The 245202-nt window shown below is 37.9% G+C and overlaps 2 protein-coding genes across 4 annotated transcripts in view; one reads left to right on the plus strand and one right to left on the minus strand.

The window, feature by feature from the left end:
- The first annotated feature begins 215 nt into the window (after nt 1–215).
- Nucleotides 216–126803, plus strand: erap1b (endoplasmic reticulum aminopeptidase 1b). 2 transcript variants are annotated; one of them, XM_039759249.1, is made up of 19 exons: nt 216–296; nt 13413–13954; nt 17378–17516; nt 22679–22813; nt 25482–25602; nt 58981–59135; nt 69076–69189; nt 72105–72236; nt 78992–79123; nt 81963–82046; nt 86925–87082; nt 89538–89617; nt 96440–96623; nt 105109–105265; nt 116923–117107; nt 121726–121887; nt 124331–124471; nt 125838–125919; nt 126601–126803. In XM_039759249.1, exons 2-19 carry the CDS (start codon nt 13461–13463, stop codon nt 126745–126747), a joined length of 2802 nt encoding a protein of 933 aa, XP_039615183.1. In that variant the 5' UTR covers nt 216–296; nt 13413–13460; the 3' UTR covers nt 126748–126803. The 2 variants fall into 2 exon arrangements, with proteins under 2 accessions (XP_039615183.1, XP_039615182.1); XM_039759248.1 differs by lacking the exon at nt 216–296 and adding an exon at nt 1053–1335.
- A 30089-nt stretch (nt 126804–156892) lies between these two features.
- Nucleotides 156893–245202, minus strand: part of gtf2h2 (general transcription factor IIH, polypeptide 2) — a 102447-nt gene continuing 14137 nt past the window's right edge. Inside the window, exons 2-18 of one of the 2 annotated variants that reach the window (XR_005634376.1) lie at nt 244322–244443; nt 243782–243859; nt 242164–242200; nt 225634–225720; nt 221522–221572; nt 211089–211143; nt 208029–208134; nt 191098–191188; nt 185819–185906; nt 180095–180202; nt 179916–179979; nt 173741–173844; nt 171011–171113; nt 163442–163819; nt 163196–163350; nt 159827–159866; nt 156999–157048 (exon numbers count right to left, since the gene is read on the minus strand). Coding sequence is in view for 1 of the 2 variants with exons in the window: in XM_039759250.1 (XP_039615184.1) it covers nt 156944–157048; nt 159827–159866; nt 171011–171113; nt 173741–173844; nt 179916–179979; nt 180095–180202; nt 185819–185906; nt 191098–191188; nt 208029–208134; nt 211089–211143; nt 221522–221572; nt 225634–225720; nt 242164–242200; nt 243782–243859; nt 244322–244377 (1173 nt within the window). In the remaining variant the exon portion in view is untranslated. Of the gene's footprint in view, nt 157049–159826; nt 159867–163195; nt 163351–163441; nt 163820–171010; nt 171114–173740; nt 173845–179915; nt 179980–180094; nt 180203–185818; nt 185907–191097; nt 191189–208028; nt 208135–211088; nt 211144–221521; nt 221573–225633; nt 225721–242163; nt 242201–243781; nt 243860–244321; nt 244444–245202 lie in introns of both variants that reach the window. The other variant, XM_039759250.1, reaches the window with a different exon arrangement.

The raw sequence follows: 245202 nt of genomic DNA on the forward strand, positions 1-245202 counted from the left end.
TTATGCCCCACATACTCATCTCGCAGATGGTGTCTTAATCCACTTTTATTAGCAGACGAGAACTGTACAGAATTTATATCCCAGCAAATAATTTTTTTAGAGACAAATACACCCTCGGAGGTTTCTGCAGGAACACTCTGGCAAACCCTGAAGGCCTTCTTAAGAGGACAGATTATCTCATACCTTTCCCACAAAAATATATTAGAAACCAGGAAGTTATCAGAGATAATCAACGAAATTACTAGAATAGATGAAGAACATGCAAGGTGTCCATGCGAGACGCTTCATAGGAAAAGGTAAGCTCTGCATTCAGAACTCAACCTCTTGACAACTAAAGAAACTGAACAACTAATATTTACTTTCTCCATGGCAACATGACGTAATTTTTTTTTCCTCGGTCACAACTACAAATTACACGTTGTAAGTAACATTTAAAAAATTGCATTTTTTGGGTGGAGTATTCATTTGAAAATTGCCCAGCATCCACCATGATTAATTACCGTTTGTGCCAAAATCGTTGCTATAGTCCCACCATGATCGCTAAAACAAGAAGCTACCTTGTTGTATTACTGTAGGCTTTCTTATTCACGCATGTTACATGTTACAGCGGCCAATATTTGGCTCTCCAGTCGTTCACTAGAGTCAATAAATCTCGGGGATAACAGCGTGTGTGCGATTAGTGGTGGACGATGTAACCCTCACAGTAAAGTGTTAAAAGAGGACTGCACACAAAATAGATATTTTTCATACTTCTAGATAGATCTGGGCTGCAGCCCATGTTTACGCGTGCAGAAGTTCGGCCGTGCCTACCAATTGATTTTGATACTATTACCATATCACTTGTAATCGTTATTTAATTCTGTTTTTTTAAGCAATTAACAACACTGTTAGAAAAATAACTTTATTGTGCTGTTGGTTTCAGTTATAACCTGCACTCATTTTTATCGAATGTCAAATGATGAACATCGAATATAAAGGTAATTTTACCTAAATTGCCCGTCACGTCACGCGTCACTTCCTGTAATATAAGCGCTCGTTTTGATACTGCGGAAGAAGTCAGAATTTGGAAATTGGCAATGCTTTAACTAACCTTACATTTATTAATTGTAACGCATTAACAATATGGCGAAAATGTTAATTCATCTAAAAAGTTGAGCGTCTAGCCTTCAATATATAAAGTTCATTTTTGTGTCATCACAGCGTCCGCATTTCACATCAAGTATAGTTTTGTTTTCACTTTCAGTAACCGAAAGCTGCACCGAGAACAATTAGAGGCTTCGGCCTCTGATATTATTAACATTTTCCCTTTGCAACTTTTCCACAGAACATACAAAGGTGAGTGAAGATTTGAAAGCAAAACGATGCAGCGCTACCCTGTTGCGATCACGTACCGACCTAATCAGGTTTTTATATTAATGCGTTGCCTAAATTTCAAGGCCTTTTTCACAAGCAATTTCAATTGTTGACAAGCCCCGTTTTCCCCAGATACTGTAGTTCGCAAGCAGGACAAATACGACGAGGGTTTTAGTTAAACATATAGCTTTATTTATAAAAATGTGTAGTTTGTTTCATGATACATTTGGTACAACGGTGTGTGTATTTGCCACATTTTGCAACTTATAATTGCCAGTAATAGTCCGTCAGTTTGAACCAGAGAAAAGAAATGCGACAGCGGGAGGATGTGTAATTTATTTCACGTCACACTTAGTAATTGAATCTTGATCCGGCATTCATATTTAAGTTGTTCACGTTGTATATTCATCAATGCAAGTGTTTCTGAACCATTTTTCCTAATAAACAATAACACTGTACTACCACCAAAAGTGTAAGTTTGATAACCAAATACTGGTCCTGATTTGTGCCATCATCCACAAGTATATGGATTTTGTTTTAAGATTGTTGTCGTTTAATACGTACTAAGTACATTAAAACGTTACATAAAATACAATAATCCATACGTTTTTTAACTTCTCGTGGAAGGGTTAGTGCAACAGATCCCGAATGGGGCAATGATTAAAAAAAAGTACATTTCCAGTTTTATGTTACATCATTTAGTATTTATTTGATTTAGAATCTGACCATTATTTTGTTTGTACTAATGTCAAAATTATTTAAACTCGTAATGTTATTGAAAATTAATCTTTAATTACAAAGGACACACAAAACAATAACACTCGTATCGGATGAAAGCCTAGGCTTACATGTAACTACAGGATGACAAATCGATTGGAGTACACATAAAGGTGAAGAAACTGTAACAATCCACTCATCTGATCCTTTTTCCTTGTAAACTAGATTAGAGCACTTTTGACAAAACTGCATTACAGTATTATGGTCCCTTTATTTGTTGCCTGTACATTATAGTTAAATATATAATGTTTTTACTCTTTACATTATAGCTACTTTTATTTCAAGTAAAAGAAATAGGTCATTCTTTTTAGAATGTTTAAAAAATGCAAAAAAGGCCCTCAGTCCCCTAATCTGTTATTTTAAGATCAATCATATCATTCCATTCTCCTGTTGGGACTAATTTTATAGACTTCTTAGTATCAAATTGACGTATTTTTGACAGAAAACTAAGATTCTTGTAGCATTGGTTATTAAATTTGTCATTAATATGGGTGGCCTGCTGTTTTTCATAAGTAGTGTTTAAATCTGTAATCTGTCCAGGCAGCCTTTTTTTAAACCTGTTTCTCTCGACAAGCTTGGTGTTAGTCAGATTCTGGACCTGCATGATCAGATACTAAGTAACTGTCTGCTTTACAACAGATGCTAATAGATCATAGATCACAAACCATAGTCTCAATGGGAGTGTTTAGAGTATCCAGTAATCTTAATCAGATATGGGAATAAATTAGTGGACCCTAATGAAGACCCAGGTAAAAGGGCCAAGTACTTTTGTAGAAGTCAAACAATGTTTTCTGACACTATGAAACAATTTAATAGTAGAATAGTAGAATCACATTTCTTCTGTTTTCTGTAAAAATTTGTAGTATTTATTTGATGAACATAGTAGCCTCATAGTTGTTAAATACAATTTAAGAAATGTTCTAATATAATAAAAGATTGGCTATCAGGATAAACTGCGAACAGTTTATTGGTTTATATTTATAAATATATCTCTGGAGTTGTTTGCAGTTGCTTAATGGTTTAAGCACTGTACATGAATTATGATGTTTTCTAGCTCCCCTCCCTCAGTTCTTGATATATACCAAGTGTACCTTTATATCTACCATTGAAAGCAACATCTATTGACTATTTTGCTTAGATTAGCCTTTATATTACTTTAAACTATGCTGTTAATTATATGTCTCAGAATCAGATACATTTTAGTACTGACAACTGTTGTTGTCTCATTTCTTTTTCTGAATCTATTAAAAGTTGTGCCACTTGATATGTGAACAGCACACAGCTTTCTCTATACTTTTCCTCAGTGTTCTCATTCTGTGCTTTCTGACAGCTATTTTAATTACTACTGTGGTGGGTGGCTGGAACCCTTACCCGTCCAGGATGCCCTGAGTGTAGAAGAACCAGGGAAGAGAATATTTTCAGGACAGTTTCTCCACCGGACTGATAGAGGCATGGGCATTTTCAGGGCCCTATTTGGTTCATATTATAGGGCACCCGGAAGACCTCCAGGTGCCCAACGAGCTTCTTCCGAATGCACTTCCAGGTATGGCAGAAGTGTGACTGTAGGAAGCTCGTTGGGCACCAGGAGTCCTTCTGGGTGCATTATAAAAAGGGGCCAGTCCCCACCATTCTTTGGCCAGAGTCGAGAGGAAGAGGACAAAACCTGAGAAGGAGTGGTGGCAGAAGGACTGGTGGCAAGAAGGGACTGTGTTTTGCGCTGTGCATTGTCCTGTGGGGAGCAGGGTGAAACGCTCCCCCTTTTTGTAAATAAATAAACGTGTGTGTGTGGAAAATTGGTGTCCTGCCTGTGTCTGGGTTGGCTTCACATTACATATTGAACATAAGGCCTCTGTTGTTGCCTGGTGACTTAAGACACAACACTGTAAACTACGAGGACCCCAGTTCATTCACAGCCTTTGTTTACTGGGTAATCCTGAGCAAGTGCTTCACCTGTCTGTGCCCTAACTGTAAAGTTCACAATTTACATTTGTAAAGCCTATCCAGGATGTTGTTAGTTATAGAAAAGAAGAAATATATATATACTTTGTTTTTGTAAAGATATTTAATACTGTTTTCACCTTGGAATAAACCCAAAATTAAATAGTTTAAAAAAGGGAAACTTTGCATTATCCTAGTGTGAGTGTGTATAAATGTATTGATAGAGAACTTATTTGCATTAATGAATAATTTTAATTGCAGCAAAATCTGAAATATCTAGTTTCAACTGCCCAATATTATCTACTAGCAAAATACCCGCGCTTCGCAGCGGAGAAGTAGTGTGTTAAAGAATTCATTAAAAAAGAAAAGGGAACATTTTAAAAATAACGTAACATGATTGTCAATGTAATTGTTTTGTGACTGTTATGAGTGTTGCTGTCATCAAGGATTTGATTATCATTATTTCTTTCAATCAGGTTCATATTTGGAGGATGTGTTGTGTCCAAGTTACATTCCGTGTTTGTCAACCGTTGTAAAGATGTCAGGTTTTATTCATCGATTCCATACTTACTGCATCAATAAATAGCTCATCTTTCTTTTTATTTGAGACATCACACACTGCATGCACGGGTTTTTTTTACACTGTCTTCCTTTAGCTGGACATTGACTTTTTCCAACGTGTGCTTTGTTTCCACAGTAGCTGCACTTATGAATATGCTTGTATGTGTCACTCGCTTCATATTGTTTAGCTGCCTTCTCAATTGTGTAATGCTTTTTTGTTCAGCGCTCTTTGGAGCTCTTGCTTTTTGTCTGCATACTACGTTCACAGTCAGTTCACGTGAGCTGCTCGGAGTACATGCATTGAAGGTTCTCAGCTGTGCTTGCGGTATCTTGTGCGATGTCCACAGCTTTATTTAATGTTAGCTAAGAGTTTGTGCCAAACACCACCCTGACCATCTCATCTTCGTTTGAATATTTAGCGGCAGAGTGTTTCTATTGGATTGCCGCTGACGGACGGCCTTATATGGGAGACGTGACAATGAGGGATGCAACTCCGCCCCACACGGTGACCTAGCTGCAGGCTATGGCGGGTATATATGTAAATATGTGTTCCAGTTACATGTAGAATTTCGAAATGAAAACTGCCTAAGTTTTGTAAGTAAGCTGTAATGAGGTTGAGCCTGCCAAATTTCAGCCTTCTACCTACACGGGAAGTTGGAGAATTAGTAGTGAGTGAGTCAGTTAGTCAGTCAGTCAGTCAGTCAGTCAGTGAGGGCTTTGCCTTTTATTAGTATAGATTTGAAAACAAGGTTCCATATAATAACGTAAGACTGTTTTTAATTAAATACATTTTGATATCTTTTAAGGTGCGTAGGTATTGTAACGTACAGAGTATATTGAAATTCTTATATGCATGTGCAGAACATGGAGATGTAAGACTGTTAATAATCTATATATATAATTCACTAAGGCAAGACAACCATGGACAGCACGCCGGAAGGGGCGTGGATTCACTGAGCCGCCGACAAGCAAGACACCTATGGCGCACGCAGGAAGGAGCCACGCCCACCAACTCCTGGCACTTCCGAGCCACGTTGACTGTTCATAGAGGCATGTTTCTTGCAGAGGTGAATCGCCATATGCAGCATGTAAAAACGGTTTGCGAGGGGTATCCCATGGGATCCTTAAAACAATCCTTTCCAACTGAGGTTAAAACACAATGAAGTAAGCAGTCTTTAAAAACCGAGTTTTCCGTTACGACGCACGACTGCGTGCACCATAGAAAACTGTTTTACACACTACATACAGCAATTCGCATCCGCGACAAACATGCATCTTCTTCACTCACTTACAATTATATTTTGCTCTCTCCAGAGTTCCATCTTTTCATTCACTTTCTGTTGTATCCTCAAACCCTTCCTTTTTAGACAACTGTGTCTTTCCAGAAGTGTTCAACCATCAATAAATAATTATGCAGTGTTTGTTATGCCGCGGCTTCACTATTGTGTTGTATTAACTCTCTGCAGAGTTCCATCTTTTCATCCACTTACTGTCGTATTCTCACACCAACCCGTTTTAGACAACCGTGTCTTTCCAGAAGTGTTTAGTATTCAATTAATACTTATGCATGAGATTGAGCGTGTGTCTACCCAGCGCAGAGAGGCGTGGGTAAGTCGTTGAACCCCATTCGGGCTGCAAACCGTGGAATTCCCACTAAGTGCGACTCATACGCTCCCACTGGTTGCGTCCCTACCGTTTGTGCACACCCCCCTCCCACCTCGCTACTACCGTGGTCAGGTGTCTTGGTGGATTATACAATATATAGAAAAGCAGCCAAAACCGCACAGAGCAATGAAACGTCTACGTAAGTCACAGGGGCATCTGGACTGTGTAAAGACGACAACGACTCCATTGACGAGTTGGAGGTGGGCACATGAGCGGTCACTGCATACTGAACGAGAAATCAGCAGACTAGCATGACAGAGGGAGCGGAATGGACGTCCTTCTCCTCTCCTCCCGTTCCACCCTCCGTGCCTGAGCACAGTGCACTCGCATCCCTCTGTCTGGCAGGAGAAAGTGTGATGGGGGTCCGCCAGTTTTCAGTCACGGACGATTGTGTCTTGGTTTGTTCTGTGCATTGTTACAATGTTGCTTTTCTTTCTAATTTATTACATTACCGATTTTTCAAATGTTAATTTTCTCCCTGTGCTTAAAAATCAGTAAAAAATTGGCCTGATTATGCGGCGTATGGTACGCCGTGGGTTGGCTAGTGAAATATAATTGTAAACTATTAAAACAAAAGTCATTCTTGAAAAAAAAGTTAGACAATCAAAGAAATGTAGCTTGTTTTACCTCATGCAAATTTCAGCATCACATTGTTCTATTCTTGCTATTCAACATTATTCCATCTTTTAGATTTTGTATTTGCACATCATGTTCAGGATTATTGTTTTCATGCTTTTGATTGATCAGCCTATGAAATGTTCAAAAGGATATTTTAGCCACTCAAAAAAAATATTACTTCACAGAAGAATTGAGTTATTTTGCAATAATTATTGCATTATTTCACAAAAGTATTGCATTATTATTCAAAAGATATTGTCTGGAATGGTCACATACATGGGTGCTCCAAACAGGTGTAGCTAGTGAGTTATAGACTAAGGATGGACATAGCGTGCAGAGGTCTGAACAAAAGTCATTGATATACATTTAATCCTGCATGCATTGAGGAATAAGTTTAACCTGCTCAGTGATGATTGCAGCAGCACTGAGTGCAAGGCAAGAAGTAAACCTGGTGAATAATATGCCTGTCGTATGCAAGGTACAATCACATAGCCAAGTAGAAAAGATTGCTTCATGCAGTCCACTAACAGAAGCATATAAATGAAGTATCTGTTTAGTTTAAATCTAGTTGTTTACTGTAGAAATTTTGAAACCGTGTGATCTAGTGGAGCAGCACCTGGTGTTCATAATTCGATTGTTTAGGGTCAGAGTTTGAGGATGGATAAAGTGGAGGAATGTTATTCACAACACATGAAGAACTATTTTTTTAATTTAACTTTATTTAGCTGAGAAGTATTACAGACACGTATACAGTATTCAAAGATATCGCCTACTACTGCTGGAAACATCAGGCACACAAGTGGGGAGAGGTTGAGCATGCAATTAACATTCACGAGGAGAATGTGCAAACCCCTTGTACATCTCATCTACATGCTGTGATTCAGGAATGCAAGCTCCGCAAGGCCACTTTGCCTATATTAAAACATCTGTACTAAACTTTAGTCTGATTAAAATTAAACTTATGCCAATAACATTTGTTCAGTTGTTGTCGCTTGATTTAAGCCACGTACTCCCTTAACCTCTCACTCCATATGTATGTATGCCTGATGTTACCGGAAGCAGCAGGATGCTTTGTACCTTAAAACAAATGCAGCAGCGATGATCACTGTCTCATGGTAACCCCGAATTGTGCAGATTAGATTTGTCCCCTTAGTACATGCAGAATTAAATGCATTCCTTGTCACTTGATTGAATGCTATTCTTATCCTTAATCTATCCTTCACTAACCGTCATAGTCATTCAGAGCGTTAACATGCACGATGATACTGATCATACCAGACAGTCTCTTTTGTGAAATAATGAAATCATTTTTTTTTTTTTGAATGGTTGGAATAAGGTTCCATATTATACACTGTTTCTTAAGAATGCACCCCTTCACAAAATATTTTGGGACAGATACTTCAGCCTCAATGCCTTTTGTCCTTGTATCTACTAACTAACTAACTGTGCGGGACTAATTACTAAATTCCTCTTCTGCATCTTAAAGTATTGAACATTCTGCGGCTGTTGAGTCTTAAACGTGAAGTGTCTGTGGTATTGCTTTTGTGTGAAAGAGTTAGGTTGGGAGCAGTGTTGCCACACACTTCGCACAATAAACTACCTGGATTTGGGACCTGAGTTGAACGGGTGACACCTCAGCAGCACACTGGAACAGTGTGAGTTTTTTTAATTATGGCTGCAGTGTCAATCCTGCCACCAACCCCCACATTTTCCCGGTAAATTGGAGGATCTACTTGCAAACTAACGTCATACCCAGGACCTTTCTGAAGGGCCCAACGGAGTAGAATCACTTATGGCATTTATGGGATTCAAACCGGCAACCTTCCGGTGCAGATCCCTAGCATCGGAGCCACCACTCCGCAAGAATATTTTTAAATTTCGTTGCAGCAAGCTAATGGCATGTGGAAACCTTTCTCATCAACAACAATGAAAACTAACTGCTTTTTGTTTCATTTTGCTGTTGTTATTTTAATAACTTTACAATTGTCATTTTTAATAATTTCTCAATTTCAGTGATGCTTATTTTGCTTACACCTGACACATGCAGTTTCATACTATTACTTTAGTATTTATGCTGTTTGACTTAAGTGTTAACACACATAGCCTAAACAGTATACAAAAAATAATTATCCACATCACCTCTATTACATTTAAGGAAAAGTTCTTAAGGAAAAAAAGAACGATTCAGTTTTATTCATCATATTCCATCATGTTCCCTTCTGTAGCTTGAAAGATGCATCCACGTTGTGCATTTTTTTAGATTTAGCCAAGGGAACCTTGTGTAGCCTAAATGTTTTGCGCTTTACTTTATAACATTGTTCAATTTTCTTTATTAATGTAGTTATTTTATATTTGTTATTTCTTTTGTAAATCACTTTATAAAGGTATCAAATAAATTATTATTATGAGAAAATATTCAGTGGTCATTATAATAAAACATTTGATATATTCAGTTATTCTTTTTTGAAACACAGTCTCACAATGCCTCAGATTATGGAAAAGAGAGAAGGGCAGTAACATTGCATCTTCTGGGCTTTTGTAGCACAAATATGCAAAGAATTAGTGACATACTTGATCAGCTATAAAATCAATTTTTGTGTGCATATTTACACCTTCAAGTGGTGTTTTGTCATATAGAAGTGCATGGTTTTGGCTCAGTGTAGCTTTAAACCATTTACTGTGTTTACTTCTAACTAGCAATGCACCCCAGTCAGGATTGGCTCAATAAAATATCCCACAGAACTAAGAGGGTCTGGGCCTCATGTATAAATGGTGTGTATGCACAAAAATGTTGCGTACGAACGTTTCCATGTTTAAATCGTGATGTATAAAACCTAAACTTGGCGTAAAGCCACGCACATTTTCACGTTAGCTCGAAACCCTGGCGTACGCAAGTTCTCTGCTCGGTTTTGCAAACTGGCAGCACCCAACGTCAAAGCAGTGCTACTGTTCCAATGTAGTTTCCCTTTCTTTTTTAGATCCACATCCCTGACGTGGCTTTATAAATACACTGAAATTAACCGCATACTGTTTATTAGTTTAATGCATCTGATTGTAATTAACCTGTAACAATATAATGGTCCACAGAATGGTCAAATTATTCTAAATACCATAGCTGCTTTAGTGTTGTTACTCTCAGTGCACCTACTTCTTCTTCTTCTTCTTTCAGCTGCTCCGGTTAGGGGTTGCCAAAGCGGATCATCTTTTTCCATATTACTCTCACTGCACCACTCAGAGTATTTATATCACTGTATCTGAGTGGGGAATCACAGGTCTGCAGCAGCTGACTGGAAAGAGAATTATCGGTATACAGCATCAAGCACACACTGCCTCAGTATTGAACTGCTCTCATATGGCAAACACGGTTCAGAAACAGTTTCATCCCAATAACTATAAATGCACTCAATCAGTCCATCAAGTGCTCCTTGTAGAGCTGTTTGTACTTATAAGTACAATTACTTCACTGTAAACTTGCGATACAGTTTTAAAATTGCACAACCTGAGCCACTTTAAAAAGCACGTATCTACACATGATGACGATATCATTGTTAAGATGAAATGCAGCAAAATATGTTTATTATATTATACAGATAAAACTTTAACTTAATTTAAATAATCTATATTGTTGATAATTACACATGTGAGGACACAGTGCCGCACTGCTAGCAAGGAGCTGGCGCTTCGTTCAGGGATTGTTCCTGCCTCGTGCTGTATTCTTGCTGGGGCTGTCACGACAAGTGAAGGATAGAGGGCTGGAATAGTTAAACATGTACTACGAAGATATTTCAATGTTCCTTAAAAGTTTTGAAGAATTGGTGTTCTAAGCTTACAGATGGCTTACTTAACGTCTATTACAGAGCTGATTGCCTGGCAATTGGTTACTTGGAGAAAGATAGATACTTTAGGGAAATTCACATACTCCAGCAGCAGCATACTGATAAAGAAAAAAAACAATATTAAAGAGTGATAAAAATGCAGGTATAACAGACAATAACTTTGTATAATGTTAACGTTTACCAAGGGTGGAATTGAAGAGTCGCATAGTGCAAGGGAGGAACGATTTCCTCAGGTAGTTAGTGGAGCAGGATAGTGACAGATTCTGTTGCTGAAGCTGCTCCTCTGTCTGGAGATGATACTGTTCAGTGGATGCAGTGGATTCTCCATGATTGACAGGAGCCTGCTCAGCGCCCGTCGCTCTGCCACAGATGTCAAACTGTCCAGCTCCGTGTTTACAATAGAGCCTGCCTTCTTCACCAGTTTGTCCAGGCGTGAGGTGTCCCTCTTCTTTATGCTGCCTCCTCAGCACACCACTGGGTAGAAAACCGTCTGATAGAACATCTGCAGCATCTTAAAGAAAAGGAAGGACAGGAATTGGAGGTTAGTACGTTTGAAAGAGACAGTACTGCTACAATAAATTATTTCATCGAAGGTTGCGCACGACGCAGCAAGCATCTTGCGTGAGGCAGGAACAATCACTGCCACTGTGTTCCCACGTTTAATAACATGCTTTAACTCCTGTCATCATGAAAATGATATCAAGTATACATCTCAGTATTTTAATTATTCAGAGAGCTGTAATATCACGAATGTAATGGATTCTGTGTCCTGTCGGAGGAAGAGAAAGCCAGTTTAAGAAGCATGCAGTGATTCACACACATAGAGCACATAGAAGATCAAATGCAAAACAAAAGCATGTAATGTGCTACTTTAGTTACGATGGGATTTGAGAAACTAGTAAATTAAATGATTTTAAGATGAAGTTTATGATGTTCTACTTTAATGAAAAAATAAACTATGTGATTAAAGTGAAAATTTAGAGATTAAAGTTGACATTTCATGCTTTTTTCCCACTATTTTTTTTTCTCTGTACCCTAATAAACTTTCATATGACACGCAGACAGTGGGCTATGACTCGCCATTTCACAGCGACTTTGATATCTGACAACTTCTTTTTTATTTCGGGCACTGTGTGACTTTGTGAACTTGAGCTTTCGAGTTTCTCAGACACTCTATGTCACTTGATCAACTTCCTTTTGTTGTTTATACCACTGTTTAAACCAACAAATAGTACTTTTTCCTTGCCTCCACTTGGTATTTGCTGAAATTCTTCTTTTTCCCTGTTCTTTTGCCATTTCCTTTTCACAGAATGCTGAGCTTAAAGGCTATTTATATTGATTTGCATATTCAAAGAGGTGTAATTCTGGGAGGAGACAGGGCAGGACAGCAGGCATGTGCACATGCGTTACTTTTCACGATGACCAGGATTTATGTAGTGGAAGAACATGTAAGTTGGTGAACGCACAGATTTATGCATCTGGATTTTTTTTGCGTAAGCATATTTCCGGTTTTGTCCGTACGCCATATTATAGTGTGAATTCTACGCACGGCGTTATACATGAGGCCCCTGGTCACTTGGACAGCTTTAGTGGTAACAAGGTCCAATTTCTTCCATTTTGGATCGGTGTTCTACTTCCTGACAGACATTTCTTGTTGGTGCCATTTCTCTAATGCTGATATTTTAATTCACAGTGCCACTCTCGGTCATCTTTCATCTTTCACACCCCTACTAGGCCTTACCACTATCAAATGCCAACCTTTTCTGCCTGATAAGTCCTTGCCATTGAGCAGCTCGTAAGAGTATATTCCCATTTTTATGCAAATCACACTTAGCTTTCTTTTTAAATTGAACAACGTGTTTCACTGCATTCAGGAAGGAAAAATGCTCAGTGACTCAAGTCTTTCTTAAGTCAGTAATGGAATATAATGTATATTTTCAGCCAGAAATTAAATGCAATTTTGATACAATTTTAAATATTTTTCCATGTCTTGAGTGTATCTTGTGGAACATGCAGTAGCAAGGGTGCTGATAAATATCAGCAGGTAGTCTCATATTGCACTGATACATGCAGAACTCCTGTTGTTGAAAGTTGTTTATAAAATTGATTTTAAAATAATATTGCTCACATGCAATATGAGAAGCCTCACATTCTACTGTAGAACCATGTTTAAAAAAAAGTTTCCATTCGACTAATATTCTTTATGTACCTCTTAAAGGTTCCTGTTTATTGAACTGCTTGTATAATAATTATTTTTACATTTATCCTTCATTTTACAGTGCTTTTATTCTTTACTACACTTTAAAAAGTAATGAAGAACTTTTAAGTAATAAAGTTTATTATTGCATGTATAAAATATTGCTGTTAATGGCACTCACTTAAATTTTCTTGGTTTTTATGTAAAATGTTCCTTCCATGTTGCTCATTAAAAGGGCCGTGTGTATAATCTTATACAGGATTATAATTTTTAAGTTAAAAAGTAGGCAAAAAATCGTAATAGTGTATGTACGTTGTAAATCTTAACTTCCTGTGAATAGGAACTGATGATAGTTTTTAAAGTAGAAGAAATAAGTAAATACTAATGCAAAAAACAAATAAAGATGACATTCTGTATGTATTTAAGTGTCATTGCTATCAGCTTAAATGTTGTATTTTTATTTTTAGCCTTTCTTTGGATTTACATCCTGCATCTGGAAAGATAAACCCTGAAGGATGTCGGGCTTTGCCTTGTTCACAGCAGTTCTTTTCAACATAGTGATCCTGCTGTGTTTATGTTCGTCGGAAGAAGACTATAACAACAACACAACCTTTCCATTTGTTACAAATAGTCAGAAATTTCCTTGGAATAAAATGAGACTACCCGACAATGTTAGTCCTGTCTTCTATGATCTGCTGATCCACCCAAATCTGACTAGTTTAGATTTCACTGGCATTGTTAAAATAATGGTGGAAGTTAAAAAAGATACACATGCTATTGTGCTTCATAGTAAAAATCTCAAAATCATCGGATCCCAAATTGAAAACACTATAAATGGCCATCTTCATGTGCTGGAGTATCCTGTTTTTGAGCAGATCGCCTTGCTGTCAGCTGAACTACTGAAGGCTGGTCGGCGATATGTTATTTCTCTCAAATATGCTGCTAATCTATCTGAAAGCTTCCATGGCTTTTACAAAAGCATCTATAGAACAACCAAAGGTGAACTCAGGTAAGCAGATGCTTCTAGCTGTTATTTGTGGTGTTACTCACTTAAAAGTTAATTACTAGTATTCCAAAACATTCAACCAGAGTTTGTACCTGTACATTATGAAAATACATCTAGCAATGATATTTCATCTGCTTTTACTTATACTCTGTTTCAACAAAAAGTTATTGATTGTAATTTTCTTTTTATCTTTTACATGTGATTAGCAAGGAATTATCTTAGAAACACTCATTAATTGTAAATCATGTAGATGTCTGGAAGGATTGTTCATCTCCCTTTTCTCTGATCTTATTTTTTCATACTCCCAGTCTAGATATTTTTTTATTTTTTATTAAAGAAATTGACATAATTATTTTGGCACTTTTGTAGGAACTCTGGGTGTTTAAGCAGTTATTTCATTATGATTAAGGTAGTGGGTCTGACACTAGTATAACTGCAGCCTTTTGATATAAATGTCAAAAGACATATACATTTTACACATTTTGGAAAAAAGAACTGCTGGGTTATTAGCTAACCCATTGGACATTAGCTGATGATTATGATGCCCATAATTTGTGTTCCATTCATCATTTTTGTTATTTGTCACCTTTTCTAAATTAAGTGAGATTGTATTCACTTTATAGATTTAGTCTAATGAATATACAGTAATAGAGCCAGTAACATGATCAAACAAAGAAGAGATCAAATGGAAGAAATTATTTTTCTTATGATAATATTAAATACATGATAATTGTCCTTTGTAATGATCTAATTTAATTCACTATAGTCTATAAAGGGACACACACCATCTTTCTTCACAACAAAGAGAAAACCGCTGCTTACTTGACCAATGGACAGTTTAATTAACTCATTTTACAGATTTTCTTTGATGTATTCATCCACACCCAACCTTTTTTTTTGGAGAGAGCATTAATCTTTCTTTCAGGCAAAGGTGGACCTGGTGTAAGATCAATAGCAAAGTTATCCTTTTGGTTAGGGGGAGGTTCAGTGGATTTTTGTTAATTAGAAGCATCTAAGTATTCCTCAGAAGACGAGGGTAATGTTTCTATAATGTTGCAATCGATAACCAGGGATTAAACCTGTGTAAGACAATTGCATCTAGAGAAAATACTCCCAAGATGTTAATTATTTGTTGCTAGTCTATTGGAAGTTGATGTAAATTTGGATATCTTAAAATAGGCCATGGAAAACCTTGAGGTCTCTTTCTGTATAAAGTGATAAACAACTCCTGGCATCTGTGCCCAGACGTAGTGTGGACTGGCATTTACAAGTAGGTGGGAATGTCTGACGAACAAAGACAAGTGGCTGACTTAAGATAGTAAATTGTGTGACATACATCTATACTTCTGGACTTCACATTCTTGTTGGGGCACAACAGACCTTGAATGTCGAACGAAGAGAACAAGAAGCATAAAGAAAAAGGGATGTAAGGCATATATGGTGAAAAGAAGTTTGTAAATTGATCACAGTGTGATCAAAACAGATACATTTCCTATTGTACAAATACAATTAACCCTGTTTTAATAAGCTGATATTTTGCTATGCTAGAAATGAAAAATTTAATAGTCTCCTTATTAGATCCTTATCCACCAAAGTTGCTGCGTACTAGAAGATTCCTTTGATAACCCATATTTTTTTAGTTTGTATTTTAGTGTAACTTTTAACAGATCTAAAAAGGCACCCAATTTGAACTAATAAAATTATCAGCAGCTCCAAAATCCACCACTGCCAGAAAATCCATATTATACACTCAATTGGTATGATTAATGAAGTTTCAAAAAGTGGTGGGCTACAAATGCCTAGTCTACAAATCCTGACTCAGAGTGAGAACTTTAGTTTTCCTTTAGCTCAGAGCAATTCAGTACATCATGTCTGTAGTTAACACAATAATAAAATTAGTTTTCATTAATCCTCAGTTTTCTTACCTAAACCCTAAATTTTCCTTCTCCAGTTTCCATGGATTTTATGGCATTGTCACTTATGTTCATGTTGCTTAGTTTGAATTCAAGCAAATAACTGAACATTGCCTCAGAACAGACTTTTATATTAAGAATATTTTTAAACTTCTTGGCAAAATGTTCTAGGGAAAAGCAACGTGAATAGTTAGAATCATATTTAGTTAATACACACATGGTAATTATCATCTAATAGAAATAATAAATGCTATCTTTGCTGCTTCATTTAGGTATGTACTGGGCTCTTGATCAAATATCAGTCTGCACTGATTCAAAAACCCACTGCATTTCAATAAGTCTCCTGAGAAATAATGGCCACTACAGCTAGCCTGATATGAGGTTTCTTTTAAGGCATCAATTTGCTATTGCTGTTTATAAATCTTTTTGTCTAGGTATTGAAAAGAGAAGAGCACAGCAAACAGCTAACACATATCTCATTTTGTTTTAATTCAGTTTCTTAGGCATAAGATTACATTCTGCCTAACTAAGCAGTCGGTAGGGGAAAATGGTAAACAGGAAATAAACGAGACAATATTAAATTAACTAATTATCGAAAGAGTAATTACCAATAATTAAATACAGTATACCTAATTACTAATCTCAGAGCTCAAACCATAAATAATGACCAGAGGAGACTTGCAAGTATTTGTAAACTTTTGGTCAAAGACACATACATTAACTACCCTTACAAAAGTTTTTTTTTTTTTTTGATGTTTGAATGTAGAATTTTGGACCTTTATACTTCTTGACAGAGATATCATGTGATAACAACTGGGATGCACAAACTACCAAAAATAGAGGCTCCCATAAGAAATAAAATGGTGTCACACCAGAATTTGAAATATGTGAAAATGACCTTTAACCAATGAACTAATTAAGCAGAAGAAAACATAAAAAACAAAACAAAAAAAGCAAATTCATGAATTAAAACAAACATTTTTAAAAGTTGTAACTCGTGAAATGCACATAGTAGTGATCGGTTATGATCATGGATGGCTATAACATTTTATTGCAATCACAAACTTTGTTACAGGTTGCTTTTGTCTTTCATTGAACTCCAGATTTTAATAGCCTTTTCTGTGCCATTTTCTGAATTTCGATAGGTTATTTCAAATCTTCAAGACATACATGGTTTGCATTACCCCCAATGATGTTGTTTATAAAAAATAATCTCCGGACATTTTTTTGATCAAATGGATGTGAAAGTGTGCATGAGACTGCTCTGTAATGGACTGGTGCTGTCCAGAACTGGTTCTTGTCTTTGACGAATGATACTGTGATATTTTCAAGAATCTCAAAATCAATGAATGTTTTAAAATTGTGTCAGAACATTAGTGAGGAAATTAGCTTTAGTTATTCTGGTTGTCATCATTATTTAATTATACATTATTGATAGGAATGCTGTATAAAGTAATGGATTTTTAAGTTATTAATCATCTAATTATTGCGTTTTCATTTTTTTGGATTTCAGGGTTCTGGCTGCCACACAGTTTGAGCCAACTGCTGCTCGCATGGCTTTTCCATGTTTTGATGAGCCTGCCTTTAAGGCCAACTTCTCCATCAAGATAATCAGAGACATTCACCACATTGCTGTGTCTAATATGCCAAAGGTCAGGGAAGTTCACTGTTTCCTAATGATAAAAAATCTAATTAGTTTGTTGAGGCCATGCTTTTTTCAGAAAAAAAAATCTATTTAAATTTGTAAACTTTTTCAAATAAACCTAATGGGACAAATTAACTTCCCAGATATTTTTGTAATGTGTTAAACAGTTAGCATTGAAAAAGGGTTTACAAATGAAATACTGTATCAGCCTTGTTTACCATTTCTGCATATTTAAAATGCTTGAGAAATACCGTATATGCCAATTGACAGCATTTCAGCAGAACAATGATGTCTATTGTCGTCATTTAACTGTGATATTCAAACATCTAATGTATTAATGGCTTGCTTTTCTTTACTATAAGCAATTAAATTCAGTTCAATACATAAAACCAATACTCACTTACAGAGCAATGATTACAACAGTATTTAGTAATTCTAATAGCAATGTTTCCCTAAGTTTGGGGTAAACGGAAGGAATTAAGGAATTATTTGCTATTGAACATTACTTGTAATTGTACTTGTTAATAACACTAGAATAATATTAGTAATAATTCTTTACATTTATATAGTGCTTTTTTCACTACTCAAAGTGCTTCAGTGAGTGGGAACCACTTCAGCCACCAGTAATGTACAGCATCCACCTGGATGATGTGATGGCAGTCAATTTGCGCGTACTGTTCACCACATATTAACTGCTAGATGGTGAAGTGGGGAGAGAGAGAGAGAGACAGTTAGAGACAGGGAATGATTAGAGGGCCAAAATGACTAGGCAGTTTAGACTGGTCATCGGGATACACCCTCCTCTTTAAGAAGGATGCTCCGGGAACTGTTATGACCACAGAAGGACGATGCCGTTTTTCTAGCACAATGTCCCCTCACTGCACTGGTGCATTGGGATCCACATTCAGACCACAGAATAAGTACCCCCTGCTGGCCTCGCCAACACCTCTTCCAGTAGCAACCCAAGCTTTCCTAGATGGTCTCCCATCCAAGTACTAGCTGGACCCAAACATGCTTAGCTTCAGGTGGGTGACCATGTGGTATTGCTGCTCGGATGACGTTAATGGGCATTGTGTGTTTAAATTTTGAATTATTTCATCATTGTGCTGTCACATTCTGGTCAATACTGATTCAAGCAATGAAACTGAGCACTAGTATACTGATATGAATTGCTGTGTACCCCATTGCATGTAAATGTGTTTGCATATGCTTTTTACCATGACAAAATCATCTCCTGCCACTATTAATTGACATTACTGAACATTGGCACCCAAATGTGAATTGCTGTCTGTCTTCTGCAGACAGTTTGAAAATAATCACTATCGAATTGTCACACTTATAATCACACTGTATCACTATGCATGATGAAATAAACAATACACCAATCTGAAAAACTGTTTTAGTTAATTTCAAAAACCAATATAATGGGGGATATGTTCTGGAGGATGTTCACCTGACCACGCCACTGCTCCTGCTACTAAATGACCACAAACTCAAAACAATAAAATTATACAGTGGTAAGAGATGGTATAAACAGGTTTGAGGTGAGGGCACACAAAGATCTGCACTGGCACTATGCTTGATTTTATTGTGCCTGTGTGATGAAGGATGTTGCTTCAATGCCAATATCCTGAGCCAGCCTGCTGAGGTTCAGCCTTTGTTGTGAAACTGGCTTGAAGCGAGGAATGAGAATCTGAATTATATGGATGTGGTGTTACACCACATTCACACTCTCAATGAGGTCCTGGACCGTCACAGAGTCTATAGTAAAAAGATTCACAAGAAACAAATTATTTTTGAGAGGCTTAGGAAGATGTTAGTAGACAGTATCCTCAAACCCTCATCCTCAGGCTGGGCCTTGCCAGTGATTCTAACCTTAAATATGATGCCAATTATTGCTTTTTCAATTATTATAGGGGTGAAAATGCTAAAATCTGTAATGTTCCTTACCCAATACCTCTTAGCTTAATTCCTCAAATGCCGCATGGTGCATTGGACAGCAAGTGGTTTCCGACGAGTTTGATCAGTTGCGATCAATGGTGCTTCTTCCCAGTCAATGTTGGCGGCATGGAAATCCTCTCGGCAGGTCACCCACCAGGTCTTAAAGGGTCACCCTTGTTTTCTTTTGGCAGTCTTGGGCGTTCAGTTTGTAGTGGTCCTTATGATATGGTGTTCCGGTAGCCTGAGCACATGACCTGCTAATCGTATTAGCTGCCTGGTGACAATTTTGTCAAGTGTTTAGAGCCCACTCCATTGCTGCACTTTGTTGTTGGTGACACGATTGTAGTATGTTCTGCCAAGTACAAAGTATTTGTCGTAGACATATGTGGTGGAAGACGTTAAGGCGCTTTTGTCACCCTCTGTGTTTCGCTAACTTATATAGCTGTCAGCACCATGATGCTATTGTAGAGTTGGACTTTTGGTGCACGTTTGAATGATGTCATTGACCAGATTCACTGCAGGCATTGGAATACTGCCAATGCTTGGCCGATCCATCAGCTGACATCTATGTCTGCACCACCATTTCCTGTGATGGTGCTACCCAGATAGGTGAACTCAGCCATTTCATCAATTTTTGCTTGTTGGACACTGATGTTCAGCTTGGTGATTTGATTTATTGTCATGACTTTCTTCTTCTTTTGAAGGCCCAGCTTTAATGGTTCATGTTTCAATCGTGTTGTTGCGTCTTAGGCCGGGTCTATACTTCACGCTACGCGACGCATGCTGCAGCGGATGCTCCTGCTACGCAAGCGTTTTACTGTTTATACTTGCACGCGTACTTTACGTAAATCTAGAGGAATCCAGTGCGAGATATTATCACTGTGAGAACAGGTTCGGCTTCTCTGTGTTGTGAATTGCCTGGAACACCCATTAAATTCCAATGACACCTTACCGCAATATCTCTGAAAAGGGTGTTTAATGATTAAATCCATTAATCCAGGGATGTGTCCATTCCAACAACCATTAGGCATGAGGCAGAAACAATCCCTATACGGGGTCTCAGCTCATTGCAAGGTGAATACAAGCACACACATACACTGGAGTCACTTTGGTGGCACCAAATCCCCAAATCTGCATATCTTTGGAAAGAAACCAGAGCACAGTGTGGAAACCCAGCAGGAAAACATGTAAACTCCTAACAGGGAATATCAGCAACGTGACTCCCTGCATGACAGCAGTGCTACCGCTCCACCACTGTGTCACCCCCATGTGTGTAATTATTAACAGTATTCATTATTTAAACAAAATTAACAGTTTATCTGTAAAATGTAACATACATACTTTAATGCATTTCATCATGAAAGTGATATCACGTATAAAGATTCTAAATTTGCAGAGAGTTGGAATATCATACATTTAATGTGTTCTGTGTGGTGATCTATTGCTGCTTGCCGCTGCTGTCAGGTCGAAAAAGCTTGCAGCAATTAAAAACTGGGATGACATTTATGACGGTCTGCTTTAATAATAAAGTAAACTACAAGGTTAAAGTGGACATTTTGAGATTAAAGCCAAAATTTCAACTTTAATCGCAAAATACAGGTTTTCACCATGTCCTTAAGTTTTTTTTCCTCTGTGGCTCAAATACAGTGCTGTACATATGTTGCTGTTGTGAAGTTGCAAAAAAAAGACGGCACAAAAGATAGGATGTGAGACTTTTAAAATGTATTGTGTCATTACGGTCGGGAATATGAGACAATTGAATATAAAAGCACCACAAATGCATCTGTATGTTGGCATTTTGCTTTACCACATAGAACCATGCATCAAACATCGAAGCGCACACATCGATCCCATAGGATCCGCATGGAGGCTTTCTGTCACATGTAGATAGTAAACAGAGACTCAGACTCGCGCATGCATCACGTTACTTTCTGAGGACCTGCTCAGAGGACGCGTCAAATGAACGCTGGGAACGCGTGGCAGCCATGATGTGTGCGCGTACATGTTCTAAGCGTGAAGTATAAATGAGCCCTTACAGGTCTGATTATGTTTCCATTATCAATACTGCTTTGTCGAGTAGGGTGTGTTCAGTCCATGGAATGCCTCCTTGTGTGCCATCCATCTCCCATCTTGTAACGAAATCTATGGCTAAGATGAACAGAATTGGTGACAGGATGCATCCTTGCCTTTTGCTGGTCTCAATGGCAAAATCATTGGTGAACCTGTCCTCGGTCTTGATGTAGCAAGAGGAGTTTTGATACAAATTGTGAAAGATCTTGATGAAACATTATAGAATTCCATAATGATGTAGGATTCACCACAACTAGTCACGGTGTGCGCTGTTTCTTAGGTATCTTGACAATCACACCTTTTTTCCAATCCATCGACACTGTCATCTCCTGCCAGCACTTGTTGCATAGCTTCGTCAAGGCCTCTTCCATGTTAGTGCCTCCATGTTTCAGCAGCTGTGCTGTAACTTGGTCTTATCCAGGGGCTTTTTTGTTCTTCAGGGCCTTCATCACTTTCTGTACCTCCATCACCATAATTTCATCCATATTCACCGCTAACTCTGGCATAGGCGGTATGTCATTTAAGTCGTACAGTTCTGTAGGTGATGATTGGGTGAGGGTCTCCTTGAAGTGTTCAATCCATTGAGCGTGTTGGGTTTGGGCCATTACCTGGTATTCCTTTCCCTGTTAGTTTGCATGTTATCTGATATAACCTTTTGCTGTTATTTTGGTTCTGCATCCTGCCATTCTAGTCAATATGTAAGCAATTATTTTGTTTCTGTGCTTCTGTTTGTATTAATCTGTATTTTAAAATAAATATAGTTTTCTTAATATAGGTTTAATAACTAGGAACCTCTTATCTATTGGAAAAGCTCTGGTAAAGGAATGTTTAATCAACTTTTGCAAAAACAAAGTTGATTATTAATTTATTGATTGATTAATATCAGTTCCATTCATTCCATCTTGTCCACAGCTGTAGCTTTCATATCCAGTTGTTGAACTGCGTGTTCTGGGTTTTCTATACTTATTCAGCTACTTTAGAAGACTGGATTGGCATACTGTAATTCCACTTTTATTACGCTGCTCCATATATGTTTAAAGGGTATATAGTTAAAGTATTTTCAGTTTCCTGTAAAACCTGTTAATATTTAGTTAAAAAAGAAATTATTTAACTAGTTACTGATTTAAACTCATCATCAATGTGTTTCTTTTTTTGTAGATTAAGTCCATAGAGCTGGGTGAAGGGCTCATAGAGGACCACTTTGATGTAACTGTAAAGATGAGCACTTACTTGGTTGCTTTTATTGTCTCTGATTTTGTGTCAGTCAGCAGGAAAACTGACCATGGAGTTAAGGTGAGAGAATCTTTCATAAATTTTAGCATGAAGACCTAATGGAGCTAAGAAAGTTGTTGGAGCTTTATAGTTCTACATTCACCCTCTCAATATTATGTGAATTGCACAATCATTTATGAATTAATCTTTTCCATAAGTAAGTTGTTTAATGACTGATATAATTACTTGGTGTTAAGGTACAAAATACAGAGGGTTTGGGAACCCCTATAAGTCCTGTAGACCCCATTAAAGCCAAAAAATCCAATATTGTGGGACATCTCTTAAAAAACATGCTCTGGTATTATAAATTAATAGAGAACAGAAAGCACTTTCCAAGCAGGACTGACAGGTGGCTATCTGAGATTACCCCAGGGGCTGAAAGGGACAAGATGAGAGTGTGGCAGCAGGCTGGACAGAGCTCTATAGCTGAGAACAGCCTAACTTAGTCATACCTTATTCCCAGGTAATATCAGTTTTGGAGGCTTTTCGCATGCCTGTTAAAATGGGAAAGTGAAATCATCAAACTCATTAGACTCTGATAGTATATTGTTGCTGTATATTGTTGTTCAATAAACATGCCCATTATTGGATTAAACCTGTACCAGTCCTACTGAATGAATTTCTATTCCCAACAGTCAGCAAAACTGCACAGGAGCTGTTGAAATACTGACATGCACTTAAAAAGTTGGTGGTCAAAACAGACCTGCCACGGTCTTTGACCGATGAAGTCTGAGTGCACATTTATCATGGAAATTATCCTTAAGTTATGCTGGCATGTTTTTTTGTTTATAGACTGCATATCTGTGACTAATGCAATTTGTCTATAGAAGATATGCATATCTGATGACATTCATTTTATATCTAATGTATTTTCCATAGTGCGAGAGTAAACCTTCAACCAGCGGGACTCCCTCAAATACCGCTGGGTATTTCTCACAATTTTTGGTATTTATAAAGAGTAATTTTCACTTCTGAACTACATACCTGTCTGCATGTCTATTGTATAGTAGAACAAACAGAAAGTAAAATAATCGTGATAAAGTGAACATGCCTTTTAAAGTTTCAGTATCCACCTTATTCTATCTAGGATATTGGGCAATGATATTTTATTTGAAAATCACATACACATTTCTAGCTTGAGCTTTTCCAGTCAAGAATACATGTTGCAGGTAGTGCTGAGATATAAAAAAAATCCAGAACTGACAGCTCTGTTAGTGACTTTCTCAGTTTTTTAATGAAAGAGATCTTGAACCAACATTGATTTGAACACAAGTTCTTCCACAGAAAAGCATATGAATTTGGAGCACCTTCTAATTGTGACCTGTTGCCAATAACTTGAAGAGAGGTACAGTCTCTCTAGCTGAAGGAACTTAATGTATTAAAAAGTCATCCAAAAAGCCATATATGTGTTCCTTAAAGAAATGGAGAGTCCTATTACAAAAAGAAAATATAAGTGGAAAAATGTTGCTTTATTCATTTCCAAATCTTGTGCTGTCCAGTAAAAGTGTGACTGCACAATCATTTTGTTCTTCTCTCTCCCTGCCTCAGAATGCTCAATTAATGAAGTGTTTTTTGTAGGTCCTTTACCTGTTATTTTGGATTGTTCGTTGACAGCTGAAAACTGTGTGACTCTAATATATGCATTGCTGCATCGATTTCAGCAGTTCAAAGCCACTGTATTCTCTAGGTCAGTTGGTGGCTGCGATTCTTACAGTCTGTGTAAAGCTATATTGCTTTATTTTTGATGACAATGGCGGAAGTGATCACAGTTAATTAATGCAAAATGACACAGACAAGGCACTAATAAGCTTCGATGTAGAGACTAATTTTTGTGATGTGTCACAAAGAAATTAATTGTAGAGGCACAGATATACCTCTTGACAGATCAGTTTTGAGGAACAAAATTGACTGATTTTTGGAGCGTTACTTTAAAGAAAGCCTATTAAAGCTATAGCCATATGTTTTATTCAGAGTTTTCTGTATTACAGCACAAAGCTCAAAGAAATAATAACTGCATCATTTATTTTTTAGCAAGACTGTAATTTCTATAGGTTATTTTCTAGTATAGGATCATACGAATTTCATTATGAATTTGAATTATACTGATGGATAGGGTCCCACTAGCCTGTCACAAATCAAAAGGGAGTCATATTAAGAAAACAGTTAAGAATCACTCATCTAATGCATTTAAAATAACAAGTATGCTTATCTAAATATTAAATTAGAAAAATGATGCCATTAGACTATTTAAATTTTTAATTATAATACATTAACTTATGTTTTCTTTTCACTAGGCTCTGGGTAAAAACTACTATTTGAATACTAATATAGACACAGAATATGAATGGTTTCAGTTTCATATGAAAATTTTGTTTTGAAAACTAATTCAGATAGTGTATTTAACTATTATTCCTGATGGTATGTAGCAATTCATAACAAAGTAGGAAAAATTTTATTTTAAATGACTAATCAGCATTTAAGGATGGCAGCTCAAGGAAACATAAAGAAAAACTTTTAAACAGATCCATTATATATCAGGTACTGTAATCAGAAATGGAATAAAAGTGATGGAAGGAGCATTTCAAAATATTACCAAGGATGGGTCTCTACTTAATGTACTCTGCTTAGTCATTCTCAAATTCAGAGTAACCTTATGGTACCTTCTACAGAGTCTGTCATCTTGTTACAGGTTTCCGTATACGCAAATCCAGAGAAAATAGATCAGGCATACTATGCCTTGGAAGCAGCAGTGAAACTTCTTGACTTTTATGAAGATTATTTTAATATTCCATACCCTCTTCCAAAACAAGGTAAACAAATATGTATTGTTAGCTGCCATTTTATTAATAAAAACATCATATGTTTTTCTAATATTTTTTAAAACTTCCATACCTTTCTCACAAATAATTGAAATGTTTAGTGAATATAAAGAACACAGAACCATTAATTTTGTTTCCTATGTGATGTTGTAGTTTAGTATTAGTCTGTAGTCTTCTAATATCATCATGTAAGTTAAAATTACTTGAATTTTCCATTTTGGCAGATGATGCACTTATCAGAGGACAATAATACTTGCTGTTTTCCTGATTTCTATTATTTAAAGAGGAAAAAAAAAAGTTATTTCCATTCTGGAAAAAAAAAGAATTATTCAGATGCAACATTTTGGGTATATAGCTTTCATCTGTTGTGTAAAAACAGTATTTTTTTCAGGATCTTTTAATCTTATTGTTGCCACAATGATTGGAATTAACAGCTGAATGGGTTCTGTACACATAGAATAATGCGCTGGCAAAGGTAACAAATGCATCTAACTCCTCAGTGTTATAAGTAATAAAGTGAAAGACAGCCTGCTACTGCTTGATGGAGCCAGTGCTGCATGAATGGTTAACGGTTACAGCTAGTTCAGCAGAAAACTTATCTTCTGTTTGTGATGTCCAAAATACCTGCGTTCCTTATTCCTTGTCACTGTATTATGCATTGTACTTCCAGGTGAGCTTTCATTGGTTTTCAGCTCTTGCGCACACAGAGCCCGTCCATGCGACTAAAGACAGTTGAGGAGTTAGTTGCTAGGTATGTCAGACTACACAATGGTTTTCATAGGACCACACTGCTGACTGTCTCCAATTTGCTTATATTATCTAATTAAATCTGACAAAAAATCATTTGAAAAGTTGTCTAATGTGACATGGCATTAAGTAAGACAACTGCCACCAATTATTCAAAGCTGATCTAAGCCCCAGTCTTTGGCCATGTTTCTCTTATACTGTATTTACTGTTTCTATTTGTCAGTCCCATTTTTTTATACTTATTTTACCTCCTTTGTAGACCATAGATATTGCCAAGCAATTTGCGACCATTGTGTCCTTTGGGAAAGCCTGATCACTGGTGGATTTTCTTCTTTTCTTCTACAAGTTGATTCATTTTATAACAGTTTCAGTACTGATGATCCTTGTATTCCTTTGCTTATGTTAAATAGTTAGTTTGAATGACACTTTCAGTTATTTTTATTCCTTTGTCAGATATAACTGTTTTTTTATGATTTTCTTATAATTAAAGGAATGTTTAATATATTAAATGTTTATGTCACAACAGTGTACATAAAGTATGTAACTTTAGATGTTTTTATTTTTTAATATAGCTAATCATTGACAAGGTGCTGTTTGTCTAAGATGATGATAAATGGTAAGGGCTTGCAGCCATTTCTGCAATCCAAGTTTAAAAAATATGATATGATGTGAGACCTAAAATTGACAAGGTGGTATCCTCTGTAATTCAGCGTACACCTTGAGCTAATCTAGGAACGACTGAAGAGATTAAACAAAGTAATATATGGCTGCACTGTTTTGGCTTAGAAGAGAGGGACACAGGTTTATGGCATATTGGGGCTCTTTCTGGAACAGATGGGACCTGAACAGTCATGAAGTGTTATACTTGAACCAGAATAGCACCAACATATTGAGGAGGTATACGAATAGATTAGTGGAGTGCTGTTTAAACTAAGAAATTCTTTAGGACATACCAGTTTAAACCTTCACTTAGATGAATGGGCAATAGTGTTAATAAAACTGATTAAGATAAGTTTGGAATTTTTAGCCCACTAGTATCAAGATGAAATTACATTTGTAATACATTAAAAAGAAGTATCTAGATAAAGCAAATGAGTTGGTGTTTTTTGTAGCTTCATTTAATAATGAAAACACCAATCGGAGAAACATGGCTAAATCTGAGAAATGTATATTATATATATAATATAGAAAGTGGAGTAAATAAAAAGTGGTGGAGTTTTGATAGTATATGTTACAAGAGAATTGCATTGTTTGTGTGTGGAATATTTAGTCACATTTTTACATTTGTTTTTGTCAGTTTTTTGTTCATGAGGATTTCATTTTTGACCTCAGTTTTTCATTAGTTCTTTTTTTAATTGTGTTATTTTTTTATGCCATTTTTTCCACACATTGTCACATTCCCTTTATTGGTCTCACTGGTTCTGGGTGCAGTGATGTCACAGATACTTTTACAATAAACATCTATTGTTTTTTTTTTTTAATCGGGCCAGGAGTTTTAACTGTTCCTCCCTAATTTTTGGAGGTGCTGGCTTAAACCTGCCCTCAGTTTCAGAGACACGTTTACTTTGTGTTTTTAGTCCCTTCTAGAAATTCAATAATCTTTGAAATGGATGCCTTTTTCAGGATATCATATAATTAGTGAGTATTTTTGGGTAAATTGCTAATATTGGGAATGTGTTATAGACACCCAACAATTGTTATATATTGTGACAGGCGGCCGGGGCCCATGCCTGGCCGGGATGCCCCTGCTGCATATGTTCAGGGGGAGCAGCCATGAGCTCCTCAGTACCTTCCCTGGGATGCTTGGTGGCAGCCTCCCTGGGTGATGATGGTGCCTCAGTTTCCTGCAGGGATCCATGGGAGATGGAGTTCTCCAAATCCCTGTGGGGATCTGGGGTGGCCGCCAGGGGGTGCTGCATGGATCCCGGAGCCAACCTGGACACCTCTACAGCCCCGCCCAGAAGTGCAGTTAGCAACAGATGATCAAGCACCTGGAGCACTTCTGGGTGGGCTATAAAAAAGACTTAGCATCCACCACTCAGGAGCCAGAATCGGGAGGAAGAGGACAAGGTTACCTAGGAGGAGTGGTGGTGCCAAGGTGGAGAGTTGTGTGTTTTGGAGTTAAGTGCTTTTGGGACTGTGTTGAGCTGTGGGACATGGGGAAAATGTGCCCCACGGCTGAAGAAGAAATAAAAGTCTTGTTTGGATTTTACATGTACCTCTGTGCTGGGTCGGGTGCTATATAGTGCCTTTATTACAATATATAATAATCTTTTCAGTAATTTTAACTAATCAAGTTTAAATAGAAATGTTATATTAATGAAGGACTTAGATCACCCTAATAATATTTAGGATAACCTTAAAAAATGAAGAGTATTTTATAGCTGTAATCAGTAACCTGCCTAGATTTATTATTCTGTAACAAACAGAACTGAATTCAGGCAGTATAATTGATTTGTCCTTTAGGTATTAGTGACCATATTTAGCAGTGTTTGGCAGAGTAGCTTTTCAGAAATGGAAGATGTTTAGGGCAAATTTTAAGTGGATGCAGTAAAGTCTAATAAAGATAAACTGGAACAAAGTTTTAAGTGTGAAGTAGGGGATTGGAAATTTCAAAATTTCACAATATGATTATAATGACTGAAATTATCTTGTTTTTCAGTATTATCTCTGTATTGTTAAAATGTGTTCATGAAAAAAAAAATACACATACTCATTCAACGAATTTTCTATTGAAACAAAACCTATACTGTTTTAATTTAAGACTGAAATTCACAGTTGAAACACACTATAAATAGACATCCATAAAACATAAATAAGTTAAATGAAAAGCATTTATTTTCAGTTGGCAGATTTTTAATCCATTCAGATATGCAACTGATAACATTCACAGACCACAAATGTAAACAAATCAAATAAGCATCATCAATTTACATATTTTCATACAGAAATAAAGTGCTTCTGACCTCATCTTTTGTATGTATTTAATTTCCTTCATTGTAAATTGAAATGTAAAAATTTCAACATATTTACTTTGTCTGATTGCATCTGTGACCCAATATCTTATATGTACTGTATTCTAGTTCTCTATTATAAATGGAAATGTAAAATGTCAACATATTTAGCATAGTTTAATCTGTGACCTGTTACAGGAGGCAATGTGTCCACTGGCACTGAACCATCTCTCTGATGGTATACTTGTTACTGGAATAAATAAAAGCTTCCAGGCAACCTTAGCAAGGTGTGGTAGCTTTGATGCATCACTCTTCTACCACATCAGTGGATACTATTTTGCTTGAGTAAATGGTGATGAAAGATAACTTAAATGCATGGGACTTGTAATCCAGGCAAAACTTAAATTCAGTTCTGTCTATACAGCTACTAATTACACATATGCCATTAAATTTTTGATTTTGATCATATGGTTGTTTCAATGCTGTTCTTCATCCAAAAGACCCTTTCACACAGAGTTTATCCCTACATCTCTGGTGATTAATTTACACATTCAGGATGGCCTGAAAGTGTTCATACAGTCACTTTGGTAAACTACCAATGCTATGGATTTATATCTGATAGAGCACCTACACTTTGTGGTTTTATATTTGCTTCTTCAGCAGTGCCTTTTCTCATTTTTAGTTGCTAACAATTCATTGTTTAATTGTTTATGGGTAACAAACACACACAAGTTTCAACTGAACCCTGAATATGGCTATAAAACAGCCAATACAATACTACTAATAGGGCTTGAGATTAAATTTTGAAATTACTACATGGTTCCTTCATTTACCTTTTTTGGTCTTCTCCTTGGTATTTTTCCTTCACCTTTCATTTCAAATACCTTTTTGGCATATCTTATTTCACTCATTTTTTATTATATGTCCATACCACTGTAGCTGTTTTATTTCTATTGGTACAAGTAGTTGTATTTCCAGTTCTTCACAGATTATTCTTTTTCTTACCTTGTCTGTTTTTGTTTTACCTATGACTCATCTTAATTACTTAACTTTAACTTCTGTTATTTTAGATTTATCCAGTAGCATATGATATTATTGGTATATATATATATATATATATATATATATATATATATATATATATATATATATATATATATACTACTCAAAAGAATTAAAGGAACACTTTTTAATCAGAGTATAGCATAAAGTCAATGAAACTTATGGGATATTAATCTAGTCAGTTAAGTAGCAGAGGGGGTTGTTAATCAGTTTCAGTTGCTGTGGTGTTAATGAAATTAACAACAGATGCACTAAAGGGGCAAAAATGAGATGACCCCCAAAACAGTAATGGTTTAACAGGTGGAGGCCACTAACATTTTTGCCTCCTCATCTTTTCTGACTGTTACTTCACTAGTTTTGCATTTGGCTACAGTCAGTGTCACTACTGGTAGCATGAGGCGATACCTGGACCCTACAGAGGTTGCACAGGTAGTCCAACTTCTCCAGGATGGCACATCAATACGTGTCATTGCCAGAAGGTTTGCTGTGTCTCCCTGCACAGTCTCCAGGGCATGGAGGAGATTGTAGGAGACAAGCAGTTACTCTATGAGAGCTGGAGAGGGCCATAGAAGGTCCATAACCCATCAGCAGGACCAGTATCTGCTCCTTTGGGCAAGGAGGAACAGGATGAGCACTGCCAGAGCCCTACAAAATGACCTCCAGCAGGCCACTGGTGTGAATGTCTCTGACCAAACAACCAGAAAGACTTCATGAGGGTGACCCAAGGGCCCCATGTCCTCTAATGGGCCTTGAGCTCACTGCCCAGCAGCATGCAGCTCGATTGACATTCGCCATAGAATACCAGAATTGGCAGATGCACCACTGGTGCCCTGTGCTTTTTACAGATGAGAGCAGGTTCACCCTGAGCACGTGACAGAAGTGAAAGGGTCTGGAGAAGCCATGGAGAACATTATGCTGCCTGTAACATCATTCAGCATGAGCAGTTTGGTGGTGGGTTAATGATTGTCTGGGGAGGCATATCCATGGAGGGTCACACAGACCGCTACAGGCTTGACAAAGGCACCTTGGCTGCCATTAGGTATCAGGATGAAATCCTTGGACCCATTGTCAGACCCTATGCTGGTACAGTTGCTCTTGGTGCACGACAATTCCTGGCCTCATGTGGTGAGAGTATGCAGGCAGTTCCTGGAGGATGAAGGAATTGATACCATTGACTGGCCACCACACTTTCCTGACCTAAATCCAATAGAACACCTCTGGGACATTATGTTTTGGTCCATCTAATGCCACCAGGTTGCACCTCAGACTGTCCAGGATGCCCTGGTCCAGATCTGGGAGGAGATCCCCCATAACACCATCTGTTATCTCATTAGAAGCATGCACCGATGTTGTCAGGCATGTATACAAGAACACAGGGGCCATACAAACTGCTGCGTACAATTTTGAGTTGCTGCAATTAAATTTTGGCAAAATGGACTAGCCTGCACATAATTTTTCACTTTGATTTTTGGGGCGTCTTTGAATTCAGGGCTCTGTAGGTTGATCATTTTCATTTCCATCAAATGATGTGGCATCCTTTCGTTCCTAACACATTACCCAGTCTATATCAGTATAGATATCCAGGAGGATTTCTTTTTCCCATTGAGATCTGATGTGTTTTCAAAGTGTTCCTTTAATTTTTTTGAGCAGTTTATATATATGTATATATATATCTATACTAATAAAAGGCAAAGCCCTCACTCACTCACTCACTCACTGACTCATCACTAATTCTCCAACTTCCCGTGTGGGTGGAAGGCTGAAATTTGGCAGGTTCATTCCTTACAAAAGTTGGGCAGGTTTCATTTCGAAATTCTATGCGTAATGGTCATAACTGGAAGCTGTTTTTCTCCATTTACTGTAATGGAGATGAGCTTGAACGCCGTGGGGCGGAGTTTCGTGTGACATCATCACGCCTCCCACGTAATCACGCAGTACATAGAAAACCAGGAAGACCTCCAAAAAGTGCTGAAGAAAACATGCATTATATAATTGAGAAGGCAGCGAAACAATAAGAAGCGAGCGAGTGACATATGCAACCATATTCATGAGTTCTGCTACTTCGGAAACAAAGCACGATGTAAACCTACACTTTAAATTAAGTTCATAGACAGGCTGCCGCTGGCGTTTGTAATTTAGTGCCTGCCCATATAAGGCCGTCCGTCAGCGGCAATCGAATAGCAAACTCCCACTAAATATTCACGGGTGAAGGTCTCTGCTTATGCAGAGGAAGATGAGATGGTCAGGGTGGTGTTTGGCACAAACTCAGCGAAACTGCGAGAGAAAGTTTTAAGTGCCTGGACTAAGGTAACATTAAATACAGCCATGGACATAGCACGAGATGGCACCAGCACAGCTTGGAACCTTCGATGCATGTACACCGAGCGGCTCACGTGAACTGACGCAGTGCACAGATAAAAAGCAACAGTTCCAAAGAGCTGAACAAAACCAATTACACAATTGAAAAGGCAGCAAAAATATGAAGCGCCTGATACATACAAGCATATTCATAAATCCAGATACTGCGGAAACAAAGCACACGGTGGAAAAAGTCAATGTCCCGCTAAAGGAAGACAGTGTAAAAAAACCCGTGCATGCAGTGTGTCAGGTCTCAGATAAAGAAGAAGACGAGCTGTTTATTGATGCAGTAAGAAACGAATCGATGAATGAAACCTGTCATCTTTACAACGATTGACAAACACGGAATGTAACTTGAACACAACACATCCTACAAATACGAACCTGATTGAAAGAAATAATGATAATCAAATCCTTGATGACAGCAACACTCAGTAACACTCACAAAACAAATACTGTATATTGACAGTCATGTTACGTTATTTTTAAAATGTTCCCTTTTCTTTTCTAGCTTTTTAACACACTACTTCTCGCTGCGATGCGGGTATATATATATGTATATATATATCCCGATCTACATACTCGAATAATGGATACTTTATTCGCCATCAATGATTGTTTTGGTAAAGCCATACTCAGTGTATTCATTAGATGAACGGTAAAAAAGTAAGAGCGAGGGGAGGATGACTTATTGAGGCATGCAGGCTGTAGTGCGCGTCAACTCTATCTGAATTGCGCGATCACATTTGAAAAAATATATCTTTTCAAGTTCTATTTAGTCCATATGTGTCAAACTCAAGAGATCATTTTATATACTGTATTATTGTTATTAATGGCCCGGGTATATGAAGTGCTGGTAACACAATAAACTACAGATCCCATAATGCAGCGCTTCAGCTGCCTTACCGCGTTAATCAAGTCTAGCTTATGATGCTGCAGGTTATTGTGAAGCTAGCTCACACGATGCTGAAGAGAAAAGTTAATTCTGAAAATAGAGCCTTTAAAAACCGATGGGAGGCTGAGTCTATGTTTACTGAACCCGTGTGTCTCATTTGTGGAGCTAATGTGGCTGTAATTACAGAATTTAATCTAAGACAGCACTATGAGACAAAACATCAGGGAGTTCTGTGTTGTGGAGATTCTCAGGATGGATTGCCGGTGCTCATCAGTGAGGCTGAAAGACCTGAATGCAATGCAGAAGATACAGAAAGCAGAAGAATTAAATAAGAATCTGACACTTCAGCGGACGTTTTTACCCGTGCACAATCACAAAGTGATTTCAAGTGAAGCTGCTTTTATGGGAGACACAAATGCACCAGTGCAACTTGCCCCACTTTCCCTGTTGCCAAGTAATGTTAAACCAAGTCGTCACTACGGTGTTCCCAAATCGCACTTTGCTGATAAACTGAGCGCACTGAGTTTGCACGGCGCTTTGGTGACTTTGAAGAACAAAAAAAGTCCGTCTACATGCGGCTCGAACCTTGTGCATGTTTGGTAGCACATATCTGTGTGAGAAGCTCTTCTCAGTGATAAAGACTAACAAAACAGCACACAGGAGTCGCCTCACTGATGAGCACCTGCAATCCATCCTGAGAATCTCCACAACACAGAACCTCACACCAAACAGAAACGAACCTGTTGCCAAAAAAAGATGCCAGGCGTCCAGCTCTAAAATGACATATGAGCAAAGACAACTGAATGATTTGATTTGTTATTGCTGAAAGGAACACATTTTATTTATATTTCCAGGTTTTGTTATGCAGCATGTTCATATTTGAATTTGTATAATTTTGACAGGATATATTTTTATGGAGAGCAAAATCTTTTGGGATATTTAAAATCTAAGTTTATTTTTATATAAAATTACATAAGAGTAAAGAAATTTGAATGTTTGTTCTTTTAACTTTTACTTTATTTCTAACTTGTATAATTTAGACAGGATATATTTTTATGGAGAGCAAAATATTATACGTTATTTAAGGTTTGAGTTTATTCACGAATAATATTCCTGTCTGTTTTTACCATTCCTACCAAAGATATTTCTGTCGACTAAATAAAAATTCCTTCTATTTAAAATTTAAATAGAACTTGAACAAATACGATAGTTCATAATATCCACGCAGACTTGCGTAAGAGCAGGAGTTATCCGTTTTAACAAGCAGCGTATTGCACTGATACTGAAATAGCTGTGTGTGTATATATGTAGATATGTATGTATATGTATATATATATATGTTTATATATGTGTGTGTGTATATATATGTGTATATGTATAGATATGTATATATATATATGTTTATGTGTGTGTGTGTAAATATATATATATTTATATATATATATATATATATATATATATATATATATATATATATATACATATAACACTCATCACTCACAACAGTGACAAAACAATTACATTGACAATCATGTTACGCTTATTTTCAAAATGTATCCTTTTCTTTTCATTGCTTCTTTAACACACTACTTCTCGCTGCGCGGTATTTTGCTAGTGTATATATATATATATACTAGCAAAATACCAGCGCCGCAGCAGAAGTGTGTGTTGAAAGCAATGAAAAGAAAAGGAAATATTTTGAAAATAACGTAACCTGATTGTCAATGTAATTGTTTTGTCACTGTTGTGAGTGATGAGTGTTGTTGTCATATATATATATATATATATATATATTTACACACACACACATAAACATATATATATATACTACATATATACACACACATACATACATACACACACATATATACACACAAATACATATATATATATAAATACATACATACATACATACACACAGACATATATAAACATATATATACATATACATATATACACACACAGCTATTTCGTATCAGTGCAATACGCTGTTTGTTAAAACGGTTGACTCCTGCTCTTACGTGCAATAACAAATCAAATCATTCAGTTGTCTTTGCTCATATGTCATTTTAGAGCTGGACGCCTGGCATCTTTTTTTGGCCACAAGTTCGTTTCTGTTTGGTGTGAGGTTCTGTGTTGTGGAGATTCTCAGGATGGATTGCAGGTGCTCATCAGTGAGGCGACTCCTGTGTGCTGTTTTGTTAGTCTTTATCACTGAGAAGAGCTTCTCACACAGATATGTGCTACCAAACATGCACAAGGTTCGAGCCGCATGTAGACGGACTTTTTGTTCTTCAAAGTCACCAAAGCGCCGCAAACTCAGTGCGCGATATAACTAGCTGTGGGTGCCTCGCAAGGCAGCTGAAGCGCTGCATTATGGGATCTGTAGTTTATTGTGTTACCAGCGCCATATACCCGGCCTTTAATAACAATAATACAGTATATAAAATGATCTCGGTTCGGATATAATTACGCGCCGGATGTGGCCGCAGCCCTTGAGTTTGACACATATGGACTAAATAGAACTTGAAAAGATATATTTTTTCAAATGTGATCGCGCAATTCAGATAGAGTTGACGCAAGACTACAGCCTGCATGCCTCAATGAGTCATCCTCCCTCGCTCTTACTTTTTACCGTTCATCTAATGAATACACTGAGTATGGCTTTACCAAAACAATCATTGATGGCTTAATAAAGTATCCATTATTAGAGTATGTAGATCGATATATATATACATATATATATACCAGACGTATCATGCGGAGAAGTAGTGTGTTAAAAAGCTAGAAAAGAAAAGGGAACATTTTAAAAATAACGTAACATGACTGTCAATATACAGTATTTGTTTTGTGAGTGTTACTGAGTGTTGCTGTCATCAAGGATTTGATTATCATTATTTCTTTCAATCAGGTTCGTATTTGTAGGATGTGTTGTGTTCAAGTTACATTCCGTGGTTTGTCAATCGCTGTAAAGATGACAGGTTTCATTCATCGATTCGCTTCTTACTGCATCAATAAACAGCTCGTCTTCTTCTTTATCTGAGACCTGACACACTGCATGCACGGGTTTTTTACACTGTCTTCCTTTAGCGGGACATTGACTTTTTCCACCGTGTGCTTTGTTTCCACAGTAGCTGCATTTATGAATATGCTTATCAGACGCTTCATATTTTTGCTGCCTTTTCAATTGTGTAATTCGGTTTTGTTCAGCGCTTTGGAACTGTTGCTTTTATCTGTGCACCGCGCCAGTTCACGGAGCCACTCGTGTACATGCATCGAAGGTTCCCAGCTGTGCTGGTGCCATCTCGCATATGTCCATAGCTTTATTTAATGTTACCTTAGTCCTGGCACTTAAAACTTTCTCTCAAGCAGTTTCGCTGAGTTTGTGTCAAACACCACCCTGACCATCTCATCTTCCTCTCCATAAGCACAGTCCTTCACCCGTGAATATTTACCCGCGGCAGTTTGCTATTGGATTGCCGCTGACGGACGGCCTTATATGGGCAGGCACTAAATTACAAACGCCAGCGCAGCCTGTCTATGAACTTAATTTAAAGTGTAGGTTTACATCGTGGCTTTTGTTTCCAAGTAGCAGAACTCATGAATATGGTTGTATATGTCACTCGCCGCTTCTTATTGTTTCGCTGCCTTCTCAATTATATAATGCATGTTTTCTTCAGCGCTTTTTGAGGTCTTCCTGGTTTTCTATGTACTGCGTGATTACGGGAGGCGGATGATGTCACTAAACTCCGCTTCCACGCGCTGAAGCTCATCTCCATTACAGTAAATGGAGAAAAACTGCTTCCAGTTATGACCATTGCCGTAGAATTTCGATATAAAACCTGCCCAACTTTTGTAAGGAAGCTGTAAGGAATGAACCTGCCAAATTTCAGCCTTCCACCCACACGGAAGTTGGAGAATTAGTGATGAGTCAGTGAGTGAGTGGAGTGAGGGCTTTGCCTTTTATTAGTATATATATATATATATATATATATATATATATATATATATATATATATATATATATATATATAAACTGCTCAAAAAAATTAAAGGAACACTTTGAAAACACATTAGATCTCAATGGTAAAAGAAATTCTCCTGGATATCTATACTGATATAGACTGGGTAATGTGTTAGGAACGAAAGGATGCCACGTTGTTTGATGGAAATGAAAATGATCAACCTACAGAGCCCTGAATTCAAAGACGCCCCAAAAATCAGAGTGACAAAATGATGTGTCAGGCTAGTCCATTTTGCCAAAATTGAATTGCAGCAACTCAAAATTGTACGCAGCACTTTGTATGGCCCCTGTGTTCTTGTATACATGCCTGACAACATCGGTGCATGCTTCTAATGAGATGACAGATGGTGTTGTGGGGATCTCCTCCCTGATCTGACCAGGGCATCACTGAGCCCTGGACAGTCTGAGGTGCAACCTGGTGGCATTGGATGGACCAAAACATAATGTCCCAGAGGTGTTCTATTGGATTTAGGTCCCGGAAATTTGGAAGGCCATGACCAGTGGTCGCAAAGGCAAAAAATTGGGGAAAAAAGTTTAAAAAATCCGTTTTAAAAAAAGCCCGGTAAAAAAACCCGGGTGAAAAAAAAAAAAGGTGTGTCAGGTCTCAGATAAAGAAGAAGACGAGCTGTTTATTGATGCAGTAAGAAACGAATCGATGAATGAAACCTGTCATCTTTACAACGATTGACAAACACGGAATGTAACTTGAACACAACACATCCTACAAATACGAACCTGATTGAAAGAAATAATGATAATCAAATCCTTGATGACAGCAACACTCAGTAACACTCACAAAACAAATACTGTATATTGACAGTCATGTTACGCTATTTTTAAAATGTTCCCTTTTCTTTTCTAGCTTTTTAACACTACTTCTCGCTCATATGGGTATATATATATGTATATATATATCCCGATCTACATACTCGAATAATGGATACTTTATTCGCCATCAATGATTGTTTTGGTAAAGCCATACTCAGTGTATTCATTAGATGAACGGTAAAAAGTAAGAGCGAGGGAGGATGACTTATTGAGGCATGCAGGCTGTAGTCGGCGCCAACTCTATCTGAATTGCTTGATCACATTTGAAAAAATATATCTTTTCAAGTTCTATTTAGTCCATATGTGTCAAACTCAAGAGATCATTTTATATACTGTATTATTGTTATTAATGGCCCGGGTATATGAAGTGCTGGTAACACAATAAACTACAGATCCCATAATGCAGCGCTTCAGCTGCCTTACCGCGTTAATCAAGTCTAGCTTATGATGCTGCAGGTTATTGTGAAGCTAGCTCACACGATGCTGAAGAGAAAAGTTAATTCTGAAAATAGAGCCTTTAAAAACCGATGGGAGGCTGAGTATATGTTTACTGAACCGTGTGTCTCATTTGTGGAGCTAATGTGGCTGTAATTACAGAATTTAATCTAAGACAGCACTATGAGACAAAACATCAGGGAGTTCTGTGTTGTGGAGATTCTCAGGATGGATTGCAGGTGCTCATCAGTGAGGCTGAAAGACCTGAATGCAATGCAGAAGATACAGAAAGCAGAAGAATTAAATAAGAATCTGACACTTCAGCGACGCTTTACCTGCACAATCACAAAGTGATTTCAAGTGAAGCTGCTTTTATGGGAGACACAAATGCACCAGTGCAACTTGCCCCACTTTCCCTGTTGCCAAGTAATGTTAAACCAAGTCGTCACTACGGTGTTCCCAAATACGACTTTGCTGATAAACTGAGCACTGAGTTTGCACGGGCGCTTTGGTGACTTTGAAGAACAAAAAGTCCGCCATACATGCGTCCGAACCTTGTGCATGTTTGGTAGCACATATCTGTGTGAGAAGCTCTTCTCAGTGATAAAGACTAACAAAACAGCACACAGGAGTCGCCTCACTGATGAGCACCTGCAATCCATCCTGAGAATCTCCACAACACAGAACCTCACACCAAACAGAAACGAACCTGTTGCCAAAAAAGATGCCAGGCGTCCAGCTCTAAATGACATATGAGCAAAGACAACTGAATGATTTGATTTGTTATTGCTGAAAGGAACACATTTTATTTATATTTCCAGGTTTTGTTATGCAGCATGTTCATATTTGAATTTGTATAATTTTGACAGGATATATTTTTATGGAGAGCAAAATCTTTTGGGATATTTAAAATCTAAGTTTATTTTTTATATAAAATTACATAAGAGTAAAGAAATTTGAATGTTTGTTCTTTTTTAACGTTTACTTTATTTCTAACTTGTATAATTTAGACAGGATATATTTTTATGGAGAGCAAAATATTATCGTTATTTAAGGTTTGAGTTTATTCACGAATAATATTCCTGTCTGTTTTACCATTCCTACCAAAGATATTTCTGTCGACTAAATAAAAATTCCTTCTATTTAAAATTTAAATAGAACTTGAACAAATACTGATAGTTCATAATATCCCTACGCAGACTTTATGTAAGAGCAGGAGTTATCCGTTTTAACAAGCAGCGTATTGCACTGATCTGAAATAGCTGTGTGTGTATATATGTAGATATGTATGTATATATATATATATATATGTTTATATATGTGTGTGTATGTATATATATATATGTATTTGTGTGTATATATGTGTGTGTGTATATATATATATTTATATATATATATATATATATATATATATATATATATATATATATATATATATATAATTATGGCTCATACTATCATCACAACAGTGACAAAACAATTACATTGACAATATATTACGTTATTTTCAAAATGTATCCTTTTCTTTTCTTATTGATTTTACACTACTTCTCGCTGCGAGCTGGTATTTTGCTAGTGTATATATATATATATACTAGTAAAATAAAATAACGTAACCTGATTGTCAATGTAATTGTTTTGTCACTGTTGTGAGTGATGAGTGTTGTTGTCATATATATATATATATATATATATTTACACACACACACATAAACATATATATATATACTACATATATACACACACATACATACATACACACACATATATACACACAAATACATATATATATATATATACATACATACATACATACACACAGACATATATAAACATATATATACATATACATATATACACACACAGCTATTTCGTATCAGTGCAATACGCTGTTTGTTAAAACGGTTGACTCCTGCTCTTACGTGCAATAACAAATCAAATCATTCAGTTGTCTTTGCTCATATGTCATTTTAGAGCTGGACGCCTGGCATCTTTTTTTGGCCACAAGTTCGTTTCTGTTTGGTGTGAGGTTCTGTGTTGTGGAGATTCTCAGGATGGATTGCAGGTGCTCATCAGTGAGCTTACTCCTGTGTGCTGTTTTGTTAGTCTTTATCACTGAGAAGAGCTTCTCACACAGATATGTTCTACCAAACATGCACAAGGTTCGAGCCGCATGTAGACGGACTTTTTTTGTTCTTCAAAGTCACCAAAGCGCCGTGCAAACTCAGTGCGCAATAACTATAGCTTCAGCAATAACTTGTAAGTGTTAGCAAGGCAGCTGAAGCGCTGCATTATGGGATCTGTAGTTTATTGTGTTACCAGCGCTTCATATACCCGGGCCATTAATAACAATAATACAGTATATAAAATGATCTCGGGGCGGATATAATTACGCCCGGCCGGATGTGGCCCGCGCCCTTGAGTTTGACACATATGGACTAAATAGAACTTGAAAAGATATATTTTTTCAAATGTGATCGCGCAATTCAGATAGAGTTGACGCCAAGACTACAGCCTGCATGCCTCAATAAGTCATCCTCCCTCGCTCTTACTTTTTACCGTTCATCTAATGAATACACTGAGTATGGCTTTACCAAAACAATCATTGATGGCGAATAAAGTATCCATTATTCGAGTATGTAGATCGGGATATATATATACATATATATATACCCGCGATCGCAGCGAGAAGTAGTGTGTTAAAAAGCTAGAAAAGAAAAGGGAACATTTTAAAAATAACGTAACATGACTGTCAATATACAGTATTTGTTTTGTGAGTGTTACTGAGTGTTGCTGTCATCAAGGATTTGATTATCATTATTTCTTTCAATCAGGTTCGTATTTGTAGGATGTGTTGTGTTCAAGTTACATTCCGTGTTTGTCAATCGTTGTAAAGATGACAGGTTTCATTCATCGATTCGTTTCTTACTGCATCAATAAACAGCTCGTCTTCTTCTTTATCTGAGACCTGACACACTGCATGCACGGGTTTTTTACACTGTCTTCCTTTAGCGGGACATTGACTTTTTCCACCGTGTGCTTTGTTTCCGCAGTAGCTGCATTTATGAATATGCTTATCAGACGCTTCATATTTTTGCTGCCTTTTCAATTGTGTAATTCGGTTTTGTTCAGCTCTTTGGAACTGTTGCTTTTATCTGTGCACCGCGTCCAGTTCACGTGAGCCACTCGGTGTACATGCATCGAAGGTTCCCAGCTGTGCTGGTGCCATCTCGTGCTATGTCCATAGCTTTATTTAATGTTACCTTAGTCCTGGCACTTAAAACTTTCTCTCGCAGTTTCACTGAGTTTGTGTCAAACACCACCCTGACCATCTCATCTTCCTCTGCATAAGCACAGTCCTTCACCCGTGAATATTTACCCGTGGCAGTTTGCTATTGAATTGCCGCTGACGGACGGCCTTATATGGGCAGGCACTAAATTACAAACGCCAGCGCAGCCTGTCTATGAACTTAATTTAAAGTGTAGGTTTACATCGTGCTTTGTTTCCGAAGTAGCAGAACTCATGAATATGGTTGTATATGTCACTTTCGCGTCGCTTCTTATTGTTTCGCTGCCTTCTCAATTATATAATGCATGTTTTCTTCAGCGCTTTTTTGAGGTCTTCCTGGTTTTCTATGTACTGCGTGATTACGGGAGGCGTGATGATGTCACACGAAACTCCGCCCCCCGAGCGTTGAAGCTCATCTCCATTACAGTAAATGGAGAAAAACTGCTTCCAGTTATGACCATTACGCGTAGAATTTCGATATAAAACCTGCCCAACTTTTGTAAGGAAGCTGTAAGGAATGAACCTGCCAAATTTCAGCCTTCCACCCACACGGGAAGTTGGAGAATTAGTGATGAGTCAGTGAGTGAGTCAGTGAGTGAGTGAGTGAGGGCTTTGCCTTTTATTAGTATATATATATATATATATATATATATATATATATATATATATATATATATATATAAACTGCTCAAAAAATTAAAGGAACACTTTGAAAACACATCAGATCTCAATGGGAAAAGAAATCCTCCTGGATATCTATACTGATATAGACTGGGTAATGTGTTAGGAACGAAAGGATGCCACATTGTTTGATGGAAATGAAAATGATCAACCTACAGAGCCCTGAATTCAAAGGCGCCCCAAAATCAGAGTGAAAAATGATGTGGCAGGCTAGTCCATTTTGCCAAAATTGAATTGCAGCAACTCAAAATTGTATAGCACTTTGTATGGCCCCTGTGTTCTTGTATACATGCCTGACAAATCGGTGCATGCTTCTAATGAGATGACAGATGGTGTTGTGGGGATCTCCTCCCAGATCTGGACCAGGGCATCACTGAGCTCCTGGACAGTCTGAGGTGCAACCTGGTGGCATTGGATGGACCAAAACATAATGTCCCAGAGGTGTTCTATTGGATTTAGGTCAGGAAAGTGTGGTGGCCAGTCAATGGTATCAATTCCTTCATCCTCCAGGAACTGCCTGCATACTCTCACCACATGAGGCCAGGAATTGTCGTGCACCAGGAGCCACTGTACCAGCATAGGGTCTGACAATGGGTCCAAGGATTTCATCCTGATACCTAATGGCAGCCAAGGTGCCTTTGTCAAGCCTGTAGCGGTCTGTGTGACCCTCCATGGATATGCCTCCCCAGACAATCATTAACCCACCACCAAACTGCTCATGCTGAATGATGTTACAGGCAGCATAATGTTCTCCATGGCTTCTCCAGACCCTTTCATTTCTGTCACATATACTCAGGGTGAACCTGCTCTCATCTGTAAAAAGCACAGGGCACTAGTGGTGCATCTGCCAATTCTGGTATTCTATGGCGAATGCCAATCGAGCTGCATGCTGCTGGGCAGTGAGCTCAGGGCCCATTAGAGGACATGGGGCCCTTGGGTCACCCTCATGAAGTCTTTCTGGTTGTTTGGTCAGAGACATTCACACCAGTGGCCTGCTGGAGGTCATTTTGTAGGGCTCTGGCAGTGCTCATCCTGTTCCTCCTTGCCCAAAGGAGCAGATACTGGTCCTGCTGATGGGTTATGGACCTTCTATGGCCCTCTCCAGCTCTTCTAGAGTAACTGCTTGTCTCCTAGAATCTCCTCCATGCCCTTGAGACTGTGCAGGGAGACACAGCAAACCTTCTGGCAATGACACGTATTGATGTGCCATCCTGGAGAAGTTGGACTACCTGTGCAACCTCTGTAGGGTCCAGGTATCACCTCATGCTACCAGTAGTGACACTGACTGTAGCCAAATGCAAAACTAGTGAAGAAACAGTCAGAAAAGATGAGGAGGGAAAAATGTCAGTGGCCTCCACCTGTTAAACCATTCCTGTTTTGGGGGTCATCTCATTGTTGCCCCTCTAGTGCATCTGTTGTTAATTTCATTAACACCACGGCAGCTGAAACTGATTAACAACCCCCTGTGCTACTTAACTGACCAGATTAATATCCCATAAGTTTCATTGACTTTATGCTATACTCTGATTAAAAAGTGTTCCTTTAATTCTTTTGAGCAGTATATATATGGTGTGGAGCCGACCCGGACACAGACAGGCGGACATGTTGTTTTTCAACCACCACACGTTTATTTACGACTATGTACAATAATAATAAATGGTCACTCAGACCCAGTTCGTGCACAATACCCCAAAGTCACACTCAGTCCTGGCCACAAATGCCTTCTTCGGGCCGCCTCCACTCTCCTCTCTTGCCTTGTCCTGCCTCCACCCGACTCCAGCGCTGAATGAATGGAGATGGCCCCTTTTAAACAGTCCCCGGATGAGCCCAAGGTGTTCCCGGCATTCCTCCTCTTGCCACGCCCCAGCGTGGCGGAAGTGCTGGCTGTCCTCCCGGCAGCTCTCCGGGTGCCGCCCTAAATCTTTTCCCCAGCACTTCCTGGTGTGGCGAAGGTGCTGGGGTAACAGGTCCCCAAGGCATTGGGGCGCCTCCTGGCGGTGACCACGGGCCCCTACAGGGTGGAGCTTCCATGCCCTGTACCCGTGGCCCCCAGAGCAACCAGGAAGGCGGCCCCCACGTGATCCAGGGTGGGCTCTGACCCTCTTCCGTTCCCTCACGGTGTCCCGGCCGGGTCGTTGCCCCTGGCATCCCTGACAATGGTTTTCTATAGATGCAGTCCTTTATAAGTAATTCTTTCTTTCCTATAAATATTTAGGTGATGTTAATTTGATAGTATACTTTATTTGCTTTGTTTTTGATTTCTTCATCTATCTTTCTATCTTCACCTATGATTACCCCCAGTTACTCATATACTGACATGTTTTGTAGTTGTTTTCCATCTATCTATCCACATTTGTCATTTCTCGTCTTGTTTTTCTCTACATTTATTATCTTACTTTTTGCTTCTAGCTTGCTTTTACTGTTGCTCACTTATTACAATTAGTCCTATATTGTGTGCATATGTGACATCCTGGGTCAATACTGGATTTAATTTATAGTATCTTGAGGGTACATTTCTAATTTTGTCCCGGAATTGGTAATTATATAATCCATATATATCACAAATAGTAGAGGACTGAAGTTATCTCTCTGTTTTGAAACATTTTCCGTACTCAGTTGCTCTGATGTTTAACTATTTTATTGTAATATAGTTATGCATGTTTGATTAATGGTTCTATTGATCATTTAAAATTTTTCTGGCACTTTCATTGTGTCTAATGCTTCCCATGTATGTTTTCACGGTACTGCATCAGATGCTGTTTTTAAATCAGTGAACAGCAGGTATGCCACTTTATTTTTATGTAATCTTTTCTCAATTATTGTTTTTATGGTGAAAATATGATCTTATGTTGGTCTTCCTGGTCTGTATGTTGCTTGTTCTTCTTATAGTTTATTCTCTTGCTGTTCTCAACCTTATTTCTATTATCCTAGAAAATATTTTTAAAACTGCTGATCATAAAATTATTGCTTATCACAGTTCATGGAATCCCCTTTTTTATATATTGGTACAATTATTTTTCTTTCCTATTCTTCTGTAACTCCCTCTCTATTCCTTGCCTACCAGAAAATTTTCTTGAGCCATTTATTTACTGTTGCTCTTCCATACTTTAACATTTCAGCTGCTATCCCGTCTGTCCCAGCTGCTTTGAGTTTTTTGTTTTTATTAGGCTATTTGTTATTTCTAATTCCATAATTCCTTAATGCTCCTTCACTTATTCTTAATTCATCTCCATCTGCTCTAATGGATTTTTGTGTTCTTCTCCCCTCATTATTTCCTTTTCAAATTTTTTATGTAGGGCTCTCCAGGCTTTAGGAATTCCAACTACCTCTATCTATAATTTTTATTTTGACTTTTTTATGCTGCTGATTTTCTGTGTTTGATTTTCCTTTAAACTTCTGACTATATTCCAGAACTATGTTTTTATCTATACTAATAAAAGGCAAAGCCCTCACTCACTCACTCACTCACTCACTCACTCACTCACTCATCACTAATTCTCCAACTTCCCGTGTAGGTAGAAGGCTGAAATTTGGCAGGCTCATTCCTTACAGCTTACTTACAAAAGTTGGACAGGTTTCATTTCGAAATTCTACGCCTAATGGTCATAACTGGAAGGTATTTTTCTCCATTATCTGTAATGGAGTTGAGCTGGAATGACGTGGGGGGGCGGAGTTTCGTGTGACATCATCACGCCTCCCACGTAATCACGTGAACTGACTGTCAACGCAGTGCGTAGAAAACCAGGAAGACCTCCAAAAAGCGTTTAAGAAAACATGCATTATATAATTGAGAAGGCAGCGAAACAATAAGAAGCGAGCGAGTGACATATACTACCATATTCATGAGTGATGCTACCTCGAAAAGAAAGCAAGGTGTAAACCTAAACTTTAAATTAAGTTCATAGACAGGCTACCGCTGGCGTTTCACATGCCCACAGGTAATGCGGGATACAAGTTTAATGAGAGGACGGGATATAAGCGAGTTTTGATCACTTTGTAACTAAGTTAAAATTGTAGGTGAAGGGGTGTGCTAATGCAAATTCCGAGAGACTGTGTTTGTGGGGGATTGACAGTTAAGGCGGGTGGGGGAGTCACGTCATCATATCCCCTCCCATTCATCTAATTTCGCTCTGAGCTGAGCTGAGCTCCTCGGCTAACGCCGTCTTCCGAAGCAACTTTGTCAGACTGCCACCAAATACTCACAGAAAAATCCACAAGTTAATACACACGCTGTCTCTAGAGTTTCTACACACTGAATCCTCCAGGCACTACTTACAAAAGGTCACATTGACAATCGTGTTACGTTATTTTTAAAACTTTCCTTTTCTTAGCACAAGCACAGCTGAGAAGCTTCGATGCATGTGCTCCATAAGGCTTTAAAAATAATGCATTTAATCACACTTTGCATTACAAGCAGATTACATTGATCAGCGCATCCCAATTCATTTTACCCTCGCACCACCTTAGTTTGAGAAGAAGTATGAAAAATATGAGGTTAACACAGAAAAACAGATCACCAATTCAAGCTTTATAAATAATCGATTCGCCATCAATAATTGTTTTGGTAAAGCCATCCTCCTTCCATTTTATAATTTTTCCGCCACTAGCCATGATTAAATGAACGGTAAAAAGTAAGAGCAAAGCGAGGGTGACTTATTTAGGCAGGCATATATATGACAGCAACACTCATGACAATGTCAATCATGGTATGCGTTATTATTAAAATGTTTCCTTTTCTTTTTCATTACTTCTTTAACACACTACTTCTCCGCTGCGAGGCGCTTGTATTTTGATATATATATATATCATATAATATATGAATGACCTCCAAAGATCGCTGAGACTTTTGATATCATGAACGAGTCTGCAAAACTGTGGTCTCCTGCCCAGCAAAAGTCGAGCAGCCAGCGCGCGTGCATAGCTGTGCCGCCTTTGAGGCGCTGACTGCGCTTCTGCCTTAAGTCAAAGTGAGCACTTTTAATTTTTTCATCCTCCCCTGCGCTATAGCCCAGACAAGTGCAAACGCGGGACCCCTTTTCTACACCACGGCAAAATAATATTAAGGCAATTCACACTTTCTTTGCACGTGCCATCACAGCCGATTAATGGCAGGGACGTCTCACCAGTCTACACAAGACCCACCGCCACTGTCCCCAAAAGCCGATCATAACGTCAGCGAACACATCTCTCTATACTATATAAAAGAAAAGGCAACTTTCCTTTCTTTACACCTTTTTTCCTTTGATCCCAAGCCAAAGCCTTTCTCGCTAACACTGCAGAGGACACAAAACTAATTTTCTTTAAATGCCGGTAAGGCACATTACCAGAGGCACAAATTTGAGCGTTCACATAGAAAATGTAATTTCTATACCACAGCCGTCGTGTAGCGCCTTTCAAAAGGGATCTACTACCGAGATGATCCATATACATTTTAGCTGCTGTTAGTTACTTACCTGTTGTGTTACACAGTCTTTAAAATGTAGTTTACCCGCAACCACTCCAGTAGTGCTCAATGTACCTGTACTTCTTAAAAGCGTTAATGTTTTACTGTTTAATAACTTATAGACTATATTTTATTATTTCTCACTTGCACTCAGTGACCAAAGCTATACACACACATATATAAAAGCTATACACACAAGTATATGTATGTGTATATATATGTATATGTGTATATATATATATATATATATATATATATATATATACACACACACACACATACATACATGCGTACGTGCATACATACATACATACATACATACACACATATATATAATTTGTGTGTGTGTATATATGATGTAGATAGGTATGTATATATATATGTGTATATGTAGATATGTATATAGATATGTAGATATGAAGATATGTATGTGTATATATGTGTGTGTATATATATATATATGTGTATGTGTGTGTGTGTGTGTGTATGTCCAAGCTGTGTGTGTGTGTGTACATTTTCTGATATATATATATCATACATTATTTTTAAAATGATAACTTCTTTAACACACTACTTCTCTGCAAGCGGGTAATCTGGAGACCAAGCTGTGAGAAAACAGTAAAACAGAGTCCAGAACTGCCTGCCTAAGTGAGCTTTATAGCTCAGAGGGCGGAAATGATGTCGTCCTCTGGGCCGGAACTGTGACATCACCCTTGGGGCGGAACCGGAAGTACATTTTCTGATGCAGCTAGAGAACGAAAAAGCGTACTTGTGTGTCTAAGCCCTTCAGCTGCCATGCACAAAGACTACACAACCGAGAGGTCGTGGGCCCGGGAGAGGGCATTACTTTGACAATCATGTTGACCCGCGGATTCGACATTATTTTGAACACGCGACCCAAGAGGTAGTAAAATGTTTCCCACCGCCGCGTTTCTTTTTCCGGCTCATAACTTCTTTAACACAGGACAAAAGGAGAGAGAAGTACTGAAGTCAGAGCCCTTTTAAGTCACTGAATGCAGCCCCGCTTTATCAGACCATACCACCGCTCTTTTCTTTGTCAAGTATATATATATATATATAACACTGTGGCCTCACAGTACCCGACTAGGTAGCCCAAATATTTGGCTTCTCTCAACCCAGAACATTTCTTGGGGTTGATCGAGCCCGCCTCTCCAATGTCCGTAATATTGCTGTGACCTGCTGTATGTGCTCCTTCCAGGTGCTGGAATAGATGACAACGTCATCCAGATAGGCAGCACAGAACGAGTTATGGGGCGGAGCACTTTGTCCACCAGGCGCTGAAAAGTCGCGGCCCGTGTAACCCGAATACTGCCAGTGTCCGCTAGGAGTGCTAAACAGCGGTTTTTCCTTCGCGACTCCGTTAAAGGAACCTGCCAGTACCCTTTGTCATGTCAAGTGTAGTCAAGAATTTGGCTGGTCCCAGTCTCTCGAGGAGGTCGTCCACGCGAGGCATGGGATAAGCATCAAATCGGGAAACTTGGTTGAGCCGACGGAAGTCATTGCAAAACCTCCAACTGCCGTCAGGCTTAGCAATCAAGGCGATGGGGCTGGACCAGGGACTACTACTTTCCTCGATCACTCCTAGTGCCAGCATTCGCTTGATTTCCAGTTCCACTTCTACTTTCTTTGCCTGCGGGAGTCTGTAGGGTCGCTCACGGACGATCACCCCGGTCAGTCACTATGTATTCAGAGAGGTCCGACCTGGTTGTTCACTTACCACCTCTGGGACCGAGCGGATAGCTGCTTGAGCTCCTGTCTCTGTCTGGGAGATAGCTGTTCGCGAAATTAAGGGCACTTACTTCCGCAAGAGAGCAGGGCTGTCGGAGGAGGATCGGATCCCTCTCCTTCCAGATTTCGAGGGGCCTCCCTCGATATGACTTTTTAGTATAGGTCTTATTACATCAAATCTATCGCAATGGGCGATATACTCCAAAATGTTAGTGGAGGGCTGTGCCTCCCCTTCCCAGCCCTCTTTTAAAATATCTAATAAGCCCGGGGCTGTCTTCCGTATAGTAATTCAAAGGGAGAGAACCCGTAGAGGCTTGAGGACTTCCGTAGGCAAAGAGGACAAGGGGAGGAGTTGGTCCCAATTCCTCCCATCCTTGCTGACTACCTTACGTAGCATTTGCTTGAGAGTTTGATTGAATCTCTCCACTAGCCCATCGGTTTGAGGATGATACACGAGGTTTTAAATGCTTTATTTTCAGTAACTTGGCAGTCTCCTTGAGCGTAGATGAAAAGACTCCTACTAGTTCCGTGCAATATTTTTAGTGGTAGCCGGCGCAATGGAGCGGCTTCAGGGAATCGGGTTGCATAATCCACGAGGGCAGTATATATTTATATCCTCGGGCTGAGGGCTGACTATATCCACCCCAATCCTGTCAAAGGAGCGTCAATAAGGGAAGGGGAATCAGAGGAGCACGGTCCTTCCTAGGAATTTGCCGCAGTTGACACTCCGGGCAGGAAATGCAAAAGCGAACCTCCTCATTAATCCCGGCCAAAAACGGAGCTTAATGCGCTCTAATGTTTTATCGAAGGTGAGAGTGGGCTAACTTCGCAAACCTGCCGCCGGTAGGTCCGCGGGACTAGCAACAACTTCGGACCTTCCCCTCATGTTCAGCAACCCGATACAATAATTCATTATCCATGACAAAGTGAGGTCCCTGTGGCACAACTGTTCTCTCTTGAAAGAAGCCGGTCGCTCTAAACACGTAGCCCGCGACGGTCCGGGAGTATCTTCGTCACTCTCTTGGCCTACCGCCCCACTCCCTGTCGGCTGATTACACGGTGTGGAAGCAGATGAGTCTTTATCATCTATAACGAGGCCAAAAGCTTTTCGGGAATGCTTTCTAAACTACATGTTACTGTCAGACCAGTCCGCCCGAGGATTACGGAAGCGGAGGATCCGGGTGTACCGCTCGGTAAGCGCGAAGGGTTCCTCCGAGACATACGTAACACCGGGCGGTATTGTACGGCGGATATCTCCGTGTATACATTTTAGACTGGTCTTTTTTTAATCCAATATGTCCATTAATAAGAAGCTCTCCGTATGTTTATCCGCCAGGGATTGCTAAGGGCACACAAACAACCCGCCATTGTCCCCTACGGTCCGCCTTGTTCCCGACAGACAGGCTCTGGATTGCGTGGAAGGGACTGCTTTGTAACATAACTCCCGGTAGTCCACAGAGCGGCTGTTCTGCCTCCCGGTTTCACAGCCGGCCTCTGGGGTTGCAAGAGCTGTAGCAGCTTGGAATTCTCCCCAGGCCGGCTGGGCAAATTCCTGGGGTACATTGCTGCACTAAAGGGGTCAAATCAAATGGCGTAGCCACTCATGTTGCCAGAGAGCCATATGCTCTGACAGCCCTTTAGTTGGGTTAAACTCCCAGTCTATTATATTCTTTACCTGCCGGCCTGGGGACAGCCCATTTGGTCCCGATGGGCGCTCGGCTTTCCTACCCAGAAGAGCATACTGAGCCACTCGTGTGTTTTCCCCAGAAGCCAGCCGCCTGTGGGTCCCCTCTACCTTCTCCACGAGATGGGTTGGTAGCCCGGGTTATGCTCGTGGAGCAGAGCCTGCACCGCGTCCTTCCTGATCCGGCACTCCCTGCCCGAAACTTTGCCGACTACGCCACTGTAAGAACTGGAGACCAGAGGCGTGAAGGTTTGGGGCAGCCACCCGTTTAATGCGGTTTCCGGCTGCAATTGAGGCATTTTCAAACAGTTGTTTACCTTTTCTTTTATAGCTCAGAGGGCGGAAATGATGTCGTCCTCTGGGCTTTACATCACACTACCTCATTCTTGGGGCGGAACCGGAGGTGGTGTGTCCTTCCTGGAAATGGTATTTCCGGGTAAGACCTGCAGAGAACTAGTATTCAGTATATAGTTTTCCTCTGTTTAGATAGATAGATATGAGAACTCACAAAACAGGTTTCTCCCAGCACTTTTTCTTAGTTTTCCTCTGTTTTCTCACCAGGTTTCTCCCAGCACTTTTTCTTTGCTGACTTCACAACCTCTTTAGCCTCTTCTCACTTATGTTTGTATACTGTATTATCTTCCTCAATTTTTGTCCATAAATGTTTTCTCCATGCCTCCTGTTTCTCTGCTACCTTGCTCTTCATTTTGTCTTTTCACTATTTAGTTCTTTTTTGCTCAGGGTCATGTATTACTGTTTTAACTCAGAAGATGTCTGAAACTGCTTGTAATAATGTTTCCTTAACGTTTATCCTTGATTTATTCAAGGTTCAATCTATTTTGCTACTATTTTCATCTTCTTCTGTGGCCTCTTAATTTTTTTTAAAGTCTATTTGCGGATTTCTATCTTTTGTTGGTTTCTTGTAATGATGCTAATTAATTTCTTGAATCTTCTATTACTATACCTTTAACTGGTTTGTGAATGTTCATATCTATTATTGCAACTCTATGTTTGTTACATAGATCTGCTCCCCAATTGCTTTGACATTTACACTGAATATGTCATGTTTCTTGTATAAGTAATGTAGTCTATAATGCTTTTATGATCATTTTTGAAGTTGTGGGGAAATTCTCCCCTTAAATATAACACAAGAGGGATTTCAAACACTATGGGGGAATGAAGGGGAAGTGCCAAGTGTTTAAAAAGCACCCTGATATTATTATTTCAGGTATTTTTTTTTGCTGCCGTAGCATATTCTTTTTGATGTTTACAGTAGTTTATATACTTTTTTGAGTGAGTTATCAGCCAGTCTTTCAAAAGCTTATAATTTCTACTATTTTAAATTTAAGTAAATAATTGTTTAATTTATTTTGCATGTAGATATTTCCATTCATATTTAGACAAAAACAGACAGCAAGAAAATATACAAAACAATTAAAATAAAATATAGTTACAAAAATAAATATTTTGAATTTTTTTGCAATTTACTGGTTTCTGCATTTTCTGCAGCATAAAGCTGTATTTGTGAATGCTGTTTATTTATGAAATTTTAGATAGTTTAAAAATTATTAAAATATTTTTGCCTTAGGTCGCACAGTAGTGTGCAATGAGTAACACTGGCACTTTACAGATCCATCACAGTAGGTTCACATCCTGCACCTGATTGTCTTTTTGGAGTTTTCATGTTCTCCCTAAGTTTCTGTGGTGTTTTTCTGGGTACTCCAGTTTTCCTCATACTTTCTCAAAGCATTGTAGGTTTGGTTAAGTAGTTATAGTGGGGATTGTGTGTGGGTGAACCTTGTGATGGGCTCCAGGTTCTTTTCCTGAATTGTGCCTAGTATTGCCAGGAAAGGCTCTTGTTTGTTGCTCCTATGAATTGGAGTAAACATTATTGAGAATGGTTATGCCAATCAATATTTTAAATACAATGAATATTTGCCAAATCAAAAAGGACGTTTCCAAATGACCATAAAAGGATGTAAAGGTGAATTGTAGTATTACAGGAAAAGTGTCATTGAAAAATCCTCATTTTATTTTGAAATATCCTTCTTTTCAGGGTTACAGAAGTTGTAGGTTTAACCACGCAATAACTGATTTTCTTGAAAGTTATCCTTAAGCATTATGTATCTTTTTGCGTGTGTCAACAATTTTCTATTTCATATTTGGGATTAAAGTCAGTCAGTCCACCACAGACATTTTAAAGAAACAAGATTTTACAGAGATCAAGATTATGAGTGTCCTTAAGTGTCACAGTGCAGCCTGTGCTATTATCTTTAAAATTCAAGAATTCTCAGACTCTTAATAAAACTGGGTGGCATAGTCAGATGTTTTAACTGTGTTTAGGTTAGTTTACCTATTAGTGTGACCAGACACATGTCACATACTAATACGTGATTATATACTTTTTAGCAATTGCTTGACAGTGTTTTTTACACAATCAGCATTTTTTAAAAACACAGAAACCAACAATGGCTATAGTAATAAAAACCGGATTCAAAAAAAGTTGGGACACTATACAAATCGTGAATAAAAACTGAATGCAATGATGTGGAGGTGCCAACTTCTAATATTTTATTCAGAATAGAACAAAAATTTAAACTGAGAAAGTGTATCATTTTAAGGGAAAAATATGTTGATTCAGAATTTCAACAAATCCCAAAAAAGTTGGGACAAGGCCATTTTCACCACTGTGTGGCATCTCCCCTTCTTCTTACAACACTCAACAGACGTCTGGGGACAGAGGAGACCAGTTTCTCAAGTTTAGAAATAGGAATGCTCTCCCATTCTTGTCTAATACAGGCCTCTAACTGTTCAATCGTCTTGGGCCTTCTTTGTCGCACCTTCCTCTTTATGATGCGCCAAATGTTCTCTATAGGTGAAAGATCTGGACTGCAGACTGGCCATTTCAGTACCCGGATCCTTCTCCTACGCAGCCATGATGTTGTGATTGATGCAGAATGTGGTCTGGCATTATCTTGTTGAAAAATGCAGGGTCTTCCCTGAAAGAGATGACGTCTGGATGGGAGCATATGTTGTTCTAGAACCTGAATATATTTTTCTGCATTGATGGTGCCTTTCCAGACATGCAAGCTGCCCATGCCACACGCACTCATGCAACCCCATACCATCAGAGATGCAGGCTTCTGAACTGAGCGTTGATAACAACTTGGGTTGTCCTTGTCCTCTTTGGTCCGGATGACATGGCGCCCCAGATTTCCAAAAGAACTTCAAATCGTGACTCGTCTGACCACAGAACAGTCTTCCATTTTGCCACACTCCATTTTAAATGATCCCTGGCCCAGTGACAACGCCTGAGCTTGTGGATCTTGCTTAGAAATGGCTTCTTCTTTGCACTGTAGAGTTTCAGCTGGCAACGCGGATGGCACGGTGGATTGTGTTCACTGACAATGGTTTCTGGAAGTATTCCTGAGCCCATTCTGTGATTTCCTTTACAGTAGCATTCCTGTTTGTGGAGAAGTGTCATTTAAGGGCCCGGAGATCACGGGCATCCAGTATGGTTTTACGGCCTTGACCCTTATGCACAGAGATTGTTCCAGATTCTCTGAATCTTCGGATGATGTTATGCACAGTTGATGATGATAGATGCAAAGTCTTTGCAATTTTTCGCTGGGTAACACCTTTCTGATATTGCTCCACTATCTTTCTGCGCAACATTGTGGGAATTGGTGATCCTCTACCCATCTTGGCTTCTCAGAGACACTGCCACTCTGAGAAGCTCTTTTTATACCCAATCATGTTGCTAATTGACCTAATTAGTGTTTATTGGTCTTCCAACTCTTTGTTATGCTCAAATTTACTTTTTCCAGCCTCTTATTGCTACTTGTCCCAACTTTTTTGGGATTTGTTGACACCGTGAAATTTTGAATCAACATATTTTTCCTTTAAAATGATACATTTACTCGGATTAAACGTTTGATCTGTCATCTACGTTCTATTACAAATAAAATATTGACATTTGCCATCTCCACATCATTGCATTCAGTTTTTATTCACAATTTGTTTAGTGTCCCAACTTTTTTGGAATCCGGTTTGTATTTAAAATATGAATATCACCCAGGTATACTGTAAAAACCAGTAAATGTTCCATCCAGTGCAAAGCAGGATTAGAAGCATTTTAGCACAATGTAGTTCATCTTGTAATTTAGAAACATTATTAAGTTAAAGAGAAGCTGACATTGAGTAAGTAAGAAACTAAAAAAGAAGTTGTAAAAAATAAATAAATAAAAAATAGCTGTATCTGAACTGGTGTGGTGATGAGGTATCACCTGTTGCATGGCTGCACTCAGGTCCTAATCTGGATCCTGAGTTGGTTTGTCGTGTGGTGGGTGCGGCAATGCACTGTATCAGTGCGTGCTCCTAACCTCTCTGTCTCTCTCTCTCTGTATAATGTGTATGAGACAGATAATTCCAGTGCTATCTATAGTAAGGAACACATTAGAGCAACAACATTTAAACAGTTATAAATGATATTAGAAACACTAAAAAGCAGTTATATTGCAGAATATTGCATAAAATCTAAAAGTGATTCTTTTAAGTATTTTAGTAGTAATTATAATGGTTAAGGAGGCGGTGAAATGTATTAAGAACATTACAACTGAACTAAATAAAGCATACAGTTCATTTGCATATTTCTGATGTTTTACTCTGAAGAAATTGATAACCTTGAAACTGTTACAAGAACAATTAAGGAGGTGCTCAGTAATTTGGAAATCATAGAGAGGGAGATTAAAAATGATGAAATCAAACAAATTCCCAAGAAGAGGTAGCCTTTATACTACAGTGAATAAGGAGAATGTATGATAGATATAAACAATGTATATTTTTCAAACATTGTTGCTCACTGGGGAAATTCCAACAATTTGGAGGCTATCAAATGTTGGCTTGTTATATAAAAAAGTCAAAGAATTGAAAGAGTTGTAACTTTAACATTACAGGTAGATTAGTGGAAGCAATTAATGTAATATAATAAATCACCCATACATTTTGTAATCCTGCTTCTTACATTACTGTGCCACAAAAAGCCATAGCTCATTTCCAGAAACACTGGGGCAAAAGCAAAGAAAACCCTATTTGCGTTAAGGTACATCGTTCACATCCATTTATATTAGGATAGATTAGTATCACCATTTAAAAAACCATATACAATATATCTTTGTGATACAGGAGGAAACTGGGCAGAGTCTAGGCTAGGAATCAAACCAGAATCCACTAGGGCATTCTCCTTGTAAATGTATTTAATTAATACAAACAATATTTCTCTCTATTATAAAAAAAAAATCCTGGAAAGCAAAAGCAAGGCAATGATGCATGATCTTCTCGGAAGTGCTCAGAAGACATTTAAAAGACCTCGCTCCATGGCAAGTCTCTTTTGTCTCGCAGGGACCATAAACATGAGACTTGGTGCCAAGAGATTGTCCCAGGAACGTCTCGCAGGGACGTGGAACATGAAATTCTTGCAAGACACGCCCTACTTACAAAAGATATCATATAAGAGCACACCCTTCAAAAAACACTCAGTCGTGTAAAAGCACGTAGAACACACACATCTTGTGCTCTCAGCACATACATGTATATAAGGACAATATGTAAAATAGAGACCCAATGGCATTGAAGAGAAAAAAAGGCAGGTAAGAGATTATGAAAGCAGTGGAATTCAAAAGGCTCAAACAAACGATGGCGCGATACACATGCAGAGAAAGGTACAGAATATGAAAGCAGTAAAATTCGAAAGTATTGTAGCGTCCCAGCCAGGTTGAGGCCTTTTTGGTTTTCAATAACTGTTCGGTCCTATTGAGGGAGGGTGGAGTACAGCACGAAGACTGATAGCGGGGTATTGATTGATGCGGAAAGGGGGGGTGAGACCCGGGGAAGGGGGGGTTGGAGAGGGTGCTAGAAAGTTGTGTTTGGGGTTAGGAAGTTGGCGATTGTTCAAGTAAAACTTTTGTGACACTTTATCACGTCAGTCGCTACAGTATCAAAGAAAAGATAGAAAAGATCGCATTACCGCAAACAAAAGGTGATTAATCATCAGAACAAGGTTTAATTGAAAAAATAGCAGGACAAATCGAGGTCAGAAATAAAAGGCAAAGAGTAGACAACAAAGTCTTTTCGTATTCGCATCATTCAATGCACAAAACGTGGATTTACACAATAATGGACCATACGCTGTGAGAATCTGTGGTCCTGGAACAGTTAAAGCAATGACAAGTTGAATTTCAAAGAATGTACAATTCGGTCAGGTGTATATTGATGATCACGGAGAACCGATGCAAATTTTAACAGGCAAAAAGAAAGGTAATGTATATATTCCGGGAATAACATTAAACACCAAAGGAGAGCGTGATATGCCATACATATTAAAATGTTTACAGTTTACCGTGAGAATAGCTTTTGCTATGACAATCAATAAATCACAGGGACAAACATTAGAAAAAGTCAGATTATTTATTAGAGAAACAGAAACAATAGTCACTTACGGGCAGGTATACATTGCGTTGTCACAATCTGTCTCCAAAATAATATTGTTTTTAATGAAGCTTTAAAGTAAAAATGCAAATAATGAAATTGAAACAATTACAAAGAAAAAAAAATTAAATTGTATATCTGATTAACCAAACACATGGGTTGGCAAGCGAAGCCCCCTAGTAATTAAAAAAAATTATTTGACAATGTGATAATAAAAACAAATACACAGTACCATTCTGTTCCCCTCACCTAAACAGCTATTATATAGTTAATTTTTTCCTGCTGTGAATGCTCTGAAGAGATTTAATACTGAAAGTTTGCAAGTAGTGTCCCACTTTTTCATACACACCCCCAGTTTACAGTTTTCTCTCCATTATATTAAAAAAGTTTTCTGTTTTTTACGCAAAACTTCCTGTCTATAATAACTAAGGACCAAACCATCTTCCTCCCAAGACCCGCACACTTTCTGTATACCATTTCTTTAAATACAATCACGGTTTACCAAAGAAAGCAGGGGGCAGAGCCCCCTACTAAATTTAAAAAGGTAATTAATATGATACTTTTGTTCTTTGACAAGAAAATAAAAGTAATGCAGTACTATTCAGGTAAGTTGTGTATAATTTTTCATAACAATATTTGCTACTATTGCTTTGATCAATTTTTAAAATATTGCTGGTAAATTACTGTCATCCCATGAAATTAAATCTAATTTTAGCTATTTGCTTAATTTGCAGATTTATTTGCTGTACCTGACTTCCAGTCTGGTGCTATGGAGAACTGGGGTTTGACCACCTACAGAGAATCTGCTCTTCTGTTTAATCCTAAAATATCCTCTGCTTCAGACAAATTAGGCATAACAATGATCATTGCTCATGAACTGGCACATCAGGTATTGAATGTACAGTAAACTGTAAAAAGTATATACATGTTTACTTAAATTTACAATATATTATTCAGGAATAATACATTATACACAGCTTCATTTACAACTTGATATGCATATTAATATATTATTTTTTAAACAGTAATTTTTTTAATAAATTGGATATTTTTCTTCAGAAAAATATTATTTGCTGCAAATTAACAAAAGTCTTTGATTCCCTGCGCTAAGGTTATGTCCTTTGCCGTCTTTATCCACTTATTGCAAAAAAGATGTATGGTGTTGTGAGTTGCAGCTAAGTGTATGAACATTTTAAGAAAATCTCATAATAAATATTAAAATTCCTCAAAAATAATTATGTTTTGAGACTTTTGGAGGATGTTTGTTAATTTATAATATCAAATTACATATTTTTGTTTGTGTAGATATAAGATACATATTCATGTGTTTATGTTTGCATTATATTTTTTTATCTTTGAATACTGTCCAAGAGCTTGTCTGGGGACTGTTCAGGTTAAGACAAAATAGTAATCGTTTACATACAATATATAATAGAATAATTAAAAAAAACAATATTCGTTGTTCAGTTTATCAATTTAGATTTTTTTTATTGTCAATTACAGGGCTGTGGAGTCGGTAGATAAATGCTCCGACTCCGACTCCTCAGTTTCTAAATCTTCCGACTCCCCGACTCCGACTCCTCTGTATGTATATACTATGCTAATGTATTTTCTACATCCATTGAAGGAAAGGAAGGCAACATACATGTCATTTCACCACAGAACTACTGGCTAGGAAGCCAACACTCTACTATAATGCCAGATTAAAGACAAACACAATTGATTGGCGGCCGCAGATTGCGGGTCTCCACATGGACGGGCAGATCCAGTTTGCTGAAAATCTCGACCACCGCCCCCATGCAAAGTAATGTGATGCCTCTGTCTGCTGCAGTGGCTGTCTCCTCTGTCAGCCAGCCGGAAGTTTAGTGCATTGTGTCACTCACCGGCCAGCTGATCAGCAGAACGAGCCTCTGCTGGAGACAGGTAGCGAGATCTGTGTTCTCGGCTCCTTCGGCCCCCTTCACTAGCACATAGCGAAGGGGAGCCGATGGAGCTGAAAACACACCAGATGATTTTTCAGGCATTTGACGCGTGATGACTCGTTGAACGGTCGAAAAATCGGCAGTACATCTGTAAATGTATGGGGGGCTTTAGGCTAGGTTCACAGTTCCCTGTAACAGTGGAACATGACACAATGGAAAGCAGTGCCGCACCTTACCTGTGCATTACATCCCATATAGTGACGCATAGAGTCAATGAAAAGCATGCTTCATGGTTACTTGACATGTTCGTTTTGTGGTAACATTATGCACTGCATGCATTGGGCTTTATTCTTACAGCAGAGAAGTAGTTCATTATGACTGTTTGTGAATTGGGACATTTCAACTTACTTTTTTAATTCCCATTTAAATTTAGTAGGAGTCGGAGTCGGTTAACTTTTTGCCGACGCCGACTCCGACTCCAGGTACCCAAAATTGTCTCCGACTCTGACTCCTCGACTCCGACTCCGACTCCACAGCCCTGGTCAATTACAAAAAACTGAAAGTGTAGGTTATATAGATGCAGCCATTCAAAATTATTGTTCGTTGCCCATATCAGACTATGAGATATTTTCTGCAAAAAAAAAAAAAAATGAAAATGTAATATCTCTTTTGCAATTTCATTGTCTAAATCTGCTTGTAAGAATGCTGCAAAAATGAAAAATATAATGAAACAACCCCATTTGCGATTTCATTTTCAGCCTGAGCCACAATAAAGTTGCAAAAATTAAGAGTAAAATGCAAATAAACACTGGCACCACCTGTTGTTCATTGAATTTTCATTTGCCACTTTTCATTTTCATTTTCAAGTTCTCAACATGCAAATAGCGAGGGTTAATGGGTGAGGCGTGGCAATTTTCCGCAATTTCAGTCCTTTGTAGCTGTAGAGCCACTTCGACCGATAGAATACTTCTCAATTCGACTGTGTTTATTTCACTTGATTTTGATCTTTTTAACCCCGTACTGCGAACTTCACAGGAAAACTGCCTCACAAAAATCCAAAGACCATGCATAATTGTATTTCTGAAGAAATTAATGTGCGATTTAATTGCAATATTTAACATGACAGAAATTAGCCTTTATTACATCATAGTTTACATTTATTTATTTGAAGTGAAGCTTTCAGTGCGGGGGTGAAAAGATCAAAATCTTGTGAATTAAACACAGTCGAAGTGAGAAGTATTCTATCGATCGAAGTGGCTCTACAGCTACGAAGGACAAAGAGTTGTGGTAAATTGAAATACAAAGCCCTGCCTATTGACCTGTGCTATTTGCATGTTGAGAAATTGAAAATGAAAATGCAAAGTGGGAATGTGTTTTACTTTTCATTTTTGCAGCTTCATTGCTGTTCAGGATGAAAATGAAATTGCAAATAAGTCTATTTCATTTTTATTTTTGCAGCATTTTTACATGCAGACTTTGAAAATTAAATTGCAAAAGAGATACTGCATTTTCGTTTTCATTTTTGCAAAAAATAACCTCCCATATCAAACCAGAGAAAGAAGCTTTCAGTAAATTGGCAGCACTAGTTTGAAAAACTTCATGAAAGAACACTGAAAGCTTGAAATGGCAAATAAAGAAATTAAGTTGTACACTGTTCAGACTTTTATTGATTTTAAGCTATTATTGTTCCATATTGATTGAATGTGATGTGCATTTTCAGGATCATTTTCACAGAGAGTGGTAGTAAAAAATAAAAACAGTAATAATACATTTTATTTAAATATGCCCTTCAAGACATTCAAGGTCATGTAACAAGATAAAGGCCTTATAAATACGTAAGTATATATAGTAGTAACACTGTACCTAAATACTCTTAACAAAATGTTCAAAATCAAATTCTGTGTCCATCAGGGTGCGCTCTTTCTCCCCTGGGATGTGATTCTTGATGCAGAATTGACTACAACAGATATCACCCCTTTTGTACCAATGGCAGAAAATGATTACAAGAGAGAAATGTGGTACAAAAAGAGATATGTATTTAACTAGTTTAAAAAGATAACATTCATTCCCGGAATATAATGCATAATCCTGTATACATACATATTCAGGCCAGAGAGAAGCAAAGGGAAATCACAGCCAAGTGGGAGAATGCTGACACACAGATGGCCCATCCAGCAGCTAGAAATGTTGATGGCATAGTAAGACGGTTCTGACATCATGCTGGATCCTCACCACTCACATAATTACATATTCATAGAATTCATGTCAGGTATGGGCGACTGCCTGAAGAAATGGCTGGTTATTAATATCTTCACAGACTCTGGATTCTTTAATCATATTGGTCAAGCAGACATCAGCACCTTTTAAAATAACCTGCTTTTGTCCTTCACATGTTGTCTCCCTAACCTGACTTACAGCTGTCATTTTTCAATCTTCCTGGCAGTCTCCTTCTCTCTCAGTTACAACAACAACAACATTTATTTATATAGCACATTTTCATACAATGATGTAGCTCAAAGTGCTTTATAAGATGAAGAAAGACAAGTTTCTAAAAAATAAAAATAAGATTAGGTAATGTTGAATAACAAAGAATAAAGTATGGTCCGATGGCTGGGAGGAAAGAAAAAAACAAAACAAAAAAAGAAACTCCAGAGGGCTGGAGAAAAAAAAAACAAAATCTGCAGTGGTTCCAAGGCCATGAAATAGCTCAGCCCCCACGGGGCATTCTACCTAACATAAATGATCTAAATGAGTCCTCATGGTTTTCAGGCTTCCCATGAAAGAATTTAATGATGATGGTCATGTAGACATCTGACCTTAAATCCATAAATGTAGGTCTTTGTGGTGGTTGCACTGATCACCACCATAGAAAAACCAGATAAGAACAGCAGACACTAAATAATGTTTTCTCCTTTTTTAATTCATACTGTACAGTAGATAGAACAACATTTGTTATTAATGTGAAAAAAATGCACTGATTTAATACTATTTGATATTAATGCTTAGTGTTAAGCTGCTAAAATGAGTTAAAACTTTTTTTTAACATTTTGACATTTATTTTTCTTGTTTAAGAAATTTATTTCCATATGATAGTAATGGGTAATAGGTTGAGTTCAGGGAGGAGATAAGACAGTGACAGCTAGAAGGGTGTTTGGTGTGACATCTGGACAGAGGAAGTAGATTAAGGATATCTGGTAGTGGAATGGGAAAGTACAGCAGAGTATACAAAGGAAAAGGTTGTTGAAGAAGTGGAATAGTCAGAGAGATGCAGAAAGTAGACAGGAGTACAAGGGAATAAGGCATAAGGTGAATGGAGAGGTGGCAAAGGTTAAAGAAAAAGCATATGATGAGTTATATGAGAGGTTGGTCACAATGGAGGGAGAAAAAGACCTGTACCAATTGGCTAGACAGAGGGACCGAGCTGGGAAAGATGTGCAGCAGGTTAGAGTGATAAAGGATAAAGATTGAAACGTACTCATAAGCAAGGATAGTGTGTTGAGCAGATGGAAAGAGTACTTTGAGAGGCTGATGAATGAAAAGATTGTGAGAGAGAGAAGGTTGGATGATAGGGAGATAGTGGATCCAGAAATGCAATGGATTAGCAAGGAGGAAGTAAGGACAGCTATGAAGAGGATGAAGAATGGAAAGGCCATTGGTCCAGATGGCATACCTATAGAAATATAGAGGTATTTAAGAGATGGCAGTGGACTTTTTAACCAGATTGTTCAATGGAATTTTGGAAAGTGAGAGGATGCCTGAGGAGTGGAAAAGAAGTGTACTGTGATAGTGTGGGTCGGCTCCACACTCCTACTTCTGTTTTGGAATCCTCTTGAACCCGACACTGTCAGTAACGTAACCGGATTAATCACGCAGATGAAGAGAAAACACACACATAGCAAGGTGTAGGCGCATAAGGTGCACAGTTATTATGCAGTCAAAACAAACCAAAGAATCAGTGTCCATAGTGCAATGCTTCAAGCAGTCAAGAAATAAATAATCCATAAAACAGTGGAGGGCAAAATCCCATAAACAGGCCTAAGACTTATGGAACTGGTAAGAGAGGACATGAAGGTGGTGGGTGTAACAGAGCAAGATGCAAAGAACAGGAAGGTATGGAAAAATATGATCCACTGTGGTGAATTCTAATGGGAGCAGCTGAAAGAAGAAGTAGTAATGGGGTAATAGACTAATACAATGTAGTGCACCCAGGAGTTTTAAATGCTGATCAAAGTGTAGCAGTTGTCATGTGAATAGTTAATTTCATTGTTTGTCTGCACTCATGGATCGTTTCATTTGATTTAACTTGCAAAAGTCTGATAGTTTGATTGTGTCTCACTGAGAAGGAGCAACTGTTTTAAACTCTTCAGCAGTAATAATGACTAAAAATGGACCAATGGGAAATATATATTTGTGGCAAGGGGAGGTGTTTATGCAGGAACAGAAGTTTTAAATACTGTTGGGTTGAGAAAGAAAACTGTAGTGTAAAACGATGAAAAAAGCATAAAACAGCTAAAGAAGGGGAGAAATCTTTATTATTTGGACAAGCCGTTCACTTGTTTGTGACAGGGTTACAATTTTTCATATCACCACTTTATCAATAACTGGACATCTTACAGAATTACTGGAATTTTTACAGAATTATTTTTTCCATTTCATGAAGGATTTTTTTGGGATTTGTGTATAGTACAGTATATAGTTGTGTGTTCTGTGTGTTAGAGTATAGTGGAGGGCGTTGTACAAGGTATTTGTTATTCTATATGGTATTTAGTTTTCTGTATTTCAGTTTAAATTCAATATATATAAAATAATTGCCTTGTATCCTGTACAGTCAGGATACACTCTGCCCCCGCCCACAATAGTCTTGAATGGGATTAAGCAAGTTCTGTAAAGGATAGATGGAGAAGCAGTGGCATGACCGCTGCCTTTGCTAGCACAAAGAAACAAGCAAATGTGTTTAACATGTTTGGCCCATTTCAAATGATTTGGCCTTTTTTTTCTTGCCTGATTTTCAGCAACTCTTTCTTTCTTTCTTGATATAGTTTTTGATTTATTTGCTGAGGAAAACTGTTAGCTCAGGAAAAAAATGTTCCAGTAACTGCAGTGTCTCCATCAATGTAACATCATGCACTTCAGTTTATTCTAATTTTATTGTATATTTAATTCAGCAATTTTGAGGAACAAATGTGGGGTTTGTTAACTGCATTTCTATGAAGCTGGATTATCTTCATTTAATTCCAATAATTTACCAAACTTTCATGAAACCTCTTGACAGTTTTTTGTCCTCTCTATCTCTCTATATATATTATTAAAATAATGAATACATATTTTTCTTGCTCCAGTCTTCCAGGGGCCACTTACATTGTATTTACTTAGAATAGATTGTTCAGGCCACCACACAGTTGGCGTTAGAAAATCGAGGGTTTTTAACAATTTTTTTACAAAGCTTGATATAAATTAAAAATGTTAACCATCTGCTAAGTTATTTTGATCAAAATATTTTGGCAAAGAAATTGCATTTCAATAAATAAATATTTTGATATGTGTGCCACTCATAATACTGTATTTATTCATAAAGCAGCCATCTTTGATCACTCACAATACTCATAGCTATATTTTTAGTGTGAAATTACAAGTCAAGATTGGATGAAACTTTGAAACATGTTTTTTCTGACAGACCCATTGAACATAAATACAAGTAGTGTTCAATTATTTACAGTATAATACACTTGTGTGCAGAGTCCCCTTTTATCCTTTTCCTGTTGTCATTTTCCTCCATTCTCTTTTATATATGAATGATTTTGTTACCAAAAGAAAGAAAAAAACTAAACGTGAAATTGCAAATTTATTATCTGTGCATTCATCATTGTAAGGACTGATACCTGAGCAGGCACTTCTGTGCTTTTGGCCACATAAGGCTTAATGCTGTATTAATGAATAGGAAATCTTGACAAGGGTACAGAGAGCATCAGGGAAGCTGCTGGAATAGTTTCCTTTCATCTTTAACAACCTAGCATGTTTGAAGATGATAGTTTAAAGCATTCATGTCAAAGTCGCTACCATTGGTGGGCCGCCTCGACTGTCATACATGTGTCAGCTTGTCACACTGTAACACAGGCATGTCAAACTCACTACCATTGGTGGGCCGCTTCGACTGCCATACGTGCGTCAGCGGGCCACACTGTAACAAATACTATTATACAAAGTTACTGTAGCTTTCTTTCCAATAATGAAAACTTTAAAAAATGTAACACTTAAAGTTTAAAGAAAAGAAATTTATTTCCATACAATCTCTGTACAACAGCGTACAATTAGAGTCTTAGCCTCTTAGCTAAGTCCTTATATTATTATATTATATTCATTGCTTATAAAGGAGACTTACAGTGTAAGATATATTTATTTTGTCCCGACACTTGGCATCTCTTGTTAGTAACCAGTTTGTCAATATCAGGCTTGAAATCTTGTGTAGCTGCAACTTTTGTGAGGAATGAAAGGTGCTCGGCAGTAGGTCTTGAGTGATGTGGGGTTTTGGTAGCTTTCATTAATGAAAACAATTGCTCACAAAGGTAAGTGCTCTCGATGCCAACGTATGGATCTGCACATACGAGGGTGGCAGGTAAGCATACAAGCCTGGTATACCAGCTTCATTGTATTTTGCCATCAGAATAGAATCTGACTGCAGTTCAATCAATTCCATTTGGATATTCTCAGGCGCATTCTCAACGTTGTAAGAGTATGGTGATGTAAACAGCACAAAGTCCTGTTCTTGTGAACTGAAATCGCGAAAATGCTCACTGAATTCATTGCTCAGTAATTCAAGTTGGAAAACAAATCCTCCAAAAATCAAATTTTACTTTACTAAGTTTACTTCAAAGTTAATATTGTAAAATAAGCCGATATGCAAAAAGCCCCCTGACCTACCCTAATTATACATACTCAAAATTAAAAACATCTGTTAATAAACAACTCACCAACTTCTCGCATCCACTTCAGATCTTCAGCTGTAGTCTGCACTAACTGTTCGTTACAATACTAGCACAAAATTACATGAAACTAGAGCAAAAAAAACATGAAAATATGCGAGCTATTACTACTCGTGATGGTCAGTTCTGCTCAGTGGCCAGTCTCAGCAGCCCAGCCAGTGGTGTAGCCCAGTGGTCCGCAACCTTTTTGACACCAAGGACCGCTTTACTAGAAGCAAATTTTTCCAGAGACGGATGCGTTGTTGGAGGTTGGAGTTTGTGGGATGATTATGGGAGGGTTCGTAGGGTGGTTTTGTACACATTTTACATTACATTTCTATTATTATTGTTATAATATAGTAATAGAAATTATACATCTTATCATAATGCAGAATCAGTGGGAGCCCTGAGCTTGTTTTCCTGCAACCAGACGATCCCATCTGGGGAGATGGAAGACAGTGACACACGAAGTGTGTTGCTTATGTTCAGTCTACTCCGTTATCTCGTTTTGGTTGCTGTCACTGCAGAAAACGTGCATCACAAAGATAGGATGTTGGAAATGGAAGCAGCTTCAATAGCTTCTTTCGCGTTAGTTTAATCTTCTCCTATCTACAAATTATGCTGACGAGAATTTTTCTCAGCATTTCCTTGCGATAATACACTTTCAGGGTGCGAATGATGCCCAAATCCAATGGCTGAAGCACTGCTGTGCAATTGGGTGGGAGGAATTCAGCGTGAACATTATCTAAATGCGGAAGTATGTTGTGGTCAGCACAGTTATCCTTTTCTTCTTCTTCATATTGTGAGGTTTCTGAACTCTTTTGGGATCTGGGATCCCCCCCCACCCAACGGGAACAACATGCTGAAGTGTGCCCTGAAGTGCTATTGCCACGTGTGAGATTGTTTGTCTGGGTCCCAAGAGAGTTTAAAAACCTCATATTTTCTTGAATGAGTGCTGCATTAATAGAAATGTTTCTTGAACAAGCATCACTGCAACCACATAAAAATGGCATTTTCGTTGTCTTCAAATGCAGCAGTTCGCATACGTTTGCAACCCGAGATTTTTCTTCTTTTTGGGGATTGTTGTGCAAATGTCCACAACTGAGCTGTGACCACAGAACTAACTGCTCTGTGGATGATTCATTCAAGCATTTCAAAGTCACTTCATTGTAATGAAAGTATCTTCTGCTGAATGTACTTCGTAGTAACGAGATTTCTATAGACTCGTGTCATATGAAGAAACTGTCAGAAACATAAAAATACTTTGTTATAATACTTTTTTACCGTGGTTTTTACCGCGGTCTCTCCTCTCTCTGTGCCGCTGCAAAGCCCCGCCTGCCTAGCGTTCTGAAAAGTGTCCTCAGTGAAGGGGGCAGCCTTTTTGCTGTAGCCCTTCACTGAGTGAGTCTCCGTTGTTGGCAGTACTCTCGCGGCTCGGTAGTGGGCCGAGACCGCAGCCTAGCACTTCAGTTGCGACTTCACGGCTGCAACTATACTAGCAGATGACGTTTCCGGTACCATAATGCCATGGGAAAACGTGCTTTTGTCAGAAGGCAGAAGTAAGAAAAGTCAATAAGTAACGCCGAAGATGCAGAATGATTCAATCACAAACGATAGTAATCATTTTGTACAAGTTTAGTGCTAACTAGGATCTGTCACGCGGGCCGCACAGATTTCTGTTGTGGGCCGCATGCAGCCTGGGGGCCGCGTGATTGACATTCCTGGTTTAAAGTATTCTGAAAAAGTTAACTTAGAAAGTTTGTAGAACAAAAAAAAAAGTTAGAGTTACAAAAGCAATAGGAGACTTCACATTGTCTGCACAACCTCTTGATTAATATGTTTGGTTCAGTTTTAACTTACTTTTTGTAAAATATTACAGTTTTCATCTTTGACAGCACTGGAACAATTGTGATGTATTTCATAACCCTGTTTGTTTTGCTTCTTGCAGTGGTTTGGCAACCTTGTCACTATGGAGTGGTGGAACGACCTTTGGCTAAATGAAGGCTTTGCAAAATTTATGGAGTTTGTCTCAGTAAATGTCACCAACCCGGAACTGCAAGTGGTAAGAAACGGTTACACCATTTCTACCCTAAAATAATTTTTTTGTCCTTTAACTAAATATAGTTTGGGTGCAGTATGACATATGAGAAAGCCAATAATTTGTGCTTTTCTATTTGGTTTGATTTTATGTTTTACTTTGATTTGATTTTATATTTTATTACAAGACACAGACAGATTTCTGTGAATAGGATTATTTTAAATGTAAAAATTACATCATATACACAAATATTTTATATTATTATATGCCTTATTAAGTTGACTTATACAATTTATTTCAAACATTAATCAAAGTTTAGTACATGTAAGCCACACAAATGTATTTGAGTGAGAGCTTATTTTTGTTGGTTCTTCTAGATTGTCAGATATGCAAAAACACATTTGCTTAAACAAATAAATGGTATTTAATTTTACTTCTGAGAATTTTTTGTTTGTTTGGTTTTGCTATTTTTAATTCTGAGGACTTTTTATTTGTTTGGTTTTGCTATTTTATAATGTTATTGTCTGTGGTGGGTTGGCACCTTGCCCAGGATTGGTTCCTGCCTTGTGCCCTGTGTTGGCTGGGATTGGCTCCAGCAGACCCCCGTGACCCTGTGTTCGGATTCAGCGGGTTGGAAAATGGATGGATGGATAATGTTATTGTACATACCTTTCACTGCCTCAGGGATTTTATTGTTTGAAGTATGTATTTCTGTCTGCACTTAAATGGCCTAAACAAAATTTACATTGATACATTTATTTTCCCAGTATGACTGCATGCACTTTTTGTGTCTGTGATCATTGTTTTTGTAACTGCTGAAAATATTCAAAGGTAATGACAAATCTGTGGTCAAATATATACTAATAAGTCTTATAAATTATGGATAAAATTAGAATTCCAAATACCCAAAGCAAATAATTTCTGAAAATACAGCTTAAGCTTAGTTAATTTATGGTTTTGTGACTCTGAATTTTTAACTTAGCCTTTAATATTTCCTTTAAAATGCAACAATTAAAATTTCATATTTCTGTTTTAGGATTGTGGGGAGCAATTGAGAGGCCAAACAAAACCAGCCCATTTCAATACACATACTTAATCTCACCTTCATTCATATGCAGTTACTGTAGTTTAGATTGCCAGTCAACCTGTCTTTGGGATTTAGAAGAAAGCCTGGGCACTTAGTGTCTAGAACTAGGCCTAACCTCTGTTACAGCCCAGGTTATCTTTTCCCGTTTTCTAGGTGCAGGGGTGGGAGAAGGGTGAGAGGGCCTAATGGTCTATCCCTTGCCACCCAATCCCAGTCTAGGCTGATGTGTGAGAGTGTTTTGCAGTGTGTGATTATATGAACACACTCATCCAAAGTGTTCCTTATAAACATAATGAGAATAATCAAGCCTTGACATGTTAAGAGGGTTTGGATCAGCCTACTGTATAAGTGTACAGTTTGTTGAAAAAGGTCTTTACAGACAAGAGTCCATAACTGAACTTAGGTTATGGTACAAAAAGGTTGGTTTTAAAGTCGTAAGGCGGAAGTGATGTCTTCTGGGTTGGAACCGGAAGTGACGTCATAGGTCCCAGGCAGAATTTCCCGTATTTGGTCTGCAGGGAAAAAGAGAAAGAATCAGTGCACTCTGCCACCCCTGGTCCAACCGGGAATTACCTTCTCTTGAGCCCTTTAGATGACAAGATAGATAGATAGAATTCTATAATGAATAAATAAATGTATATATTAAATAATGTGAAACATAAGACCATATATTCCTCTAATTAAGTAAATGCATATATATATACAGTATGTACTGTATATTGTAAAATATTTACGTCACAATCCCTACCCATCCTCAAATGAAAGTTTAAATTTGACTTACAGGTCAAAGAATATTTTTACCCCTCTTGGATCAGAGGTTTTATTATAATTCAGTCAGTGACCAGAACCTCCTTGTATCTTCTCGTCTGCCATCCCCTGATTAGTGTTCACATGTCTCTCAGATGTTCAAACGTTTATTTGACCTTATAGCATTCTGAAGTGAAGTATTTTAATAGAATTGCCTCTGGACATACAATGTATTTTTTCCCACCATCAGGTATTCTTAATGGATATGAAAGATTATTTTAGACAGAATATATTTTAGTTAAAGTCAAGAGAAACAGTTTATATTTGCTTATTTATAAAAAGAAAAAAAAGAGGGCTTAGACAATTATACTTGTTTTTCTGTTTCATTTTTCTGTTTTCATTTTTAGACTGGTCTAACTGTAAAGCTTGAATCAGATACCAAGGCACTTTAGAAGACAGTACAGATGTTTGTTTTATCTTTTGTTAACAAAAAGAGCATAGTCAAATTAAGTACTTTGCTCAGGCTCGCACAATGAGTTGTAGTGGTCATGTAACCTACAGCCTCAGTTTTAGAGTTCACTTCCTCAACATCTATTTATTCTGCCTACCTGTAAATTTAGTCATTTAAGGTCTAACACTTGTGAAAGGACTTAACCAAATTTTCTTTCCAAAAAAAAGGTTTATGGAAATTTTTTAACGTGATCATATTTTTATTGGGGCGGCACGGTGGTGCAGTGGGTAGCGCTGCTGCCTTGCAGTTAGGAGACCCGGGTTCGCTTCCCAGGTCCTCCCTGCATGGAGTTTGAATGTTCTCCCCGTGTCTGCTTGGGTTTCCTCCGGGCACTCCGGTTTCTTCCCACAGTCCAAAGACACGCAGGTTAGGTGCATTGGGGATTCTAAATTGTCCCTAATGTGTGCTTGGTTTTGGGTGTGTGCGCCCTGCGGTGGGCTGGCGCCCTGCCTGGGGTTTGTTTCCTGCCTTGCTCCCTGTGTTGGCTGGGATTGGTTCCAGCAGACCCCCGTGACCCTGTAGTTACGATATAGCGGGTTGGATAATGGATGGATATTTTTATTGTCTTCTAATCAGTAATTATTTCCTTTCCAGGAAGACTATTTTCTTGGAAAGTGTTTTGAAGCCATGGAAGTTGATGCCTTGAATTCTTCTCATCCTGTGTCCACACCAGTTGAAAATCCAGCTCAGATTCTAGAAATGTTTGATGATGTTTCATATGAAAAGGTATGATTTAAGTTCATTATTGTATGTCTGTTGAATGATCAGTGTTGTCACAAGTGGTAATGGGTCTAAAAATTCATGGGAGTTTAGGAAAAAAATAAGGTTTTCAGTTAAAGATATTTTCAGTATTTTTCGTTTGTAACAAATGACTTAATTAATTGCAGTTTCAGCAATGAAGCTGTCAATAATTAATAATGAAATTGAAAAAAAATTCAGTGGCACATACACTTAAACCTAGAGAAGTCTACTATTAATTCTTTACAGTTTAGGCAACATTTTATCAGCCTATAAACTGAAATGTTTAGTTTGATTTTTGTAGATAAATAAAAAAATTTACAAAAAAAGGTGATACCTGAGGTTATAGTATGAAATAGTCTAACCGTGACATCAAAAAAAGAATGGCTGAAAATAATGAATCGAATAAAGAACACCATGAGTTCCCTTTTCTGTCTTTCTGTCTAGTTGAGCACGTCTCCTATGCAGTTTTCTGGAACTGTATTAGTACAGCACGCATTCACTTTGCAAAATATATATTTCTTTCTTTTAACACTCTTTTTAAAATGCATACCAACCCTTACCTCTAGCCTTTATACTAAGTCTCCAATTAATCTACCACACATATCTGTAAGGTGTGTTGGGAGTGGGGGTATGGTAATACTGGTAAAGCTGTGAGAAATCATCTCTAATCATGGCTCAATCCAGATGCCCTCACACATAATTTACACATATTCTGAATAGACAGTATGCTACAACAGCATTTTGTGGACATCCCAGGGTCTATTTAATTTTTGTCCAAACATAACATGATAAGTTGACACCCTTTTCTCATACTGCATTTGATTCTGTCTTTAGAAGTCTTGTAAGAAGGAAACATCAGTCAAGTGAGGAACTCACTTGTGTAACAAAAACACATTACAGAAAATCTTTGCTTTAACAAATGGTTTTGTGTAACGCAGGAAGAATGCAAGTTTTGATAGGGAACTAATAAAAGCTGAAAAAAGAGACTAAAATAATATTTTCATTGACTGTATTAGTTTCACACAAAGCAAATATTAATCTCATACAGTATACTGTATATGTGTAAGACTATAGGAAACAACAGCCATGTAATTAAATAATACAAATATTCAGACATCCATAGAAACAAATATATATCAAGGTTTAATTAACAACAGTTGTTTGGAAATATAAATATTATGCTATGTTAGACAATAATACAAAAATGAAACAATATCAAAGCAATTAACCACATTGTTATACAAATACAAACAGACAGGAAAAAACAACAAAAAATGTAAAAGTAGAATATGTGGTGAAAAGTTTCAAGGGACTGTGAGGCAACCAGCCCTAGAAGAGATGCCAGTCCATCGTTTACGCCCACAGGTAAAATGTATTTTTTTTAAACGTATACAAAATCAGAATGATTTTTACTGAAGTCCGATTAGATGAAAAGTCACAACGTAGTGATTACAGGGTAATAGCCAACTGTTTTCCTGATTTTTATAAACTGACTGAATTGCACTTTCCACAGCAAGTATAATAACTTGGCCCTTTAGAAAATAGAAGTTTACACTGCAACTATAATTAAGTGCAATCAAAATAAAGTTACAGTATACATTTTTTAATGTTATCAATGAAAATATGCTGGGACACATCATCAGTGATGTTACCTGGGCTTATCAGGTGTTTTGGGTCTTTCAACATCACAGATCTTTCCTAGGAGATCCAGCCAGGATTGATTAGACCCTGGCTTGTGTCCCTGCAGCAGTGGCCCACAGATCACCCTTCCTGATCCATGCATATCTAGAGGCTCTCTCAGCACCCTCCGTAGTGATCCCTGTGGCTTTCCTTTTGCCATTCCCAGCAATACCAAGTAGACTGTGGATTCTACAAAGTGTGTGGCCAACAAAAGCCATTTGCACTACTTTAATGGGTTCACAGCAAGCCTTCCAGCATTGCCTCCAGGACTGCTGCACCAGCTCCTGATACTTGGTCTGCTTCTGCTCATTCACAACCTAAATGTGGTCCTCCCCAAACGACTGTCAGCTCGATGAGGCTGACATGCTTCAAGGCCACATCTGCCCTAAGTAAAGTTGTTGCTGTGGGGTTGGGTAACTTCAGCTGCTTTCCCAGATCAACCTGAAGCAGTTAGTCTGATGCAGTGTTGAGCAGCCCTGATAATGATGATCATCCAGGCCAATGTTTTTCAACCAGTGAGCCGCAGCCATGGAGCTACCCAAGTGTGCCATGGAAATAGGAGTGTAGTGCACCTGGATCTGAACCTGAGAGGGACAAGCTCCTTGGGTATTAGAGACCTGTATGTGGAGGACAGGACTACCTGGAGAAGCTGGCATAAAAGCAGCTCTATGATCGCTGTGTTACAGACACAGAACTTAGAGAACTTCAGACACATCTCCAGCCTACTAGAGTCAATCTGCCTGAGTGTTTGATTGCCATTGAGTCTCACAGTGGATAGTGAGCATATGAGTTGCCTCTGAGGCAGAGAGGGTTGGAAAATGGACAATGCAGCTGGGAGATGCCACCAAAGTGCTCACTAAGTGCCATATTTGCGAACACTGATCTCAGAGCTACTCTTTTACTGTCTTCTTTGGTAGTCCCACACCTTTGGGATGTTTCTGGTTACAAAAAGTGTACCCAGAAAAAGGTTGGGAAACACTGATCTAGGCTGATGTTAGGGCTGTGCTCTAACTCTAATGAAGGAGATATGCTTTATCTAGCCGCAATGGTAGCTGGTGGTAATGGTCGAAGCAATGCTCTCTGCCATTGCCTCCAGGACCTGGTCATGGTGCCACTGGCACCGACCTTCCCCTAAAGCTTTAGGACAAATGATGATGATGTGCTCCAGTAATCCTTTTCCTCAACAGAGAGGGCATGCTGGGGTATCACTGTTGTTCTATACACAGAGGTGTGCATAGCTTGGCAAGACAACATAAACAGTCTCAATCATGAATTTCTGCCAGATATTAATCTAGAAGATCTTCCACTCCAGCACACCCTCCCACCTTGTTCATTTTCCCGGTTGCTGCATTCCCACCATTCTGCTATTCCTGTTCTCTTCAATACCTCAGTGCTAGCCGCCCACACTTCCTCCAGGATTAGTTGGTGTCTGTCCTTGCCTTTTCATTTATTGTAGTGAGGCTATGGGAAGGGGCCCAGCTCTGCTCGCCCAGTTGCCACTGTCACCACCAGAGCCACTATGTCTAAACCGGTTCACTGTAACCACCCCTGTACTTTCCACTTCCTGCCTCTCCGTACCAGGAGCCTCATGTATAAACGGTGCATACACACAGAAATATTGCGTAACAAACGTTTCCACGTTCAAATCGTGATGTATAAAACCTAAACTTGGTGTAAAGCCACACACATTTCCACGGTACCTCATACCCTGTCGCACGCAAGTTCTCCGCTTGGTTTTGCAGACTGGCGGCACCCAGCGTCAAAACAGTGCTACTGTTCCTGTGTGGTTATCCTTTCTTTTCCCAACGCAGCTTTATAAATACACTGAAATTAATCGCATATTGTTTATTAGTTTAATGCACTGTGCGACTTTGTGAACTTGAGCTTTCAAGTTTCTCCAACACGCTATCACTCGATCAACTTCCTTTTGTTGATTATACCACAATTTAAATCAACAAATAGTATGTTTTTCCTTTGCCTCCACTTAGTATTCGCTGAAATTCTTATGTTTTCCCCCTTTTTTCCCATTGTCTTTTCACAGAAGGCTGAGCTTAAGGGCTATTTATATTGATTTGCATATTCAAAGAGGCGTAATTCTTGGAGGAGTTGGGGCGGGACAGCATGCGCGTGCACAAGCATTACTTTTCACGCTGACCGGGATTTATGTAGCGGAAGAACATGGAAGTTGGTGAACGCACAGATTCCTGCATCTGAATTTTTCTGTGCGTAAGCACATTTCGGCTTTTGTGCTTACGTCATGTTATAGTGTGAGTTCTATGCACGCCGTTATGCATGATGCCCCTGGAAACTTGTTGCTCATTCCATGCAGTAGTATGCTACTCGGACTATGAGATAGGCCCAGCCACCTTCAAAGATATCTACTGACCTTTCTTTCCAATAGCTGTATGGTCATAAAAGACACCTTGATGCCCCAGGATTTGAGGTAGGATACTGTTGATAGATTCAGACTTTGAACCTTCTAGATGAAGCTGACTTGTCCATTGTGGTCAGCCAGCTGTTGAGGTCCTTGGAAATTGTTTGGATAGTAGCTACCTCCCTGAGTCTACAGGTGAAGACTGGTTCTTGGTGATGGATGGGAGTTGCAGTTCCATCCAAGGTAAAATGAAATTTGCCCACCACTTTGCCTTTCCTTAACAGCAAGGGACCTTTATTTGGCTGGTTTATAGCTTATTCAATAACAGACGATAAACTGTTCCAGGCCCTATAGGATCCACCTGCTACTAGGAATTGATGTTGTGGTGACAGTTAAGTGATCAATAAACACTCTGGTTGTGGGCTCCCAGATGCCAGACTGGGTCCATGGACATGTGTACTCTGCCTCGGCTGCTTGACTGTCATTTTCCTGGCAAGAGAGAAGAGAACAACTGAGATTGTGCACCCAGTTACTATCTCCTTCTTCAGCTAATGAATGCATAGCTTTGGAAATGATTGACATTCTGAAGGGACCATAGTAGTTCTTCATGAGGTCCTTTCTGGAAACTTAATGATGGTCCATTGTAATCTCCACCAGTTTTTTGGGTATTGACCTATACGCATTGGCAAAATCTAGCCAAAGTATGACCAGGTCTACTTTCCCCATGTTCACCTTCTAATTCAGTTGGGTGACTACACTGGAGTGTTCTGAGCACACAGACACAATGGGAATTCCCCATTTCTGCATTGGCATGTCTATGTAGGCATTCTTGAGGAGAAAGTCCATAATTTTTTGTAACAAAACACTCAAAAAGATATTCCCCTCCACACTAAGCAGTGAGATACATATTTCTACTGGTGTGCCACTATCCCTCTGCACCAGATCACTCACAAGATCTTCCAGTGAATCTTGAGGAGCTTTGGGTAGCACTTATATACCTTTTTAGGGTACTTAGCTGAATCCTGGTGGAGATCTGTCTCTGGCTGAGGTCACAGCTTTCAGGATTTACTTCCATATAGGCTCCCTTACATCGAATTCCACTATGGGGAGTGGGAAGTTTGTAAGGGCTCTGTGAAGGACCAGCTCTTGTTCCTTGGCAGGGTCATTCATGCTGTTATGAAGGAACTGGTCAACGTGGTCTTTAGAGCACACTAGGCAACGGGTGCATTTCTGTTCTAGGAGCTGTTTTTTTTTTTTTTTAAACTAAACAAACTGGCAATTAATCAATTTACTTCTTGGTTCTTTTTCTTTTCCATCCCCTTTGTCATTCTGCTCTGTTCAGGATCATGAGCTTCCACCTGCAGATTTTCCAAACTTCAGGTAGTGGATGTTTTTGCTCCACAGTTGCTACTTTAAACTGCTGTGCCAGTGATAGAACTGGGCTGCCTCATGGTTCATTGTGCATTAGAACGGCAAAGACTGCTTAATCTCACTATGCAGATTGGAAAATGCTAATTCTGATATAAAGTCACAAAACTTGTCTTCTCCTGAAAGTTATTCCTACAAGGAGCCAGTCTGTATTAAACAATTTGTGTGCTTTTAAACAGTGACAAGCACATAGGGATGTAAACAATAATAAAGTACAGAGTGCATTGTGAATATGTCTGTGTTTCTTCAGTATACTAGCATCTAAACTTTTATTTTTTGCCATTCCTTCTACTACACTAGAATAGACTCAGTTTATTCATAGACAAGTATTAATAAGGTGCAGCAGTTTCCCATTCCAGTTTTATAAAGACATGTAAAGTAAATGTAACATGTCAAGGGTCCTAAATCTTTTTGTTAATGTAGCCTTACATCATAACACACCATAGCTAGGGAGACACAGTGCATATATAGCAAACTCCCCATGCAAATCAGAAAACATCTTTCCTTTCTTTTTTGTGTAATGCTGACAAGAACCTTCCAGGAAACTATACTACTATATATGCATCTATAGATGCTGCCCTTTTTAGTGTGCTCTGTGGTGATGGATTAAATCAGGGCAGTAAGTTGTTCAACATAATTATCATTGGTGATTTTGACTTCAATATTGGCATTTTTTTAACATGCAAGTTATTTGTGATGTTGCTCATAATATTTATATTTAATTACGGACTCCCATGGCTACACAACCCAGTGGCACACAGGAAGTCTTGGCAGTCAGGCCTTCATGGAGATAAAAGGGGCTTGTAATGATGCTAGCTAGTTGTATTTAATAAGGTGGCCACTGATTATATAATACCATGCTTAACATTGAATTATTTTGTACTCAAAATGCCAAAAGTAGGGCTTAACAAAATTTGTAATATATGCTCCTGTAGAAGGTGGTAGTGGTATTAAATTGGTATCTTTATAAGTTAAATTGTTTGAAATATATTCAAGCAGTACTACTTCGAGGGCCATCATATGCAGCTGTTTAATGCAGTTGGTAATTTAGAAAGAAGGAAATTTTAACTTTTCAATAATCACTTTGTTTAATTACAGGTAAATGAATAAATAAAAAGAGAATAATAACAATTAAAATGGTACCTTCATGTTTCAAGATGATTGGCCATGAGTTATTTTTGCTTTACAGTATGCCAGTATGACTGTTATGTTTTATTTTTTTTTTATTTATGTGTGTGTCTGTATATTTCCATCTTAGGGTGCATGCATTTTAAATATGCTGCGAGACTTTTTAACTCCTGAAGCTTTCAAACTGGGAATTGTACGGTATCTGCGAAGGCATAGCTATGGAAACACCCGCAATGAAGACCTGTGGAGAAGCCTGACTAATGTAAGATACTTTGAATATATTACAACTGAGTTTCATTACAATGCATTTTTTACACAATAGTATACAGTGTCAAAAAAAGTCTTTCTAAAATAAAAAATTTGTATTTTGAAATCTGTACATGCATCTGTCTTAACGACATTGCCTCTAAGCATTTATTCAACAATTTTTTTTTAAATGCCACACTGAAAAAGTCATTGTTTGCAAAAATCAGATAACTGTCACGGTCAGCATGTTGCCTATTACAAAGATCCAGCCCTGCCAAATAGAGAGCAGATACTGCTTAAAACATCCCCAGGGATTAAAAAGTTGCTGAAAGTGTTTATGACATTTAACTGAATAAAGTAGCTCAGTGGGGATTAAATATTTTATTTGATAAATTCGTTTTAAGACTAGCTGTAACAGACATTGCTGCTCAGTATATAGCTTTTTAGTATAATTTGGCAAGGTGTTTCTTTAAAAAGCTTGGTTTAAATTGTTAAATTGGAATTCAAAGTAACTTTGAGATTGGATTCACCAAATTGAACAGCATATTCTTTTCATAAACTCAACATAGCTAAATATATGGCAATGGCAAAATGATTACATACTGTAATCCCCTCTCACAAATAGTGAATATTGTTTAACCATTTGCTTTCACACATTTCTCCTTGTGGAATGCTTCAAAGATTGTTTGATTTTTCTTTTTTAAGAAAATATTGTTTATATGCCCAGTAAATTTGGATGATAATCCATATTTGTATTGTTTGACTGTGTCTAATACAATAAAAGAATTTCAGCACATTAAAATTTGCTAGGCAGGTTACAATGCACCTGGATTCCATGCAACACAAAATATTGACAGATATCTTTTATTGAGAAAGTAAAAGTGATTTTCCTGCTTCTTTTCTGGAGGAATAAAAACTTGATAATAAAGTAACTATTCCCCTTTGTGAAAGTTAATGAAAAAGCAGAAAAAATATATCTAATACCGGTAGTTGAAATATACGTGACATAACATGCAACCCCAATTCTAAAAAAGTTGGGACGCTGTGTAAATAAAAACAGAATGCAATGATTTGCAAATCACTTAATTACTCACATTAATATTAAAATTCCAAAAATATGGTAATCATTATTTAAATTTTATAAAGACAAAGTCAGATAGACTAGCAAATTTACAAAATGTAGAATGCATATATATCAGTACTATCAAGTAATGGGGATATTGGTTAAAATGTGACAGATGATGTTAAGATAGTCATAAATGAGCGTTTGGCTTTCTAGAAATTTATTTTAGACATACTACACAACAGCTATACTTAACCAGAGTATGTCACACAGAAGATACCGATAATTGGTTTCTGCTTCTGATATATAGTGCACTAGGAGGTTTTTGAAACAGAGCTATTGATGCTCTTAGATTGTTATAGCAATTTCATGTGAGGTACCCATCTCATCCTCATGGTCATGTTCACCATCTGAGCCTTAGTAGGAGGGGCTTTCACAGGATTACGTATACAGTATGTGTTCGGTTTTTCATTATATCATTTATTGTTTTACTGTTATTTAGTGATGTCATTTTGTTGCCGTTTGCCTTCATGAGAACTGTTTTAGAGCTTTGCTTTACTATAATGAAACATGGTTGCTGTGCACATAATGAGTATGGCATATGACCAGTGATATCATGGCAGCCACGTGGGTCTTGCGTATTAAACAAGCTCATAATTTTGTAGTATTATAAAGGAAAGATTTTCATGAAAGAAAACTGCATTTTAAATCTCTTCTTGGTAAGAAAATTCTTACTTAGGTTTCTGTATGATTTTACATGTAACCCTTCCCACAATCTTTTGTCTTACCATCTGACAATTATGCTTATGGTCACAATGATTAGACGTAACACGTGTGTCTTAAATATGCAAAGTCTTTAATTAAATTCAATGTGTAGTTTAATTTTATGGCATACAATGATGACGGTAGTATTCCAGATAAGTATACTACATATATTCCAAGACGGAATGATTTGATTAATTAGACATATAAAAGAATTTGTGTTATAAGAAACAGAACACCTATTAAGTGTCTAAAAATGTTAAGTGAATAGTAATTTAAAAATAAACTCTAAAGACATAGAAATGAAGATGTAATTTGATTCTATGTAAAAGGATTTTGTTTGTAATTCGTGGGTTTCCTCCCACAGTCCAAAGACATGCAGGTTAGGTGGATTGGCAATTCTAAATTGTCCCTACTGTGTGCTTGGTGTGTGTGTGTGTGTGTGTGTGTCCTGCAGTGGGTTGGTGCCCTGCACGGGATTGGTTCTTGCCTTGTGCCCTGTGTTGGCTGGGATTGGCTCCAGCAGACCCACGTGACCCTGTGTTTGGATTCAACGGGTTAGAAAATGGATGAATGGATGATTAAACAAGGCAAGAAATATTTCCACTATTTTTCCTCTTCCCTTTCATTATATGCATGCATCAGAAGAAGATAAGTAAAATTAATCTTAATAGTAAGTAACAGTAAGTGCTACATTCAGTCTTGACTTTCCATTTACTGACAAGGGAAGATTTTTAACAAATGTTAGAATTTTATGTTTTCTGACCCAATTGTTATTATATTATGGAACCAGCTACTTGTGACTAGCACAGCAGTACCTTAGGATCCTTGAAATTTACACTTAACTTAATGTTTAATGCACTAGCTGAGTAATATGTTTGGCTTTCCTGAACTGAATTTGCTGTTTTCATTAAAATATTGTTACAGAAAAACAAATAAGCCTAACTCATTATGAATTATATATGGCACTTGTTTTTTTTCATTGAACATTGTTTTAGAGTGTAACATGTGAAAGTCTGTCTCTCTTCAGGTCTGTGATTCAGATGAACAGGATGAAGCTCGTTTTCAAGAAAATGAATTTTGCTCCACCAGTCAAAAGAAATCCTCTGCTGCAGTGAGTGCAGATTTTGCTATCTTCGGCTTTAAGATTTTTAAGACATTGTCTTGGGTAATCATCATGTCCATTCAGTTCCCAAGAATACAGTGTGCCAGAAAATTGGTTTTGTAGCATTTTTCTAGGGAGCTGCAATATATGCCAAGTTCATGCACCTTATTAATTCTGTGTACTGGTGATTCCTATTTTCACTATCTTTATTCTTTAACTGTGTGAAAGTTTTTTTGTGCACATAACTTAAAGTTCAGCAGATAATTAGAAAAAATTGTAAGTTATTAAAGTCATAACAATCATATTTTCATTTGTGACTGTTTGGTGAGTGCCAGCAACCAAGACACAGACTCATGTAATTGGGTTTCCATCTTTTAAGCAAGATGCTTTTGATAAATACAGAAAATCCTCATGCATAAAAATGTAACCCATTTCCTGAGACTCACTATGTACTCACACCTTTTCACAGACGTGCACAGTACCAATAAATAAGGCTGCTGTGATACATGAAATTGGGCAGTAACAGGTCTATGATGCCCATAGAAGTCCAGGACTACACATGTGCTACATGAGTCTTTTTGTATGAGAGTCAGTCCCATTTGTGATTGGGACTGGGACTTGCAAATGTTACTCACGAACAAGACATTCCCAGTAAGTGTGGATCAAAAGCTTGCACTGTTTAAGTCTCTGTCTTTTGTAAACATTTCTTGTTACTATTAGTGTTTGGATGGTTTATTAAGGTCCTTAGATCAGTCCTGCTGAAGTCACTCATGGCCACTGGTGTACCTAGCAGATGATGAAACTTGACTTTAGATGAAGTAAAAGTCACAACAAGGTTTCTGAAGGTGAACCTGCATAATTACCATCAAAGAGTCTTGAAGGGTGAGAGCCAAGGGCAGGTATGTCCTCTTAACATTGTCTCCACCTGCCTGTCATTACCCCTGAGCCAGCATCCCACCAAAATCTAAAACCATTTTTTCCATAGGATCAATGCTTCAGCATCTGCGGGTAATGTTATTTTGGGTTTTTTTGGGAATGTAACCCCCCATCAATAACAAGAGTTGACTGTACAATATTAGAAACAGTACTTTACATAATCAGCTTGCAGCAGTTTTCCGAGGTGGTCTCCTCATTATAATACTCAATAAAAAGATCAACAATTAATTCAATGCCTGTGTTAAGGCTTTGAACTTAGTTTCTTTGGGATTGACCGTACAGGGGTGAGTAAAGTTGCATCTTTTTCCTTCCGATTTCCTGAAAGGGCACATCCTGCTTTGGGAGCTTCCAGTCTGCTCATTAAAACATAAAAGAATGTGCCGAGGCATCTAGAGCTCCTCATTTGGCCACCTAGGTTATTATTGCAGTACTGTCTGCTCATTTCATCTGAGCTTGAGCAAACTGTGGCACAGTGCAAATAATTACTCATAGTCACCACCATTTCTCCTTTTAGTGACCCAGCTGAGCACACCTAGTGGATGTTTCCAGAGAGAAATCTGTTTTTACTAGGTATAAATTTTGCTAGCTTTCCACACTATTTCAACTCTAAACATATATCAGTGCCTAAATGTGCTATAATCATACTTTTATTTGTATCAAAAATTCATTATTTTAAACTAAAACTGCTAACCACCATACTAAACAAAATGCATGACTTTAAACTACAACTACTAACCTCCATGTTGAACATGATTTCTCTCCAAACTTAGATATTAGATAATTATAGAACACTCCTTAACATTCACCATATTTCTTTGTAATGCTGCCAACCTTTATAAACTTCCTGTCCAAGGTTATTAAATTTTTGTATTTTATACTAGTTTCTATTTCTATATTATTATTAATCTGATGTTACTTGGAAATTCTGTTTAGTTTTAGTTAGTTTTCATGCTGTACTATTACTTTTACTTAGTTTTTTATATATATTAGTTTTAGTTTTACTTTTAGTGATGAAACAGATATTATGGAGTTATATTTTTTATCATTTGGCTAAACAAACCACACTTTTGGATGCAAATTATGAATCTAAATTTAACTGGAATAAAGTAAACCAAGAAAATCTGAAGTACTGCAAAAACATAAGGTGAGGAATACTTCTTTCTCCATTGCAAAAAAATCACTCTTCTGAGTTTTTGAACATAACATTCATTCTTTTAGCACATGGCATTTTAAATTTACAGTTTAGAAAAGCAGCAGTTGATGGCATGTCATATAGCATTGTAGACTTATTTAGACATGTTAATAATAATTCTCTTCAATCAATAAATTAAAAACAATGTAGAGAGCTTAAGAACCATGCTGTATTTCATACTGACTCATACTGCAGTCATTGCTATGGAAAGATAAATGTATTGCCATATTTTCAAGTAATATGCTTCATCTGTGTCATAAAAGCCAGGGCTAATTGTATGAATGCTGGTCATCTTGGTGTAGTTAGGGGAATGGCTGGCAACACCACAGCATTAATTCTAGGGATCTGATTTCTTCCTCCCTCTCAATACGAGATCAATGACATTACAGGACTGGTCTTTTCCACATATTTTTGCAAAAACAGCAGCATTGTTTCATTGTGCAGTTTTTTTCAAAGTCGCCACATGAAACAATCTTTTCACTTTTAAACATCAACAAAACATAAACTTCCACTTTAAATGTACAGCAAGGTGTCCTACACCAGGTTAGCCACAATGCATTCCAGGGATATGTTAAATATGTGATTTTTGTGATTTAAAATGACTATATAAAAGTGTTTATAAATTTATTTACTAATGTGCAAAGATGCTTGGATGAAAATTATTACTCACTGTGGCACATATACCAAGTTGAAATCACTGACAGTCTGAATTTTAGTGTATCTCTTCAAATCGCACTTAATGCTAGATTATACTAGCTTCAACATCTTTATACTTGGTAGTATAGAAAGAAATAACAGATATTTAGTATCATTTTCTATTCTATCAGGAGATGCTTACAGTGGCACAAACTGTTAAATGCTTGCACAGCAGAATTCATAGTCTCTAATAATCAACATGCTTGCAAATTGCTTTTAAAGCACAAATAGTTTTTTTGTTTTTGTTTTTCTTTTGGAGGTTACCTGGTCAAGCTTATTCTTATAACAAAGGCGCAAAGAATGTTATGAAACTTAATACAGTAAAAAGTAATCATTGAATTTAGTATAAATATATTAATATACAGCATTGTAGTATATACACTAGTACAGTGATATACACTTTAACAGTATCAGTTTCTTTTGATACAAAGATAGAGTTAGTATGGATGTTCATAGAAAATTTAGCAGAGGGGGCCAAAATTTTCTGTGAACCATAAAATTAAGGAATGTACATAGAGACCAGAGAGGTAAACTTACACAATATATTGGATTGATATTAAACAGTAATGTTAGAAAACAAACACCAAATGACATTATTTCTGGATTCTAAAATGTGTTGTTTTACAATAAACATATCAGTTAATGATATTATATACCAATAAACTGATAAAGTCCACAATTGAGATGTTGAATAGAGGAGACTATAATATGAGAGTTAAATTACTGTTGTAGTTGAAACTCTTTAATTGAGATTACCATTTCACTAATCTGGCCACACGATCTTGGCTTAATTTAGGCAAAGTTAAAGGGTGTAGGGAACTCAGTGATAAGCCACTGTAGTTTGAAGCCATTACCTTAGGCGAAGACTTGTTATGATACACGTTTTCTGATTGCCAACTCCGTTGTGATAAAGGTCAGTTTGAAACTGTGCTGAAAAGCCAAGTTAAGTGTATTGTTATGTGTACATAGGACAATACAAATCTTACTTGTTTTTCTCCTCTGAATAATTGATAAAAATTAAAATAAAATATCAATAGCATGTAATAAATATATATAATCATATAAGTGTGTATTTGCAAGTATTATATTCTGTATGTATGCCCACTGTTATGTAATTTTTATTCTTATAATTGACTGTTGAATAATTTTATGAACTGACAATGAGATTCAGTAACTGGCCTGCTTTTCAACCTGATGTCTTAACACCCTATTGAAGCTACCCCATGCCAAAGACATGTTTTATAGAGGACTTCCAGATAGCAGAAGCCTATTCTAATATTTTAATGCAGAAACATAATAGTGTATTCCTGGCACATCTAAAGTCCTCAATAAGTATTTCCAGATATTCCAAAGACACTCTTAAATGCCTATAAAACTGTCCAACAAAGGTTTTTGCATAATATACAGCATTTAAAATGGGAATTACCTCCGTATATAACACTTAGTACAGTTACCCTCTTTTTGTTAGCTATTTCTGGAGTTGTCATTTAACAATGGGATAAGAATAATAGTAAAAAAATCAAAGGCAGAACATTTTTGAACAGTTGGAGCACAGAACGCAATCCAATGAACAACTGAGACACAACTATGACACTCTCTTCGTTCTCTCTCTGGATTGGCAGGCAACTTAAATGGCATTGTTGAAAATTGTTCAGTTTCAAAATATCGGGTTTCAGTGTGGAGAGTGAATTTTGGATGCACATGTTCAAGAGTTGTAACAGTAAATTTTCAGATAGAGAGGTTAAAAATAACAAATGATTGCTGTACAGTTAAGTAGTGGAATTTGGCAATACAACTACTGTATGGATGCACAGATCTTGAAGTGTTTGCAAAACAGAAGGAAAGTTGAAAATGCAATATGATTGATAACTTGCCACAATAACTCCAATCTAAATCCATTAGTGTAAAAACAGCAATGTTTGAAAAAATATATACAGTTTATAACTTGGTTTATTTCATGTGCCCCACCACCACTCTTTCTTTAGCCATGAGCCCATGAAAGGTAGGTAACATATTATTCAGGTTGTTGTAATGACGTTTTTAATTTGTATTTTATTTACTAGAAATGGTACATGCAGGATGAACTGAATGTAAAAGAAATAATGGACACATGGACTCTTCAAGAAGGTTTCCCTCTTATTACTGTGACAGTACAAGGCAGAGAGGTTCACCTGCACCAGGAAAGGTATCTCAAGAGCTCTGACCCCACACATGCCACTCGGTAAGACACTAATAATACATTAGATATATTTTTAAAATTTTTTTTAATTTATCATGTTTTTTTAAAGAAACAGTAATTCTCTGAAAGATAAAAATATGTAAAAAAATTGTTTTCATTACTACATGGTGTTACCAAAATATATGCAAATATTTTTAATGTCTGCAAGTTGTACTTTAATCACATCTAGATTATTGGACTTGTAATTTTAAATTGTGGATCAAAGAGGGAAATTAAGAAACAATTAAACATTATGGATGGCACTGAAATGTTGGTCTTGTTCAAGCTATTATAGTATTAAATATGTCATTTATTTGTTTACACAATCAGCAATAATTTTAGTCTCATTTTCCAATCCGGTTTGTCCTGAACAGGATTTCAGGGGCGTGCTAGAGACTACTCCAGACAGCATTAGGAGTAAGGCAGGAACAAACCTCAGTCCATTGCAGGAATAACACACACATATACACACACACACACCCCAACCACAAATTAAGGCCAGTTAGGCATCAGCAATCCACGTAACGTGCATGTGTTTGGACTGTGGGAGGAAACCGGAGCACCCAGAGGAAACACATGCAAACGAGGGCACTCCACCCCAGGAGGACCCAGGACATGAACCCTAGTCTCCTTACTATGAGGCAGCAGTCGCTACCACTATGCCACCCACACTGTAATTTTATTTAAAGCAAATTATTATTTATGTTTGTTGTCACCCTGACTGAATGATGTAGAAGAGGCCATTATATACAATAAAGATACATTTATTAAATTAAATCATCTAAGGGAAGCATGAAGAAAGAGAGATCATAAAATATCAAATAAACAGTTTTTAAGAAAAAGTCTGCTTTCTTAAAACTCTTCTTTCCTCTCCACAGTGTAGTGCCTGTTCATAGTAGTCCACCCAAATTTAAACTCAAACTCAGGGTTTTGAACCCTGTCTTAGAGACATCTGGTCAAATCACAGAATCACTTTTGGAGGCAAGATGGTTTTATTGTTGCAAAAGGGACACAAATCATTCTAGCAGACACTGGAGTCTTTGCATGGCTGAACCTGGAGTCAGAGTTAAATGGCCGCTTCTCAAAAAACATGTATTATAGTGTGGCTGGACATCGATGCAACACATTACATCACCATACATATGTTAAGATGGCGGCACAGTACAATCAAGTTTGTGGATAGTTTAAAACAGGGGTGGGCAAAGTCATTCCTGGAGAGCCGCAGTGGCTGCAGGTTTTTGCTCCAACCCAGTTGCTTAATTAGAAAACAATCCTTGCCAATAATTCAATTTCATGGCTTGTTAGTGCATTAACTCAGGCATGTCAGGTCATTCTCATATCCTAGATTTTTTTTCCTTTCTAATGATCTCATCCAAATGATATGAAGTCTAAAATTTATGAATAATACTCAATATTTCACTTTTTTCTCTTCACTCTCCTCTCAAGTATTTAATTAAACCAAATAGTGCACGATAAATACACACAGGTGTAAATGGAAACAAGCAAAATGGAGAAATGCTGCTTTCTTTTGTCATTTGAATCTTATTGCTCATAAAAAGCCATTAAAAACCAAGAGAACAGCTGTTTAAGACTAAAATAAGCAATAAAGGTTCAAAATCCTAATGAGCGAGACAACTAAAATGAAGCAGAAGAGTTGCTTGAGAAATGAATGCTTCTTATTAAGCAACTGGGTGGGAACAAAAACCTGCAGCCACTGAGGCCCTCCAGGAATGACTTTGCCCACCCCTGGTTTAAAACAATAGAAGACAATGTGTTCTTAAATTCTAGTTAGAAAAAAACAATTATTTCAGAAAATCTGATTTTCCATTTTTGACTTTCTGGTTCAGATTTTTGCTTGCTGGTTCTTTCATACATTATAGTTCAGACATTCACTTTTCCTTTTGACCATACTTTTACTTATTCCCTTTGTCCATGTTTTCCTTATCACTTCACATTTTTTGCATTTTTGAATATTCCTTTATTTAGTCTTTGGCCATAATCACTCCTTTTTCTGGAGGGAAAACCAATTTTAATGCAAAATAAAGGATACAAAAGTATCATCAAAGAGAATATAAAATGGATGTCAATACCAGTGCTCCAATGCTGTATATAGACCCAGATGCAAAACATGTTTAATTTTTCTGTACAGTCATAGTCCGCATCAAAGAGTAGTTTTTATAGAGTTACACTACAGTTAGGTGGAGGAAAAAGGTCTTTTAAATTTAATGCTTTTCTTTATGATTCTGCAAATAACAGTTGTAAGTAAAAGTAGAACTTACAGTTGTAGAGGTTTGCTGTTTAATTTTTCCTAGTCTATGGGTACCTACTCTGATGAGTAAGGCATGTGATAAGTGGACGACTGCTTGCTCATAATATTCTGCATGGTAGTAATCTTGCTTTTTTGTTAATGGGATTTTTACAGCATGTGGGAGGCTATAATATTTTTTCCTCTTCCCAGATTCCTTTGGCATGTTCCATTAACATACATTACCAGCAGCTCCAACACGGTGCACCGATTTCTGCTGAAAACCAAGACAGGTATACAGGAATAAAGTCACTAAATAGCTGTGTGTATATGTATGTGTACTGTTTGTAATGTACTCAAAAATTAACTTAACATTTTATACTTTGCAAGAAAGATGAAATCTATACCAGTATTGAAGTTTGAAATTAGCCTTTATACAGCTCAGATTCTCACTTTGAATATGTAGTGATTTATTTATATTATTTAGAATGTCATGAACCTACTCAGCCTCAGACACCCTGCACTTCACTAAAATAGAATTATTAACATCAAAAGTTACAATTATAATACACACAACATAAACTGTATAATACAGTGAATGACACAGTCCCCAAAACATCCTGATAACTTACAGATAAGATACAAGAAGGAATATTAACCCTTTTAAAACATTTGTCAATTTTCTGCTGCATTTATTTAACTGGCCATAATGTTCACATATTCCACTTAATATTCATGTTCCATATATCAAAGAAAAAGAGTAGACATTTCTCTTTCAAAATTTTTACATCTGCAAAATAAATTATATTTTGCATTTAAGTTACAACACAATAATGTACAAAACATAACTGCATTTTACCAAAATATGCACTTTGAATATTATTTGTTGTTATAGTTGTTGAAGTACACATCTAGGCAGCATGAATTTAGCACATATTTTATTAGAGACAACTAAAAATGCTTAGCAAATGTAAACAACTAATGCATACAGCATAGGTTTACTATTTCTAAGTAATTAATTTTTTATATTTTTCTCTAACTACTTTCAGATAAATAACCAGAGCATCACCATGCCTGTATGCCTAAGTGAACACCAGACATGGCTTTTTTTAGAATCTTTACAATTTTGATTTTTTGAATAGTGATGAACCACGCTGAATTCATTTTGCCTCAAGTTCAGCAAAAACATGTAACACAGATGTTCAGAGATTTCAGTGAACTCTGTAAAATGCATTGAAGTCAGTGGCCAAGGAGAAACTGAAATAGCTTTGAGTGGATTATAATGATGCAGTGGTCTTTTAGGCATCCCAGAGGGCTATGGATTCATCTGCCAAGTATTTTGGGCTGAGTATTGTGGCCAAAAATGTGACCTGATCTGTGAGACAGTAGTGCTAATCACTGCTCCACTGTGCCTCCCTGAGTTAAGATTATGTCACTTATTGGGCTGTGTTGTTGCTTTCTGGAGCTGGTTTAATTACAAAGAAAACACCCTTTCACACAGAAGTCAAAAATATTGGATCAGCTGTGGTCATGCACAAGTCTTATACCTTATAGTAATAAAAACCTTTTTAAGTGACTGATTTCCATGATGCCCCCAGCTTAATCTGTCTGAGGTGTTTGTCTTTTGATCTGCATTGTGCAGCCTCATCCCTCAGTAGGGGGACAACTCTCCACAGCAATGGTTCTCTAACTGTGCACCGTGCTGCTCAGAGTGGGATCAGGAGAAGCAGAGTGATAAAGTACGGTAACACTGGAAGTGCCGTGGCCTAGCCAATTGGTATTGTGTTTTTTTAATATATACTTACTTCGACAATGGTGGTTGGTAGCAGGATTGGCACTCCTGCTACTATGAAAAACCTCACACTGTCCCACTCCATTCGAACTAGTGTGTTTCTGTGGTGTCACTCTTTGCATGGCTGTGCTTGGGTCCTAATTAAGGATCCTATGGTGGTTCGTCATGTGGTGGGTGCGATAAAACACTGTATCAGTGCTTGCTACTGTGGATGAAAGTCGAATCAACAGCAGGCAAACACCAATAAAAAATAAAAAAGCAATTTCTTTATTCTTGGTGGCAGAGAGACTATGCAGTCCCTGTCAGCCTGCTCCACTGACAGTTAGATCAGATAGCCTCACATTACAAGGAGTGTCTCTCTTTTATAGTAGATCTGTTTACATGTTCAAAGCAGAACTTATCATAGCAAGCTTTAGTGATCAATATCTTATCTTGTTTAGGCATGCAATGTTTGTGCACAACATTCGGGAGGAATTAACTACATACCCAAGTCTTACGCAATATGCTCAAAATAGTTTAAGCAAGGGTTCAGAAACCGGTCACAGCTGATTTCATAATATCACAGGGTGTTCTGTTATTATCAAGAGGTCAGCAGTTTATAAATAATGCAAGTTAGCCCCTCAATTATGTGCACAAAGCTTAATTCTTTTTCTGCATAAATGAGGAACAAATCATATAGCTCTCTGCAGCATGATTAATAGAAAATACAGTCCTTGATATTTGTGAGTTAAATAATAATGTTTTCTCTTCCTCACTACCAACCAACATTGTGTGCCTCATTCATTGACTTTTTCTAAATTGTTCAACTTTAAATGCTAATGTTGTTGCAACTTAGATATTCTGTTTAGAAATGATTGATGATATTATTTGTATTATCGTGGTATTTCCGCCAACTTACCCTATTCCTAAGTGTATTCATCAAGTTCGTTACTGTCATACTTTAAGATTAACACACATATACATAGATATACACATACACACAGACCCTGACCACAAAATTACCGTATGAAAGACGTAAACACATGAACGTTATTCCGTAGCACCTTAACCTACACAAGTACTGTATGAATAACACATGCACAGTCCACTGTCTCTAGTACTCCAAGAAACTTACTTATCATAGACTCGAACAACGTGCAGTGTCTTAAATATATCTCAGACCTAAATATTACCTTTGGTCTCCAAGAATATATTCAGTCATACAAAGGCTCAGCATCCCTGGCTATAGGCCATTTATCAAGCAGTGAATGTTTTAAAGCACTGTTCATTACTGGACAGAGCTCTTTGTCCGCAGCTCGATAAACTTACCTTATTACTTCAATCACTCTAAATATGAAGACAAAGTATAGAAAGTTAAAAGCAACATGGAATTTATTAAAGAGCGATAAGAATACCAGTAGAGAAAAGCATAAAAGAAAATGTGGATAGCAAAGTCTGGATATATATACTGTATAGTCTTATGAAAAAGTAAAGATGTCAAGGATGAATGAATTGATCTAGCACTCAAAGTTATTCATGAGATGCTTTGCTGACATTAAGATGGAAATAGCCGCACATTCCTGGAGCCCTCTTCTGACATCGCTCTCACCCTCCTCTGACATTGTTTTGTGATTGTTACATGCACCTGATTGGCTGCCTGTCAATTTAATGAATAAATTTCATTTCATTTCAGTAAAGTTTCTAATGTTTTAACAATCTCCTTTCTCAAACTGTAATTTCCAGTCCCATGGCATCTCCTTCTGGTCACAGATTATAAAGTAATCGGGTACAGCTTGAACCATAGCATGTCTTCTTTTCCTAAGCTGTAAACCAATTTAGTCCTGGTGCCTTTTCCTTCACAGGTGATAAAATCATCAATACAACTTCAGGCGTCTCCTGAATTCCTGCTCAGTTTGAACAGACGGTACTGATATTGGTAAAACTCAGGAAAACAGATTGCCTTTGATGTCAACTGTCCATGCTAGTGACTTGTATTTAAATTCATCTGCTGTTTTGTCTTGAACAAAATATAATGAGAATATAGACCAAAATTTCTTTGTTTTTTTGTTAACAAAAAGTTTGCTATTACCAACGCAGGAAACACCATTGAATATTGGTAACCCGCTGTGAATCGCTGTCTCTCTCCTCCAGCTCGCACTTGACTGCAATTACATATGCTTTTCACCTTAGCCAATTCTGCACTACCACTGTTATTGACATTTCTGAACATTGTTTTTCAGATAGGAATTGCTGCCAATTTTCAGAAGACAAATATGAAATAATCAATTAACAAAATGTCACACTTACAATCACATTGTTTCAGTAAAATTGATGAAGGAAAAAAAGAAATCTGAAGGTGTTCGGCTCTCCAGTTACATCAGTTAGGTAAAAATGACTGTGAACACACTTGAAATGGCATCATAATGTTTTTCACACAATGCAGAATACGAATATACATCCTGCAAAAATTTGATATGTGGAGTGGAGAACTTGTAAAGTGGCCCATCGTGGATTAAGCAATCAAGTGAAAAGCTCAGTGCTGAACGGTGCAGCTCATTCACAATAGATTTTGCAGGCACAGTGGATACAAATGCAAGAATAACTCGTGAGCTTTCTTTGTAAAAATAAAAGGAACAGTATAACTTGTTACTTAACTGTAAATGAGATACCTTTTACAGGACAAAATATGATTTGAGTACAGCTGTACTGAAATTCTGATGTATGTGTAGAATTACATACATACAAACTTGCATGTATTGAATCACAGACATGATTTGATGGCTCATGCATACACACACAAATAAATCTGAATTTACTTTTCCATTTGCATGCATTTTCATGTGATGTCATAGGGAAGGAAGAAGTGAACTAGTTCTGAGAGAGAGTCTCACTCTATACAACTCTAAGCAACTGGCACGCAGGTAAACAGACTTGAACTGTGCGGGGTGGGGGGATGTGATAGTAGGCTGCTTATCGACACATTTACAGGACAAATGATGCTGACAGAGAGGTGCGAAGTGATTTAAGGTGGGACAGATCTACAAGTTTTTTCGTGGCTCTGGTAATTCTAGTGTTAAAAATCTTTTTTATTGTATATGTATTATTTTTTTGTCTGTGTTTGTTTATTGTTTCAACCTGGTACCTTCACCATTAGTTAGGAAAAGCTGCTGTGTTCTTTTGTTAAAATACTTTTGAATTTTGGACTTCCTGGTTTAAGAATTTTTTAGTTTTGAAATTGAGCTTTGTCTTTTATTCTCAAGATTTGGATTTTGCATATTTTCATTTTTCTCTATTTTTATTTATTAGTTTCAAAATACGCTTTGTTATTTAACAGATTTTCTATTTGTTTTCTGATTTATTTTAATAGTTCTCAATTTGTTCCTGTGGAGTTCTTTATTCAGTTCATTAATTTTTGATTGATTGAATTTTTTTTGTAAATTAGTTTTTTTAAATGCATTTTAGGAAACTATTTTCATTTTGCTCTGTTTTCACTAATGACCCTTCCTTTTTAGACAAATCACAACAATATTATGATTAGTATAAAAGCTGTTAAGAAAGGATTTTGAAACAATAATGATATATATGACATGAAGTTAAGAAAGTTAAATTCTACTGTCCTACATAGTATATATGTGCATCACCTTTAATCCTTTAATATTCTAATGCTCTAATGCTGCCTTCCATTTACCTTGGAAGTTAGATGTAAGTGCTGGGAATGATGTCACACCTGAGTTGACTGTGTTCCAGTAAAACATTCAGGAAACCAATATCAGTGTGTCCAAGAAAACCTTTGTTGCTACATCTGAATAAACAGCAGTTGATAACAATGCATTCATTACATGGTATTTTGCACATCCAAACATCACAGCAATGTGTTCATGTATAATTAGACGGAAGTGGTATAATAAAACAGTACAGTACTACAGTTTTCAGTAAAGCTCACAGTGTACATTGTCTTTTTAGATTAAAGTGATGTTCTGAAAGTTGGACAAATTCAGATCCAGTTTTCTGAGTTAAAGATCTGACTTAAGGAGGCATTCCAGATGAAAATTCCAACTGCCCACTTCAGATGGAATAAAGAAGCACATAGTGATCAGTTGGAGTCAGGTACATGCAGTGTTCACTGCAAGGCACAGAATTTGCACAGATTGCACAGAGTGAAGTCATCCAACAGATTAACAGCAAAACCACTGGGAGCATCCCATCTGCTTCACAGCTTTCTATGGAACACAGATAAAATGCTATAAATACATATGTTGCAATTACCTGGAGTCTGGCATTTTCAGTGGCAGGATGAGAAAGTAAGGTATGGTCTGTTTTTGGGAAGACCTCAGGTGGATAACAAGAGTTGCATCAAGAAGAAGCTGCACAGCTGATTAAAGTTAGGAGAGATGGTGGGCTGTGGAGCTGTCTTGGAGGTATGGTGTAAGGAGTCCAGATGATGTACTTGTAGGAGAGCATATCACAAAGAGTGGGTTTAGGACGGCAGATGCATGACACAGTTTGACCTGCAATGGTTTGGGATCATCATGATTACTGTGAAGAGGAGAAGAGGTTGAGATGAGTCACAACTTATCCTCGTGTTCAGGAATGCATTTGTTTCTTTGGTGGCATTCCCAATCATAAAAATAAGGACGTTTGTGAAGTGAAACAATAAATACACCTGTTTGCCTGAGGGCATAAACCTTCTCATCCTGCATGGTGCCTCTCTTTATCTGTGCCATCTCAGTCACCATTACAATACTAACTAACAACACCCCACATGTGGTTTTACTGAGCTTCAGCACCTCGTTGCATGTGTTTTTTAAAACCTCCTTTATTACCTTCTTCGCTTTTAAAGTTTTTTGTGTTTCTAAAACAGCTTCTGAAAATTAGTATGAAAAGTTAAAGATCCCAACCCAAGTTTAAGAAATACCAATATCAAAGTATAAATTGCCCAAAGAGAAAACATACACCTCAAGGTGTAATGTAAAGTTATGCTAACTCCTTTTTTTTCGTATGTATAGTGTGGAGAATTGCATTACATTCTGTTTTAATAAATTAAGTCTTATGTGAAACTCTCTTATTGGTGTTCTAATAATCTACAAGAAATATATAGGATATCCACCTTTTGGTAAGAATAACAATATCTGCTTCTGAAATAGTTTTATATACTGTAATGTGACTAATGAAATGAATTTGTTAAATATTGTGCCTGAAGAAAATAAGCAAATTATGTATTTTAAACCAAAATATATTTCATTGTTTTAGGGACAGTCCTAGTGCAGTATAAGTTATCTATAGGCAAAACATACTCTACTAATTTTAATTATGTATATCTTGTTGCTCTATTTATTTTTTCCAGATGTCCTTTTTCTCCCTGAGGAGGTAGAATGGGTTAAGTTTAATGCTGGAATGAATGGCTATTACATTGTTCACTATGAAGGAACAGGCTGGGATGGCTTGGTCAAGTTACTGAAAAAGAACCACACAGCTCTGAGCAGTAATGACCGAGCTAGCCTTATTAACAATGCTTTCCAGCTAGTCAGGTAAGCAAGAAGCACTTGTTTGTGCAGTATAGTATTCACAAAAATGTAAGGTGTCTTCATAATTTTTCTATAATTGACACTGCAAAAGCTGTGGAAATTTGAATTCTTTGCGAAAGGGAAACTAATAGTAATTTTTCTTTAAAAAAATACAGTAAAAAAAACTGTTAATAGAAAACATAAATACAACAAGCTGTAGTGACCATTTCTGTTATTGTGGTGTGCTTTTCTTTGGAAAAGAGTTTGTTTTCAAAACATTTAAAAACATTTAGCTACATTTTGGAAAGCTCTAGAAGTCACTGCTAAGGTGAACCATTAGTACGCAATTAAGAATTACTAGTGTAGCCACTTATGCTTGAGGGAGGATACCACCATATAGTTTTATGTGTATTTTATCAAATAAAAATGTTTCCGTGATAATTGCTCTCTTCATTATTAAAATGTTTGATTTGCATACATATATACCGAGGCCAACAGTGTGTCACAGCTGAGTGAATCTAGTTTTATCAAAGATCTCACCTACATTGAGCCACACGCAGTGAAAGACTCTTTATAATTGGATAGCTGAGTTTCAAACATTTCCAGTGATGTCTAGTTGTCTATGATTGGTCATTTGTGCTACATGTCACAGCTATGCGTAAAAGGCTGAAAATAAATTGCTTCTGTGACAGCTTATCTTTATGTACCATTATTCACATAGCTTGAGTCAGATTATGATTACTGTTTTGACTGTACTGAGAATGACACATTTGCTGAAGGACCTGATTCCAGGTTGATTTGTAAGTACAGCTTAGTATAAATTTGAAGCGTCCAAAGTTCAAATGTCATGGGTTCAATTACTATACCTGGACGTTGTCTGCTGCATGTTCGCCCTATTTTAGTTTTCTGAGCAATGCACCTTCAGTTTCAACTTGCAGTATTTGCAGTGTTTCTTAGTGTATTCGTGTGAACTGTTGCAGTGTACTAGCGCATCTCGGAAGTTTGACGTGAGAATTCATACACATTGAATGTAACTGTATAACACTGCTCACATCACTGGATCATGAACACATAAGCCTTTACAGCTTATGACTTATTCATGGTATAATCCACCTTACTGCCCATATGAAAGGGATCGACAATGCTGTGCAATATTTTTTTTTATCCTGTTTCTAATCGCAATAACAACAGGCAAAGTTCACAGAAATGGCACACTGGAACATAAACAAAACTTTGTTCTAAGTGTTTTAGGGTAAAGATAGCACTATTACAGCCCTACCATGCTGCTTAATAATAAAAGTTTTATATAGCAGCTTTATAAAACCCAAGGTCACTACACATACCATTAATAAGAGGACAGTAAGTTATAAAATCCACAATAAAGAATAATAACATCTACCCAGAATATAAACTGCTCAAAAAAATTAAAGGAACACTTTGAAAACACATCAGATCTCAATGGGAAAAAGAAATCCTCCTGGATATCTATACTGATATAGACTGGGTAATGTGTTAGGAACGAAAGGATGCCACATCGTTTGATGGAAATGAAAATGATCAACCTACAGAGCCCTGAATTCAAAGATGCCCCAAAAATCAGAGTGAAAAAATTATGTGGCAGGCTAGTCCATTTCGCCAAAATTTAATTGCAGCAACTCAAAATTGTATGCAGCACTTTGTATGGCCCCTGTGTTCTTGTATACATGCCTGACAACATCGGTGCATGCTTCTAATGAGATAACAGATGGTGTTGTGGGGGATCTCCTCCCAGATCTGGACCAGGGCATCACTGAGCTCCTGGACAGTCTGAGGTGCAACCTGGTGGCATTGGATGGACCAAAACATAATGTCCCAGAGGTGTTCTATTGGATTTAGGTCAGGAAAGTGTGGTGGCCAGTCAATGGTATCAATTCCTTCATCCTCCAGGAACTGGCTGCATACTCTCACCACATGAGGCCAGGAATTGTTGTGCACCAGGAGCCACTGTACCAGCATAGGGTCTGACAATGGGTCCAAGGATTTCATCCTGATACCTAATGGCAGCCAAGGTGCCTTTGTCAAGCCCGTAGCGGTCTGTGTGACTCTCCATGGATATGCCTCCCCAGACAATCATTAACCCACCACCATAACTGCTCATGCTGAATGATGTTACAGGCAGCATAATGTTCTCCATGGCTTCTCCAGACCCTTTCACTTCTGTCACGTGCTCAGGGTGAACCTGCTCTCATCTGTAAAAAGCACAGGGCACCAGTGGTGCATCTGCCAATTCTGGTATTCTATGGCGAATGCCAATCGAGCTGCATGCTGCTGGGCAGTGAGCTCAGGGCCCATGAAGTCTTTCTGGTTGTTTGGTCAGAGACATTCACACCAGTGGCCTGCTGGAGGTCATTTTGTAGGGCTCATCCTGTTCCTCCTTGCCCAAAGGAGCAGATACTGGTCCTGCTGATGGGTTATGGACCTTCTATGGCCCTCTCCAGCTCTCCTAGAGTAACTGCTTGTCTCCTAGAATCTCCTCCATGCCCTTGAGACTGTGCAGGGAGACACAGCAAACCTTCTGGCAATGACACGTATTGATGTGCCATCCTGGAGAAGTTGGACTACTTGTGCAACCTCTGTAGGGTCCAGGTATCGCCTCATTCAACCAGTAGTGACACTAACTATAGCCAAATGCAAAACTAGTGAAGAAACAGTCAGAAAAGATGAGGAGGGAAAAATGTCAGTGGCCTCCACCTGTTAAACCATTCCTGTTTTGGGGGTCATCTCATTGTTGCCCCTCTAGTGCATCTGTTGTTGATTTCATTAACACCACAGCAGCTGAAACTGATTAACAACCCCCTCTGCTACTTAACTGACCAGATTAATATCCCATAAGTTTCATTGACTTTATGCTATACTCTGATTAAAAAGTGTTCCTTTAATTCTTTTGAGCAGTTTAGTTAAACAAAATCTGCAGAAATTTATAAACAAAGAAGTTGGCAACCTGTGTAACCAATAGAGAACAGAAGAACAGGAGTGATGTTCTCAGTACACGTCATTAAATTTAATTTCGATTTTCTAAATCCAGTGACAGTAATATATGTGTTCATGGGGTCTTTTTCTTTTTCATAATCTAAGTCCACCATTTTTAGCATTAAGTACTTAACAGGAATCCAAACTACATGTAATTTATGTAGACATCTACAGTGTATCAGCTTAGAGTAGTCAATTAATCTAGCATTTTTGATTTTCCTGTGGGAAGAAATCAGAGTTCAAGAATGTGTAAACACACAGTGACTATGCAGGAAATCAAACCTATGATTACTGGGCTGTAAGGTAGAAGCTTAGTTTACTAACTTTATAATCCTTTAAGAAACAGACATTTCAACACTTCCTTCTGATGTCCCAAACTAAATACTTACACTCTTTAATTTGCTGTTTCTGCACAGTATACATTTGTTTATCTATCTGTTGATCAATTGAATTATTTGTCCTTTGAGTATGTATCTTTGTTTCTGATGCTGTATGCATCTAAATTTCCCTTTGGTATTAATAAAGTTTATCTATTCTAATATGCAAATTATTCCAGCACCATAATTAGGTTTTCATTTTATTTAAGTATTTGGTTAGCTAATTTGTTGTGTATAATTATTGAAGATAAAAAATACCCATGGCAATATGTCAATTGTATAATATATTATTAATTTTAGTGGGCAGCTAAAGATTTATTTATTCAGTCTTGAGGCCAGGGTGAAAAGTTTCAATATAACCAAGGACACTGTGGACAGATAGACGTGTAGGTGCCAGGAGAGAAGTTAAGTGGGTTGGCAAGAGTTCACAGGAATTGTATGGAAATAGGTGGCACACGGTCACGAATTGAGTGTTTTGAATATTCTGAGAATGTGTAAAAGAAAACTGGGAGTCCTAAAACAGACTTGATATTCATTTAATCGGAGAACTAAATTAAACTAAATTACATAGCCCCAACACCACCCATGTTATATGGTTGAACCAGCTGTTGTTGGCAAGTGAGGCCATGAGGGCTGAGTTTAGTGACCCTTGAAATCGCTCACAAAGGCCGTTAGCTTGAGGGCGGTAAGCAGTGGTATGGTGCAGTGTTGTCCCAATGTCCTGTGCAGTTGAAGGCCAGAGCTTTAAATATACAAGGAGAGTGGCATTTCTTCGCATTCTTGTCAACTCGGGTATGGTAAAAACAGAGTTTAGTTGTCGAGATTATGGCAGGAGGAGAAAGAACAGTGCAAGCTGCAGGCTTGCTAACGGGACTGATGAGGGTTGCAGGATAAAGGTAGCTCTGCAAAACAGAGTGCTGGCTGTTGGCCATCTTGGACACAACAACAGACACATTGGCCAGGGCAGTGCGCACCTGTTCCTGCACCAGTTGCAGAAACAGCTCTCTAAATATAAAATAGGGCTTATGCCTGCCTAGTAAAGCTAACATGTGGTCCAACAATGTGGAAGGTTTCGTGTCTCCGAGGCCTGGCAATGATAATAGTTGCTGCACCTGCTTTGACTCCGTGAGGCCGTATGTCTCAAGGGTATGCTTTTAAGGTTACATACTTATTTGTGTCCCAGGGACACACTCACCACCCTGGACTCTGTGGAGTTGCTGATAGCTGCAATGGTGTAGTAGTACCTCGTGTCATCTGCCAAATGTCCCACAATGCAAATTAAGCCTCCGCTAAGGCAAACACGCCATGGCTTGCTGTTTCAAAAACTCTGGTAACTTTAACGTAACTGCGTTAGCAGACTTGTCTAACGTAACTCTGGAATCGTCCCAGAGCATCGGTGTCACCACTGTAGTGCCCTGCTGTGGTATAGCGGGTCCACAGCGCTCTCAATAAAGGCCAGTTTTTAAATAAATAATCACCGCACACGAGGCGGCTTCGTGAAGGGGCGTAGTGGTTGTAGCAAGCCGCGGGGCGATCTGCGGTGTGGGCATTTCTCACCGAGTGCACAGGTGAGGGACTGCCTACATCCGTGATTGTTCCAGTGGTTAATGTGCTGCAGCTGCTATGGCCCCTCGCTATATAAAAAGAAGCGCGAGTCGGTTGAAAAGGGGGAATGAACAGAGTAGAACAAGAAAAAAGAGAAGTAAACTGAGGTTGGAGCAGGGAGCAGTGAGGAGGAGAGTGCAAGTCAGTGAAGCAGGAAGCGGGCAAGCACTTGCAGGCAGCTGAAGGCAGCCTGGGTGTTTGGCCAACACCCGGGAGAAGTAGTGGTTGTGGTCGCTCCCGTAGAGTTAGCTATGGGAGTGACCGGAAGGTGCAGGACTCTCCGCAGAAGGTAGCGGGAGTCAGGACTTGGGACGTGGTGTTCCCAACGTGAGAGCCTTGGTCGTAGGGAATTCCCAAGTCGCTGTCTGGAGGAGCCAACTGGAGCCAAGGATCGGTAAGGCAACTGATAGCAGAGGCAGGCACAAAGGTCAGCTGCAGAGAGAGAGACGCTAGTTTAAAAAGAAGGCACCGGGCTTGTTTATAGACTGTTTCCTGTTGGATGTTTTAACCTCGATTTTAAAGGATTGATTTTCTATTGTTTTTACCTCCACGTGTTTTTATGGATTATTTATTTAATGATAAAGTTTGAAGCACTGCACTTTATTTAAACACTGTTTTATTGACTCTTTTAATAAAAGCACTATGCACTTTTTTTTTAACCATCCCCTTGCTCAAATGTTGTCTCACTGTTTAGCTCACTCGGTGACATTATCGACGGTGTTGGGTTCAAGGGCTTCCAAATATCAGATGGGAGCGTGGAGCCAGAAACCACATCGTCACACCTGCAAGGGAAGAAAACATGCTAGACAGCGTTTTCTCGATGCAGACAAAAAACTACTGACTTTATTATCAAACATGCTTAAACTATATACATAACTGTTGCCTCTCCACTCATCACCCCACACTCTCCCACACTGCAGCGTGTAAGAATTTTATCCTTACAAAGGTACAGAGCCTCCAGCCACTACAACTTCATTAGTAAAGCTTTACTAGAGGTGTTAGGCATCCCTCTAGTTCAGTTAAAAGTAAAGCCTTGGGTTGCTTTGATAAATAGCAGTCCAATTGGGAGTGGGTTTTTGAAAACACAATTCTGCAGATCACTGGATTTACATAAGGAGACTATGATACTTTCTGTTATCCAATTACCCATTGTTCAAATCTTTGTAGAGTTTCTGTGGTTAGAAGTCAATGCTACCTCCCCATAAAGAATATGATTGTCCCATTGACTAACTACCTCTAACGAAAGGAAAAATACATGCCCTGTTAAAACCAGAAAATGAAGCAATTAAATTCTGCATACAAGAAAATGTACAGAATGAGTTTATTGTGCCATCCAGTTGTCCTAATAGCTCTGTTTTTTTTCTTTGTGAAGAAATACAGTATGATTGTAGATTGCATTTATATATTGATTACAGGGAACTGAGTAAAATAAGAATGCAAAACAATTATCTGATTTCTCTTGTATCTTACAAATCAAGTGACAAAATCTAGCATTTTTCTTGAAATTAGATTTACAAAGAGGTAAAACTTTAATCTACATCAGAGAAGGAGATGAATGTGAAACTGCTAAAGGATTTTATGAATACCAGATAGTGCCTGTAAATTGACTAATGCAGTGATATATTTTGTGACATTTTGGGTACTTTTGTCCTGGTTTATATTGATGATAATTTATTTTTCAAACCCATGTTTTACATGTTAGTGTATTGCTGTAACATTTAAGAAGCAATCATCTTTTTATTAAATTAGAAAAAAAAACAAGAGTTTTACAATGACAAAAGTTTTATTTTTGGGGTATGAGATCACACTCACAGGGTTATACAGTAGATGGATCCTATGCAGGTCACAGGTATTCCCTTAGAAACTCTCAGAAATTGTTTAAAAACCTCAAAGTTTTTTGAGGTTTGCCAACTATTATAGACACTTGATCAAAAACCATGATCATCTCCTCCCATCACTTCATTATCTAAAAAATCTGATAAAAATTCTTATAGACTACAGAAGCTCAACTAGTATTTGAGATATTAAAGTAATTTTTACAACTGCCCAAGTACTGAGATATTCTAATACATCCTTGTAATTCCATGCAATTCATTCTTGAAGTTGACCCATACAGTTTACAGGTGACCATGGTCCTTTCTTGGTATTTCCCGATAATAAGAAAACACATCCCTGTGCATTCATTTTCAAAAAATGTTTTTAGTAAAATATAATTGAGAATTATTGGTGATTAAATTGGCATTGGGAGAGCAGAAACATTGGTTAAAAGAACCCTATTAACAGTTACTCTGACTATTTCAAAACAGGTGGAACATATTTTTGGTGGAAGAGGATGAGACATGAGGCATACAATTTTTTGTTAGCCTTTGAAATGTGTGATAAGGAAAAAACTTACCAGGAGCACCCTCTGAAATTACTTTAGGCTATTTCATCTTTTAGTTGCCTTTGGAGGCAATATCAATGGATTTCCTGCAAGACATGCCAATAACCAAATAGAAAGGATTAATCTGGTGTTACAAATTTTTCTTTGACATATTATTGATTCATGCCTGTCTAAAAGTGTGGATCTTTTGCCTATTGCAGAATTTACACAATATGTGCTTTATAATTCAATGCATAAAATTTCCACTTTGAATTTCTGTATGGGTTCCAGGCATATTTGTTCAACATTCCTAACCTAACATCTTTGGTTCAGAATGTGTCAGAATACCTATAAAGACTTAAATTGGTTTGGCAGCAAGTTAGGGAGATCTAAAAGATGGCGGAAACAGCAGTACAGTTGAGAAATTAGTTTAAGCATAAAATACAAAAATAATGTTTGCAAATGACCAGCATAATGGCATAGTGGTCATACAGAGAGATAGGCAGATTGGTTGTGCAATCAACCGGACATTTCCAGAGTCCTCTGTTCAGTTCCCGGTCTGATCACTGTCTGTGAATTTTGCATATTCTAGTCACATCTGTATGTTTCTTCTTAGGATTGGAAGGCAGTTTATGTTAGATTAGTGACTATGAATTGGTCCTCTAATAGTAAATGAAGGTGTGGGTCTAAGTGTAAATAGCAGAACGCTAATATCTCATCAAGGCTTGGTTCCGGCCTTGTGTTTCATGCTGCCTATTATGGACACACACCATCTCTCTTAAATGTTAAATGGACTAAATATTAGACAGATCGATAAATAAATGTTTGTAAATCCTATGAAACAGAGAACTATGATGGACATAACAGAAGAGAAAACAGGAAAAAAAACACACAAATTAGAATTTTGCAGGACATATTTTTCATTCTTTAATGTTATTTTTTTACCCTTTTAATTCAATTGAAGGTTGTGAGAAGAAGCAACTTTTCCTGGCAGCATATGACATAAGACTGAAATTTATTTAACTGGAATGCTAGTTTATTTACTAGGTGCACTTACATAAGTCTTTTGGGATAATGATGAACAGATATTATCTGCTTTGATAACATAAAATCAAAAACTAAAAATCATTGTATATTTGTGTCATTTGTTTTCAAGCATTGGCAAACTACCTTTAGAAAAAGCTTTGGACTTGACTCTTTACCTAAGAAATGAGAGAGAAATAATGCCAGTCTTCCAGGGATTGAATGAGTTGATCCCAATTTACAAGTTGATGGAAAAAAGAAACATGACAGATGTGGAAAATTTAATGAAAGTAAGTATTTATTCTTCAGTGTAAATTGTTACTTTGCATACTTGATGTTCTGTACTCCATACTATAGAAGTTATGAATTTTACATATTGTAAAATGGTAGCACAAAATATACCCACCAAAATCAATTGAAAGTATATCAATTTACAATTTTTCATTTTTGTTACTGTTAAGGTGTATGGCCAAATGAATGGTTACAGCAATTATGAGGGATTCTTCTGTTGTTTCACTTAGACTAAATAAATATTTAATGTATAATGGGAAGCATTTTCTCTTTTGCTTTCCCAGTAAATTTTCATGTATACGAGTTATAACTTGACTTTATTATTTTTTTTACTTTTTATGTACAAATGCAATTGAACCAATTCTTTTGGCTTCATAAACAGCTTACTATACTGACATCAGCACTATTAAGATTGTTGTCATTGAAATGACAGCTCAGAAGATTTTTCTTCTATTGCCTTTAAAATGTTTGAGGACTTTTACTGCTAAGTGCCTCGTTTTGTTGCATCTATCTTCAAGTAAAATTATTTCAAACTAAGATGGTGAAAAATACTGGACGACCAGTATCAGATGAGCGTGATGCATCTCCTACCAAATTTGGTTACTTTACTGTGCAGCTGGAACCAGCATGCTAAGAAACTAATTAACCTTTATTTACTAAATAATCTGCTTCTGTAGTACCATAGTGATTATTCGTACAAAAGCTGTCAAATGTAATCCAGCTCTGCAACAGAAATAAAATTTACAGTTCAAACAAAGAACATAGTCTTCATTGCAGAAAGGTAAGGTCATGTGCAATTTTACTGAAAAATGGAGGTGATGGTCCACCTAGGAATTGCCAGAAATGCTTTACAGAAGTTGTTCTTAACTTGGGGGCCACGGCCCACTAGAGAGTCTCAGTAAACTTCCAGGAGAGCTGTAGGATAACTGAAAGTTATTATAAAATAGCAAAAAAATTGAATCATAGGAGTGTCAAACTTATCTTTTTAAAGCTGTTTCATTAATATTCAAAACATGTTCCATATGGCACACAATGACTATCAGTTTTTTCAAATATCCCCTTTAAGGTGCGTTTCATGTATACGTAGTACATCACTGAGATGAGGCACAGAGAGACACAGCAAGAGGCAGATGATTGGGATAGCAGGCTATACAAACAAAGTCCACCAACAGGTGCGATTGGCAGGGTGTGTGAAGATTGGCTTTAATAAATGGAGTAGATGGATGAGTAAAGGAAGGAGGCATCCCGAAGTTAAAAGGAAAGGGTATTTTGTGTGGCTGGTGAATGAACTGTGGAGTGAAAGGACAAAATTATTGTGAATCAGAAGGAAGATGATGATGAACAAGAGCACTGTACAGAGGTACAATATGAGTGCCAGGCGCAGCAGCTGTCAGTCCAGGTGTTGCTTCAATAGGAACTGAAAAAGAGAGAGGGAAGCAGAGGATTACAGTAGGTGGCACGTCTGAGTCCATTTAAAGCAGGGAGCGACAGCATTCGTTAGCCAGCTAAAATGCAAGTGCCACTTAGTTAAGGCCTCCCCTCGTCCAGAACAGATGAGGAGATTGTACATAGTTCACAAAGTTATTTCTTCTAACCTGTACATCCCTGCATCATCCCCACTTTTCTCATGTTTTGAATATTATAGTATAATAAAGTGTTCTGTTTGGTTGACTATATTCACTGACAATGTGTCTTCCTTTCCTTTACTCATGAAGAGGTAATGTATGGATTATATGCATATATAGTTTATTTAGCTGGATTACATTTACATCTGACATTTACACTTCCATTTTTCATGTCATGGCTGGATACAGGTGCAATGGACACCCCATATATGCACAGCAATTTGGAGTTTAGTGATCTCTTGTGTGTTTTTGCAGCAGCAAGTGAAATGTTAAAGTTACTAACTTGTAGGTGGAATAGTAATGGTCTACTCGTAATGACCTAGAAAGAAAAAGTGAAAAGAAGGTTCAGTTTTTTAGCATGATGTTAAAGATATGACAGGATATAGTGGCTAATCTTTACACATGCTGCTGCAGTCACTCTGCTCACTTTTCAAAGTTACACAGTTGCCAGGGCTGGCAACTCTTTCATGACTTGCCTTACTGCTGTCTCAGCCCATCATAACTCTCATTTCCACTTGTGTTAACTGTGGCTACCGCTGATGGAAAAGCTACAGCACTGCATTGAAATGATAATAAAGAAACTTCTGTAGTTAAGTTATGAAAAATGTCTGCTGCAACTCAGTATTTTCAAAATTATGTTTTATTTTGAATTATTAGGCTTTCCCTTAAAGATAGGGTGAGAAGCTCAGTCATCCGGGAGGGGCTCAGAGTAGAGCCACTGCTCCTCCGCATCGAGAGGAGTCAGATGAGGTGGCTCGGGCATCTGATCAGGATGCCTCCTGGACGCCTCCCTGGTGAGGTGTTCCGGGCACATCCAACCGGGAGGAGGCCCCGGGGAAGACCCAGGACACGCTGGAGGGACTATGTCTCCCGGCTGGCCTGGCAACGCCTTGGGATTCTCCCGGAAGAGCTGGAAGAAGTGGCCGGGGAGAGGGAAGTCTGGGCCTCTCTGCTTAAGCTGCTGCCCCCGCGACCCGACCTCGGATAAGCGGAAGAGGATGGATGGATGAATGGATGGATGTTTTATTTTCAAAAGCAATCGTTTATGCTTAATTTAAAAAGTATTGCATAAGGCAAGTGAGTAGTAAGCAAGTATGGTGTCAGAATATTTATAAGAGAATAGCAGAGGGAAAATAAAATTGCTAAGCATAATTTATTGTAAATGTAACATGTATTTTTGTTATTTTTATCACCAAAAACTTAGATCCAAAGTTTGTGTAATGGAAATTCTGAAGAAAATTATGTTTTATCTTCCGAAACATGTTGTATAAACATTTTCCAAGGGCTCTAAAATCGGAGTCATTCCAGATAATAACCACCTGAGTTTAGTAATTATCAATCAGTGGCATTTACATCAGTTACAGTGAATGCTTTGAAATGAATGGTATAGATGGACTGGTGTCCCTGCTACGATTGTTGAACAGAATCAGAATCACTTAATTGCTAGCATGTGAAATAGACCAGAATTCACTTTGGTTAGATGCAAAAATATGGAATACAAGACAACACAATATCATCCCAGCATTATCCTGACACTATGCAAACAACTATATAAACACAAGTTTCTTGAATAAAAACATTTACAAATTTCAATAGTACCGTCAAATAAAAATAATACAAAATAATATAGATATCAAATAATACAGGTTGAGCAAGTATGAAGTATTTACAAATAGACAAACAGCACAGTTACCAGTTATATGTTGTAAAAACAGTTAGGAGTAACCCCATGTAAGTTTATTTAGGAACAATCATAATTATTAGTAATGAGACCCACTACGGTTATGTCATCTGCAAACCTTAGGATTTTTGCAGATTCGTCCATGAATCTACAGTCATTTGTATAACATGAAAACAGGAATAACACAGCATTGGTGGGAGCCTATGCTAATTGAAATTGGATTTGACAGATGGGGTCCCAGTCTCACATACTGCTTCCTACCTATCAAGAAACTCATAATCCACTGGCAGACACCATATGGTACACCTAACTGGATTAGTTTACTCCGAAGCAACTCTGGAACAATGGCACTGAAGGCTGAGCAGAAATCCACAAACAAGACCTTCACATAGGTGTTAGGCAAGTCCAGGTGCGGAAGAATGAAGTGCATGGATAAATTAACTGTGATTTGCCCAATATGTGAACTGAAGTTGATCAAGGAGAGGGTCAGTGATAGATTTTAGGTAGGAAAGCATGAGACGTTTCAATAGGTCAAAGGAATTGGCCTATTGTCATTAAGTTCAGAGATTTTATCCTTCTTGGGTACTGGAATAATAGTGGCTACTTTAAAGCAGTCTTGATCTTAACCCAGTTTCATGGAAGTATTAAAAGTCAGTGAAGACAGGTGCTAACTGATCTGCACAATGTCTAAGGCCAGGTTTATACTTCATTTGATGCAATATGATATGTGCTCCAGTGGATGCTACTCCTATGCAAGCATTGTACAGTTTATACTTGCACACGTACTTTACGTAAATCAGGAAGATTCCACCAGGTGACAGTGCGAGATATCATTATGGTGAGAACAAGTTTGGCTTTGTTGTGTTCTGAATTGCCTGAAACATCCTTAAATTCTGAGGACACCTTGCCACAATATCTCTGAAAAGGATGAATGTTTAATGATTACATCCATCAATCCAGGGATGCACCCATTCCAACAAGCATCAGGTGCGAGGCTCTTAGTGTCACCAAATCCCCAAACCTTCATGTCTTTGGAAGGAAACGGACCAAACTGTGGAAATCCACCAGGAAAACATGAAAACTCCAGGCAGGGAACACCGGGGAAGTGACACCCTGCGAGGCAGCAGCACTACCGTTCTGCCACCGTATGGCCCCTACATGTGTAATTATTATTAGTATTCATTATTTAAATGAAGTTAATGACTTATCAGTAGAATGTAACATACATACTTTAATGCATTTCATCATGAAAGTGATATCAAGTATAAATCTAAGGATTCTAAATGTGCAGAGAGCTGGAATATCATAAATTTAATGTGTTCTCTGTTGCGATTGCTGCCTGCTGCTGCTGTCAGTGCAGAAGGAAGCCCCAAAAGCATGTAGTGATTAACAACTAGGTAGGTTTTAAGATGACATTTACAACGGTCTATTTCAATGATAAAATAAACTATGAGGTTAAAGTGAACATTTCAAGATTTAAACTGAAATTCCCACTTTAATCACAAAATATACCTTTTTACTGTGTCCCTGTTTTTTCTCTATGGCTCAAATACACTGCCATACATTCTGATGCTGTTGTGAAGGTGTAAAAAAAAAAGACAGCAAAGAAGATGGTATGTGAGACCTTTAAAATGTATCATCTCATTACAATAGGGAATATGCGACGGTTGAATATGAATGCATTTGTATGTTGGCATTTTGCTTCATCACATTGAACCATTCATCAAACATCAAAGCATGCACATCGATCGTGTACGATCCCCAAAGCAGTTTTCTGTCACATGTAGACAGTAAACAGAGACTCTGATATCACATTCCGACTTTTATCACACTGCGCCCCCCGACTTTTTTCTGGTACTGCAACTCGCATACACATCACATTAATTTCTGAGGACATGCTCAGAGGACACATCAAATGACGGCTGGGAATGCGTAGCAATCCATTATGCATGCATGTAAGCGTTCCGAGCGTGAAGTATAAATGGGATCTAAGAGTACCAGCTGAGACTCCATCACGACCTGCTGCTTTCCTGATATTCTGTTTCTTGAACAGTTTTTGTACTTCATCTTGTTTCACAGAAAGTATAGGGTGGAACAGAGAGGAATGACTGGGTGGGAAGGGATGTTGAAGAAGGGGAATCAGACTTCAATGAAGGGGGGATGGTGACACTGAAATAATTGTGAGAGGGAGAGAGGGGGACTATTGATATGGTAAGCAGAGGTTCAAGCAGGGTCTCATGACCCTATCAAACCGACAATAAAACTCATTTAGCTGATTAGCCAAAATGGGACAGAATGAGGCTTGGGAGTACTTCTGTCTGTAATTTGTAAGTTTTTTCAGAGAACTCCATACTGTCTCGCTGATACTGGTAAAGCCATTCTCCAGTTGACCTTTATAAGTGGCGTTTGCAGGTTTCAGAGCCTTTTTAAACTTCCACCTTGCAGATCGATATTTATCCCTATTCCCAGACTTGTATGCCTGGTCCTTAGAAGCTCTAAAAACCCCCAGCTCCTAGGTGAACAGCAGCTTGTTATCTCTGTATATTTTATTACACAGTTGGCAGGACATAAAAGATGGCCAGCCTGGATGGATTGGCATTTGTAATGCTGTTGGAAAATTGTGTTTTTACAGTATGCTAAATATGACTTGTAATATTTCATTTGTGTGTTTTACTTTAGATTTAGATAGTGGATCTTAAACTGTATGACCAACACTATGTCATAGAGCACATAAACTGACATTCTTTAATCAAAATGTTCTGTAACTGAAATAGCAAGCAGGTACCAATGACTTTATTAGATCATTAATGTCACATTTTGGAAGCAGTTAAAATACTGGGGTATATGCAAAATAGACAAGAATTATGAGAAATTAAGTATAAATTGTTAAAGACTGTCATTGTTAATTAGAATGTATATGTTTTGGCACTCGGCTGGGGGTGGCCTCCAGACCACGAGGGGGCGACCGCCCTGGTTGCTTTGGGGGCCACGGGTGCAGAGCTTTGAAGCTCAACCCTGTAGGGGCCCGTGGTCACCGGCAGGGGGCGCCCCAGTGCCTGGAGAGCCCTGGACCTCAGCACTTCCGCCACACCAGGAAGTGCTGAGGGAAAGAGGGGCAGGGACACCCGGAGTGCTTCTGGGGATACAGCTGGCACTTCTGCCACACTGGGGCGTGTCGGTGGAAGATTGCCGGAGCACACCTGGAGCACATCCAGGGGGACATAAAAGGGGCCGCCTCCCTTCATTCAGGGCTGGTGTTGGGTGGAAGAGGACGAGGTCTGGGAGAGGAAAGAGGCAGCCTGAAGAGAGGAAAGGCCTGGACTATTGGAGTGATTGGTGCTGCGGCACTGGATTGTGCACAATATAATTGTAAATAAACGTGTGTTGGACTTTAAAATGATGTTCGTCTGTCTGTGTCCGGGCTGCTTCCCACAATGTTTAAGTTTAGATAAAGTAACCAGTGCGTGTATGCTTGTAAGAATGTGTGAAATGGAGGCTTGGGGATCTAAGATTAACATGTTTTATGTCTAGCCAAAAGTAACTTTATTAATAATCAACCAGACCATGGGAAGTTAGCGGTTGTCCCGAATTTTGACTGATCTAATATCTTACGTAGGGAAATGTTTTATTGTGAAAAGGGGCAGTCAGCAAGACACTCTAAATTCACTTACAGACTGCCCCTTGTCTCCCAAGCATCATGCCTGGTTTAAGAAAACAACGACTACAACAAGCAATGCTTTAGCCACCTGAAACAAAGCTTGCTATGTGACCTTGATTTGAATCTTTCAGGTTGTATCTTTTCATATCTAACATTCACTCCAGGTTTCACCTTCAAATAAACATAATTAATAATTGAAACAGTTTTGAGTATTGCTTTGTTGAAGTTGTCCTGTTGTTTACTGACCTTTAGCAATGCCAGATGATTGTTAATGAAACAAACTGTGTCCATTTAGGTTACATACTGTCAGGGGTAGTGATTAGCCCTTGGCTTCTGTTAGATTGTGTAGCCCTTTCAGTGACAGTCATAAGGATCCAAAGGCCCAAAAAAAGTAGCCATTCCTGGCTTTTGCTAGGGTATTCTGAAGTGTAGCTCTTTCAGGGGAAGCAATCTGGAGATGGATCGACATGTGAGGATAATGGTGTCAAGACCCTGGTAAGATATCAAAGTTGAAGTAGCTAGCCTTTTGCCAGTGTTGAGATATTCTTGCTTTGTTTTTGAGCTTTATCAGTATTGGGTGAATGTTAAATAGGTACGTTTTGCAGGACAGATGTGTGAATTAAGGCTAACAGTTTAGGCTTTTCCAGGATTAACTTGTCAACCAGTATAAAAAGAACCTTAGAGGTTAAAGTGCCTTTCACAACACTTTTACGCCACAAAACAGCGTCCAGGCTGGGATAGCTTCTGTACCCTTTTCCATTTGGGAGGCCATTATAGCAGGAAACCTGGGGAAGACTTCTTCCAGGGAATATGTGTTCTTCCAATAAGCTGAGTGGCAGCATCCCTCTGACATGGCTCCTGCTTAGATGTCCACAGAGCTGCATAGTAGTTGTAGTTTTGGAGGGCAGGCCTGTTGGGATCCATGGGTGTCACTGTAAAGTAGCTGCTGGGAGGAGGATTCCCTGTTACATGAAGTTTCCTCCTGAACTGGAAGTACTTTCTGAGTGCAATGTTGTGGCACCAGAAATACGCCCAGGTCCAACATAAAAGAAGTCACTACACCTCACTCAGGTGAGTCAGAATCGACAGTGGAGCATACAATACTCACCTGGAGTACATGCAGAGGAAGAAAGCTTTGCTATTTTGTAAAGAGTATTATGCAGAAAGCATTGCTAGAAGGTATTTTGTTCAATAAGAAGCAGTCTGTCTGAACCCAGGATATGTTTCTCTATAGCTGTTGTCTAGGGTTGGGACCATTAACACCTTTTAGTGTCTCCATAGTTTGCATCACTGTGTTTTTCGTCATTTCAACCTACAGGTTTTCTACTGACCCAGTGCAGTATGCACTGACTCTTTTAAGCAACATTTTACATACTGTAACTTGAAAACACAAAACAAATGAGTATACACTCTCCTAAGTGCTTGGAAAATTACAGAAGAGGTAAAGTATGTAAATGAAACTTTTGTGATTAATTCATCTAACAGAGAACCTCATTATTTGAGGTTAAAAGTCTGCAAAGGTTTTGCCAAGTATGTAAGTTGAATTTGAGTCACTGTTCATCAGTATTAAAATGAACCCACACCCATGCAATCACTGGTTCTCAGTGTGATAAGTGGTCAGTGGTGTTGTGCAGGTTTTAAATAAATAATCAAGTCCTGAGAATGTTCAAGCTCAGAACAGGTGCTGGTGGGCACATGATGGCATTGCTCCGGGGTTGATTGCAGTGCCCGGCTGATCGCGCACTCATGTGCAATCTTGGAGTGGGTGGAGGACAGTATAAAGAAGCCTGCATGGCAGACAGACAGGGAGAGAAACAAAAAGGGAGAACAAACGAGAAAAAAGGGAGAGCCCATGTGAAAAAAGAATAGAGGTAGGTGATCGGGAGCGAGCCTCAAGGTGGGGAGCCTGAGGCTGAAGAAGGATGCTCCTATTGAACAATGATAGGGAGTAGGAGAGGCCCGTTGTGCAGTATTTTCCTTAGACGGCGAAGGACTGGTGGTGGGAGATGTATGAGCGGCTCAGCGCAGCACCCAATGAATGAAGAAGGCCTGGCCATGGGCACCAGAGCTATAAATTAAAGGTTAAGTGCATCTGTTGATGGGTATCTCCTCTTACTTCAAGGTCTGGATAAGTGGAGGAGACACCAGGTTTTAGAGGTGAGCATTGGGGCTCAAATTCTGGTAAAAGAACAATCTCTAGAATTTAATCTTGTTTTATCAGATTGTTTATCTAGATTTTTTTAACCTCCATAGATTTCATCAGTGGATTATTTATTTCTTAAAAGAATATTTTGATACAGTGCACTTTAATTTCAACACTGCTTGAAGTTTGATTGTCTTTAATAAAAGCACTTGACACTTTTGCATGTACCCCTTGCTGTAAATGTGTGTCCTCATTTGTTCAGCTCATCTTGGTTCATGACCATCAATGGTACCGGGTTGAAGAGGCTTTCAGTAGGGAACGTGGAGCTGATCCAGACCGTTATACTCGGTGATTAATAGGTACAAAGTGTGAGCAATTTTGCTTAATTGAACAACTACTTGAATGTTTAACAATTACATACACAATATCTAGAAATGTGTGTACTGGTGTTCCAAATTTTGGGATTGTCTATCATTCTTTTGTCAAGGAACCATTTAATTGTTTTAAAAATAATAACCAAGGTATTATTGATGGTGCAAATGGCTATTACTGCTTAAAAAGACCAATGTATAATTTACTATTCACGTATGACTGCAAAATTCAGCTATTACTCTAGTATAACCTCTCTTAGTTCATGCCTAATACATCTTATTTAAATTCTGATTGGTTATTAGAGAAACTTTTGCAATTGTGTTAGCACAACTGAAACTTTTTATTCTATTTAATAAAGTTAGTCAATTTTCTTTTCTTGGATTGCAAGGCACTGGCTTCCTAAATTTCAATTTTGGACAGCTATCTCAAAAAAAAATAAAAAAAAGGAAAAAAAAAAAGTTTTTTATTTTGTGAAGTAAAGGTTATTCCATGTGACAGACTGCCAAAAACTAAAGATTTCATAAAAATTTGTGGAGTACTGTCGAGAGAAAAAGGCAAACTGGATTTAAACCAGGATAGTAGTACAAGGCCTAGATGCACAGGTGACCAAGAGGATAAGAGTCTATAGTCTGGGAAACAAACAACTTACAGGCCCTCAGTTGGCTGCCTCCTTGAGAAGGGTTAGGTTGCAGGCTTCCAGCGACATACTACTCAATGGCTGCTCCAGCTACAGCCCTGTGTTGTCGTTCAGGTGTCTGTGGCTGGAAGTGGAAGTGACATTAATGTTCAGCACCCTCAAATACCATTCCTTCTTTGTTAAACTATTTGCCAATCATTTGGAGAATGTGTGTCACCACAATATTCCATCTCTAAACCTATAATTGTAAGAATAAAACTGTTAAAGTATCTAAGTAAAATATTATTGCATGTCTATTAAATTGGGGTATCCTTTCATGGAAATGATCACTGTTCTGACCACAGTTGACCACAGTTCTTGTATGATTAGGAGGTTGCATGGAGAACATTTATATATAATGCTTCCCATGATCATCATGTAGGTACCCTTTTATCTTTTGTTTCATTCACATTCAAAATGTTATCTTCAAGGTATATAAACTCCAGGGTCTGTTTCATTGTGGTGCACGTCAGTCTCTGTGTACATGCATCAGCCCTGGAAATCACGTTTTGCAAGTGTGATAGGAGTTGCCTTAGGCTTTTGTTGCAGCGTTATTGCTTAATGTATACTGTCTGTTGTTTACTGCTCTGTGTCATAAGGGTGGATGTCAGTGGGGAATAGGGGTCCTTGTTTTTATTATTGATTCATTGTCAGCTGGAGCTTATATCAGCAAATATTTATTTTTGTGTATCCTACTTATTTTCTTGTAAAACTTCAATAAAAACATGATCACGAAAAAAGTATTATTTTGCATACTTCAAATGTTGACTTTTGTGATGTGGTTGAAGAGATAATGTCCTTCTGACAACACCTTCCATGCATTGTTTGGTAGTAATGCTGTCCTACCACTTCAGTGTCTGCTAAAATTTTCAACATTTGCTTTTCAAGTTTCTTTTATGTGACTGACCAGCTTATAACTAGCTTTATTGCAGATTTTTTTTTTTGCATGTCCTATACAAGTATATTGTATTGATTTCAGTAGTTATCGTTAACTTCCCTTTCTTAGTGAAGTATCTTCTAGTGGAAATTTCATATTGGATGTATTTAGTTATATTTTTATATTCATCCAGTTGTTTGCAAAAGTTAATCATCTTGATTTTGAAATGCTTAGAACAGGTACTACATTTTAGGGTCAGTGTATTTTTTCAGTTCTGAAAGTACCCTGATGTAGCAAAAGACTAAGAAGTAAATGAAGTTTTTTTCACTTAAAAAGGGAAACTCTTTGATAAACTGAAAGTACATACCACATTATTTTACATTGTTTTCACCCTGTGAAGTTCAATGGGTAAATGATAATTGGACATTGATATTTAGAGAAATATGTTATCTTTTATTTGGTAATCTACAGCAGTTATGAACTTCTTTTTACTTAGATGTTCACTGAAATATGGGATATACTGTATGCCTGTAAACTTTAGTAGACATTTTGGGTGAATGTGCCATATGCTTTTTTTGTTTGTAACGGAAGCAGTCTTTAAAGTTGTTTTTTTTTTTTTGGTAGAAGTATATAGTCAACCTCTTTCAGGACCTGATTGACAAGCAGTCATGGACCAATGACGGATCCGTTTCTGAGAGGCTGCTACGCAGCTCTTTGCTTATGTTTGCCTGTGTTCGCCAGTACAAACCATGTGTGGAGAAAGCACAGAGTTTGTTTCAAAATTGGAAGGAATCTGGAGGCAATATGAGGTGAGTAACTGGATAAATATTTTGGTTGCTTAAAAAAATGCTAATTGCAGGAATGGCACTGAAGTTCTTTTCTAGGTAAATAAAACATTTGAGATGAATTTAATGAGAGTTAATTATTTTTTTCTAATATTACCAGGGTATGGTGGGTCACTATTTGTTATGTTTTTCTAAGTCAGTGATCAGGTAGTTTTTTGCAGCTAAGTTTATTAAAGATGTCATGAAGCAGAGCACAGTGTTTTGCATTGCCTAAAAGCTCAATAATCGAATTTGTTGGTTCGAATCCCAGCTTGAACAAATTGTGTGTCTATAGTTTGCACATTCTCTGGTGTTTACATGGCTTTTTCTCCAGATATTCTTGTTTTCTTTGTAACCCAAACTTGTACTATTTATGGAAATTGACCATGTATTAGTCAGAATCAAATCAAATAAAATCTTTGTGTTTATCACATACAGTTGCATACCCAGTACAATATATAGTGAAATGCTTAGTTGCTAAACTCCAAGACTGCATAAAAATGGAAAATAAAAAGGCAACAAGCAATAATGCACTACTTTTTAAAAGTATTAATAAAAATCATTGTTAGATGTCAGCAATATTTATTAATATTAGTATTACAAAATATGTGATAAATAAAAAACTTAATGAACAGGACTTTAGGAAGCGGTACCATTTACCTGACCACAAAACAGAAAAGAGGCCCATTGTTGGGATGGCTGGTATCACTAATAATGTTCTTTGACCTGGTCAGACTTCACTTGGTACAGTTGACCAAGAAGGGAGAGAGTGTACACCAAGAGATTTGTTCTGGTGACCGCACCACTCTCTGTGGAGCCTTGTGGTCTTGGGTGTGTGCTGTTTCCAAACCAGGAAGAAATGCTTCCTTTCAGGTTACTTTCTATGGTGGCAGTGTGGAAGTTGTTTAGTTATTGGGAGGGCAGCCTAAAATCCCTAAGGGATATGAGATGATAAAGAAATTGTCTTCACCCAGCTTTCAACATGCATGGACTATCGTAGTTTATGCAAAGATGGAAAATAATCCAAGTGTAATGGGGCTGCAGTGAGTTACCAAAAAAGAAGTAAGCAATTCAATCAGGATGTCACTTTGTGCCTGTGAACCTTGTTATTAATGTTTGTCCATGTTTGGATTTTGCCAGGTGTCTAGTATGCCTATGAACTCAGCTGCAGTGTTTTTTCCAATACTCTGTTATTCCCCAGCAATACCCTACTTTTGACTTTGTAACCCTGACCATGTTTGAATCTTTTGTCATATTTATTAGTCTTTGATGCTTATAGGGCAAACTTTTCTGAAAGATAAACCACACCTGAAAGAAAAAAGCTATCTGCAAATTCAGGTCAGGTCAGTTTGGGGAGCATGCACTAGTACAGCACATTGCTGCATCCACCACATAACAAAAGAGCTCAGGGTCCTGGTTGGCAACCCCCCAGGCAAACACGCGGTCTAATCATACCCCCCTGAAATGACAATCTATCAGCTGCAGCCTGGTGTTATGTGGGCATTCCCTTGGCCTGGTCCAGCCCCTCTGGTCGACAATGAGGATCCTGTGAGCCGGATTACCCTCAGGGAATTGCGCCACATGGTCGTAGTGCAGCAACTGATTCTCCCTTACAATGCAGGTAATGCACTTCATTTGGGACTCCATGAGCAACTGGTCGTTCAACACAAAGTCAAACCAGTGGTACCCAACTATTCTCTGAAGAGACACAGTACCGAAGGAGCCCAGTGTTCGTCTCAGGTCACTGGATAGCATTTGTGTTTCACAACTATATAGCAAAACAGGAAGCACCAAATGCTTGGACCTTTGCAAAGATATTGGGAGCACCACACACCCATTTCCAGCAATCTCATAACCCCCCATGCTCTCCCAGTTCATTTACTGACTTCATAGGTAGCAATGAGCAAAGTAGGAGCAAGAACACATCCCTGACGAACCCCAGAATCAACTGGGAAAAATGCAGAGGTCTGCCTCCACTCTGCACTGCGCTCACTGTACCAGTGTACAGGCTGGCCATGATATGCAGTATTTTTGAGGGGATTCCACAAAGTTCCCACAGGGTAACTCGATCAACTGAGTTCAACAGTTTACGAAAATTGTGAAAGGCTGCAAAGAAACTGCCGATATTCGTGTCTGCACTCCATGAGAACCCTCAGTGCCAGGATGTGGTCGATGGTAGACTTCTTAGGCATAAAACCAGACTGCTCCAGTCACTGGTAGGTGAGCAAGTGATCACAGATCCTATTGAGGATGACCCTAGAAAGGACCTTACCCGGCACTGACAGCAGTGGTATCTCCCTGTAGTTGCTGCAATCCAGGGGATCACCCTTCCCTTTCCAGACAGGTATGACAAGTCATGTTTTTCCAGCCAGTTGGGATGATGCCTTACCACCAGCCTGGAGAAGTTCACCCCAGATACCACAGATCCCTGTAGCCTTCCCTACCCTTAGGTGGTTCACCGACTGTGCCATCTCAGTGAGACTGGGTAGTTCACAGTTAATTGAAGGTTCAGCCTCAAGAACTGTAGACCCAGAGATGTCCAGTGTCTTAGCCGGAGGATCAGCTTTAAATAGCTGCTTAAAGTAGCCACCCCAGCGAGTCACAATTGGAGTGTCATCTGTAAGGACCGTTCCATCACCTGCCCTAACTACGAATCTCAGAGGAACAAATTCGGATGTGTGTAATGGTTCGATTCCTCATTAGAAACAGCCTGACCTTGGAGTCTGGCCAGCTCCAGCCTCATTCTTCTAGTAGGTGGTAGCCTACTGGATCTAAGCTGGATCTTCAGAATAGCAACAAGTCTGTGGTCAGAATTTACAAACAAGACACTTGGGTTGACCCTGCAGTTCTATAGGAGCTTCCAGCATCTTCCCACGAGGATATGATTGATCTCCTTCACTGCACAACTGGTATTGGAGTACCAAGTCCAGTGATGCGGCTCAGTGGGTTGGAACCAGGATCCATTTATCCACAACCCCATACCTTTTACAAAATCAAGGAACATTGAGCTACTTTTACCACATTTGCCAGACCCATGGAGACTGAGACAATTCTCATAGCCAGCCCTGTCAGTGCCAGTGGTCGCATTGAAGTCATTCATGACCAGAGGAGTGTCACCTCACGGGCCACCATCAAACACTGAGCGAAGTTGTGAATAAAATGTCTCCCTCACCGAAACATCACTCACCACGATCGGAGCATACATTGAAACAACAGACAAGGCACTCAGATAGTGCCTTAATCTGAGTGTCATAATATGCTTGTTGAAAGGAACAACATCAGACACCATCAGAAGGAGACAATCTGCAACAGCTACTCCCTGATTATGCCAGCCATCAGAGTAACCAGACCAATGAAAGATGTACCCCCCTACAGAGACTTGGCCAGTCCCCGGTCTGAACACCTCAGAGAGTGCTGTCATTGAAATGCAAAGTTTACGAAGCTCCTCCGATAGCAGTGAAAGATGATGATCATGGTGTAAAGATAAGATGTTCCACACGCCTACCCGGATGGGCCACCTCAAATTGGGACCTGAGTGCTGCAGTTGACTTGCCAACGGTTTTGATTGTTCTGGGGATGACATTTCTGAGGGCTTTCTCCCATCCCCTTCATAATGCAAGTGCAGGAGAGCTACTCCCACAAAGAGCAGAAGGGAGTCTGTCATTTCGGAGCTGTGTGTAGTTTTTACAGTGGCTGAGGTGCCAATCCTGCCACCAGCCCCCAAGATTTCCTTGCAAGTTGGATGGTCTGCAAATTATCTCTCCTTTTTCACCTTTACAGGGGATCTATTCATATTTATAAGTAAGAAACATGTAGCGATATTATTAAATGACTGTGGAACAGCATCACAGAATTTAAACGGAAAGTCTTTCATTATCAATGGGCAATTCGTATATGAGAACACTCCTAGTGAACTAACAAAGAATCCAAAGACTTTCTTGTTAGCCATTTTTATTCTTGTTGGTTGAATATAGGAAATGAAAGTTGTATCCAAAGTGCCACTGTCCACTAAATAAACATTCTAAAAAGTTTGTTTTTCTTGACTTGTTTATTGTTGTAAACCCATGAATTCAACAGCACATTAAACAGCAAATGAAATAATTCACTCGGAAAGCTGTAGACAACAGCACAGTCAACAAGTAGTTTGTTAGCCAGTTGTACTTTGTTGAGATTTAAAATTCAGAACAATGTTGTTTTGGAAAAAGTTATGTGAATAGGATAGATGAGCTTTGTTGGGATGAATGCCCTGTTCTCATCACTATTATTTTAGTGTTGTAATGTTAATATGCTACAGATAAGCTTGTATGTACTGCCTGCCAAGTAATCAGTGGTTGGCCTATTTCCTGATTGTAGACTTTGTTTTTGCTTATGCATTAATTTAACGACTAGATGTGTATAACAGAGAAGAAAGAGTGTGCCCACTAGATTATAGTACTCCACACAATCCTTTTAGGTACTCATTATAGTGTAGAATTTCTTTGTCTGATTGCTAAACAACATAACAACACTGCATAAAAATCATTATATGAAAGCAGACCCAAATAATGTTGGCCAGTTATATATTCTGAACCTTTCCCTTGGTTATATTTTTATTTTCTTTCAGTTTGCCAAGTGACGTTGCTCTGGCAGTGTACAGCATTGGAGCTCAGGATCCTGAAGGATGGGACTTCCTTTTCGAGAAATATCAGCAGTCACTGTTTACCTCAGTTAAAAGCCAAATAAAAATTGCTCTTTGCATCAGTAGACTAACCAAAAAACTTAAGTGGTAAGTTAACCTGTGGTAAATCTGTCACAGCATAGATCCTGAAGTGCTATATCTTTACTGTTTCTCTATGTGAACAGGCCTAAGATATAATTACGTATTTAGAAAGATATTTTCAAATACTCAGTTATTTTACGCTTGTTGATTACTGATTTAACTGACAAGAGAGATGGAGAACACAAGCCCCTTGTCCTAAGAGTTATTGTTTGAATAGTATGCCTTGTGGTAGGTGGCAACTGCCAGGTAAGTTTCAGTTGTATATCATGCACCCCTATACATGCAGATGGAAATTGGAAGTGATAATGAATCAAGGAAACTTTCTTGATTACAAAAATATTGCAACTGCCTCTTAAGGTGATGTAGATTGCTTGATGACTTGTGTGCATTTTGATGGGTCTCTCTGTAGACAGATGGAAAAACAGCTTGATATCTCCCATTGACTCTACCATGAAACACCAGATAAGAGAAGTCTGTTGTCCACAAAATTTCACATTGCTTAAACCATCCCACCACATCTAAAGGAGACTGCAACTCTTTTTGCAAATTTTGTACAGCAAATAGGTGTGAGCTCCAGACAAATGTATTATTCAGGCATATCCTGTATGTTTTTCCAACATACACGGCAGGTAAGAGCTCTCTCTCTGCAATCAGTATTAGTTCATGTTGTCACCTCACCAGTGAAAGCTGAAATAAGGACTGTTGACTGCCACTGAAAATGTTTTATACTTTTTAAATGATTACCAAGAAAGAGAATGTAAAAAATTTGTGGTGTTAAGAAGTATAGTGTCATAAAAGTGTAGACAGTAACAAGGGCAGCCTGGAATGACATAATATAATAATAATAATCATAAGTAATCTACTAATGTTTTAAGAAGATGTAATGGAAGCACAAAATAATTCCACAGGCTCTCCTTCATTCGATTTAATTATTTGCATTCATCCTTCAACATTTCCTCATTTGCTTTCATCATCATTCATTGGAGCTATCTAAAATATTTTCCATGTGCCTTCCCATGAACTGGTAACAATGTCTGAAATGCATCAGAGCACATTACAATATGCATAATACTTATTATTATTACATTTTCCAATATTTGCTTTAGGGCTAGGCAAATCTGCCATTCCCAATGCTCACACACCAAGAAAACAATAGTAAAGTTAAGCACAACTAGGTTTAAACAGTTATATTATTGTACATGTACAATACAAAACATGACAGCCGCTTGAAAATCTAGACATACTGTATAGCCCAACTCATAAATCATTTCATAGTATTTTTGTTCTTTTTTTTTTTTCGCCTTATACAATTTCTTGTATTAGGGATTTGTTAGTTTCCGCATACCCCTTGGTGTCAGAGCGCAGGGTCAGCCATTGTACAGCACTCCTGGAACAATTACAGGTTAAGGGCCTTGCTCAAAAGCCCAGCAGAGTAGGATCTCTTTTGGCAGTGACGGGGATTCGAACCGACAACGTTTGGGTGTCACAAGAATGAGACATACTCAGATAAAGGTTTGGGGCAGCCACCCGTATAATCTGGTATCCTGGCTGCAAAATCGTTTTATAGAAATACAGAGCACTGAAGTGCATACAACCGAGTCCAAAACAAGACTGAGGGAAAAGGGAAAAAGGGCAGGCTTTTAAAGGGGAAGACAGGAAGTGAGGTCATAAGGATCGGGCACGTGTTCAGCATTCATTGAATCAAGCCCGGACGTGACATCAGAGGGGCCACAGCTGGTAAGGTCCGTTTCCATTGGTTCGGTCCCGGAAGTGATGTCAAGAGAGCCAGGTGGAATCTCCCAAGAATGGTCTACAGGGAAGGGAGAAAAAGAGTCAGTGCACTCTGCCACATCCCGGCATGCCTCCGAACTGCCTTCACTCAAGCCCTTTAGCTGCCTCCCATGCGCACGTGTGTGACAGGGATACCAGCACAGATCCTTAGCCTCAGAGCCACCACTCTGCCCTAACACCTGTCTCATATAATACGTGTATTGTACACTATCTCAAATACTCAGCACTGTAAGAATGAACAGTATTTAAAATAGGTTAGGTTCCTACCTGTTTATTTTATTACAGTGACTTCCAGAAGCATGCTTCCATTCTTGAAATTACATTAAGCATCCTTCTCATCATCAGTCCTGACACAAACTGTCAAATGAACAGTGTACCATATAGATAGTATACAATAATATATTGGTGCTACACATTACATATATGTGGTTATGCTGTTAATAGTAGGAATATCTATAAATATTGGAGGTAGTTATGGGGTATTGAATTTACTATTTTTATTACAGTGCACATATTATAGATAAATAAAACAAACAGTATTACATTGTCTGATTTTACCTATTTTGAGGGATTTTATTTAGAGTTTATCTGTCATTTATCTGTCATTCCAACTCATGAACTTAACGTGGTTTGGTTTTTTTTTGGCTTCTACATTTAGGTTAATGGAACAAAGCCTACAAGGAGATGTTGTGAAAACTCAAGATCTTCCTTATGTTGTTGTCTTTGTCAGTAAAAACCCTTCTGGATATAAACATGCATGGGAGTTCTTGAGGACTAATTGGGCTCAACTTGTGAAAAAGTAAGTTATGCTTTCTTTAACATTTATAAGTTCTCTTTCTAATGGTGGTTGTAGTTGATATATCAAGATTTTATAAATTACATTCCAGATCATGTATACTGTAGGAATCTTTTGCTGACATTAATCCAATTAGCTTTATGTTTATGTTTTTATGTTCCTTTTTTTTTTATGTTTTTTATGTTTTTATGTTCCTGAATATATTAGCTGCATTAGGTAAAGATACCCATGGAGCCCAAGGATCCAATAAAAGATCTATAGGATCTTACTCTTGAAAGGCAAAGATCAGAAAAGCGATACACTGTAAAACATTTCAAAGGTATTAAAGGCATAATGTTGCACTGTGAAGTCCATCTTTAAGCATGGAGGGAAGCAGACACCACCAGGATATTGTAAAGATGAACATACCTCTATATAATTGATGATGGGGCAAAGAAAATGCTCTTCAGAAAGGCTTTAAAAAAGACCAGTTCTGATAGAATTCATAATAATAATTGGCCATTCTCTTATATTACAACAATTTATAACAATTACTGTATTCTTCACAAGTTGTATTAAGTATTTTAGGGTGGCAGGATTGTGGCCACTATACTATAATAATACTATACTGTAAGGAAGCATCTTTAGTCACCTAAAACATGCAGGGATATGTCTTATAGTCAAATATTTGCTTATCACCCAAAGAATACAGTACTTACTGTGTCCGTCAGTCTTGGTGGTGGCAGCATCATGTAGTTGTGACAGAAACGCTGGCCAATATACAGGAAAAACTGAATCGATCTGAATATTAAAATGTTTGGACATGAAGCCTTCTGTCTTCTGCCAAAAAGGTAAGACACAATGCCTAATTCACCTTTTAGAGCTGTAAATATCTGAAGTACTTAATGACTTAAAAAAAGATCAATGCCCTGCATTGGCTGACTTAGAGCCCACTCTATGGACTTACCAAGAAAGATCAGGACATTCCCTCTCAGTTTGACTGAGTGCAGGGAAATTACAAAACCCAAGTGTTCTAAGTTGATAGACAGTGTTTCAAACAAAGTTGCCACTGTAATGAAAAGCAAGTGTTTTATAATTTTCTTAAAAATAATCCATTTGGTTTTCACTTAAATGTTTAAGTAGAAAATTGTATGGAAGGCAAAAAACTGTAAATTTGCTCTTAAATATCATCTTTATATGCCCTTTCCAGAGACAAGAGAGCATGATATCCGCTATTTTATTTTTTGCACTATTTTATAAAATATTAGTATGGCATATTCTGTTCAGTTACAGGTGCAGACTTACGGTATATACAGTTATTTAACATTGATTTACAGAGCCAGAGAATATGATAATTGTCATTGCTTTTTGTTAATTTGTCCCTTTTAAGGTTTGATCTTGGTTCCAATTCGATTGCACACATGGTGACTGGAGTAACTAACCAGTACTCAACCAAGGAGATGCTTGAGGAGGTTGGTGTTCATGGTCATTGAACTGTTTCTTTTTAAAAAGTTACATTTATGTTCTTATTTGGGAGTGATTTTAATCTCCCACAAAACCAAAGTAATTATAATTTTAAAATAACTAGTATTTGCATGAATTATTGCATTGCTGAAGATTTTTACAAGTGCATGGTTCTTCCCTTTTATGGATTCAGCAATTAAAACCTTTAGCTTATTAAATTTAAATCTTCATAACTTTGCATGCAACTAAAACATTGAGGCTTTTTTATCATAATTTAAATTTGATTCTTGAGCTACAGGGCTTTAAGATGAACTTTAAATGAAGTGTAGTTTTTCAGCAGAAAGAATGTACTTTTTATTAAGGATGTTAACCAAAACCAATGTCAAATTACCAAAGTAGATTTTATTTTCTGAAATTGTAATTCCTGAATGATTTATCCTTTGTGTTATAAAGTGGAAAACAGCCTCCACTCTGATCAAGAGCACTGTAAACGTCATAGAGAATAGTCATGTATTTTTCATTATGCATTTCAAAGTCATTTATACCTCTTTTTTTTAATTAAATGTCCAGAGTAGACCTTAGTGTCAAGGAGTAAATGGAGGGCAAAACAAACAAAAAGTTGGGTGACCGAGTGGTCTCCATCATGTGTGAAGAGGATACTAGTGCACTGTGTTATTTGTTTTTAACAGGTAAAGTTATTCTTCAAATCACTGGGAGATAATGGATCCCAGTTACGGTGTGTCCAGCAAGCACTGGAGACAATCGAAGAGAACAAACGCTGGATGGACAAATATTTTGAGAATATTAGAGTATGGCTCAAGCAAAATGTTTTGTAGTGTTGAATTGTTCAAATGAACTCTGCTTCTTAAATAAACTGTTGTTTCACAATAAACCTGAGCATTTTATTTCCAGATAATAATATTCACGGTTAAGCTACAGTGCAGTGTATGACATTTGTGTAGGTAATTTACTTTTAACAATCAAAAAATGATTTGATATTTCATCCCAAACAACACAATGAAATCATAAATCATGAACTGCTCTTTGAAATGCCCATCTTAACACGATTACTTGTTATAACAGTCATCACATAGATTTGTAGACAAATTCTTTATACTATAGTGATCATATAAAGAATTGTATATAAAGAATGGCAGACAGTGTGGCACAGTGGTCACCTGCCTGTGTTTCAATTGGAAAAAGAGATGAAATGTAACCAATTGTATCTCTAATGTTGTAAGTTGCTTTGGATAAAGGTGTTGGCCAAATGTAAATTGTGAATTCCTGATGTGTGAATACCAGAGGTGGGTAGAGTGGCCAAAAATTGTACTCAAGTAAGAGTAGCGTTACTTCAAAATAATATTACTCAAGTAGAAGTAAAAAGTATTTGGTGAAAAGACTACTCAAGTACTGAGTAACTGTTTGATCATAATAAATTATTTATTTTTTAGAAATGTTGTAATAAGACAGACAAAAATATAAAATAATGTACAAATTCTGCTATTTCTAAATAATAAAATCAAAAGTGAGTAAAAATAAATAACATCTTTACAAAATAAAGATGCACAAATAACACAAAGTTCTAAATCTCAGTTTTTCACAACAAAGTTTTTGAAGCCAATTCCTACAGTAGGTAGCATGTATGTTTGAACAGTACAAACTACTTACAGTGACAAGATATACGGTACACTGACAGTATAATACTAACATTACTCAAAGTTATTGGCTGCTTTTACATGCATTTTTATTACTATTTAATTTAATATTGTTTTTGTATCAGTATACTTTTGCTGGATTATGTGAATTTCCCCTTGGGATGGATGGATGGATAGATAGATAGATAGATACTTTATCTATCTATAATACTGCATATTCACTTGCCCTCCAAATAGCAGAGCTGATAATAAATAACATTAGAGAAAGGCAGGTTAAAGTCATTTTCAGACTTCATGACTCAAAATGGATACATTGATCCATGGAGATTTCATAATCCACAAGCCAGAGAATATTCTTTTTTTTCCCATGTTCATCACACATATTCTCGTATAGACTATTTTTTTATTAATGACTCTTTAATTTCAAAAATCCATAATTCTGAGTATCTCCCAATTGTTATCTCAGATCATGCGCCTTTGGCTATAGACATCGCTTTGTCCACCTACCATACAGCTCGACCCACTTGGAGGCTCAATTCCTTGCTTCTCTCAGACCCGGCCTTTTGTGAATATATTTCTGTTTCCATTGATGACTTTTTAATTACGAATAGGTCAGATACCATCTCAAATTCTTTATTATGGGAGACTCTTAAGGCTTATCTAAGAGGCCAGATTATCTCATACGCATCTCATCTGTCCAGATCTAAGAAATCCAGACTAAAAGACCTATCTACAGAAATTCTTAAACTTGATCACCAGTATGCCCTGAAGCCTTCTCCAGAAATATATAAGCAGCGTCTTAACTTGCAACTTGAGTTTGACTTGATGTGAACAAGTGAGGTGGAGCAGCTGTTATTACAGTCTCATGGTAACTATTATGAATACGGGAAGAAAGCTTCTCGTTTGTTAGCTCATCAACTAAGGCATCATAATGCTGCCCGTCACATTATGCACATAAAAAATACATCAGGTACTTTGACGTCTGACCCAATTGAAATTAACTCTGTCTTTAAGGCATTTTATACCAGTCTTTACACCTCAGAGTTTCCTCCCAACTCAGGAAATATGCAGCAGTTTCTTGACAGTTTAGTTATCCCCACAGTTGAGGCAGTTAAAGCAGTAGAAATTGATGCCCCCCTTAATTTGGATGAGGTCATATTTTCGATTAAATCCTTACAATCGGGTAAATCCCCTGGTCCTGACGGATTCTCTTCAGATTTTTATAAGAAATTTTATCCCAAATTAGCCCCATTACTCTTGTCTGTCTTTGAGGAATCATTAGAGCAAGGTTCTCTCCCCATGACGCTGAGACAGGCCTCTATCTCACTATTACTTAAGGAAGGGAAGGATCCGACTTTTTGTACTTCTTACAGACCCATAAGCCTTCTTAACGTGGATGTGAAAATTCTGGCCAAGCTGTTAGCTTCTCGATAGAAGGAGTCCTCCCATCTATTATTTCAGATGAGCAGACAGGTTTTATCAAAGGAAGACACTCCTTTTTTAATATTCGCACCCTCTTTAATATATTGTACTCCAAACATCATAGTATTCTCCCTGAAGTGGTCATTTCATTGGATGCTGAAAAGGCATTTGATAGAGTGGAGTGGGAGTACCTCATTGCAGTCCTGAAAAATTTGGCTTTGGCGATAGATTTATTTCTTGGATTCGTCTCTTGTATACTTCCCCCCTAGCTTCTGTTTGTACCAATAACATAAAATCTGACTTTTTTCCTCTATTGCGTGGCACGCGTCAAGGCTGTCCTCTCTCCCCTTACTTTTGCTTTAGCTATAGAGCCACTTTCGATAGCTCTCAGGACTTCCTCTTTGTTCCAAGGCGTGACTCGTGGAAATATAGAACACAGGGTGGCCTTGTATGCAGATGATTTACTTCTGTATCTCACAAACCCGACTAATTCCCTAGCACATGTTATGGAAATACTAAAAGATTTTGGTTTCTTCTCTGGATATAGACTTAACATTCAAAAGAGTGAATGCTTGCCTATAAACAAAGCTGCGCAGCTCAAACAGACTGACCTTCCCTTCCACCTGAGTTATACTGGTTTCAAGTATCTGGGAGTGAATGTGACTAGCTCACCTAAGGCTCTACGGGCTGCTAATTTCACTCCTCTACTGTCTCATGTAAGGTCAGCTTTTCAAAGATGGGCTAATTTGCCGGTATCTCTGTTGGGCAGGGTTAATGTAGTTAAAATGAATGTTTTACCCAAATTTTTGTACCTTTTCCAGTGCATTCCTTTGTTCTTACCCAAATCTTTTTTTTAAATCTATTGATCAAATGATCTCCTCATTCATATGGAGAGGTAAGTCTCCCAAAATTCGCAAGCCATTATTACAAAAGTGCCGACTCAGTGGAGGTCTGTCTTTACCCAATTTGATGTTTTATTATTGGGCAGCTAACATCCAAAAATACATTTATTGGCTAAAAGATCCTCGGGCATTTTGGTGTCAGCTAGAAGCTCAATCATGTTTCTCGACCTCTCTCCCCGCTTTATTATTTTCATCCCTCCCTGTATCTCTTATTCAATATACAGATAACCCTGTTGTACTTCACTCTCTTAAGATATGGCATCAATTTCGACGCCACTTCAAATCTGTTTCTGCTTCAGCTTTGGCCCCACTATGTAATAATCACCTTTTTCCCCCTTCCCTTTTAGACTCTGCGTTTAATTTATGGGATAAAAAGGGCATTACATGTTTTTCCGATCTTTATAAGGATAATATCTTTCTTAACTTTACGGATATGTCGTCCCTATATGGTTTGCCCTCATTTCATTTATTTCGTTATTTTCAGGTTAGACACTGTGCTTCCACTATTTTTCTGAGTTTCCCATTCGCCCACCTAAACAGTCTTGGGAAGACTTATTCGAACTTTCTTCACATAAGAAATCTCTTACCTCGCAAATATATAATACTGTTCTTTCAATGGACAGTTGCTCTGACAGTAAAACTATTTCAAATTGGGAAGAGGAGTTGGGTCTGGACTTCAGAGAGGGCTACTGGAATAGTGTAGTTAAGGGGATTCGTACTTCCTCATCTTGTGCAAGGCTTTCTCTTATTCAGTTTAAAGTAGTACACAGGCTACACTGGTCAAAGTCTAAACTATCTAAAATTTATCCCAATGTTCCTGACCTATGTGACCGATGCAACTCCTCTCCCTGCAATTTAAGCCACATGTTTTTTCTTTGCCCCAAAATCCAGTTATACTGGACCTCCTATTTTGACATTATTTCTCATGTTTTTGGAATCCGACTGGAACCCTGTCCTTTGATCGCTATATTTGGGGTTCCTGGAGATCATGATACGTCTTTTAATAGTACACAATTGAATGCAATTGCTTTCACTTCACTGTTAGCCCGACGTAGAATATTATTGTCCTGGAAGGCTCCGCATCCCCCGACCATGGCCCGCTGGCTGAAGGATCTTATGTTCTTTTTAAAACTTGAAAAAATCAAGTTTAGTCTGAGAGGGAGGGCTGATGGGTTTTTGAAGGTCTGGCAACCTTTTGTTTCTTATTTTAGATCTTTGGAAACAATTGCACCTGATTGAACTTTATTTATTTCCTATTTTATTACTATTATTTATTTATTTTATTTATTTATTTTTTTAATTGTTAGTTATTTATCTTCTTATTTTTTGTAACATCCTGTGTATAAGCGTTTTTTTTTTTTTTTAAATTGCTTTCTTGTTGTTTAATTATTTAATTAATCATTATCTATTTTATCTATTTATCTTTTTTGTGGGCCTATGGTTGGGATATGGGGTTTAGGAATTATAGGTTTATTGTTCGTATCTGATAGTCAACACTAAAATGTTTATCGATACCTTTGGCATTTTTATGTATTTGAAGAGATGTGTATTTATGTTACTGTTAAATGGAAAACTGATAAATAAAAGGGGAAAAAAAAAAAGGCAGCTTGTGTGCATACAAGAAGTCTCACTTTACCTTGACTGTCTGTGTCTGTGCTTCTTTGGTTAAATGTGCTTGTTCTTCACTCAGTGAAGTGATGGTTAAGCTTCAGCAGAGTTGGCTCTCATTTTTCATGTATTCTTTCTTTCACTGTCCGCTGTCTGTGAAGAGTTTATGCCCCTATAGTTTGTGTGTGTTCATGTAACTGCATGATAACGTCTGATTTGTGAAACTGAGCCATGTGATTATTGGTGCTACGTCTGATTGGTGAAACAGTCATGCAGTAGATCCACTGGTGGCTTCTCTCTGGCAAAAATATAGCGTATCTAATAGAAAAAAGTAACGATTCGAGTGTTGCCCAATATAGCGGATTAAGAGTAGCATTTCTTCTTCACAAATGTACTCAAGTAAAAGTATAAAGTATGGTGCAGTAAAACTACTCTTAGAAGTACAATTTTTTAAAAAGTTACTCAAGTAAATGTAACAAAGAAAATGTAACTCGTTACTACCCATCTCTGGTGAATACGTAACACCTAAACAAGTTAATTGTGTACCCCAGAGCCCAGTCTTCACAACTTCTTATTTAATATCTAGATAGTGCACCTAAACCATCACAGGTCTCAAACTTCTCTGTGAATGCTGTGATTCTTTCTTTCAACAACCCACAGTATGTGCATATGCCATCTTTAAAAATATGGCCACAGACTTGACAGCCAGTACTTGATAATAGACTGCTTGTGCAGTGACGTGCTTAGACATTTTGGTGGACAGTGGCTTGAAAGTAGAGAAGGCCACTTTACAGAACAGGATTTGTTTCATTTTAATCCTGGACACAAATTAGTGCCCAGTTTTATTGCAGTGTTTCCCGTTTCACTGGAAACTTGGGGGTAGCTTTAGGGTCATTATAATATTCACAAACTTGACAAAAATGGATGCCGATGATTGAAAGGACACGGTAACTTTTAGGCTCATTTTTCAGACCATTTTGGAGGAGTGTACTCACAAGTGAAACACAATAAAGATAACAAAGAAAGCTGTGGAAATATAAATGCACTGAAGATTAAAAAATACACTTTCACTTATATTGAACAATTTTCTGGTTGAACTGATATTATATAAGAACACATCATCTTCTCTTGTGTTCCTGGCAGTACCATTTTTAGACTTGATTGACCAGCTCTTATTTTACTAATAGTCTGATGATCAGTTCCTGGTGTCTGACAGCAAACAGTTCTTATTGCCGTTTTTTGCATAAGATACCGTGCAGCTATTATGGTGCATCTTTAGCCTGAGCCTAATATCTTGAGGTTTTCACTTTAAAATGGTGAAAGATAAAGCATTAAACAGTGCAACATGAACACATTAGTTCAAGTAAATAATCAGAAAATGCAGTGGGCTGTGAATGTCAGTTACTTGATAAATTTCTTAAAGTGGGGAAGGTGTGGCTGAAAACCGTAACAAACAAACTAAAAAAACTGGCCTTGCTATCTAAGTGAATATGTGTGGCTTTGTGATGAAAGATCCATGGTGCAGTACAGTTTTTAAATAAATCATGACCCGGGAAGGGCAGGCGCCGATCAGGTGCAGGGGTGTATGATTGTGCTTCTCTCTGGGGTTGATTGGGCTGATTGCTCTTAAACGTGCAAAAGCGAGCAGGTCACTCAGCTGCCTCATTCACACCTCAGAGTAGGCAAAACACCATACCTATGCCCAGTCAGGCCATATAAAGAGAAGCCTGCATGGCAGAGAAGGTAGGGTGAAACAAAATAACAGAATAGAAAGACTCAGAAATTAAAGGAAGGGAGGAGAGAAGGGCGTGAATGGGATGGAGCTGGAGCAAAACAGGCAGACAGAAAAATGAGCCCCAGGGAAGGAGCATATTGCCAACGCTCAAGAGGGGGCTGAGGGTAGCTCCTGTTGAGCAGCTTGGGATTCATTCCAGGAGAACTACCCTGCATGGCCAAGGAATGGCGATGGGAGATGGAGCTTAAAAAAAAATCTCAGTGCTCACTGAGGCACCCTGTACACGCCGCCGGACTGGCAACAGGTCCTGAGTTCGATCAAAGGGTTGTCTGCACCTGCTGGTGGACGTCCTCTTATGCTGCAGAATCTGAAGAGGGTATGCCAGAGAGATGTTGGATTTTAGGAAGCAGCACCGAAGCTCGTGGTTTTAGAAGAAAATGTTCACCCTTGGATTTTAAAATCATTTGTAATGGAATTATTTGATTACTTTTAACCTCCACGTTTTGCATGGATTTTATGGATTATTTATTTAGGTGATCTGATGCACTGCACTGTTTGCATTTTTTACTCTGGTTTTAATAAAAGCACTGCAGAAGCTCCTGGCAGCAGGATGGCAGTGTGGAGCCAATGTGGACCTTCACGGGCCTGTGCAAAGACATTACAACTACCTTGTACATTATGGCATCATACAAAAAACACAACCAACACACTAATCTTTACTACAGATTTTTGTGAAATTAATAGCAATAAATATCATAGATGATATTTTATTTCCGTATGGAATAGTAAGCAGTAGCCTACCTAACTTAGCACTGCTTTTTCTGTGTTTCTTAATATGAACAGGTGGGGCACCCTTTTGCTTGAGCCAATAAGAGGATAAGGTCAGGGGCTTGAGCCACTGTAGTCACCACTTTGTGCACGTAACTGTGCTTCAGAATGGCCCATAACTCAAGTGAAATTCCCCTTATAATTTTATATTTAAAATTACCCACATGACAAGGGGCTTCACAAATGAGAATAGTGCATCTTGTCTGTGGAGCTCATTTAGTTAGCTAATTGCTAGGTTGTCCTAAAATTGTATCCAAATATTGCACAGTCGTGGTTCCTTCTTAAACAGCATTACAGAGCAGTTTGTTTTAGATTTCTAGGACCTTAGGTGTTTCCTGGCTTATGTCTTAGAAAAAATTCTCCTGAATTTCTGCAGTTGTCCTTGGATACTTAATTCATTAATTGAAAAAAATATGTTATACAAGTCTTATCAATGATTTTAAGTGCTTTAAAATCCTGGATCAGCTCTCCATGTGTCCTTCTCTGCTGAAGACTAAAGAGGCAAATTATAATTCCCTTGGCCTTTAAAAGTAGGATCTGCCCTTTAATTCAGCTATACAGTTGGTTTTTACTCCCTGCACAGCCTGTAAAGCTGCCATGTCTTTATATAGGATGGTGAACAGAAATACAACCAGTAATTCCAGAGACTGTCTCCCTAGTGAGTTAGACCGCCTCCTGATTTAAGTTAAGAAAAAAATCTTACAATCTAATAATATAATGTTTCTACTGTACATCTGTTACCTGATGCTTGTAGTTTTAAGTAATTGGAAATGTTTCAATACACAAAATAAGCTATGATCATAATATTAGATGTTGTGTTTACATTTCACTTGTGTTTTTCACAAGCAGATTTAATTTGACTCTTGCTTAAAAATGCTTAAAAGTTTGATTTCTTACAATCCTTCACAGTGATGCACCTTGATATTTTTCTCAATTTGGTATTTTTTTTTTGTTAAAGTTAAGAAAGTGTTTTATTTGGATATTTTCAGTTAGCCGTTGTTGCCACGTGTAAATCACGAATACTGCTTTAAAACAGTTCATACTGTAATATTGTATGATAGGCCTTGAGGCCGCCCTTTTACAAGCATGTTAAACCAAATACATCTTGGAAGTGCCTTATTAAAGATATTATGCAACTACTTACATACAGCATGAGTAATTCCTAATCCCAATTATGAAATGAAATCATTTTTACATGATATTCCTTATTCTTGTGTAATCTAAACTGTAAATAGGGCATATAAAAGAAAGACAACGTAAGACTATTCAGATCACGCATATCTGCTCGTTTTGTTTTTATTTGTATTAATTCATATTTGTGACATTGTCCACAAAAACAGACAGGATAAACCTCATTAATCTTGGTTTGGATAAAGTAGACTAACAAATCATTTCTCCTAAAGATGATCCATTTGCTTCATTAACATCTTGAGTTTGTCTTGATACAGCATCTGAGTGTCCAGAGATTTCATCTTCATAGTATAAAAAGAAACATACAATCATTAGCTTCATCTTGTCATGGTAGCTCTCATGTTTTGTCAGGTAACATTGAACATTTTATCTTTTTTAAAATTGTTATTTACACATTTAGAAACATTGTACACAAAGGACAGCCTGTTATTGTACAGGGTTTGAGCATTTTCAGATTTACAGATATAGAATGGTAACCGTAACATTTATAACCTTGCACCATTTTACATGAATGAACAGTAAAATAAATGAATCTCATTGGCTAAATATTAACAAACTCATACAAATATAAATGCCCATTAATATAAGATATGTGGCCTGCTCACAACAGTAGAGAGGGAAGGAAAAACTTTCCTTAACAACACTCCTGAACAAAATAAACGGCAATTACAAAGTCACAGTTTTGGTGACCTACGACAGTTTGGCCGCACTGTCTCCCCAGGTAATTCATAATGTCGTGTGCACGCATTTAACTCTGCAGCAGTGTAAACTGTAGCGGAACAAAATGATCTGCTATGATGTTGATAACCACTGATTTCTGTGTTCCCCAACTACTACAAGGTCTCATTCATGGATGGACACAATAGCCACAGCAGGATACCAAGAAGAGAGGTAAAAACAGAAGCCTGGCCATTTTTGTGAAGACCATCCTCATGTTTTTTGGCTAAGCATGGACCTGTATCTGTGGTTTCTTTTTTGGTTTTAATAAACTACAGATTTTGGTTCTTTTTGTGGTCATAAACCCAGAATGAAAATTACTTCTGCCAGATAATATACAGGTAATTTACAAAAATGACTTTCTTAGCTAAATGTAGCCATTTAACTTAGATAGAAGGTCCCTGCCATGTCTGCTTTCGGGAAGGTACTAAAAGTGGGTGGACATTATTTTAAAAAATTGTTGTAAACGTATTTAGCACTTTGCAAAGAAATGTTTATAGTGTGATGATTAATCAGAGTTTTTTTTTTCTTTTCTTTTGCTTGCTACAAAGTGTCTTTTCTTAAATTTGATATGAGTGTTGCTGTTGATTCTCATTATTTCTTTCAATCAGGTTCATATTTGGAGGACGTGTTGTTTTGAAGTTACATTCCGTGTTTGTCAACAGTTGTAAAGATAACAGGTTTCATTCATCGAAGTGTTCACTACGCAAATCGCTACTCGTGAATGTAAGATGTTTAACAGGCATTCCCGGTATTAACTTGTGCTAAACGTATCATGGTGTGACGTAAGGGGAGCTGACTGTAAAAAGGCAAGGAGGTGCGAATTTTGACCGAAAAGGAAGAAGACAGCGAAGGAGTGGACAAGTGAGAAGGAAAACTGTTTAAATAAAGAGCTAGGAAGGTGAATGGAAAGAAGCAGCCAGCGGTAAAGCAAGGAAGACTTCGTAATAAGGAAGGTTCGGTGCATGTAGAAGGTGTAACAATAAGATTGTTAAGCCTTATGATAATGTTCCCACACGGAGGATTTAGAGAGACGCACTGGGAGAAGTATAATCAGAACCTCTCTACAGTTTTGTTTATTTTCGGGTTGTAATGTTCATCAAATTTACGTATCATCTGGTCCAGTGGCGGATCATGCATATCACACCTAGGCCTTCAGTAGTGCTCCGTCTGAATCAACCCGCCCCTCAAAAACTAATTTAGGGTCATAAAAACCATCTTAATATGCAGAAATACAGTATAAAGAGCCGCTGCATCGCAAATAGATAACTAGTGTAGCCACAATAAATGCCTTTATTGAATAGACAAACCAGGGGTGAACAAGTTCCTTTCTACTGCAGCTACAGCTGCAACACACATAAAAAACATCAATAATAACTCATAAACTTGCAATATTATTTAGGAAAATCGCAACATTTTACTCACCAACAATTCGGATTATTTGTAAAAAAAATACATCCTCCTCTTTTTCCTCATAACAGTTCAATTACTCTGTCGTACGGATTATCCGTGCGCTTCAGTTCCATCAAAATGTCCCTTTCTATTGCCATCGAAGCTAATGCTGAAAGTCGAACCTGCCCTGTCGTATTTCTGGCATAAGTTTTAACTCGCTTTAGGGCTGAAAATGTCCGCTCGACAGAAGCAGTGTACACGGGAATGGTCACCGCCAAATATACCAATGTGTACATCTGCCCCATGCTCTCATTCAGATTTTTCTAATGAAGAAAGTCAAGGAGATCAGTGGGAGATTTTCCTGTAAAATCATCCATGGCATACATTACAGTCAGTTCTGTCTTTAGCCGAGACAGATCAAAAACTGCTCCGTGGTTCTTGTGTTAGACTGGAGAAGGCTGCATGCGGGAAATTTTTCTTGTATTCCCGAAATTTCTTGGGGTCGAGGAGCGTGACAAACATCAGTTTTTCGTGGACTTGAAATCTGGTCTGTGTCTGGCAAATAATATTGTCCAGAGTCCTGCCATGGAGCTGGCCGTAGTGCACGCGAGGATGCTTGGAGCGCTTGCGGTGCGTTCAGTGGCCTCGTAGACTTCCTCATATCGGCTTCTATCCAATCAATGGGTCTGAATACGGTGACGTTCTCGTACGCCTGCTAGAGGTCCCTACTGACACCAACTCAAAATCTGATTGGTTGAAGCAACAGTTTAATCGACATTTATTCAGTGTTAGAGGGCCTGCACAACGGATTGTGAAGGCCTCTCTGCCTGGCAACAAAAGATGGCTGAAATGTGATTGGTTAAATGCTTTAATACGAAAATACATGTCTGGAAGCAGCACAACCATCGGAAAAGCTATGAAAGGAAGCGGACAGACTATTTGGAATTATTTAATAAGTATTCATGGACAAAATATAATTAACATCAGTTTGTGGTTCAGATATTTTTTTAGGCAAGCAGAGAAGGCCTTTCTGGCCCTGCTGGCCCACCACTCAAACTCATGGTTAACTCATCAGCTCTTACATCACCGGTCAGCGCCTGACACAATTCTCTGCCTCTTTTTTCAATAAGATAACGGAATAATCTGACCTTAGTGTTTTCCTCTGCCTCCGGCCTTGCAAGTTCTGTGTATAATGTGAACTCGTCCTTCCATGTCCACCATGACTTCGCCAGGTCTTTAGCATCGAGCGTCTTCCCATTAAACTTGTATCTCGCGAATATCTCGTGCGATCTTGCGAAGTCCACGGCTTTATTTAATTTTAGCTCAGACCCGGCACTTAAAAGTTTCTCTCGCACTTTCGCTGTGGGAGGGTTTCCACAGTAGCTGCACTTATGAATATACTAAGCACAGTCCTTCACCCACGAATACTTACCTTATATGGGCAGGCACTCAATTACGTGGGAGGCGTGATGATGCGAGATGCAACTCCACCTCACACGGCGACTGAGCTGCAGGCTATGGCCGTATACAGTATATGGAAAGTAGGTTCAAGTTATGATTGTTACACGTAGAATTTCGAAATGAAACCTGCCTAACTTTTGTTAGTAAGCTGTAAGGAATGAGCATGCCAAATTTCAGCCTTCTACCTACACGGGAAGTTGGAGAATTAGTGATGAGTCAGTCAGTCAGTCAGTCAGTGAGGGCTTTGCCTTTTATTAGTATAGATTATATGATACCATACATATGCAGAATAAATCATCAAGGAGTGTGCTGGATATATAGTAGTATTCAGGTGACCTTCAGAACATTAAGTTGGGCTGATTGGTCTGTTCTTGTCAAAATTACCCTTATGATCTTATTGCCTCTTTTTCAGAACATTCCAAAATCTAAGAGAATTCTGAATATGGCTGAATATGGTCTTTTTTCTTAGTATATACAGTGATACCTTAAGATAAAAGTTTAATTCGTTCAGTGACAGAGCTTGTAAGTCAAAATGCTCGTATCTCAAATCAATTTTCCCCATTGAAATGAATTGAAATGAGATTAATTCGTGCCAGCCCCCAAAAAAACACTCCAATTTTTTTTTTTTGTTAAATGTTTTCAACATAAGAAAAATGTATTTATAATGAACAAATATTGTATACAAAGAAAATAAAACCTAATACATACATGTTGGCGAAGCCGATTAGCGTATTGTAATGTTGTTCACTTTTGGTTAACTTAATTTTCTTCGTCACTAGTTTTTTTCTTTTTTGACATGCTTTCATCACTTTCATTCTCAAGGCGTTTCAATAGAAACCTATCCAAAGAGCTTTGTTTAGTCCTCCCCTTTAGAATGTTTCTGAAATGAGTTAGGCAAGTGTCATTAAATAGCGCCGCTGCACGATCAGTTGTAACTTTTGCAGGGTGTTTCTTTTCTTTAAAGTTCAAAACTTTTTCCCACATTGCAAACACTTTCTTTATCTCACTTTAAGAGATAACCTCCTCTGCGATACCGATCTCCTGCAGAACCTGAGTATGTTGCCGCTTCTGAAGTTCTGTCAACTCCTCCGTCGTCAGTTCCTTGGAATGCTCTTTGATGGCTCGTATTTCGAATTTTGGCTCGTAACTCAAGGCAAAAAATCAACCTAGTGATGGCTCGTATCTCAAAAAACTTGTACGTTGGGGCACTCGTATCTCAAGGTACCAGTGTATAAAAATCTATTAACAGAAAAACACAAGAACTGGTAGACTTGTGGTTGTATGGCATCATGTTTATTTGTCTGTTACTCCTGCCCATTTCCCGATAACTTAAAACTGTTCATCTTGGTTGAAATGAATGATTTGTGGTTTCTCAAGCATGCATTTAGCATCTAGTATGTTACTTCTCTAATACACCAAAATTCAAGTTCTGTCCATTTTCTGAACATGTCTGTAAAAGGCAGTCATAGTCGCCCACTATATCATGACAACAACAGCAGCAATTTAATTCTTACATAGCCCAAAATCACACAAGGAGTGCCGCAATGAACTTTAACAGGCCCTGTTTTTTGACAGCATCCCTGCTTTGACTCCCTAACAAAAATATTGAAAAAACCTTAGGAAAGGCAAATCAGACAGAAAGAGAGACCCCTTTCCAGGTAGGCTGGGCATGTAACGGGTATCAAAAAATGTGGTAAATTCAATACACAAAGCAGAAGACAAGTAATCCTCTTGCCAGAGCTCAATGGCCAATCTATCATTACCACCTCAAGAACACAATGCAACAGTTCTGTATTATATACAGTGGTGTGAAAAACTATTTGCCCCCTTCTTGATTTCTTATTCTTTTGCATGTTTGTCACACAAAATGTTTCTGATCATCAAACACATTTAACCATTAGTCAAATATAACACAAGTAAACACAAAATGCAGTTTTTAAATGATGGTTTTTATTATTTAGGGAGAAAAAAAAATCCAAACCTACATGGCCCTGTGTGAAAAGTAATTGCCCCCTGAACCTAATAACTGGTTGGGCCACCCTTAGCAGCAATAACTGCAATCAAGCGTTTGCGATAACTTGCAATGAGTCTCTTACAGCGCTCTGGAGGAATTTTGGCCCACTGATCTTTGCAGAATTGTTGTAATTCAGCTTTATTTGAGGGTTTTCTAGCATGAACCGCCTTTTTAAGGTCATGCCATAGCATCTCAATTGGATTCAGGTGAGGACTTTGACTAGGCCACTCCAAAGTCTTCATTTTGTTTTTCTTCAGCCATTCAGAGGTGGATTTGCTGGTGTGTTTTGGGTCATTGTCCTGTTGCAGCACCCAAGATCACTTCAGCTTGAGTTGACGAACAGATGGCTGGACATTCTACTTCAGGAGTTTTTGGTAGACAGTAGAATTCATGGTTCCATCTATCACAGCAAACCTTCCAGGTCCTGAAGCAGCAAAACAACCCCAGACCATCACACTACCACCACCATATTTTACTGTTGGTATGATGTTCTGATGTTCTTTTTCTGAAATGCTGTGTTCCTTTTAAGCCAGATGTAACGGGACATTTGCCTTCCAAAAAGTTCAACTTTTTCTCATCAGTCCACAAGGTATTTTCCCAAAAGTCTTGGCAATCATTGAGATGTTTCTTAGCAAAATTGAGACAAGCCCTAATGTTCTTTTTGCTTAACAGTGGTTTGCGCCTTGGAAATCTGCCATGCAAGCCGTTTTTGCCCAGTCTCTTTCTTATGGTGGAGTCGTGAACACTGACCTTAATTGAGGCAAGTGAGGCCTGCAGTTCTTTAGACGTTGTCCTGGGTTCTTTTGTGACCTCTCGGATGAGTCGTCTCTGCGCTCTTGGGGTAATTTTGGTCGGCCGGCCACTCCTGGGAAGGTTTACCACTGTTCCATGTTTTTGCCATTTGTGGATAATGGCTCTCACTGTGGTTTGCTGGAGTCCCAAAGCTTTAGAAATGGCTTTATAACCTTTACCAGACTGATAGATCTCAATTACTTCTGTTCTCATTTGTTCCTGAATTTCTTTGGATCTTGGCATGATGTTTAGCTTTTGAGGTGCTTTTGGTCTACTTCTCTGTGTCAGGCAGCTCCTATTTAAGTGATTTCTTGATTGAAACAGGTGTGGCAGTAATCAGGCCTGGGGGTGGCTACGGAAATTGAACTCAGGTGTGATACACCACAGTTATGTTATTTTTTAACAAGGGGCAATTACTTTTTCACACAGGGCCATGTAGGTTTGGATTTTTTTTCTCCTTAAATAATAAAAACCATCATTTAACAACTGCATTTTGTGTTTACTTGTGTTATATTTGACTAATGGTTAAATGTGTTTGATGATCAGAAACATTTTGTGTGACAAACATGCAAAAGAATAAGAAATCAGGAAGGGGGCAAATAGTTTTTCACACCACTGTAGTACAGTAGAAATAGTACAGACTACGGACCAAAATGTAAGGATAGATTATATCACTCACTAATCACAGAACTATCACATACTGTATGAGAATTCAAATTTGTTCAGAGTCCTGGAGACCTCGGCCAACAAGCTGCCTCCCCCTTACTGGCCATTCTACAGTTGAATCGGTGTAGGGCCGGCCAATCTGATAAAAAGGACCCTTCTTCCTGATGATTCCAGTACTCTTTTATCAGAGATGAGTTTTCCATATGCAGGCAAACAACTTGGCAGTAGAGCAGTGGCACAATATACCACATGTGAGTACTAAGAGGAGAAACAGAATAGGCAAGTGTTAGTAACAGTTTATAAATATATTACTTGTACTTAGTACTAATAGTACAGCATTGCCCGCTGCATGCAGCATTTAAGTCCTAGTTTAAGGGGCCCCATCTGCGTAGGCTTATGGAACGTCTTGTCTCTCCAGCATGACAACCATCTTCCTCTGCTTTTGGAGGAGCTTAAAGAACTCTGCATATCAGTGTCAGCACTCTGAGGTATACAGGTATAGACCTGGGACTGGCCAGATCTCTGTAGGTGGGCACCTTTTATTGGTCTGGTTGCTCTAATGGCTGTTATACTCTGGGAGTAGCTGTTGCTGTGGTGGATCAGATCCTTCTGATATTGTTCGATGTTACTCCTTTCAATGAGCGTATTATGAGGTTAACGCAGTCTCTGGGTGCCATGTCTGTTGTCTCAGTGTTTGTTCCAATCATGGCGAGTGATGTCTCCGTGAGGGAGACATTCTATTTACAACTTCACTCAGAGGTGGATGCCTGCCTTCAAGGTGACACTCCTCTGGTCATGGGTGACCTCAGTTCAGCCACTTGCACTGATAGCCAGTGGGGGCTAGCTGTGAGGATTGGGTCTGGTGACTGTAATGAAAGTGACTCCATGTTCCTTGACTCTGCAAAAGGTCAGGGGCTCCTATAGAACTACAGGGATTACAGATGTGCCCAGTTTGTGAATTCTGACCACAGACTTTTTGCTGCTACTCTGATGATCTAGCTTATGTCCAGTAGGCTACTACCTACTAGAAAAATGAAGCTTGACTTGGCCAGGCTCCAAGATCAGGCTGTTTCTAATGAGTTTTCACACAGTTTGTGTGAGGAACTAGCAGGCTTGTGTGTGACTGTCGAATCGAAGGATGTGGGAGACCTTCCATGACAAGACTGTAAAGGTTCCTGAGGGTTGTGGGGGCATCTGATGGTGACAAAATATTTACTTATCATGACTTGGCAGACAATGATGTGATCTTTGCAGAGTCAATGGAGGCTCTGATTGGGGCTTGCCTGAGACAGATTGAACAGTCTGAGTGTCTGAGCTTGTGAAGGACCTGGATAAAAACCAAGGTCCAAGCATTTAATGACCTCTTCGCATAGCCATCAGCAGTGTCTGTTTGCGAAGAGAGTTTCAGCCGTGTCGAGAGGTGTACTTACCTCAGCAACAACATTCCATGTCTCTGGTGACTCTTCCTATGAAGTCAGTAGATGGATTGGGAAAGCATCGGTGGGTCATGAGGTCGCTGTAAAGGGGTGTATCGCGCTGCTGATATCATTACAAAAGGATGAAGGTCCAAGTCTTTAAAGTCCTGGTGCTTCCTGTTTTGACATATGGTTGATAGATATGGATGCTATCCAGTGATCTGAGAAGAAGTCTGGACTCCTTCAGTACTGCGTCTCTTCGAAGAATCCTTGGGTACCATTGGTTTGACTTTGTATTGAATGAGCGGTTGCTCATGGAGTCCTGCATTTTGAGGGAGCGCCAGTTACAGCACAGTGGACATGTAGCATAACACCTGGCTGCGGCAGATAGATGGACTTTTCTGGAGGGTGGGACTGAGGGGGTTGCCAACCGGGATCCCAAACTGTGGTAGGTGCGGCAATGCGCTGTACCAGTACAAGCTCCCCATCCTGACCTAACCTGATAGTACTAATGACTAACTAACCCGATAGTACTAATGACTAACTAACCACAGAGATGTAGTCTGCACAGTCAATCAGCAGCTCTAGTCAGGATATGCTAAACTGAAATACTGAGTCTTCAGCCAGGATTTAAAAGCTTAGCCAGAAGAGACACATCTTATAATGGCAGGCAGGCCATTCTTCAGCTTCAGTGCCCTGTAAGTAAAAGTCCAACCTCCCACTGTTATTTTCTTAGTCCCTGGAATCAAAATCAGAAAGGCATCTTGAGATCTTAAATGTGTGCTCTAGTTTGTAAGTAATGAAATGTTCAGACAAGTAAGCTGGACTTTGGCCATTTAAGGCTTTTTATGTTAAAAGGAGGATTTTGAAATCTCCCCTAAACTTAACAGGTGCCAGTATAGGGATTTAAGAACTTGGGTTACATGTTCATATTTTGTTGTTCTTGTAATTCTTGCAGCAGCATTCTGAATTAACTGACAGCTGAATAAGAACAATTTGAACATCCAGTGAACACCACATGACAGTAGTCAATCCTATTACAAATAAATGCATGAATAATTTCTCAGTATCTTGCATATTTACAAAATGCTTTCATTTCCCAACATTTTCAAGATGGAAAAAACATGTTTTGGACAGTTTTGTAAAGTACGCTTTAAATGACATGCTGATGTCAAAAATAATGTCTAGACTGCGTGCTGATTCAGTAAAACTAATGGTGATTCCATCTGAGTTAAATAATGACAAAATCTTGTTGTGATCAGCTCTCTGTTTTATCTGTCTTCAAAGACAAATAGTTCTCATCCATCCACTCCTTTGACTCACTAACACATTTAATTAAGGACAACTTTGGAGAAATGCTATTTGGTCTAAATGAAAAAGCTGTCATCTGCATACAAGTGAAAATTAACATTACATTTTCTAATGATAGATACCAGTGGAAGCATGTAAAGTGAAAACAGTAAAGGTCGCAGTACTGAGCCCTGCAGACACCATATATCTCACTTCTGTGTGTAATGATGGAGTACTGTCAGCACATTTCTGTACATATTGGAATCGATTTGATAAATAAGAACTAAACCAAGCAAACACAGTGCCTGTAAGCCCAAAGTTAGTTTCCAGCCTGTGTAGTAAAACAGAATGGCCAATGGTGTCAAATGCTGCACTTAAGTCAAAGAACATAACTACAATGGAGTTTCCTTCTTCAGAGGATATCAGAATGTTGTTTACAACACACGTTAGTGCCATTTCTGTACTATGATCAGTGCAGAAGCCAGACTGGAATTTCTCAAATAAGCAGTGATGAGTAAGGTGAGATTGAAGCTAATTAGCAACTACTTTTTCAAGTACAGTATTTTAGAGAGAAAGGGTATATATGAAATGCATTTATAATTATTACGTATATGTGTGTCTGGGTCTGACTTTTTAAGTAATTGTTTGATACTGATATTTTTAGTGAATCAGGTATTGTGCCATGCAATATTGAACTAATGATAATTCAAAGAATAGGTGCTGCAAGAACATCTGTTAAGCTTTTTACTAGTTTTGTTGACACTGGATCTAGAGAAGTCGTCAGTTTCATTTAAGAAATTAAAGTTAAAGTTCATGTTTTGTTCTTCTTTATTTTCTTGCTGCTCCCATTAGTGGTTTGCCACAGCGGATCATCTTCTTCCATATCTTTCTGTCCTCTGCATCTTGTTCTGTTACACCCATCACCTGCATGTTCTCTCTCACCACATCCATAAACCTTCTCTTAGGCCTTCCTCTTTTCCTCTTCCCTGGCAGGTCCATCCTTAGCATCCTTCTCCCAATATACTCAGCATCTCTCCTCTGCACATGTCCAAACCAAAGCAATCTCGCCTCTCTGACTTTGTCTCTCAACCATCAAACTTGAGCTGATCCTCTAATGTACTCATTTCTAAACCTATCCATCCTCGTCACACCCAATGCAAATCTTATCATCTTTAACTCTGCAACCTCCAGCTCTGTCTCCTGCTTTGTGGTCAGTGCCACCGTCTCCAACCCATATAACATAGCTGGTCTCACAACCATCTTGTAGACCTTCCCTTTCACTCTTGCTGCTACTTGTCTGTCACAAATCACTCCTTACATTCTTCTCCACTTGCTGTACCCTGCCAGCCCACTACTCTTCACCTCTCTTCCACAATCCCAGTTACTCTGTACCGTTAATCCCTCCGTTGATTTAAGCTCTTCCACCTTTACCAACTCTACTCCTTGCATCCTCACCATTCCACAGACCTCCCTCTCATTTACACACATGTATTCTGTCTTGTTCCTACTGACCTTCATTCCTCTCCTCTCTAGAGCATATCTTTACCTTTGCATGGTCTCCTCAACCTGCTCCCTACTATCACTACAGATCACAGTGTCGTCAGCAAACATCATAGTCCATGGGGACTCCTGTCTAATCACATCTGTCAACCTGTCCATCACCATTGCAAATAAGAAAGGGCTCAGAGCCGATCCCTGATGTATTCCCACCTCCACCTTGAATGCATCCGTCACTCCTACCGCAGACCTCACCACTGTCTCACTTCCCTCGTACATATCCTGTAAAACTCTTACATACTTCTCTGCCACTCCCGACTTCCTCATACAATACCACAGCTCCTCTCGAGGCACCCTGTCATATGCTTTCTCCAGATCCACAAAGACACAAAGCAACTCCTTCTGGCCTTCTCTATACTTCTCCGTCAACACCCTCAGAGCAAACATCACATCTGCGGTCCTCTTTCCATCCATGAAACCATACTGCTGTTCGCTGATCATCACCTCCCTAGCTTCCACTGCTCTTTCCCATAACTTCATGCTGTGGCTCATCAATTGTATCTCCCTATAGTTACTACAGTTCTACACATCCCCCTTATTCTAAAAATTTGGTACCAGTACACTTCTTTTCCACCCATCAGGCATCCTCTCACTTTCCATGATTGCATTAAAAATTCTGGTTAAAAACCTCCACTGCCATCTCTCCTAAACACCTCCATGCTTCCACAGGTATGTCTTCTGGACCAATGGCCTTCCCATTCTTCGTACTCTTCATAGCTGTCCTTACTTCCTCCTTGCTAATCCATTTCACTTCCTGATTCACTATCTCCACATCATCCAACCTTATCTTCATCAGCTTCGCAAATTACTCTTTCCATCTACTCAACACCCCCTTCCTCGCTTGTGAGTACATTTCCATCTTTATCACCCTAACCTGCTGCACAACTTTCCCACCTTGGTCCCCCTGTCTAACCAATCGGTACAGGTCCTTTTCTCCCTCCTTAGTGTCCAACCTCTCATACAACTCACCTTTCTTTTCACCTTACGCCTTATCTGCTTGTACTCTTGTCTACTTTCTGCATCTCTCTGACTATCCCACTTCTTCATCACCAGCCTCTTCCTCTGTATACTCTCCTGTACTTCCCCATTCCACCACCAGGATTCCATTTCCTCCTTCCTCTGTCCAGGTGTCATGCTAAACAACCTTCTAAATGTCACCCTAACTACTTCTGCTGTAGTTGTCCAGGTATCTGGAAACTCTTCACGGTCACCCAGTGCCTGTCTTACCTCCTCCCTGAACTCAGCCTTACAGACTTCCTTTTTCTACTTCCACCATTTCATCGTTGGCTCTGCCCTCAGTTTTCTCCTCATCTTGTCCTCAAGTGTCTTCCTACAGAACACCATCCTATGCTGCTTAACTACAATTTCCCCTGCCACCACTTTGTAGTATCCAATCTCCTTCAGATTGACCATTCTGCACAGGATATAATCTACCTCTGTGCATCTTCCTTCACTCTTGTACATCGCCTATGTCTACCTCTTCTTAAAATACGTATTCACCACAGCTATGTCCATCCTTTTCACAAAATCCACTATCATCTGACCTTCTTCATTCCGCTCCTTGACACCATACCTACCCATCACTTCCTTATCTCCTCTGTTCCCTTCACCAAAGTGCCCAGTGAAATCCACTTAAATCACCACTCATTCCCCCTTGGGTACGCTCTCTACCACTTTATCCAAATCACTCTAGAAAAAGTCTCTCTTATCCATCGAAAACCCATCTTGCGGGGCATATGCACTAACAACATTCATCATCACACCTTCAGTTTCCAGCTTCATAACCATTACTCCATTTCTTCTCCTATCCACACCATGATAGAACAATTTGAATCCACCTCCGATCCACCTGGCCTTACTACCCTTCCATTTAGTCTTTTGCATGCACAATATATCAACCTTCCTTCTCTCCATCACCAAAGCTAACTCTCTTCCCTTACCAGTCATACTGCCAGCATTCAAAGTTCCTACCCTCAGTTCCACTCTCTTTACCTTCCTTGTCTCCTCTTTCCTCCGGACACGTCTCAACCCTCTTCTTCTTCAGCCAACAGTTGCCCAATTTCTGCCAGCACCCTGTTGGCTAACAGTACTGGTGGTGGTCGTTGTTAACCCGGGGTTCGACCGATCCGGTATGGAAATTTGTATTGTTGTCCACATATTGATTTGGCAAAATTTTACACTGGATGCCCTTACTGATGTAACCCTCCCCAATTATCTGGGCTTGGGTTAAAATGTCCTGTTTGTTGCAGGATTTAAATTTCCGTAGTGCTGAATACAAGGTGAGACAGGGTTTGCCAAACTATTATAGTAGGTAATGTGATGCTAAGATCTTGAAGTTCATAAAGTCTGTACTGCTTATGTCTGTGGGTATTTTGCATAGTAGTTTCCCATTTGGTAAATTAGCCACTTATCTAAGCAGTGCATGAGGGTTATTATTATTCTCATCTATTACTTTAGAATAGTAGCCTGGGCAGGCTTTAAAGAGAGCTTTTTTTTTTTAAAATATCTCTGTCCATGCAGTTTGAAAGACCTGCAGCTTTGTTGTTCTCCATCTGTGCTCCAGTTTTTGACACTCTAATTTAAGAACATAAATGCTCTCATTAAACCAGGGTGAGTTTCTATGTGCTTTGACCACTTTTGTTTGAAGGGGAGCCACTGTGTCCAAAGCAGCTCTCAAGGTCCTATTATAATTTGATGTTAGCTGATCTGAATTGTTTTCCATGATTACACTTGACTTACTCCAAATATCTATACATTTTGAAGGAGAGTTACAATCCATATGTCGCACTGTCATTGTTTTAATCTGTGAATGTATTGGTAAGGGCAGAACCAAATCAAATGTAATTAGTGATCAGAAATAACTTCATTTAATGAACGAATATTTACATTTTGAATTTCTGCTCTGTAAGTTATAATTAAATCTCATGTGTGGTTATGATTATGAATTGGACCATTGACAATCTGACCAAATCCTACTGAATTTAACAAATCAGTAAAACATTTGCTAAAAGTGTCAGTTTCAATGTGTACATTAAAATCCCCCATCAACACTACACCATCAGAATGTATAACTAAATCAGATAAACAGTTAACTCATTCATTTACACTTGTGCCACGAGGAGCTCGAGTTTTGCTAAACATGATCAATTCTGAGAATATAATTGTATTCTGCCAGAGCCAGATTTTGTTGTGGTAGATAAATCATTAAAAGACTATTTTGTCTGCTTCTTCCATACTTGTTCGTAAATGTTAATTATTCACATTAAATGTACTTCTGTCTAGATTTTATGTTTATAATATAAACTGACTTAATTGAAAAATCAAAGTTTTCATCAGGAATGATACATTTAACACACAGACTCCACCAGTACCAGGTAAGCTTGGCTACCTGGAAGGAATTTGTAGGTATCTGTTGAAGTGAGAAGACTGATGTGCAGGCACAGGATAAACTGGAGAAATTTTTTTGTGAGCGGAAGACCATTGCTGGTGTAGCAGGTCCACAGCTCTGAATGAATGACCAGTTTTTTTAAATAATCTATTGCTCCATGTCAGTCTTCGTGGGCGCCATTGTACAGCTGCGGTAATTGGGGCGAGTCGCACCTGCACATGAGGGTCTGATTGCTCTCAATTGCTTAATCAGCTTCCTGCGGTGCGTGATTGAATTGCTGCACCCATGAGTATGGGCCAGCACAGGAGATTGGGAGGAAAGAAAAACAGGAAACAAAAAGAACAAGAATGAAAGAGGCAGAGAGCGAGAGCAGCATTTGGGAAAAGAGAGTGGACAAGCCAGCCAGAAGAAAAACAGAGGCGAGTGCGGTCAGGGGTCCCGTGTTAGAGCGAGTGATCGGTGCTCGAGGGACGGATCGTGCCCACTGCTTATGTAGAGGAGTGGTTTCAGCTTCCTAGGGATCCGAGGGACGACTCCGTGTGAGAGAAGGAAGATGGGAGGACCCTGACGGAGGCAACCAGGCTGAGGGTCAGTAGTGAGAAGACCGCGTCGGCTGAAGTCTTTCCAGTTGAGTGAGCAATGGAAGGAGCTGCGCTTGGCTGATTTGCCCCAATGACGGTGGCAGGTTTTTAGTCTCACTTTAAACACTTAAGATTTTTGTTTTACCCTTTTATGGATTACTTATTGGAACATTTTGGAGCACTGCACTATGGACACTGTTTTGATTTTTGGTTTGGTTTGTTTTAAATAAAAGCAGTGTTACACTTCTCCACCATCCCCTTGCTCTGAGTGATTTGTTCCCATTTGCCAAGGTCATCCGGTTACATTACTGTAATGACGGTGTTGGGTTGGAGAGGCTCCCAAACGGAGTGGGAGCAGGTGGTGCCTTGATCTACAGACATCTAAAGCCAAAGTGAAAGTGAACTTTATTGTCATCTCAACCATATACAATTATACAGATAGACGAATTTGCGAAGCTCAGGGTCCACAGTGTAACAACATGATGTGTAAATAGTAAATTAAAAATAGAATAAAAATTTAAAATTAAAACACAAACAAGACATTGTGCAAAGATAGGACAAACAAGTAGCAGCAATATTGATGTGTAAGATATGTAATATAATAAATAAATAAATAAATAATAGATATAGATAATACAGAAATTATCAGTGTATGATAATAGTTGTTTAAGACGTGTGTAAACAATGACAGGTCAGAATGTTTCATAGCATAAGGATATCAAGAGTGTCAAAATCCTTAGAGGTCAGTATGAGATTTTCAGTTCTTTTCTACATGCACACTCATCTTAGCAGGATAGTGGTTTTCATGTATAAAAGTTCTGTTTTTAGTGGTGGTTGAGGCCGTGGAAGGTCCCAGGGGCAGCCTGGTGTTAAGGAGTCTAACAGCTTGGTGGTAAAAACTCTCCTGCAGCCTCGCAGATTTGGCTTTGATGCTGCAGTATCTTCCCTTGGATGGCAGAAGTGTGAAAAATCCATGTGAGGGGTGTAAGGGGTCCTGCACAATGCTGCAGGCCTTGCGGACACTGCGTTTGTCGAATATGTCCTGTAGTGAAGGGAGGGGCACCTCAATAATGTTCTCTGCTGTCTTCACTATCCTTTGCAGGCTCTTGCGGTCGGATATGTTGCAGTTGCCATACCAGACAGTGATGCAGCTGGTCAGGACATTCTCTATGGTGCCTCTGTAGAACATGGTGAGGATGGAAGGGGAAAGACGTGCTTGCTTCAGGAAGTGTAGTCTCTGCTGGGCTTTCTTGATTAGTGATGAGGTGTTATGTGTCCATGTAAGTTCCTCAGTTAAGTGCACACCAAGGAACTTGGTACTCCTAACAATCTCCACATCTAAACCGTTGATGCTGAGCGGAATGTGGGCAGGACGTGATTTTCTGAAGTCCACGATTATCTCTTTTGTCTAAAGGTTTACAAATCTCACTGCAAAAAGTGGAGGGCATGCTTACTTTCCTATTTAAAGGCAAAATTGTGCTATTACTGCTTCCTATTTTGATTTTGCGCATCCATACAGTTTTTGTTGTCCCTTTTTTTTCTATGCAGCATCAATTCTACATTGCATTTGACTGAGCAACTAACACAAAACTGACAATCAAATTGCTCAGAGGCACAAGGGCGCACATACAGACACGCATCTTACGTCATAGTAGATAAGCACAAATTAACTCAACCTGATAAGAAGCTACCACACTGCTCCGTTTTATTATATTGATTGGTCTCAGGTCCTACTTGGTCTTTGTTATCACATGTTGTGGAATAGCCCATGGGTAACAGTGAAGAGATATCACCTCTGGATGGAAAATGGCAGAGAGAGATCAGCCTTAATTGTAAACTAATTCTTTACACACCTCTTGACTCTGTGGGTACTGTCTGTACAGTAGTTCCTGATGAAACAGCACAGGCACCACCTTGTTCTTGTTCTAGCCCAGTCCACGTGACCCGTTCATGTCTTCTTGTCCGCTCAGCCAGCCTCCCTTAGTCTACTTTTGTTCCTGTTGGCATGTTCTCCTGTTTGCAAAGATGCACAAGTAATTAAGTCATAAAATCCCAGTGGTGGAGGGGAAAAATGATAATGTCTCACTTTTAGAAGGTTGCTGCTTATTTTTTAAGCAACCAATTTAAACTAATTATTAAATACCATTATAATATACTGTAGCGATCACAGGGTCCGGACCCGAGAGCAATATGCTCGTCAGGAGCCTGCGGACTGTCCAAGAGGGCACACGTACATAGAGAACGTGGCTATAAAGCAGGCTGGCTTGTGTCGGCTCATGCAGCAGGAGATAGTGTGGCACACACGTTCCCTCTAAGTCTAGTAAGGTGAAGCTGGCGGTGTACATGGGTTGACAAAGGGACACAGCAAGTGACGATTGTGGAGGCACGCTAAAGAAATCAATCAATTCTTTTTAAGGCCACTCACCAGCAGTCAGTATAAGGAGGCCGATTCCATTTCTGTGTCTCTTGCACCCCACATGTCGTTAAGTCGATACAATACAGTTATCACAATGCTAGATATTACAAACACACAAAGTGAAACAAAAGCAAAGGAATGGTGCATAACAAACACGCTTCTATTTTTTTTGTTGCTTGCGCTTGAGATGGTAGAATGCCAGTGCCTGAACTGCATGATTAAAGTGCCCCATTGTGTTGTTGTAGGCTACCACAGTGCAAGGCTTAGTGACTTTCACATTTCCCCGACACAAACATTGACAGTTACATTGTGAAAAGTGCCTGGGGGCTAACGTCTTTCTTTTTCTTGCACTTGATTTTGCTTTTTTACCATACAGCTACTGCCTCAACAAGGTGAAGCTCCATGCGACCAACATCATCAGGAGTATCACAGCAGGTTGGCTGTACAGAGCCTTTATGCATCAGTTTCACTATCCGTAAAACTGGCTTTACAGCTTGTCGTTTGCCATTGTGTTTTTGGATGAAGACTCCAGCCTACTCATGAATATCGATGCATTACCATTGAGTTACCATAAAGTGTCAGAGCACACAGAAATATTAATGATATTTTGAAGCAGGATATTATTTCATTCACTAGACAGCAGCAGAATGTTGTTCCAATAAGTTACCCAGATTTGACAATGTGAAGCGAATCATTACACATGCAGAGTCCACCTCAGATTTTAACTGTAATAACACAGAATTCCAAGCCAGAGTCAAACTCAGGGTTAGCATCAAACAGGTTAACCTGAGGGTACAAAATCTCATCTGTAAACTTACTGCAGTTTCTGGGATGCAAGAAATTAGTATAAATCATGCTGTTTTCTAGAATGCCAAAGGAGATCCACCACCAAGAAAGAAGAGGAAACTCATCACATCCAAACAGTTCAGCTAATGTGTTGGCTTCAAAAATCTCAATTCTGTGCCTTGCTGGATTCATCTAGTGAAGGAGTTTTTGAACTTTTTAATCTGAGGACCCAAATAAGAAAACAAATACCATGCTTGAACTCAAGAAGACAACTATTACAATAATAACAGCAGAGACATACAGTTGTGCTTGAAAGTTTGTGAACCCTTTAGCATTTTCTATATTTATGCATAAATATGACCTAAAACATCATCAGATTTTCACTCAAGTCCTAAAAGTAGATAAAGAGAAACCAGTTAAACAAATAAGACAAAAATATTATACTTGGTCATTTATCTATTGAGGAAAATGATCGAATATTACATATTTGTGAGTGGCAAAAGTATGCGAACCTCTAGGATTTGCAGTTAGTTTGAAGGTGAAATTCGAGTCAGGTGTTTTCAGTCAATGGGATGACAATCAGGTGTGAGTGGGCACCCTGTGTTATTTAAAGAACAGGATCTATCAAAGTCTGCTCTTCACAACACGTTTGTGGAAGTGTATCATGGCACGAACAAAGGAGATTTCTGAGGACCTCAGAAAAAGAGTTGTTGATGTTCATCAGGCTGGAAAAGGTTATAAAACCATCTCTAAAGAGTTTGGACTCCACCAATCCACAGTCAGACAGATTGTGTACAAATGGAGGAAATTCAAGACCATTGTTACCTTCCCCAGGAGTGGTAAACCAACAAAGATCACTGCAAGAGCAAGGCATGTAATAGTCGACGAGGTCACAGAGGACCCCAGGGTAACTTCTAAGCAACTGAAGGCCTCTCTCACATTGGCTAATGTTCATGTTCATGAGTCCACCATCAGGCGAACACTGAACAACATTGGTGTGCATGGCAGGGTTGCAAGGAGAAAGCCACTGCTCTACAAAAAAAAACATTGTTGCTCATTTGCAGTTTGCTAAAGATCACGTGGACAAACCAGAAGGCGATTGGAAGAATGTTTTGTGGACAGATGAGACCAAAATAGAACTTTAGTTTAAATGAAAAGTGTTATGTTTGGAGAAAAGAAAACACCGCACTCCAGTTTAAGAACCTTATCCCATCTGTGAAACATGGTGGTGGTAGTATCATGGTTTGGGCCTGTTTTGCTGCATCTGGGCCAGGATGGCTTGTCTTCATTGATGGAACAATGAATTCTGAACTATATCAGAGAATTCTAAAGGAAAATGTCAGGACATCTGCCCATGAACTGAATCTCAAGATAAGGTGGGTCATGCAGCAAGACAAAGACCCTAAGCACACAAGCTGTTCTACCAAAGAATGGTTAAAGAAGAATAAAGTTAATGTTTTGGAATGGCCAAGTCAAAGTCCTGACATTAAACCAATCGAAATGTTGTGGAAGGACCTTAGGTGAGCAGTTAATGTGAGGAAACCACCAACATCCCAGAGTTGAAGCTGTTCTGTACGGAGGAATGGGCTAAAATTCCTTCAAAAGTTACCGGAAATGTTTAGTTGCAGTTACTGCTGAAAAGGGGGGTCACACCAGATACTGAAAGCAAAGGTTCACATACTTTTTGCACTCACAAATATGTAATATTCGATCATTTTCCTCAATAAATAAATGACCAAGGATAATATTTTTGTCTCATTTGTTTAACTGGTTTCTCTTTATCTACTTTTAGGACTTGAGTGAAAATCTGATGATGTTTTAGGTCATATTCATGCAGAAATATAGAAAATTCTAAAGGGTTCACAAACTTACCATACCATTTTGTACCATAAAAACAATAGCTATCTGTAAGGCATCAATGGAGTTGTTTATACGCTACATCTTAGATTGCATACTACCACAATAAACAGTATGCTAAAATAGAGGGTGGTTTTATATATCACTGACCACAGAACTTGTGCATGGATGAAATTGGTCTTGTGGTGACCAATATAAAACATGTCGCCACACAGTTTAAGAAACTCTGATCTAATGGACTCTAGGTAAGCTTACCTGGGTTCTAGTTTTAAGGCGTTAAAAAAAAAAAAAAAACATGTCATGTCAGGTCAAACATCAAGATGATAATCATGTTTTTTGACACTGACTGGCTTGTTAGTAAAGAGTTTGTTCCCTATTAGCAGACTATAAATCAACAACATTACACTGAACTGCTGATGTGTCTGTGGGAAAACATCTGGAAAAAATGTCTGAAGCAGTGGTGCATGCAAAACTGCATTTTTTACCATAATAGCACACCTGCACACAGACAGTCATCAAGACTTATGACCAAAAAAAAAAAAAGGGTTTTTGCCTTGCACTGCCCAGAATAAGACAGATCTTGGTCCCAGTCATTTCTTTTTGTTTCCAAAATTAAAAGTGAGACTAATGGGAAGATGATTCGCTTCCATGGAAGAAATCCAGGAAAAAAATAAATAAATTACAGGTAGTTTCTGACACAACAACAAAAGATGACTACAGGCGAAGTGGGACATGTGTAGTGCATCTCCAAGAGAGTAATATGACAGAACTGCTGTAAACTGTAGCGCCATAAATAAACAATACGAGCCACATATCAAATGCATTTTTAGGCAAAACATGCCTTTAAGCATATAACATGCGTTACCTGATATGTGGCTTTTGCTAGAATATAACAAAAATAAAACAGCATACTCTTACTGGGTAATGTTTTCTCTATTTTTGACTTTAACCTTGTACAGATTACAATATACACAGTATGAAATCTTGTTTAGCAGAATGTCTGACCATTTTTAAGTAGCCTTGCGAAGAAGTGATCCTCAAGAGTGTGCCAAATGTTTTCATACAGATAGACACTTTGACTATGAAAGATTTTTAATTGCCCTTTCTTATCCTATAAAACATTTTCTTCATGATGTAACACATTTATTCAATTAAAGAAAGAAAAAACTTTAGTGTATATCATTCAAGCAAATTCTAGTATGAAATACATTTAAATACTTTCTGTAAGACAACAAATAGTGCTGCGGAATGTAAGAGCATGAAATTCTTTAGGATGGTCATTTCCATTGTTCAAGAACTCTCTTAATGCCAGTTGATAAACATTTACTTTATTTCCTTATCACGTCAAACTCCTTGCCATTAAGGTTGACTATGTACACAAGATGGGCAGCAGTGTAAAGTGTCATGGATAAAGAGGTCACATTCCATACAGAAGACACTCTCGCATGATGGGCATATGTAAACCTAAAATACAACAGAAATAAAAATTAGATTGTGCACTTGGAAGAAAAAGTTTTTTTTTAGTACATCTTTTGAAAATTCAAAATTATTATTCTACTATCAAATTAACAAACAACTTGACAGCAAAAACATTTAAGAAGTGGGCATTTTCAATTGCTTCTTTTAGGAATAACGATTCATAGAAGGTGCATAGTAAGATCATTGGAGTGATTAAAAGTCAAGTTCAAGACCAAGTGTCTGTTAATGCCGTTTCCATTAGAGAGCCATGATTCAGCCAGCTTTCTGGCACTTTTAGCGTTGGCCCTGAATTTTACTTTCACAGTGTCCAAGTCAAACGTGTGTCTGGTGGAACATATATGTGTGTAAATGAGTGACCGTGGGTCTTTCCTTCTGATGGCATTGTGATGTTCCTGTATATATGTTGCGAGTCTTTCAGATATTTGTCCCATGTACACCCCTTGGCATGTATTGCATTAAATGCTGTAAACTGCCTTTCTTGTCTCCATGGTTGACGTTTTGCTTTTAGCATTGAAAAGGACAGCCCGTAAAGTGTTTACATGTTTGTGCGTTATCTTGACCCCTGACCTAGACAGAACGCTTCAAATTGAACTCAGCATATGCAGGCTTAAAAAGAAGAACATCTAAATAATAAAAAAAAATGACTTTATGAACACCACCTTCCAAATCCCATTTTACTAATCCACCCCCAACCCCCTTACAGCCTCCCCCTTTATCTCCACCCTTCACCAGCTATATAGTACCTATTCTAGGTAGAGGATGGATATAATGAATTGAATCTACTTATGCTACAGGAGGGACACAAAGAATGAGGAAGAAAAAAAAAATATTTTTTTAAAAGCACATTTTCAATGATTTATGTATTTACGTTTTTTTTCCTTATCTAGAATTTAAAACTTACTCAAATGAATTTCACCAAAATCCATAAACAACTTTTTCATTATATTGTAATAAAGAAATAATATGAACATTGTGGAGAGCACACACATTTGCAAACTGTGATATATACTGGAAAGTAAGGAGAATTATTTCTGGCATTCTCTTTCCGGTGTGCTTCTTCTGATAACTTACAGTCAAAGAAAAAAGTATGTGAACCCCTAGGAATTATGTATATATATTTATGTCCAATTCCCGTATAAAACATGGTTGTATCTTCATGTCAGTCACAATAATGAACAAACACAGTCTACTATAACTAAAGATACACAGATTTTCAGAGACTTTTTGACCATATTGAATAAATCATTCAAACTGTGAAACTGAAGGTTGGAAAAAGTAAGTGAACCCTACACTAATGACTTTTTAAAAAGCTCATTGCAGTCAGAAGTTAGCACACCTGGAATCCATTTAATGAAACAAGTTCAGAGGTGTGGCCTAGAATTACTTTGATTGATGATAAACACTATAAAGTCTGAGTTTGAGCATTTGACAAGAAGCATATCCAGATGGGAATCATGCCTCACACAAAAGAGATGTCTGAAGAGCTACGATTGAGAATTGTTAATCTACATTAGGCTGGAAAGGGTTACAAAGTCAAAGATTTTAGATATTCATCAGTCTACTGTTAGGTAAGTTGTCTATAAATGGAGACAATTTGGTATTGTGGCTACTCGGCCTAGAAGTGGGTACCCTACCAAGATGACTCCAAAAGCACAACGCAAAGTCAGCAATAAGGTAAAGAAAGAACCCTAGAGTGACAGCAAAGGACTTGAAGAAGTCATTAGAACAAAGTAAAAAGTAAAATCCACGATCTTTGTAAATTTAATTGCAAAAGACACCACAATATCCTCAAACTAGAAAACACATGTTTTGAACCATAAAGCAAGCTGCTACTATTTTTTCTTTCTGACACATGGATTCACACGCCAAAGAAAGTACTTACATATTTGCAGTGACTAGATAACATGGTGTATAGCAGTACAGCTCTACTTGTACCTCATAGTTCTAAGAAACTGGATTTGAATCATGCCAGTCTGGAGTTAGTATATTTCCCCGTTTCAATTGAGACCCTGGTTTTCAATGCATTATCTCAAAAATCTGCAAGCAAATATGTTTTGTGGGATGAGTGTTCATGTGACAGCAAGTATGCTGTACAATGGACTGGTATCAACCCCACCCTAATTTGGAAAGATGGAACACTGTGAAAACAATGAGCATGGAGAAACATGTAGTAAAGCCAGGAATAACCTTATATTTAAAATTCAAACACAAAACCTTAGTGATGTCTTATTACAGAATTCAAAATAAAAAAAAAATCTACAATGATAGGATTTCAACATTCAATGATGCTGATCCATCTTTTATATTTTTATAGAGTAGTGCAGTAATGAAGAATAATAACACTCTGTGAAAATATCTTCAATGACACAAATCTGAGGAGAAAGACGGCTTAAGTTAACAAAAAAACCACAAAGACTCACATATGACTTCTAGCAAGATACTACACTAAGTTACTAAAAAACATCACCTCAAGCTGGTACAACATGATGTACATGACAGTGATTTCAGTTTGTATTGGAGGCAAAAGTGTGCCCTATATGGTACCAGGCAGGTGTACCTAATGTAGTGGCCATGGTGTGTATATAAATAAAGAACACACAAGATATTGATATTGAAATAATCAGAAAAAAAAGATTAGTAGACTTTTCTTTTATGAAATATCATTTAAAATAAACAATTATAGACAATACAAATATTTAAGAAACAAACTAATTTTCTTATAAACCTAATATTCGCATTCCATGAAATAAAAAACATACTTACATTTTGCTCTTTAAGGTCTCCTTGACACCCTTCACAAAACCTTGGAAGACAAAAGAGGTTTTATATAAATCTGATTTTAACAACTCAGGATGGAAGCAAAGAAGCATTTTATTGAAACATTGCAGTCCAAGTATAGTTTGAAAAGGGGAAACAAAAAAATGAAGCACACTCAGTTTTTGGAGTATTGCAGTGATCAAGGGTTTCAACTAAGGTAATCATCATGCTAACTTTCCTCCTAATAGAAACCTTTGCTTAAAGTAAGCATCTTGAATCCTACTTTATGCATCCTGGCGATTTAAAACTAGCTCGTTTCATTTTAGTTACCTAAATAAAGCACCCCTTAAGGTGGAACAGCTGCAACAGCTTTAGTCCACATGGTGTTATTATGACTAACCAGACTGGAGTCATCTGATTTTGTGGTGTGGGTTCAACAGTCAAGTAAAAGTAGCTGATTAACATTTTGAGAATTTCGGTTAAAGATCAGTGTGCCTTATTATTAATTTTAGTGCTATTAGCTAATAAACACTTATGCCTGAAGCAACTTAAAAGGTCACCATTTATTTTGGCAAACGGGCCACTGGCCTGGCCATTTTTTCCATGTGGTTTGTTTTGAATTTTTGTGAGTCAAGGACTATGTGTTCTCTGAAGTAACTGAGTGAGCAGATTTTGTTTTGGGAACACGGCTGCTGATGCATTGAACTGACAGCAGACTAAACAGAAGATTAAACATACTTCTATTAGTGTTCACTGACCTTTAATTTTTAAGAAAACTAAGCAAGCTCTCTCATGTTAGTGCAGAAACAAACATTTTAGATGGCATTTAAATTTATACAAACACTAGAATCCCTGAAGCCTACAAAAAAAGTTGTAATCCCGGGCCACCTTAAATTCCTTCGCCCGTCTCCATTAGCCTCTTTGTTTTGCAAATATGTCAATCAGCACAGGCTAAACCGACGCAACTGAAGTTCTTCAAGCTCAAATCTGTTTATCTGGGTGTGAGGTGCTTGTATTGGGTAAATAATATATCATTATTTGGAATACATACAGTACAGGCCAAAGGTCTGGACACACCTCCTCATTCAATGTGTTTTCTTTATTTTCATGACCATTTACATTGGTAGATTCTCACTGAAGGCTTTAAAACTATGAATGAACACATGTGGAGTTGTGTACTTAACAAAAAAGGTGAAATAACTGAAAACATGTTTTATATTCTAGTTTCTTCAAAATAGCCACCCTTTGCTCTAATTGCTGCTTTGCACACTCTTGGCATTCTCTCGATGAGCTTCAACAGGTAGTCTCCTGAAATGGTTTTAATTTTGGTTTTGTGTATTGTATTGACTTCCTTCTTTTGACACCCACTGCACGCCTAACCTACCTGGAAAGGGGTCGCTCTTTGAACTGCCTTTCCCGAGGTTTCTTCCATTTTTTCCCTACAAGGTTTTTTTTCCGGTGTTTTTTTTGTCTTCTTAGAGAGTCAAGGCTGGGGGGTTGTCACGAGGCAGGGCCTGTTAAAGCTCATTGCGGCACTTTTTGTGTGATTTTCGGCTATACCAAAATAAAGTGTAATGTAAAAATTAAAACTATTTTTTTTTCCCATTCCGGTTATTTTTGGGTGCCCCCTTATATAAGCTACACTACTTGGTGTCCGTTTTAATTAAAGCACAAAATAAAAAGGTGAGAATTTGTTAAAGTAGCTTTTCTTGCTGTTTGTCTAACTTAGCAAGACAACAACTCCAATTCCTTTTTCTCAGTTTATCACTTCACTTTATTTAAGGTGAAGGCCATTATTCTGGTCTTTTCTCTCTCTCTCTCTGGTAAAGTCTGCCTTAGGAGCACTGCAACTAAACTATTGTAAAGACAAGAAAAGCAGATGCTGAAAAAAATATTTTTGTGATCTACCAATTTACCAAATCATTTCTAATGAAAATCGGCTGATTTAGATCAGGGGATGATCAGTTGGAGCAACACTACTTATTGGGACCTCTCTGCCCTCCATTAAAGAACTCTTCATAAAGTGTTGAGTCTACAAAGCCTATAACAATGTGAAGGACCGTCCCTTTGTCCCACTCCCATCTGGCTCAAGGTACCCTTGGCTGTCTGGACTCTGAAGTCTGTGCTCCAATTAGCTTAATTATATACAGAATATTTGGTACACTTGTTACTACTGTTGTTTTTTTATTATTAGGTGTTATTTATTACTATAATTGTGAAATTATCAGTTATCAAGCAGTTCAGGTGTGGTATAGGAACTGTCCATTGGCATACAGTAACATTGGTCAAGTAAACGGTCTGCCAACACAGATGATGTGGCAACACTGTATTGATTGTACTTGCCATCCCAGCTGGTCCATCAACTGGTGTAAATTATTGAGTTTGAAATGTACACAGGGCTTGCTTCACACAGCATGTTGAGCCAAATCATGCCTGCTTGGATGCAATTTATTTTATCCAGAACAGCCTTTCGTTGCAACCATGAGACTTTCATCAATGCAAATGTCAAGATCGGGAAAGTGCCTACTGCATATTTTTGATGCTTGCCTGATACACGCCCCACACTTTGTCAAGTTTCAGTGATTGGCTTAATCACCGTCACTGATATTAGTGAAATGCCAGGACAGGTTGAACACCCCTAGACTGAAATGCCTACGACCAGACTTATTTTGGATATTTTCATATATTGGAATATTTGCATACAGATAATGAGATATCTAGGGGACACACATGATCAAGCTATAATAATTCATACCACCAAGCTGATATCATAACGTGAGACACATAAAAAAGCAACCCGGCTATGACTATCATGCATTTAGTTGTGCAGTGCTGAGACAGGGTAAGAAAGTGACAGCTTGAGCTGGCTGTAGAAATGATGACCACCAACAGAAGCGATGGGCAGGGTGTAATACGCTGGCTCAAACCAATGAGCACAGAAATACCAGACTTGCCTGGAAAGGGGTGCAGAGAAGGAGGGTTATAATGAAGAAAAAGTGAGGAGCCTGGTAGTGTAGGGAGTAAATGTCGTGACTAAGAGCAGATGGAGAAAAAGTCTGTTTTGTCCATAGTGTATAACAACCCTTCTAATGAGAGTACAGCAGTCAACACTTTTAAGTTGGTGATTTCTTCAGAACCAGATCTGTTCAGTACCATACTTTGCTCCCTCATTTTGAACCTCAGAACTAAAATTATTCTGTTTTATTTTTGATTAACTGCATTCTTTCATTCACGTGTCTTCCTTTTTTTTTTTTTTACTGGCAAAGATGCCACTATAATATTAAAACTCAAAAGTGATGAATACGATGTGAAGACTCCTCTACTGTAGTTCCCTGTTAAGAAACATTTTGTTTTTTGGTCAGCTTATAAAGGTACCTGTTGTCAGTTCTTTTACAAATGGCTGACAGGTCAGGAATATCTCAGTCAACCTTCACTCCTTCGGGCCTGCAGTGCTACTTTTATTTGTTATATTTTGGGGGTGTACATACCAGCGCTCCAGACAAAAATTCACCTCAAGGAACCAGTGGCTCCTAAAAAGAAAAAAAAAATTTAGGAGCTAATTGCTTTGATTTAGGTGCCAAATAATCAAATGTGTAAAATATTAATCTTTCAATATCTTACCTTTCTAACTTCCATGTATACGTGCCTAATTCTTTTCCTTCTCCTGTGTAATGAATCCTTCCCTTGAGCTTTTATGTCCATCTTGATGATTTGGGTAACTTTCAGACTATGTGTAGTTATTAATAACTGTGTATTTTACTCAGGTTCTGACATGGTATCACTGACCATCAGAATATCAGTGTCAGAGGGCTATCCAATGTAATTTGGTCTTCTTTTACTCTTCTTTGAAGTGAGCCAACATTTGACACAGGACTCAGGAAATTGCTCAAGCGATGGGCCTTCTGTACTGATTGTGACTAATTCCTCCAAGGTTGAGTGAGCTTTGTACTTTTGATTTTATTCTGTTCCGTACTGAAAAGCCATGTTCACACTGAGCGGCTGAAACAGACAGAACAAGCACGATCTTAACAAGATGTAGAATATTGTGAAAATCTGTACAGCTGTAGAAAATGAGTGTCCCCCTAAAGTGGATGGGATGGAAAGGCAACTTAAATATAAAATTGATATAGAAGATTGTCTACACTGTTTTAGAATACATTTTGAACAATTTCAGCAATACAGTGTTGATTTTGCAAGGAGCTTAAAGGGGTACACATTTCTACAGCAATGGGGCAGCTGCGGAAATGAGTGTTCCCTCTACTAGAAGGGATGCAGGTGCACAGTAGAACATGCAAGAGAAGACTGTCTGATAGGTTTATTAAAAACACTGTGCAGAATTTTAACCACACAGTGTTCACAGTTTTAATCTGCCATGATCAACTGTACATGTAATATACAGGAAAAACTTTAATGGATAATGAGGCCTGCTGTGAAAAAGAGATTTCAACCCCCAGTTTAAAGGGGTGATCAAAACAGACAAAGGATTTTTTTGATAGTACTTGAACTATTTAATTCACATAGTTTTAAATCATATGACAGGTAAAAATTTGACTTCCACAACAAATTCTTTCCCATGGAAATATTTTTTTTCTCTTTTTCCCCCAGAAATAAATTAGCCATGTAAATGTTTGTAAGCAAGGCACCAAGTATGGTGTCAAAGTGTATTAGTAGATTTTAGGGCTGAAACGATTTCTCAAGTAACTTGAGTAATTTGATTACTAAATTTCATTGAAGCAAATTCTTTGCATTAATGCGTTGTTTAACCCGTACAAACTCCACTTCAGCGAACCCAGCGTGTTTCACACGGATGATTACTAGTGTTGCATAACATGCTTAAGCTATAAAAATGTGAAGAGAAGACCTGATTTGATAGGGCAGATTGCAAAATGGAGAGAGAGAGAGAGAGAGAGAGAAAATAGTGAGGGGTGAGGCAAAGAGATGGGCCAGAGAAAATGATAGAAAATGTCAAATATTTTGGATCATTTCAAGCTGAAAAAAGCACAGCATCAATGCCTTAGCATCTCATCAGGAAGCATTCAGTCCACAGAACGGACCTGACACAAGGTAACGTTAACATTAGCATTTAACGTAAAACAAAATGATTATTTGTTGAGATAAAGGCTAGTTAAAAAAAATAAATTAAAAAAATAAAAAAACCACACAAAATAAAATGCAGTCAATCTGCAGAAGCCTGAGCTTCTTTCATGTTACTATGTTACTCGCACACACACCCCTACCTCACAGTGATTCATACAAAACATGTACTACAGAAAGCAAAATATCAGGTGGTATAAATATCAATTGGAGCATAAAATACACCAATCCAACACAGCAGGTATATTCAGTTCTGTTTATTTGAAGTGAGTGGAGTCAGCGAGTGTACGGCAACCCATCAACATAGTAAATAAATGTACATTACCCAGTATTATGTACTTACAGTATGATATTTAGGCCTTGTAATAAGCTTCAATATTTAGTTCACTTCTTTTTAGTAAATAACAGCACCATGTTCAGTTAAGCAAGCAGCCAAGTTCACAGAAAGCATTTTGAACATTATCATCACAGACATGTGTCCTCTGTCCATGGAGGAGGATGAAGGCTTTCAGAAGATGATTTCCACTTTCAATGCCAGGTACATTTACACCAGGTAAAATTCTGCTTATGGTTTATAAAGCCTTAAATAATCTCGCCCCATCTTATATATCGGAATGTCTGACATCTTATATTCCAAATCGTAACTTCAGATCCTCAAATGAGTATCTCCTTAGAATTCCAAGAGCAAAACTTAAAAGAAGTGGTGAGGCGGCCTTCTGCTGCTATGCACCTAAAATCTGGAATAGCCTACCAATAGAAATCCGCCAGGCTAATACAGTAGAGCACTTAAAACTGCTGAAAACACATTACTTTAACATGGCCTTCTCATAACTTCACTTAATCCTGATACTCTGTATGTTCAATTCATCATAATAACTATTCATGGTGGCTCTAAAATTCGTACTGACCCTATATCTCTCTTCTGTTTCTTTTTCTGGTTTCTTTGTGGTGGCGGCCTGCGCCACCAGCACCTACTCAAAGCATCATGATGCTCCAACAATGATGGAAGGATCAAAAACCAGAAGTCTATGTGACCATCATCATCAAGTCCTTCCGTGAGAACCCTAAATCCAAAGAGGACTGTTTCATTTATGTTAGGTAGAATGCCCAACGGGGACTGGGCAGTCTAATGGTCTGGAATCCCTAAAGATTTTATTTTTTTCTCCAGCCGTCTGGAGTTTTTTTTTGTTTTTTCTGTCCACCCTGGCCATCGGACCTTACCCTTATTCTATGTTAATTAATGTTGACTTATTTTTTTTCTTACTGTGTCTTTTATTTTTCTATTCTTCATTATGTAAAGCACTTTGAGCTTCTTTTTGTATGAAAATGTGCTATATAAATACATGCTGTTGTTGTTGTTGTACATGCTGCCTTCAAGAATATACTTCATTAAATGATGAAGAAAAAGTATGAAGAACTCAAAGATAAGTTGAAGAACACCTTTAAGGAGAATGACAGCATTGCACTCACAACTGATATTTGGTCAAGCGTTGCTACAGAGGTGTATCTGGGGGTGACGTGTCACTTTCTTGGGGAGGATTTGGAAATGTAGTCCAACATCCTGGCAAGAATGCCCCTTGAAGAGAGACACATGGTTGCAAATACTGAAGAATGGCTTGAAGATGTTATTGCCAAATTTGACATTCCATTTGAGAAAATCAAAGCTGTTGTCCATGACAATGGTGCTGATGTTGTAGCAGCAGTGAAGACTTTGGCAGAAAAGCATGGATGGGTATCAGTGCAATATGCCGGTCACACCCTGAACTTAATTGTGCAAAGTGCTCTGAAAAGATACCAAGCTATCTCCAAATGTGTGGCTGCTGCAAGATGCCTTGTTAAACATTTTTAAAAAAGCGAACTGGCATGCATCTATTTAAAGGAAAAGCAGCTGCAAATGGGCACACCACAACACATGCTAGTGCAAGATGTAAGTACTTGCTGGAACAGTACTTATCATATATTATCCAATCTGCTGGAACACAGATGGCCAGTGACTGCTACATTCTGTGATACAGCAGTGACTCAGAGAGGAAAAAGCAACTACTTTGATCTCAAGCCTGAACACTGGAACCTGACTGAGGAGCTGAGTCAGGCCATTGAGCCAGTTGAAGGAGCTACGGTGTTTCTGAGTGGACAACAATATGTTACCCTGTCTTCACTTCCACAGACAGTACAATGCGTTAAGAAGTCCATTCAGAGTTTAGCTTTTTGAGACTGCACCAGTAAGGTCATACCAAGCTCATGTGGTAGAACTGATCACAACAAGATGGCAAGGATTATCTGCATTTCAACCTGAATCTCCAAACACAGTTCTAATTGCTGCTGCTCTGGATCCCAGACTTAGAAAACTTAAGTTCTTGCCTGCTGACGAAGCATTCAAGGTCCAAAGCACAGTACAAACCATGGCACTTGTTGGCTGCCCACCATAGATGAAAATGGAGCCTGCAGCACAGCTCAAGATAAACCTGTAACTCATCCAAAGGGTGTAACATTGTTCTTCTAAAACATACTGGGACCATCATCAGACTCCAGCACCAGTGACGAGGAGGATAAGGAGCAGAGGTTTGCAGCATTGCTACAGGGGAGAAAAAACTTCCCAGAAGAGGCTCTGAATGGACTCCTGCCAGAAAACCCAACCCTACATGTCGGTTGTGTGTTCTAGCTTTGTGGTGCTTTACAGGCTGTTTGCAACACTGTGTTTTTGGTTTAATATTCCACCTCACTCATGACTCTTCATGAGTTACTATAAAGTTATGTTAAAATGCCAGAACACATAAAAACATTCATGATTTTTTGAAGCATGATGTTATTTCATCCACTAGTTGGCAGGAAAATACTGTCCCAGGAGTTAATAGGGCTTAACACTGTAAAGCTGATCATTATACATCACACTGTGCCTGACTTGGGTTTAAAAATATTTACATTTAATTCAAGCCTGAGTCATGCTCTGAGTTAACACCAAAGAGTTAACCAATCATTTTAAAGAACTGGATACAATAATGAAAACATATTTGCATCCTTTAAATAGCTGTGCTATTAGGCTTCAAAGACAAGGTAAATGCAAACAAAGCACCTGAATCTGCTGTTCTATGCAATACCTATTTATTTCTAGCACTTCCATTCCCAATGCTTATAACAAAAAAATGTTTTTTTTGAGAAACTTGCAACAAAAATATGAATGCTGAATTGTGTAAATACTGCATAAATTATACATATAAACTGAAAGTTATTCATAACTGTATGTATACTTACATACAGTAAATACCAATACAGACCATGATATATTGCATGGTCTGTATTACACAATACCTGCCTGAAGAGTAAGATGTTCAAATATTAGCTTAACTTCAAAATAATACTGTGACTATATTTCAAACAGGTCCTTAAAAAACAGAAAAAAAACAATTTCTCAGTTGCTATCTTGGAATAGTGTTATTAAATTGTGAAAACACTGCCTCCAATCACTACTTATTCCAATAACTCCCAATTTGCTGCTGTTCCTGCTGCTCTCAAAGAACACTCAGATCTCTCCATACGCTTTCAGAATATAAAGTATTTTTCTGTTCTGGTGAAAAGGACTAAATTGATGTAAAAATTGTAGCTCAAATATAAAAAAATGTCTGACATAAAAGTCAGTCAAACACAACCATCCAACCATTATTACTTTATTGAACATTTACTTATATAACTTCATATTTGACAGGTTGGTGGCCACAGCATTCTAAACTATGGGTGAGAAAGTTATTCTCCATTACCAGGCCGACACCCTACATTTTGCCTCAAGATCTACTACAGAATTCATACTTTCTGGCTAGAATGAAGATATAGGTAGTATCTCCAAACTATTCCAGTGCTTTTAAAAGAGTCCATCTCTTGACTGTCTAAGAGAACTCAAAGAACCCAACCTTTTGTATAATGAAGGAAATTCAGGCCTTGACAAAATATAGTCTGTCACACACATACACTTGGGAGACACTAGCAATATTGTGCTCTTCCATCTGGTTTGCATGGGGCCCCAACCACTTTCCAGGGTCTGGTGGATACAGTCTTATGGCCCCATAATTCTTATAGTGCCACCTACATGGATGACATTGTCATCTATTCCAGCACATTGAAGAAACGCCTAGAGCAGGTGCAAGCTGTGCTTCATACACTTGGACAAGCTGGCATTCGGATTAATCCTAAGAAATGTTTATTTGGATTCACTCAAGCCTTGTATTTAAGATACTTGGTAGGCAGAGGTACTGTTCGGCCACAGCATTCCAAAGTGGAAGCCAACTTAAGTTGGCCACGCTCGAAAACCAAGTGGCAATTTCTTTATTTTCTGAATAAGTAAAGAAGGTGGTATCTTATCTCAATTTATAGCATTATAAAAGCATTATATGTTAGACTCACTTGTAACATACCCATTGTAATTCAAACTAAATAAAAATCACTTAAATAAAAATGAGCATTAAACCCTAACTTGGGTTCAAACTTTACTTACCAATTAATCTACACTACACCCCAGGGACGCACCCAGCCTTGGCCTAACTCACACACAGTTACTTACAGAGACATGGAAACAAAATAGCTTAACTAATAATCAAACTAATTATATTAAACAAAAAATAGAAGGTGAAATGTAATTAAACAAAAACATAATTCCTCTTGAAACTGAATTAAAAAAAGGCACAAAAAATTGCACATAAAAAGAAAACTACTTGTTTCATTATACCACATCTTTATTTGAAAACTAACAGTGTCAGATTGGGGGGAGCATGAGCGTGACTGAAACTGAATAAAAAAACACTAACTTTTATAAGTACCATAACTTTACTTAGTTTTATCCTTGAATAAAAGCACACTTGTTTTTTGTTGACTTGTTTGAGGCTCAAATCAAATTTATGTGCTTATTATATAATAGCAATAATAGCAGCCCACCTTTAAAAGTGCTAAATGTAGGGAGGACACGGGATCGAACCAGCAATGTCTTGATAACGAGCCCACAGTTCTTACCTCTGCATCAGCAAAGCAGACATCTATGAGACTGCAGCGTTTGTACTGTGGAAGATGCAAACACATGCATGCAAACGCCTTGACTTCGTATCGATTTGATGTTTCAGTTTTCACACATGATGGCAACATGTAAATTGAACAATTACTTTTTCTTCGGTTTTACTTTTGAAAAAAAGCACACTTTTGTGAAAGTGTTTACTTCATATATGAACTTCAATCTTTACACATTACATACTTCAAAGTAACATTTTGTTGTTATTACTATAACATATATAAAATAATTCTGTGTTCATTATGTGTTCAACATTTCTTGCCTCCCTACGGAGGCCCTCCAGACACACAGAACACAAATGAAATGCATATATTTCAAATAAAGATATATTATTTTACTATACAATTCCAGACACCTCACTCCCAGATAAACAGACTTCAGCTGTGATTATTTTGTGTCTGACTTCAGCTGCCTCAGTGGGGGTTGGGATAGCAAGCGGCATGCCTGCGGCCAGCTGACACATTTGCAAAACAAAGGTGATATTGGTGCACAATTAACACAGGTGATGAGAAGGTCTGAGTACAATTAAGGTGGCCCGGCATTATGAATATGTTTGCAGACCTCAGGAATTCTAGTGTTGAAAGAATCTGCCAGCTGATCTTGAAACCCAGCAGCCCCTGTGCATTTTGCAGACATCTAATCAGGGCCACAGCAGGGGCTGCCGGGTGCTGTAGTTTCTTAATTCATTGTAGCACTGCTACAACGTAAATGAACACTAGAAATTTTATTGTGATGGGTTATGGAGCTGAAAAATGGTAGCTTTTAAAATGTGGGAAAAGAAAAAAAAACATATTAAACTATAAAAAATAAATTTGTACTACAATAATGTGCAAGCACACTGTATAAATAAAGAATATCAAAAGAGTCTGTAATGCTGAAACAATGATAAAAATCCCTATTTAAATTTTTATGTACATCACTGGCTTATACAAGAATAAACTGTTGTAGTATTGGCACACAAAGTCAAATCAAGAAATCCTGAAAAATGATATATTCATGTATACATCTCTAACAGCTTAACGGTATAAAGTACTCAAAACAAATACCTCTCTCCTTGGTGCTCCTCCAAAGGAATTTCTTTAAAAGCATCTAAAGGAAAGAGATGGTGGAAGGATCTTGCCAAGTGTGGTGCAGACACTAGCGTCAGACCTTTTTTTAAAAAGAAAAAACAAAGCAGCACATTGTAAAAATAAAGCATAAAAGAAAAACAAAAAACCAAAGGTATTATTTGTCCTATTTATTAGTTAAGGCTTTTCATTTTTAGTCTTCTTACAGTATTTTTCTAATTCCTGTTACCCTTAATTGTAAATCAGCACTATTGTAAACAGTCCATTAAAACATTTGGCAAGCTGTCTACTGTATTTGTATTTGTCTCCATTTGCACTGTATATCTTTCACTGTTACAAGATTAATTCAAAATGAATGGATTTACAGTGCATCCGGAAAGTATTCATGGCGCATCACTTTTTCCACATTTTGTTATGTTACAGCCTTATTCCAAAATGGATTAAATTCATTTTTTTCCTCAGAATTCTACACACAACACCCCATAATGACAACATGAAAAAAGTTTACTTGAGGTTTTTGCAAATTTATTAAAAATAAAAAAACTGAGAAATCACATGTACATAAGTATTCACAGCCTTTGCTCAATACTTTGTCGATGCACCTTTGGCAGCAATTACAGCCTCAAGTCTTTTTGAATATGATGCCACAAGCTTGGCACACCTATCCTTGGCCAGTTTCACCCATTCCTCTTTGCAGCACCTCTCAAGCACCATCAGGTTGGATGGGAAGCGTCGGTACACAGCCATTTTAAGATCTCTCCAGAGATTTTCAATCGGATTCAAGTCTGGGCTCTGGCTGGGCCACTCAAGGACATTCACAGAGTTGTCCTGAAGCCACTCCTTTGATATCTTGGCTGTGTGCTTAGGGTCGTTGTCCTGCTGAAAGATGAACTGTCGCCCCAGTCTGAGGTCAAGAGCTCTGGAGCAGGTTTTCATCCAGGATGTCTCTGTACATTGCTGCAGTAATCTTTCCCTTTATCCTGACTAGTCTCCCAGTTCCTGCCGCTGAAAAACATCCCCACAGCATGATGCTACCACCATCATACTTCACTGTAGGGATGGTATTGGCCTGGTGATGAGCGGTGCCTGGTTTCCTCCAAACATGACGCCAGGCATTCACACCAAAGAGTTCATTCTTTGTCTCATCAGATCAGAGAATTTTGTTTCTCATTGTCTGAGAGTCCATCAGGTGCATTTTGACAAACTCCAGGCGGGCTGCCATGTGCCTTTTACTAAGGAGTGGCTTCTGACTGCCCACTCTACCAAACAGGCCTGATTGGTGGATTGCTGCAGAGATGGTTGCCCTTCTGGAAGGTTCTGCTCTCTCCACAGAGGACCTCTGGAGCTCTGACAGAGTGACCATTGGGTTCTTGGTCACCTCCCTGACTAAAGCCATTCTCCCCTGATTACTCAGTTTAGATGGCCGGCCAGCTCTAGGAAGAGTCCTGGTGGTTTTGAACTTCTTCCACTTACAAACGATGGAGGCCACTGTGCTCATTGGGACCTTCAAAGCAGCAGACATTTTTTCTGTAACCTTCCCCAGACTTGTGCCTCGAGACAATCCTGTCTCGGAGGTCTACAGACAATTCCTTTGACTTCATGCTTGGTTTGTGCTCTGACATGAACTGTCAACTGTGGGACCTTATATAGACAGGTGTGTAACTTTCCAAATCATGTCCAATCAACTGAATTTACCACAGGTGGACTACAATTAAGCTGCAGAAACATCTCAAGGATGATCAGGGGAAACAGGATGCACCCGAGCTCAATTTTGAGCTTCATGGCAAAGGCTGTGAATACTTATGCACATGTGCTTTCTCAATATTTTTATTTTTAATAAATTTGCAAAAATCTCAAGTAAACTTTTATCACGTTGTCATTATGGGGTGTTGTGTGTAGAATTCTGAATAAAAAAATGAATTTAATCCATTTTGGAATAAGGCTGTAACATAACAAAATGTGGAAAAAGTGATGCGCTGTGAATACTTTCTGGATGCACTGTACATCTGTGAGAAGACCTATTCCAAATTAAATCTTTAACCAGATCCAGACTCACTGACGCATACCTACATCAGCCATCATGACTGGAAGTGACAAACATGGAGCTTGACATACGCTTACTTGTCAGCCAAAAGCAGTCTCATAGTTCACTTTGATTTAGTTAAGTACTAAGATTAAGTACTGTTGAGGTTACAGGCAATACTGTAATTTCATTTCAAAAGAACTTGTTAAATTTAATGGAGAAACAATTTGTCTCTCGAATATACTTTATTTATAATTTCCGATTTGATTTATGCCATTATTCCCACATATTTTGTATTTCACCCCCACTCCGGACCCCTCATAGTGTGAAGGACAGTAAGCTGGCCCCTTGATTAAGAAGTCTGAGGAGCCATGCATTATATGTACACAGTAAAATTCAACATAGTATTTAATATTTTACAGAATACAAAATTTTATATTCATTTTTGTCGCAGTGAAAAATATTATAGCATCTTCAAACTCCTCATCAATATAACAGCAGCTAATGACAGAAATCAGTAAGCTTCAAGGTCAAAAATGAGATGTGTTTACATAAAGCTTATTTCATATAAGTTTAAAAGCTTAAATTGTTCTTTCCTTGTCCATTCTCCCCTATATAATGTTCATTCATTCAGGCATCACTAAGCACCGAAAACAAAGAAAAAAGTCTAATTAATGTAAACTTACCACAGACTTTACATTCCACTGGCAACTCTGAATATTTAGCTTTGCACTGAGGACAGTAGTAACCCCCAAGTGTAAGCCCTGGGCCAACTGTGCTGTCCAAATGCCTGTGAAGAAAAAAAAAAAAAATATATATATATATATATATATATATATATATATATATATATATATATATATATATATATATATATATATATATATATATATATATATATATATATATATATATATATATATATATATATATATATATATATATATATATATATATATATATATATATTTATTTTAATCATGAAGTCATGACACATGGCAAAACATAACACTGTTTACATTTCTAAGTACACGGTGCCTTTTAATATAGATACAAAAAGATAATTCTACAAGCAAATCTGATTCTTTTTAATTATGATAATTTAAGAATAAAACCAAAATTTACCATAATACACAATAGTAATAGTTTCATTAATGTAGGGACTTTTTCATTCTGACATCTCTGATCAATGACAAAACAAAAAAAAAATCAACATATTGACAGCTTAACATAATTCTCAAACTGCTATAATACAAAGTTATTATCACATCTACATGTTGACAAATAAGTATTTCTAAAAACATGATGATTATATTGTTTCATGAATTTGAATGACATCATTTTATTAACAGTAAAAGACAAACAATCTGTGATATTTATAAAATAAGGTTAGACTTCTGCAGCAAAGTTTTTAAATGGGGGAAAAAGTTCTGAGCATTACTGTGTTTTGTAAGCCTAATTGCTTTTTTGCGCACATACATTCAGCTTACTTAACTCAGCTAAAGAATCCTATGGGAATGAAGTTCCTCTCCTACAAATATGGCATAAAAACACAATGGTAAATGTGCAAGTTCAAGTATGTGTCCAGTAGAGTGTTGTAGTAGTCATTGTAGTCATAATCCTCTGAACACTGTCAGTTTCTGGTATTTTGAGTACTGTAGAACACAAAATTATTATAAGTGAGTGCTTAGCTATTTCACATGTACTGTGGTTATTTAACTATTTTTCTTTTAATGAAGTAATAAGTAATGGACAGAGAGTGGAAGGTGGGTGCAGACTGCAAGTGCTTACCAGCAAGCAGGGGGCATGTCTCCTCTGTTAAAATCCAATGGCGTGAGTACATAGTCACCAGCACCAAGGCTTGGACCAGCACACAAAGTTAGGGATGTGAGTGCAGATGGTGTTGCCTCTGATCACAACAGTTGTACAGATTGCAACCATAAGAATGAATTGGCAGCAAGGAATGAGGCAGATGAGAGTGTATGGTGCAGCAAAGAAATAGCTGTAGAAAACCGGTGTTGTTGCAGTAGCGTTGAAGGTTAGCCAAGGAAGGAGACAGTGGTTTCAGCCACCTTTCCAACACAAAAACAGGGAGCGCAAACTCCACATAAGCAGTAACCACGGCAATAACAAACAGAGGGGCTGGAGGTGCGAGGCAGCAAAATAAGATGCAAGCTATGTTCTGAGAAAAGACTTGAAAATTATTTATATTTTTTTCATTAATCTGGTAAGGAATTTAGAGCACACTATATAGACTACTATCTTTAGCTGTAGTACCTTTCAGTCACAATAAACTGGTAACATTGGTTTTCTGAGCCTTAACTACATAACTATCTTTTGGTTTTCTTTTTAAGTGAGTTTATTATATTATATTATTAAATCACAGTTTACTTTTTCCAGCCTTGATATAGCCTTTTTTTAGGGACATGATGTAGTTATTTATAAGATGATGTACTTTTTATCATTTAGTTAATGCTTAGTTCACTCTGAATACCATTCAGTCTTGAAGGAATTTTACATAATGCTCTGTACTGATTTTATCAGTCCACAATACAACGGATAACTAAAAATGATGCAAAAAAAGTTATTTTGACAGGAGAGAATACGATGTGTATGAGCATGCAATGGCTCCTCAAAAAACTGTAAAATTTTGCTGAAGCTATTCAGTTTCAAATAATGTAATAAGAAATATAATTACAATATTAATTGTATAAGTAAATTTAGATAAGCATTGAATTTTTACTATTACTATAGACACCGTGGAAGAATATTTGGCTTAATGTGACCTCTTAGGCCGGTTTATACTTCACGTGATGCATGCTGCAGTGGACGCTCCTGCTACGCAAGCGTTTTACTGTTTATACTTTCGTGAGCACTTTATGTAAATCTGGAGGAATCCACCAGGTGGCAGTGCAAGTTATTATTATGGTGAGAATAGGTTCGGTTTCGCTGTGTTGTGAATTGCCTGGAACACCCATTAAATTCCAATGACACCTTACCGCAATATCTCTGAAAAGGATATTTAATGATTAACAATCCAGGGATGTGTCCATTCTAACAAGCGCTGGGCAAAAGGCTGAAACAATCCCTGGACGGGGCATCAGCTCATTGCAAGATGAATACAAGCACAAGCGCGCACGCACACACACTGGCATCATTTTAGTGTCACCAAGTCTGCATATCTTTGGAAGGAAACCGAAGTACACTGTGGAAAACCAGCAGGAAAAAATGTAAACTCCAGGTGGGGAATACCAGCGACATGACCCCTGCGAGACAGCAGTGCTACCACTCCTCCACCATGTCACCCCCATGTCTGTAATTATTAACGGCGTTTATTATTTAAATTAAATTAACAATATATCTGTAAAATGCAACATACATACTTTAATGCATTTCATCATGAAAGTGATATCTATACTAATAAACGGCAAAGCCCTCACTGACTCACTGACTGACTGACTCATCACTAATTCTCCAACTTCCCGTGTAGGTAGAAGGCTGAAATTTGGTAGGGTTATTCCTTACAGCTTCCTTACAAAAGTTGGGCAGGTTTCATTTCGAAATTCTACGCGTAATGGTCATAACTGGAAGCTGTTTTCTCCATTTACTGTAATGGAGATGAGCTTGAAACCCGTGGGGGCGGAGTTTCGTGTGACATCATCACGCCTTCCACGTAATCACGCAGTACGTAGAAAACCAGGAAGAGGCCCAAAAAGCGCTGAAGAAAACATGCATTATATAATTGAGAAGGCAGCGAAACAATAAGAAGCGAGCGAGTGACATATACAACCATATTCATGAGTTCTGCTACTTTGGAAACAAAGCACGATGTAAACCTAAACTTTAAATTAAGTTCATAGACAGGCTGTCGCTGGCGTTTGTAATTTAGTGCCTACCCATATAAGGCCGTCCATCAGCGGCAATCCAATAGCAAACTGCCATGGGTAAATATTCACGGGTGAAGGACTGTCCTTATGCAGAGGAAAATGAGATGGTCAGGGTGGTGTTTGGCACAAACTCAGCGAAACTGCGAGAGAAAGTTTTAAGTGCCGGGACTTCGGTAACATTAGATACAGCCATGGACATAGCACGACATGGCACCAGCACAGCTGGGAAACTTCGATGCATGTACACCGAGCGGCTCACGTGAACTGACGCAGTGCACAGACAAAAGCAACAGTTCCAAAGAGCTGAACAAAACCGAATTACACAATTGAAAAGGCAGCAAAAATATGAAGCGCCTGATACATACAAGCATATTCATAAATGCAGCTACTGTGGAAACAAAGCACACGGTGGAAAAAGTCAATGTCCCGCTAAAGGAAGACAGTGTAAAAAACCGTGCATGCAGTGTGTCAGGTCTCAGATAAAGAAGAAGACGAGCTGTTTATTGATGCAGTAAGAAACGAATCGATGAATGAAACCTGTCATCTTTACAACGATTGACAAACACGGAATGTAACTTGAACACAACACATCCTACAAATACGAACCTGATTGAAAGAAATAATGATAATCAAATCCTTGATGACAGCAACACTCAGTAACACTCACAAAACAAATACTGTATATTGACAGTCATGTTACGTTATTTTTAAAATGTTCCCTTTTCTTTTCATAGCTTCTTTAACACACTACGCTCGCTGCGTACGCGGTATATATATATGTATATATATACCCCGATCTACATACTCGAATAATGGATACTTTATTCGCCATCAATGATTGTTTTGGTAAAGCCATACTCAGTGTATTCATTAGATGAACGGTAAAAAAGTAAGAGCGAGGAGAGGATGACTTATTGAGGCATGCAAGCAAAACCACAATAGCACGCTGGCTCGATGTACGAAAAATATATCTTTTCAAGTTCTATTTACTCCATATGTGTCAAACTCAAGGCCGCAGGCAACATCCGCCCGGCGTGTAATTATATCCGCCCGAGATCATTTTATATACTGTATTATTGTTATTAATGGCCCGGGGATATGAAGCACTGGTAACACAATAAACTACAGATCCCATAATGCAGCGCTTCAGCTGCCTTGCCGAACACTTACCGCGTCCCCGCCGTCTCTTCAGTCGTTTCCTTACTTTGCGAAGGAAGCAGCTTTCTCAGAGCTTCTGCACTGTTTTATAAACGAGCGATATATAAGAAAGTCCTTTTTCCTTGCTTGTCCAACGAAGCAGCCTTTTATTTAATCCACGGGTTCTCCGCTGTTTCATTGTTCATTTATTACGATTTTTATAGTTATTGTGTAGGTTTTATTTAATCCACGGGTTCTCTTCTGTGTTCACTGCGGTGTCTTGTTTCGTTTACGAGCTTCACCAAGGAAGCAGCTTTCTCACAGCTTCTGCACTGTTTTAAAAACGAACGACATATAAGAAAGTGCTTTTTCCTTGCTTCACCAACGAAGCAACCTTTTATTTAATTCACGGGTTCTCTTCTATTTTATTGTTCATTTGTTACGATTGTTACAGTTATTGTGTAGGTTTTATTTAATCCACGGGTTCTCTTCTGTGTTCACTGCGGTGTCTTCTTTCGTTTACGACCTTCGCCAAGGAAGCAGAAACTTACAACCACCGAAACTTTGTAACGGCACAAGACTTCAGGTCACATCTCTACAAAACAACCTAATTGAAGCAACTATATTTACTGGCAGTGCCTCAGGTGACACAGTTTTTATTCCTCGCATCCCCGTTATACCATCTAATCTCCCATTTCAATTCAAACGCGTTCAATTTCCAGTAAGGCTCTGCTTCGCAATGACAATAAGTCTCAGGGACAAACACTACAAAAGGTTGGCATTGATTTGAGGCGGGATTGCTTTTCACATGGCCAACTGTATGTTGCATGCTCAAGAGTGAGCTCAGCACACAGCTTAGTCATATTACAACCAGAGGGTCGAACTGACAACGTAGTATACAGAGAGATCCTTAACAATTAATTTTCTACATATTTTCGTTCAGTCTAAAAATGTTTACTTTTTTATTAATAAAAATATTCAGACAGTATTTCACCACTGCGAAGAGCAGGTATTTTGCTATTCAAATATAAATCTTAGGATTCTAAATGTGCAGAGAATTGGAATATCATAAATTTAATGTGTTTTGTGTGGCGATTGCTGCTGTCATGTCAGGAGGAAGCCCCAGAAAAAAAGACGGCACAAAAGATGGTATGTGAGACTTTTAAAATTTGTGTCATTACGATTGGGCATATGCGACGCTTGAATATAAAAGCACCACTTTTTTTTCATTTGTATGTCGGCATTTTGCTTCACCACATCGAAGCACTTTGTGGCTTTCTGTCACATGTAGATAGTAAACAGACACTCTGACGTCACGTTCCGACTTTAATCACACTGCGCTCCCTGACTTTTTGCTGGTACTGCAACTCGCGCATGCATCACGTTAATTTAAAACCAAACATGCGCAGTACTGGAATGTCTACAAAGACTATATTTTAGATGTATACATTGTGCTGCTAGCACTTTAAGGTAGAGTTCTACAGCTCTACATAATCTTTGTAAGGAGTTAGAAACTTTACATTTTTTACATGTTCTTAATGCAAGAATTCTGATAATCCTTAATTATCATTACTATTATTACTACTATTTTCTGTTGCCTTTTTGGCAAAGGAACTATTATATTCAATATGTGCATTCCAACATGCACAAGACTATAAAAGGTTTCTGAAAATTAGCAGTCTTTACTTTTATGCTCAAATTGAAATGTTAGGATTTAAATTCAGAGTGGCAAAGAAATGTGGAATATTAAGAGAGCAGTCAGGCAAACAAGGTTCACTAACAAAAGTCTGAAATAAATTCCTAAAGCCCAAGTGACTACCAGAAAATATATACTTACGCCATACTGAAAGAAGGTTTGGAATCTTGATCTGAAATGGACACAAGTGTGTGCTGAGGAAAACCTTTGAATTACAATAATTTTAAATGATCACTTCATGAAAACAATTGTCTGGAAAGTAAGCAAACTATGAAGCAATTTATTAAGTAAAAACACACAAAAAAAAAACATTATCTCACCCATACGAATCAAAGAGCACTCTGAACTTGAGCTAGCAGGAGGAGGTTTTACGTGATACATCAGTAGCTCTTTGAAGTGGCTTTCATCTAAAATTACATGATATGTCCCTGTGGAAAAGAAAATTGCTTAAATATACTTAAAGGTGCACTGCTTTCCAAATATCTGAATGAAAAAATATGATTAATTTAGAATGCAGAACCTTAAACATATTGTCACACATGGGTAATTGGGAGACAATTTCAGAGCTTATTCTCCAATCAGTTGTTGGCACTAATGCCTCTTTCTCTTCCTCCCTCTGTAGAAAAGGTCATTTCTGGTCCACAACCACCTGAGCCTACCTCTTCTGCTTCTTCCAACTAAGAACCAGACATACCAACAATTTTTCTTCAGTCTTTATTCTTAGTCGACAGGATTTCAGCAGGAGGATGTCTGATCCAATAGACCTGACTGCAATTGTGGCAGAATTAACTGCTTAAGTCTAATCCCTTCAAATTCAGTTGATAGATCAACTGACCCAAACAATGAGAAAGGGCATCTGGACCAAGGTTATTATAGTTAATGAAAACTAAAATCAAAACTGAAACTATTATTAAAAAAACATTTTCGTAAACTGAAATAAAATAATTAACAAAACCGAAATGAAAAACTAAAACTAAAACCAAACGAAACTATTAAAGTAGCTGGAAAGACCAGCTGAAATTAAATACTTTACTAAAATATTTTTAGTTTTCGTTTTTGAATGAATATTCTTGCTGATTGTCTTTAACCCTTATAAGTTTTAACTCTAAATCAAGAAGTCATCCACCACAAGCCACCTGCACATATTCATCCAGTTAACGTCGGTTGTGACGGAGGGCGGCCGTTCACACAGCATTTGCGGCAACAGAGCAAGATGAGTGCGGGTGTGTAAAGCGTGAGAATTAGAAAGCGATTTGTGCTTTTTGTATATCAGGGTGTAATTCAAAAAGCTGAAATCAGAATGTGCAGGACAGCAAAACGTTTATCATATAGATAGAAAAATCACAAGTGAGTAACGTTTCAGTTTATTTCTCAGGTGTCTGCTTTTTATTGACAGCAATTCACCTGCCACTTTGCGCAGGAGAAATCATTTTTCTTTCTCATATACAAAGTATAGAGAAAGTATAGTAATCATGAAAAAATTCGACCTCGATATTTTGAGGAATCTTGATGTTATAGACCTCCCAGAGCCCAACAGTATGGTTTTTTGGAATTGTGTGCACGCGTGTATGTGTGTGTAAATACGAAAACTCAAAAGTGCAACTAGATATATGGATGAAATTCGGCATGTGGTTGTTATACCACAATTGTAGATTTGTATTAACTTTTGGGCCAAATCCATCACCCGGAAGTGGTACTTTACCTGAACACATGATCATTTTTTTTTTTTTTTATTTATCCAGCTGCAGAGTCCGATTTATTCAACTTTACTTTTATAATAATTGTTCAATATATTATTAATTTGATTTGTTGTTGATGGTTCCTTAATGTAAAAAATATAAAAATATAATCATTGTCTTGCGATTTACTCCTCAAATGTCCATCCCCATATTTGAGTATACAAGAAAGTCGAGGGGAGACCATTGGCGATATCTGAAAATAAAACGGCACTGATCGAGACACTGACTAGGTCATCATACAAGATCAGCATATTGTTGCTGACCAATCACTTTTGCTTTAAAACATTGTTTAACAATGAAGCGATATAAACAAAGGTAGAGAGTCTGACAAGTGATGAAAAACTACTAATGGGTTTTTGTACTTATTCCATATTTATTAATTTATCTTTTTTAATTCACAACTCAAAATACCTGATATTGTGAAAGTAATCCATTAGCAGAATTATATTTTAAAATATTTTTATCTAAAATTTTTTCAATGTTTTTCTCTCTCTCTCAAAATAGATGGTTGAAATATCATATTCTTTTTGTTCTTAACATGAGCCTTATCATACATATTGCATACCAGGGATTTTTCGTGCCTTGCATCCAAGCCTGCTGCGGTAGGCTCCAGGTTTCCTGCAATCCTACTCTGGATAAACAAGTTTAGATAATGTATATGTGGTTTTTAATCTCAGACATATTCTCCTGTTGTTTTGTGCCTGTCCATACTCTTATTATCTGCTTTTGCCCTGCTCATTATGGGTTTACTCTTCTTATGGGAGGTTATTCAAGATTCACAACCCCCAACCTTGACACTACATGCTTGTTGTTCTTTGTTTCCCTCAATACAGCGAGGTGGGGTCTGCACACTGATTCAAGTCTAAGAGCCCTGTTCTTCCTAGGCCCCTGTGATTTTCATGAGAAAATATTTTAGAAATTACAAAATTGTGTAAAACTGTTCATATTTAGTGTCTAGTTTTGATTATGCTTGTTTTTATCAGACAAAAACAAAACCAGATGATAAACCAGGCAGTATAGTAAGCTTTCACTAACATTAAACTCATATCCAAATCTGTTAAGTGTACAGTTCTGTCTGATTGTGACACAAAACTAACTCCGTAGGTGCTCCAAGCCATACTAAAACTGAAACTAATATATACAAAAAAAAAATAGGAATGTCTTTGTGAAATAAAAACTAAACTAAAAATACACAATGAGGGAAAACTAAAACTAAACCTAATTTCCAAGTATGGTCAGAAAAAATATAGAAATAAAAACTAATATAAAAAGGCAAAACTATAATAACCTTGATCTGGACCATCATTGGTATTATTGCAGTTATGTATTTTCTTTATCTTTTATTGGATTTATTAAAAACATAGAACATTCCATACAATCAAGTCAAAACTTAACACAGTTAAATTCAAATCAACCTCCGCCCATGAGAAATAGAGGAAGGCCAACAGCCAGAGTAAAACTGAGAGTAGTATAGAGAGAAAGGAGTCTTTTCCCCCCAAAATAAATGCTTATTCTAAATTATTATTGATTAGGTCCTGTCAGGTTTTAAAAAAGTTTTGAACAGATCCTCTAAGTGAGAATTTTATTTTTTACAATTTCAAATAGTATATAACATTAGTTACCCACTGACTTAAAAGAGGTAGGTTAGGATTCTTCCAGGTGAGCAAGATAAGTCTACGTGCCCTTCTCCATTTTAAGCCCATTTGGGAGTACACCAAACATAGCTGTTAATGGGTTAGAAGTGATTGTGAGACCTAAGCAGTCCACAAAGATATTAATTTGGTACACGTCCAAAACATGTGGCCAAGTGAAGCTGGAGCTCGACTGAAACGTTCACAGGTTGGATTTTAAGCGAGATTGGTGTGCTCGATAAAAGATTTTGAGTTGAAAGATTGAATGCTTTGCACATAGGGAGCTAGAGTCAATTCTGTGCATGGCCGCCTTCTACTCTTCTGAAATTTTGAGTAAGAGATCCATTTCCTGCTGTACTCTGGGAACTTAAAAAGGAAGGGACATTAAAATGTTTTTATACATTATATTATAGAAATGCTGTCTGAGTTCCCAAGACTGATCAATATTTCATCCAGAATAGAAATAGCTGGGAGGTGAAGAAAATTGGGCAGATTTTGTTTAGCAAAGTTTCTAATTTGAAGATAGTGGTAAAACTGTGTGGATGGCAGTCTAAATTTGGAGTGTAATTGTTCATAGGATGCAAAGACATTATTTATATACAAATCTCTAAATGATTTAATCTCATAAGCTTTTCAAGTTTCAAGTTTGAGAGGGTGGAAAAAGGTAGCTATCATGCAGAGGTGCCAAAGATAAAATATCCTCTAACTTAAAGTGCTTCCTACATTGGTTCCATGTTCTGAGTGAATGAAGAACAATTGGGTTGTTAGTAAATTCACAATATCTTGTATTTACTGGTGTACAAAGCAAGGAATATAAAGAAGTACTACAAGATTTCATTTATATTGCTTACCAAGCTAGTGTGTGTTCATCTGTTTGTGTCAATGTCCATGTTTTTGTAGCTTTTATGCTTGTCTCCAAGTAATAAAATTTAAAATTAGGTAGAGCCATGCAACCTTCTGATTTAGGTCATTTTAAAGTCGCCTTTTGAATGTGTGGGTTTTTTTGAATTCCAAATAAATGAGGTTATGACTGAATCTAGTTTCTTAAAAAATGATATGTTAATGTATATGGGGATGTTTTGAAATAGGAACAGAAGCTTAGGGAGGATAATCAGCTTGACAATCTTAATTTTCCTTGCTAAAGTAAGCATCTATTATGTTGTTTAATTTTTTCCATGCAAACAGCAAATCTTGTTCAAAAAGAGCTTTATATTTACTTGTGATGTTGAACCTAGGTACTGTATTTATGCTAATCTGCAATGATAAAAATGAAGGTGTCCAATGTAGTGTTTGCTAGAGAACTCACTGGAAAAAGCACACTTTTGTTCAAATTAATTTTGAGTCCAGATACCTTTTGAAATTCTGCTAGTACATTTAGGGCTGTAGGCACAGAATTTTGTGGGTCTGATATATACAGTAGCATATCATCTGCATATAATAATATTTTCTGTTCAATTCCTTCTCTGAAAATCCCCTTTATCTCTGATGTATTTCAAAAGTGAACAGCCAATGGTGATTACAAACAGCAGTGGTGACAAGTGGCATCCTTGTCTAGTACCGCATTCTAGTTTGAAGTCATCTAAAAAAATGTTAATACAAACTGAAGCTTCTGGACTGGTATACGGTAGTTTGATCCATGCATATATGTTCTGTCTTGATCCTTGTCATAACAGAGTGCCATAAAAACAGACACAAAAAGGCACACGTGCTGGCACTGTGCCTCTCTACATCTTTATTAAAATTATATATATTTTTTTACTTGCTAGTGAGACTACAAAGAATGAAGTGGTCATGACAATGTTGCTTGTGTCCCATTTGTAATGCCCAGCTGGTGGCCTGTGCCACAGACCTATTGTGACATACGATTTGCTGCTGTATGGACAGCTGTGAGGAATGGGAAGTAGGGCTGTGGTGGAGGCAAGGGTGAAAGAGCTTTTTGTGTGGGTGCAGGACACATCTGTAGAAGGGTTGAGCGACTGGGGTGAGGGATAAGATTGCACTTTCACACCAAACAAACTGCGTGTTTTAAACTTAAGCATCTACCCATCACAAAGAGACTCAAAACAAGACTGTGGTGCTGATGCTTCCCTTTTATAAGGTGCAGCTGACTGAGCTTTTGATAGGTTTTATTTTTACATAACAGTTGCTGGAGAACCGCTCAAATTTTTGGTTTTGATGCTGGTGTTTGTTCTTGCTTTAGTCACCACTGGAGCCATTACTATAACAGTAAAGTAAAAAAAAAGTAATACAAATGTTGATGCGTACTATATTGACCATACTATTTTTTCAGAATTATTCCCAATTTTTTTCTTTAAATCTGATTTAAATGGGGCTAGGCAGCAAGGTGATTTTTAATTAGAATAAGTGTCATGGATAAATATTGGGTTTTACTTCCTTATATTGTTACATGTAAATAATAAAAAACAAAAACCTAAAAATTTCAAAGACATTAAAGAGAATTATAAATGGAATAATTTATTTATGATTAGCAACACTGCAGAGAAGACCAAAGCAATTCAACCCCTTTAAAAAAAAGAAAAGAAAGAAAAAATACTCATATAGCTCATTGATTTACAAGAAAGTGTGAAATACTGTAATATCTAAAAGCTTATATGGCTAAAGTGAAAAAGCTACAACAAAACAGTGATATTGAAACACAATTTTAAACTCATACCTCCAGTCTCACGTGCAAGAACAGTACAGACTCTAACTTCGGCTGAAAGACCAATTATTGATACACGTATTTTTGTTGATTTCAAAGTCTACAGGGAAAAAAAACACAGAAAAGATTACAAATTTCGATGTGTTTGCATTAATAAGAAAACCATAAGAATATTTGGAATTATCAAAGCATTTAGATTTACTAGAGATACCAGAGATAAAATTAAACACACAGTAGAAAAGTATTATTTCCAGTGACGCAGACAAGTATTCTTTGATAATATATTTCATTGTCAATTTATGCTGTAATAAGTGCAAACACATAGAATGGTGAGAAAATACTGCACAGCAGACATACATTCTGCACTTCAGAACAAGTATTCCACCTCAAGCTAAGAATGTTTGGGCCTGATCAATACTTGGATAGAAGAACACTGAGGGGAAACCTTGGGTTGCTGCTGGAAGAGGTGTTGGTGAGCCCTGTGGACTGTTTGTGGACCCCATTGCCTCAGTGCAGAGATGGGGACACTGTGCTGTATTTCAGTTGTAAAACCGTGGCCCTGACTCTCTCTGGTCAAAAAAGATCCATTGGCATCTTTCCAAAAGAGCAAGGTGTTTCCCGATATCCTGGCTAAACAGCCTAGTCAATTGCTCCACCTCAAAGTGCTTCTCTCATATATATAATCTCTGTATAACTATCGATATATGTATCTATCTATATATATATCTATATCTACATATCTATATCAGCTGCCCCACTTTGTAAGGTCATTATTTGTCATCTTTCACCTATATACAAGTCCATTCCTAAGACTTCTGACACAATGAGGTTTGACAGATCGGTTTAACTGAATCAATGGGGATGTCAAATTACACAATGTGTGATCACAGGAGATGAAATCAACAACTAAACATTTCTGGAAATGTCACGTAATATGGTGGGGGCTTAAGTTAATACATTTCTGTAGTGAAGTATTACTGTTTAAAATATTAATTAGCACTGCAAGTTGCTGGAGTGAAAAAATCATATACTAATATTAAAAATGCAATCATTACCAAAAAAAGAAATGACTGCCTTTTTTTAATAGCATATTTCCATATGTAGTAAAACAAGTTTAAAAACATGAACAAAAAGCATCTGTTCCTGCTTTTGTCATGAATACAGTTCTTACAAGAACTGCAGAAAAACAGCAAAGCAATGGTTTATACTAGCATGTGTCATGGAAGATTCAACATTTAGTGTTTAAAAAATAACCATGTCTCTGGTGACTCTCCCTATGAAGTCAGTAGACAGATTGGGGGAGCATTTCACGATTTCACCCATTATCTAATCAAACAGATGAAGGTCCAAGTCTTTAGAGTCCTGGTGCTTAATTTTCTGCTATATGGTTGCGAGACATTGATGCTATCCAGTGACCTGAGACAAAGACTGGACTCCTTTGGTACTGTGTCTCTTCAGAGAATCCTTGGCTACCGCTGGTTTGACTTTGTGTTGAATGAGCAGTTGCTCATGGAGTTCAGAATAAGGCATGTTAAAAGCATTGTGAGGTAGCGTCAGTACAGCACTGCGATTACCTGTGGGTGTTCCGGCTTGCATGATCCTCATTGTTGAGGGCCAAAGAAGCTGGGCCAGGCCAAGGGGATGCCCATGTAACACCTGGCTGTGGCAGACGGATGATCATTTCTGTAGGGAGGGACTGGACTGCGTGTCTGCCTGGGGGATTGCCAACCAGGATCCCAAGCTGTTTTGTTGTATGGTGGGTGCGGCAATGCTCTGTACTAATGCATGCTCCCCAACTTTACCGTACGGAGGGTATTATAAATAAACTTGATGTCTTAGGTTTAAAAGTCAAGGCGGAAGTAAAGAAATTTTGGGTAACCCCTGACTTTGAAATAAACTTTAAATTGCACATTAACCACAATGCTATGACTGCATCTTTTCACTTAAGGAATATAGCAATATAACTTTACAAGATGCTGAAAAATTAGTTCACGCTTTTGTTTTTTGTCGACTAGATTACTATATTGCACTCCTAACAAGACAACCTAAGAAAACTCAATCGGTTGCATATAATGCAGATTGAAGCAGTCAGAATCTTTTAGCGTCATTACTTTAGAATTAACTTTAAAATACTACCAATATTAAAGCCTTAAATGATCTTGCTCCATCCTATATTTTGGAATGCCTGTCTCCCTACACTTCCAAGTTATAACCTTAGATTTGGTCTGATTATAATTCCAAGGGCCAGTCTTAAAAAAAGTGGTGACGCAGCCTTTTGCTGTTATGCATCAAAACCTGGAATACTTTACCAATAGAAATTTGCCACGTTAACACTGTGGAGCATCTTAACACACTGTTAACACCCTATTATTTTAATTTAGTTTTTTTTGTGGCTACATTTTAGTTGTACTCCTAATACACAATATAGGCACATAATTCTCATATTTTTCAGGAATCTGCAATCTTTAGTAATCTCTGCTTTTCTCTGCTGTCTTTTCTGATTCTTCTGTGGTGGCAGTGATCAAGGCACCATGAAGACACCTGCGAAGATAGAATGTAGGTGGGTGCCTTAGCTGTTCACGAGACAGACATCATCGAATACAATCATATAAAACCTGCAAACAAAGAGGAATGAATTAAGTACAATTATGTTAGGTAGAATACCCTGTGGGGCCATTTTATGGTCTTAGAACCCCTGCAGATTTTGTTTTCCTCCAGCCTAAATGGAGTTCCGACCTTATTACCGGATTAATCTTACATAATGACATTTTATATAAGGATGCTACTCTTCTACTTGATATTTATCAGCTTTTTAAGATTGTTTAGATTGATCTGCTTTTTTCTTTGTTATTCTTTAATATTATTGCATAATCTTATTTGTTTTTATTTTCTGTAACTTTCTCTGACATCTTGTAAATCACTTTGAGCTACATCATTTGTATAAAAAATTGCTATATAAATGTTATTGCTGATGCGTTATTATTATTCTGGCAGCACCAAGTGTAATGCAAGAAGCACATATACTGGGTCCTCTGCAGGGCTCAATCAAACAGCCAAGCATAAAGCAGTAGGCAATCCGGTAACAGAATCCTATAAATAAAGCAACAATTTCACTAAAAATGTAAAAACACACAAAAAAAATGATCACAGTTTTCATGCTTATTTTCAGATTCACGGTAGCCAGTGATGACGTTTAACTCTTTTTTGTAAATGTGCATTTTTAACTGAAATCTTGCAGCGCCTGTAAGGTCTCCCTCATGAACAGGCCTGTCTTAAGTTTGCAAATGAACATCTGGGCTGCATATGTGCCTTCTTGAGCAGGGGGACGTTGCAGGTGCTAAAAGATTTCAGTCCATTACAACGTAGTATGTTAGCAATGGTGTTCTTGGTAACTATGGTCCCAACTGCCTTCAGATCATTAACAAACTCCACCCATGTAGTTTTGGGCTGATCCTTAATCTTTCTCTTGATCATCCTCACCCCATAAAGCAAGATCTTGCATGGAGCTTCAGACCATGGGCGACTGATGGCCATTTCTAAATAACTGCACCAACAGTTGTCATCTTCTCGCCAAGTTTCTTGCTGATGGTCTCTGTAGCCCATTCCAGGCTTGTGCAGGTCTACAATATTGTCCCTGTCATCCTTTGACATCTCTTTCATCTTGCCCATGGTAGTGGAGAGGTTGGAATGGAAAAAATTGATTCTGTGGACAAATGTGCTTTATAAACATAATAAGTTGAGATCAGGAGTATCTATAATTGACTGATTGATTGATTGTAATCTGTGTACCACATGGGCACACAGCCAATCTGTGGGAGCCAGAATTCTGGCTGGGTTATAGGGGATCAACTATTTATTTCTCTCAATGACATACAAATTATTTTATAACTTTTATGAAATGTGCTTTTCTGGATATTAGTTGACATTCTGTCTCTCTCCATTAAAATGAAACTACCCTAAAAATTACAGACTGTTCATTTCTTTGCAAGTCAGCAAACTTACAAATTCAGGAGGGAATCAAATACTTATTTCCCCCACTGTATCTCTTTGTACCCATAAACAAACAATGCTACAGATTAAACAAATGTGATTTAAAAATAAATAAACAGAAAGGTTGAGATATTTATTGTGCATCTGCATACAAATAACAAAAGATAGCATATGGATATTGACAAAAGCAACTGAAGATATGACATCCCATCACATCACCTACATTTTACAGTCTCAATACCACCTGGGTTTATAATCCTTTAAAGAATCTTAAGCTTATTCCAAATACAGACTCCAAAGGACACACGTTTATAGCTCATCAGCTTGTTGCTACCTCAAGGAATATACTTTCACTTGCTTTTGGCTCCAGCGATTGTTCCAAGTCCTTCCTCCAAATTAAAGTAATCCTTAGCAAAATGATAGTGTTGGAAATAATGCATATTCTTAATGGCTTTGTTTTTAAAGTTTTCAGCTCTCTTAATCCTCATTGGTCCAATATTATATATATATACTATTCAAAATAATACTTAAAAGTAAAAAGTAGATGGAGAACTACTTTTGTTACTAAAGTAGTTAAAAAATGGAACATAACTGAAACATGGGTCATTATACTCTATTGAGAATTTGAGCGTTTTAGAAGAATATGTTATTTAACAAAAAATTATTCTGCTTAATCCATATTTCTGCCACTGTTAAACTTCAAGCATAAACCTGATTTGTCTGCCAAAACACAAGGTTCAATCTATTTACTTGGCCAAAACAACAGCTAGGAACAAAAACATATTTATCATTTTTATCCTCCAATCCAGAACAGATTTATGTCAGTCTCAAATCTCACATTTATTCACAGGCCAACATCAACAGATGCTAAAACCACCACGTTCACCAATGTAAGCATAGACAGAGCTAGTCAGATAAAATGAAGCATAAAGGACAATTATGAAAATGTAAACTGTGGAACATTGTTTGTATAATGTGTGCTGATTTCAAGCATCCCAGAATCCTCCTCAACCTAAAAGACAGATGCACTTTTAAAATTGCTCTGTCCACCTAAATAACAATGACTATTTAAGCATATAAATTATACACAAAACAGCCATTTGACCTGTAAAATTCAAAAAATTCCTGAAAACAATGGCTGGATATAACCCAAATTTGCATATTTGATTAATAGTAAGTCAATAAAAGATGATAATAGGTCTGTCCAAAACAAAACTCGATTTTGCATTCTTTTTTCTTTGCAAGTCTTTTTATCCTGCTGCTAAGCAAAAATTGAAGCTTGTTTCTTCCATGTTACCTACCTTTATCAAATCATAAATGTTGGCAGGATCACAAGTTGTTAGACTGCTAAATATTACAAGTACTTCTCGACTAGTGTGTCCTGGCATATGTCTGAAAGAGACAAGTAAGTAAATCATTTTTATTAACAGCTAGTTACAGGAATGATAATCCAATACCACTGAAAACATTAATAAATTCACAGTCAGGACTCAAACATGCATATATAAACAATGATGCAAAATAATGTGAAGTTAAATAATCAATATGCACATCTTTAACAAACGGGATGATATCTGAGTAATAAGCTCTTGCAAACTTTAAGATTAACATGTAAACTGTAATTATACTCTGATCAGCTAAGAAATCAGTCCAAAGGCATCACGTCCTAGTGAGCTGAATGACTTTCGGCCTGTCACTCTGACGTCAAATGTGATGAAGACCATGGAGCGACTGCTCCTTCACCACCTGAGGCCACAGATCCACCACGCCCTCGACCCTCTGCAGTTCACATACCAGGAGAAGGTGGGAGCGGAGGATGCCATCATCTATATGCTACACCCATCCCTCTCCCACTTGGACAGAGGCAGTGGTGCTATAACAATCATGTTTCTGGACTTCTCTAGCGCCTTCAACACCATCCAACCTCTGCTTCTTAGGGACAAGCTGACCGAGATGGGAGTAGATTCATACCTGGTGGCATGGATCGTGGACTATCGTACAGACAGACCTCAGTATGTGCGTCTCAGGAACTGCCGGTCTGACATCGTGGTCAACAACACAGGAGCACCGCAGGGGACTGTACTTTCTCCGGTCCTGTTCAGCCTATATACATCGGACTTCTAATACAACTCTGAGTCCTGCCACGTGCAAAGGTTCGCTGATGACACTATCGTGGGCTGCATCAGGAGTGGGTAGGAGGAGGAGTATAGGAACCTAATTAAGGACTTTGTTAAATGGTGCGACTCAAACCACTTACACCTGAACACTAGCAAAACCAAGGAGCTGGTGGTGGATTTTAGGAGACCTAGGCTACTCCTGGACCCCGTGATTATCAGACGACGACTATGCGCAGAAGGTACAGAACTATAAATACCCGGGAGTGCAGCTGGCTGATAAATTGGACTGGACTGCCAATGCTGATGCTCTGTGTAAGAGAGGACGGAGCCGACTATACTTCCTTAGAAGACTGGCGTCCTTCAACGTCTGCAGTAAGATGCTGAAGATGTTCTATCAGATGGTTGTGGCGAGTGCCCTCTTCTATGCGGTGGTGTGCTAGGGAGGCAGCATAATGAAGGACGCCTCACGCCTGAACAAACTGGTGAGGAAGGCAGGCTTTATTGTAGGCATGGAGCTGGACAGTTTGACATCCATGGCAGAATGACGGGCGCTAAGCAGGCTCCTGTCAATCATGGAGAATCCACTGAACAGTATTATCTCTAGACAGAGGAGCAGCTTCAGTGACAGACTGCTGTCACTGCCCTGCTCCACTAACAGACTGAGGAGATCGTTCCTCGCCCACACTATGCAACTCTTCAATTCCACCCGAGGGGTAAACGTTACCATTATACAAAGTTATTGTTAACATTAATTTTATTTTAATTTTTTTTCATTTTTATTACTATTTAATTTAATATTGTTTCTTTGTATCAGTATACTGCTGCTGGTTTATGTGAATTTCCCCTTGGGATTAATAAAGTATCTATCTATCTATCTATTGTCTGTTATACCTTCATTGTTATCGCTCTTTAATTTAATATTGTTTTTATCAGTATGCTGCTGCTGGAGTATGTGAATTTCCCCTGGGGATTAATAAAGTATCTATCTAAATCAAATTCAAATTCCAGAACCTGCCATGCACAACTGTAGCAGAAAACTTTTATGCAGGGGTCCCACCAAATCTGGCCCTGGAGGGCCACAGTGGATGCAGTTTTCATTCTAACCCTTTTGTTAATTAGTGACCTGCTTTTGCTGTTAACTGTTTTTGAATTCATTTTAATTGATTTGTCTTTTAAAATTGGTTCCCCTGAATTTCTTTATCGTTCCTCTAAATTGCTTCATTTTTTCCATAAATGGCGCCCAAACAGAACTGAAATGTGAAGTGAGTAAACCAACAGAAGACCAACTAAGTCAGGGCCTCAAACTCCAACCAGCTGCTCAATTAGGCTCCAATTCTTGTTGTTAATTAAGCCCATTCTTTAACTACATGGCTTGCTGCTGTTCTCATTATGCAACAGCAAACATTTCTGAAATAGTTAATTTTCTCTTTTCTAAGAGCACTGTTAAAATGTTTTGAGGACCCAAGCAGATCAACATTCCTGAGATCTTCACCATTCATTATTTTCAGATATTGTATGATGGACACATTTTGCTGGTCATGTATATAGTACATTAAAATAGTGGCCTATACAGTATCACAAAAATAAAAGAGAAACAAGAGCATTAAACTAATGAAATACATCCACATTAGCAAAGAGAATATCTTGCATATTGGCTCAAACTAAAAAGTGTATCTATATCAGTTTTGCAAAAAAAGAAACTACGAGAGCAAAGAATATAAGTCCAGCTCTTTTCCTCATTACTTCTCCAAATACATGATAACCTTTCACCCTAGGGACGTGGCTATTGATAGCTACCAAATGTACTTTAATAATAATTTCAAAACTCAGACTATTCTTTTCTTCTGGTATAATTTCAATTCCTTAAAATATTTAGACTAACAAACATTCATTTTATATTTTCAATATAGCTAACTAGAAAAATTATTTGATAAAGACCTGCAACAGACTGAACAAAACAGAAAATGTTTCTCTGCATTAACAACATGAGTACAGAATGGGTGTGACTTTACCACAACTTACAGTATACATATTTTTTCTAATACTAAACTAATACAATATGGCAAATAATCAAATGCTGCCATCAAAGAAATAAGAGAATAAAACAAACTTTCTCATGGCATGCCCACCCATCCCATCTAAACCATTTCAAGAGGATGAAAACGTTTAGTGCATATTCAGAATAAAGAGTGAGACAGGCGGACTAAGAATCGAGTCTGCAAATATTATTCTGACCACCTGACGAAGCACACAGTAGCATGCTACCTTTCCACATTTTAGCCAGGTACAAGTAAACTATTTATTTGCACTGCTGAAAGGTCAATTAAAATGTGGTTGAAGGGTTTCCAAACAAGAGGCAAGAACTAACTTAGCAGCAATTCATCTTAAAGAAAACACCCACTCTTAGATAAAAGTGATGGAGAAGAGCTGATAGGTCCAGAAGTACGTGAGGGAGAAACAGATAGTTAACAGAAAGAAAGGAAAGCAAACACGTAGCAATAGCAGCTCAAAAAATACAAACTGAAAAACAATCGCAAAACATATGAAGAAATGCTCTAAAATTATTTCAGGGACAAAGCTGACAGAAGGATAAGTGACTAAGCGCACAGCATAATTTTTGAAAGGGGAAAAACATAGGCAATCTACAAACTAAATAGGGTAGTACTTCAGGATTTTGGAGGGTGCATAATTGTTTTTGTGGTTAATTTTCCAAGAGAGGTGAGGGAGCGGGGAGCTCATGCTGAAAGGTAAAAACACCTCCATAGGTGTTGCATATAGGGACTTCCCAGGTTTTAGAGATTGCTCTAAGGCAGAAGTTTCGAAACTTGATGTTACAAAAAGGGATGGTTCGTGGTTGCATTATCAAGGCTAAGCACATGCAGAGTATGGAGAAGTGATAGGCCTGTGAACAAAACGTAAAGCAGATGACAAACCAACCATGATGACTCCAAATGTTAGATACAAACTCTCTCAGCTTTACTAGTTCAATAGTTGTTACTGAAGAGAAATCACAATATTTGGCCTCGATTGGTTTGAAGTTGAAGAAATTTACATGTCACCTGGAGACTTCACACATCAAACACAAACAAGGACAAAAATGTCATGCTCAGCAGAGCCACATTATCAAAATGCATTCGTGCTTTCAGATGTTCTACTTTCTTTCTTCAAAACAGTCCATCAAATGTGCCAAAGCAGGAAAATTAATTCTCCTTGCCACTAAAGATAGTTTAAACGATGACTGATGAAGCAACATCTAGCAAAATGTTAAATAATGCCAAGTGAGGGGTGCATTTACGACATGTCAAAAGATACAGAGAACCAGGTCAGTGACAAAATTTTAAGACTTTAACTTCAAATGGATGAAGCAACTGACAGCAAAAATGACTGTTTATTTGTAAAATGCACCAAATATGCTAATGTCAATGATCTGAAGGAAGATTTGCTTTTCGGCAAACACGAAACTAGCAGAACCATTACAAAGAGATTATTCTAAATCACAGATACTTACTTGAAAGAGTCTAATCTGAAATGGGAATATTGTGTGAAGATCTGCATAAATGGGGCTCATGCAATGGTTGTAAAACAAGAAAGGCTGCAGTTGTTCACCAAGCACATTTTTCCAGAAGTGCAATGGACACACTGTAGAATACAGAGAAGCACTTACATCCAAACAGCTTGAGCTAGGCGGTGTAATAACAAATGTCTTTGATACAGTAAACTACGGTATTATCAAAATAAGACTAGTCAAAGCCTGAATTATTCATTAAGATCAGTAAACTTCATAATGTAATGATTTTGTGTGTGAAAAGTCAAATTTCAGCCATACAAAAACATTTCAGAGCTATTTCTCAAAAATATAACTGGATCAGAAACCCTTCCAGTGCAACATCAGCTACTGAATTCAGCACTGCATAATAGGAACAGTTCATTAATCTATGATTCAATAAGGTCCCAGGTCAAGTGCAAGACCCTGGCTATTTAGGATTGGAGCGGTGAAGACTGCTAAGCAGTGGAAGAATTTTAATAATTAATAATCAATAACACGAAAATGCAAGAGGACGTCATAATAAAGTGGGATTTGAGAAAGAAATTCTTTAACTATGTTAATTTTTGTCTTCAACAATCAGGTCAGATTGGGAAGCATGCACTGGTAACAGCTTGGGATCCTAGCTGGCAAACCCCCAGGCAGACACGCAGCCCAGTCCCCAACCTCCAGAAATAACAACTGGCTGAGGCAGATAGAGTCATGTGGGGATCCCCTTGGTTTGGTACAGCCACTTGGGTCCAAAACCATGAGGATCCTGTGAGCCAGATCACCCTCTGGGAACTGCACCACATGGCCGTAGTGCCATAACTGACACTCCCTCACAATTAGCAACTGCTAGCGGTATCTGCGGATTCTCTAAAGAGATACAGTACCAAAGGAGTCCAGTCTTCGTCTCAGGTCAGTGGACAGCATCCATGTCTTGCAACCATATGTCAAAGGGCAGTGTGTAAAATACTTAAAAGGTCAGTATGAGATTTTCAGTTCTTTTCTACATGCACACTAGTCTTTACAGGAAAGTGGCTTGCATGTATAAAAGTTCCGTTTTTAGATGTGGCTGAGGCAGTGTGGAAGATTCCATCAGGCAGCATGGTGTTAAGGAGTCTGACAGCTTGTGGGTAAAAACTATCCTGCAGCCAGGCAGATCTGGCTCTGATGCTGCAGTATCTTCCCTTGGATGGCATAAGTGTGAAAAGTTCATGTGAGGGGTGTAAGGGGTCCTGCACAATGTTGCAGGCCTTGCGGACACTGCATTTGTAAAATATGTCCTGTAGTGAAGGGAGAGGCTCCCCAATAATGTTCTCTGCTGTCTTCACTATTCTTCGCTAGGCACTTGTGGTCGGATATGTTGCAGTTGCCATACGAGACAGTGATGCAGCTGGTCAGAACACTCTCAGTGGTGCCTCAGTAGAACATGGTGAGAATGGAAGGGGGAAGACTTGCTCGCTTCAGCCGCCTCAGGAAGTATACAGTTGTGATTGAAAGTTTGTGAACCCTTTAGAATTTTCTATATTTCTGCATAAATATGACCTAAAAACATCATCAGATTTTCACTCAAGTCCTAAAAGTAGATAAACAAAAACCAGTTAAACAAATGACAAAAATACTATACTTGGTCATTTATTTATTGAGGAAAATGATTGAATATTACATATTTGTGAGTGGAAAAAGTATGTGAACCTCTAGGATTAGCAGTTAGTTTGAAGGTGAAATTAGAGTCAGGTGTTTTCAATTAATGGGATGACAATCAGGTGTGAGTGGGCACCCTGTGTTATTTAAAGAACAGGGATCTATCAAAGTCTGCTCTTCACAAAACATGTTTGTGAAAGTGTATCATGCCACAAACAAAGGAGATTTCTGAGGACCTCAGAAAAAGAGTTGTTGATGCTCATCCGGCTGGAAAAGGTTATAAAACCATCTCTAAAGGGTTTGGACGCCACCAACCTGCAGTCAGACAGATTGTGTACAAATGGAGGACATTCAAGACCATTGTTACCTTCCCCAGGAGTGGTCGACCAACAAAGATCATTCCAAGATCAAGGTGTGCAATAGTCAGTGAGGTCACAAAGGACCCCAGGGAAACTTCTAAGCAACTGAAGCCTCTCTCACATTGGCTAATGTACATGAGTCCACCATCAGGAGAACACTGAACAATAATGGTGTGCATGGCAGGGTTGCAAGGAGAAAACGACCCTAAGCACACAAGTCATTTTACCAAAGAATGGTTAAAGAAGAATAAAGTAAATTTTTTGGAATGGCCAAGTCAAAGTCCTAACCTTAATCCAAGCGAAATGTTGTGGAAGGACCTGAAGCAAGCAGTTAATGTGAGGAAACCCACCAACATCCCAGAGTTGAAGCTGTTCTGTACGGAGGAATGGGCTAAAATTCCTCCAAGCCGGTGTGCAGGAATGATCAAAAGTTACTGGAAACGTTTAGTTGCAGTTATTGCTGCAAAGGGGGTCACACCAGATACTGAAAGCAAAGGTTCACATACTTTTGCCACTCACAAATAATTTAATATTCGATCATTTTCCTTAATAAATAAATGACCAAGGATAATATTTTTGTCTCGTTTGTTTAACTGGTTTCTCTTTATCTACTTTCAGGACTTGAGTGAAAATCTGATGATATTTTAGGTCATATTTATACAGAAATACAGAAAATTCTAAAGGGTTCACAAACTTTCAATCACAACTGTAGTCTCTTCTGGGCTTTCTTGATTAGTGATGAGGTGTTATGTGTCCACGTAAGTCCCTCAGTTATGTGCACACCGAGGAACTTGGTACTCCTAACAGTCTCCACATCTAAACTGTTGATGCTGATTGGGATGTGGACAGGATGTGATTTTCTGAAGTCCACAATTATCAATTTTGTCTTGTGGACATTAAGAGATAGATTGTTGCCTTCACACCATGCGGACAGCCATTCTACCTCATCTCTGTATGTTGTTTCATCATCATCCCTGTTTATCAGTCCCAGCACTGTCATATCATCCACAGACTTGATAATGTGGTTGGTGTTGTGCATGGCTGTGCAGAGTCAGCAGGGTGAAGAGCAGTTGACTAAGCACGCAGCCCTGCGGCGCTCCAGTGCTCAGTGCAATGATGCTGGAAGTGTTGCAGCCCATCCGAACTGACTGGGGCCTCTCTGTCAAGAAGTCCAGGATCCAATTGCAGAGGGTGGTGTTCAGGCCCAACCTGCTAAGTTTTACAACCAGCTTTTGAGGGATGACTGTGCATGTGCTTAGACACACTGCTGATGGCTGTGCCTAAGAGGTCATTAAAGGCCTGGATCATGATTTTTATCCAGGACACTCGCAAGCCCAAGCACTCACTCAGTCTCTTGAGAACCCCGATCACAGCCTTCATTGACTCTGCGAAGATAACAGCAAAGTCAAGATCAGTGAATTGTTCTTCTCCAACAGATGCCCCACAGCCGCTGGAACAAAAGAACTTGCCCAACACCCACTACATACAAGCATTGAACAGAGAAGGAGCAATAACACACACCTGACGAACCCCAGAATCAGCTGGGAAAAACGCAGAGGTCCTGCCTCCACTCTGCACAGCACTCACAGTACCAGTGTACAGGCCAGCCATGAAATCCAGCAACCTTGAGAGGATCCTGCAAAGTCTCTGGATGTCCCACATGGCAGCCAGATCATCTGAGTTGAGCGCTTCATGAAAATCACCAAAGGCTGCAAAGAAACTGTGCTGATACTCATGTTTGCACTCCATAAGAATCTTCAGTGCCAGGATGCGGTAGATGGTAGACTTCTTAGGCATAAAACTAGACCGCTCCAGTCGCTGGCAGGTGAGCAAGTGATCACAGATCCTATTGAAGATGACCCTAGCAAGGACCTTACACGGCACCAAGAGCAGTGTGATCACAATCTAGGCGATCATCCTTCCCTTTCCAGATAGGGATGACAAGTCTCGTTTTCCAGTCAGTTGGGATGACACCACTCTCCCAAATGGAGGCAAAGATTGCTTGCAATACCAGCAGGACAGCCTTACCACCAGCCTGGAGAAGTACACCCTGGATACCACAGATCTCCGAACCCTCAGCTCAGCTGGTTCACCACCTGTGCAATCTCAGTGAGATTGGGTGGTTCACAGCTAATTGGAGGATCAGCCTCAGGAACTGTGGACCCAGATATATCCCACGTCCTAACCGGAAGGATCAGCTTTAAGCAGCTGCTCAAAGTAGCCAGGCCAACAGGTCACAACTGAAGTGTCATCCATAAGGGCAGTTCCATCAGCCACCCTGACTGCGACTCTCAGAGTAACAGATTTGGATGTGTGCAATTCTTCAATTCCTCTGTAAGCAGGATGTGGGTCACTAGTCTACAGATGGTGTGTCACTTGCTCACAGATTTTTCTAACAAATGCCTCCTTATCCACCCTCACAGCCATCCTTCTCAGTTCCCAGTACAGACCGGAGTTGCCATCAATCTATGCACTGTAATTCCTCTCAATGATATCCAGAGTGCCTTGTGAGATGAAACACCTCCTTCTGGGAACACCAGTAACACAAACTTCAGCAATACCGGTAATTAATCAAAAACGTCAGCAAGACTCCTAACTTTATTTCGCTATGAAGTGGTGGGTCTCTAGCCTTTTGCCTTATATCAAGGTAACTGAGGCACACTTGTTTTAAGAAACAGAATAATACAATTTATACAGTGCAGTATTTACGTTCATGTCTGCATTTAATGTTAATTATAGGTATATACTCATTTTAATGAATTTCACAATCCTTGACAAGTGATGACAAAAAATAGTCTACAAAAGTCTATAAATACTATAAAAGTTTACTATGGATATTAGATAAATTAATGTAAATTTGACATAGGGTTTAAGACCAATGTGTAAATACAAAAAACAACAGTATAACAATATACCATCAAAAATATATAGGTTAATTTTGTATGGCAAGTTCCTTTTCACAGATAGAATACCAGTTTTAAAAAAGTAAATGATGATAATAATATGATTTATTAAGTTACTTTAAAATTATAAAATTGCAAATTGCTAACATTCAGAACTTTTTTCCTTGCCTTTATCTCTGAATACAAAGAACCAATCCGTTGTTTGGGCTAACTCACTCAACACTAACAACGATACTGAGAATTATATGAATCATAAGGATATATGTATATACAAACACGACTGCTAAGTTGTATGATCTGGTTTTTCTATGCATTTCTATATAAGATGGAAAATAAGATACAGAAACAAACATGCTAAAAAAGAAAAAAAAAAGTATAAAAAATAAAAAGTAATACCACAAATCTGCAAATAAAATTAAAATGGACATGCAGTGTAAAGGCATGATTTATACCTCCTCATCAACCCTATGCTGTTGAAAGCAGTTTATGCCTTTGTGTGTGATCATCATTTACATACTGTGTTTATATTTTTAACGGTTACAGTGAGATGGAAGAGTCTAGCAATGTTATGGGATGGCAGTTAAAGAAGGAAAGAAGGACAGATGTGTGCCATGTTGAATTAGTGGGTGGCCCTCTTGCCCGGCACCTCCAGAATCCTCCATCTAAATCTCTGGTCTGCATTTACTGTACCTCTGCAAAGTGATCAAGAGACATCTCCCATATTTTAATTTAATTATTGCTTTATTTTTCCAAACCTCAGAAAACTTTCTCAGTCTCACTGTACTACCTGCTCATCTATTGTTTGATTTCAAACTCCTATTAACTATATATAAGGCTTTTGAGTATTGTAGACCATATCTGTATTTTGGAATGTCTGTCCCCCTACATTTCTCAGTTTACTCCTAAAACATTGTTTTGCTTTTTAGTCCAAGATCAAGCACATACACTGGTGAGGCAGTTTTCTATACTAATCCAACAAAAACCTAGAATGCTTTGCCAAAAGAGAAGTGCCAGGCTACAAATATAAAGCATTTCAAAAAAACTTCAACAAGCCAGCTTTTTTAATTTGGCCTTTTTTAATTACTTGCACAGGCTGTAATAGATCATAAAAGGCAAGGCATACAGTTTGTAAGATTCGCACTGTGCAGTAACCTCCTCTGTTAGTTCTATTTTTTCTAATTTATTGTAGTGGTGCTGTGCATCTCTGCCAGCTGTTAAGTCAACACCAACTGCCTGTGATGCTTGAGAGAAGTTCAGAGGATATCCTGAATTGGAACTGTGACTGGACCGAGGCAGTCACATGTATGTGTATGTTGGAATGTGCAGAGCGGACGGTGTGGGCTTTGGCCTTTCTTTGGCCATTTGACTGTGCAATAGTCATTTATTAAAATGGACAAGGACATGTCCATTTGCTTCTTATTTAATTTTAATACATCTTCAAATTCCTTTGTACCTATTTTTTTGTAAAGCAATTTAAGCTACACTTGTAAGAAAATGTTATACATAAAATATTATTTCTGAACAAATGTTAAGGGCCTGATTAGGAAAAATGTCTATTTACATATAACAAGATGTTTACAGCATATTGCTTGATAATCTTTTTGAAATGACAACTTTATTGTTCATAAAGCTAAGTAGCATAATAATTCAATTTTATTGTGTTCAAAACCTAGGCTAACATTTTTTTTAATACTAAGCCAAAGTTCGTAAAGCATTTTTTTCTCCCCTTTCCTTAATAATTTTTAACACAGCCCCATTGTTGGCCATAAGAGTGCTATTTAAATGAATTTGCCATTTTTCTACTCATTGACTGTTTATTTTTTTTTTTTATTTTGAGAAACATTTTTCCCAGATTTTATTTTTGTTATTTTTATACATACCATTTTTTAATTCAATAAAATATAATATATATATATATATATATATATATATATATATATATATATATATATATATATATATATATATATATATATACACACACACAGGGAGTGCAGAATTATTAGGCAAGTTGTATTTTTGAGGAATAATTTTATTATTGAACAACAACCATGTTCTCAATGAACCTAAAATACTCATTAATATCAATGCTGAATATTTTTGGAAATAGTTTTTAGTTTGTTTTTAGTTTTAGCTATTTTAGGGGGATATCTGTGTGTGCAGGTGACTATTACTGTGCATAATTATTAGGCAACTTAACAAAAAACAAATATATACCCATTTCAATTATTTATTTTTACCAGTAAAACCAATATAACATCTCCACATTCACAAATATACATTTCTGACATTCAAAAACAAAACAAAACAAATCAGTGACCAATATAGCCACCTTTCTTTGCAAGGACACTCAAAAGCCTGCCATCCATGGATTCTGTCAGTGTTTTGATCTGTTCACCATCAACATTGCGTGCAGCAGCAACCACAGCCTCCCAGACACTGTTCAGAGAGGTGTACTGTTTTCCCTCCTTGTAAATCTCACATTTGATGATGGACCACAGGTTCTCAATGGGGTTCAGATCAGGTGAACAAGGAGGCCATGTGATTAGTTTTTCTTCTTTTATACCCTTTCTTGCCAGCCACGCTGTGGAGTACTTGGACGCGTGTGATGGAGCATTGTCCTGCATGAAAATCATGTTTTTCTTGAAGGATGCAGACTTCTTCCTGTACCACTGCTTGAAGAAAGTGTCTTCCAGAAACTGGCAGTAGGACTGGGAGTTGAGCTTGACTCCATCCTCAACCCGAAAAGGCCCCACAAGCTCATCTTTGATGATACCAGCCCAAACCAGTACTCCACCTCCACCTTGCTGGCGTCTGTGTCGGATTGGAGCTCTCTGCCCTTTACCAATCCAGCCACGGGCCCATCCATCTGGCCCATTAAGACTCACTCTCATTTCATCAGTCCATAAAACCTTAGAAAAATCAGTCTTGAGATATTTCTTGGCCCAGTCTTGACATTTCAGCGTGTGTGTCTTGTTCAGTGGTGGTCGTCTTTCAGTCTTTCTTACCTTGGCCATGTCTCTGTGAATTGCACACCTTGTGCTTTTGGGCACTCCAGTGATGTTGCAGCTCTGAAATATGGCCAAACTGGTGGCAAGTGGCATCTTGGCAGCTGCACGCTTGACTTTTCTCAGTTCATGGGCAGTTATTTTGCCTTGGTTTTCCACACGCTTCTTGCGACCCTGTTGACTATTTTGAATGAAACGCTTGATTGTTCGATGATCACGCTTCAGAAGCTTTGCAATTTTAAGAGTGCTGCATCCCTCTGCAAGATATCTTACTATTTTTGACTTTTCTGAGCCTGTCAAGTCCTTCTTTTGACCCATTTTGCCAAAGGAAAGGAAGATGCCTAATAATTATGCACACCTGATATAGGGTGTTGATGTCATTAGACCACACCCCTTATCATTACAGAGATGCACATCACCTAATATGCTTAATTGGTAGTAGGCTTTGGAGCCTATACAGCTTGGAGTAAGACAACATGCATAAAGAGGATGATGTGGACAAAATACTCATTTGCCTAATAATTCTGCACTCCCTGTGTATATATATATATATATATATATACATATATATATATGTATATACATACATACGTATATATATATATATACACATATATATGTATGTATGTATGTATGTATGTATGCATGCATATATATATATATGGATGAAAATCCACAAGTAAAACCATATGTTTGTATGGTTATTTTTATATATTTTAAGCCATTATACACTCTCCCACACTGTTAACTTTACGTGTGTGTGTATATATATATATATATATATATATATATATATATATATATAAATAAACTGCTCAAAAAAATTAAAGGAACACTTTGAAAACACATCAGATATCAATGGGAAAAAGAAATCCTCCTGGATATCTATACTGATATAGGCTGGGTAATGTGTTAGGAACGAAAGGATGCCACATCATTTGATGGAAATGAAAATGATCAACCTACAGAGCCCTGAATTCAAAGACGCCCAAAAATCAGAGTGAAAAAATTATGTGGCAGGCTAGTCCATTTTGCCAAAATTTAATTGCAGCAACTCAAAATTGCACGCAGCACTTTGTATGGCCCCTGTGTTCTTGTATACATGCCTGACAACATCGGTGCATGCTTCTAATGAGATGACAGATGGTGTTGTGGGGGGATCTCCTCCCAGATCTGGACCAGGGCATCACTGAGCTCCTGGACCGTCTGAGGTGCAACCTGGTGGCATTGGATGGACCAAAACATAATGTCCCAGAGGTGTTCTATTGGATTTAGGTCAGGAAAGTGTGGTGGCCAGTCAATGGTATCAATTCCTTCATCCTCCAGGAACTGCCTACATACTCTCACCACATGAGGCCAGGAATTGTCGTGCACCAGGAGCCACTGTACCAGCATAGGGTCTGACAATGGTTCCAAGGATTTCATCCTGATACCTAATGGCAGCCAAGGTGCCTTTGTCAAGCCTGTAGCGGTCTGTGTGACCCTCCATGGATATGCCTCCCCAGACAATCATTAACCCACCACCAAACTGCATGGCTTCTCCAGACCCTTTTACTTCTGTCACGTGCTCAGGGTGAACCTGCTCTCATCTGTAAAAAGCACAGGGCACCAGTGGTGCATCTGCCAATTCTGGTATTCTATGGCAAATGCCAATCGAGCTGCATGCTGCTGGGCAGTGAGCTCAGGGCCCATTAGAGGACATGGGGGCCCTTGGGTCACCCTCATGAAGTCTTTCTGGTTGTTTGGTCAGAGACATTCACACCAGTGGCCTGCTGGAGGTCATTTTGTAGGGCTCTGGCAGTGCTCATCCTGTTCCTCCTTGCCCAAAGGAGCAGATACTGGTCCTGCTGATGGGTTATGGACCTTCTATGGCCCTCTCCAGCTCTCCTAGAGTAACTGCTTGTCTCCTAGAATCTCCTCCATGCCCTTGAGACTGTGCAGGGAGAAACAGCAAACCTTCTGGCAATGACACGTATTGATGTGCCATCCTGGAGAAGTTGGACTACCTGTGCAACCTCTGTAGGGTCCAGGTATCGCCTCATGCTACCAGTAGCGACACTGACTGTAGCCAAATGCAAAATTAGTGAAGAAACAGTCAGAAAAGATGAGGAGGGAAAAATGTCAGTGGCCTCCACCTGTTAAACCATTCCTGTTTTGGGGGTCATCTCATTGTTGCCCCTCTAGTGCATCTGTTGTTAATTTCATTAACACCACAGCAGCTGAAACTGATTAACAACCCCCTTTGCTACTTAACTGACCAGATTAATATCCCATAAGTTTCACTGACTTTATGCTATACTCTGTATAAAAAGTGTTCCTTTAATTCTTTTGAGCAGTATATTATTAGCCTATACAGCTCTAGGTACCTGACTCCCTGATAAACAAGGCTTGAGCTGAGAGGGTTTTTCTGCAGCCGTGGGAGGCTGGGATAGTAGGCTGCTTGCTGGTTGGATTTATTGACATATTTACAAGACAAGAGACGCTGATGGAGAGGTGCGAGCGGATTTAAGGTGGGCTGGATTTACGAGGTTTTTTTGGTAACTCTGGTGTTAACTTATTCACTAAAAGCCACAACATCAAAATAACTGATTACTTAAATGGGGTTAATGGAAACTTTACACAAAATTTTTTTATTGTTTTTCCACATGCTAGGCATCAGCATTTTCAAGACATTTTAGCTAAAAAAGCAATGTTTTACTAAACAGTTACAGATGGTTTTACTTTCAGATTACTTAAAATATTCAACCTCAAGTCATTTCCAGTTGGCTTACCTTAAAATGGCTACTATTTTTTATTTTTTTTTTTAATTTTATTGTAATCATTCCACACAAAATAGATACATATTTACAAAAAACAGGATTGAAAACAAGTCACCCCCCACCCCGAGAGAGAGAGAGAGAAACAGACAGCATGGCCAATGGAGTAAAACTTAAGGCTTGTAAACATACCTAAATTGATGAGTTTAATAGGGCAATAGAGATGAATGGAGAAGAAAAAGAAATGTGGAGATAGGTGCATTAAGAGCTTATTCTAAAGTATTATTGATTAGATCCTGACAGGTTTTGAAAAAATTCTGTACAGATCCTTTAACTGAATATTTGATTTTTTCTAATTTCAAATAGTATAAAACATCTGTTTCCCACGGGCTTAAAAGAGGAGAGTTAGGATTCTTCCAGTTTAGCAAAATAAGTCTGCATGTCAAAAGAGTAGTGAATGCAATCACAGTTTCTTTGTCCTTCTCCACTTTAAACCCATCTGGAAGAACACCAAACACTGTTAATGGGTTAGGAGGGATTGTGACACCAAGGCTGTCTGAAAGGCACTTAAAAGCTTTGGTCCAAAATGATGTTAATTTGGTGCAGGCCCAAAACATGTGACCCAGTGAGGCTGGGACTTGATTGCAGCATTCGCAGGTTGGATCTTGCCCTGGAAAAATTTGGGACAGTTTTAGGCAAAACAGATGTGCCCGATATATAATTTTCAGTTGAATAACTGTATGCTTTGCGTATATGGAGTTCGAGTTAAGTCTCTGCATTGCTGTTTACCACTCCTTTTCTGATATATTGATTTAGAGATCCCATTGTCCTCTTGGATCTTTAAAAGGGAGGGACTGTAAAATAATTTATATATTGCAGATAGTCCTTGAAATTGAGCAATATTTTTTCCGGCATGGAGGAGGGTGCAAGATGAGGAAAAATCGGGCAGGTTCTGTTTAACAAAGTTCCTAATTTGAAGACAGTGAAAGAAATGTATGGCTGGAAAGTTACATTTGGAATGTAATTGTTCATAGAATGCAAAGATGTTGTCTATATAAAGATCTCTAAGCAATTGAATCCCAAATATTCTCCAGCTATTAAAAACTGCATATGCTTGCGAGGGTTGAAAGAGGTGGTTCTCTTGCAGAGGTGCCACAGATAAAAGATTCTTTATCTTAAAATGCTTTCTACATTGGTTCCATATTCTGAGTGAGAGAAGCACAATTGAGTTATTAGTATATTGCTGATAACTTGCATTTATTGGGACACAAAGCAGGGAATATAAAGTAGTACTGCAAAAATGGCTACTATTGATATGAAAATATCACTGAAGAAAGTGACTGTGAAAAGAGACAAGATCACATGATCTTCTCTCAGGAAAGACAGTGCCAAGAACCTCTGGAAAACCCCTAATGATTTTCAACTTTGTTTTACAGCTATAAACATGTTTCTGAAACATAACTCTTAACAATGGAAGATATATTTTGGATACAAAACCTATTATGTTTCTAAGTGAATGTATTAATTTTGTGATTTATGCTTCTTCTAGTGTCCTACTGCCCACAATTACAAGTTGCTGGTGGAGACTTTCCAACAATACATGTTTCTTGAGAAAGTGAAGGTACATTAAAATTGCAAAAACAATTAAAAAAGTACCAGAGGCATCCTTTAAAAAAATTAGTTAAGTACAGGCATAATGGAAAAATAATATATAAGAACATTGTAAAGGAGAATTCAACCTGTAAACAAAATGTGTCAGCTACAATGGTGCTTACTATGGCCAAACCTTTCATTTGTTTCTGACTCTAAATACAAGCTTAATATATTTCTTGATAAATTAATATAAATATGGCCACTAGCTGTTTTACAGAAAATTCTTTATGCTCCAAGAAAGAAGTAAAGAAAGTAGCACTTACTTTAAATTTTGCATTGCCAAACTGAGTGAATTATAGAGTGAAGGCTCCCCAGAACATGTTGTGTCCACAGCTCTTTTTAGTGCTTCTATATGCTTTTTTGGGTTTCCTACATTAAAAAATTAAACAAGAAAGGACACAAAATGACCACAATTCAATAAAAGAATATACTTTATATAACATAAAAAACACACAAAATAAAGAAGTTATGAAAAAGATTTCACATATCCAATTCTCACTACTTTCTTGGATTTTATTCCATGTCCTTCTGCCATTCTTATACTGTGCTACTGTTTGATAGGCAAAAAAGAAATACAGGTTAAATTTCATTACAACGAACTCCCTGGGACCTAAAAAATATTTCGTTATAACGAAAATTTTGTTGTAATGAGATTCTGTATTTGTTACTAGAGTGCTTTCTTTAACTTGCGCCCAGGCATTTGCAATCATTTCAATAGCTTCTTTTGTGTTAATTTTAATCTCTTCCTGCCTACAACTTATGCTGACGAGAATTGACGAGCAATAAGCAAAAACTATCACTGAAAACCGCAGGAAACAAAAAGGGCAAAAAAAAAAAACAGTATGAGGAAAGTTCGAAGAAAGAAAAAAAAATTACAATGTTTGTTTGGGGATCACTGTGCACAACTGAGCTACGGCCACAGAACTAGCTGCTCTGCGGATGACTCATTCAGGTATTTCAAGGTCTTTTAGGCACTTAGTTATAATGAAAGTATCTGCTGAATGTACTTCGTAATAACGAGATTTCTACAGACTCGCGTCATATGGGGAAGCTGTCGGGACAGTTTGAATTCAGCTTTGGAAATACTTGAGGGAAAAGGGTAAAAATACCCATATTTGAACGATTTTGTCATATAAAACACAATGGTATTAGTAAAAAAAAAGTTCTCAAAATTACAGGAAACAGCAGTAAAGATGAACTTGGATTACTGCTAATATCACACTAAAATCTCCCTTAAAAAATAGGGTTCTATTTCTTTTTTTTTTTACTTCCTCCCTTGTACATTTTTGTACCTAGCCATTTTCATTTCTGAAATGGATATCTACCCTTCTTGCACAACCTACCACTGATTAATAAATAGGTCAGTATACCAAGTACTGAAATACTGAAGTTACATTGGCACAAAATAAAAATGCATGCTTATAAAAGTCTTCACAATTCATTGCAATATAATTTCTTTACTCAAAGCCAATTATTTCTTTTTGTGGAATATTTTGGTACTTCACTTTATCTTTCTTGTTAATATTTCTATCCCTTTGCTGCTGTGAAAAGAGATCACATGATCTTATCTCAGGAAAGACAGTGCTAAGAATCCCTAATGATTTTCAAGTAAGTTTTACAATTATAAACATGTTTCTAAAAACATAACTCTTAACAATAGAAGGCATCTTTTGGAAACAAAACCTATGATATTTCTATGTTAAAAAATCCAGTTAAAAATCCTCTAGCACTGTTATACCAGAAGACCCAAGGAGTGTCTGATGTAAAGAAAACAACCAGAGAGCTGAGCATAAATAGAGAAACACTAAACTGAGTATCCACTATGAGATATTGCAGGCTAAAATAACAGAATACAACACCACAGTCCATCTTGAAAGGCGCTGCTATTTCTCTAAAATTATAAAAAACAATGCAGAGTTTTATTCTCTATAATTGATCCGTCTGCTAAACCTAGTTCACTCAATGGAATCCCTCCATAAAAATTTCCAATGAAACTTGTGAGGCTATTGCTATATTTTTAATCACAAAATTAATGATATTAGAAATAATATAGTACATCTCCCCAATACTGATCCTCTTAAATCCCGGTACTCCATTTTAAACAAATGAAGCTCTTTCACCAGGTTGATTTACGTGATTGATATAAAATAATTTCTCAACTGAGACCCTCCACCTGCGTCCTTGACCCAATATCAACAAGTTTTTTCTAAGACGTATCTGGTGTGCTAATTTATAGTATTCTTCACATAGTAAATTCATCATTAGATACGAGAGTCTTCCCAGACTGTTTTAAGACAGCTGTAGTTAAACCCCTGCTCAAGAAAAATAATCTTGACTCCTCTGCTTTTGAAAATGTTAGACCTATTTCTAACCTGCCTTTCTAAAAATAAAATTCTAGAAAAGGCAGTTATTATGCAGCTAAGTGACCACCTCAGTAAACATGCTATTCTCGATAAGTTTCAGTCAGGTTTTAGAACAAATCACAGTACAGAAACTGCACTCGAAGTAGTTAAATTCAGCTTAGACTTAAATACCACACCTCCTCCACAATGCCGTGTACAATGTTCAATGTAATGTGTTTAACTTTGAGTGTAGTAATTCCTAAATTAATTTTACAGACACTGACAAAATTGAATTATTTAATTGAGAAATGATTTCTAGAAAAATATGACAAACATGCCACAGCATCTGTGTCAAAGGATTATGCTTGGACCCCTGCTAGCTGGATTTCTTGGGTGAATCAAATACCAGTGATTTAGACGTTTGAGTCAAATTAGACATTGTGCATTTATCTTTCATGCACATATTCTGTATATAACAAAACTGAATGGATTACTTTCAATAAAAGCAGCAGTGATGAAACAAAGACTGAGATGTGGAGCTGAAGATTCAAGCTGCCAACAGCACCGAGATGTCACCTGCACTGTACGTGGATTTTTAAAAATTTCCAAAGGATGCCCATATGCTCTCCGTCAGTAATCACACAAGGCAACTTTTGTGTCTCAAATACATAATTTCACATCTGTACATTTACATCCCTATACATTAAACAAAATTTAAATGAAAAGTGAATGTGCACTTTTACCATACCTCACTTTATCATTTTATGATACAATCATTCTTGAAAATGTTGAATATACTGGATAGTAAGCACTCATTTAACAAGCAGCTGGATAAACAGTATACAAACCATACATGCACTGGAACCCAAATTAATAGCAAGCTATTGTAAACAAGCAATGACTATATTTTTAAATTCTTTAAAAAGTTGAATAAAAGTTATAATAGATACATTAACTTTTTTCAACTTAAACTATACTGACCTGCGAGATCTGTAAGCTTTTCTGCTCGTTTATTTTTTGTTGCAATTATACCTAGCTGGAAAAAAATAAAAATTATTTCAGAAAATGTATAAAAGCACAAAAATATCCTTAAAACAAATCAACAATGATCGTATACTACTGACATAATGTATACAACTTAAGAATGGAAATGCAAGATAATAGGCAGGAGACAAAGATTAGCGGACAATACTTCGCATGATGGGAATCCATCACACCAATCCCTTTAGAAAGCAGTAGGAATAATAGCTCTTGTAATGTGTATTTGTAACATTCCAGAAACATAACTTATGATAACAAACCTGGAAAAACACCTCATATTAAGGAGGCAGAAAAAAAAATTACAACATTTGAAGAAAAGGTTTAATGTAGACATTCTACATGCAAAGTGGTATACTCAGGTAAAAGGAAACTCAATTAAAAATGCAAGGTCAGTTAGAACTTGTGCTGTTAAGATTAACACAACATTCTCATCCTCAAAATGATGAACGGAAACAATTATGATACACAGGTTTGCTTCCCGGTTACTCCCTGTGTATAGTTTCCATGTTCTCCCCGTGTCTGTGTGGGTTTCCTCCGGGTGATCTGGATAATTGTCCCAAGTGTGTGCTTGGTGTATGGGTGTGTGTGCCCTACGGTGGGCTGGCGCCCTGCCCAGGGATTTGTTCCTGCCTTACTCCCTGCGTTGGCTGGGATTGGCTCCAGCAGACCCCTGTGACCCTATGTTAGGATATAGTGGGTTGGATAATGGATGGATGGATGGATAAAATGTTAGGCTATTCAATAAATAAAATGCAGAATATAAACCAAGGAACACACTGAAGCTATAATCTACTAAGATTTCACCTGGATTTTCCGGCCGACAGCGTAGACAGCTTCACCTGCCGAAAGTGTTTAGTTAATTTAGAGTTGGTCGAGAAAATACGCAAATTGGAGGACTGCGTTAGAAACCTGATAGCAATTAATAAAATAATAATAATAGCAGGGTTAATAAAATAACGGTGGGAGGTCAAGCTTTTAGTTACAGGGCCCCTAAACTGTGGAATGGTCTGCCTGCTACTATAAGAGATGCTCCTTCGGTCTCAGCTTTTAAATCCCAGCTGAAGACTCATTGCTTCAGTTTAGCATATTCTGATTAGAGCTGCAGATTAACTGTACAGACTGCATCTCTGTTGTTAGTCATTACCACTAAAACATAAGTAACATGATAATTATAATTGGATACTAACCTTCACCTATTCTGTTTCTCTTCTCGGTACTCAAATGTGGCACTTGGCCAAGTTGTTTTGCCTGCCTAAGGTAGAGTCATCCCTGATGGAGGATCGCAGGAATCGTGGGCAAGAGGGGTCCTTTCATCAGATTGGCTGTCCCAGTGCTGTTTCAGCCGTGGAATGGCCAAATGGGGAAGGCACTTTGATGGATGAGGTCTCCAGGATTCTTAACATATCCAAATCATACTATGTGATATCATCTAGTGTCAAATTCTGTTACATACTTCTAAAATTTTTATTTTTATACTGTATTGAGGATTTGTTCTGTTCTGTGTATTGTATTGACCCCCTTCTTTTTGACACCCACTGCACGCCCAACCTACCTGTTCCATTTTTTCTTTCTTTTTTTTTTTCTGAGTTTTTCCTCGTCTTCTTAGAGAATCAAGGCTGGGGGGCTGTCAAGAGGCAGGGTCTGTAAAAGCCCATTGCAGCACTTCTTGTGTTATTTTGGGCTATACAAAAATAAATTGTATTGTATTGTATTGTATTACTCTGTGTAATGTGGGTTAAAATCCGACACAAACAAAAGTAACAGAAGTGATAGAAACTGTTAATGGAGCAGAAAAGCATTTACAAAAATTAGAGTATATTCTGTACTAAGAAACTGAAAAAATTCTTCTTAGCCCTTTGCACTCTAAGCTAAGATGGGATCTCATTCAGGTACTCCACTTCCCATTTCTCTTATAAAAGAAGTGATTATATATATATACCTGTATATCTATATGTTTTTTATAACTTTAACATTTTATATTTATTCACTTATTACATCTTATTACCTGATGGTTCAGTTGGAAATGTACCTCAATATTCAATCAATTTTTGTATAACACATTTCCGATTAACAATCCAACAGTACTGTATACATTTACATATATACACGTCTAGTACCTGATAGGACCACCTTCTACAACCAGAACAGCTCAAACTATTTAGTTTGGATTCAACAAGGTGCTGGAAACATTTCTTATAGAATTTGATCAAAATGTAATATATTTTCTGTCAAGAGTTCCTAAAGAGTTTATCATTTAAAAATAATTTAACACTGTCAATTCTTTTGTAATCAAACATTCAATATTATGAATTTTAAATTAAAATGCGACATTAAGCAATAAAAAATATGTAAATACAGATTTTTTTACTAAGTAAGTCATATTTCATTAGCCTTCATGTTGTTATTTTTTGATAAATGCACATTATTTCATAGTTCTGGCATCATGACCAAGTTCTGGATGGAAAGTATGAATATTGCAAAGGTAAGATTGGATGCAGCCGTGTCCTTTATTACTTAATATTTACAGGGGCTTTTACAATGGTTTTGTCTTGAAGGGGCTTGTTTCTTTTGGTTTTTTTTTTAAATAGTACTTTTGTGTCAGTCTTCACTTTTTATAATTTTTCTATTTTTACTTTTTTAATAATAATAACTGTGTCAAAATGAAAAACCTATTAGAAAAAATGTACCACATTTTAAGCAGTATATTGTGGTTTGTTTGTTTCTCTTTCTTTCTTTCCATCACTGAACAGGCTATATGCACACTCTCTTCTGCATTCCACATCATCCAGCTTCCTAACTTCCAGTGCTGATATCAAAACAAACTAGCTGTCTACACCATTTTTCACCCGATCACTTCAAAATGTACTCATACTTACAGTAAATGACTTAAGTGGCATTATTTAAATATTTTGCCAAATATCAGGAGCTAAACAGGAGTACAACTTCAAACTATATATTTCAAGCTAATATCCACAATTACAAAAGTAAGGTCTGGATGTACTAAAACTTGGGTCTGCTATGAACTTACATTGGACAAATATGCAATTACATTAGGTTGCTTTTAAAATAAAAAAATAAAAAAAAATAAAAAAGATTCTTAATAATTAGTCATTAAACCAAACAAAACAGTGCATACCAAATTGCTGCTTCATTGTAAGGGTCTCTAATTGTTTCCTCAGCTGGAGAACCTCCCCTCTGACAGACATATTTTCATCTAGCGTTAGGCAGACAACTGCTAGATCCAGAGCCGAAGCGTAATCGTCGTCCTTAAGGATTTTATAATCCTCCTCCTCATCCTCATCTCAGTCTGTCCCTTTCTCCTCTCCCAAACCTCCAGTGTTGAATGTGGAAATTGTTCCACTTATACAATGCAGGAACTGCTTCTTATTCAAAAGTTGCCACCCTGTTTCAGACTGTGACTTGCGAAAATCCTCTTTTTAAAAATGTTTCCTGCAAACTCTAGAATGGGGATGAACTTTAAGGCTTTCTCTCCAGATAGTGACGATCAATTTAGATCAGTTTCTGCATCAGAGGGAAATGTATGATATCTAACCTTGTTGTACTTACTGGAAGCTGAACATAAAGGAACAAAACAATGTTCAGCTAATGAGTTATCTTACAGATATTTTCACATATGTAGGACATATTTCATGTACATACAAGATAGGGTCTATCCCATAAATTTTTTCACTATGTGGTTCAGTTTCCGTAGTATCTGTAAGCTGAAATTTAAACTTATTTTTCTCAGACATTCCCGCCACTAAACAAAAATCATAACTGCAATACAGAGAATGGATGCGACTTAGCTGGCTGAGATTTCACCAGAACTACATCAGCACTACAGTGTGAATATAGCCTATTTGGGAACATGCAATTCTACTGTGTCTCAGAGGAAGCCACAGCATTCTCTCTTTCCATCACTGAATTGGAAAACATGCAATTTTGCAGTGCATCTGCAGAAGCCACAATACTCTTGCTTGTATTAAAAATATGTGACACCATGTGCATTGTCCCTTAAAATAATAAACCAAGTGGTTGTTTTACCACGATAGACAACAGACTCTACAAAATTAACTACAAGCTATTACATTTGAATTCTAAGAAACAGGGAGATTACAGTGCATATATAAAATAACCCCTGGAATTTTTCACATTTTACAATTATACAACATTAATTCAGTAGATTTAATTTGGCTTCTTAGACACTGGTCAATGGAAAAAGACTGTTTAAGGTTAAAGTAAAACAGATCTCTGCAAAGTGGTCTAAGTTAATTAAAAATATAAAGCACAAGATAATTGATTGCTGAAGTATTTACCCCCTTCCAAATTATTTTTTAAGTATTGCACCTTTGGCAGCAATTACAGCATTAAGTCTGTGTAAGTAAGTCTCCATCAGCTTTACACATTTGGGACACTAATTTCACTCTCCATTCTTCTTTGTGGAATGCCCAATACACTGGTACCTCCACACACATTCAAAATATGGACATCTGTACCATACCAGACCAGACCAGTGGTGAAAAAATGAAAGCACAGATTCAAAGAAAATGGTCAGAAAACAAATATCCTTTATTATAGTACCAGTAAAACCAAAAATCCAGTGTCATGCACTTAAAAAAAAAAAACTCCACCATTACCAATGAAATTGAGATATACAGGGTGAGCCATAAAGACGTACCACATTTCAAACGTTTAATCTACAAAAACACAACAAGATAAAGAACATTTCATTATGACACAAGAATTTTTTCACTGTGTTTTAAAAATTATGTCTTCAAGGTAGTGGCCATCATTAGCAATACACTCTTTGAGACGATTTCTGAACAATCGCATGACTTGGGAGGAATAGCGGCGATTCCGTGGTGAATAGCATCCTTGAGGGCTTCTAGGTTTTGAGGTCGGTGTGCGCATACCTTCAACTTGAGATAGCCCCACAAGAAGAAATTGCACAGAGCGAGATGAGGCGAACATGAAGGCCACCCGACATCATTGCGCAGGGAGACATCTCCCATAAAATTTGCATGGATCTGCGTGCCTTATGAGCCGTTGCTCCATCCTGTTGAAACCAGGCATCCACTATATCTACTTCATCCAGTTGGGGCTGCAAAAAGTTCTCTAGCATTTCAATGTAACATTCTGAAATGACGGTGACCGTTGCTCCCCCCTCCTCAAAAAAGTAAGGGCCTACAATGCCAAAATTCTGCAACAGCACACCAAACTGTAACAAGTTCATTGTGCGGGGGTCTCTGATGAAGTTCACAAGGGGTGATTTCAACCCAATAGCAAAAATCTTGCTTATTTATGCAAACAATCAAATGGAAATGTGCCTTGTTGCTGCCCTTGACAGTGGCATCTCGATGATGGTTTGCACAATGTTCTCTCGCAACACTCTACAGCTCTCCCAGTCTCTTGCAGTGATTTCCTGCACTACCATCATTTTGTATGGTTAGAAATTAAGGTCCTCATGCAAAATCCTCCTCAACAATGTGTTGGAAGTGCAGAAGGAAGAAGCATGTTTGCACGCTGAACATCTAGGGGACTGCAAAATTGATGCCCTTATAGCTTGGATGTTTTCAGATGTTCAACTGACTGAGAACGGCCTCGAAATTTTCTGTTCAATGTTATACCCGTCTGTCTAAATTTAGCCACCCAATGAAGAATTGTTTTCCGATTTGGGACATCACTATTGAGGAATGCTGAAGTGAGTTTGGAAAGCACATTGCTTAGTGATGATGGATTTTTTTTTTTACTTGAAGAACGCTTAGACAGCGAAAGCATGGTGTCCACTGGACTAAGGCATGTTGCAGACTGAAAACTATAAGGGATCACCTATTAAAAGGACCCCCACCCCACCTCGCACAAAGTCTTCATTTTGTTTTTCTTCAGCCATTCAGAGGTGGATTTGCTGGTGTGTTTTGGGTCATTGTCCTGTTGCAGCACCCAAGATCGCTTCAGCTTGAGTTGACTAACAGATGGCCGGACATTCTCCTTCAGGATTTTTTGGTAGACAGTAGAATTCATGGTTCCATCTATCACAGCAAGCCTTCCAGGTCCTGAAGCAGCAAAACAACCCCAGACCATCACACTACCACCACCATATTTTACTGTTGGTATGATGTTCTTTTTCTGAAATGCTGTGTTCCTTTTATGCCAGATGTAATGGGACATTTGCCTTCCAAAAAGTTCAACTTTTGTCTCATCAGTCCACAAGGTATTTTCCTAAAAGTCTTGGCAATCATTGAGATGTTTCTTAGCAAAATTGAGACGAGCCCTAATGTTCTTTTTGCTTAACAGTGGTTTGCGTCTTGGAAATCTGCCATGCAGGCCGTTTTTGCCCAGTCTCTTTCTTATGGTGGAGTCGTGAACACTGACCTTAATTGAGGCAAGTGAGGCCTGCAGTTCTTTAAACGTTGTCCTGGGGTCTTTGTGACCTCTCGGATGAGTCGTCTCTGTGCTCTTGGGGTAATTTTGGTCAGCCGGCCAATCCTGGGAAGGTTCACCACTGTTCCATGTTTTTGCCATTTGTGGATAATGGCTCTCACTGTGGTTCGCTGGAGTCCCAAAGCTTTAGAAATGGCTTTATAATCTTTACCAGAATGATAGATCGATTAAGTGATTTCTTGATTGAAACAGGTGTGGCAGTAATCAGGCCTGGGGGTGGCTACGGAAATTGAACTCAGGTGTGATACACCACAGTTAGGTTATTTTTAACAAGGGGCAATTACTTTTCACACAGGGTCATGTAGGTTTGGATTTTTTCTCCCTAAATAATAAAAACCATCATTTAAAAACTGCATTTCGTGTTTACTTGTGTTATATTTGACTAATGGTTAAATGTGTTTGATGATCAGAAACATTTTGTGTGACAAATATGCAAAAGAATAAGAAATCAGGAACGGGGCAAATAGTTTTTCACACCACTGTATATATTTGTAGTTGGAGATCCACAAAGGGAGAGAATGAATCATGTATCATAAAGTAGTTTTTATTCCTCAGCTTTCAGCTCCTGCCGGGAGCCTTCATCAGAGGATAATGATTAGACATACAACAATCAAAGGCAATATACAGTAATCCATCCTCAATCACGGGGGTTGCGTTCCAGAACCCCCCGCGATAGATGAAAATCCGTGAAGTAGAAACCATATGCTTGTATAGTTATTTTTATATATTTTAAGCCCTTATAAACTGATTGGGTAGCTTTTAAGCCATCTGCCAATAGCGTCCCTTGTATGAAATCAACTGGTCAAACAAACTGAGGAAGCATGTACCATAAATTAAAAGACGCATTGTCCGCAGAAATCCGTGAACCAGCGAAAAATCTGTGATATATATTTAGATATGCTTACATTTAAAATCCGCGATAGAGTGAAGCCGCGAAAGTCGAAGCGTGATATAGTGAGGGATTACTGTATAGCAAAATTAGGTGGGGGGTGTAATGAGGTGGGGATAGAAGGGTGTTGGTGATTGAGTTCAATTGATTATGAGGATGTTGTTCTTCTTAAGTTTGCATATGCTGGGTTCATACCCAAAAGTCTATTAATGACGTTTTTGTTTGATAGCTAAAATTCAGCCAGCTCTCTGGCACTTTTAGTACTGGCCTTAAATCTTACTTGTTGAAAGCTCAGGAATAAAAACTACTTTATGATACATGATTCATTCTCTCCCTTTGTGAATCTCCAACTACAAATATGCAAACCGTATCACAAACCTTCACTTCCATACACACACACATACACTAGCCGGTTCGGGAGATTTCGTGAGTCAGTGGTATTTGTATATATATATACACACATACATATATATATATATGAATGATTCATATCTTTTATCTATTCCCTCATGTCTGCTTTTCAAACACCTTTTCACAGAATTGCTTGGAGTGTTTGCTTGTCTTCATTGTGCTGGTTAGGCAAGGATAAGGACTCCCTACAAGTTGGACCTTCCAGACATACTGTAGGTGCATTTACAAAAGACTACTAAAACCCCTTGACTACAGACAGGAGATCTACATTTAATTAATAAGACTTCTAAAACTAATTGGTTATACCAGTGATGATTTAGGTATGTCATGTTTATGTGATAAATCTTATGTTTAATTAATTTTGATTACTTAGCAAAGATCTGTTTTTAATTTGACACACTTAAGGTTGTCAGTGATTGTGACTCCAAGAAATGTAACACGGCTGAACTTCTCCACAGTATCGTGTCTGAATTAGATGGCAGTATGGTGTTCATCCTACTTGCATAAGTCTAACTGTAAATCAAATTTAACTCCCCTCCAGAGCTTGAAACTACATTCTGTCGATTTGAAACGCATTGGCGTGACTCTTTAAACCAGGCATGTCAAACTCACTACTACTACTACTACTATTGGTGGGCCACTTCGACTGCCATGTGTGTGTCAGTGGGCCTCACTGTAACAAATACTATTATACAAAGTTACTGTAGCTTTCTTTCCAATACTGAAAACCTTAAAAAAATGTAAAACTTAAAATTTAAAGAAAAGCAATTTATTTCCATACAATCTCTGTACAACAGCGTACAATTAGAGTCTTAGCCTCTTAGCTAGGTCCTTATATTATTATATTATATTATATTCATTGCTTATATAGGAGTCTTACAGTCTGAGATCTATTTCTTTTGTCCCGACACATGGCATCTCTTGTTAGTAACCACTTTGTCAATATTAGGCTTGAAATCTTGTGCAGCTGCAACTTTTATGAGGGATGAAAGGTGCTCGACAGTAAGTCTTGAGCGATGTGGGGTTTTGGTAGCTTTCATTAAAAAAAACAATTGCTCACAAAGGTAAGTGCTTCCGAACATAGACAGTACTCTCGATGCCAACTTACGGATCAGCACATACGAGGGTGGCAAGTAAGCATACAAGCCTGGCACACCAACTTTGTTGTATTTTGCCTTCAGAACAGAATCTGACTGCAGTTCAATCAATTCCATTTGGATATTCTCAAGCGCATTCTCCACGTTTTAAGAGAACAGCGCAAAAGTCCTTTTCGTGTAAACTGAAATCATGAAAACGCTCACTGAATTCACTGCTCAGAAATTCAAATTGGAAAACAAATACTTCAAAAATCTAATTTTACTTTACTAAGTTCATATTGTAAAATGAGCTGATATGCAAAAAGCCCCATGACCTACACTAATTTTACAAACTCAAAATCAGAAAAATGTTAATAAACTCACCAACTTCTCGCGTCCACTTCAGATCTTCAGCTGTAGTCTGCACTAACTGTTCGTTACAATACTAGCATAAAATTACATAAAACAAGAGCAAAAAAGCATGAAAATATGCAAGCTATTACTACTCGTGATGGTCAGTTCTGCCCAGTGGCCAGTCTCAGCAGCCCAGCCAGTAGTGTAGCCTAGCAGGGGTGGCTCTAGGCTTGTGGCAGCCCTGGTCAGAGAAAGAATCGGTGGCCCCATCACCCGTCAATGTCAATATGGTATCTTATGCACGGCGGATGGCCATGTCTGTTGTGGACACTACATAGCCGCCTTGTGCACATGACACGCTTCTATATGCACATGTCCGTAACTTGAAAACCAAGCTGTGTCATTATTTTCTGTTCCTGTTTTATATTCAATATATGTTGGCTTGGTGGCCCTGTACAGGTGCACAGTTTGCACATGCCTAAGGCCACCTCTGCTGCAGCCTAGCACTTCAGTTGCGACCTCGTGGCTCATTAACTTTGGTCAAGGCTCGTGGCTATACTAGCAGATGACGTTTCTGGTACCGTAATGCCATGGGAAAACGCGCTTTTGTCAGAAGGCAGAAGTAAGAAAAGTCAATAAGTAACACCAAAGATGCAGAATGATTCAATCACAAACGACAGTAATCATTTTGTACAAGTTCAGTGGTAACAAGGATCTGTCATGCGGGCCGCGTGTTTGACATGCCTGCTTTAAACCCTATCTCAAACATCCATCCGTTATCCAACCCGCTATATCCTAAGTCCAGGGTCATGGGGGTTTGCTGAAGTCAATCCCAGCCAACACGGTACAAAGCAGGAAACAAACCCCGGGCAGGGTATCAGCCCACCGCAGGGCGCACACACACACACCAAGCACACACTAGGGACAATTTAGAATCGCCAACCTGCATGTCTTTGGACTGGGAGAGGAAACCGGAGTACCACATGGAGTACCATGTAGATACGGAGAGAACATGCAAGCGAACCCGGGTCTCCTAACTGCAAGACAGCAGCGCTACCACTGCGCCACCGTGCCGCCCTATCACAAACATTATTCAGGCAAATGTTTGAGGATTGTGGAGAAAGTGGTCCTCAAAGGTCAAGTTTTCCAATTCCAAAATCCTCTGAGTGGATTTAATAAATTCAAAACAAAGACAAACTCACCTGGCTGATTGGGTTCTGATCAAAGTATTCTTCCACAAAAAATTCCAGAAGCTAAAACACAGAAAGAAAGAAACACTGACTTAATTAAGCAACTGTGTCTTGAGAACAAAGACTACCAAGTCATTTCCTAAATTATAATTGCCACTTTAGAGCTCCAAAGCACACATGTAGCTATCGCAGAGCTACTTTATTACTTGAACACTATAAGATACCTAATTAAAACTCCAAAAGTGACAACTTTGTGTATTTTTACCAGCATGGGGTGAACAGCTGAAAGCAAAACCTGAAGACATTTTAGAATTGGGAAAAAGACTTATTTTTCCCCCAACCACCTCCTTAAACACATTATTTTATAAAGTTATTTACTTAAGATTTTACCTCATTTTTATTTTTTGTATTTACAATGTTTTCAGTGGAATGACAAAATAAATGCAATAGATCTAGAATAAATTTAAATGCCCGATAAACAACAATACTCTGACAGAAATCATTAAAACTGGTAAACCAACACCAACAAACTGGTCTTAAATACCAAAAAGACCAAAGAAGTTATTCTGGACTTTAGGACCACTAAAAAGACCAATCACAGTCCAATAACAATCAATGCAGATGCTGTAGAGAGAGTTTCCAGCTTTAAGTTTTTAGGAGTCACCATCTCAGTGGATCTGTCCTGGGCTGACAACATTCGTCCATTTTAAAACCCGCTGAATCCGAACACAGGGTAACGGGGGGTCTGCTGGAGCCAATCCCAGCCAACACAGGGCACAAGGCAGGAACCAATCCCAGGCAGGGTGCCAACCCACGGCAGGACACACACAAACACACCCACACACCAAGCACAGACTAGGGCGAATTTAGAATCGCCAATCCACCTAACCTGCATGTCTTTGGACTGTGAGAGGAAACCGGAGCACCCGGAGGAAACCCACACAGACACGGGGAGAACATACAGACTTCACGCAGGGAGGACCCGGGAAGCAAACCCGGGTCTCCTAACTGCGAGGCAGCAGTGCTACCACTGCGCCACCGTGCTGCCTGGGCTGACAACAACTTGGCTATAAAAGGCCTCTATTTTCACAGGAAGCTAAGGAGAGCTGACCTTGAAGAAATCCTCAAGGCCTGCAGTGTATCCAGGGGAATCCAATGATTCTTATTGGGAAATTATAACACACAAGGAATGTAAATTCCAATAGGCATCCTTGCTATACTGATATGAGATTGTTAGTTTGTCAGTATCACTTAATCTCATTTTAAAAACAAAATGTACTCGATATACACCAGTATTTCACAGCACAGTAAGGAAATTGGATCCTTGTTAAGAGAGACTGCAGCTCTTAAAATAAAACTGATAGACCAAGTGGGCAGTGAATCCGGTAATAAAAAAAAAAAAAATTGGGCTTTTTGAAAACTTGGCCTCTCTCCAAAGGCTGGACAAAATTGTTTTTATCATTAAGTAGCACTTCTATGGCGAATGAAAGGGCTCACAGGATCAACTCTAAAAAGACTCTTCCATATGAATGATGATTCGTGCCAAAATGAAATGCAATCCAATATATTAACTACATTGCAATACATTTGCAAGTGGTGCTTTTATTCTGGCATGGCTTTATTTTGTGAAAATTAAAAGCATTAACCAAATGATCAATTGCTTTTTACTATGGCACACAATCTTCTTGATTGTTTCTAAATGCAATACAACTGCATATGGCAGTTTTATTAATTTGGGCACCAATAACTTTCTATACTTCCAAGCCCCATTTATTAATCATCAAGTTTTTACAAAAAAACGAAAGACAATGTGTGATGGCAGAGCTCAGATTAAGTTCTTTCCTGGTTACTCAATAACACCTCCAAAAAAAGGCACACGAGAAATCCTGTGACAAGAAAGGTAAAATTAATTGGTCTTCAGCCATTTTTCATTTACCTGCCATCACTGAAGCTCAGCTTGGTTGACATAGATCAACTGGTAAATTGAGAGAATCACATTCTGACTGAACTCCTTCTCCAGTACAAATGCGCTCACCATCACAATCCATCTGTTGACTTTACCATCCCTTTTCCCTTCATTTATCAACAAGACTCTGAGGTATTTAAACTCCTCCACTTGAGACAGTAACTCACCTTCCACTCAGAGAGGACATTCCGCCTTTTTCCTACCAAGGACCATGACCTCAGATTTGGAGGTGCTGATCCTCACACTTGCCGCTTCACACTTCACAAACTGCCCCAATGTGTGCTGGAGTTTGCAGGCCAATGACATCACCAGGACCACATCATTTGCAAAAAGCACTGACATGATTCTAAGGTCACTGAACCTTGGATCCCCAAACCCACCCTGACTGCACCTTTGCATCCTGTCCATGAAAATCACAAAGAGGATAGGAGACAAAGCACAGTCCAATATGTGGACATAGCTCTCACTGTGATTACTTCATTCCTAGCTTTCTAAACTGGGAGAATTCTTACACCTCTTACTAAATACAAACCTTTCAATAAAAACATCAACTTTGAGAACTAAGCTAAATGCAATCTTCTTACATTAAGTATAACCCATCAGACTAGACCTTGTAATTGTGTCTTTTTCGTTAAGCCCAAAAAACTTTTAGTCTTTCACTTTTTTCATATGGAGTCATTTATTATCATTTCTTAAATCTGTACTGAGTTTGGTACAATCACTGTGACAATAAGAAAATAAAACCCTAATTAAAGAAATATGGCTGTCTTCTGTCCTCTCCGCTCTATAATTTACAATTAGAGCAATTGGCCAAGGTTATTTACACATCAAAATTGCTCACTCTAATTTCATTGCATGATATGGATCAAAAATTTCATTATATGCCAATGATGTTTTCCAAAGGATCTATCACATATTATATACATTTGTATACTGTATGTGATGCACTTATGTTACTTCAATTTAACAATTAAGCAGAGTTTCATGTTTGGGATCTACATTAGTATTTTTCCAACACAATATTTATATCACCAGTCAGAAAACTTACCAGGTTCTTAAATAAGAAAGAAGCAAGAAAGGTTCAAAGCTGTCCATTGCAACTTTTAGACCACATGGAAAACTGATGAGACATACTACCAGAGATCTATAGTATGACCTATACTCTTCTTGTCATGCTGCCACCCCCCCTAACCCCCAATACCCTTTTCTCTGCTTGAACTGTGTGGCATGAAGAATACAAAATGCAATTGGAAAGAGCACAGCTACTTTGATGAAAAAAGTGACAAAAAAACTACATGTTAAATTTGTTTTAACTATGCAATCTTACAGATAAGATTAACAGAAAGCTACATTTTTCATTCTGACTGAAACCTCACATAGATTAAAATTTCCATAAATACTGTCAAATTTATAAGAAGAGACTCTGTTCCAGCTTGGCTATGAAATTAGTAATATCTATATTAGGCAACCAGTAAATGCAGAATTTGTCTAATAATTCAAAAAACTAGAAAACTGTATACTGTATATTGTGTAGCACAAATTACACCTGCTACTGACTAAATGATTGCTCTGTTGATCTACATAGACTGCAATCAAGGTCTGCCTAGGTGAAAGTACCAGTATCAAACAAATAAGGGGTGGGGATATCTGCCTTAAGGTCAGCTTTTCTACAATACATTTTCTTTATCAAGAAAAAGATGACACAAATTTTAATGACAATCTCATCTGCAAATTAAAAATAAAAAATTATTTTCCTTTCAATATAAATGTTGCAACTTTTAAATTATCTGCAACAGATTCAAAGCTAAAGTTCTAATTCCTCCAATCACAATTTATTCTACCTTTCAAATGATCAACTACAATCTAAACGAATAAGCTTACATAATGTTTACTTTAATAAATCCTTTCATAAATTGAAACATTACTTTATAGACTATACATAGTATACATATATAATGTACATATACGTGTATATACATATACATTTCCAAATATAAATATAAAAGACATTCATAAGAATACACCGTTGTTGGGGTAGTATAAACCTGCATACACTGCCAAAATTGATGGTTATAAACAACCACTTCAGAGACGGAGCATGAAAGTGGTGAATATACTGTAAAAATACAGACAGAGAGAAAGAGAGACTCAGTGCTACCTTGAGAGTGGAAGTGAGCCGATTTGGTTTTAAGTCCTGGTCTTCCATTGTCCTTGAAGCATCAAGAACAATATACATGTGCCGCATCTGTACAATTGTAAAGATATGTTAATCAATATCAATATAGTATATCAGAATCAATATAAAAAATATAGCACTAAGAAAGAAAATTGGGTTAAAAGGACATCAAAATTAACACAGAAAACACAATCAAGGCAAAATAGGAGTAATATTGACAAAAAAAATGAATAAAAAAAAAGTAAATCATATATAAACTGCTCAAAAAAATTAAAGGAACACTTTGAAAACACATCATATCTCAATGGGGAAAAAATCATGCTGGATATCTATACTGATATGGACTGGGTAATGTTTTAGGAATGAAAATGACACATCATTTGATAGAAATGAAAATTATCAATCTACAGAGGGCTGAATTCAAAGACACCCCAAAAATCTAAGTGAAAAAATGATGCTGCAGGCTAGTCCATTTTGCTGAAATGCTCAAAATCGTACTCAGTAGTTTGTATGGCCCCCACATGCTTGTATGCATGTCTGACAACATCGGGGCATGCTCCTAAAGAGACGACAGATGGTGTCCTGGGGGGGATCTCCTCCCACATCTGGACCAGGGAATCACTGAGCTCCTGGAAAGTCTGAGGTGCAAGCTGGCAGTGTCGGATGGACCGAAACATAATGTCCCAAAGGTGTTCTATTGGATTTAGGTCATGCAAGCGTGGGGGCCAGTCAATGGTATCAAATCCTTCATCTTCGAGGAACTGCCTGCATACTCTCACCACATGAGGCCGGGCACTGTCATGTACCAGGAGGAATCCAGGACCCACTGCAGCAGCATAGGGTCTGATAATACAGTTGTGCTTGAAAGTTTGTGAACCCTTTAGAATTTTCTATATTTCTGCATAAATATGACCTAAAACATCATCAGAGTTTCACTCAGTTCCTAAAAGTAGATAAAAGAGAACCCAGTTAAACATATGAGACAAAAATATTATACTTGGTCATTTATTTAATGAGGAAAATGATCAAATATTACATATTTGTGAGTGGCAAAAGTATGTGAACCTCTAGGATTAGCAGTTAGTTTGAAGGTGAAATTAGAATCAGGTGTTTTCAATCAATGTGATGACAATCAGGTGTGAGTGGACACCCTGTGTTATTTAAAGAACAGGATCTATCAAAGTCTGCTCTTCACAACACGTTTGTGGAAGTGTATCATGTCACGAACACACGAGGACCTCAGAAAAAGAGTTGTTGATGCTCATCAGGCTGGAAAAGGTTATAAAACCATCTCTAAAGAGTTTGGACTCCACCAATCCACAGTCAGACAGATTGTGTACAAATGGAGGAAATTCAAGATCATTGTTACCCTCCCCAGGAGTGGTCGACCAACAAAGATCACTCCAAGAGCAAGGCGTGTAATAGTTGGTGAGGTCACAAAGGACCCCAGGATAACTTCTAAGCAACTGAAGGCCTCTTATACATTGGCTAATGTTCATGTTCATCAGTCCACCATCAGGAGAACACTGAACAACAATGGTGTACATGGCAGGATTGCAGGGAGAAAGCAACTGCTCTCCAAAAAAAACATTGTTGCTCATTTGCAGTTTGCTAAAGATCACGTGGACAAACCAGAAGGCGATTGGAAGAATGTTTTGTGGACAGATGAGACCAAAATAGAACTTTTTGGTTTAAATGAAAAGCATTATGTTTGGGAAAGGAAAACACTGCTTTCCAGCATAAGAACCTTATCCCATCTGTGAAACATGGTGGTGGTAGTATCATGGTTTGGGCCTATTTTGCTACATCTGGGCCAGGAAGACTTGCCTTCATTGATGGAACAATGAATTCTGAATTATATCAGAGAATTCTAAAGGAAAATGTCAAGACATCTGTCCATGAACTGAATCTCAAGAGAAGGTGGTTCATGCAGCAAGAGAACAACCATAAACACACAAGGCGTTCTACCAAAGAATGGTTAAAGAAGAATGAAGTTCATGTTTTGGAATGGCCAAGTCAAAGTCCTGACCTTAATCCAATCGAAATGTTGTGGAAGGACCTAAAGCGAGCAGTTAATGTGAGGAAACCCACCAACATACCAGAGTTAAAGCTGTTACGGAGGAATGGGCTAAAATTCCTCGAAGCCAGTGTGCAGGAATGTCAAAAGTTACTAGAAACGTTTAATTGCAGTTATTGCTACAAAGGGGGGTCACACGAGATACTGAAAGCAAAGGTTCACATACTTTTGCCACTCACAAATATGTAATACTAGCAAAATACCAGCGCTTCGCAGCGGAGAAGTAGTGTGTTAAAGAAGAAAAAGAAAAGGAAACATTTTAAAAATAACGTAACATGATTGTCAAAGTAATTGTTTTGTGTATTTGGCGGCAGCGTCACGAAGTTGTTTTCGTCTAACTGCATCAGAAAATGTACCACGACGTCTGACACGCCTCCTTTTTAGTGTTTTCTCACAGTTTGGATTGCTGCTGTCATAGTTGGTTTGAGTATATATATATATATAGTGTATATATATATATATATATATATATATATATATATATAGTGTATATATATATATATATATATATATATATATATATATATATATATATATATATATATATATATATATATATATATATATATACATACACACTAGCAAAATACCCGCGCTACTGCCTTAAGTTTTATTAAGAAGAAAATTAAACCTTTTTAAACTGAGAGAAAATATACCAATAATTATTTGTTAAGGATCTCTTTGTATACCACATTTTGAGTTCGGCCCTCCGGTTGTAATATGACCATGCTGTGCACTGAGCTTACTCTTAAGCATGCAACGTACAGTTGGCCATGTGAACAGTAATCTTGTTTCAAATCTCACAGCTTGGATTGCTGCTGTCATAATCGGTTTGAGTTTCATGGTTTGTTTCAATTACGACAGTATTTGTAGGACTTGTGTTGAAGAGACATTCGGCATCTGTCAAGCGCTGTAAGTATATAACCAGTTTCATCAATAACTTCACATCCAGCTTTTGAGAGTTTAAACATTCATAAACATCAAAGTGTCCATTACTGAAATTGTCACCTGTGAATCTAAGATGTTTAAGAGGCATTGGCGGTTGTCCAAAGGTGTAAAATATTTGGCCATTTTGGTACACTTAAAAGCGACAACTGAACAATTCAGCGGCAGCCATCAACCCACATGCAGATGCATTGGTGAAAGGCTTAAGCATTTCATTCTTATAGTGCTCCTGTGTAGTATAATTATCTCCTGTACCGTCATCAGTCCACACCTTGAACCTGTCCCAGTCATTCAATACATAAGACACAATGTTCCTCCGGATATCAAGAGTGAGCCTGATATTGCCGTGCAATATGTAACAAAGAGAATGGAAAAGGTAGGTGCCATCTCCGGGCATGGAAACCACTCGGTAAGTGACAGTTCTTTGATCAATGGTGATCACCTTGATAGACATGTTAATGCGGGTACGGTTGGAATGATAAAGGAAATGGGTACCTGAACAATGCAAAGTAAGTCTAAAATACCTACACAATAACTATAATCGTAATAAGTGAACAATAAAACAGCAGAGAAGCCGTGGATTAAATAAAAAGGTTGTAGTTATCAGCAGGGAGACGTGAATCCCGTGGCGAAGCAAGGAAGGAAATGTAGAGACTGGAGCGACGGATGGCCTTATATAGGCAGGCAGCCAACAACGTGGGAGGCGTTTGGATGGGGGACCCAACGCTGCCTCACACGGTGACCGAGCTGCAGGCTATGGACATATATATGTACGCAAGTAGGATTCAGTTAGCGTTGGGAACCCGCGTATCAAATTTCTTGAAGATGGGCCCATAAGTAACAAAGACTGTTGAAAAGTTCAATATGGCGGCCGACAGTGGCATCATACCACCGAAATAAGTACGTACATTGGTTTTGGTTAGCACAGGGAAGCCACCTACCAAATTTCGTGAAGATGGGGCCATGAATAAGAAAGTTCAACATGGCGGACGTTGTTGACCGTTACGCGTAGAATTTCGAAATGAAACCTGCTTAAATTTTGTAAGTAAGCTGTAAGGAATGAGCTGGCCAAAATTCAGCCTTCTACCTACACGGGAAGTTGGAGAATTAGTGACGTTGGAAAGTTCAATATGGCGGCCGACAGTGGCGTCATAATATCGAAATAAATACATACATACATCGGTATATATAGTGAATATATCATACCACCGAAATAAGTACCAAATTTCAGCCTTCTACCTACATGGGAAGTTGGAGAATTATTGATGAGTCAGTGAGGGCTTTGCCTTTTATTAGTGTTCTAGCAGAATACTCGCGCTTTGCAGCGGAGAAGTAGTGTGTTAAAGAAGGTACGAAAAAGAAAAATTTTAAAAATAACGTAACATGGCTGTTAATGTAATTGTTTTGTCATTGATATGAGTGTTGTTCTCATCTCTCTCTCTCTCTCTCTATATATATGTGTTGTTCTCATATCTATCTATCTATCTATCTCTCTATCTATATATATATATATATATATATATATATCTCTCTATCTATATCTATATATATCTCTCTATCTATATCTATATATATCTATATATATATATATCTATATATATATATACCCGCGCTTGGCAGCGGAGAAGTAGTGTGTTAAAGAAGAAAAGAGAAAGAAAAGGAAACATTTTGAAAATAACGTAACATGATTGCCAATGTAATTGTTTTGTCACTGTTATGAGTGTCGCTGTGATATCTATACTAATAAAAGGCAAAGCCCTCACTCACTCATTCACTCACTCACTCATCACTAATTCTCCAACTTCCCGTGTGGGTGGAAGGCTGAAATTTGGCAGGTTCATTCCTTACAGCTTCCTTACAAAAGTTGGGCAGGTTTTATATCGAAATTCTACGCGTAATGGTCATAACTGGAAGCAGTTTTCTCCATTTACTGTAATGGAGATGAGCTTCAACGCCGTGGGGCGGAGTTTCGTGTGACATCATCACGCCTCCCACGTAATCACGCAGTACATAGAAAACCAGGAAGACCTCAAAAAAGCGCTGAAGAAAACATGCATTATATAATTGAGAAGGCAGCTAAACAATAAGAAGCGAAGCGAGTGACATATACAACCATATTCATGAGTTCTGCTACTTGAAACAAAGCACGATGTAAACCTACACTTTAAATTAAGTTCATAGACAGGCTGCGCTGGCGTTTGTAATTTAGTGCCTGCCCATATAAGGCCGTCCGTCAGCGGCAATCCAATAGCAAACTCCCACTAAATATTCACGGGTGAAGGACTGTGTTTATGGAGAGGAAGATGAGATGGTCAGGGTGGTGTTTGACACAAACTCAGCGAAACTGCGAGAGAAAGTTTTAAGTGCCAGGACTAAGGTAACATTAAATACAGCCACGGACATAGCAGAGATGGCACCAGCACAGCTGGGAACCTTCGATGCATGTACACCGAGCGGCTCACGTGAACTGACGCAGTGCAGAGATAAAAGGCAACAGTTCCAAAGAGCGCTGAACAAAACCGAATTACACAATTGAAAAGGCAGCAAAAATATGAAGCGTCTGATAAGCATATTCATAAATCCAGCTACTGCGGAAACAAAGCACACGGTGGAAAAAGTCAATGTCCCGCTAAAGGAAGACAGTGTAAAAAAAAAAAAAAAAAACGTGCATGCAGTGTGTCAGGTCTCAGATAAAGAAGAAGACGAGCTGTTTATTGATGCAGTAAGAAACGAATCGATGAAAGAAACCTGTCATCTTTACAACGATTGACAAACACGGAATGTAACTTGAACACAACACATCCTACAAATACGAACCTGATTGAAAGAAATAATGATAATCAAATCCTTGATGACAGCAACACTCAGTAACACTCACAAAACAAATACTGTATATTGACAGTCATGTTACGCTATTTTTAAAATGTTCCCTTTTCTTTTCTAGCTTTTTAACACACTACTTCTCCGCTATGCGATATGGCGGGTATATATATATATATATATATATATATATATATATATATATATATCTCTACATACTCGAATAATGGATACTTTATTCGCCATCAATGATTGTTTTGGTAAAGCCATACTCAGTGTATTCATTAGATGAACGGTAAAAAAGTAAGAGCGAGGGAGGATGCAGGCTGTAGTGCGCGTCAACTCTATCTGAATTGCGCGATCACATTTCAAAAAATATATCTTTTCAAGTTCTATTTAGTCCATATTTGTCAAACTCAAGGGCCACGCCACATCGCACGGCGTGTAATTATATCCGGCCCGCGAGATCATTTTATATACTGTATTATTGTTATTAATGGCCCAGGTATATGAAGCGCTGGTAACACAATAAACTACAGATCCCATAATGCAGCGCTTCAGCTGCCTTGCCGAACACTTATTGCGCTAGCTCACGCGATGCTGGAGAGAAAAGTTCATTCTGAAAATAGAGCCTTTAAAAGCGATGGGAGGCTGAGTATATGTTTACTGAACCCGTGTGTCTCATTTGTGGAGCTAATGTGGCTGTAATTACAGAATTTAATCTAAGACGGCACTATGAGACAAAACATCAGGGTAACCTGAATGCAATGCAGAAGATACAGAAAGCAGAATAATTAAATAAGAATCTGACACTTCAGCGGACGCTTTTACCGTGCACAATCACAAAGTGATTTCAAGTGAAGCTGCTTTTATGGGAGACACAACCACTTGCCCCACTTTCCCTGTTACCAAGTAATGTTAAACCAAGTCGTCACTACGGTGTTCCCAAATCGCACTTTGCTGATAAACTGAGCGCACTGAGTTTGCACGGCGCTTTGGTGACTTTGAAGAACAAAAAAAGTCCGTCTACATGCGGCTCGAACCTTGTGCATGTTTGGTAGCACATATCTGTGTGAGAAGCTCTTCTCAGTGATAAAGACTAACAAAACAGCACACAGGAGTCGCCTCACTGATGAGCACCTGCAATCCATCCTGAGAATCTCCACAACACAGAACCTCACACCAAACAGAAACGAACCTGTGGCCAAAAAGATGCCAGGCGTCCAGCTCTAAAATGACATATGAGCAAAGACAACTGAATGATTTGATTTGTTATTGCTGAAAGGAACACATTTTATTTATATTTCCAGGTTTTGTTATGCAGCATGTTCATATTTGAATTTGTATAATTTTGACAGGATATATTTTTATGGAGAGCAAAATCTTTTGGGATATTTAAAATCTAAGTTTATTTTTCATATAAAATTACATAAGAGTAAAGAAATTTGAATGTTTGTTCTTTTAATGTTTACTTTATTTCTAACTTGTATAATTTAGACAGGATATATTTTTATGGAGAGCAAAATATTATAAGTTGTTTAAGGTTTGAGTTGATTTATTCAGGAATAATATTCCTGTCTGTTTTTACCATTCCTACCAAAGATATTTCTGTCGACTAAATAAAAATTCCTTCTATTTAAAATTTAAATAGAACTTGAACAAATACGATAGTTCATAATATCCACGCAGACTTGCACGTAAGAGCGGAGTTATCCATTTTAACAAGCAGCGTATTGCACTGATACGAAATAGCTGTGTGTGTATATATGTAGATATGTATGTATATGTATATATATGTTTATATATGTGTGTGTGTATGTATATATATATATATGTATTTGTGTGTATATATGTGTGTGTATGTATGTATGTGTGTATGTATTTATGTGTGTGTGTATATGTATGTGTATATATGTAGATATATATGTATGTATATATGTGTATATGTATAGATATGTATATATATATATATGTTTATGTGTGTGTGTGTAAATATATATATATGACAACAACACTCATCACTCACAACAGTGACAAAACAATTACATTGACAATCATGTTACGTTATTTTCAAAATGTTTCCTTTTCTTTTTCATTGCTTCTTTAACACACTACTTCTCGGCTGCGAAGCGCGGGTATTTTGCTAGTATATATATATATATATACTAGCAGAATACCAGCCGCCAGTTAGAAGTAGTGTTAAAGAAGGTACGAAAAAAGAAAAGGAAAAATTTGAAAAACAACGTAACTTGATTGTTAATGTAATTGTTTTGTCATTGATATGAGTGTTGTTCTCATATCTATCTATATATATATATATATATATATATATATATATATCTCTCTATATATATATATATATCTCTATATATATATATATATATATATATATATATATATATATATATATATATATATATATATATATATATATCTCTATATATATATATATATATATATATATATATATATATATATATATATATATATATATATATATATATATATATATATATATATATATATATATATATTACACCAGCATTGGCAGAGAAGTAGTGTGTTAAAGAAGGAAAGAGAAAGAAAAGGAAACATTTTGAAAATAACGTAACATGATTGTCAATGTAATTGTTTTGTCACTGTTATGAGTGTCGCTGTGATATATATATATAGCAAAATACCCAAGGCCAAGGCGATGTCATGTGTTAAAGAAGTTATGAAAAGAAAAGGAAACATTTTAAAAATAATGTAACATGATTGTCAAAGTAATTGTTTTGTGTATTTGGCAGCAGCGCCACAAAGTTTTTTTCGATCTAGCTGCATCAGAAAATGTACCACAACGTCTGACATGCCTCCTTTTTAGTGTTTTCTCACAGCTTGGATTGCTGCTGTCATATATATATATATACTACACACACACACAAACACACACACACATACATACATACATATATATACACATACATATCTTCATATCTATATACATATCTACATATACACATACCTATCTAGGTGTATAGCTTTGGTCACTGAGTGCAAGGGAAAAATAATAAAATATAGTCTATAAGTTATTAAACAGTAAAACATTAACGCTTTAAGAAGTACAGGTACATTGAGCACTACTGGAGTGGTTTCAGGTAAACTACATTTTAAAGACTGTGTAACACAACAGGTAAGTAACTAACAGCAGCTAAAATGTATATGGATCATCTCTCGGTAGTAGATCCCTTTTGAAAGGCGCTACACGACGGCTGTGGTATAGAAATTACATTTTCTATGTGAACGCTCAAATTTGTGCCTCTGGTAATGTGCCTTACCGCATTTAAAGAAAATTAGTTTTGTGTCCTCTGCAGTGTTAAGAGAGAAAGGCTTTGGTTTGGGATAAAAGGTGTAAAGAAAGGAAAGTTGCCTTTTTCTTTTATATAGTATAGAGAGATGTGTTCGCTGACGCTATGATCGCCTTGTGTAGACTGGTGAGACGCCCCGCCATTAATCGGCTGTGATGGCACTGTCAGTCCTCCACTCGTGTGCGTGTTTTCATAATCCGAGGTGAGGACCTCATAATCGTATACGTGCAAAAGAAAGTGTGAATCGCCTTAATATTATTTTGCCGTGGTGTAGAAAAGGGGTCCCGTGTTTGCACTTGTCTGGGCTATAGCGCAGGGGAGGATGAAAAATTAAAAGTGCTCACTTTGACTTAAGGCAGAAGCGCAGTCAGCGCCTCAAAGGCCGGCACAGCTATGCGCGCTGGCTGCTCGACTTTGCTGGGCAGGAGACCACAGTTTTGCAGACACGCTCATGATATCAAAAGTCTCAGCTCTTTTGGAGGTCATTCATATATTATATATATAGCAAAATCCCCGCTCGCAGCGGAGAAGTAGTGTGTTAAAGAAGTAATGAAAAAGAAAAGGAAACATTTTAATAATAACGTAACATGATTGACATTGTCATGAGTGTTGCTGTCATATATATGCCTGCCTAAATAAGTCACCCTCGCTTTGCTCTTACTTTATTTACCGCTCATTTAATCATGGCTATTGGCGGAAAAATTATAAAATGGAAGGAGGATGGCTTTACCAAAACAATTATTGATGGCTTAATCGATTATTCATAAAGCTTGAATTGGTGATGTTTTTCTGTGTTAACCTCATATTTTTCAGACTTCTTCTCAAACTAAGGTGGTGCGAGGGTAAAATGAATCGGGATGCTGATCAATGTAATCGTGTACAGTACCAGGAAATCATGCATTGACAAAAGCTCCCTTTGCTTGTAATGCAAAGTGTGATTAAATGCATTATTTTTAACGCGTTATGGAGCACATGCATCAAGCTTCTCAGCTGTGCTTGTGCTAAGAAAAGGAAAGATTTTAAAAATAACGTAAGACGATTGTCAATGTGACCTTTTGTAAGTAGTGCCTGGAGGATTCAGTGTGTAGAAACTCTAGAGACAGCGTGTGTATTAACTTGTGGATTTTTCTGTGAGTATTTGGTGGCAGTCTGACGGTTGCTTCGAAGACAGCGTTAACTGAGCTCAGCTCAGAGCAAAATGAGGTGGGAGGGAGATGATGACGGACTCCCCACCCGCCTTAACTGTCAATCCCCACAAACACAGTCTCGAATTTGCATAAGCACACCCCTTCACCTACAATTTTAACTTAGTTACAAAGTGATCAAAACTCTCGCTTATATCCTCGTCCTCTCATTAAACTTGTATCCCGCATTACCTGTGGGTATGTGAAACGCCAGCAGTAGCCTGTCTATGAACTTAATTTAAAGTTTAGGTTTACACCTTGCTTTCTTTCCAAGCTGGCAACACTCATGAATATGGTAGTATATGTCACTCGCTCACTTCTTATTGTTTCGCTGCCTTCTCAATTATAAAATGCATGTTTTCTTAAGCGCTTTTGGAGGTCTTCCTGGTTTTCTACGCACGCGCTGACAGTCAGTTCACGTGATTACGGGAGGCGGATGATGTCACACAAACTCCGCCCCCGCCATTCCAGCTCAACTCCATTACAGTTAATGGAGAAAATACCTTCCAGTTATGACCATTAGGCGTAGAATTTCGAAATGAAACCTGCCCAACTTTTGTAAGTAAGCTGTAAGGAATGAGCCTGCCAAATTTCAGCCTTCTACCTACACGGGAAGTTGGAGAATTAGTGATGAGTGAGTGAGTGAATGAGTGCTTTGCCTTTTATTAGTATAGATATACAGTGGTGTGAAAAACTATTTGCCCCCTTCCTGATTTCTTATTCTTTTGCATGTTTGTCACACAAAATGTTTCTGATCATCAAACACATTTAACCATTAGTCAAATATAACACAAGTAAACACAAAATGCAGTTTTTAAATGATGGTTTTATTATTTAGGGAGAAAAAATCCAAACCTACATGGCCCTGTGTGAAAAAGTAATTGCCTCCTTGTTAAAAAATAACTTAACTGTGGTGTATCACACCTGAGTTCAATTTCCGTAGCCACCCCCAGGCCTGATTACTGCCACACCTGTTTCAATCAAGAAATCACTTAAATAGGAGCTGCCTGACACAGAGAAGTAGACCAAAAGCACCTCAAAAGCTAGACATCATGCCAAGATCCAAAGAAATTCAGGAACAAATGAGAACAGAAGTAATTGAGATCTATCAGTCTGGTAAAGGTTATAAAGCCATTTCTAAAGCTTTGGGACTCCAGCGAACCACAGTGAGAGCCATTATCCACAAATGGAAAAAACATGGAACAGTGGTAAACCTTCCCAGGAGTGGCCGGCCGACCAAAATTACCCCAAGAGCGCAGAGACGACTCATCCGAAGTGTCAGAAAGGACCCCGGGACAACGTCTAAAGAACTGCAGGCCTCACTTGCCTCAATTAAGGTCAGTGTTCACGACTCCACCATAAGAAAGAGACTGGGCAAAAACGGTCTGCATGGCAGATTTCCAAGACGCAAACCACTGTTAAGCAAAAGAACATTAGGGCTTGTCTCAATTTTGCTAATAAACATCTCAATGATTGCCAAGACTTTTGGGAAAATACCTTGTGGACTGATGAGACAAAAGTTGAACTTTTTGGAAGGCAAATGTCCCGTTACATCTGGCGTAAAAGGAACACAGCATTTCAGAAAAGAACATCATACTAACAGTAAAATATGGTGGTGGTAGTGTGATGGTCTGGGGTTGTTTTGCTGCTTCAGGACCTGGAAGGCTTGCTGTGATAGATGGAACCATGAATTCTACTGTCTACCAAAAAATCCTGAAGGAGAATGTCCGGCCATCTGTTCGTCAACTCAAGCTGAAGCGATCTTGGGTGCTGCAACAGGACAATGACCCAAAACACACCAGCAAATCCACCTCTGAATGGCTGAAGAAAAACAAAATGAAGACTTTGGAGTGGCCTAGTCAAAGTCCTGACCTGAATCCAATTGAGATGTTATGGCATGACCTTAAAAAGACAGTTCACGCTAGAAAACCTTCAAATAAAGCTGAATTACAACAATTCTGCAAAGATGAGTGGGCCAAAATTCCTCCAGAGCTGTAAAGACTCATTGCAAGTTATCATAACGCTTGATTGCAGTTATTGCTGCTAAGGGTGGCCCAAACAGTTATTAGGTTCAGGGGCAATTACTTTTTCACACAGGGCCATGTAGGTTTGGATTTTTTCTCCCTCAATAATAAAACCATCATTTAAAAACTGCATTTTGTGTTTACTTGTGTTATGTTTGACTAATGGTTAAATGTGTTTGATGATCAGAAACATTTTGTGTGACAAACATGCAAAAGAATAAGAAATCAGGAAGGGGGCAAATAGTTTTTCACACCACTGTATATCTCTATATATATATATATCTCTATATATATATATATATATATATATATATATATATATATATCTATATATATATCTATATATATATATATATATATATATATATATCTCTATATATCTATATATATATATATCTCTATATATCTATATATATATATATCTCTATATATCTATATATCTCTATATATATATATATATCTATATATATCTATCTATATATATCTATATCTATATATCTATGTATCTATCTATATCTATATATCTATCTATCTATCTATCTATATCTATCTATCTATATCTATATCTATATCTATATCTATATCTATATATATACACACACACACACACACAGGGAGTGCAGAATTATTAGGCAAGTTGTATTTTTGAGGATTAATTTTAATATGGAACAAACACAGTGCTATCAGTCAATCCAAAATGTTAATAAACCTGAAACCTGAATGTTTCACAATGGAAATGTGAGTGTGAACATCATCAGGGGAATACATATGTGCACAATTATTAGGCAACTATTAGTGTGCAGATTTATTATGCAACTAAAGGAAAAATGAAAATTTTCCCATCTCACTTGTTTATTTTCATCTGTTATAGTGAGAATAATAAACAAACACCTCAAAACTTACAAATAAACATCTCTGACATTTCAAAAAATAAATCAATCAATCAATGACCAATATAGCCACCCTTCTTTCCAATAACAGTCATAAGCATTTCCATTCATGGAGTCTGTCAGTTTCTTGATCTGTTGACGATCAGCTTTTTGTGGAGCAGTGACTACAGCCTCCCAGACACTCTTCAGAGAGGTGTATTGTTTTTCTCCCCCGTAAATCTAGCGTTTAAGAAGTGCCCACAAGTTCTCGATAGGGTTTAGGTCAGATGAGGAAGGGGGCCATGTCATTATTCCTTCATCTTTAAGGCCTTTACTGGCTGGCCACGCAGTGGAGAACTTCGATGCAAGTGATGTAGCATTGGCCTGCATAAAAATCATGGTCTTTTCCTGTATCACTGTTTGAAGAAAGTGTCTTGAAAAACTGGCAGTAGGTTTGGGAGTTGATTTTGAGTTCATCTTCAATGCAAAAGGTCCAACTAGCTCATCTTTAAAAATACCAGCTCATACCAGTACCCCACCTCCACGTTGGAGTGGAGCTCTGTGTCCATTACTGATCCACAGGTCCATCCATCTGGTCCATCAAGAGTCACTCTCATCTCATCGGTCCATAAAACCTTTGAAAAAAAATCTGTCTTCAGATATTTCTTGGCCCAGTTTTGACATTTCAACTTATGTTTCTTGTTCAGTGGTGGTTGGGTTTCAGCCCTCCTTACCTTGGCCATGTCTTTGAGCACTGAACACCTTGTACTTCTGGGCACTCCAGGTAGGTTGCAGCTCTGGAATATGAAAGTACTGGAGGATAATGGGTTCCTGGTAGCTTTACGTTTGATTCTTCTTAAATATTTGGCAGCTAATTTGCGTCTTTTGTTCTCAACACGTTTCTTGCGACCCTGTTGACTATTTGCAACAAAATGTTTGATGGTTCTGTGATCACACACCAATATATTAGCAATTCCAAAAGTGCTGCATCCCTCTGAAAGACTTTTTACAATTTTTGACTTTTCAGAGTCAGTTAAATCTCTTTTTCGGCCCATTTTGCCTGAGGAAAACTAGCTGCCTAATAATTCTGCACACCTTGATATAGGGTGTTGATCTCCTTAGGCCACACCCTCCCTCATTACACAAATACACATCACCCGACGTGCTTAAACCCAATAAGCATTCAAGTTAATACAGCTTGGAGTTGGAATATTTGCATTAAAATGATATGGTCAAAATACTCACTTGCCTAATAATTGTGCACACAGTGTGTGTATATATATATATATATATATATATATATATATATATATATATATATATATATATATATATATATATATACACATATACACACACACACACATGGACAAAATTGTTGGTACCCTTCAGTCAATGAAAGAAAAACTCAAAATGGTCACAGAAATAACTTTAATCTGACAAAAGTAATAATAAATAAAAATTCTATGAAATTTAACTAATAAAAGTCAGACATTGCTTTTCAACCATGCTTCAACAGAATTAATAAAAAAAAACTCATGAAACAGGCCTGGACAAAAATGATGGTACCCCTAGAAAAGACTGAAAATAATGTGACCAAAGGGACATGTTAATCCAAGGTGTGTCCACTAATTAGCATCACAGGTGTCTACAATCTTGTAATCAGTCAGTGGACCTATATATAGGGCTCCAGGTAGTCACTGTGTTGTTTGGTGACATGGTGTGTACCACACTCAACATGGACCAGAGGAAGCGAAGGAAAGAGTTGTCTCAGGAGATTAGAAAGAAAATTATAGACAAGCATGTCAAAGGTAAAGGCTATAAGACCATCTCAAGCAGCTTGATGTTCCTGTGACTACAGTTGCACATATTATTCAGAAATTTAAGATCCATGGGACTGTAGCCAACCTCCCTGGACGTGGCCGCAGGAGGAAAATTGATGACAAATCAAAGAGACGGATAATACGAATGGTAACAAAAGAGCCCAGAAAAACTTCTAAAGAGATCCAAGGTGAACTTCAAGCTCAAGGAACATCAGTGTCAGATCGCACCATCCGTCGTTGTTTGAGCCAAAGTGGACTTCATGGGAGACGACCAAGGAGGACACCATTGTTGAAAACAAATCATAAAAAAGCCAGACTGGAATTTGCCAAACTACATGTGGACAAGCCACAAAGATTCTGGGAGAATGTCCTATGGACAGATGAGACAAAAATTGAACTTTTTGCCAAGGCACATCAGCTCTATGTTCACAGACGGAAAAATGAAGCATATCAAGAAAAGAACACTGTCCCTTCTGTGAAACATGGAGGAGGCTCTGTTATGTTCTGGGGCTGCTTTGCTGCATCTGGCACAGGGTGTCTTGAATCTGTGCAGGGTACAATGAAATCTCAAGACTATCAAGGGATTCTAGAGAGAAATGTGCTGGCCAGTGTCAGAAAGCTTGGTCTCAGTCGCAGGTCATGGGTCTTGCAACAGGACAATGACCCAAAACACACAGCTAAAAACACCCAAGAATGGCTAAGAGGAAAACATTGGACTATTCTAAAGTGGCCTTCTATGAGCCCTGACCTCAATCCTATTGAGCATCTTTGGAAAGAGCTGAAACATGCCGTCTGGAAAAGGCACCCTTCAAACCTGAGACAACTGGAGCAGTTTGCTCATGAGGAGTGGGCCAAAATACCTGCTGAGAAGTGCAGAAGTCTCATTGACAGTTACAGGAATCGTTTGATTGCAGTGATTGCCACAAAAGGTTGTGCAACAAAATATTAAGTTAGGGGTACCATCATTTTGTCCAGGCCTGTTTCATAATTTTTTTAAATAATTCTGTTGAAGCATGGTTGAAAATCAATGTCTGACTTTCATTGGTTAAATTTCATAGAATTTTTATTTATTATTACTTTTGTCAGATTAAAGTTATTTCTGTGACCATTTTGAGTTTTTCTTTCATTGACTGAAGGGTACCAACAATTTTGTCCACGTATATATATAAAAAATACACACACATACATACAATCCCTCTAATGCAATTTTCTGCGAATTTCAGTTTTGTTTACAGAATTCATGCCTTTGCTTTCTTCTCAAATTTACAGGAAACAGAAACCCTTCTGATATCTGTCTTAGTGGTAATATGAATTCTCAAAACATAAGAATGGTCAAACAGGAAAAAAATGCCAAAGATGTAAAATAAGTTAAGATTTTCACAATAATAATTTAAAAAAAGTAAATGGTATCCCATATACTTACCATCCCAAGTCTGATCTGCCCCTGACTCTCAATTACTCTGTAAAGAAACATTTAAATCATTATTTTATTCAAAAACTATGCCTATTATGCTTTAAAATAGTAAAACAACTTAAAAATTAATTTTTTAAATCATGAATTCTACAGGTATGGAGTAAATCATTCATACTTTTACAGTGATGTTATGAAATATTTGTTATAAGGCATGAACATTTAGTTCATATTAAGGCTAAGGGTTATAAAACAAAGACATTTATTTTGCAATTGAAGTAGGAAATAATAATTAGTATGTCAGAGTGGTTTATGATTTAAATAGTATGGCAGATATGTATGGCATTATTTTTGTATTATGTACACATTGTTTGATCATACATAACAGTATTACCCTTATACGAGTTAAGTATATTACCTAAGGCAGATAAAGACAGAATGATTTTATTTTGCTTGTAAGGCGCATTTCAAGCAAAACATTTAGGGATATGATGAAATTTCACATCACGATTATCATCACCAAAAGTAAATTGTTTTTGGTATTATTACGGTATTCTTACAATGTGGCAAAAAGATTTACTCTGAAATCTTTTTCACCATATTTTATATTGAAATTGTCTTTAAAAAAAAAAACAAAAATGTACTACCTCAGATGTTTTAAACCAGTTATTTTAACGTCAGATTCTATAAACAGACATAAATAAACCACACAGCGTCTATGTCCTGTCTGCTTTAACCATAAGTAAACATAAAAATGCAGATTTTTAACAATATCAAAACTCCTACTGGATGGCCAACTAGTGCAATAAAACATGCACACACGGGTAACACATACATCAGGACAATGCATAAGTAGTCATATACTTACTAACACCACCGAAAACTACAGTACCCTACTAAGCAATGAACATTACTCTATCCTGAATTCAATGTACAGCAACTCAAATAATGGAATTTTACTGATATACTGATTCACACAGGACTACCTGGGATTACTTTTGACAGACTTTTTATAGAAGGCAAAAGGCTCTGTAATCTTTACTGAGATGTGAACATGCAGTACTTAAAAAGATAGTGACATGAGCAATTTGGACAGGACTTACAATAGAGTCCTTCGGTAATAATTACTTCATCTCAACTCCTGCTGTGAAACTAATCTAGTCCAAAGTGGGTTATAATAGTTATATTAAAGAGTTAGATGCCCAAATTGTATGTTATGCATGCATAATTACATACACTTAAATGCTTGACTGTAACACAAACTGTGTTTTATAAAAGCAGGATAATTGACAACAGTTACAGTGATGATTAAAATATAAAGAAGGTGTAAAAACCTTTGGGAATTTCACCATCATTAACTGTAAAAAGTGGTAAATGTTCCCTCCCTAATAAATAAATGTCCAATTTCTATCTTCAGACTGTAAATTCAGACTTAAATTCAAACCATAAGGTTGTGGTTTAAGGCATAGCAAAAGACCATAAGAGATTACAGAAAGTTATCAAGCAAATTAACTAAAGAAGAATAATCTGTTGTAAATCATGGTAAAAACTGATACATTTTGTTTGCGGATGAAGATACAATTAAGCACCATAACAAAAAACACCAGCACTACTGATTCAATGGTATTACCTTTTTCTCTTTGCTTTAAAGAGAATATCTTCCACAGATGGTTTAAGGGAACCGGATTCATCCTCCACGAGTAGTTCCCTATGGAAGAAAAGAAGAAAAAAAAAAAAAGACAGTCTGTACATGCAAAACAATGTGTGGGTACAGCAGGAACTTACGCGTGGTCCAATCCTTGGCGTTTCACATTAATCCAAACGTATTTTTGCACGTTACATAGTTCTACAGTTATAAATGAAACTCAAGACAGACAATAACAAAACTGTATTTTTCTACAGCCCAATTAATCCATGCACAAAACTTACAATAACTTCTTAGTTCCCATTAAGCCCTGCAACCCAGAACCCCTTCTTAAAGGAACTATACCCCAGTAATCATTGCCTAGCTCTAATCTTGAGCTACAAAATTAAATTTAACACATATTCAAAATAAAAAATACATATAAAATGTTATTAAAAAACTTGGCTACTACACAATTCCTTTTTAGTTAAAAAAAATGTTCCTTTTTATGCAATATTTAATGGTTGCTATACCATTATAACTCACCATGTGCGTTCAAATTCTCCCTCCCAGCGTTTAGCTCTTTCTGGCTCTTCATCCATTTTTTTTGTTAATTTATAACAAAACTGTGTGTTAAAATTTAAGTCTTCAGAATCAGGAATTTAAATCTATTAAAAAAAGTTATAAAAGCAGTTAAAAAAACAAACAGTAGCATTATGTTGAAATGACACGTTTCAAGAAATTAATTTTAAATTGCAACCTCTAAAAAGAAAATTTTAGGTATATTTTTCACAAGCCACTATATTTCATTCTGTGAGAATTTTACTTCATTCAATAGATGGATGAAAAGATATATAAAAAGATAATTATGAGCTGGGTCCTCCACCTCAGTGTTCTCATCACTTATATTGGAAAAAAAGAGTAACCAGAAAGGTTGAGAACACTGAAGTAGAGAACCCAGCCCTGCACAAAGCACAAGCCCATTTCTATCATTCAAAACATTCTGAACCAATTTACAGCCACCAGCTCAGTCTGAACAACTTCTAGACATGGTTAGCCATGCTGCCTCATTTCTCCAGATTCCTGGGCTCTACTCTTGGCTTGCGCATTCATTCTATGTGCACATTTTGCATGTTCTCCATGAGGACTTTCTTTACTTTTCCCCCTAAAGCCCTTAGCCTTATTGACAACTTTAAACTGATCCCTTGTGCTTGTGTCCAGTATTCGGCTTGCTTCTCATACAAAACTTACAAATGTTGCTGTCCTTCACACAGAACTGTACGATGCAGGCTACTAAATTAAATTAAGTTACTGAAATTTCAAGATGCTTCATTAAAACAGTGACAAACAAAGTGACTTCACATTAACAGACCAAGTATGTAATAATTATAAATACTTGTATTTATATTAAAAAAAAAAAAATCAGT

This window comes from Polypterus senegalus, chromosome 7 (assembly GCF_016835505.1).
Source record: "Polypterus senegalus isolate Bchr_013 chromosome 7, ASM1683550v1, whole genome shotgun sequence".
Lineage (NCBI taxonomy): Eukaryota > Metazoa > Chordata > Cladistia > Polypteriformes > Polypteridae > Polypterus > Polypterus senegalus.

Bases quoted from the DNA above. Each gene is read 5' to 3' on its own strand.
- erap1b (XM_039759249.1), top strand. From the start codon at position 13,461: ATGTCGGGCTTTGCCTTGTTCACAGCAGTTCTTTTCAACATAGTGATC. The intron at 87,083-89,537 runs GTAAGACACTAA...TCCTCTTCCCAG, and splicing joins GACCCCACACATGCCACTCG to ATTCCTTTGGCATGTTCCAT. The intron at 89,618-96,439 runs GTATACAGGAAT...TATTTTTTCCAG, and splicing joins TCTGCTGAAAACCAAGACAG to ATGTCCTTTTTCTCCCTGAG.